Source organism: Pinus tabuliformis, chromosome 9 (genome assembly GCF_031772625.1).
Source record: "Pinus tabuliformis cultivar Carrire ecotype Pingquan chromosome 9, CPIR1, whole genome shotgun sequence".
In the NCBI taxonomy this organism is placed as follows: Eukaryota; Viridiplantae; Streptophyta; class Pinopsida; order Pinales; family Pinaceae; genus Pinus; species Pinus tabuliformis.
The window spans coordinates 1,069,070,545-1,069,358,902 of NC_142307.1; the positions used below are offsets into that span (position 1 = coordinate 1,069,070,545).

The window sequence follows — 288,358 nt, forward strand, 5'->3', positions numbered from 1 at the left end:
CGCAGGAGAGAGAGATGTGTGATGAGAAGTGAAGTATGCAAATGAGGAGAATGCTCCTTGTATTTATATGCAAAACGTTGATGATGAATAGATACGTCTGTTGGGCTTCTAAGCCGACATAAGTTGTTGGTCGACTTTGACAATTAGTCCATAATCTAAATAAATTCATATCTCCATAAATACTTATCAGAATCGGATGATCTTTAGACCAATCCTACACCTATCGACGAGATGTATCCAAGAAAAATATAATCAGCCATGAATAAGGTGACCCACATGAAGTTTGGCCCTAGTTTCCAATTTTAACAAGATGGAAATTAGGCCTTGATGAGATTCCCGTTGGTTGTATGCCCCTTTCTGCACCTCCAAATGCTAAAATGTTGTACCAGGAATCCAAGGCATTGGCTTGTTTAATGATGCACCCAAGACACCCTTAGGTTGGTATTAACCCTATTTGATGGGCATTGCCTTATTCCATAACCTAGATAATGATGGTGATCATTGAGATGACTTGGGAGGGATAGTAAATCATGCCCATGTGCCAATTCTCGTCTCAAAGCATGTCATGTCACCCCATGTGCCTTAGAAGGGTAATGTAAGCCTTATTGGAGATTATGTCATGATGGTGGAGTTATTCATGGATATACACATGCACTTTGATGATTTCTTGGATTGAGGAGCATTCATGAGCATCTTTATCACTTTCTTGATGAAGATTAACTATTTTGATGGAGATCCTTTATTCCCAAGTGTGGGAAATTTTAATATATTTGTCATGTTTTAAAGCTATCTTAAGGTTGACTTGTGAACTTTAGGCCTAGTTGAACACTCATGTAAACTTTTTAAGTATTTTACTTGTAAATTAATGAAAATTGACTTGGTCACCCTCATACAAATAAAGGGGGGTCACTTTTATTTGGATCATCACACTTCACAACACTTCCCTTAAGAAGTGTGCACTAGCTCTCTTCTTATTTTCTCATGGATGAAATGTCATCTTAGTGGAGAAAATTGTCTTGGGAGGGATATCTTTGCATGAGGAGACTTGTCTTGGATTGACGAAGTGATTACTGATTTACTAGTATAAGTTTATTGCTAATTTTCTTCCATTTTACATGCAAATTTCTGAAATTGGGATTTATTTCTACCATATTAAAAAGTGCAATCTCTTTTATGAAATATTATTTTTTTATGCATTGCAAAATTATTCTTTCGAATCCATGAAAATAACATTGCCTATGCCTCCTTTGATCTTAAATATCCAATCAAAGAAAGTATTTAGGGTTTCTAAGAAATGCTTCTTAATCCTCCACCCTCCTCATCTAAGGTCCTCTAACTTTGACCTTGCCATTATTGACTCCATTTCCAAATTGAGAGATGTTGATTTTTCATGATTATCTAGACTAATAATTACTTCCAATGATTTATCCATTACTTTAACTTGTGCCACATTCATCATTAAGCAATTATACATAGAAAATATTCAACACTAAAACAATAATGACAGTACAATCGAAGAGACAGCCAAACACAAGAGACACAAAATTTATCTTAGGAAAAACCTAACCAGGGAAACACCCAACAACCTTTTCTTAGATAAATTTTCCATTTCAACAAGACATACAATATAATTATTCAGTAAATAAATTCAAACTGACCAGTAACCAAACCCAGGTCAAACCTAGTCAAACTATCCACAAATAGCCTCAACCATTTATAGTAAAGTTGTGCAGGAATAGGTCGAAATTCATCATCCTGCTCCTTCACATAATTCGATCTACGACCCAAAAAATTTCCCAGAAATACTTCAGCCTATTTCCACACGTATGAGGTTAGACAGAGATAAGAGATAACTTGGTCAATTGTCAAACATCGAACTGCTCCTTTCCTTTCCTCCTTCGCTTAGATGAATAGAAGATATCTTGTTGTTGTGATCTGAACTGCTTGCTTGAGGAGAAGGATGAAAATCTTTATATAGTGATCTTAATGAGTATGAATGGGTGTCACTCCATGATTGATCCAGGGGAATATTGGTGGCCACCCTCCTATTCCACTTGGACCCCCACCATTGTACCATTATTCCTTTCGGATTCCGTAATTGTAGCACAGTTCACTTGGCAGTTTTTGGGTCCTAAACTTCCGACGTTGTTTTGAGGCCCTAAACGACATTTTTTAGAAAACAGACAAACATTATCTTTTTTTTAATGATTGCAATCGAAAGTTGTATTCCTCGGATATATATTTATAACAAGGTATCATGGATGTAAAACGGAGATCGTATTCCAAAGTTACAACCCTGGGAAGTTGATGTACAAATTTACCCCAACAATGCCCACAGTTTTGTAGCTTCATCTCCTAGGGTTAGGTATTTGGATGTTTAGGTTTTTCCATTGTTTCTCAATAATAAATAGGCCTTCGAGCCTCATTGTAACATATTTCAGAGGCATGTAGCCACCACACCTCTTCTCAAAGATAAGCTACCATCACCTAAGCTAGTCTATTCTATTATGTATGTAATCATCTTTTAGTTTTTTGATATTAATGAAATTAAGATTTATTTCAGTTGCATCTCTATGTTTATGTTTATATCTGTATTTGTTTTCATTTTTTCAGAAGTCTGAATCAATGTTAGGCTAACTTGATCATTTGGAGTCAAAAAAATAATTTTCAAAATTTAATTTTCCCTCTTTTGAAGCCAACTTGGAATCCACATTTATATTTATCATTTGTTATATATTTGGAGGGATAAAACTTGATTTATGAAGACCGACCATAGCTACAAACTTAAACACTCCTTCTTATCTAGGGAGGTATTCATAATGACTTCTTCAGTTGTTCTCTTGTTGAAAATTTTCTCTATTCCAAGAAAATGTTGAATGAGCTCAGCTATGTTGATGAATCCATCAACTACATGTGGAAAACATCTCACATCAACATCATGTAAAGGGAACCGGTAACCCACTAGAGACATCTCCTTTGCAAAGGATCTAGTTAAACATAAGCCAAATACACATTGGTAGGTCAGGCGCCTTCACACAAGACTAGTCCTTGGGTCACCAATCTACCAAGTCACCACTTGGAGTCTTATCAGGAACCCACCTAACCCATGGTGAAACCTGGGGCCCATTTATCATTCCCACATGTCGTCACATGTTATTTAATGGTAAAAATAATTTCTTGATGTTATAAAGAACAAGCTCAACCAACTAGCCAAACCCATGGAAATATAGTCAAAGAACCCCAGATCAGGGGAGTAATCTAGGCCTCGATGCTCACTGGGCCAATCTCCCCAACCATAAACCATGGCTCCCGGTCAAAACCCGTGACCTAGGGAGAATATGCACCCTTTGATGCTACAACATCAACACTCCCTTCAACCAATGGATGCATTCTCAATCACTCCAAGCTTGTCCCAGAAGAAAGCCAACTTCATCTAGGGATAGAGGCTTTGTGAGAATATCAGCAACTAGCTCAATCACATAAATACATAGGAGCCTAACTGCTCCACGTGTTTTGACCTGTCACCACAGTCATATCCACACTTGATCAAACAATCTTGAAAATATCTTATGAAGCCACATTGCTTCATAAATCACCAAACAAGTTGCAATATACTATGCTTCAATAGTGTTGTTAGCTTCCTACTCATCATAGTAGACCCCAAGAAGAATCATCATCCTAATGTAATTTTCTCTTATCGAGCCCAATCTGAATCTGTGAATTCCTATTGCTGCATGAGACACATCTCAAACCACATCCAATTGTACCATGTTTTTACCTCAATACATGTGTCGCATGCCTCAACTCAGCATAAACTGACCAGCTTTATTTTACCACAATTGCCTTTCGGTTACCCTGAAATCTTGTTTGAAGCAATCCAGGTTGCTCCCTTTGCCACTCATCTTCTTAATATTGGTTTACTATGGGAATGGCCATGGACGCATTATCCATCATCCCAAATCTCTAAAGTATCATAACAATATACTTCCTCTTGACCAAGGAAGATCTCATCCAACTTCTGTCGCACTTCTATTAATATATCCAACCAAGATTCTTTGTCTCAAATGTAGAGATCAACTCCCTTTTTCATGGTTTCTCCTTTTATTATGAAGGCAAATCTGTCTTTAATTGTTGCTCCCTCTAACGCATGAGTCCTTCTACTCTCATCGTAAACAAGTCAGGATAACAAGGTCAACCAATACTCTTCAGATATTTGTCAATCCGAGAATATCATGCCCAAGGTTCGTGCAAAGCCTTATTTTGTCAAAAAACATGATATTCCCTCTTATGTACCTCAAAGTCCAGAGATTTTTCCATGTACACTTCTTCTTCCTCAATTACTCCATTGAGAAAATTGGTCTCCACATCCATCTGATATAACCCATATTAGAAGAACATATATCATAATTCTAACAGAAGTGAATACCTGAAAATTGGATCAAATGTCTTCTCATAGTCCTCTCCCTCTTCCTGGGAGAATCCTCACTTTCTACTTATGTATGTCATTTACCAAATGCTTGATCTTGTAAATCCACCTTGAAATTATCACTGACTTTCCACAAATCTCGGCACAATGACATCCTTGAATTTGTTGGCATGCCTGCTTCCTCTAAACTAGGTTCCCTTTCGGTATGATTCTAGATATCAATACAATTTCTTGCTCCTAACCATGAATCACTCCAAGGAGAATCTTCTTGCCACAAACCTTGCTTTGTTCATCCAAAACATCCATCTATTCCCACAACCTTGGTAGTCTTCACGATGTACTTGTAATCCTCACTACAAGGCCATGGAAGAATGATTATAACCCAGCAAACGAACAAAGATGAGGTTAATTAATGGAAAAACAATAATAATCAAAGAATAGATACATTAAGTACTTATTTTTTATCTTAGGATTGTAGGGAATATCCCTTTCGATTGTTCCCTTCTTGCATTCATCTTGAAAACTCATCTTCCTCATCCTCATTATCAGCATGTTGCCTTACGTTCCTTCCTTGCATGAGCTAGGGTTCCTTTATTTAGTGGAATCATCGATCCAACTCTAGGGTTTTATCCACCAACCCTTGGCTTTCATATCCAATACTTCAAGTCTTCTAGAGTTTATAAACCCTAGATTTACAATTTTCATTTACAAATGTTCAAAACCATAGAGTCACGATGCCTCTGCATATGTGATCAAATTCATCATGTCATCAAATAATCAAGGATGTTCCAACTTGATATTAGTCCAAGCAAATGTATCAATATTAATGGTACATGATCACTTTTTGTAGTGTTTGTATTTAGCCTTCTTCTAGCATTGTAAAGAAACAATACTTTTCAACTATCATCAACAAGGACAAAATATAGCAAGTGCCATAGTTAAAAATCTTCAGGGAAAGGTATCCTCAAATGAGGGAATAAAGCATACCCTCAACATACTTGGTTACTGCTTCTTATATCAGTAGTACTGGGAATGAATTATGGAATTCTTGCAAGCATAGTATTGCAACAATGTATTATTAGTTGAATATTGTTTTAGGCCACTCCAAACCAAGTAGCCCAATCTTCTCAAAAACATCGTAGCAATAGAAAATGACTCATTCTTCACAAGGACTTTGGTCTCCAAACTTGATGAGGAACTCAACCTCTTCTTCATTGTAAACTTGTCATGTCAAACTACTTCATGAAAGCAATATGTCATCATGACATTCCAACGAACTCTCTCCATCAAAGTCTGATCTCTTCAGATATATTAATAACAGTGATCCCACTCCTCATTTCAATTTTGACTGCCATGATTTCAAATAATAGACGTCGTCATTGTGGTTTGGGAATCCATTAAACATGTCATATTCACAAAATATGTCCCATCTTTTAGCACCTAAATACCCTAGCATCAACAACCGACAATATTAGCAGCATATGCAAGGCATCTTCCAAAGCCTTAGTCATACAAGATTTCTCCAAAGCAATGCAAGGCTCATGACAACAAATGGCATCAATATTATAATATATTGTAGTTTCAAAAACAACACCCTGCTTTTGAACACATATAGTTCAAAATCTTCAATCCAACACATCACACTTCAGGTTACCAAATGATTTTCGCATAATTCATCCCATTCATTTGTGATATTCTTGAATAGCTTCCTGTGTAGTTTACCAAGATACTTTTTGAGAGAAATCATACTAAGATTACTTCCTTCAACCCTTTTTTGATCAAACTAGAAATTAGCAACAACTTTAAAGAAACACTTTGATACAAGCTTCAAATAATCAAAATAACCATCTACCATGTCACCCAACATGAGAAATATTCTTGAAACAAGTTTCAAATTTATCCTAGAGGCTATCTAATGAGTCTTTAGGGTCCTTTTCATATTATCAATCAAGGATGTTTCAATTCAATCAAATTCCAAAAATAATCAAATGTGTCAAAATTGATGATAGCCTTTGTAAGGCTCGTACTCTGCCTCTTTAAGGAAACAATGCTTTCCAATTACCATGAAAAATGCTTTATAAAATGACTTCAGCAAAGAGAGAATATTATATTTCAATATCCATAAAAATATTCCAGGGGAACTTGCTTCATAAATTGGTCCTTAATAGATGTGTAAAAAACAACCTTCACATGTAGATAAAACATACCTTGTTTGAATTTAAATGTGTTAAAACCTTACTTGTTTAATCCATGATAAGAGCAGATTAATAACCTCTTTAAACCATAATTTTCTCATTACAACTTTCCTCCACCATTGTTGGCCTTCTAAGGCATTTCAGTACTGAATTGACAAAAGGTTTGAGGTTTTTAGTTTGTTTCCCTAGTCTACCGAGTGTTTCGACCTTGATCAATCTATACTGACGTTTCTTGGACCCCTTGCTTCTACTTGTGGCCTTTCTCAGATAGGCTGAGGCCTTTTTTGATCTCTTATAGGCTTTTGGTATGGCCCTGAGGCATTTTGGTGTACCAGGAGATGAATTTTAGCCCTTAACCTAGGGCTTTGGCCCTCTTCATAACCTTGGCCTGAACATAGACAGACCTCGAACTTTTTTGGAATACACTTCATCCTTCATATTTTTGGACTAGGGATTCTCTTCAAGGTTGCTCTTTTCACAATAGATCTATAACCATGTTGACTTTTCATGATTTCCTAGACTGATAATTACTTCCAACGATTTCTTCTTTAGTTTAACTTGCGTCACATTCATCATTAAGCAATTATACATAGAAAATGTTCAACATTAAAACAAGAATGACAGTGGGACCATGAAGAGACAACCAACCACAAGAGACACAAAATTTATCCAAGGAAAACCCTAACCAAGGAAAAACCAAGCAACATTTTCTTAGATAAATTGCTCATTTCAACAAGAGAAACAAATTGAATTATTCAGTAAATCAAGTCAAATTTACCAGTAACCAAACTCAAGTTAAACCTAGTAAAACTATCCACAAATAGCCTCAATCAACTGTATTCAAGATGCCTAGGAATAGGCCAAAATTCGGCCTCCTACTCCTTCACAAAATTTGGTTTGCTGCCCAATGAATTGCCTAGAAAAACTTCGGCCTCTTTCCACACGTGTGAGGTAAGACAAAGATAAGAGATAACTTGGCCAATGGTCGAACTTTGAACTATTCCTCTCATTTTCTCCTTCGCTTAGATGAATAAAAGATATCTTGTTGTTGTGATCCGAATTGCTTGCATGAGGAGAAGGATAAATGCCTTTATATAGTGATCTTAATGAGTCTTAATGGGTGTCATTCCATGTAGAGACGACTTGATCATTTGGAGTCAAAAATTTGATTTCCAAAATTTATTTTTCCCTCTTTTGAAGCCGACTCGGAATCCATATTTATATTTATCATTTGTTAAATATTTGCAGGGATAAAATTTGATTTATGAAGACCAGCCATAGCTAGAAAATTCAACAAGAGAAAGCACTATACTAGCTTGTGGTGGTCATTTAAAATAGCAACAAGAAATGTTAAAAATAGCATCTAGAAATTCTAATTTAATTTGTCCTTGAATTAAATTGTGAATTAAATCGAAATTATATTCTCATAGCAACTTGTAATAGTTAATTAAGTTAAATTGACTTAATTGACTTAGGAAATTCAAATTTGAAGTTTATGTAGAGTAATGTAGAGTGATCCCTAAAATTTAGGGGTCAGTTAAACTAGTTCTAATTGTTGGAGGAACTAGTAGAGGTATAGTAGTGGAGTAATGCACTAGTGCATCCCTAGTACCACACCAGTTAACTAAAGATTCAGTCATAAATAACTCATGCATGCCAGTTCAGAGGAAGACCTAGTTGAGCTAAAAGTCAGGGACAGTGTACTATCAGTTGTATAATTTTCCGAGTTGTACATATTGTGCATGCAATCATTTGAGGACATATGTTTGGATTGCGCAGTTATGGAGTGAGGATTTCCCTTTAATTTCGGGTTAATTCTCTCATGAATTGGACAAGGAATTAGGAGCTTGGAAGGGTAGGAATTTGGCTAAGTGTTGGTCAAAGGAAGTCAGTCAGACAGAGGATAGAAAATACTTGTGCAGCTTGAGCTCAAGGTTGAGCAGAGCATACTGTATTCATCCAGATTCTTTGACTAATTGAGCAAAGAAGTAGGGGCTTGGCAGGCAACAGAATTAACTAAGTGTTTCCTTGAGCTAGCTTGTGAGGCAGAGAGTTAGATCATACTTGTGTAGGGATTGTTCTAGTGTGAAAAAGCATTGTATTTTCTTTTCATATCTTATGATTAATGCAATATAGATAGTCGAGGTTTTGGGCAGTGACTTTCCCTAGAGAAATATTGTGTTATGTGCGATTGATATTCTTCCTCTTTCTTCTTATTCTTTTCATCGATCATTTTTTGTTTCCACTAAGAAAAGTAGAGTAGATTCTCCTATTATGTTTTAGTATATCACATGAGTTGTTGAATCTATAATAAAAATCTACATGGTATTGAAGCTAAAGACAGTATAGAAGAGGAGATTTCGAGTTTAGTGTGTAGGTGAAAATCGAATTTGCAAGTTCATACTTCAGAGCAGCAATATGTCTTTCTACGGGTTGTGACTTGAGTATGCCTTGGAGGGAAGGTCGAATTACATAGATTGGAAGAACAAGATGGAGGCAGTGTTGGAATACAATGGCCTCAAGGAATTAATAGATCATGACATTCCTAAGCCTCCAGCATCGGATGCTAAAGATCTGGGTGAATGGAGAAAGTGTGTGGAAAAAGCGAAAAGAATTATCCTAGAGGGAGTTCGAGACCACATTGTCTCAAGTATCCATGGCAAGGATACTCCATACTCAATGTGGAAGGTATTGACAGGCCTGTTTCAAAATAGCAGTGTGTTGGGGTGTGTTATATTCTTTCCACGTAGTTAATAGGGGGTTTGAAGGGCACCCGTAACCCCACTTTATGGGGTCCCCTGAGATGCATTGACAAAGTCTGTGAGCTCTGAGAAGTTCTCTTGGTGTAGAGAAGCAATGGGAATCTCAGGGCTGAAAAAATGACTAAGCTCTCATGTGGCCCCCTGTGGAAAGAAAACAACAAGTGGGAGATTGTTGGGGTGTGTTATATTCTTTCCATGTAGTTAATAGGGGGTTTGAAGGTCACCCGTAACCTCACTTTATGGGGTCCGGGGCAGTGCCCCAGAAAATTTTGGTTTTGGACCATATGTTAGGTTGGGCGGACCCACCTATGGTTTTGTGCATGATTTTCGCACATGTTTTTTGGACGCGATGGTTTTCGGTCCATGGTATTGGACGCAATGGTTTTCGATCCATGGTATTGGATGATTCGGTATGTATAAATATGTATTGTAACATTGAAAGGAACATAATGAAAAATCAAGCTGGTAGTCCCGGTTTTGGGATCCAGGGAAAAATCTCTATGCATATGTGTTTTATGGGTTATGCTCTCGCATTGTTTATTTTCTTTGTTTAAGAATTCGTATGCAGGTAATTTCTGTACAGGGTTAAAACCTACATTTGGTATCGGAGCTGTTTTAGCTTCAAGGGGACGCTTTTGTTGCTGAGGGGTTTCGCTCGGGCCTGTGGTAGACCTTGTTCAGTGGGAGATCTGCGAGATCGATTCTGGTGGTGAAAGAAGATGGCGAGTAGTGGAAAGATAGAGATTGAGAAGTTCAATGGTCAGAATTTTGAGTTGTGGAAACTCAATATGGAGGATCTGTTGGTGGATAAAGATCAGTGGATCGCGGTAGATCCGGGTACTAAACCATCGGGAGTGACCGATGAAGAATGGAAGAAGTTGGATCGGAAGGCAAAGAGCACAATACGATTGTGTGTCTCGGATTCAGTATTGCTGAATGTATCAGGGGAAGCTACGGCAAAGGCTTTGTGGGTCAAGTTAGGGACTTTTTACCAATCTAAGTCTCTGGTGAATAAACTGTTCCTACGGAAAAAGCTGTATAACCTGAGGATGAAAGATGGAGACTCGGTGACAGAGCATCTGAATGCGTTTAATACTGTGGTAAGTCAGTTATTATCTGTTGATATTAAAATTTCAGATGAAGATAAGTGCATCCGTCTGTTGTGTTCTCTACCAGATTCGTGGGAGTCTGGTTATTGCAATAGGTAGCAATGCAACTGCTTTGCAGTTTGATGAAATAGTCTCAGCGTTGCTGACGGAGGAGATGAGACGGAAAAATATGGACAACTAGAATGGTGATGCCTTGTCTGTACGAGGACGGTCCCAGAATAGAAACAAAAATAAGTCATCGAGTGGGAGATCTAAAATAGAGGGAGATTTAAATTTCTAGGAAAAACTACAAAGGTGGTGTGCTGGAAATGCGGAAAGGAAGGGCACTTCAGAAGGGATTGTAAATCTAAAGCTCCTGATAAAGGAAAGGGATCTGATGATGCTCCTTCTACAGAGGCGAAAACCACCTCAGATGAAGGTGTGGATGTGTACTTGGCTTCTTCAAGTACACATGTAGATCATGAGGCATGGTTGATTGACTCAGGTGCATCCTTTCACTTCACTCCCCATAGAGAGTGGTTCTGCGAGTATGAGAAATACGATGGTGGTGATGTCTTCTTAGGAGAGATAGGAAGGCTAGAATCATTGGTCGGGGAAAAGTAAAGTTGAAGTTGCAAGGTGGAAGGGTTAGAACACTTCCGGGTGTTCTACATATTCCTGCATTGGCCAGAAATCTGATTTCTGTAAGCAAGTTGGATGATGCAGGTGTAAAGACAGTGTTCGAGAAAGATACCTGCAAGATGGTTCGAGGAGCACTGATATTAATGCGGGGAGTTCGGATTGGAACTCTGTACAAGCTGCAAGGTAGCATTGTTGTTGATGGGTGCAATAGTTCTATGGTTCCTGAAAATGGAGTAGAGAATCTAGTGGTTTCTGGAGAGAAGACCATGTTGTGGCATCAAAGGCTTGGACATATTGGAGAGAAGGGCCTTCGAATACTTCATGGTAAAGGTATGGTAGAAGGTATGAATAATAGCTATCTGGATTTTGATTTCTGTGAAAATTGTGTATATGGGAAGCAGAATTGGGTGAGTTTCCCCTCTGGTGGTAAGAGGATGAAACAGATATTAGAGCTTGTGCACAGTGATGTGTTTGGACCTGTGAAGGTTCCATCACTGGGTAAGTGTACTATGTATCATTCATAGATGACTTCTCAAGGAATACATGGATATATTTTCTTAAAAAGAAATCTGAAGTCTTTCACAGGTTTAAAGAATTTAAGGCTCTGGTGGAAAATCAGACAGAGAAGAAGATAAAGGTGTTGAGGACAGATAATGGTGGAGAATTTTGCAGCAAGGAATTTGAATAATTTTGTAAGAAGTGTGGTATAGCACGGCAGAAGACTACTCCATATACACCTTAGCAAAATGGAGTCGCAGAAAGAATGAACAAGACGTTGATGGAAAGGGCAAGAAGCATGCTCAGTGGTGTCGGGTTAGGACAGGAATTCTGGGCAGAGGCGGTGGATACTGCATGTTACCTGATCAACAGATCACCTTCATCAGCGTTGGAGGATAAGACTCCACAAGAAGTATGGACTGGTAAGAAACCCTCTCTTTCACATCTAAGGGTATTTGGATGTGATGCATATGTACATGTTCCAAAGGAGAAACGAACCAAGTTGGATAGTAAATCTGAAAAGTGCATCTTTATTGGGTATAAGGATGGTTTAAAGGGTTATAAGCTTTGGAACCCAGTCACACGGAAGGTTGTGTACAACCGAGATGTGTTGTTCAGAGAGGTAAAAGATGTTATTCAGCATGAAGTCCAACCAAAGGAACCTGAGAAGATAGAGTTTGAGCCAAAGGAGGAAGAATCAGACTCTGCAACAGAGGAGGAATTAGAAGATGAAGAGCCGCAAACTCCGGCTATGAGAAGATCAGTTCGAGAAAGAAAGCAACCAGAAAGGTATAGTCCATCTGCTTTCAGTTCAAATTTTGCTTTGTCTGTTACTGATAATGATCCCAGAACTGTGAAGGAAGCAGTGGATTCAGAGGATGGAAAACTCTGGAAAGAAGCCATGGTCGATGAAATGGCATCTTTGCACAAAAATGAGGCTTGGGATCTGGTGGAGTTGCCGGCTGGAAGGAAACCCATTGGCAGTAAATGGGTGTTCAAGAAGAAGACAAATGCAGAAGGAAAGGTGGAGAAATACAAAGCTCGGTTGGTAGCAAAGGGTTATTCCCAGGTGCCGGGAATTGATTTTGGTGATATTTTTTCTCCTGTTGCCAAGGTAACTTCTATTAGATTACTTTTATCTGTTGCTGTTGCTTTTGATTTTGAGGTAGAACAGATGGATGTGAAGACAGCATTTCTTCACGGGGATTTGGAAGAGGAAATCTACATGAAGCAACCTGAAGGCTTTGCGGTGAAGGGTAAGAAAGAACTGGTATGCAAGTTAAAGAAGTCTCTGTATGGGTTAAAACAGTCACCAAGGATGTGGTATCAGAAATTTGATACATTTATACGGGGACTTAGCTTCACCAGAAGCAAAGCAGATCATTGTGTGTATTTTAAATTAATTGGTGACCGTATTATTTATCTGGTCTTGTATGTGGATGATATGTTGCTGGTTGGAAATGACAAAGAAATTATCCAGGATTTGAAGACCCAATTGTCCTCCAAATTTGACATGAAATATCTTGGTGCTGCAAACTATATTTTGGGCATGGAAATTAAAAGAGATCGGCCAAAGAGGAAGCTCTGGTTAAACCAGAGGAAGTATGTCGAGACAATACTCCAGAGGTTTAATATGCAGGATAGTAAACCGGTGAAGGTTCCTATTCCTGTAGGTGTGAGGTTATCTGCTGAACAGTGTCCCAGGACACAAGAAGAGGAAGAGGACATGTCCCGTGTTCCATATGCAAGTGCAGTGGGTAGCCTGATGTATGCAATGGTCTGTACTAGACCAGACATCGCACATGCAGTGGGAGTATTGAGCAGGTTTATGTCAAAACGTGGGAAGGAGCACTGGACAGCAGTGAAGCAGGTTTTCAGGTATTTGCGTGGCACTAGTGATTATGGTTTCTGCTACCAAGGAAGACCAGGATTGGACAGAGTGTTGGATATTCATGGCTTTGTTGATGCAGACTGGGCTGGAGATCTGGATCAGAGAAGATCTACAAGTGGGTATGTGTTTAACCTATTTGGAGGTGCATTCAGTTGGATGAGTAAGAAACAATCTGTAGTGGCACTATCAACTACAGAGGCAGAATACATGGCAGCCACTCATGCAAGCAAGAAAGCAGTTTGGTTGCAGAGATTGTGTTCAAGTATGGGTTTAGTACAGGGAGCTATAAGAATGGACTGTGACAGCCAAAGTGCAATTTTCTTGGCAAAGAACCCTGCTTATCATTCAAAGACAAAGCACATTGATGTTCAGTATCACTTTGTGAGGGATATGATAGAAGACAAAAAGGTGTTGTTGGTAAAGGTGGACACTTTGAAGAATACTGCAAATGCATTGACAAAGTCTGTGAGCTCTGAGAAGTTCTCTTGGTGTAGAGAAGCAATGGGAATCTCAGGGCTGAAAAAATGACTAAGCTCTCCTGTGGCCCCCTGTGGAAAGAAAACAACAAGTGGGAGATTGTTGGGGTGTGTTATATTCTTTCCACGTAGTTAATAGGGGGTTTGAAGGGCACCCGTAACCCCACTTTATGTTAGGTTGGGCGGACCCACCTATGGTTTTGTGCATGATTTTCGCACATGTTTTTTGGACGCGATGGTTTTCGGTCCATGGTATTGGACGCGATGGTTTTCGGTCCATGGTATTGGATGCTTCGGCATGTATAAATATGTATTGTAACATTGAAAGGAACATAATGAAAAATCAAGCTGGTATTCTCGGTTTTGGGATCCAGGGAAAAATCTTTGTGCATATGTGTTTTATGGGTTATGCTCTCGCATTGTTTATTTTCTTTGTTTAAGAATTCGTATGCAGGTAATTTCTGTACAGAGTTAAAACCTACACAGTGACCATAGGAAATTGGCATTGAAGGACAAACTCAGAAAGATCAAGATGAATAAAGGCAACTCTATTCCGAATTACATGACCAAGTTCACCCATTGTAGGGATGAAATTAGAAGTGTCAAGATTACAGTTGCCTAAGACGATATGGTGAGCCTAGCTCTTCTAGGACTTCCCAAGAGTTAGCACAGTTATGAGGACTTTGTGAATGGGAGGGAGAAGCTACCTGATTGGGAGTGGTTGTGGTCGAATTTGGTGTAGGAATAGATTCAGAGGAACGTCGGAGATGGGACGTCTTCCAAAGAAGTGGAAGAGGACTTTGAATTAGTGAGCAAAGAAAATAAAGCCAAGGGAAAGAAGTCCGAAGGTGAGGGGGGCGGCAGGAAGCAGGACTTGTCGAAAGTCAAGTGTTTTCACTCTCACGAGTACGAGCATTATGCGACGAATTTCCGATAGAAGAAAGAAAGCAAGAAGGAACCAACAGCAGTTGCAGCAGGTGAATCTCTAGCTTCACAATTTGAACTTGATTTCAGTCTCATTGTATGCATGGCCAACACTTTAATGGGAAGAATGTGGTATCACGACAGTGGTGTCTCGTGCCATATGACGGGGAATAGAGATCTCTTCTGTGACTTTGAGGAGAAAGACCTCAAGCAGAACATAGAGTTTGAAGATGACGGAAGGTATAGCGCTACCAGGATTGATACAGTTACCTTTTAGAGGGAGTCTAGCTTCCCTCTCTAAATCACAAATGTGATGTATGTTCCATGACTAAAGAAGAATCTTGTTTCTGTCACTGAATTGAAAGACCGTGGCTATGATGTGATTTTTAGTAAGGGAAAGGTTTTCCTTAGACACATGGCCACGAGACAGGTGATACAAATTGGTGTACAAGTCAAGAACCTGTATGCTCTGGAGTTCGAAGATGCATCAAAGCCTTGAGCAGCAAGGCAAAGGTTAGAGACTTGGTGGTTGAGAGGGAGAATGAATTACCTCTCAACATGCAGCCCTAGAAGCATCTCGAAAAGTTGTGGAGAAGCCACACTTAGAGAAGCAAAGTGGAGACTAAGTGGAGAGATCCACTCAAGCAGAAAAGAACTAGCCTCAGAAAGTTGTGGAACAACCACAATTGGAGAAGCAGAGAGGACACCAACTGGAGACATCCACTCAAGCAGAGACCTCTAGTAGGGGGGAATTTTGAGCCAAGTGGGCAGAGGAAACACATGCAGCCATACCTCCAAGTGAGAGTTGGGGTAATGTGAAGCAATAGTCCCAAGAGTGTAGAAATTTGGGCAAGGTCCATTGAGAGGTTTTGTCTCATGGATCACTACCTTGCTACAGGAGCCCAGAGTACATAGTACAGGATGGATCAATGGCGGTTGATGCAATCAAATATCATAGTAATAGAGGCAGAGGATAGCAGCAGCTAGATACTGGAGAGCACAGAGCTGAGTTGACAGCAGTGCATATGACACAAAGGTAGAGTCAGTAGAAGTGCAGAGTTTTCAGTCAAAAGAGGTAGAGCTAGTAGCAGTCAAAGAATTTGGTGGCAGATGCATCATACTGATTCAGGTTGGATGTTTTTTTTTCAGTATCAAAAGTTGCAGTAGCAACAACACTTGATACAAGTGTTTCATGCAAAACATTCCAAAGGTACCGAATCAGAATAGAGTTGAATTCATTTCTTATTGAGAGGGAGTGTTGAAAATGGCAATAAGAAATGTTAAAAATAGCATCTAGAAATTCTAATTTAATTTTCCCTTGAATTAAATTGTGAATTAAATTGAAATTCTATTCTCATAACTTGTTATAGTTAATTAAGTTAAATTGACTTAACTGACTTATTCAAGTTGGAAGTCTATCTAGAGTCATGTAGAGTGATCCCTAAATTTTAGAGGTCCAAATTGTGTTCTTTGGAGTTGTAATTAAATAACTCAGTCTAACTAAGTTATAGTCAGTTAAACTAGTTCTAATTGTTGGAGGAACTAGTAGAGGTCTAGTAGTGGAGTAGCGCACCAATGCATCCCCAATACCACACCAGTTACCTAAAGATTCACTCATAAATAGCTCATTCATGTCAATTCAGAGGAAGACCTAGTTGAGATTAGAGTGCAGGGACAGTGTACTATCAGTTGTATAATTTTCCTAGTTTTACATATGGTGCATGCAATCAGTTGAGGACCTATGTTTGGATTGAGGATTTCCCTTTAAACACGGGCTAATTCTCTCAGGAATTGGGCAAGGAATTAGGAGCTTGGAAGGCTAGAAATTTGGCTAAGTGTTGGCCAAAGAAAGTCAGTCAGGCAGAGGATAGAAAAATACTTGTGAAAGTTGAGCTTAAGGTTGCGAAAAGCATATTGTATTTATCCATATTCATTGACTAATTGTGCAAGGAAGTAGGAGCTTGGCAGGCAGCAGAATTGGCTAAAGTGTTGGCTTGAGTTGGCTTGTGAGGCAGAGAGTTAGATCATACTTGTGCAGGGATTGTTATACTGTGAACAAGCATTGTAGTTTCTTCTCAGATCTTCTGGTTAATTGAATATAGATAGTCAATGTTTTGAGCAGTGGCGTTCCCTAGAGAAATATTGTGTTATGTGTGATTGATATCTTCCTCTTTCTTCTTATTGTTTTCATCGATCATTTTTTGTTTCCACTAAGAAAAGTAGAGTAGATTATTGTCTTGTGTTTTTGTATATCACATGAACTGTTGAATAAAAATCTACATGGTATCGGAGCTAGATTTGTAGAAATTTTTACATGGCATTGGAGCTTAAGACAGTATAGAAGAGGAGATTTTGAGTTTGGTGTGCAGGTGAAAATCGAATTTGCAAGTTCATACTTCAGAGAAACAATATGTCTTTCTACGGGTTGCGACTTGAGTATGCCTTGGAGGGCAGCTCGAATTACATAACCTGGAAGGACAGTATGGAGGCAGTGCTGGAAGACAATGGCCTCAAGGAATTCATAGATCATGACATTCTGTTAATCTAAGTTGTCATTGATGTCAATCGTTGATGTCAATAGTCGAGATGGAAAATACTCTTTAAGATGCCTTAGCCCTAAAATATTGATGCAAGTCTTGTTGATACCCATGATACCTTTAAAGAAGCCCTAATACTAGTCAACTTGATGGCATAATCCTACTAATTCCATGATAACGATGACCCTAGATTTATGGAAAAACTAAGCTTGTTATCCTGAGTCCGAAATGCATATGCCAAATATTTAACACTACCCTGGGAGCATAAAGATGATGAAATCCTAAATTATGAAACCCTAACCCTATAGAAAGCCTACCTTTTGTGTTGTCACCTTGATAAAACCCTAACCCACCCTAACCCCAATTTTGTTTAAACCCTGAACTCTAATATTATAACAAAAGCCTAATCCTAATAACACCCTTATCACTTAAGGTTATAACTCTAAACCTAATAAATGTTCATAAACCTATTACATATTAAGTGAATAGTTAAAAGTATTTACACAATGTTTCATATTTAAAATCCTTGACCCCACATACACAAACAAAATGAAAAGTTGAATGTATTTAGAACTTGTCATTGCATACTGGACAAAGTTTCTCACGTATTATAAAAATATTATATAATTGATGCTTGTTAGCTAATATGTCGACCCTTGTTGAAGTCAACGGATCTCATTCTTGAACATTGAATATGAGTCATCACCATCCAAGATTGTATTCGATTAAGGAAGCGGAATTCGCTAAAAATAAAGGTGAAGACAGTTCGAATTTCGAAGAATATATCTAAAGTTTTTTAACAGACTATTGCAAACTCATCATACACCTCGAAGCTGTGACCTGTAGCATTTCAATGAAGTTAAATTTCTGAGACAACGTATTTAATTCTGTGATAGCGAGTTAAATTTCAGAGACAGCGTGTTAAATTTCTGAAGAAGCTTATTCATCTTTATTGCAGCAAGTCTTCTATGCAGGGTATCCTGAGATGATCAACCATTCTGTGAAAGTTTCTTGTCAACTTCTTTTATAGAAACAAGTTTCTGGGTATGATTTTCTGACCAGCGAATCATTTTGTATTCCTACACCAATAAACCCTTCTCTGCAAGACTTTTGAGATAGCGAGGTCTCTATGCAGTAGAATTTTGAAGAGATCCATCTCGGTCAAGAAATCTCAAAAAGGGAGCAGCGAAATAGTGAAGTGATTTTTTTTGTTTGGAAATTTCGGGGTTCTTAGAAGAGTTTCAAATCTACGGAATTCCTCACTGATATATCCCGAGTGTAATTTCTGAGCACTCCAGAATTGTGGAATTATTCCTAGCGGACCTGTAGTAACAATTCTTTCATTATGAACCTGTGGAGAGACAAAATCACAGCTATTCTTGTTTCCTGCTAGCTCAGACCTGTTCTTAACATGTGAGCAAAATTTTAGGAGCTCAGATTTGTGGACCTGTGCATACATTATCGAACCTGTGATGACATTTAAGTGCATAATATAGTTTGGTCATGTAGCTAATCCATTATGACATTTGGACCCGTGGTACACAAATACTGAACTTGTGGTGGCTCAGACTTTTGTTAAGAAGTACAGAATGGTGGAAGTAGTGCTGGACCTCAAGAACAAGTCTGTGGTTCTGTTGACAGTGATTTGGGTTGGCAAGAAGGCTACAAAGGCTTAACACTTATACCCTCGGATAGACCTATACAGTGAATGTGGAACTGAGATTGCAGACCTATGCATGCAATAACTCGTGGAAGAACCTTATAGAATTGTGCAAACCTGTAGTGGGTATTTGGTGAGTTATCTTGAAGATAACATCTAAGACCATGATGCATCATTGATGTCATCATGAGTTAACTTTAAGATTTTTCTTGGGTACAATGAAGTGCAGTGGTGATACCTTGGGCTCAGTGAAGAAGACTTTGGGAGCCGTGAAACCAAACATATCTTGACAAAGCGAAGCTATAGGATTGGTGTACTTGTATTTGGTGCTCCTAAACTCAAGGTTAGGAGCACCAAATACAAGTACACCAATCCTATAGCTTCGCTATAAGATAGGGTTGATGCCCTAGAGATTGGAGCCTCAAAAAAACAAGGTTGGTGCCTTGGAAGATAAAGTTGAAGCCCTAGAGGATAGGAGTCCTCAGGAGACCAGGTTGGTGCCAGTACTAGTGATAGGGTTGGAGCCCTAGAGGTTGGTGCCTCAAAGTGACAAGGTTGGAGCCTTGGAAAGTCCAAGTTGATGCATTAGCTATAACATATTGATGCAAGTCTTCTTGATACCCATGATACCTTTAAAGAAGCCCTAATCCTAATAAACTTGATGGCCTAATCCTAATAATTCCATGACAACAATGACCTAGCTTTATTGAAAACCTAACCTTGATATCCTAAGTCCAAAATGCATATGCCAAGTATTTAACACTGCCCTAAAAGCATAAAGATGAAATCCTAGATAATGAAATCCTAAATTATGAAACCCTAACCCTATAAAAACCCTACCTTTTGTGTTGTCACCTTGATAAAACCCTTACCCCAATTTTGTTTAAAACCTGAACTCTAATATTATAACAAAACCTTAATCCTAATGCCAACCTTATCACTTAAGGTTATAACTCCAATCCTAGTAAATGTTCATAAGCATATTACATATTAAGTGAACAGTTAAAAGTATTTACACAACGTTTCATATTTCAGCGCCTTGACCCCACATACACAAAAAATGAAACGTTGAATGTATTTAAAACTTGGCATTGCATACTGGACGCAGTGTCTCACGTATTATAAAAATATTATATAATTGATGCTTCCCGGCCAATATGTCAGTCCTCGTTGAAGTCAATGGTTGTGATTCTTGCACATTATATATACATACGAGTCATCACCATCCAAGATTGTATTCGATTAAGGAAGAGGAATTCCGTAAAACGAAAGGTGAAGACAGTTTGAATTTCAAGGAATGTATCTGAAATGTTTTTACGGACTATAGCAAATTCATCATACACCTCGAAGCTGTGACCTGTAGCATTTCAGTAAAGTTAAATTTTTTTCAAAACGAAAAAGCTTCATTGTATTATATTGAGAATATATAAAGATTGTGATTCTTGAACATTATATATACATACGAGTCATCACCATCCAAGATTGTATTCGATTAAGGAAGCGGAATTCCGTAAAAGGAAAGGTGAAGACAGTTCGAATTTCAAGGAATGTATCTGAAGTTTTTTTACGGACTATTGCAAACTCATCATACACCTCGAAGCTGTGACCTGTAGCATTTCAGTAAAGTTAAATTTTTTTCAGAACGAAAAAGCTTCATTGTTTTATATTGAGAATATATAAAGGTTCCATATAGTACAAAAAATAGCTAGCAGGAACTGAAGGATCTTGATTTTGAAGACAAAACCTGATAGCAGAGACTGAGGAATGATTCCCCCATGAGGAAAAAAAAACCGTCAGATCTATTCCAAAAACTATTATACGTAAACAAATACCATTTATATATGCGTCACATACCATCAGATATGAAGACTAGATCAAAAGAGATTGTCGGGCATCCATATACCACAACATGTACAAAGATTAAAAAACAAAAGATGATAGAGAAAACTCTTGAAAATAACCATAGGAAAGTCAGCGTCCAGGGATAGAGAAATCCTGGATGATACAGGAATTCTCACCATATATAATCTTCAAGGACCAGGTACCTATACCAAGAAGCAAACCCTCCTTTGACAGGCAGTCAGCTTGTTGATTCTGAGCACGGCAGATGTGTTGAATGGAGCTGTCTTTCATGAGTCCCCAATAGAACAAGATTTTGTCCAACCAACCTGCTAGGTGGGGCCTCCTGATGTGGCTCGTTCCCAAGACATGATCAATCACAGATTTGGAGTCGCCAAAAATAGAAATAGCCTGAATATCAAAAAAATGCAAAAAGCAAGAAGACCCGCTAGAGCCCTCGCCTCAGCCAAACCATTAGTGCCCTTCCCTCCATTCCAAGAAATAAAGTATTGAAGATCCCTGTCCATTATGATGTGAACCCCGCATCCACAAATTTTTTGTTGCTCAGCACCATCAAAAAATGCCCTTGGGGCTCCTGAGCGGAAGCACACCTCTTTACTGTTGCCTTTTTTCATTTTGGGCAGCTTTATTGGCATGGAATCATAGAAAGAAATGATATGTTGCAATATTGACTTGAGGGGGATCTTTGATTCATTGAAAATTTTGCTATTTCTCCATTTCCAAGCGCACCATAGGACAATAATAATCATGGGCCTCCATGAGTCTCTTTGCCCACTCCACCACTCAAACGCTGCCTCAGTTGAAACAAAAACAATGAGAGGGAAACCATATAGATTTGCCAGATCCTGCCAAATTTGCATCATAAATTGGCATTGGAAGTACATGTGATAATTGGATTCCTCATGGGAATCGCACATGGCGCATCTGCTCGGCCCATGCCAATTCCTTTTCCTCAAATTCTCCCATGTCAAATTTTTATTGTGGAACACAAGCCACGAGAAAAATATTAATTTCGGAGGGCATCCTGTCTTCCATAAGAGCGGTGGTAAAATCGAGCTAGAGTGAGGGACCTTTGATCCAATCAAATTTGTGTAAATGTCTTTTACTTGAACCGGCATGTTTGCATTTGGAACTGACCAGATCAGGTAGTCGATAGTCCTTGAGGGATGAAAGCCACAGCTTTTCAGAGATTCCTTGACGGAGTTCCAAAGTCCAACCATAGAATCCAACATGCCAATATCAATGGCCTCTTTCCAAAGGGGAATTGGACCTTGCCATGCTGATATGAGCTTGTCCCAAGTAAAAAAACCAATTCTGTGGAAATAAATAAGAAGCTTCTCGGGAATGGATATGCTCTCCTGGCCACCCATGATGGGATCTATACTAATAAATATATTGTTGCCAGATTGTAATTTCCACTTCAAATTCTTTAAAAAGTATTGCTCGATTTTGTGAAAACTGAGCCAAATAGCTGATTCGTAAATGGCTCCAATCCTACCCTTCCTAAACCAGTATTCCATGTCCCTTCCTTTCATATATTTCTTTTTGATAGTGATGCTCCACGGCCCTTCCCCAAAGATCCCTCTCCATAGAGACTTGCAAAGGAGTGCTTTACCAAATACCCTCAAATCCAATAATCCCCATCCTCCTAAGCTCTTGGGCACAGCGATCTTTTCCATCTTAGAAAGGTGACATTTTTTTCTGATGTGATTTACCACCCCATATAAAATTTGCAGAAATCTTGTTCATTTTAAGGATGATATTTGCAGGGAGGAAGAAAATATGTGCCCAGTATACAGCGAGTTGCGACAATACAACTTGAGTTAAAATAATTCTTCCTGCCAAGGATAAACACTTATATTCCCAGGCCGAGATCTTTTTGTAGAATCTGTCTATCGGCCACTGCCAATCCGCCTTAGAGTAACTGTTGGCTTTTAACTGAAAACCCAGTTACTTTAAACCATCCTTGATCGGCCTCGACTCTATTCCAAACAACTCAGAGATCCAATTCACCATTTCCATATTGATGTCGTTGTGGAAGAGGACAGATTTAGACTTGTTTATATATAACCCGGTAGCACTTTGGAATCTATTAAGGATGTCATAGAGGCAAAACCACGATACCCTGCATAGCATTGCGAAAATGAGCACATCATCAACAAAAAGGTTGTGCGAGATGAAGTTGTCCCTACAGATCTTGACAGGCTTGCACCTATTCTCTGAGACCGCCTTGTTTATGTGAAGGCTTAGAGAGTTCATAGCCAAGATGAACAGAAGAGGAGAAAGGGGGCACCCCTGGCGAAGCCCCCTTTCAGCTGGAAAAAAGGGAGAAGGCATACCATTAATGATGATAGCATAATTCACATTCTCAACACAAGCCATGATCCAGCTAATGGAGTTTGATTTCAGGCCAATCTTTGCTAATAAGCATCTTATGAACCCCCAGTCCAAACAGTCATAAGCTTTTTGTAAATCAATTTTCAGAATGGCACAATCTGATTTTTTTGAGAGCATAGTAAACAGGCTTTCCTGAGTATTAGCGATGGCATCCAAAATATGCCTTCCCTTTAAAAAATCATGTTGGTCCTTTGAAAGGGAGGAAGCCAAAGTCGTTTTTATCCTTTCAGCAATAATTTTTGTAATGATTTTGAAGGATATATTACATAAGGAAATCAGCCAAAAATCTTGAAAGGATTCGGCCTCCATTTTTTTTGGGATAAGAGCTATTTGAGTGGAGGATGTGAGCTGATGAATACTACCTAAAATTCTAGATGCCTCAACCATCCTCAGCAAGTCCTGTTTGATGATATCAAAGAAATGTATAAAAAATTCTATTGTCCAGCCATCCGGCCCAAGACATTTGTCCTTTTTAAAGGCCTTCATAACACCCATAAGTTCATCCTCTGTTATAGGCTGGAAGAGACTCTCATTTTTTTCATCATCAAACATTTGAGGAACCAAGTCAATATCCCATAGAATGTCCTGGATCCCGCATCCTTCCCTTCTTCTATATTGGTTTTTAAAATGTCTTACAGCTTCCTTAGAGATATCTTGTTGTGAGACATAATAGCCTCCCCGACCGTCGCTTATCTTCCATATGGAATTTTTCTCACGCCTGGAGTTTGCATATTTATGAAAGAACTTTGTATTCCTGTCACCTTCCTTAAGCCAAGTTGCCCTGCTTTTAAGCCTCCAAAAGGCTTCCTCCTGCTTCAAAATGTTCTGTTTTTTCCTTTCTAGTTCTTTTATCCGGCATCTCATGCTGAAAGAAAAGGAATTAGCATCCATAGCCATGAAGATACTATCCAACTCCCTCTGCGTTTCTTGAAGAGTAGCTCTATCCCTCTGTCTTTTTTTAAATTGCCAATCTTTGACCACTTTTCTCATGGCAGACATCTTGTCTCTGAATGTCATAAACGGGGGAACCATATCTTTTGTAGATAATTCCTTCCAAGTTTTAGTTATGACTTCATTGAAGTCTGGGTCTTGCAACCATGTTCTGTTGAATTTAAAAGGGTACCCCTTTCTGAAACCACTTTCCTTCCAGCTGAGATAAATTGGTCTATGGTCGGATATAAAAGCATTCCCAATGGACGAATGTGGCATTCCCATTTTATCAATAATGCTGCCATGAACAATGAACCGATCGATCCTTTTAGCAATATACGCCTTCTCTGTTCTTCCATTATCCCACGTCGGCATCATTTTAGATGGAGCTATATCTACAAAATTTCTGTGCAGAAGTTCATACTTTATGTGATTAGCAAGCGGATCTCTATTCCTGCAGTTTCCCCATCGTTCTTCTGAGCTCAGAGTTACGTTCAGATCGCCTGCAATCATCAATGATTCAATATCAAAAATTTCTGAAGTAAATAATTTTTCCCAGAAAGGGATCCTGTTCTTATAAGGGGCATAGGTGTTCAAGATAAAAATTGGGCAGTCTTTTCCTCTGATAGATGCTGAAATGAGGATACCAGCAAAACACTTGAACGCCTTAGCCCTGATCCAGTCAAGGTCCCACAAGACTGCCAGCCCTCCCGATAGACCCTTTGCCTCTAAAGCTACCAGGAACCATGAGGGAAACATTTTCCTAAAATAGGCTATGGACACATGGCTGCTATGCATGGTTTCTTGTATTAAAATGATTTTTGGCTTAGCTGAACAGAAAAGATCCTTTAGCGCCAAAAATTTAAGGTCTGCTCCTAGACCCCTAATGTTCATGGATATCATAAAGGTCATTTGGAAGTATTACCAGTCGTGCTTGCTCTAAGAGGTTGTGTTTCTGACATGTCATAGATAGGAACACCAGTCAAGGATAGGTTCCTTATACCATTGTCTGTAACAATTGTCCTCCCCCTAAAATTTCTATTGCCTCCATTATGCTTCTTTCTCACTATTATGTTCTTTGCTGAGTTCGGGCTTATGAATGGCATGTCAGGATTAAATAGTTTGTGGATAGTCAACGGTTCCAACTCCAGAGATTTTCTGCTTGAGAGAAAGTCTAAATCATTGTCATACGGATTTGTGGGAGAGGAGGCCGGGGAATTTAGTGGGGTAACAGCCGCCATTGGCTCCTTGCCTTTCAAGGATGGGAGCAGGGACTTTTTGGGCGACGGCGAGGATGAAGAAATAAGAATGGGGTGGGATCCCACTATAAAGTCTTTAAACTGGATGGGTGGAGGGGACGGGACTGCTTTATCATCGCTCAGTTCCGGAATGGATGGAAACTGGATAGGTGGAGTCTTGTTTTTAGTAAAGCATACAAACTTTCTCAAACTTTCGGGTCTGGATTCAATGTCATAAGAGAATTCCTGAGACAAATACTGCGACGATTGGATGACTTTGTTATCCAGATTTTTAAAAACTTGTCGTCCACAAGTTTCGTCGGGGATAAGATAGCTGATGGAGATGGGTTCTCCATTTCAGTGAGCACGAGAGAATCATTCCAGATCTTTTGATGCATCAACCTACTTTTTGGAGTCAGATGTCGATGGCAATTTCTAATAAGGTGACGTGTTCTGTGACATGCAGAGCATTTGAAAGGGATGCCCCAAAAATCCAGTCTTTGTTTGATTTTCAAGTCTCTCCATGCAATCTCAATATGGTCAGGAAACCCCCCCATAGGCCTTCTCAATGAGTATCCACGCTATTCTCTTGTCCTTGGCTCAAAGACATCTTGGGTCAACGTAAACAAATCTCCCAATAGAATTACCTATCTCAACTAGCGTCTCTTTGGACCACATCTCCAGGGGAAGGTTTGGGAGCTTGACCCAAATTAGGTTATTCGAGGGAGTATTTTTTAAAGGGTTATATCCGATGTACCACCTGTAGAGAGCGAGGAAGCTCCTTTTATAAACCCAGGGACGCTTCAGAATGGAATCTACATCACTGGCCTTCAGAAAATGAAAGCAATACCACTCTTTCATGAGATTAGAAATGATGGGGGTATATCCAATCACTGGTTTCCACTGAACCTCAAGCCACTTTCTCATCGTGGCATCATCCATTTCTGGAAAATGCCATTTACCCACCAAGGCAAGGTCCTGCAAACTTTCGATTCTTTCGGTCAGGTGAATGTTGTCCAGCTTTATTGCAGTAGGCGGGGGAATGGTTTTGACAGGGTTCCGGGACTTATTATAACTACTAGTGTGTTCGCGCAACACCTTTTTCTGATGGTTAACACCTGTCCTATCAACCTCCCAGGATGGCTGCTCATTATGGATACCTTTCCTCTCCCTGTCAGCATCATACATTGCTGGTTTGACAACCACGTCATCGAGGGTGGATTGCCATCCACCAGACAATGTGGCATCCTCCCATGCCTTCTCGGCCTGGATTGCAGCCCTAACCATGGCCTCAGTGGTCGACGCATCTCAACCACCATCCATGCGCCTCCAAAAAGCCCTACCACAGGATTAGCAATAGTACCTTTGTCCTAATTAGATTTCCAGATTGGGTTGGTGCCAAATATTAATCACACTCTGACCACTCTCTAGACATAAAGCCTGGATTAAGTAAATGCCAGATGAGGGACTTTAAGTGAAATAAAACTATCTCTAACACTAAAGCTGATGCCAAGAAGACTCGAGAAGTGTGGTTCCAAGATCCGAGGCAGGCACAGAAATAGAAACCAACTTTTAGCCAGAGATAATAACTGTTGGGTGACGGCACAGCTGAGAGTAATTGACTAAGAAGGGATGATCCTAAATTGTTTATTCCCTCAAGTACAAGACATGTCGTCTAAAGGACACAATTCAAATCCCTATGAGATTTGAAATTCAATCCCAGATTAGGCTGAAGAATTCCGGGCCCGTGGAAAATTTTCCGGTCCAGAAAAATAGAGACTCCGGTTGGCAGAAGAGACTACTGGCTGCAATCCATGGAATTCCCAGGTTCTATAGAGGATGAGAGATTTAGCTTCGGGATGAAACTCAAGAAGTATACCATCTCCCTGTATTTTGTTAGCTGGTTGAAGAGTCTTGACAAACTAAGCAGCAACAATAAATTTCAACGACACACCACCACCCTCCTATTTTAAAACGAATGTCTGAACAAGGTTTATGAATTACTATAAACTTCTTCAAGTTGTGTATGATTGCCCAGACCATTGTGAAATCAGCCAAACCAAAGCATAGAAACTTAAAAGAACATGCTGGTAAAAACAGACCCAGTATTTATACATACTTTCCTCCCATCTCTAGATTTTAAAGCGACGCAGCAACCGGTTTTAGAAGCATCACCAATACACTAAAGACTATGCAATCTTTTTAATAAAAACTAAGAATTGATTCCAAAAGCAAAAAGATACAGAAACAGAATAACACAAACTATAAGGGACGAAAACAGACTAACCACTTTCCAAGCGCATGCCGAGGGGAGAGCAACCATTGACCTCCAGCATAACCGAAAAACCAGATAATTGGAAACAGAGCATTAAGCCACCGATAAGGGGAACAGAAATGTATTCAGAAAGAGATACTCCGCTGTAATTGGGTTCGAAAGGATCAGAGTCTAGCCAAAACCTACGCCCCTACCATAGGATTGTTTAAGTAGAGGGGCCAATGGACGATAGCCCAGTGAAGAGAGGGGGAAGAGCATGTCTGTCTGTTAGTTCACGTGGGAGGCTATGGGCTAAAATCGTCAGGTGTCAGCGCGGCGAGAGATGGGCATGCATGGGACTTCAGAGAAGACAGCAGCTTGAAACATGGAGATAACGAGCGCAAAGCATGTATTGGTTCTTCGAAATACCTGCAAATCAGAGATTGGAGTGGCTATAGCTAGCTAAGCTGAGCTGAGGCGACCTGGTTGGTTGCTTTTGGCTTGCTACTCCTCTCGGCGCACCCCCAGTTTTTGAAAGTTAAAGTTCTAAGACTAACGTATTTAATTTCGTGATAGCAAGTTAAATTTCAGAGACAGCATGTTAAATTTCTGAAGCAGTGTATTCATCTTTATTGTAGCAAGTCTTCTATGCAAGATACCCTGAGATGACCAACCATTCTGTGAAAGTTTCCTATCAGCTTCTTTTATAGAAACAAGTTTCTAGGTACAATTTTCTGAACAGCAAATCATTATGTATTCTTACATCAATGAATCCTTCTAGGCAAGACTTTTGACACAGTGAGGTCTCTATGCAGTAGCATTTTGAAGAGATCCATCTCGGTCGAAGCAATCTCAAAAAGGGAGCAGCGAAATAGTGAAGTGATTTTTTTTGTTTGGAAATTTTGGGGTTCTTAGAAGAGTTCCAAATCTGCGGAATTCCTCACTGATATATCCCGAGTGTAATTTCTGAGCACTCCAGAATTGTGGAAATATTCCTTGTGGGCCTGTAGTAACGATTCTTTCATTACGAACCTATGGAGAGACAAAATCACACATCTGCTTGTTTCCTAGTAACTCAGACCTGTTCTTAACATGTGCGTAGAATTTTAGGAGCTCAGATTTGTGGACTTGTGCATACATTATCAAATCTGTGATGACATTTAAGTGCAGAATATAGTTTGCTCATGTAGCTAATCATTATCACATTTGGACCTGTGGCACACAAATATTGAACTTATGGTGGCTCAGACTTTCATTAAGAGCTACAGAAACAGGTGGAAGTAGTGTTGGACCTCAAGAACAAGTCTATGGTTCAGTTGACAGTGATTTGGGTTGGCAAGTAGGCTACAAAGGCTTAACACTTATGCCTTCGGATAAACCTATACAGTGAATGTGGAACTAACACTGCAGACCTGTGCATGCAATAACCCATGGAAGAACCTTATAGAATTGTGCAAACCTGTAGTGGGTATTTAGTGAATTATCTTGAAGATAACATTAAAGACCATGATGCATAACTGATGTCATCATGAGCTAACTTAAAGATTTTTCTTGGGTATAATGAAGTGTAGTGGTGATACCTTCTAATTGACAAGGTTGTCATTGATGATGTGACGTGGAGATTAAGTGAAGGGATAATTGAAGATTGACATGGCTCGGTGAGGAAGATTTCGGGAGCCGTGAAACCAAACATATCTTGACAAAGCGAAGCTATAGGATTGGTGTCCTTGGAGTTGATGCTCCTAAACTCAAGGTTGGTGCCTTGGTTAAGATAGGGTCGACGTCATAGAGGTTGGAGCCTCAAAGAAACAAGGTTGGTGCCTTGAAAGATAGGGTTGGAGCCCTAGAGGAAAGGAGTCCTCAAAAGACCAGGTTGGGCCTGTACTAGTGATAGGGTTGGAGCCCTAGAGGTTGGTGCCTCAAAGTGACAAAGTTGGAGCCTTGGGAAGTCCAAGTTGGTGCTTGGAAAAATACATGTTGGAGCCTGGAAGATTGAAGATTGGTGTCTTCATTCTACTTGATTCATTGTAAAGATTATATTAATAAAAACAATTACGTCTATTGTTCATTTTGTGTTCTAATTATAAGTGATCTAACTAGTAAAAATAAAAATTGAAAAGAAATACTGATTCAACCCCCTCCCCCTCTCCCAATGTTTCCAACACATTCCTAAGCCTCCAACATCAAATGCTAAAGATCTGGTCGAATGGAGAAAGTGTGTGGAAAAAGCACGAAGGATTATCCTGGAGGGAATTCGAGACCACATTGTCTCAAGTCTCCATGGCAAGGATACTCCATACTCAATGTGGAAGGCATTGACGGATATGTTTCAAAATAGTAGTGACCATAGGAAATTGGCACTAAAGGACAAAGTCAAAAAGATCAAGATGGAGAAGGGTGACTCTATTCCGAAGTACTTGACCAAGTTCACCCATTGTCGGGATGAGCTTGGAAGTGTCGGGATTACTATTGTCGAGGACGATAAGGTGAGCTTATCTCTTCTAGGACTTCCCAAGAATTGGCACAGTTATCAGGACTCTATTAACGGGAGGGAGAAGCTACCATATTGGGAGCGATTGTGGTTGGATTTGGTACAGGAAGAGATTCGGAGGAACACCAGAGATGGGCCCACTTCTAAAGAAGTGGAAGAGGACTTTGCATTAGTGAGCAAAGAAAAGAAACCAAGGGAAAGAAGTCCCAAGGTAAGGCGGGTGGCAAGAAGTAGGACTTATTGAAAGTCAAGTGTTTTAATTGTCACAAGTACGGGCAATATGCGATGAATTGCCCACAGAAGAAAGCAAGCAAGGAGCCAACAGTGGTTGCAACATGTGAAGCTCTAGCTTCACAATTCGAACTTGATTTCACTCACAATGCATGCATGGCCAACACTGTAATGGGAAGCGTGTGGTATCTCGACAGCAGTGCCTCGTTCCATATGACAGAGATCTCTTCAGTGACTTTGAGCAGAAAGAGCTCAAGAAAAACATAGAGTTTGGAGATGACGGGAGGTATAGTGTTATCGGGATCGGTACAGTTACCTTTCACAGGGATTTTGGCTCCCCTCTTAGAATCATAGATGTGAGGTATGTTCTAGGACAAAAGAAGAATCTTGTTTCCGTCACGGTATTGGAAGACTGTAGCTATGATGTGATTTTTAGTAAGAGTTCCAAATCTGTGGAATTCCTCACTGATATATCCCGAGTGTAATTTTTGAGCACTCCAGAATTGTGGAGATATTCCTTGCGGGCCTGTAGTAACGATTCTTTCATTACGAACCTGTGGAGAGAAAAAATTACACATGTGCTTGTTTCCTGGTAACTCGGCCCTGTTCTTAACATGTGAGCAGAATTTTAGGAGCTCAAATTTGTGGACTTGTGCATACATTATCAAACCTGTGATGACATTTAAGTGCAGAATATAGTTTGGTCATGTAGTTGATCATTATGACATTTGGACCCATGGCACACAAATATTGAACTTATGGTGGCTCAGACTTTTATTAAGAGCTACAGAAACGGGTGGAAGTAGTGTTGGACCTAAAGAACAAGTCTGTGGTTCTATTGACAGTGATTTGGGTTGGTGTTATAGACATTTTTGTGCCTTACAACTCCAAGCATGAAATTTCCATAAACCAAGGGCTCCTAAGTCCCTAAAAGTGTTGTTCTAACCCCTAAAGGAACAAGGTCAACAAATTACAGCTTCTCCCAGAAGTTCTCCACCAGAAACTGCTCAGAATAAGTCAAAACAGGATCATTTCAGCTGCTCCACTGGCTAAGTGCGTTGCATAGCACCTAAATCCACTAGCTAGGTGCGTTGCAATGCACCTAAATGCACTAGGAGGGTGCGTTGGGCGAGAAATGACAAATGGCAGTGTCATTCCAGGAGGTGGAGAGACAATGGAAGCTTCCAGAATCTTCTCTTATGACACTTGCCTCACTGAATTCGACCAAGGATGAGTAAGAGGCCATCAGTCTCCAAGTGGAAGCAAGAACTGACAGAGAGAAGACACTAATCAAATCACAAGCTGACTCATCCTCCTTGCACACATCTATATATGGATCCCTCATCCCAGAGATCCAGAGGCTGGAATTTTGCACATTGTAAGGAATTGTTGTTGGTTTTGAGACAAACATCAGATAATTGGGTGATCTATGCTTTGTTGGAGGTGAAGAAGGGCTTCTTTGCTGGGAAGTTGATGCTGGGTCAGGAATCATCGGTTGTAACTACTCCTGGATCTTCTTGTTTATCAATAAAAACTATTTGAGTTTCTCCTCCATGCTTTTGTATCATTGATGCTTGTTACATTTGTATGGTCAACTTAAATCTGATCCTAAGCTGTTTATGAATATAAATCCATGTCTTTGTATAGTTTTCTTCTTCTGTGATCTTACAGGTACTTGGTGAAGCTGGGCAAGTAAGGGAGCAGGTAGCTGGAAGCTGTCAAAGAAGAGAGGGATTGAATCAAAGGATTAGCGCAAGACACAGGTCGGTTCTTTCTATTCCTCTCTATCTATAGTTCATAAAGGAAATACAAAAGTAGTTTTCTCTGTTTGTTTCTAAGGCAGCTATCACACCTTAGTGGGATAGAGCAGTGCTGAATAGACACTTTTCCCGGTAACAAAATGGTGATTCCACTGGGGAATGTCTAATTAGTTTGTTTGTGTATCTCTTGTTGTTTGTTTCATAAACTTATAAGTAGCATTCGAACTGCATTTGCCATAACAAATGCAAAGTAGACATCTGCTGCTTCAATCCATTCGCTGGATCTGTTTATGATTTGAACAGCTGATTCACAGACTATCTGATTGCCCTTGTGATAGCTCTTAGATCCTCCTTAGATCTACCCCTGATTGTGCATTACTGATTGCTTTTACTCGGCCAAAAACCAAAGACTAAACTGCAAACTGTGACCCAGAACCCGGACAGATTCTCGTTTCTGGCCCAGCGCAGGTACTGTGAAGAGATCCTGCATTTCAATGCACTTCCCGAAAGGGCAACCTGCGCTGCAATGCAGTTTCTCTGTGTTACAGGTGCGCTGATCAGACTAGCCCTGTGCAGCTGAGGTTCTTGTGCTTCATTCTTTCCAGTTTTGTCTCTGAATTTTGCAGCCTGTGATCAGTATATCTCTGTTTAAAACCCCTTTTCCTTACTGTTATTCTGCCTCATTTGTACAAAAGAACTGTAGATGTTTTTGTGTGTTTGTTGAGTCGTTTACAGTTTTCCATTGCAAAAGTAGAATAGTCGTACTGTCGTCCTTTGATTTAGATCTGTCGCAAGTGTCGATTTCGATCATAGGAGAAAGTTTGATTGCTGTTGATGGTCGATTATACTTTTACTATTGCCTTTGGTCTGAATTTGTGATTTTCTAGTGTCAAAACGAGTATTCATTTCAAAATCGTAAAGTGTCATAATCATCTCTACCTTTTGATTTCGAAAAGAAGCTTATTTGTGTTTGTCGCTTGAAAGCAAATTCAGATTTGTACATCAACTTTCTTTTTAGCATCAATACTAAGAAAGTGGAAAACAAATACATGCATGTGCATTTGCATATAGACAGTCTGTTTGGCTTGATTTAGGAAAGTGCATTTACAGTGTGCTCTTTGCTCTTTGTGAAAAGATTGTGTCTTTCTTTCCCCCTAGTAGCTAGGATTTTCATTGCAGAAAAGAGATAAAAGTTTGTTTATCATCTTTAGATTGCATTTTAGGAATTACATCTACATCTCGTGGTGAACCCAAAAGGAAAACTTCATAAGCAAGATCAACTTAAAATAAATTCAATGAATCTAACAACGCTTTGGAACTTAACGCACAACATTTCGAGGTCTAGGCTAGAGACGTATTCCAGCGTCGTAAAGCCTGGTAACTGTTGTCCTCACTGATGGTTGGGTGATTCCTCCACTTTGAGACGATAAGTGCCAGTACGGACTTGTGCTCCCATGTACCGTCGAGTATATTTTGGGAGACCCCTATAGGCTTAAATCCTTTATCCATAGGAAGCAGTGTCTGCCGCCCTACTGATCGCAATGCACTGAACACAGCATTCGGGAAGATTGACTGTCGTACCGTAAAAAGTATTCTGCAATTTTGCGATTGGTTTGGTACTCCCTCTACCTAGACCTCTAGAGCAGTCCCTTTCGTTCCTTTTCAGACTGCTTAACGGAAAAGGTCCATCTAAGCACTTGTCACTTCAGGCTCATTAAAAATCGAAGGAGACTAGAGTCATCTTTTGTTTTTTCTCGACTCTTAAAAACTGAAAAAACAAGTTGTTTCAAAGCGTCTAAAATTCATTTAATTCGGAAACATACCTTCCATTTATTTTAGTTGATCGAGTAATCTGCAATCGTGGAAGAAAGTCAATTGAAACCCCGTCGTTCGCGGAGACTTACGAGTCAACCGTCTTTGTCTCCGGAATCGAAACCAGTACGGACAAAGTGAACTTGTTTAACCGGTTCCAAATCTCCTATCAAAGTTAGAACCAGTGTTCCAACGGCATCAGAGACTCCGGTAACTCCAAACATTTCTGGAATCCCTGCCTCTACAGAAGAAGTTCAACGGCCACAGAAGGATAGTGATACTGATCCTAGTTTGAGGATAAACACTTGTGTTACCGAACCAATTCCATCTACAACCGGTTCGGAGAGTCTTACTCTTCAAACATCTGTCGCTTCCGATTTCAAACCTTCTTCGGCACCAGAAATATTTTACGGACCTGACGGTCTTCCCCTTCCACCTGGTCTGATTGCAACAGAAGAAATTGTAGAAGATCCTCAAACAAGTACTCCAACGCACTTTGGAGTCGGGATCATTCTATATCCTTCTTCATCAGAAGTTAGTCTACCACCAGCGGAAGCTCCTGTAGAATCGCTAGGTAATCTTTTGGATAGACTACAAATGTCTGAACAACCGTCAACATCTAGGACTGTGTCATCTGACATAGCGACAGCAGAACTCCCTGCTATCACTCTGACAATGTTCATCGGCATACCATCTGCCCCGACTAGCACTCAACCGCTAGAAGGAGCTCACTCAGGGGCTACTTCGACAGTATGGTCCGTTCCTGTTTGTTCATCTGGAATAATATCTGGAAACTCTTATGTTGAGTCTCAACAAATTGATCCATTTGGAGGTCAATTTGGGCAGTCGAGTCCCCAAGGGCAAACAATTCCCTTGAGTTCTGAATTACCACCGTATGGGGGGCAGTATACCTTTTCATTGTCCCCTCCGGGAGGATATCCATACGGGAGTTCACAACAACATTCAGGTTATATTGGAATTACCTCAAGTGGTTGGGTACTTATACTACCTCAACAACCAAGGGTTGTGTATTCGATGCAACAATGCGTACCTATGTCGAACATCCCGACTACGCCAGCTATTGTGACAGTGTCGCAAGTTCAAACGCTGCCTGTTGTATGCCAACCTCAGGTGTCTCAGGTTGTAATGCAACAGCCCCTTGACCCTGCGACTCAACCACAATCGCCGACTAGTGGAGCGACACAGGTCCAGACGGGTACAATTACCCCTCACCTTGGTCAAACGGTTAGTATCGCAATCCAGCACATGGCTTCACAACCATGGCTGGTGCAATACCAATAACCGCAATTCCAACAAGTATACCAAGATTCTGAGCAGCAAATCTTTGCGAACAATGGACAACCGTACATTCAAAACGGTCAAAATCAATCATTTTACAATGGTCATGTCCACCAACCTTACCAAACATACCAGCATCAAATGCATTATGCCGGTATGCAAAGACCAACTGCTCAGGTGATTCCATCTTATCCTGGGTATGCTTCACCTAACCTGAATCAACAGTTACCCTTCGTGGCAACCTTAGAGTTACCTGATTTAAATCGGTTAACAAACGATCTAATTGCTTACGCCCCTTGGTGGCCAGCGATTCCGCATAAACTTCCATCAGATATTCCTAAATTTAATGGAAATCTGGGTGAAGATCCATCGAATCACGTGATGACCTTTCATCTATGGTGTTCATCAAACACCCTAAATGATGATTCGATAAGACTTCGCCTCTTTCAGAGGACGTTAACAGGTCCGGCGGCAAAATGGTACATTGAATTGCCCAGAGCTTCGTTCGACAACTTCAGTACCTTAGCCACAACCTTTTTAACCCATTTTCAATTACCAATAAGGTACGAAACGGGAACAGAGCTTCTTACCAACTTCAAACAGACAACGGCCACTCACATATCTGATCATATACATGAGTGGCGACGTCGCCGTAGGATGGTAAAAACGTACGTCCCCGATCAGCTCTTAGCTGAATGGTTTATCAAGTCATTACTACCTTCCATCATGGAAGATGTGGCAAAGGGGGGGGGGGGGGGTCGTAACAGAAGAGCAAGTTATCGCTCGTGCACAATATCTGGACTTGATTTACACTCAGTCTGGCACGCTCTACGACAAAATACCCGACGCCCCTAGACCGGAATTCTCAATTCCTCCTCCTCCTAAATCAAACAATGACTCTCATGTCGGCGATGGCGTGATTAGCACGACAGACACGAAATCGATAAAGGCTACATCCAAAAAGGCCCGTAAGATTTCAGGTCAAAATGCAAAAGACGAGCTTCTTGCTTCGGAAGTAAATTCCGTATCGACAGACAAAGGCAAAGAAACCAAACAACCAGAAAGCAAGAATAAAGGCAAAGGGAAGAAGAAGAAACAGGAGGAATCATCACCTGAAAAATCTTCTTCGAACCCTCCTGGAAATAGGAAACCAAAAACTCCATGCTTTATATGTGATGAGGATCACTGGACCGTAGATTGTCCACACAGAGCTGAGCTTAAGAAATTCTTCAAGAATTCAAAAACCTCCGCAATGTTAACTGATCTGTTTCCAAATCCAGGAACAAATCTGGTTGAAAGTGGAAATGCTTCCCCGTCTCAAGTGCTAATGTTGTTGGTTTCAAAACAGCAAAATGATGCTTTGATATCGACAAGGAACAAGGATTATGGGAATCCGCAGCGGTCGAACAACAAGGATAAAGATCAACCAAGTAGTTCGACAACAACTTCGACAGAAGTTGTGCCACCCACCATCCCTGAATTGACGATAAAACCGCCAAAGGGAGTAGTACACAAGTCGGCATTTAATCCCCGCGCTAGAGCGGCACAGCATTATAACATAGTGGAAGATTTGGCCCAATCGCCATCCGCTATGTCGACTCTTGAAGTACTACAAAATTGCCCATCCCAAAGGCAGGCTTTATTATCGGCCATTGGTGGAATTGACCCAAAGGATTCCAATCTTGTATCCTTCGATCATAAAGGATACGATCCTCAGTTACCAGCTCAACTAGCTTTCCTTGTTCAAGTGAAAGCCCTCAACAAAACTGTTCATCGAACAATTATTGATGAGGGGGCATCTACATGCATTATGTCGATGAGTTGCTGGAAAACTTTAGGATCTCCAACCTTGTCGCGATCTTTGACGACATTAAAAGCATTCGACGGAAGGACATATACCCGATATGGTATCCTAAATAACTTGAAAGTTGAACTAGGAGGGAAAACGGTAGAAATAGATGTTGAAGTCATCGATGGGAATCTTGATTACAACATCCTACTAGGACGACCATGGATATATGCCATGGCAGCTGTTGTGTCGACCTATTTTAGGAAGATTGCATTTCCCTTTCAAGGAGGGATTACAATCGTCGATCAACAAAACTTCCTCCCCAATGGTTCTCAAGTTACGGGAAGCATTCCCATGATCCATGGAAGCCCCCATTCGCTTCAGAATATCGGAGTAGGCCTACTAAAAGATCCTATACTAATGGGAACTTTCGCTCTTCCACCTCCAATCTATCTGGCGGAAGTAGCGTCGATAGGAACCTGCAACATGATATCTTCTATAAAGATCTCAGAAAACGACATCGACATGGATCATGCGGTGGTTTTGCCCCCAAGCCCAACGGAAATATTATAGCAATCAATGTTCCTAGCATGGGAGGCGAACCCAAATCAACGCTCATCAAGCGTTTGGATAGATAGGTCTAGAGAATATGGTACTCCTTCAGATCCTTGGTCGCGAGTGCATGTCACCAACGAAGGAATTCTCAAATCTATGGTAATTGAAGGAGCACCATGGAATGATTCCCACCATCGTTCTCTTCTTCCGGATTGTGAAGAAGATACTCAAAATGGCCTTTATCATCCTTCAGTCTTTGATTTTCTGTCAAATACTGTAAATACGGTGGATTCCGAGCGAAACTTGTCCAACATTGAAGAAACTATAGCCATAAATATCTCGACCAAAACAGATGTTGTAGAGAATATTTATGTTGGCAAATGTTGTTCTCCATCAGAACTGGAAATATATAACGCTCTTATTCGCAAATTCAGAGATGTCTTTGCTTGGTCATACAGCGAAATGCCAGGCATCGACTCGAGTATCGTTGAACATGAAATTAAGATGTATCCAGATGTCAAACCAGTACGACAACGGCTAAGGCAGGTCCACCCCAAGAAAGCTGCTGCCATTAAGGCAAAAGTTGAAAAACTTCTCCATGCTAGTTTCATCTACCCGGTTCCTCTAACCGATTGGGTATCGAATATTGTCCCTGTTATGAAAAAACAGGGGACAATTAGTGTGCGTCAATTATAGGGATGTAAATCAAGCTTGTCCAAAAGACAACTACCCTACACCCTTCATTGACCAGATAATTGATGAATGCGCCGGATGCGAAATCTTTTCATTCATGGATGGATTCTCCGGGTATAATCAAATAAATATCTGCCCACAGGACCAGTCAAAGACTGCATTTATTTGTCTGTGGGGCACATTCGCATATCGAAAATTACCCTTTGGTTTAAAGAACGCAGGGGCGACGTTTCAGAGGGCAGTGAATTATGCCTTCCATGACATCAAAAACATCGTTCAACCATACCTCGATGACCTTCTGGCTCATTCGCGAAAGCGGACTGATCATCCGCATCATTTAAGAGCGATATTTCTACGTTGCCGACACTACAAGATACGACTCAATCCGCACAAATGTGTATTTTGCGTCAGTTCTGGTCGTTTACTTGGCTTTGTAGTCTCCAAGGATGGGATTCGTCTCGACCCGTGTAAGGTCCAGGCAATCATAAATTTGCCTCTACCTTCGAATTTGCTTCAGATTCAGAAACTCTAAGGGAAAGCAAACTTACTGAGGAGGTTCATTCCAAATTACGCTGAACTTGCTAAAGGTTATACACGTCTCTTGAAAAAGGAGGTACCCTTTGCCTGGGATCAGGTTGCGCAAGCTTCCTTTGATGCTTTTAAAGATTCCCTAATGAAAGCATCATTAATGTACGCCCCTGATTATCCAAGAGATTTTAACCTGTATCTGGCTGCAGCGGATACGACCATCGCAATGGTTTTAGTTCAAGAAGTCGATGGAATTGAGCATCCTATATATTATTTAAGTAAAAACTTAAATGATACAGAAAGCAAATATTCTTACGTTGAAAAACTAGCGCTTGCAGCTGTTCAAGCGATACAAAGATTTCGACACTATATCCTCTTTCGAAAAACTACCATTCTGTCAGATTGCAACCCCATGACTTATATATTGTCGCGACAGTTACTGGGGGGCAAATATTCAAAATGGATAGCAATCCTACAAGAGTTTGATCTGGAATTTGTAAAATCCAAGTCAAAGAAAGCTCTAGTTTTCGCAGAATTATTATGCGATCTCCCATCGTCGTCCAACGATGAAACATCCGAAGAATCAATCGTGGATGAAAGTTTGTTTCTGCTATCTACAAGCAATGAGTGGTATGGGGACATAATCGTTTATCTCCAAACCCAAAAATTTAGGCCAAACACCTCCCACTCTGAACAAAAACGTATTCGATACCAAGCAAAAGACTACATGATCGTCGGTGATACACTTTACCGTCGTGGTATCGATACAGTTCTGAGAAGGTGCCTCACCCATGAGGAGGCCGAAAATTCCTGAATGAGTGTCATTCAGGCGCGTGTGGGGGGCATCAATCTGGATATGCTACAGCACAAAAAATTTTACGAGCAGGATACTTCTGGCCAACAATGTTCAAAGATTGCATAACCGCAGTCAGAAGTTGCCATGCTTGTCAAATTTTTGATAGCAAAACCAGAAGACCACCCGCACCTCTACAGCCAATAGTTGTTGTTGGGCCATTCGCCAAATGGGGCATCGATTTCATGACATGTAACCCCACCTCGATCGGGGGGCATGGGTATATCATAGTCGCAGTTGACTATTTTACCAAATGGGCCGAGGCGATGCCTACATTAGATAATACCGGTGAAACAGCTGCCCTCTTCTTTTTCAATCATGTAGTCGCCAGATTCGACATACCACAGGCTATAGTCATAGATCATGGATCGCATTTTCGCAATCACATGATGGTCGAATTAGATGCCAAACTAGGGTTGTCTCACGACAGCTCTACTCCATATTATCCGCAAGCCAATGGACAAGTTGAAGCGATCAACAAGGTCCTGAAACGCATGTTGCAAAGGATGATCGGAGTTCACAAAAGAAGATGGCACCTAATCATGTACTCAGCTTTGTGGGCTTACCGAACATCGGTAAGGAATGCAATCGGGTTCACACCCTTCCAACTGGTATATGGCCTAGAAGCAGTCTTACCAGTCCAGTGTGAAATCTCGTCTCTCAAACTCGCAATTGATCTCCTCCCCGGAACTTCAGAAGAAGAGGCTCGTTTCTTGGAATTAATCCAATTGGATGAAACCCGTCGTGACGCTGCTTTGGCTAACGAAGCCCATGAGAAACGAGTCAAGGCGCAGTTCGACAAAAATGTCAAACCCCGTGTCTTCTTAGAAGGTGACTTGGTCTTGCTTTACGACCAAGAATCCGATAAATTGGGAGCAGGTAAATTTAAGTCTTTATGGATGGGCCCCTATATGGTTAAACGAGTGTTAGCAAAGGGAGCCTACGAGTTAATGGATTATGACGGAATTCCACTGGCGCAACCTCGTAATGGGTTGTACCTCAAGCGTTACTATGCGTAATGGTAACCAATATGCTTTTGTTATATTTTTGTTTTCGCTAAAGTGTTTGTTTTGGTCGAGCAATCCACTTTTTACATTTATTGCATATGTCAAACCTATTGGAGCCATGTGTTCGATATGCCGACGGAGCGAATCGTAGTTCGCGGAACCTGTCCTCCGCAGCCTGGGCCATTTTTGATCCAAGCAGTGAGTTAGTAAGTTTCAGAGGTGTATGTATTGGTCGATCAACGAATAACATCGCTGAGTATAGCGCGTTGATAGAGCTTCTCTCTGATGCCATCACTCATGGTATACGCCGACTAATTGTCAGGCTAGACTCACAACTCGTAATACTACAACACAATGGTATATATTCCGTCCGAAACCCAGCTATTTATCGCATGTTCCTAAGGGTTAAGATTTTGGAAAGACAATTTGATCTTATTCAATATCAGCATATTTCCAGAAACTTAAACACATTAACTGACTCATTAGCAAACTATGTGTTAGATAGACATTTGCAACATTTATAGAAAGAAACACATCATCAATGTTTTGCATGTGGATCATGTAGCTCAGCCAAAATAAAACTCCGAAAATCAAAAATATATATAACTGTTTATGGTTTACACATAATGTTCTGTAACCAAGACAAAATCGGTCAAACGACCCAAAAACTCAAAATGCTAGGGGGCACCCTAGTCTAATGATGCTCGTGATAGCAAGTCACAGCCTGTGCGATCATGCGTAGGAGACGAGTCCATCGTCTGGGCACACCAGTAGTATGCCGCTGTAACCGCAAAGGTAGCTCGTCAGTCCTCACATCTGGAATACCGAGAGTGAGGCCCTCAACCTGCTCCTGCAAAGCTGTGAGAGTCTCGGCCACATCAAGGTCACGAAGAATAGCCCTTCCGACGGCCTCTCCTGCTGGGGCAACAGCTGGTACTCTCAGGTGAACTACTAGACGAACGGGACCAACATCTGCATGTACACATGAGTTTGATTAAAGTCTTGAAAGAATAAAGCACAAGGACATTATAAACAAAAAACGATAAGCAGCAATATGGTCAAAGATTTTACCAATGGCGCCCCACTGCTCGCCATCTGGCAGTACTAGATCTGGATCACCCCGGAAGTCCACGCCAGCGTATGGATACTCAGAATAAACCATCTCCTGACGATCAAACCACCTGAAGAAGGTATCAGAAAATGAAATCTGAGACTGGCCAGCATGGCTAGACATATGGTCAACCCATCTCTGCATACATGGTTCAGTAGGAGAAGGTAAATCGAGTGCAATGTACTGCGGTTGCATCAGTGGTATCTTCTCCAAGGCAAAGGCGGTCAAAATAGAACCATACCCAAAGTTCTTCAACCTCCCGTTCTTTATTTTGGTCAACTATTCTTTCATCACAAGAAGTACTGCGTCGCACCAGTTGAACACCTTCGGTTGGAGGCATTCCAAGGCATGCTGCATATAAGATCGATTGGCTACATGAAGAGACGCAGTACCGGCCATCCTACCAAAAGTAAACAGAATAGTCCTAAGGGACCTGTCAGTGACATCACAGATGATGATCTTACCGTCTTTACTCGACTGAGATCCTTCTCTGCAGTACCGGCGGACATAATCTCTCACAGAATCGCCTCCTCGGGCCGAACCTGACAAAGAGATGGGGGCACCCCGCCTCGACAAGCCAGTCAAAAAATAGATGTCTACTGCAGTCAAGGGGATAGATTTGCCCCTGATCTGGAAAACCTGATTGGTAGGATCCCAAGCATCGAGCAAATACTGCAGTAATTTGATCTGCTGTCTCATGCTAGAAATGCGAAAGAACTTCAGCAAGCCACAATTCCACAGTGCGTTCACTGTAACTGGGTCATGTAGGACAAGCATGTCCTCTTCTTCATGCTCACGTTCTCGCCATGTAATGGTCATCTTACTCCAAAGATCTCTGAAAAACAAACAAGAGAGGAGTTAGATCCTGATTTTGGTAAGAAACAGGCAAAAATTCCATCAAAAATTGTGCATCAAATTCCCTTTTTGCGCCCAACGCACCTGCAGCAGTGTTCTAGGTGCGATAGCCTTTAGACAGGCCAGCATTCAACGCAGGTTTCGATACACTGAGGGTGCGTTGATGGCAAAACGAGTTCCTTAAACCCCAAGGGCTCAGAAAAGCTAGGAATCAAGCTCAAAATGCAAAATGGAAACCATGAAATGAAAAAGCTCAGGTTTAGCTCCTACCTAGTCCATACGGCGCCGAGAATCGTCCACAGAATCTCCCGAAATCAACTGATGAAAATCGAGGGGGAAAAGCACCTCCAAAGCTCCAACAAACCAAGTTCAAATGAAATGGTAAAATGAGAGGTAAAAAACACTTTTTAATTACTTTTACGTAGTTCAAAGTAAAATATTAGCGTTTTAAACTCGTTTTCAAGCAAATATTGTTCATTTCTGACTAGTTTGATGAAGCAGTTGAAAATACAGTACGATCTTTGGAAGGACAAAGCTATTTATGGTAAAATCAAAACAAGACCATCTAATCGAGCAGTGTTACCGCAAGGTTCAAGCTCGTTAAAAAATAAACCCGCACCGAGCAAATGTTTCCACCCGCGTTTAAGCTCGTTAAAAAATGAACTATTCCCTGGTAAATAACCACCGTGAATGTAGTACTTCAGCCATTAAAGCCTTGGTCGTGTTTGCACCGTCACCTCCACTTTTTCATTGGCCAATCATTCACCTCCATTTGATTGTTTACCCATTTTGAGGAACAGCTGCGAAGAGTGATTTCACTAGCCATCCTTGTAACACTGCCGTGATTGGAAAATTCCAAACCTTACCTGGAATCAGCTGCTACCCATTTTATCACTCGTTCCTCAAAAGACGAGTCTTCTTTAAGCTCTTTTCAACTGACTCGTAAAATATGAAAAGATTGCCGAGTTCTTGGCCTTCCAGCTCGTTAAAGGGACAGGAAGTGCTATCCCTCATCTAGATTTTAATCTTTTCGGACCTGAGGGATTATTGCACAAAAAGATCGAGCGCTTGTTTTGTTCGGCTCGTTAAAACTATCGAAAATTCATCCCTTCTGTATTATTTTATACTTTTTCGGACTTAAGGGATTAGATGACGAAAAAGGAATTTTGGAGTTACCTTTACGTACCTTTTCAGACTCTCTAAAAATGAAAAGGACTGAGTTATCTTTGTCGTTAAACTCGTTAAAAAGATTAATAGCGACAAACTTGTCTTTAGACGAGAACGAGTTTCACTATCGCTAGGCTCGTTAAAACATAGCGATGGGTTTGCCCGAAGGGCAAATTATAGAACAAGCATATGTTATCCTCCTCAAGCTTGACAAAAATAAAGAGGTACTGGTCAGCAATGACTGGGGAAAAATTGGGAAGAAAACTCAAAGAATCTTTATTGGTAGCAAGTCGCTCTTGAACATGACACTTCCACTCCGTGTCCGAGTCGGGTTGGGTTGTTTCATTCACCGGTCACATCGCCATGGTCACACCCTACCATCCACATTTGGGGTTAATGCTACCAATCCATCACATCAGTGTCGCCGACATGTTCAAGAGAAGTCATCCAAAAAGGCCACCTGTGTCCGACCCACTACCATACATTATACTCCATTCTTTCATGACCGCCACCCTGAACCGTATATCATCAGATCGTTTTCACCTCCATCAAAATCATTTGCTCCATTCCGTGTCATTGATGTGAGATTCATTAAGGCCTTCCTATGACGGGTCACTTCTTGTCGACATCAGCTCATTATCCAAGAAGTTGGTCTAGGAACACCCCATTCAGTACTTTGAAGCTTGCATGCCTCAATGGCAAGTTTCTCACTTCCGGCGACCAGTTTACATCAATGACCTTCGACCGAAAGATTTTGTGTGGTGTTCGACGCCAAGTCCTTTATTCACACCACATGAATTGTACTGCAGTACCTTGAAGATCATTATCATTATCGGTGATTCCTCTCGCGCTTGTTAACAGTTTACATCATTGACTGGTAATCAAACGATGTCTTTCCATGTTCGACTTCAAAACATTTCTCACATGGATCGACTTGTACTTCGAGTGAAGATCGAACGAGATTGAAGACCCCGGATCTAGTTTCATCCATCCGGGCTGCGATATATATTCAGGGAAATAAAGACATTAAAATGTACAGCATTGCAGCACAGATAATCATCCTACCAAAAGGATGATGGCTCTATCAGAATCATCAGTCTACAATCAGACGATTGTCTGTCCTATGTACATGAAAATGAATTTATAAAGTTGAGCATGGGAATGCCTGCCTCAGCTAGATCATGAAAACAGTATGAATATAATGTATTGTATTGTATCTTATTACAGGTCTCCTCCCAGCATTGAAAGAACTTCGGATCCTCATAATAAAGCATTTCACCCGATTAATGGCCTCATACTTTAGGGGGCAACTGTTATAGACATTTTTGTGCCTTACAACTCCAAGCATGAAATGTCCATAAACTAAGGGCTCCTAAGTCCCTAAAAGTGTTGTTCTAACCCCTAAAGGAACAAGGTCAACAAATTACAGCTTCTCCCAAAAGTTCTCCACCAGAAACTGCTCAGAATAAGTCAAAACAGGATCATTTCAGCTGCTCCACTAGCTAAGTGCGTTGCATAGCACCTAAATCCACTGGCTAGGTGCGTTGCAACGCACCTAAATGCACTAGGAGGGTGCGTTGGGCGAGAAATGACAAATGGCAGTGTCATTCCACGAGGTGGAGAGACAATGGAAGCTTCCAGAATCTTCTCCTATGACACTTGCCTCACTGAATTCAACCAAGGATGAGTAAGAGGCCTTCAGTCTCCAAGTGGAAGCAAGAACTGACAGAGAGAAGACACTAATCAAATCACAAGATGACTCATCCTCCTTGCACACATCTATATATGGATCCCTCATCCCAGAGATCCAGAGGCTGGAATTTTGCACATTGTAAGGAATTGTTGTTGGTTTTGAGACAAACATCAGAGAATTGGGTGATCTATGCTTTGTTGGAGGTGAAGAGGGGCTTCTTTGTTGGGAGGTTGATGCTGGGTCAGAAATCATCGGTTGTAACTCCTCCTGAATCTTCTTGTTTATCAATAAAAACTATTTGAGTTTCTCCTCCATGCTTTTGTATCATTGATGCTTGTTACATTTGTATGGTTAACTTAAATCTGATCCTAAGTTGTTTATGAATATAGATCCATGTCTTTATATAGTTTTCTTCTTCTGTAATCTTACAGGTACTTGGTGAAGCTGGGCAAGTAAGGGAGCAGGTAGCTGGAAGCTGTCAAAGAAGAGAGGGATTGAATCAAAGGATTAGCGCAAGACACAGGTTGGTTCTTTCTATTCCTCTCTATCTATAGTTCATAAAGAAAATACAAAAGTAGTTTTCTCTGTTTGTTTCTAAGGCAGCTGTCACACCTTAGTGAGATAGAGCAGTTCTAAATAGACACTTTTCCCGGTAACAGTTGGCAAGAAGGCTACAAAGGCTTAACACTTATGCCCTCGGATAGACCTATACAGTGAATGCGACACTGACATTGCAGACATGTGCATGCAATATCCCATGGAAGAACCTTATAGAATTGTGCAAACCTATAGCGGGTATTTAGTGAGTTATCTTGAAGATAACATTGAAGACCAAGATGCATAACTGATGTCATCATGAGTTAACTTGAAGATTTTTCTTGGGTACAATGAAGTGTAGTGGTGATACCTTCTAATTGACAAGGTTTTCATTGATGATGTGACGTGGAGATTAAGTGAAGGGATAACTGAAGATTGACAGAGCTCTGTGAGGAAGATTTTGGGAGCCATGAAACCAAACATATCTTGACAAAGCGAAGCTATAGGATTGGTGTCCTTGGAGTTGGTGCTCCTAAACTCAAGGTTGGTGCCTTGGATAAGACAGGGTCGACGTCATAGAGGTTGGAGCCTCAAAGAGATAAGGTTGGTGCCTTGCAAGATAGGTTTGGAGCCCTAGAGGATAGGAGTCCTCAAGAGACCAGGTTGGTGCCTTTACTAGTGATAAGGTTGGAGCCCTAGAGGTTGGTGCCTCGAAGTGACAAGGTTGGAGCCTTGGGAAGTCCCAGTTGGTGCTTGGCACCTGATAGGGTTGGAGCCTAGGAGATTGAAGATTGGTGTCTTCATTCTACTTGATTCATTGTAAAGATTATATTAAAAAAAACAATTATGTCTATTGTTCATTTTGTGTTGTACTAATAAGTGATCTAACTGGTAAAAATAACAATTGAAAAAAAATACTGATTCACCCCGCTCCCCCTCTCCCAGTATTTCCAACACATTCCCTAAGCCTCCAACATCAGATGCTAAAAATCTGGTCGAATGGAGAAAGTGTGGAAAAAGCGAGAAGGATTATCCTGGAGGGAGTTCGAGACCACATTGTCTCAAGTCTCCATGGCAAAGATACTCCATACTCAATGTGGAAGGCATTGACGGACTTGTTTCAAAATAGTAGTGACCATAGGAAATTGGCACTAAAGGACAAAGTCAAAAAGATCAAAATGGAGAAGGGTGACTCTATTCCGAAGTACTTCACCAAGTTCACCCATTGTCGGGATGAGCTTGGAAGTGTCGGGATTACTATTGTTGAGGACGATAAGGTGAGCTTAGCTCTTCTAGGACTTCCCAAGAATTGGCACAGTTATCATGACTCTATTAACGGAAGGGAGAAACTACCATATTGGGAGCGATTGTGGTTGGATTTGGTACAGGAAGAAATTCAGAGGAACACCAGAGATGGGCCCACTTCTAAAGAAGTGGAAGAGGACTTTGCATTAGTGAGCAAAGAAAAGAAACCAAGGGAAAGAAATCCCAAGGTAAGGCAGGTGGCAAGAAGTAGGACTTGTTGAAAGTCAAGTGTTTTAATTGTCACAAGTACGGTCAATATGCGAAGAATTGCCCACAGAAGAAAGCAAGCAAGGAGCCAACACTGGTTGCAACATATGAAGCTCTAGCTTCACAATTCGAACTTGATTTCACTCACATTGCATGCATGGCCAACACTGTAATGGGAAGCGTGTGGTATCTCGACAATAGTGCCTCGTTCCATATGACAGAGATCTCTTCAGTGACTTTGAGCAGAAAGAGCTCAAGAAAAACATAGAGTTTGGAGATGACGGGAGGTATAGTGCTACCAGGATTGGTACAGTTACCTTTCACAGGGATTTTGGCTCCCCTCTTAGAATCATAGATGTGATGTATGTTTTAGGACAAAAGAAGAATCTTGTTTTCGTCATGGTATTGGAAGATTGTGGCTATGATGTGATTTTTAGTAAGGGGAAGGTTTTCCTTGGACACATCGCCATGGCACAGGTGAAACAAATCAGTGTACGAGTCAAGAATATGTATGCTCTTGAGGTCGAAGATACATGCAAAGCCTTCAAGAGCAAGGCAAAAGGTTAGAGAGTTGGTGGTTGAGAGGGAGGATGAGTTACCTCTCAACATGCAGCCCCAAAAGCAGCCTCAAAAGCAGTCTTAGAAAGTTGTTGAGCAACCACAATTAGAGAAGCATAGAGGAGACTAAGTCAAGAGATCCACTCAAGCAACGTTAGGAGCAGCCTCAGAAAGTTGTGGAACAACCACAATTGAAGAAATAGAGAGGAGACCGTGTGGAGACATCCACTCAAGCAAAGACACCCAGTATGGGAAAATTTCGAGCCAAGTGGGTAGAGGGAACACATGCAACCATACCTCCAGGTGAGAGGTGGGGCGATGTGAAGCAATAGTCCTGTTAGTGTAGAAATTTGGGCAGGGTCCATTGAGAGGTTTTTTCATATGGATCATTACCTTGCTACAGGAGCCCACGGTACATAGTCGCAGTATGGATCAATGGTGGTTGATGCAATCAGATATCAGAGTGACATAGGCAGAGGCTAGAAGCAGTCAGATACTGGAAAGCACATAGCAGAGTTGAAAACAGTGCAGATGGCACAAAGGCAGAGTCAGTAGAAGTGCAGAGTTTTCAATCGACAGAGGTAGAGCTAGTAGCAGTCATAGACTTTGGTGACAAATGCACCATACTATTTCAGGTTGGATGCTTTTTTCAGTTTTAGAAGTTGTAGTAGCAACAACACTTGATACAAGTGTTCCATGCAGAACATTCCAAAGGTACCAAATCATGATAGAGTTGAATTCCTTTCTTGTTGAGAGGGAGTGTTGAAAATAGCAACAAGAAATGTTAAAAATAGCATCTAGAAATTCTAATTTAATTTTTCCTTGAATTAAATTATGAATTAAATCGAAATTCTATTCTCATAGCATCTTGTAATAGTTAATTAAGTTAAATTGACTTAATTGACTTAGGAAATTCTAGTTGGAAGTCTATTTAGAGTCATGTAGAGTGATCCCTAAATTTTAGGTGTCCAGATTGAGTTCTTTGGAGTTGTAATTAGATAACTCAGTCTAACTGAGTTATAGTCAGTTAAACTAGTTCTAACTATTGGAGGAACTAGTAGAAGTCTAGTAGTGGAGTAGTGCACCAGTGCATCCCTAGTACCACACCAGTTAACTGAAAATTCACTCATAAATAGCTCATGCATGTCAGTGCAAAGGAAGACCCAGTTGATATTATAGTGCAGGGACAATGCACTATCAGTTGTATAATTTTCTGAGTTATACAGATGGTGCATCCAGTCAGTTGAGGACCGATGTTGGATTGTGCAGTTATGGAGTGAAGATTTCCCTTTAAATACAAGCTAATTCTCTCAGGAATTGGGCAATGAATTAGGAGCTTGGAAGGCTAGGAATTTGGCTAAGTGTTGGCCAAAGGAAGCCAGTCAGAAAGAGGATAGAAAATAATTGTGCAGGTTGAGCTCAAAGTTGAGTAGAGCATATTGTATTCATCTAGATTCTTTCACTGATTGCGCAAGGAAGTAGGGGCTTAGCAGGCAACAAAATTAGCTAAGTGCTGGCTTGAGTTGGCTTGTGAGGTAGAGAGTTAGATCATACTTGTGCAGTGATTGTTCTAGTGTGAACAAGCATTGTATTTTTCTCTCAGATCTTATGGTTAATACAATATAGATACTCGAGGTTTTGAGCAGTGGCTTTCCCCGGAGAAATATTGTGTTGTGTGATTGATATTCTCCCTCTTTCTGCTTATTGTTTTCATCGATCATTTTTGGATTCCGCTGAGAAAAGTAGAGTAGATTTGTGTCTTGTGTTTTAATATATCACATGAGTTGAGGGCAAGTGTTAGCTCAAATTTGAGATTTATAGCAATTTATTGTCTATTTGTCATTGCCCTATCGGAAGGGGTTGCATTTAATAAAATATAAAAAGTCAATATAGCATTGATTGCATGTTTTCACCCTGAAGTTAGGACTGGCATCTTGATTTTAATTATTGTCATATGCATTTTCAGCCATTAAAAATAGTTGTTTACTTAACCTTTGTTTTCCTCCTTGTTGTGGAGGTAAATCCCCTCTGCGGACAGAGGCGATCCCTACTAGTCCAAACAAGGTCTAGCAACAATCAAACAACGCTAACACGTAGGTTCCTAATTACAAATAAAAGACCAATGATGAAGGGCTACCTGGATTCCAAAGCTAGTACTTGTAGAAGAGTTGATGCTCCCGTCCCTTTGCCTTGGCTAGTCACAATCCTCACGATCCTCGTGCACGGACACCTGCACATGCAAAGAACGATACAAACACAAGCATAAAATCCAGTAGATGTAACTATATATCAGTCAGAAAGGATATAACTCAAACATCATCATAAAGACAATAAGAGTGGAACCATAATGATAGTCGTCTATTATTAATAAACAAAGAAGAATACAACCATAGTTCTGACGTCAAATCCTTCTCAAGAGGGTCCAGCCAGCAAGTCTCTCAAGCATTCACCCTTAGAGGTAGATATCCCAAAACAAAAGCTCTCTCTCACACAAGTTTACACAAGAAAGAAACACTTCACAACCTTCCTTAAGCTCTCTAGCTATCCCACACTTGTCACACCAGCTACCTATCAAGCTCACACACTAGCAGCAACACTCCAAGCACTATGAATTCCAAACTAGATGCTCATCGCAATGGTAGAGGCTTAAATAGGAGAAGGAGTCTCCATGAATGGTGGGAGGATGAGCTTATCTCCAAGGAAGGTGGCTCAAATGACGAAACAGGCATGCCAGAGAAGGGAGGACGACATTTACAAGGCCAACAACCAGGTCTGGAGTCATCTGGAAGGCCGGCTGTTAGAACAAACTTGCCCAAACTGGATCAGCGCGGGTTCATAACTGCACTGGAGCGCTGACATCGCTGCTGAATAACAAAGAAATTCATATCAGCGCGATCAGATATAAATAACAGATGCATTGTCTCATGAAATTCGACCAGCGCGGGAATCACGTGTACTTCTGTGCTGGCATCGCATTAGGTCTATTTTGGAGTGCTCATCAGCGCGTTTATTTTAACAACAGTCGCGATGATGCAGAAACTTTGGCAAAGTGGGTCATTTGGCAAGATTAGAGAGCATGAGCATGGATGATTTGGACTCATGACACAATGGGAAGACTGGTAGGAAGACAGTGACAAATTACTTTGTAACAGATGCCCCCTAAAACATGAAGCCCGAGATAGTGGGAGGGTGAAATGCTTTATGAAACTAACTGAACTGGAACACCACCGGGAAGAACCTGCACGTGGGTACAACTGATATCTCTGATAATCAATTACATGTAGTCTAGGCATGGGCGCAGCCATCCAAAAGACATACGAAAGAGGTCTGTGGTATGGACGCAGCGACCCAGCTAAAGAGACCATGATGATAATAAAGGTATGGTCGCAGCCATCCGTGAAGGCTCAGGTATGGGCGCAGCCATCCATCAATGAGTCATGTAATGATCATAATAATCCACAAAATCGCAACCTGGATCTCAAGAGACAAAATCCAGGGTCTTGTGCTCCAACTCGACCCAAACAAAGTACAAGTTCAAGCATGTGAATATGGGAGTTGAAGTCGAACATGCAAGAACATCGTCTGATTACCAGTCAATGATGAAAACTGTTAACAGACGCGAGAGGTACCCCCAATAATGACAATGGTCCTCAAGGTATTATAGGTACAATCTACGGCGTGTGAATCAATGAGCTGGCGTCGAACACCCGCAGAATCATTTGATCGGAGGTTAATGATGAAAACCTCACGTCGAACACGAAGAACCTGCCATTAAGGCATGCAGGCTCTAAGGCACCCGAAGGGAGTCTCTAGGTCAACCTCCTGGATAATGAGCTGAATTCGACAGGAAGCGACCTTGATTGAAGGTGGGCCATACTGTTTCCCACATCATCGACAAGAGACAGAGAAGGATAGATATGTTGCGTGAGGTATCAGAGGGAGGTTGAGTATTCTCGCAGAGGTCAACTTCTCTTGAACATATCGGCGACACGACAATGGACTTGGCAGTATTTGACATCAGATGATCAAGGGTCATGGTGACAAGGCAATGAGCAGATGAGAGGTCAAACAGGATAACCCAAACCCACGGAGGCTAGTGTAAAACAAGATGAGAGGTTCCCACCCAGACACGAATGCAGACAAGTACCATGTTCAAGAGCGACATACTGTCGACACAACAATGATTATGGTTCCATTTTCCCCACCATTTCTGGCGAGTACCCCGATTATTTTTTGATGACAAGCTTGACAGGGATAGCATATGCTTGGAAGGCGTCATTTCGACAGAATCCGATGTCATTAAGTTTTAACGAGTCTGACAAAGGAAGAACTCAGCGTCTTTTCCTGTTTAGAGAGTCTGAAATGACAGCAGAAAAGTGAACTCCAGGGGAGTCCTTTATCGTAAAGTTGTGTCTCTCGAGCTCGAAAAAGTATAAAACAATGCTCGAAAGAACCGCCTGACCAGTATGATCGAGGAGTACTTTTCGTAAGTAGTGACTGCGACCCGAAAAAGTAGAAAAGCGGTCAGAAGCACGTAGTTTTGGAGCCAATAACGAGTTTGAAACAACAAAAACCCGGCAATCTTTTTAAGTTTAAAAGGTCGAAAAAAGAGCTTTAAAGGCGACCGCCTCTCACTTCTTTTAACGAGTCGAGAGGGAGACTCGGCTATCTTTTCTTATTTCACGTCGAAAAAAGAGCTTAGAGACGACGTTGTGGGACCAAGTGGGTATGGAATGGTTGTAATTCCACCAGTGTGAGAATTTGCACAAGAAACACCGTACACATAAACCTGTTCGAAATAATATGGACCACATGCATAAAGACATAGTAAAACTATATTGGAACCAAGCACATGGTAAAAATCATCATAAAAATCCCACACTTATGAAAAATAATATTTAATTATGAAATTTTACCATAAATAGGGGGTAAACAAAAAAATTTACCATTATTACCATTTGGAGCTTTGGAGAACGACTTGGAGCTGTGAGGTTGACGAGCCAAATTCCACCTTGTACACGCATCAACCATCCTGCAATCTGTTCCAGGTAGGTTAATCTCCCTTTACGCTCCATTTTGTAGTATTTTAGCTGAATTTTAACGGTGGGAAGTGATGGTTTGGATGGATTTTTTGAAACTCATTCCGCTCTCGGTCAGTGCGGATTTCCTTATCGGGTCCACGCTGATCGAAAAAAACTTACACTGACCACTCCCGGATCAGCGCGGAAGAGTGATGTACTTCCGCGCTGACCCGGAAAAAATATCAAAGGGCGCCATGATCAGCGCGACTGTTTTAAAAACAGTCGCACTGACGCCGCGCAACAAGTTTTTTAACAAATTGAACGTATGAAACTTTATGGACAGGGCCCTAATGAATTTTTTTGATCCTACAGGGTAAAATGGCATTCGTTTGGCAGGAGCGAGCTCATGATAACGAGGACATAGCGGCATTTGCCGATGCTGGGTGCCGAAATGCAATGCAGGCGTGCGGGTTGCTTAAATTCTTCTTAACTCCGCGCCTATGAGCACAGCCTGACCTTCTTGAATTCTTGATCAGGGCCTAGAATCCCACTAATGGGAAGTTTGTGATCCGAGGCCGAGACATTGAATTTGACTATACAGATATCTATTTTTTGACCGGGTTATCACATCGAGGTGAGATGCCCATTCTAGAGGGATAGCGATCCGGTGGTGATACATTAGACATTTTGATGGCCCAGGTGTGCCCACAGGCATGCAAGTCGCGGAGCAGGAAAGTAGTTATTCCTACGGTGGAGGACATCGTCCTTCGAACTATACTCTTCATGGTGACTCGGGCAGCGGGCTCCCTGGCCAATCACGAGGCCTCGAAGGCCCATCTCCGATTGGCTCTCAAATGCTTGAATCCTACCATATTCAACTGGGCAGCGACAGTAACAACCAGTATGAAGAGACAGTTGACCAACTTCCGTCGTGGTGAGTCGAAGCAGTTTGGCTACGGGTCGATTTTAGTCCCGCTCATGCTGGAGCGGGTACCGGCATTGCAGCTGCAGGATATGGTCGTGGATCCACCGAAAGGCCCTCGAGAGACGAGGGCCACACGATGGGGCCATGTCATGCCACGAGGAGGTGGCGGTCGACCAGTGGCATGGGGAGTATACTTTCGAGAGTGGCTGGATAGGCAGACTATTTTTGTGGAGGACTGGCCATATGCTGGCGTAGACTTCCGTGGAGACCCAGACATGCCGCTGCCTGCTGGAGAGCAGTGGGACGATGGTGGTAAGCCACTTGATCTCATTTTTTGATTTTTTATTTTTGTGATGTTTTTGAGTTTTTATGTACATGTCTTAACGATGAATGCTATGGTATGCAGATGTAGGACCGATGAGACCCCTTGGCTTGGCCCCAGAAGCGTCGAGGGATGCATAGGGCATTGGAGCTCTGGCCCTGGCTCCTCCAGGAGTCGATACGATGGAGACCGTGATACGGAACCTCGAGGGCTTGCTGTCAGGGATTCCAGATTACCAGGGGATAGAGGAGGTCCCCATAGCATCTCAGATCCATACAGTGGGAGTAGAACCTAGGATGCACCGCCTTTTGAGGCGGGTGGCACGAGCGGCTGCAGATTATAGAGAGCACAACCCACCACAGTAGATATCTAGGTCTTTATTTCCTACTGGTGGTTTTTTGAGAGACATGTGTCTCAGATGTACCGAGAACACAGGCCTTATCTAAACATATACACTTATTTTTTAACGCCATGGTGCGCCACACGATATATATATATATATATATATATATTCCTATGGTTTATTATTGTGCTTTTATGTGCTTGCTTGTATGATGTTTTGATTATAAATTACGCAAATGTCTATCTAATACATGATTAGCCAATGCATCAGATAATGTGTTTAATCGTCGTGGAATATGCTGATATGTGATAAAATCAAAATTCCTTTCTAATAATTTAACACGTAAATACAACCTTAAAATGTGACGGTCTCTGACGGAATACCGTCCATTGAGCTTATGGACGACAAGTTGAGAGTCTAGGTTAACAACCAATGTACGAATATTGAGATAAACCACCTCGACTAATAATTCGATAACAGCACTATATTCAACGACATTGTTTGTAGTACAGCCTAAACACATTGAAGATCTATCAACTCATCGTGAGAATCATAGATCACCCACGCCGCAGAGGACAAATTGCGAGTGTTGCGACAAGCACCATCAGTGAAACCAATATAAGGTGCACCCGACATCTGCACAAGAAGCAAAAACACAATAAGGAGCAATCACGCTTTCACACTAAGCCAAAAACATGAAAACACACACACACACACTTGCTAAAACACACATGTATAAATCGAAGTGGATTGAATCATGCATAGTACTTTTTCAAGTACAGCCCATTGCGGGGCTTATCAAGAGGATTACCTTCGTAGTCAACTAGCTCATATGCCCCCTTCTGCAACACTTTCTTTACAATATAAGGGCCTAGCCACATGGGCTCGAGTTTGCCTGCCCCCAGCTTGTCATTTGCTTGGTCGTATAGCAGGACTAGATCTCCCTCAACAAAGGAACGAGGATGGATGGTATGGTCGAAGTGAGTTTTGACTCTCTTCTTTTGTGCTTCGATAGCTAGAGAGGCTAGGCAACGGGTCTCGTCTAGCCGTTCTAGGTAAAGAAGTCGTTCCTCTACCGGAGTAGTGTTGGGAAGCAACTCGACGACTATTTTTAACGAATGGATTTCGCATTCTATAGGAAGGGTAGCCTCCAGTCCGTAAACTAGTTGAAATGGAGTGAAACCAGTGGCATCCTTCATAAAGGTTCGGTAAGCCCACAAGGTGGGAAACAACATCAGATGCCAATTAGACTTATGCATGTCAACAGTACGTTGAAGCATCGTAACCAAAATTTTGTTAACGGCTTCAACCTGGCCGTTGGACTGAGGATAGTACGGGGTCGAACTATCATGTCATAAGCCTAGTTGGGTTGTTAGTTTAGTCATCATGTGATTACGGAAATGCTTCCCGTGATCCGTGACGATGGCCTGCGGAACTCCGAACCGTGTAATAACATGGTTGAACAAAAACTGCGCCGTTGTGTGACCGTCTTCAGTTAATGTAGGCATCGCCTCGGCCCATTTTGTAAAGTAATCGACGGCAACGATAATAAACCCATGCCCCCCAGCCGAGCAAGGCTTACAAGTCGTATAATCAATGCCCCATTTTGCAAAAGGGCCAACAGTGACTACAGGGTGCAGCGGAGCTGGTGGCGCATGCATCTTCCGCTGATATATCTGGCACGCATGACACGAACGGACGGAAAGAATGCAATCCTTAAAAATGGAGGGCCAGAAATAACCGGCGCGAAGGATTTTTGAGCTGTGGCATATCCGGACATGTGACCACCACAGGCGCCAGAGTGGCAGTCATTCAGGAATCTCTTAGCTTCCTCGAGGGTTAGACATCGGCGGAGGACGGAGTCAACACCGAGACGGTACAGGGTGTCCCCGATAATACGGTAGGGTTGAGACTGATGACGGATCCGCCGCCAAGCATCTTTGGATACAGCGGGGCGGAAAGAGGACGTCTGCAAATATACAATAATATCCCCGTACCAGGGGTCGAGGGTGCTGATTAGAAAGAGTTTCGTCCGGGATATGATCCTCTAACTGAGGCGGTGCAGAAGGAGATGGCAAAGAGCAAAGTAACTCAGCAAAGACCAGGGACTTCTTAGACTTGGCAGCAGTGAATTCCAAGTCAAACTCTTGGAGGATGACGATCCACTTTGAGTATTTGCCCCCCAGCAACTGACGTGACAAAATGTACGTCATCGGGTTGCAATCCGAAATCATAGTCGTGGTGCGCAACAAGATATAATGCCGGAAAAGTTGGACGGCACAAACAGCGGCCAATGCCAACTTCTCGACGTAAGCATATCGAGTTTCCGTGTCCAAGAGGTTGCGGCTGAGGTAATATATGACGTGCTCATTGTCATCATCGTCGTCTTGCACGAGAACCATGCCGATAGTGGTGTCAGTGGCGGCCAAATACAGAGTATAATCGCGATGGTAATTCGGAGGTCGCAATAATAGAGCAGAAACAAAGAGACCCTTGAGATGCTCAAAAGACTATTGAGCGATAGCATCCCAATGAAAGGGTGTATGTTGGGTCCCTATAATACTAATGATTACCCCATTACTATTGTAGTTATACCCCTTATTTATATTGTTGTGCCCCTATTACCCCCATATTGTTATTTCTGTGCCCCATAAAATCCCTCTATTGTTATTTTTGTGGCTTTATATTATTATTGTTAGGTCGGCTGCATTATATTGTGACTCCTTAGACTCCTATATATAGAAAGGAGGTTTTGTCATTTGTATCATCCAAAAATTGTTCATTTATGTAATGTAAAGGAGGTTGCCCCCTCGAAAAGGCTGAATTCTAAGGCGTTGATCTATCTTTTCTATCTTTTCTTGAGCTGGTTTCATAACATTTGGTATCAGAGCTTTGGATTCTAGGGTTTCGCTGCTCCAAACAGGTCATCGTGGCATTTTCGCTATAACTTTTTTCTGTGACGTTTCAGAAGTCGCAAAAAAAACCCATTTGAGAAGAATTGGCGCTGAACCTTGGATCCGAATTTCAGAGCTTTTCGCGCGATATTTTCGAAGATATGATCTGAGGAATTTGGTCTTTTTGCAGACTCCTGAATTACATTCAAAACAGGTGACCTAGGGAAAATCGTCATAACTCTCTCTCTGAGGATCGGACTGAAATTTCGTAAAAAGGTACAGAAAGAGGACGAACTGTAGTTTCTTGTGTGTGTGTTTCAGATTCAAAGGTTGAAACAGTGACTCGTGGCACGTCGTACAAGTTCGCTCTATTGAACCAGTCTAAAAGCAAGTCACTGTGGGAGATTTCACATAAATCTTCCTTGGAGAATCCAATTTGGCTCAGACTTGTGGCATTGGAAAGAGGACGCAGAAGGCTACTACAGGTAGCAATTTCAGAACTGGATGATCCGAAATTACAGAGATACATCAGATTCAATATCAGGCTTCTATAAAGTGAAAAAAGGTGTGTAGTTTTTTTTTTAATTTTTGTGTAAGCTTGGTTTAACGGAATTCAAAGGGCATAGTAAAGCATTATTATCGGTAACTGATGCCCCGAGGAAAGAAAATGCAAACACCTAGTAAGAAACCTGAAAGCTCTAGCATGACTCATGAAGAAGAAGAAATGCTACATGATATATCAAAATTACAAGAACAGATGCAACAAATGTCACGCTCACAAAAGCTAACAGAAGCTAAGATAAGTGGCGTGGAATCTAAGATAAAGGGCATGGAAGCTAAGACGGATGATTCGAAGACAGATTTGAAGAGAGACATGGCAGATTTGAAGATAGATTTGAAGACAGATGTGGAAGAATTGAAGAAGTTGCTACAAGAAAGGGTCACTAACGGTGAAAAGGTAATAAAGGAAACTCAGGATGAGAACAAAAGAAATGTTCATCATGATACCAAAAACCGATATGAGGAACTTTGATGGCAAGGATCCCGCTACATGGATATTACAGATGGAGCAATTCTTCGATCTCAATAATGTGCAAAACGCACAAAAGGTATGTATGGCAACTGTATATTTGGAACCAAATCAGTTTGTATGGTATCAATGGCTTTGCTCTCGTAAACAATTTATCACTTGGGCAATTTTTACGGAAGAATTGATAGCACATTATGAAGATACAAAAAGCAACACTTTTTTTAGCCAATTGATAAGTCTCAAACAAAAGGGTTCAGTAATGGAGCACATTGAGGAGTTCCAAAAATTGAACATAAGGGTAAAAGATATTCCAGAGGAGCATAGGATTGATGTGTTCATAGGGTCTTTAAAGGATAATATCCAACATGATGTTCGCCTTTGGGAACCTGATTCATTAGAGAAGGCATTCAGGTTAGCAAGAAAAATGGAAAGCAAAATTATGGCAACCAGGAAGCATACCACTCACAACTATAAAGACGGAAGTGTTGTTGCCCCTAGTCTTCCACAACCTATAAGGTTGACACCACAACAATTGGAAAAAAAAAGAGCAAAAGGGCTTTGTTACAGTTGTGATAGCAAATACACTAAAGGTCATAAGTGTGCTGAGAAGAAATTATTCTACATAGATTGTGAAGAGGAAGAAGAAAAGGAGCAAGAAAGGTCAAAAGAAGAAGATATACTCCAGGAACAAAGCCTAGATGAAGAACAAATAAATCCGACCATATCTTGTAATGCATTGGCAGGAATTACCACTCCTCAAACCATCAAGATAGAAGGACAAATCAAGAAGAAAAAGGTAATAGTGTTGATTGATTCAGGAAGCACCCACAATTTTATTCATTGTAGGGTAGCAAAAGAATTGAATTGCTTCCTATATCCAGCACCAGAGTGTCAAGTGATGATTGCAAATGGAGGAACAATAAATTGCTCTGGAAAGTGCCATAATATCAAGCTATCCATGGGAGAATATGTATTGACTAGCCCAATGCTTTCCATTCCAATGGGAGGTGCTGATGTTGTACTAGGAGTCCAATGGCTACAATCCTTGGGTACAATAGCTTTTAATTTTCAAGAACTTTTCATCAAATTTTCTACGGAAGGAAAGGAAGTTGAATTAAGGGGTATTGCAGGGAAACCAGGAAAGATAATCAGCTCTAATGGTATGACAAAGCTTCTAAAAAAGGAGCAAAGAGGTGTAATTTCACAATTATGTTCGCTAGATGTTTCCACATAGGAATCATCTATTTCTCCAGATCTCCAAAAAGTCTTGGACAATCATTCCAAGGTATTTGAGACTCCCAAGGTCTCCCACCTATGCGTGATCATGATCATGCTATTCATCTGATTCCAGGAAGTGTTCCTCCAAACATCAGGCCGTACAGATATCCCTATGTCCAAAAGAGTGAAATTGAACGTATGGTTGCAGAAATGCTAGAGGCTGGTATAATTCAACCGAGTCAAAGTTCTTTCTCAGCTCCAGTAGTATTGGTGCACAAGAAGGATGGATCATGGCGCATGTGTCCAGATTATAGGGAGCTCAACAAGCTCACTATTAAAGATAAGTTCCCCATTCCTGTTATTGATGAATTACTGGATGAATTGCATGGATCAATTTACTTCACCAAGTTGGATCTTCGTTCGGGATATCATCAAATCAGAATGAAGATTGAAGACATTCCAAAAACGGCATTTAGAACTCATGAGGGTCATTATGAATTTTTGGTCATGCCTTTTGGCCTTACCAATGCACCTTCAACATTTCAAGGTTTGATGAATTCAATTTTCAAACCATTCCTTAGAAAATTTGTGTTAGTATTTTTTGATGATATACTAATCTACAGCAAGTCTTGGAAGGATCATGTTGAACATGTTGACAGGGTGCTACAACTATTGGAGGAGAAACAATTATATGCAAAAAGATCCAAATGTTTCTTTGGAGTCCAGGAGGTGGAATATTTGGGTCATATTGTATCTCATGAAGGAGTTAAGGTAGACCCTAGCAAAATTAAAGCCATTAAGGAATGGAAAATCCCCACATCCATAAAGCATCTGCGAGGATTTCTTGGGTTGACAGGGTATTATCGCAAGTTTGTTAAGAATTATGGGAGAATAGCAGCACCTCTAACAACATTATTGAAGAAAGATTCATTTTCATGGACTCCGGAAGCAACAAAGGCCTTTGAACATCTTAAAGAGGCAATGTGCCAAGCACCGGTCTTAGCTACACCGAACTTCACAAAAACCTTTATTGTGGAATGTGATGCTTCAGGAAATGGAATTGGTGCTGTTCTAATGCAAGATGAAAGACCCATTGCTTTTGAAAGTCGTCCAATCAAGGGAAAGTTTTTAAGCAAAGCTATTTATGAGAAGGAAATGTTGGCAATACTCCATGCACTTAAGAAATGGCGACCCTACCTAATGGGAAGACACTTCAAGGTAAAAACGGATCATGATAGCCTTAAATACTTTTTAGAACAAAGATTATCCTCTGAAGAGCAACAAAAGTGGGTCACAAAGATGTTGGGTTATGACTTTGAAATCATCTACAAAAAAGGGAAGCAAAATGTGGTGGCAGATGCACTCTCAAGAAAGATGAGGATGTGGAAGCATTGTTGTGTGCCATTTCTATTATCCAACCAGATTGGATAAACGAAGCAAGGGAGGAATGGAAGAATGACGAAGAAGTGTGGGCACTTATTCGAAAGCTACAACAAGATTCCAGTACTTCTGATACATTTAGCTGGCAAAATGATTCGTTATGGTACAAAGATCGCTTATACCTCTGTAAGAATTCCCAGCTAAAACAAAAGATTCTTATGGAATTGCACACTTCTCCCTTAGGAGGGCACTCAGGATTTTTAAAAACTTACCACAGGGTTAAGAAGGAATTTTTTTGGGATGGCCTTAAATCAGATATTCAAAAGTTTGTGGCAGAATGTTTGGTTTGCCAGCAAAATAAAGTTGAAACAATTAAGACACCGGGTCTATTACAACCTTTATCCATTCCAAGCCAACGTTGGGAGGAGGTTTCAATGGATTTTATCACAGGTTTACCCAAGTCTGAGGGAAAGAGTGTCATCATGGTGGTAGTTGACAGACTTACCAAGTATGCACACTTTTGTGCATTATCACATCCATTTAAAGCCAGTACAGTTTCTACTGCATTTATGGAAACAATTCAAAAGCTACATGGAAAACCCAAAGATTATTGTAAGTGACAGAGATCCCATTTTCACTGGAAATTTTTGGACAGAATTATTTTCTTGTCTTGGTACTCAGTTAGCTCATAGCTCATCTTATCATCCTCAATCTGATGGGCAAACTGAGATAGTAAACAAATGTTTGGAAGGATATCTTCGTTGCTTTGTATCTGATAAACAGACACAATGGGTCAAATGGTTGCCTCTGGCTGAATGGTGGTATAACACTTCCTTCCATACAGCAACAAAAATGACCCCATTTATGGCACTTTATGGGTATCAACCACCATCCATCACATCATATTTAAGAGAAAATTCTAAGGTTCAGGCAGTGGAACATCACATCGAACATCAACAACAAGTCCTCCAACTCTTAAAGGATAACCTCGTGTTGGCACAAAATAGAATGAAACAACAGGCAGATCAACATCGCAGTGAAAGAAGTTTTGATGTAGGTGATTGGGTATTCCTACGGCTACAACCATATAAGCAAATGTCCCTAAAGCAAGCTAAGAAGGATAATAAATTATCACCAAAGTATTATGGTCCATACAAGGTGTTGCAAAAGATTGGTACTATGGCATACAAATTGGAGCTTCCTGCAGCTTCTCGATTGCACCCAGTTTTCCATGTTTCATGTTTAAAGAAGGTTATAGGTGACAAGCTCCCAATTCAAACAATATTGCCAGAACTTGATGAGGAAGGAAAAATTATATTGGAACCGGAAGCAGTCACAGAAACAAGAACTCGACAGCTACGAAATCAATCAATTTCAGAGTATCTTATCAAGTGGAAGATCTTATCCGCCGAGGATTCCACATGGGAGGATGAGAATTTTATACAGAAGTATCTAGAACTACTCAAGCGTTGAGGATAACACTTTTTTAAAAGGAGAGGGGCATGTTGGGTCCCTATAATACTAGTGTACCCCATTACTATTGTAGTTATACCCCTTATTTATATTGTTGGGCCCCTATTACCCCCATATTGTTATTTCTGTGCCCCATAGAATCCCTCTATTGTTATTTTTGTGGCTTTATATTATTATTGTTAGGTCGGCTGGATTATATTGTGACTCCTTAGACTCCTATATATAGAAAGGAGGTTTTGTCATTTGTATCATCCAAGAATTGTTCATTTATGTAATGTAAAGGAGGTTGCCCCCTCGAAGAGGCTGAATTCTAAGGCGTTGATCTATCTTTTCTATCTTTTCTTGAGCTGGTTTCATAACAGTGTATCTCGCTTCAATAGCCGTGTAAAACCTTTAGCCACCTCATCATAGTTCGGAACGAATCGTCTTAGGAAATTTTCTTTGCCCTGCAAGCTCTGCAACTGCTGCAAAGAAACAGGGGGAGGAAGATTCAGAATAGCTTCGACTTTGAGGGGATCCAGACGGATGCCCTCTCGGGAGACGATAAACCCGAGTAGTCAGCCTGATTCAACGCAGAAGACACATTTATGAGGATTGAGCCTGATACGGTAGTGTCGACAGCGGAGAAAGATTTCACGAAGATGGGAAGGATGGTCCTGGCGTTTGACTGAATGAGCTGGAAGATCATCCAAATACGGTTGTACAATGTGACGGATGTCATGAAAAGCATAGGACATTGCACGTTGGAAGGTAGCACCGGCATTCTTCAAACCGAAAGGGAGCTTCTTGTAAGCAAAAGTGCCCCAAGGACAGATAAAAGCAGTCTTATGCTGATCAGCAGGCGCAATATTGATCTGGTTATACCCAGAAAAACCATCCATAAACGAATAGATTTCGCTTCCTGCACACTCATCAATGAGCTGATCGATGAAGGGTGTGGGGAAGTTATCCTTAGGACAGGCGCGGTTAATATCACGGTAATCAACACAAACTCGAATGGTACCCTGCTTTTTGTTCACAGGGACTATATTAGAAACCCAATCCGTAAGTGGAATGGGGTAAATGAAACCAGCCTTGAGAATCTTTTCAACTTCTGCTTTAATGGCTGCAGCCTTTCGGGGGTGCACGGGGCGTAGGCATTAACGAACGGGTTTAGCACCCGGATACGTAGGTATCTCATGCACCACTATGCTAGGGTCAATGCCGGGCATTTCTTCGTAGGACCAAGCGAAGACATCAGGAAATTCGCGAAAGAGATCGGTGTAGAGCTGAATTTCCTCCAGAGTGCAAGTGACTCCAATGTGAATATGTTCGACAATCCCTGGTTTCACAGAGATGTCGATGGGTTGGGTCTGCGTAATGTTTCCCATATTGCCTTCAGAAGACACTTGATAAACTTGAATAGGTGTTTGAAGGGGTTGAAATGGGATACAAGAAGCAAACCGTTCGAGACAGGCGATCATTTCCTGATGGGCAGGGAGGAACGAGGAACGGTGGTGATAATCAGACCAAGGAGGTTCCTCAAGAGACATGGTCTCTATAATGGCTTCATCGGAAGGAAATATTTCCTTTAATGGATCCGAAGTAGCGTCATCTCCAAGCCAAGGGGAATGAACGTACGAGTCGGAAACGCTGCTCGAAGGAGCAGGTTCGGGAGGGGGAGCCGATGCAGCACGATTTCAACGTAGTTGAGCTCGGCAGGACTCAACGGCATCATATCGTCCCAAGATTCTATCTGATTAGCGGGAGGAAGGACCCACGGATCAGAGCGCACGGAGATCATATTAATAGGAGCGAGATTAGGAGGTGGGAGGGAAAAGACACCCATCAGGGCGAGATCTTTAAAGAGTCCGGCTCCCACACTCTCACATGATTTGGAGGTATGCTCCACGAAAGGCACGTTGCCTTCGGAAGAGGAGGCGAAGAAGGAGAGCTGGTCCACAGTGACAATCTTCCCCTGATGAGGGAAACGAATGACACGGAAAAGAGAGGAAGCCACGGCTTGCATGGCGTATGTCCAGCTACGTCCGAGGAGGAGGTTGTAGGTAAGATTAGCATCGACAACTTCGACCTCCACTTCGACCGTCTTCCCTTCCAAAGAGATGGGCAACCGTTGGAGGATACCATAAGGACGGGACTCTCTTCCGTCAAAGGCTTCCAATGTTGTAGGAGACTGGCTCAGCGTCGGAGAACCAATAGCTTTCCAATAGGCGACAGACATGATGCAAGTTGAAGCACCTTCATCAATGACTGTACGATGAATTGTTTTAGTGTTGATAATGACCTGTATGAGGAAAGCGATTTGGTGAGGCAGTCTCGGCGTATGGCCCTCGAGGTCAAAAGAAATCAAATCCGAGTCAACCGGGTCTATGCCACCGATGGCCGATAGCAAGGACTTCCTCTGGGAGGGGTGGCACTGGAGCACTTCTAAGGCGGACATAACAGACGGAGCCTGAGCTAAGTCCTCAACGATGCTGTAGTGCTGGGCAACACGAGCATTAGGGTTGTAAGAAGACTTCCGGAGTACACCTTTTGGAGGGGGTCGGATAGTCGTCTCAGTGCTAGGTCTCTCGATGTGGAGTGGACCAGAACTGGACGGAGGAGCGCTGGAGTAGACCTCAGGCTCTTTCCCGGCATGCGACGGATATTCTTTCGCTCGAGTACTGATGTGGACGGGAATCGTCCCAGCCATAAATACTTGCGAGCCAAATGAAGAAGAGGGTTGCGATGGATCTGCCACCATTTGAGTTTGTTGTGAAGGGAAAGGTTCTTTAAGCACAGCAGGAGTCCCAGGAGCACCTTTCAACAATTGACTAACTTCGGACCGCCTGGGGCAGTCTTTAGTATAGTGATCCTCGTCAAAGATAAGATAAGGATACTTAGGTTTACGTTTGGCTCCTTCCTCGGGTGGAGGTTTAGGGGAGTCCTGTCTGTGTTGTTTGGATTTATTCTTGGCTTTCCCTTTCTTTTTCCCTTTCGAGGATTTATCCGCTGTGGTGGACTGGACGGCATTAACCTCGAAAGTGTTTCCAGAATTAGATTGACCCTGAGAATTATTTTCGCTAGGAGCATTCGATTTTTTCTTCCCAGGGTTCGCGGATGATTTCTTTGAAGATGCGTTTACAGAGCCAATAACACCGTCAACAGATGGCTTTGGCGGAGCTTTGGATGTTCCGGGTCTCGGGGCGTCTGGCAAATAATCATATAAAGTACCTGACTGAGAATAAACTAAGTTGAGGTACTGAGCAGGCGCAATAGCTTGCTCTTCAGTTACACAAGCTCCCATAGCAATGTCTTGCGCGATCGCAGGGACAAAGGAGGTTGTAAACCAATCGGTTAGGAGCTGATCAGGAATCCAGAACTTGATCAAATGACGACGTCATCTCCATTCATGTATATGATCGGATAACTTGATCAAACGACGACGTCGTCTCCATTCATGTATATGATCGGATATATGCGTGGCCGTGTTCTGTTTAAAAGACGTAAGGAGATGCGTCCCTATCTCATACCGAATGGGCAACTAAAAGTGAGTTAGAAATGACATTGCCAACAATTTGAAATCTTGAAATGTTCCGTGATTCAACTCAATATACCACTTAGCAGCCGAGCCGGTGAGAGTCCTTTGGAAGAGGCGGAGCCGGATGGAATCATCAAGCCACGAGTTGGATGAGCACCAAAGGTTAGGTCATGACATGGGCTTGAGGGTCCTCGCCAGCTTTGCCATCGAATTTCGGGCAATCACCGGGTATCTTGGTCGGAACTAGTGGCCAATATGGGTTATGAAGAATGGGATCATTTGTCAATTTGGACACATCTGGCAGTTCCAATGTCGCTAAGAAAGGTAACTGAGGATTGAAGGACATATGTGGCCATGGAAGAGAGGTAGTACCAGGGTTCCAACCAGGTGGCGATTGCCCCCATGGACTTTGTCCGGACGGGCCTGGCCCATAAGGGTTCTGCCCATAGGGATTCTGTCCATAGGGGTTTTGTCCATAAGCAAACAACTGACTCTGGATCTGCCCCCCAGCACTCCATGGATTAGCAACTTGACTTGCAGGCGTAACATACTGTTGTTGATAATTCTGATAAGGTGTGACCTGCATTTGTTGATAATTTTGATAGGGAGCTAACTGATTTTGCCCCTAGGGTTGCTGGTAACCATACGGTTGTTGAGCTCCATATTGAGCCTGGTAAACAGGCTGCGCTTGGTAAGAAGGTTGGGATTGCAACCCACCTTGCATCTGGAGACCAATTTGAGTTTGGGGCCCAGAAGGATGTCCTTGAACAGGTTGAGCTTGGACCATCTCGCTGGAAGGTTGTCCTGGTTGGGTTTGGGACGGACCCATTTGCCCAGAAGGACGAGCTTGCTGAGTATTAGGTTGTCCTTGTGCAACCGAGGGTTGTTCTTGCGGAACAGATGGTTGAGCGGGTTGGACGGCCGATTGACCCTGAGGTTGACCAACTTGTCTAGAAGGATGACTAGGTTGGGCAGTGGGTTGGCCCTGCTGTACGTAAGGCTGACCCCCCTGCTGGACCGTCGGTTGTACTTGTGGAATATAAGTTTGTCCTGCTTGTCCAAAGGGATAACCTTGTTGGACACCAGGTTGACCTTGTTTGATGTAAGGTTGTCCAGACGGATAACCTTGTTGATTACCAGGTTGTCCTGGATTACCAGAAGGTTGAGTCAGATAAGTGAAAGATGGACCACCAGCGGCCGAAGGTTGTCCTTGATAGGGTTGTCCTTGTGGGCCCCCAGGTTGCCCTGGGTTAGACTGGCCGTAATATTGCTGCCCTTGTGGGGTTTGCACGTAAGACGGTTGGCCTTGGTTAGGCGGTCCCTGAAGTTGTGCAAGCATTGCTTGGCCCCCATGGTAAGTGGTGGCGCCCCAAGCAACGGATAAATGTATCGAGACCTCAACAACAGGTTGAGTAGGCAAGGGTCCGGAAAGATAAAGGAGCTGACCAGTAGAATCGTAATAATAAAATGGACCTTGCGCATTCGGATCCTGAACAGCTTGCATATACTGATCATACGGCCCCCCTCCTGGGACGGGACCAGAAGAGGGTGGTGCACTTTGTGCAGGATGAACAACTTTGGGTGTATGTGTCGGCTGGCCACTACTCACTTGACCGTGAGGCGGACCAGCACCAGCAGTCACAGCGGAAGACGTCGTAACGGCACTAACAACCGGAGTTGAATGTGCTACACAAACAGTTGGATTCGTTGGAAAAGTGACGGGTGTATTGTGAACTTGTGAAAAAAAAGATCCCGTAGTGGGAGTGATGCGGAGGTCCCACATGGTACTTGAAGCGGGGATCCTGGCACTCATATTATCCCTCAACGACTTATAGCGTGAGGGTACCAGAGAAGTGGCCAGGATAGGAGTTTCGATACTCGACAAAACGGGTGTCTCACTCACTCTAGGAGATGTCTCATCCATGTGAGAGGTAGACATTGGAGACGAAACACCAGGATGGGTAAAAGGAATATCGTCCTCGTCAGGCTCCCAAATGGGGTTCCAATGAATTTCGTAATCCTCGTCGTCTGGAGCACGAGAGTTAATCGGTTGGATACTCGGGATAACAAGAAGAGTATCACTCACAACCAGTACCTTAGGAGCAACGGAAGACGAAGGCCCTTGATCACTTGGAACGGGAGACGGGATCGATGGTTCAGAAGGGACCCTACTCAAACTAACGCACACAAGATCTAACCAGGTAATGTTAATAGAATCCAAATAAATTTTAAGACGCAAGGACACAACTTGACCTTTTCATTTTTTAAGAGTCGAGAAAAGGACAAAAAGATGACTCTAGTCTCCTTCGAATGTTTAATGAGCCCGAAGTGACAAATGCTCAAATGAGTCTTTTCGTTTAATGAGTCTTAAAAGGATCAAAAGTGACTACTCTAGAGAGCTAGGCAAAAAGGTTTACCAAACAAATCCGTAAAATTGCGTATACACCTTGGCAGTCATATGAAAACCAAGGACTTCCCGTACGGCAGTCAATCTTCCCGAATGTTGTGTTCGATGCGTTACAGCTTGTAAGGCGGTAGACACGGCTTCCTGTGGATAAAGGATGATAACCTAGTGGGGTCTCCCCATATACTCGACGGTACGTGGGAACTCAAGTCCGTGCTAGACCACCTGTTGCGTCACGGAAGAAGGAATCACCCAACCTTAAGTGAAACAAAAGTGACTAGGTTTAACGACGCCGGAGCACGTCTCTAGCCTAGACCTCTAAACAGTGAGTGTTATGTTCCAATGCGTTTTTAAGTTCATTCAGTTCATTTTACGGTTGATCTTGAATTAGGTTTCGGTTTTCAGGCCCTACCGTATGAAATCTCTCAAAATTGCCTAAATGCAAACTATATGCCAAAATATGTCATTCCATTCGATGAATGCTAATTACGAGAGAGTTAGAAGGCTTTCACACAAACGAAATGATCACAAAACAACAAACAGCTTCTCTAATGCAGCTAATGGAAATTCACAAACTTTTCTTTAAGATCACTAATCATTAATCAAAACGAAAAGCTTCTAGTTCTCATTCACCAATACAAAGCAAAAGAGATATTTTTGTTGATGGCAAAGTGCATTAAAACAAACTTTTGAGAAATAATAACAAACAAATGTGAAAAAAACCGATTGACCCCAAACAACTGTGATCCGTGTCCGGGTAATGAGAAGTAATCGAAACAATGTGAAGACTGGTTCAATAACAATCACCTAAACAACCAAGCAAAAGCAAGCAAAGAGGAAGGTTTCACAAAACCGAAAGCAAGTAGTAAACGAACCTTTGTAAGCGAGTAACCAAGCAAAGCTGATCCAAACAAATTGGAATGACAAAACTAGGTCACAAGACACAAAAAGCAAGATTCGCTCAACAAGACTTCACAAGAAAGTGCTTCAATCTTCAGACAATGAAAATCAAGTCATAAACCAAGTGAAAACAGCAGGGGATAGCAAAACCAACAGGCTCAGGAGGCAGAATTGAAGAAATTCAATTCTACAGGTATCAGTGCGGGTGATACGCAGCAACAATGCGCTGATCGGAAACCACGCGTAGAAACAAAGCACTGTCAGCGCGAAAGTACACGGCTTAACCGCGATGGTCCGATTTTCAGAACCGTCGCGATTGTTTGGTGTATTAAGGCAATGATCAAGAGGTAACAGAAAGGGCTATGCGATGGCAGCACAACTGTTTTATTATAAACCGTGCTGAAGCTAAAAAACGGGCACAATCAAGCCAAAAACTCCCAAACCAAAGCAATCACTCTTTAAACAATCAAGGCACTTCCCAGACCGAACCAGGAAACCCAAAAACAGAAAACTAATCCCCAAACTTTGAGAAAAGAGCAAAAAATCAAACCCAAGGAAAAAAAATGAACACAAAAGGACAAAAGCCAGCTCCAAGCTGTTCAGTTCGTAAACCAAACCGGAGATGGACTGAAGTGGTTGTGATCTACTTCGCTAATGTAGAGCAATAGCGTTTCGAAGGCTATCTGGTCGTACTTCAGGCTCCGTCTAAAGTTTACAAATCAAACAACAAGGTAAAAACAGACTCCCCAGCGGAGTCGCCAAATTGTTGTGGAGGTAAATCCCCTCTGCAAACAAAGGCGATCCCTACTAGTCCAAACAAGGTCTAGCATCAATCAAACAACGCTAACACGCAAGTTCCTAATTACAAATAAAAGACCAATGATGAAGGGCTACCTGGATTCCAAAGCTAGTACTTGTAGAAGAGTTGATGCTCCCGTCCCTTTGCCTCGGCTAGTCACAATCCTCACGATCCTCGTGCACAGACACCTGCACATGCAAAGAACGATACAAACACAAGCATAAAATCCAGTAGCTGTAACTATATATCAGTCGGAAAGGATATAACTCAAACATCATCATAAAGACAATAAGAATGGAACCATAATGATAGTCGTCTATTATTAATAAACAAAGAAGAATACAACCATAGTTCTGACGTCAAATCCTTCTCAAGAGGGTCCAGCCAGCAAGTCTCTCAAGCATTCACCCTTGGAGGTAGATCTCCCAAAACAAAAGCTCTCTCTCACACAAGTTTACACAAGAAAGAAACACTTCACAACCTTCCTTAAGCTCTCTAGCTATCCCACACTTGTCACACCAGCTACCTATCAAGCTCACACACTAGCAGCAACACTCCAAGCACTATGAATTCCAAACTAGCTGCTCATGGCAATGGTAGAGGCTTAAATAGAAGGAGTCTCCATGAATGGTGGGAGGATGAGCTTATCTCTAAGGAAGGTGGCTCAAATGACGAAACAGGCATGCCAGAGAAGGGAGGGCGACATTTACAAGGCCAACAACCAGGTCTGAAGTCATCTGGAAGGCCGGCTGTTAGAACAAACTCGCCCAAACTGGATCAGCGCGGGTTCATAACTGCACTGGAGCGCTGACATCGCTGCTGAATAACAAAGAAAGTCATATCAGCGCGATCAGATATAAATAACAGATGCGTTGTCTCATGAAATTCGACCAGCGCGGGAATCACGTGTACTTCCGCGCTGGCAGCGCATTAGGTCTGTTTTGGAGCGCTCATCAGCGCGTTTATTTTAACAACAGTCGCGATGATGCAGAAACTTTGGCAAAGTGGGTCATTTGGCAACATTAGAGAGCATGAGCATGGATGATTTGGACTCATGACACAGTGGGAAGACTGGTAGGAAGACAGTGACAAATTACTGTGTAACATGGGGTTTTGCCCTGGTCTCTGACCTCAACATTGGTGTTTTTTAGTGTTGTTCACTACCATCTCTTCTTTCTCTTTACTACTATTGGTTGAATTTATGAATTATACTTATTTGATGAAGAATAAATTGTAATAAGCTCACAAATAATTATCAATAGATCAGAAATATTGCTCGTACATCTTGTACTTGGTTTCTCAACAAAAACTTCATTGGTGCAGAGGCTCTGAGAACAGCAGCTCGAGAGAGAGAGAGAGAGAGAGAGATTTAAAAGTCTATTGGTGCAGAAAATCTATGAAAATCAACTTCCACAGATGTGTGTGTAGAGAGAGAGAGAGAGAGTTAAAACTCTAATAGTGCAAATGATCTCTTCCAAAACATGGAGGGAAAAGACACTCTAGTTTTCCATCATGCACTTGAAATTTTATAGAATTCCATTTGCTTTTTGGCCATTTGGCCATAAAACTCAAATATACGTCATTCTTCCCTCATTCCTTTGTCACTGGCCCTACATGCGTAAACATTTGTTGAGCTATTAAACCTTAAAGATTTAACGTTTTGTTTAACACTTCCTTGTCACCTTGCACACACTACTTAAGACAATCTTCGAAGCCTGTACAAAGTTTTGCTTCCTTTACCTTTTGGCTTGAAATTGCTCAGTTGATTCAGAATCAAGAAATCCTATTATATGAAGGCTAGGCATCTTCATCCTACTAAAAATCCAAATGACCCTTAAAATATATATATCCTATTATATGAAGGCTAGGCATCTTCATCCTACTAAAAATCCAAATGACCCTTATAATATATATATATAATATATATATATATATATATATATATTGAATTATTGGGAAATAATTCCCCTAAAACTTGGATCGAATACCTTGCTCTTGCTCCAAGCTCATGTATTGGTTGCAACACTAAATAGTGCATTGTAGACTAGTGTAAATGTCTTTAATTCAGCCCATTACGGGCAAGTTGCACACAGGAGAAAATGCTACATAGAAGAAAGAATTAAAAAGGTTAGTTGTGTAGAATAAGCAACAAGGAGGCCCAACACATGCAAACTAATAGCAGATTATGTGCTTCCCTTTCATGCATTTATTTTGTTAATGTTTAGCTAGGTCACTCAATGGTACATGCCCAACATGTATGACCAAGAGAGGGAAACATGTGTGGTTTGCTAGGTGACACATGGAGCATAATTAGGGACTCATGAATTGCAGGGAATGCATGTGCGTGAAGATCATAACAAATACCATGTAGAAGCTACATATCTGCAAGGACATAAATGTGTGTGCTTATAACCAATGAGAGCGGACAGTAATAGTGTCTGTATTAGTCATCAACAAAAAGAAGATGTGTGGTGCAACTGATAGTATTGCAAAAGTGAAAATTGTCAAATGCATTTACTTATAGATTTAAATGCCGTGTTTTCACATGTAAATATGGCAATTTATAATCTGATTTATAGGCACATCTTAGGATGGTTCTCCATGATCATAATTATTATTTGAGCAGCACCACAGTATGAAGCCAATCTCGCTTGGTTTTCTTAGATTTTGGCTGTTCTTCCTTTGAAATTTTATATGTTTAGTTTTAGGTTGAATACCCTCGAGTACTGCATGGTATATGCCTCTCTCTTTTGGCACATATCTCTCCAAAAACAATCGTTATATATGCCACACAAACGAATGATTGATAGATCATTGCTCTATATGCTGGCGCATTTTGCATATCGAATATTATTCGAAAAATATGTGGCTCTCATGCTTCATAATATTTTATTTTAACACATTAAAACGACACTTTCTAATTAATACATTATCCTACTATCCTAGCAATGTAAGAATAGCACGAATAATATGAATAACATATGATGATAAATTTCCCTTAGATTATATTAGCAATACAATAACCATAACAATATTTGTCAAATTTTATCATATCATACTATTATGCAGGTTCATAACATTCGATCTTTGATTTAACACTGTTAGCTATTTTAAATTTGACTTATTCTATGTTTGTTCAAAATACTCAATCAAATATTATATATATAAAAGGTTCATAGCATTCATAAAATCACTTGTACCATGATATATATATATATATATATATATATATTCAAGGTTCATAGCATTCATAAAATCACTCGTACCAAGAAAATTCATAAATATTGAGAGGGTGTTTGATAATGCACATCAACGATCAGGAATAAGCAGAGTGGAAGTACATGGAAGGAAATTATTATAAGAATGAATCTGAACCACTAAATTAGTATAATAGGTGATTTTACATACATGGACACAACTAGCCCAACCGCATGCAAGAGTTGGGAATTTGCAACCTTATGGGAGATGATGTTATAGTGATCAGCCATCTTTATTTGAATTGTCGAGTCAGAAATATTGAATATTCCGGAATTAGACAGACAGTACTGAGGTAAATTTAATTCACCTCACCTTACTCATGTTCGTCCGATTATGTAATATTCCTAATATAGAAAAATAGAAAATCAAGTTAATCAGCAATAATGGTCATCATATGACTCATTTTCTTGCAGGTAATTGAAATTGTATGTTGTATGTCCAAACTCAGTGGGGCAATGTACGTGTTTTATAGTTTTCTTTGAAAGCAGGTAATAGAAATGTACGCTTTTTATGGTAATCGTGGAATTAGGGTATAGTAGTCTTGGAAGTCACGTAATACAAACGTTCTTCTTACAAAACCTAATTTATCGAGTGCACTTGCAACTTCTGAGGGTAATTTACAGTGTTATATTATTAGAAATATTAGCTACATGTCTATGAGAACAAAAGAAAATGTCTTCGTATCAAAGACTAATAAATATTCTTTTACGATTTATGAATAATTTTATACAATTTATGAATTACAAAATACTCACGCACAAATCATATATAGTATAATGAAAAATAAATTAAACTTGAAATGTGTCAAGGAAATAAAATTTACCAAGTTTATTCGACTGTCGGATGGCCTAGCAACTAAGATATAACAAATGGCAAAATGTGCACATCAAGCAACGTGCTAAATCAATAGTCAACTTTGATTTGTTTATCGAACTCTGCATAATCCTCAAAAAAAGCTTTGAAGTGCAGATGAGAATAAACAACATCATCTACACCACACATTTCTCGAATACTATGCATCGACAATTGAGGTGCTCCAACATCAACTGTACGAATGCCCACTCCACTTGCCAAAATCGGACCTACTGTAGATCCGCAAGGCATATCATTTCGAACAACAAATTCCTGCAAACCTAATTTTTGTTAGCAATACAGGTATACCAGCAAGATCAAATTGAATCTGCAGAATGTTGAAGTAATTTCATGAACCACGCATCAAAAGTTCTCTTGCGTCATGACGATGCTACAAAATAATGCCTAATAATACACTCACTTATTGTCAGAGATATTCTATAGAACAGGTTTAGACTCTCAGGATAGAAGAATTGACCTATTTTATATATGCAACTAATTACTCTATATATTCTACATTATGTTTTCCAGGAAAAGATCTGAGTTCACAGGCAAACACGAAAGAGAATGGAGATGAGCATGAGTTTGACGAAAAATAATCTTGGGGACTAAAACTTCATGATCACAGGAACTCGGGCTAACATCTAGGAATTAGTATCCTTAAAATTACATTATGTATATTCCCTCATACTACTTCAAAATGAAAAGACACAGTTATCAAAGAAATCCATCAAATACATTATCTTCCCATGTACTAACCTGTGTAGGAAGCTTATTCTTTTTTCCAATTTCGCGAAAGATAAATGACGTGACTGCATTTGTTGCATACCGTTGATTTGCATTAAATTTTATGACGAGCCCTTTATGCATCTGGGGTTGATGGTTTTGTTCATGCTTATCCTGGAATATGTTTTGATATATCTTTAGACATTATGAGCAACTAAAACGCCAACATAAGTCCAGCCCAAAAACTATAGATCAAACATAAGTAAAAATACAATATAGCATTTTCTGAAGTCATATTTGTTATAGCCACTAAATTATATTTAGGGTCCGGAATCATTAAAAAAATGACATGGTATTCCAAGGAAGCAGATTTGATAGTACACCATGTAATTTGGATGCAAGCAATGTGCCATGTCAGCAGACACAAGAAAACTCCGCTGAATTGCTTTCTCAAGTGGCACCTGAATGCATTTCAAAATCAACATGGTTAAACGGTTAATGCAATAGCCTAAGTTATAAAACAAGTCAGATATAACCACTAGAATGGTATTCAAGAGCAAGGTGAATAGTCACATAATTCAAATCCTAAGAAAACAGCCTCCAAAGTTAATTACGGCATAAACAAATTCACTTACAGACAAAATTATTTTCCTTTCAGATTTCAATTTTGGTCGCTCTTTATGCCATAGTAGTGATTCAAAGTTCAAACTTTTCCCTATAGGAATGACACTTCGAATCATAACTAGAGATCTTGTAATGAACTTTCTTTGTGCCAAGTGCAGATATAGCACAGTAAATACATTAAAAAAAATATATATATATATATATATATATATATTATGCCATATAATACTACAATCTAGGAAAACTCGAATAAAATAACATAAAATGAGGATAGTAAACACGGTGTTTTTGATGATTCACCATTTGGTGTAAAGTGGAGTTAGAGAATAAAAATTATATTTTCAAGAACCTATTAGAGAACATACAGTCTGAATTTATCATATCAAATATTCCATCATTGAGCAAACTGAATCTTGAATTGGCAAGGGAACTTTCAAAGTGATCGACGAAGTCATCTGAGCTTCTTTACTTCGAGTTCTCAATTTCCGGCATTGAATTGGCAGGGGAACTTTCTAAGTGATTGACAAAGTCATCTGAGCTTCTTTACCTTGAGTTCTCAATTTCCGGCATTAATTTTGTCCTTATTTTCTGGCTTTTTTTACTGGATGCATTAGTTGATCTCTTTTATTTCTTAAGTGGTGATCTTTTATGGTATCTACTTTTTGAAAGGGGAAGTTAACGCAAACCCATGTAAGTAGAAATAAACATTAAATAAGGAAAAGGTTTGCTAATCAAATCACATATGCAAGCAGGCACAATTAATTACACAGAGATGTCAAGAACAGAGATGATTGTATTATTCAATACGTAAAAATGAGATACAAAGTCTCGTGAAAGAGATGATGCAGGCAACCAACATTATTTGACTCACTAAAGACGCGTGATCTTATTATTTTCTCAAGTCACTATATCTAACGCTACCTCAAAAGCACTATGGTACATATACAATAAAATACATCATAATATAACCATTATCCTAGATACCTGTTGAAAAATGTAACTAGGTTTGGTCTTCATAAATGTATTTGAGTCATTATGTAATATAATTGTGAAAAGAATGAAAAAGAAATTTTATTATTATTATCACAATCACTTATTAAAGCATGGGTTTCATGCTTGGGTCATCTTTTATTAGTCAAATTTCGCGTTGAAGACTTCTAGGATTTATTCCAAGTCATTTGAGTCATTGTCCATTTAAAGAGACCATTTTTGGGCTTTTGAATCATGTAAAAATATTTATTATTGACTCAAATTAGGTATTCGACACCTCCACACCAAGTCGGCCTCAAGGAGATCAAGTAGTCCTCAAATAGGGCAATTCAACTTCACCTCAAGCCTATATATACAAGGAGATCAAATTCATTTGGAACACACTCTCACTCACTCATAAGTTCGATATCCAGAAAAAAGAGCTGGAAACATGTGAAGAAAAAGGAGGCTGAAAGAAGTGCGGAGTTGGAGAAAGAGGAAGGAAAAGAGAACATCGAAGTTTTAGGCTATCCATCTCTCTCGTTTGGATTCCTCTGGAAGATCGAAGTTTTCCTTGTCTAGTCAACCTTGTTGTCGTTGCTGCTGCCATCTACTGGGTCGAAGTGTTGTTGCTTCAACGTCGAAACTTTGGGTCGAAGTTGTTGGAAGAGGAGGCTAACTTGGTGGTTGGAGGAGATCCGTGTCTAGGTTGAAGAGTCTCAAGAAAACTATTGAAGGAAGAGATTATCACTGGGTTTTCCTAGATAGGTATTTTTCCCTGGCAGAGTGCCTACATCTTGTGTCATGTGTTTTTGTGATCTTCATACACACATAATTTGGTAATTTCTTGATGAAAGATAATATTACAAATAAGTAAAAAAAGCCAACATAATTCACTAAGTAATTATCAAGAAAGAGAAATCTAACCTTAATTCTACTAACATTGATTTCTCAACACGGTATCCGAGCTAAGGTCAAAGAATATTGAAGATCACTCTATTGGCTGTTGAAATTTGGTACCGGAGGACAGGTGGTTCCCTTAGACTTTGATCTTTGACCTAGGGAAAAGTGTCCAAAAGAATTTAATTTTTCTCCTAAAGTGACTTTATAATTTTATAAAGTTAAATCTAATTTAAAAGTGACTTTAAGTGATAAAGTTACCAAGTCTAATTTTAAAGTGACTTTTATAAAGTCAATGAAAATTAGAAAGGAAAAGTGACTTTGGAAATAAATGACTAAGTGGGTCTTTATTAAAGTGAGGTGAATTAAAAAAATAAAAAGTGAGATTTAAATGAGCATTTAATCTCAGCCTTAGATCTCAATCTATTTCAGCCATTGGACTTAAGGATCACCCAAAATTCACTTGGGGTTAGATTAAAGGAGGAAAAGGAGGAAAAAGTCATTCATTCTTTCATGAGCAAATTGAGAGAATGAGAGCAAGAGAGCAAAGGAGATTTCTGGACAGTGAGCTATGGAGTATCAGCAGCGGAGTTTCAGCAGCAGATATCAGCAGTGGAGTTTCAGCAGGGCGGAGTTTCAGCAAGTCTGTACAACGGAGTTTCAGCAGGGCGGAGTTTCAGCAAGTTTGTACAATGTTGTTTCAGCAAGGTGGAATTTCAGCAAGGCTGAGTTTCAGCGAATCTGTACAGCGGAGTTTCAGCAGGGCGGAGTTTCAGCAAGGCTGAGATAAGTTGTAAAAGTTTGCTTGCTGATTTTTGCTGAATATTTCTCTTACTGTAAAAAGGCATTTTCCAGAAATAAAGAAGAGCTCTCAAACTGGTTTTCCCCAAGAGTTGTAGGGGGTTTTTCCAGGGTCACATTGACCAAAAATCTCAGTGTTTAAATGTGTTTTAATGGTTGTTTATTACTGCTGATTTTTATTTCTGCAATTTCCAGCATTCTGTAAAATTTCCAGAATTTGTGTTTTCAGCAAATTTATTTTTTCCAGCTTGTTAAATGTATGGTTATGGGAAAGGGCATTTAACTATATGGGAGAAATAAGGAGAAACTGAAAACCAAGGTGGAAAATGAGAAATTTCTACATAGTATCAGAGCTTGAGTGCTGAAGGACAGTTTGGGACAGCAAAAGGAAAAATTACAGCTGTTGATTTTTCATTCAGAAAATTCCAGCAAGCTAATTTTTTCATAAACAGCAATTTTATCTTTACTACAGCAGTGCTATTTTTCAATTTTAGGACAGCAGGATGTCATTGGGATTGAGAGTGGAGGATAGGCTGGATGGGCATACAAATTACAGCGTTTGGAAGGAGAGAATGCAGAGTATCTTTGAGGAGGCAGAAGTCTGGGATATCATAGTGCATACCACACGGAACCCTGTTGTTGTGCCTACCGATGCTACTCAGTTGACAGCTTATAATAAAAAGAACAAAAAGAGTAAGAGGCTGATTCTAGACGGAATCAAAGACCATTGCATTCCTCATGTGAGAGGAAAGAGCAATGCCCATGAGATGTGGACAGCATTGTCCAATCTCTACCAGAGTACCAATGAGAACCGGAAAATGGTCCTGAAGGAGAAGCTGAAGAACATTAAGATGGGTAATGATAGTGCAGCTGGATATCTCACAAAGATTACTAATGTGAGAGATGAGTTGGCAGCGATTGGAGAGGCCATTCCACCCACTGAGTTGGTGCGGATTGCAGTGAATGGCCTCCCCGGTTCATGGTTGAACTTTGCTGATGGGGTTTGTGCACGTGAGACCCTTCCCACATGGGAGAAGTTTTGGGATGATTGCATTCAGACAAAGATTAGGAAAAGGTCAGCTTGGGGCAGCCAAGCCAGTTGAGCAAGATGAGGATGTAGCACTGGTGGCAGGAGGCAAGAAAGACAAAGGGAAGAAGTAGACTTCCACAAGCAGTGGTGGGGGCAAAGGCAAAGGTAAAGGTAAACAAGGGAACACACAAAAGGACTATTCCAAGGTGAAGTGTTGGAATTGTCAAAAGATGGGACACTATGCAGTTGTGTGTCCGGAGAAGAAGAAGAAGAAGAAAGGGAAGAACCAGGACGCGACAGCTTCAGAAGAGATTGAGGACTTTGCAGGTTGTTTTAAACGAGAGTTTGCATTCACTATGTGTGAGTCCTCTAGTGCAGGATCACCTGCCACACAGATTCAGAGGGAGCATGCCTTTCCCTCGATTAGCAGAGCATCTTCAGGTATCTGGTATGTGGACAGTGGGGCTTCACGTCACATGACAGGAGTCTGTGAGTACTTCTCAGAGCTTTCAGAGAGTGGCATTGATATAGAGGTAGTACTCGGTGATGACAGAGTTGTTAGAGCAATCGGGGTGGGGACACTGACATTTCAGAAGGAGTCCAAACCTCCCTTGAAAGTGTCAGATGTTCTTTATGTGCCAGGGATGAGGAAGAACCTCATATCCTTCTCAGCTTTGGAGGACAGAGGATATGAGGTACTGTTCAGGGGAGGACAGGTGTTGATGTATCCCAGGGGCACTCCAACTGATTCAGCTAGAGTGATAGGTGTACGCCATGCAAAGGTGTACAAGTTTGCATTCCAGCCCCTTTTGGCATTGAGCAGTAGTACCGACAGCAGAGCTAGCAGTTCTGAGCTGTGTGAGATTTGGCACCGCAGGATGGGACATATGTATCATGGAGCCTTGAGGACATTGCGGGAGATCACTACAGGTGTGCCAGATTTCAGTACTGATCACTTTGATACTTGCAGAGATTGTGCGATGGGCAAGTTTGCCAAATCCCCTTTTCCTAGCAGCGACAGCAGAGCGACTGGGATACTTGATTTGATTCATTCCGATGTGAGCGGTCGGATGTCTCATGTTCCCTTGAGTGGATATGAGTACTATGTTTTATTCATTGATGATCACTCCAGGAGGACCTGGATTTATCTTTTGAAGACAAAGAGTGAGGTCTTCAAGCGGTTTCAGGAGTTCAGAGCTCTTGTGGAGACACAGACAGGTCGAAAGATCAAATCCCTGAGGTCGGACAATGGAGGAGAGTACACCCTTGGAGAGTTTGTTGACTATTGTGCGGAGGCAGGCATTAGGAGGGAGTTCATTGTTCCTTACAAACCCCAGCAGAACGGGGTTGCAGAGAGGAAGAACAGATCCATCATAGGCGCTGCCAAAGCCATGTTACATGATCAGGGGTTGCCATTGTTCTTGTGGGCAGAGGCCTGCAACACAGCTGTTTACTTGCAGAACAAGAGTCCGCATCATGCCTTGGGGCACATGACTCCGGAGGAGGCTTTCTCTGGGAAGAAGCCTGATATTGGTCATCTTCATATCTTTGGATGCATTACATACTCCTATATACCCAAGGAGAAGAGGACCAAACTAGAGCCCACCGAAGAGAAGGGTATCTTTGTGGGCTACAGTGAGACCTCAAAGTCCTTTCGGATTTAATTCCTGCACAGAGGAGAGTTGTCAGACGGGATGTGAAGTTCGAGGAGGACATGGCCTTTAGGAGGTCACAGGAGTTAGAGTATCTGGATCAGCCAGACCCTCAACAGCAGTTGAGTCAGTCACGGGGATCCAGTGGGCAGGGATCAGGAGGGTCAGGAGGTACATCTATGAGGATGTCAGGTCCGTCAGTGAGCAGTGGCTCACCGAGCCAGAGGGGTGGTGCTCCGGGCAGCATGCAGAGCAGTTCACAGAGCAGTTCACTAGGGAGTCCATTGATGGACAGTTCACACGGTACCTCAGCTTCTACAGGTTCAGGTGCAGGCAGGAGGACAGCAGACAGACAGTCAAGAGTTCAGGCTCCTGATGATGATGAGGAGGAGGAGTTTCATTCTCCGGTGGGAGAAGTGCGCTCAGGGAAGAGGAAGCCCAAGTGGCTTCAGGACACCTTGAGAGATGCCTCATCTGTTGCTGAGCCGAAGAGGCCGGTCAGAGAGAGTAGACCACCAAAGAGGTTTTGTAGCTATATGGCGATGGTTACCAGCATCCTTGACTCTGAGCCTTCTAGCTATGAGGAGGTAACGAGCCAGCAGGTCTGGAGAGAGGCCATGCAGGAGGAGTATTCTTCTATCCTGAAGAATGATGTTTGGGAGGTGGTGCCGAGGCCTGAGGGCAAATCCATGGTTACTTCCAGATGGCTTTACAAGGTAAAGCATGCTGCAGATGGCAGCATTGAGAAATTCAAAGCAAGGTTTGTGGCTAGAGGGTTCTCCCAGGTAGAGGGAGTTGATTATGAGGAGACCTTCGCTCTCGTGGCTCGATATACTTCGATCCGCTCCATTATATCGATAGCAGCAGAGGTGGGTTGGAAGATCCACCAGATGGATGTGAAGACCGCATTTCTCAATGGCTTCATACAGGAGGAGGTGTACATTGAACAGCCACAGGGCTTTGAGGTGCATGGGAAGGAGTCCCATGTGTGCAGACTGAAGAAGGCCCTTTATGGCCTGAAGCAAGCTCCCAGAGCTTGGTACTCCATGATAGATACATATTTGCAGGGATGGGTTTCACAAAGAGTGAGGTAGATCCGAACCTTTACTTTATTGTGATTGGTGAGGAGCCTCTCATTCTGGTGCTGTATGTAGATGACTTGGTCATTACAGGTGCAGAAAGACTCATAGAGCACTGCAAGAGAGATCTTGCGACGGAGTTTGAGATGAAGGACATCGCTTGATGCATTACTTTTTGGGCTTGGAGGTGTGGCAGGAGGAGGGGCATTTCTTCTTGGGGAAGGGGAAGTATATTGTGGACATCCTTAGCAGATTCCACATGGAGGATTGTAGACCCATGTCAACACCGATGATCACCAACTGGAAGAAGCTCCATGCTTCGGATTCCGAGTTGGTGGATCCCACATTGTACAGGCAGTTGATTGGTTCCTTGATGTATTTGGTCAACACTAGACCAGGTATCTGTTTTGCAGTCAACACGATGAGTTAGTTTATGTGTGAGCCTAGGAAGGTTCACTGGGTGGCTGCAAAACACATTTGCGGTACTTGCAGGGGACAGTGGATTATGGTCTGGACTACAGGCAGGGAGATGGAGTGAGATTGGCAGGATACACTGATTCTGATTTGGCAGGTTGTGCTTATGATAGGAAGAGCACTTTAGGGTGCTGTTTTGGGTTGGGTTCAGCAATAGTGTCATGGTTCAGTCGGAAGCAGCAGTCAGTAGCACTGAGTTCAGCGGAAGCAGAGTATATGGCAGCCAGTCTAGCTAGTTGTGAGGCTATTTGGCTTCGCAAGATGTTGTTTGGCTTATTTGGTCAGTCGTTGAGACCTTCAGTGATTTACTATGATAATCAGAGTTGCATTAAACTCACGGAGAATCCAATATTTCATGACAGGTCAAAGCATATCGGGATCAGATATCATTTCATCAGAGACTATGTTCAAAAGGGAGCTGTGAAGCTTGAGTATATTTCCATTGATGAGCAGGTTGCAGATATTCTTACCAAAGCCTTACCACGGGGCAAGCATGTCTACTTCAGAGACAAGATGGGTGTGGTGAGGAATACCTTCCTCGGTAAGAGGGAGTGTTGAAATTTGGTACCGGAGGACAGGTGGTTCCCTTAGGCTTTGATCTTTGGCCTAGGGAAAAGTGTCCAAAAGAATTTAATTTTTCTCCTAAAGTGACTTTATAATTTTATAAAGTTAAATCTAATTTAAAAGTGACTTTAAGTGATAAAGTTACTAAGTCTAATTTTAAAGTGACTTTTATAAAGTCAATGAAAAATTAGAAAGGAAAAGTGACTTTGGAAATAAATGACTAAGTGGGTCTTTATTAAAGTGGGGTGAATTAAAAAAATAAAAAGTGAGATTTAAATGAGCATTTAATCCCAGCCTTAGATCTCAATCTATTTCAGCCATTGGATTTAGGGATCACCCAAAAGTCACTTGGATCCCCCAAAAGTCACTTGGGGTTAGATTAAAGGAGGAAAAGGAGGAAAAGGTCATTCATTCTTTCATGAGCAAATTGAGAGAAGGAGAGCAAGAGAGCAAGAGAGATTTCTGGACAGTGAGCTACAGAGTATCAGCAGCCGAGTTTCAGCAACGGAGTATCAGCAGCGGAGTTTCAGCAGGGCAGAGTTTCAGCAAGTCTGTACAGCGGAATTTCAGTAGGGCGGAGTTTCAGAAAGGCTGAGTTTCAGCAAGTCTGTACAGCGGAGTTTCAGCAACGCTGAGATAAGTTGTAAAAGTTTGCTTGCTGATTTTTGTTGAATATTTCTCTTACTGTAAAAAGGCATTTTCCAAAAATAAAGAAGAGCTCTCAAACTGGTTTTCCCCAAGAGTTGTAGGAGGTTTTTCTGGGTCACATTGACCAAAAATCTCAGTGTTTAAATGTATTTTAATGGCTGTTTATTACTACTGATTTTTATTTCTGCAATTTCCAGCATTCTGTAAAATTTCCAGAATTTGTGTTTTCAGCAAATTTATTTTTTCCAGCTTGTTAAATGTATGGTTATGGGAAAAGGCATTTAACTATATGGGAGAAATAAGGAAAAACTGAAAACCGAGGTGGGGTGGGGAAATGAGAAATTTCTACATTGGCTTGAAGGAAATGGGTATTCCCTCTATGATAAGTTATATGAGAATGGGATTCAATAATATAGGAAGCTAGATCAAGAAGATCTTCTACTACTTATTCAACAAGGTCAAAAGTCAAAGGTTCTTGGTTGCACTTAATAGTTCACTTAATGATGATAGAGGAACCATCTTCTCATGCAGTGGAATTGGGAGACAACAAAAGCTATGTTGTTAGAGGCATGGGATCAACATCATTGAAGCTGGAGAATGGAACTATGGTGAAGGAAAAAAAACAGGCAGTTTAAGGATCTATTGAAAGGAATCTAAGGAACCTCAAGAATTTGATCAAAGGATCATATAAGGAGACCTTATATGGAAAGAAGCTTACTATCTTCAAAGACAATGTCTAACACAATAAAGGGACAGAACAAATTAGAAGGAGCATCCAATTACAATGCTTGGAAGAAGACGATAAATCTCATCGTCGAAAAGAATAAAGTCTTGGATCTAGTAAAAGGTGTAGAAGTTCTCATGTAGATTAAACTGATAATGCAATGTAACTAAAGCAATATACTTAATATACTTCTACAATCAAACTTGAGGAAGCTTAATCGATTTTGAGCAAAATCAAATAGAACACATATAACAGATGAAGAAGAAATCAATCACACATGAACACAAAAGAATACTTTGGGGAAAGCCTCAGCTAAAAACCCCGCTATCTGTATTATCATACAAGTGGAAATATCTCAGGATTACACAACGCTTTAGCTCACAAGCTATCCAGCTCTCAATACAATCCCTCACTGCTGCTCATAGACAGAATAGACAACACATATGCCTTCCTTCATTCCTCCAAGCCTCCTATTTCCTTGTGCAGTTTCTCCTGGGTCCTCAAGCTGCCACCTGTGTGTAATAATTCCTCACACACTGCTCTAACCTCTGAAATAACTACGCAATCCTCAAGGAATGAATTCCTTTTGCATGCAAGAGATATTCTCATGGGAATATTCCTGCAACTAATAGTACACTGTCCCATCCTTTGATCTCAACTAGGTCTCTGTCTGAACTGACATGCAAAAGTTATTTATGAGAGAATATTCAGTTATCTGAAGTACACTAGTTGCATGCATGCATGCATTGACTAACTGAACTCACAAACAGTTCCACAAACTGTTAGAACTAATCTAACTAGACTTAACTCAGTTAACTAATTACAACTCATCCTGATCTCCTTAATCAAGGGATAACTTCCTCAATCAAAGGGATAATTGTTGCATGTCTTCACATAGACTTCATGTTTGATTTTCTCCAACTAATTAACTCAAGATGAATTAATTAATTATTTTACAAATAGTTGCTGAGATCACATTCGAATTTTAATTCTCAACTTTAATTTAGGGACTAATTAAAATTGGAATGTATCTCGAAATGCTATCTATTATTTTTAGCATTTCTATTTTTAGGATTTCTTGTTGCTATTTTCAATACTCCCTCTCAACAAGAAAGAGATTATCTGCCACCCCGATCCTGTATCTGTGGAACTCGAATTTGCATTTTGACAATGCCTTAGTGAAAATGTCTGCATCCTGCTCCTCGGTCGAAACATACTCCAACATGATCCTCTTCACCACACAGTCTCGAAGATGATGATACCGAATATTGATGTGCGTGGACATATCATGAAATACTAGATTCTCAAAGAGTTTGATATAAATCTGATTATTACAATAGATCACAGTTGGATCCATCCTCTGATCAAACAACCCAACTAGAATTTTCCGCATCCAAATGGCCTCACATGCTGCCTCGGTTGCAGCCATGTATTCAACCTCTGTTGAGCTAAGTGCAACTGACCTCTATTTCCTGTTGTACCAAGACACTGCAGCTAAACCAAGGTTTGAAATTCCTTCTCAAGTGCTCTTCCGATCTGATGGACTCCCTGCCCAATCTACATCTGTGAAGCCCTAAAGCTTCATGCCCTCTGTCCGTCTGTACCATAATCCATAATGAGATGTGCCTCTGAGGTATCTCAGCACATGCTTAGCTGCCTTCCAAAACAGCTTGGTAGGCTGAACCATAGTTTGACTTGGTTCACCGCAAAGCACAAATTTGGTCGTGTGTTCACTAAATACATCAATGAACCCACAAGTTGTCGATACACAGTAGCAGCTACTACCTCACCTGAAGTAGCATCCTCCTTCCTCCAGTTACCTGCTAGAGGAGTCTGCATGGGCTTGCACTTCTCCATGTGGAATCTCCTAAGTATCTCATTGGCATACTTGCCTTGAGACACAAACACTTCCCCATCCTTCTGCCACACTTCCATGCCTAGGAAGTAGTGCATGAGACCCATGTCTTTCATCTCAAACTCTCTTGCAAGATCCTCCTTGCAAGACTTGATCAACTGATCATCACCTATTAATATTAGATCATCAACATAAAGAATAATGATCAATGGCTTACCTTCTACTATGATGTGGTACAGGTTCGCATCTGCTTCACTCTTTGTGAAGCCCAACCCAGTGAAGTCGTTGTCGATCCTGTGTGCCAAGCACGAGGTGCTTTCTTCAACCCGTACAAAACTCTCTTGAGTCGGCACACAAGAGACTCACGATCAAAGGTCTGAAATCCTTCTGGCTGCTCTATGCATACCTCTTCCTCAATCTTGCCATTGAGGAATGCAGTCTTCACATCCATCTGATGGATCTTCCAACCCATCTGTGCTGATAGTGCCAACATCGATCTGATAGATGAGTATCTTGCTACTGGAGCAAAAGTCTCATCATAGTCAATCCCCTTGACCTGTGAGAAACCACAGGCAACAAACCTTGCCTTATGTTTCTCCACACTACCATCAGCAGCTTGCTTTACCTTGTAAAGCCAACGAGAACTCACGACTGACTTGTTCTCTGGCCTTGGAACCGCATCCCAAACACTGTTCCGAACTATGGAGTCATATTCCACCATAGCATCAACCCAAAGTGGTTGCTGCACTGCTTCCTCAAAGGAAGATGGTTCGGTCTCTACACATTCCCCAACAAGGGCCATGTAACTAGTGTACCACTAAAGTGACCTCTGTCTGCGCTGAGAAGATGGCTCTCCCACATTCTCTCTCGCATCCATCAACAATCTGTCAGCTTCCCTTGTGTGTTTCCGCCCCTCTGGAAGACTCTGCATGAGTGGATGTCTCCACTCCTGGAACCTCTGCATGCGACTGCTCCGCATAAGTCTCAGGCTCCTCCTCCTTAGAAACCAAAAGTTCCTCCTCTACATGCAACTTGAGCTCCCTCTCAAGGGAAACTCGCACGGCCTTCTGCTCGTCAAACTTTAGATCTCTGCGAACCACTATCCTCTCATTGGTAGGCAAGAACACCTGATAGTTGTGGGCTGTATTAGTGTACCCCACAAGTATCCCCAACTCAACTGTTGGCTCAAGTTTCTTCCGGGCATCTTTGGTCACATGGAAAAATACTGATGAGCCAAAGATCCTGAAGTGACTCACATATGGTCTCTTCCTGGAGAAAGCTTCCACTGGTGTCTTCATCCCATGTATGCGATGTGGGCTTCTATTCTGCAAGTAAACCGATGTGTTGCATGCCTCAGTCCACAAATGAAGTGGTAGGCCTTGGTCATGCAGCATCGCCTGCGCTGCTCCCACAATCATTCTGTTCTTCCGCTCGGCCACCCCATTTTGTTGTGGGTTATGGGATGTCGTCAACTCCCGTTTAATTCCTTCCACTGCACAGAAGTCCTTAAACTCTTGAGAGACATACTCTCCAACGTTATCACTTCTCAAGGCCATTATTTTCTTCCCTGATTCCTTCTCAACCAAAGTTTTGAACTCACAAAACTTGGAGAAGGTCTGATCCTTCTACATGAAATAAAATCCAGGACTTGCAAGAAAAATCATCAATGAAAATAACATAGTACCTTTCTTTCACGGTGGATGCAGTTGAGAATGGTCCACGCACATCTGTATGAACTCGCTACAAGATCGCCTCAGCGCGACTGTCTCGATCATGAAAGGAATATTTTGCATACTTACCCAAGGTACAACCTTTGCATGTATCTACTTGCTCAAGTTTACCTTTGGGAAGTCTGGTAGAGATCTGTTGCATGATCTTCAAGGCCCCATGATGCAAGTGGCCCAACCTTCTATGCCATAACTCGCTAATATCTTGGCTTTGCACCAACTCTGCTTTGGAACTCAATGTAGCACAGTCATCTACCTCCAGCTTGTAGAGATTCTTCACTCGAATCCCAATCCTCTTGGTCTGACCCGTGGCGATGTGTCTCAAGAATGCCTTTCCTTTACTGAAGACTACATCATAGCCTTTGTCTTCCAACATTGCGACGGATACCAGGTTCTTCTTCAGTCCAGGCACATACTTTACATCAGTCAGGGTGAGAGGAGCTCCATGCTCCCTCTGAAACACAATTGTGCCTTCACCTGAAACACGGTACTTTCCATCATCGCCCATCTCTATGCGCATCTGGAGGTCCTTCTCCTCCAAGGTACTGAATAAACTCTTGTCGCCGGTCATGTGGAATGAGGCTCCACTATCCAGGTACCAAACACAACCCACCATCGATGAAACCATGCATGCGATGAGGGTAAAATCCAATTCGAACTATGAGGCCAGTGCCTCACCATCTGATCCTTTCGAGGATCCCTTCTTGGATTTCTTATATGGACAATTTGTTGCATAATGGCCCACCTCATGACAATTAAAGTATCGCACTTTAGATTTGTCAATCTTCTTTCCACCATGGGAAGAACTCACCTGGAATAGAAAGCCTTCCCTTTCCCCGCCTTACTTGCTAAGGCTAGATTTTCTCCATCATCATGCTTTGATGAAGAACCATCTCTGATGCTTCTCCTGATCTCCTCCTACATCAGATCCGACCACAGTCGTTCCCAATCTGGCAGTTTCTCTCTTCCATTCACTGAGTCTTGGTAGCTATGCCAACTCTTAGGAAGACCGAGGAGAGCAAGACTCACCATGTCATCATCGGCTGTCGTGATTCCTACACTTCCAAGCTCATCTCTGCAGGTGGTGAGCTTGTTCAGATATGTAGAGATCGTGTCGTCCTTTTCACACTTGATTTTCCGAAGCTTGTCTTTTAGTGCCATCTTCCTCTAGTCGCTGCAGTTCTGATATAGATCCTTCAATGTCTTCCACATTGAAAACGGTGTCTCCTTCCCATGGAGACTCAAGACAATATGGTCTCGAACTCCCTCCAGAAGAATCCTCTTCACTCTCGCCACACATTTCTTCCATTCCGCCAATTCTTGGGCATTAGTTGCTACTAGCTTGGGGACTTCTTGATCAATGAAGTCCTTCAAACCATTGTCCTCTAATACTACTTCCATGTGATCCTTCCATGCTATGTAATTCGAGCTGCCATCCAAGACCTACTTGAGTCTCAAGCCATTGAACGCCATTGGTGAACTTTGAGATGTGATAAGAAATCGATTTTGTACCTACAATCAAGAACTTCAAACTTCGAACTTCTCCCTTCTTTGTATATTGTTCTCCGCTTTGATCACCTTTGCTCCGATACCATATAGAAATTCCCCTGTAGATTAAACTGATAATGCAATGTAACTAAAGCAATATACTTAATATACTTCTACAATCAAACTTGCGGAAGCTTAATTGATTTTGAGCAAGATCAAATAGAACACATATGACAAATGAAGAAGAAATGAATCACACATGAACACAGAAGAATACTCTGGGGAAAGCCTCAGCTAAAAACCCCGCTATCTGTATTATCATACAAGTGGAAATATCTCAGAATTACACAAAGCTTTAGCTCACAAGCTATCCAGCTCTCAGTACAATCCCTCACTGCTGCTCATAGACAGAATAGACAACACATATGCCTTCCTTTAGTCCTCAAAGCCTCCTATTTCCTTGCACAGTTTCTCCTGGGTCCTCAAGCTGCCACCTATGTGTAATAATTCCTCACACACTGCTCTAACCTCTAAAATAACTGTGCAATCCTCAAAGAATGAATTCCTTCTGCATGTAAGAGATATCCTCATGGGAATATTCCTGCAACTAATAGTACATTGTCTCATCCTTTGATCTCAACTGAGTCTTTGTCTGCACTGACATGCATGAGTTATTTATGAGAGAATATTCAGTTATCTGAAGTACACTAGTTGCATGCATGCATGCATTGACTAACTGAACTCACAATCAGTTCCACAAACTGTTGGAACTAATCTAACTGGACTTAACTCAGTTAAATGAGCTAACTAATTACAACTCAAAGTACAACTCATCCTAATCTCCTTAATTAAGGGATAACTTCCTCAATCAAAGGGATAACTATTGCATGTCTTCACATAGGCTTCATGTTTGATTTTCTCCAACTAATTAACTCAAGATGAATTAATTAATTATTTTACAAACAGCTGTTGAGATCAAATTCGAATTTTAATTTAGGGACTAATTAATATTGGAATCTATCCTGAAATGTTATCTATAGCAATGCTACTTTTAGCATTTCTATTTTTAGCATTTCTTGTTGCTATTTTCAACAAAAGGAAAAATGAAGAAGTCTACAAAGAAATCAAGAAGTCTAAAGGGCCAAGAAGGAACGTAGACCTATTCAAGATAGAATGCTACAATTGTCACACAATGGATCACTATAGAAGTGTTTGTCCTAATAATCCTAGGAATAAAAGAGGGACAGGGATCAAGCAAACCTTGCCAAGGAAGTTTCACCAAAGAAGAACAAGATGGAAGGATCCAAAGTCAAAGACCTATTTGCTAGGAACTCTTAGGGACTCTATCCCTTGCATATCCTTCTACTCTGAATTGCTTTCCTTTATGTTTTGATTTCTAGGTTTAACATGCTTTGGAAAAATATTTTTGAATTGTTTTGATAGAGCTATAAGCATCCCTTGAGATTGGATTAAAAGGGAGCCCTCACCATTTTTCCATAGATAAGTATCTTACTCCTTGTAATACCTTTTCATTTTTGGTTTCCGTTACTTATCAAAGTTCTGTTTCTATTAAATACTAATCACATTTCTATTCATATTTTCCTTGTTTAGGAAAAGCTTACTAAATACTTGAGGTTTATGGAAGAAGGCCTCACAAAGACAAAGCATTGGAGTTACAAGGTTTGTTAAGAAACAAAAGGAAAAGCTTGTTGAATACTCAAGGATTATGGAAGAAGACCTCACAAAGACAAAGCACTAGAGTTACAAGGTTTGTTAAGAAACAAAAGGTATGCCTTAAACTATAAGTTTTGCTCTCTTCATAAAGGTATGTTCATTCTTGATAAACTATTCTACACTACTAACATTATTGTGTCTAGCTCTCTTGAATCATAAGGATTCTTGATTGGGTGTTTCATCATTAGAACCCTAATGGAACCCTCCTCATATCTTTGATTACCCTTGTGGAACCCTAAAAAGGTTCTTTGTAAAAACCCTAACTTAAGGGCATGTCAATGATAATGTGTGAAACCCTAGCCAACTTAAGGTTATTGATGAAGTCTAAAGAAAATGTTTGATGCTTTGATGATGTCATGTCATGTTTGGGTTTTGGTTAGTTTGAAACTCTAGATCTTTAAGGTTTGGTAGGATTTATGAGCAAGACCCTTATTTTAGATAATGTCCTTGGAATGAAATCTTAGATATATGTGTGTTTGTCCGATCAAAACCCTAGTCTAATCAAGTTTGTTATATGTCTAACTTTAATACATTGATATTTGTGTCATTGCGTCATGTTTGGGTTTTGGTTTGTTTGAAACTCTAGATCTTTAAGGTTTGGTAGGATTTATGAGCAAGACCGTTATTTTAGATAATGTCCTTGGAATGAAATCTTAGATATATGTGTGTTTGTCCGATCAAAACCCTAGTCTGATCAAGTTTGTTATATGTCTAACTTTAATACATTGATATTTGTGTCATTGCATTTGACTAACACATGTTATGATATGCTCGTACATGATGATGGAATCCTATATATATATGTGTTGACCTAATTGTTGATGGTCATAATTCCTAGCGTTTGGAACTAAGCCCTAGTCGAAGTTTGATTCTTTAGGATGATAGTGCTTGTAAATTCTAGGGTTGTGTAACTAAACCTTAGTAGAAGTTCAATTCTCTAATATGTGATGACAAGTATGAAAGATTGTTGAAATCTGAATTTGAGTTGTGACTGGTTTTGATTGTTGAAGCTTAATGGCTCGTGTATAAAATCTAGGATCTTGCACTAAATCCTAGTGGAAGTCTAATATATGAGTTCTAAAGTTGTTAGATGCATTATAGAACTATATTTGATTGAATTGCTTCAAGGGTTTGCCATATTTTGTAGAAGGGTATGTCATAATGAAGGTCGTTATCTTGATTGAGGTACTCGAAGTCTTGATGATAAAGTCTAGGGTTTATGACAAAAACCCTAGCAAGAAGTTGAAAAGTATGTGTCTCTTGTTTGTGAACCTAAGTTTGGGTATTTGATGTCTAATATCGAATGTTGATTTCTGGTAGCATCGGATGTGCCCTTAGCCTCAAAATTTGCAAGGAGGCTAGGACACATATATTCCACAATACCCAGAAATTGTTTTGGGAAATTCCACCCGGAGACAGTTTTATTAAAATAATTAATTATTTTCATGTGTGCCTAAGTCTAAACTTAGGAAATAATCAAACTGAGGGTGAAACTTCTAGAAGAAGACGAAGATAAAGTCCAAATGATCTGAGTCATTGATTAGAATCTAATCTGGGTCGTTGATTACTCAACTGGAGGATTATAAGGACTTCGATGGCCATTTGGAAAACACATCAGAGAGAGATCAAGAGATCGAATTTCTCAGAGAGGGTAGTGCAACAATTGCTAGAGAATCGATCGAGGAGATTTCTTGCAGTGAAGGGCAGGAATAGTTTCCGGAGGGAAGTTTTCCTGGTCCGGAGAATACAAGGCAGAGAGGGTAAAAAGATGTCCAGAGAGGCTGACACGGAGCCACGCAAAGCTACATTGTGGCAGCGCAGAGCTTCAAAGGGAGATCGAAATTTTGTTGAGGAACAGTCAGGATTTAGTGTCGGAGTCGAGGTGTGAGACCGAGAGGCCAAAGAGATGAAGTTTCCAGCCAACAGAGGATCAGAAGAAGGTGCAGCACAATCCCAGCTGCAGTGACGCAGTGACTACATAGGAGTGATGCAGAACTGCGTAGAGGCTCATCTCCAGCACAGATCAGTGTCAGTTCTTCCAATGACAGGGTGAGATCATCTCACTATTTTTTTTGCCCAGTTTCTCTCTGTATCAAATAGCCAATAAGGCATCCAAAGATTGTATTCATAAGATTACTACTTAATAATACAAACCCTCAGTTCCGACACTAGTTTCCCGCATTGGGTTTTTCCGGGAACATTTGTCCAAAAATAACATTGTCATGTATTGTGTATTTCTTTCTTGCTACTGCATTTAATTTAATTGGTGAAGGTTGTAGTGTATTAGTTTTGGTCCTTGTTGTAGGATGCAGTAAATAATTTGTTCAGTAATTCAACAAATAGAAGATACTTGATCACTTATTGCAGTAGAAATTTGGGTCTCCAAATTTTCACATGGTATCAAAGCGACAGGAGAAGCAAGAGAGCAGAGCCGGAAGAGCCCAACGCTGAAGAGGAGGAGGGAAGTCAAAGTGATGCATAGGCATCAAATCGAATCCCCAGAGGAATTGCACAGTCCAGGCCAAGAGGACAAAATTTTCAAGGAAAGTCTCTTTGAGTGAGTCAACAGAGAGAAAGATTTCCAGATCGAAGTTTTCCAGTGTCAGAGGGAGCAGCGCAGAAGCATCAGTGAAGAGCAGTTTTCTGGTGAGACGCAATTTTCTGTAGCATTTGTTGGGGCAGAAAAGTGTCAAAAGGAAGGAGACATTGTTGAGGAAATTTCTTCCTAACAAAATTTGTAGCTAGGGAATTTGGTTTCTCTACTATTGAGCAGCAGCAAAGAGGAGCAGATCTACTAACTCCAGTAGGGAGTGCGTAAGCTAGCCTAGTGTTGCACAAAAGAGAGAGGAGGCAATTCGACATTTCATTGGTAGAGATGGCAGCTAGTGGGTTAAAAGATTAGGATCGGTTGGATGGTGCATCCAACTATGTGATCTGGAAAGCAAGGATCTCATGCCCTTCTAGATGAGCACGATCTCAAAATATGTCGACAGTGTGGTAGATGTACCCGCGGATCCAGATCCGCTCAATAAGTACAAGGGTGAGATGGCAAAGGCCAAACGATTGATCCTCGACCGAGTGAGAGATCACATAGTGCGTCACATTGTCAGCAAGGACACTGCTCGGCAAATGTGGGAAGCATTGGCCACGCTATACGAAGGATCTTCTAAGCAACAAAAGATGTACTTGGAGCAGAAGATGAGATCCACGCAAATGCAGAAGGGGGAACGCATTGATCTGTTCCTAACGAAGCTTTAGGAAATCCGAGACTCGTTGGCAGCTATGGGGTCAACACCTCAGCCTACCGAGATGGTGAGGCTGGCCCTGAATTCAGTCTCAACGAGAAGAGATGAGGAAAGACTTAGTCAAGTGCAAACTTGATAGCAGCAGCAGTAGTGGGATGAAGCCCAAGGAGGAGGAAGAAAATGCAGCCCTTGCATCAAAGGGGTAGCAAGAGCAGCGGAGAAAGAAGAAATATGTCTCAAAGATCAAGTGCTTCCGATGTGGTGAATTTGGTCACTACGCTACACAATGTCCTCTCAAGAAGAAGGGCAAGGACGAGAAGCATGATCCAAAGGCTGCATCCTCAAAGATCAAGGAGGAGTTTTCCATGATTGCCCAGATACCTCTAGGGGAGAGGTGGGAACTGTAAGTTCGAAAGAACTACGGATGGGCAAGATCTTTGAGGAGTCCACCTCTTGGATCAATGCCTTGCTACGGGAGCCCATATCTGAAGTAGCAGGATGGACTAGTGTCAGTTGGTGCAGAGGAGTGTCGGAGTGAGTTGCAGTGGCTAGGAGCGCAAGAGATTGAGCAGCGCAGAGCAGAGTTGGCAGCAGTGCAGTTGGCACAAAGCAGAGGTCAGCAGTAGCACAGAGGCTTCATAGGGTCAACGCAAAGACTAGAAACAGACAGAACTCCAACAACAGATGCACCATTGTTGATGCAATAGCAGCAGTAAATGGGGAAGGTTGCACTGCAGATGTAGTGTTGGCAGTGGCAGGGCCAACTGCAGCACAGATGCAAAATTTACGAGGGTTGTAGTATAGATGTAATGTTGGCAGTGGCAGGGTCAATGGTAGTACAGATGCAGCATTTACGCAGTAGTTGACGGGCGTTGACGTCATACATCAACAGTGCAGAGGGAGATGTTACAAAGTCTGGGTGATGCTTCAGTAAGTTGCATTACTAGAGCACATTCCTCGCTAATAAGGAGTGTTGATTTTTGGTAGCATCAGATGTGCTCTTAGCCTCAAAATTTGCAGGGAGGCTAGGACACATGTATTCCACAATACCCAGAAATTGTTTTGGAAAATTCCACCCGGAGATAGTTTTATTAAAATAATTAATTATTTTTAATGGGTGCCTAAGTCTAAACTTAGGAAATTAAAATAATCAAACTGGGGGTGAAACTTCTAGACGAAGACGGAAATGGAGTCCAAATAATCTGAGCCATTGATTAGAATCTAATATGGGTCGTTGATTACTCAACTAGAGGATTATAAGAAGGACTTCAATAGGCATTTGGAAAACACATCAGAGAGGGCAGCGCAACAGTTGCTAGAGAATCGATCAAGGAGATTTCTTGCAGTGAGGGGCAGGGATAGTTTATGGAGGCAAGTTTTCTTGGTCTAGAGAGTACAAGGCAGAGAGGGCAGAAAGACGTCCAGGAAGGCTGACGTAGGACCACACAGAGCTACATTGTGGCAACGCAGAGCTTTAGAGAGAGATCGAAATTCTGTCGAGGAACAATCAGGGTTTAGTGTCGAAGTCAGCATGTGAGACCGGAGGCAAGAGAGCTAAAGTTTCCAGCCAGCAGACGATCAGGAGGTGCAACGCAGCCCCAGTTGCAGTGACGCATGACTACGTAGGAGTGATGCAGAGGCAGCATAGAGGCTCATCTCCAACATAAATCAATGTCGGTTCTTCCAGTGACAAGGTGATATCATCTCACTATTCTTTTTGCCCAGTTTCTCTCTATATCGGATAGCCAATAAGGCATCCAAATATTGTAATAAAAAAACTACTACTTAATAATACAAACCCTCAGATGCTGCACCAGTTTTCCTGCATTGGATTTTTCTGGGGACATTTGTCCAAAAATAACAGTGTCATGTGTTGTGTATTTCTTTCTTGCTTAGTTTCTTACCTCTGCATTTAATTTAATTGGTGAAGGTTGTAGTGTATTAGTTTCAGTATTTGCCGTAGGATGCAATAAATAATTTGTCCAGTAACTCAACAAATAGAAGATACTTAATCGGTTGCTGCAATAGAAATTTGGGTCTCCAAATTTTCACATCGAATGCTTCCATTATTATATGATTCTGATATGGTTAACTTCATGCTTCTGTAGATTTGGTTGTACTTGCTATCTAAGTTGTGCAAGTACATAATCTTCAAGATGGAGAAGATGTTCATTTGATAAGAATGATGAAGGAAGTTATAATGGTCATGATAACTTTGATAAGAAAGATGGAAGCCATGAAGGATTCTCCAATGTCATAAGAAGAAGTTGATCTCCCTAAGTTAAGAGGGAGCTTGGAAATCTCCCTAATTAAGAGGCAGGGCATACCATAGTCATGATGGACACCTTGAAAGAAGAAATTGGAGAATACATTTTGAGAAGTTGTTGAGATTAGGAAATCAGATCTGATTGAAGAATATGTTGCTACATGTGAAGTAGGAAAGGAAGATGTATGATTGAGGAATCATCTATCAATATTCGTTTGAAATTCCTACTATGAAAAATTGAGAAGCAACATCTTGTTGTCTAAAAGACCCTAAAGGTTTGTGTTTACTTATGTACATTTTAAATTTTGTTACTGATTGGGGTTGTGTTTGTACAGGAAAATCTCTCGAAAGTTTGATAGCTTGTTGGTTACACGAGAGAGATTTGTTACCGATCTGTTTGATCGGGGAGGATTTGCTACCGATTGAAATAATCGGGAGTGTTGAGGCATGGTGTGTGAGACACATTGCCTTTGAGGACATATGGTTGACACTATGTGTTGATGTCTAAGATCCTGAAGTAGGGAGGGTGGCGTTGGTCATACAACCCTGACCACGGATACGCACCTAGATCCTGGGTTGATGGTTAGCAAGTAAGCGTGATGGTACCTAGACTGGCTGCAAGCTTTAGTCCATCTTAGTCCCACCTGGATAGATTGCTCTGGTCAAGAATCTAGTCCATGACATTGTGAGTGCCTAACTGTTGGAGGACCTTGGATAGATTGCGCTGGTCAGGAATCTAGTCCATGCCATTGCGGTGCCTAAACTCTTCATAGTTCATATGTTTCGAGATCTTCTTTGTACTTGTATATGTTGTTATGAATACCTCCCTAGTTAAGAGGAAGTGTTGAAAAATGTAACTAGGTCCAGTCTTCATAAACGTATTTGAGTCATTATGTAATGTACTTGTCAAAAGAATGAAAAAGATTTTTTTTTAATATTATCACAATGAATTATTAAAGCATGGGTTTCATGCTTGGGTCATTTTTTATTAGTCAAAGTCCCCATTAAGGACTTCTAGGGTTTATTCTAAGTCATTAGAGTCATTGTCCATTTAAAGAGACCCTTTTGGGCTTTTGAATCATGTAAAAAGATTTATTATTGAGTCAAATTAGGTATTTGACACCTCCACACCAAGTCGGCCTCAAACAAGGCAAGTCGACCTCACCTCAAGCCTATACAAGGAGATCGAATTCATTTGGAACACGCTCTCACTCACTCTTAAGTTCGATATCCAGAAGAAAGTGTTGGAAAAGTGCAAAGAAGGAAAGAAGATTGAAAGAAGTGTGAAGTTGGAGAAAGAGGAAGGAAAAGAGAAAATTGAAGTTTTGGGCTATCCCTCTCTCTCTCTTGTTTGGATTCCTCTGGGAGATCAGATTTTTCCTTGTCTAGTCGAAGATGTTGTTGTTGTTGCTGCTACTGCCATCTACTGGGTCAAAGTGTTGTTGCTTCAAGGTCGAAATTATGGATCGAAGTTGCTGGAAGAGGAGGTTGGCTTGGCAGTTGGAGGAGGCCTATGTCTAGGTTGAAGAGTCTCAAGAAAACTATTGAAGGAAGTGATTTTGACGGGGTTTTCCCCTAGATAGGGGTTTTGCCCTGGTAGAGTGCCTACATCTTGTGTCTTGTGTTGCTGTGATCTTCGTACACACATAATTTGGTAATTGCTTGATGAAAGATAATATAAAAAATAAGTACAAGAAGCCAACATAATTCACAAGTAATTATCAAGAAAGAGAAATCTAACCCTAATTCTACTAGCATTGATTTCTCAACAATACCCTCTATCACCCTTTCTTAATGGTCATGCGTGAACGACACCAAGCATGTCTCTGAACTTTACAAGCTTATGTGTTGAAATTACAGGTTGACAATCACAAGAATGAACAAGAAAGGAGTTACTCTCACAAGCACTCTGCTACCATGTTGAAATCAATAGATGGGAAACCACAAGGATGAAGATCACATAGAAATAACTCAAGTGAATTAACAATCAAGACATTTCCTTGCAGAGGGATTCAACACTTGGTTGGGAGGTCAATGCCTCAAAATCAACCCCTTCTTGTGGCTAATTTCTCCATTTTAGGGCTGACATCCTTTGCCTTAGGTGATTTTGCCTTAGTTAAACCTTAGTCTTGCCCTAGCTAAACCTTAGACTTTCCCTAGGCTTCAACATGGGGCTTGTTGAAGGATTGTTGTGCCATAAATTGATCATACTTATCTATTCCAAGCCTTTTCTTGGCCTTGTGATCCTAGGTAACCCTGTTGACCTTCCCTATTCTTAAACCCTAGGTCACTTTGTGTACCCTAATTAGGCCTTTTGGAGGGAACACAATGCCTAAGTAGGGTGTCTCTCCTTGGCCTATCCTTGTCACCTCTACCCCTTGGAATTGATTTATCATTTAAGTGACCTAACATAGGGAAGCCTCCCTTGTGGTGCAAATCCACTAAAGAGCCGGAGGTAGTCGCTGTGACAGTGGACCACACCTCATAGTCTTGTCACTTGGTTTAGCCTTTCCCTTGTGAGATCCCCTCACAAGGCCTACTAGATTTTGAGGCAACAAATCCCTCATATTAAATGACAAAAAAAATACACCTCAAGAAATTTGATCCCTTTAGTGTAACAAATTGCCAACTATAAAAAATAAACATTTTTCTAATTTCAATAATAAGTCATGAAGATAAATATGAATTTGTTACTTTTCGTATTGGTAAAATTAACAATCTTTCCTATTTTTAGTTCTAACTCAAAAACATAAATTTAAATTTTCTTTAAGGCCAACTTGTATTTTTTTTTTACTTTAAAGCCTACTTGTCTTTTTTTTATTTTTTAATGTAAGTATTTTTTAAATTAATTTTAAATCTATATTATCAAATGCTACATGACATCTCATACTGGGCTGTGAGCGCCTCTCGATGCAATTAAAGTTGAACACTTCATATGAAACAATGACTAAAGTACCTCATGTGTTGAAGCACCATTATTGGATGAGCATGTTGATTGTAATGTTCCCTATAAATTGATGGGCTAATGGATTATGAAGTAGCCTATAAATCCCCGTAGGCTACAGTCTTGGATAAAGGGTAAAACCCCAAAATTTCCAATGTTTGGGCAACAGGGGGCAAGTTTTGGGACAACTGGGGCAAAAGTCCAAAGTTTGGGGTTTCTATGAATCCATCTTAATTAATTAAGGAGAAAATTTACCTCAAGAAAATCTATAAATACAATAGGGTTAGAATCATTTGATCATCATTGGATTGGATCAATTTATCTCTATTTTTCTTTGAGCCTGAGGCTCTAAGGGTTTTAAGACCCCATTTCTCCTTTGACTAGTTTTGATGGAGGTGATCCCACCCTACCTAGTCACCTTTCTTTGTTATGGCAAACAGGGAAATTTATCTTTTTTTGAAGGACATCAAATTGTGTTGGGAAGGCTGAGGCAAGATATCTGGTTCTCCTGACGCTAGTCAAATCTGTACTGAGGCAGGCAGAAGGTCAAATTATCCTGAGGAAAAGGTCGCAAGTTTCTGAGGTAGATGGCATCCTGAGACCAAGATAAATCTGGGACAGACCAGTGAGAGTTTCCTGAGCTTATACAGGGGTTAAATTCAGTCAACAACGTCCTGAGGTCAGTTAAGGACAGATCAAAACCTGTGATAGATCAACATTTTCTGAAGGATTACAGTATCAGAAGCCAATTTAAGGTACATCCAGAAGCAGAGTTTGATCTAACCAGCTCACTGTCATCATGAGTCAACTAAGATCCCAGCTCTGAAGATCTGTGACTCTTGGTCAATCCCCTGTAACAGAATTAGGGCTTCATCCTGAAGCTATTTGGAATCCGGATAACTCTTCTGATCAGAACCTAAAAGGAATTACAAGTTGAGGATCAGTATAATATATTTCAGGTCATTTGAATAATTGTTTGTTGGCCAAATTCTGTTGGACTTTGGAACTTAAACTGGAGCTATTGCTAAATCTGTGGATTGGTTGAATTATGATATTGTATTGAATGGAATATTATAACATGTTGGAAGAGTCGTACTGCTAATTGAAAATCATTTTGTTTATTCATGCATTGAATTACTGAAGGTGTTAGTTTTCCTAAACAAGCAAGGAAACTATGCGACAAAACATTAGTTATTTAAGAAACCCTAGGGCGAAAAATCTCCATAGGATACTCCACAGGCATTTGAGGGGCTGCTGTATGTGGAGGATCCTGGTCACCATACCTACAATCATCTTTGCTGTGGAAAAGCGAAGAATATGTGTAGCTGCTAGCTGGGAATCTGAATCATAGGAGAAAGACTTTCTCCTAGGGTTACCCATGTATATGGATGGGTAACAGTCCTAAATCCTTCACTTTCTCAATTTAGGAAGTTGTGAAAAATCCACTAGCCTAAATCCACTTTCTTGATGGTCAGAGAGCAAGTTAGATTAATTCCCTCTTCTGCAAGAAAATGGTTGGTGAAAAGGAAGATTTCATACATGGGGTGATGTGTGGGACAAGGGTGAAAGAAAGCAGCTATCCTGATTCCTAAAGAGCTATAGCTCTCAAGTCTCAACGACTTCAGGTTGTTGATCTATCCACTTTTACTGCAATATGTCAGGTGATGCTAGATGATTGTTGGTTTAAGCTAAATTTGGGTGCTCAAGAAAATATTTGTAAGGATAAAACATGGCAAAATGAGAAGCCACTTATAGACCATCAATCCAAGGAACTCTATGATAAGGTTCAGCCAACTAGCTCAACAGCAGAATGTCTAAATTTCTAATAGAAGTGTTGTGTCCACAATCACAAAATGAGGTGGATGAAGAGGTGTCAATGCATTGGAAAGTTCACAATTCTTTAAAGATTTTGAGACTCAAAGTGGTTTGATCTTTGTAACATTTTCTGGTAAACAACAGATTACATGATACTGGCCTTAAAGATGGCTGTTGTATGAATTGCCACAAACCTAAAAGGATTAAGCACATCACGTAGAATTGCAGTCACTAAATTATTTTGGGCTCATATTATTACTGAGTATAATATTCCCCGTCTCTACTATTCATTAAGAGGGAAGAGTTTTTGGGGACAAAAGGGAGATCTGATAGGCTAACAAAATTAGTGAGATGTGATTAAACTGACATTCATCTCTCTCTTGTTAGAAAACCTGTCATGCAACCTTTCAAACAGAAAATACTTTGCTCAGCCTGGGAGAAGTTTCTACAGTAGATCAGATTTAGCTCTCCAGATATCATCAAGGAATATTACTCTTAGGAGATGCAGAATCTCTTCAACTTGGGGCCAGAGTTGACATGCTTGCTGTCCTTTGCTTATATAACGGAGCTCTAATGTACCTGCTCGTTGGCATCTGGATATGTCAATCTTGATGTCCATGTAATCTGATTTCTAATCTAATATATGTTAAATTCTCAAAGAAAAAGAGAAGCAAAAAAAAAACATCAGTCACAAAAGGGAGCTGCAGCTCACTGAAAAACAACAGAAATATAAAGTTTCACTGTAAAATATAACCTCCTTTTATTAGATGTCAAGACTCAAAAAGTGTGGAAAGTTTGTCATGATTAGACAGCAGAACCACAACAAGATAGAGAAAGGAGTAAACTTACTGATATTAACCAAATAAGAACATTGCAAATACCTTGGAATCTGAACCACTCAAAGAAGAGGTTACTCTTGCAAGAGCATCAAACATTACAGGAGAACCAGCTCCTTGCGCAGAGTCAGAACCGACTTCTTCGTGATCAAATAATGCAATCATCCTTACTCCAGTCTCATCTTGAAGAGAATCTTCAGATACTGTTGCATCAACTAATGCCTGGCATAATGGGATCAATGGCTGCTTGTCAGTGCCCCAACATTTCAATCAAGATTGAGATAACATGGTAAAAAGTTGAATACACAAAATCCGCAGAAAACATAAATTTAAGAACTCATTGAGCAGATCTGATGACTCTGATATCAACAATTCAATCATTACGGATTACCTTTATAGATGGAGTTGAGGTAAAATTTGCCAATCAATATCTACACATTAATAACTAGGAAACTGCCATGAAATTGTAAAATATATGTTGCTTGAGTGTAAGTGACATTGCTGGTAATAATTAAGGTTAAAGTGCATTCACAAATAACCTGTGTTGGTGCCTATCATGTATAAGCACATTTCTTTCATAGAACTGTCTGTTAAATAAGGATAAACTGCCTTGCAAAACATTTACCCCCCACAGTTTGTGCATCTGTGACTTTTGGAAGTAGCAGTGAGGGTGGACCTCTCAAATCCAACTATCTTTCTCCAAGATACATTATGCACCTTTCATTTTCATTATAGAAACATCACAGGCATCATGTTAAAGGCTCAGGAACAGTTTGAATTAGTATGTCCAGAGGTATATATCAAGGATGAAGAGTGTACATATTTCAGAATTCAGGATCTTTTGCTTCTTACTACAATGACTAGAACAGTGAACCACTAGTGCCCATACTCTCATCTTGGGGACTGGCAATCTGCTGTCACCCAAAAAGGAACCAATATTTATCTGTTATATAAGCACAAAGATGTATTCAGTTGTTCACATCAAGAATCATGGCAAAAAGAGTTTGTCAACATCTTGGTTCAGACCAAGGAAGAAAAAATTTCATGTATAAAAACTGCATAATGATTACTGACAGTCCTCAATGATGCAACAAACTATCACACTAGGTTCTGCATAAAGACAAGACACTACAAAAGTAATAGGACTCGGGCAGCTGTCATGTTGACCTTCCCTTTGGCATAAATAATCTGTAAAATATGCAAACCAAATGGTAAATCGTTTCCCGTTTTCAAAAGACTATATATGCATGATACCTATCTGTCATGAAGAGATCATCTCTTGTAGATAAATTATCATAGCACTCTGGCATAAGGAAGATTTCAAACTTCATTTCTAATTACTACGAGGCATATAGGAGCTTATGTAATGCCCCTCTCAAGTCTCTCCACCCATAGTTTTAAAAACTGTAACTGGGTTTTGAACCAGCGACCTATTTAACCAGGATTTGAACCAGAACCAGATCAAACCAGATCGAACCGAATTCAATGAACCAGATTTGAAAAAATACATATAATACTTAAATTTTAATGAAAATAATTATTTTTGAGATTTCAAACAATGATTCCAAACCATTAGAGACAAAATATGCAAAGTTTGCTCATCTATATACATACCATGTAAGGGTGAATATGTCAAAATGCCACGGGCCTACTATAAATCACTGATCAACATGATGAAGAATTGGAGACAATGGAAGATGAAGAATGACTGGCCTGAAGTCCCAGAAACTGATCAATGGGCTACCTATCACAAAGAACTGGCAACCAAGAAAATAGCTATCAAAGAAGGACCAGATATACTAAGATGGGGCAAACACATTAAAGGCATGTTCACAATATCAGAAGGCTACCACTTGAAAATAGGAGGAGCTGGAAATGTAGACACAAAAAAATGGAAAAGAATCTGGCAGCTAAAAACCTGGCCAAAAGTGGCGTTTTTTACCTGGACAATGCTACATGGGAGAGCTCTGACTTGGGATCAACTAAGACGGAAAGGGACGCATGGGCCCTCACGCTGCGCACTTTGCCAAAGGCAAGAGGAAACCATGGAGCATGTCACTAACTCCTGTAATATAAGCAACATCCTGTGGCAAAATCACCAACAAATTTTTGGGATTACAGAAAGAAAGTTAGAAAGCATTAAAACAACAATAGAACTATGGAGCAGCAAACCATACCGCAACGCAATCCTCAACCATGCTTGGAACCTATCAATCGGATTCTTCCTGTGGAACCTCTGGAAAGCCTGAAACAGGGTAATATTCAGAATAGACAAAAATGACACAGGGGAAATCTGGAACCAAATTATGAGGAATATAAGGGAAACAATAATTCTGGGAAACTGGACAGAGGAAAACTGGAAGACGGAAGGTATGGAAACCAGCATTATGAACCGACTGGAAATTAAAGTAAAAAACATAAGCAGCACAAGGAAGATACAAGATGCAAAAAAGGTAAGAGCGGAAGAAAGTTACAGGAAACCCCCCCCCCCCAAGGATTCATAAAACTAAACTTTGACGGGGCAGCTAAAGGCAACCCAAGGGAGGCGGGTATAGGAAGGATATTCAGAGACGAAGAAGGAAAGATCATAAGGGCATATGCAATGAACTGCGGCATTGCCACAAACAACGAAGCAGAATATCACGCACTAAACAGGGGACTAGAGATAGCGATAAGAGAAAGGTACCAAAGATTGCAGATGGAAGGGGATTCTAAGCTGGTCATAGACACCATAAAACAATTACAGCAAGGAGTAACCGCGGAAAAACTAAGCAAAAGTTGGCGGACGACGTGGGTAATCACAGAAGTTGAAAAGCAACTTCAACGACTGGCATATACTATCTCATCCCATGTGAAAAGGAAAGGAAATGCCCTGGCGGATCTCCTCGCGAACTGGGTATGCCGAAACAGAGAGCACTAGTTAGACGCAGGAGAAGTAGAGCTCAGCCAGAATGAGGAAATGAATCAGATGAAACAGGCAGTCGAGGCAAATCAGCGACAGCAAGAGAATTCGGATGACATAGATAGGAGGGCAGAAAGACGAAGGCAAGCACAGGCAGATCAGCACAGATCATCCACGGAACAGCACAGGATGGAAGAAAGGACCGAGAGGACATGGATGACGGAAGAGGAAAGAGAAAGGACTGACCCGAGAAGCGTGGGGGCAGAAATGGAAAGAGGTGGGCACAGGGAGAACATGACAACAAGACCGAGAAGGGACAGCAGAGGAGAGTCAGATGGCAATGCGGAGTCAGCAAATGGACGGCAAAAGCATCCGAGAGAAGATAAACATTAATGAAGCACGAAGGACAAGATTTGGGCAGAATCCCAAGGAAAGTGGGCCGGAAAGTGCGCCACGGATCAAGGGAAATGGAGACAGTTGGAGGCAAAGTTAAGACAGAGGAATGTTAAAAGCGCAAAGTATGAGGGACACCATGCATATTGCATGTGGATGCAGAAGAAGGAAGGTGGCGAGCGAGAATGCGTCGACTGTCAAAGACAGCTGCAGAAGAAAGAACAGCGGATCCAGTCCAACGAGTTTGTTAAAACTTCTCCCCCTCACTTGGAAAAAAGCTTTTGCATGAAGTATAATGTAGGCATGCAGTTAGATAGGGATAATCTGCATCACCCCAAATTCAGTTACAGAGTCAAGATAGTCTGGGACAGGGGAGAACCCCGAGAATCCACGGTCGGGAAGGGTGATTATAACAGTAAGGAGAAGGGCTCACAGGAAAATAAGGACCCATCATCCCTTGACCCCTGCAACAGATGGGAAGTCCCCGAAATTCCAAACCCTGAAACTATACCATTGGTAAGGCAAACCTAGGACACCCGAGAGAGGAAGCAAATGCCTCCCATAGGCGCCAGAGAATCGGGGAAAAATCGGGAGGGGGACCCCGAACCAGAGGAACTCAAACTGGGAAGGGGGATAGGAAAACCTAGGAGAGCTGGGAGGGGCCTGCAAAGCGGTCCGCGCGACCTAGAAAAAATACACTAACTATCCTAGCGTAACCCTCAAAAAAGAAAACTCGGCACTAGAAAATTTTAGAGAGACTTTGGATCTGCATTCAAGTGACGGCCATAACTCGAGAGGACCTATGAAGAGGGGTGGTAGGCTATACCCTCAAATCCTACTGACCCAATGGTTAAAACTGACCATTGTGTTCATGCTGTGATAGGTGTAACAAATAGTGAGGGGACAACTACAACCTAGCAAGTCCACTTGAAGGATCAGAGAATCAGTAAGCTACCCAGCAAAAACATGTATCCCAGGCGAAGCAAAAGAAATGTCAAGCAGGAAGTCGGAAAAAGCAGCACGGGCCAGAAAAAAAAGGAAGGAAATCAACAGGTTAAGAAACTAGTGGATGCCTACATGAAAACAAATTCGCAGAAAATCCGAGACCAGATCTGGAGCTGGGAACGTGACTTGAGACAAAATCTTCGAGGTAGAGACCTTCCCCTACATGAGTGGGAAGAAATGGTACCAGACCCAGGCACAACAAATAGTAGGCAATCCCTCTATACAAGGACTTTGCAAAAATACTGGATCATGAAACACATAGTCGCTCGCGCTATGACCCTCCATCAGGAACACATGGAAGGAGAAGTGGTGAATCGGCAGGAGCGAAACAAAGAACCAGAACATGTCAGAGGGGAAATGATGATGGAATTGGCAACCATCCAGATACAAACATACAGGAAGAATCTTGCTTTGGGCCGCATTGAGCAGACTCTGTCTGAGCTAAAGTGGAAACTGTTTCAGCAGGGACAAGAGCTCCCAGGCCCAAGGGTAAAGCCGCAGAACAACGGAAAGAAGATGATGACTCCGGAAGAGAAGGAAACTTTTCAGATAGCCTCCTCAGATGAGGAGTAGCTGTTTTATCTTTAGTTTTTCTGTCTATAGTTTTTTGAATGTTTATGTCTGAAAGACCAGAGAGAGGAACTTGGGAGATACTAATGATGATGATGAACTTATTTAAATTTTGGAGTGGATACAATGTTGATCGATGGCCACCTGGTTTCCCTCGGGCAAGTGGCTGGTTAATCGATGTGTTGTGAATGTAAATTTTAAAAAAGTAAATATAGAAAGTACTACCTTGTTTATAAAAAAAATCTACTTCTTGTCGCACAGAATGTCTAGGCACCGCGACAACGACTCAGATCGAGGGTTGTCACCCTGATCCTCAATCTCTCCGTTTAAGTTGTCTCCCTACAGCAGGCTAAGGGGGTAGACCCTATGGAAAAGTGGAATGAAGAAGAACTAGTTGGGAACCAGCCAATTCGGGAGACATAGTGAAGTGATCAAGTACTTGATTAAGATTTAGCAAGATTTATAGGATTTGATTAGATTTTAAACGATTGATACCAATGACTTATGGAGTCGACGATCTTGCTAGGGAAATTAAGGCCAAGTAATCGATTATCAATTGCTGCTTAGATGAATGACTATTTTATATGAAATGCAAATCCTAAAACTAATGTGAGATGCAAGAATCTTAGTTAATTTTAGTTAAATGCCTATTTAAATATGAACCCTTCAATCCTTTATGTGTTGAGCCTGATTTCGTAGTAATTGGCAGAGAGAAGATCAGGAGAAGCACACTAAGGTGTTATTAACGATACCTGTCATAAATTCTAACATGCCCGGTGCCTCCGGCGCTGCAGAGAACTATGGCTCTGACGACTGCAAGGTCACCGTTTTAAGTACTATTAAAACAGGTTTCTTAAGAAAAGACGGATGGAAATCTATCTGTTTATCGATCAAGCTTATGCTTGGAAGTAAATTTTATCTATGCAAAGTTAACTTATATGCAAATGCACCGGAAGATGAGATGAAGAGATGAAGTTAGATTCAAATATGAAAGATGCTTATGTCGCAAAAACTTCCAATACCCAAATGAAATGTTATCTTTATTAAATGAAGACTCAAAATTAAACCTTTGAAGATATTACAATTAGAACACAAGCTTATTTCAAATCTTTCTGATACAGTTATAGCCCAAAAGAACAAAAACTTCTTTGCAATTAATATCAACAGATGCTCAAAAAGTACTTAGTTTATGAAACAAAGGATATGCATTTTATCACAATTCCATGACAAAGTATTTAATTTTCAGCAATTAATTTTTAGGACAGCAGTAAAAAAACTTTATGACAACAACAATATGACAATGAAAACAGTAAGCTATCAATGATATCTTTAAGCCAAAAAATTACCGAAAATTTTCCAAACTTGCCCACATGAATTATCAAAAAATTTCAACCTATTGTGATGTGATTTCTAGAATTATATCAGATCTTATATACTTATTACAGCTAACAATTAAAACATGAAATAAGCTTAATGATGAATGTCCAACTCAATAAATTAATTCCTTAATGTATTAGACAACTTAGGAACTGACTTTAGACTAACCCACATGAAATTTTTCCATTGTTATATTTCAGACTTCAGAAACAGAATTATTCAGAGATAACAGTGACCCAAAATGTAGATCTAGGCCAAATTCTTTATACACATCAAACATAAATGACTTATTAATGTATTTAGCAATTTTTTAATTAATTTCAAACCACTTAGATGTGGTTTTCACCACTATTAGAAAGGTATATGACTGTTGTAACAAACAGTGAGGAAAAAGATGGTTTAGAGATCAAACCCTTAGGCCCTAGGCCTTGAAAATCACTTGCCCAAGTTGCCAAAAAACTTTCGATATCTGAAACACAATTTTTTACCAAATTTTCTGCAAAACCCACCAATGATTAGCTTCAGAAAATCAAATATTCACATCAGAAATGGAGCAAGGGAATCTAGGGCCAATGAGTGCTAGCACTAAGCCCAATAGAACTAGCATTAGGCTAGGAGAAGGCAGATTTGGGCTTAGGAGCCCCAAAACTTTTAACCCTTGTTCTGAAAAAAATATTTTGCTTCAGATCTTCAGATTTATTGCAAAATCTTTAATGATTAGCCTTGTAAAAAGATTAGGGATAAGATATTGCCCTTCAGGGCCTAGATCTGTCTCAAAACCCCCAGATCTTCTTGAAAAATATCAGGTCTGAAGATTTAATTGGCTGATTTCTCAGATCTATTCCTGCAAACAATCTTTGAGCCCAGATCTTGCCCTCTAAGTTCTAGATCTAGCTCAGATTTGAAGATTTACTTGGCTGATTTCTCACATCTATTCCTGCAAACAACCTTTGAGCCCAGATCTTGCCCTGCAGGGCCTAGATCTAGCTTGGACCTGAAGATTTTCTTGGTTTATTTCTCATATATATTCCTGCACACAATCTTTCAGCCCAGATCTTGCCCTCCAGAGTCTAGATCTAGGTCAGATCTGAAGATTTCCTTGGCTGATTTCTCAGATCTATTCATGCACAAGTGAAAAGAGAAAAACTCAATACCCAATATGTACAAAAATAGAGAAAATCCAAAAAACCCAAGTGTTAAAATTCAAAATTATGTTACAAAATTTTAGATCTACACAAGTAAATAACAAATCTACACAAATAATTTACAGATCTATACAAATAATTTACAGATCTATCAAATCTGAGGAGTATGAGTCCAACTCTGCTCCCAGATCTGATAATCTAAGGCTCTTAATAGCCAGATCTATCAAAATTTCCACAAAATATTTAAAAGATTTTGAAATTTCAGAGAGGTACTAGCCCAAAAACACCCTGCAAAAAACGATTATCGTTAGATAAATCCTGAGGCTTATATGAAGTAGGCTCTTCAAAAAATATGTGTTGACAGTTGGCTAGTCAAACCGAGAACTATCTCAAAACGCTCAATGAGAACCTGAGAGATCTTCTGCAAACACTAGATAAACTATCAAATCAAGTAGAGAAAAAGAACAACAATAAAATTCTAAAGAAATAGTGATACCTACTACTTCAATCAAAATTAAAAATGTTACCCTAGATCCAACAAACTGAATAAGATACTTGTATTCAAATTATTCTAAGAGAGCTATTGATTGATAGTTTTCACATAATATTAAGCAGAAATTAAAACAATGTTACCATAAATTCATGAAGAGGAACACTACAACACATTGAAACCCCAAAGACTTTTGCATTAATTCAAAAAAGTATACAAGAGAACTTGAGAGCTTAGTACATGATCCAAAGATCGGATGAACTGACGGACAAATGACCTCCTATTTAAAGATAAATCCTCCAACGGCTAGTTCGGGTGATCCTCGTCAAAGCAATCTCAACCGTTGATGAAGATTAAACTTTCTTTTAATCTCATCCGTCGAAATTTTAAATTCTCAAAGAAATTCAAATTTTTCAATTAAATGCATTGTAATTAACTCAAAAAATAAAATTAAAAAATTGAGTTAATTTCCTCAAAAATTTGACTTTGACTTAAACCCCATGGACCAAAAGCTTAAAATTTAGCAAAATAATTAATTTACCAAAGTCTTGGGACCTTTTAAAATTTGAATTTTAAGGACCCACGAATTTTGCCTTTGGAAAATTTAAATTTATCTAGGACCTGTAATTAATCAAATTTCTGACTTAGGATTTTAATTAATGTTTTTCCAGAAAATTTAATTAATTAACCTATGAGGGAGATAAATTATTTTTCCAACCCTCAAGACACTTTACATCATCATTTTCATATCTTTTACATCATAAGGGGGAAAACCCATCTGAGATAGACTCTCACAGACTACACATTTCTGCGACACAAATATAATCCAGCAAACTAAGCAATTTGTAATAAAATAACCTAACCAAATAGTTAGGATTATTCCCAAATCACTTTTACATAGACTCGATCTATAAAACTAGGACTCGCCTAAGATCCCGGTGACAAAATTCATTCCGGCTTTGGGGTAAGGCTGAAGGAAAACTCTACCGACCATCCAAGAATGGATCGGTGAGACAAAAAACCTCCCGGAATGTAGATCGTCACCAGAAAAATAGGTTTACCTAGGCAATTACATACATGACACAGATCTGCTGAGATTATTTACATCATATACATGCAGAATGGGTTTACATTATAACATGACAATCAAGTTGATGATGAAAGTTGGACGACACAAACACATCGATCAGGCACTATCTCTCTTGTGAAAAAAGGGGGTGTACTGCTATGGGTCGTTGATACGTAGTGGTCAACACGACCCGCCCCATTCATATTCTTAACTGATTTTGTAGAGTCCTAGACAATTTCTGGAAAACCCTAATCGAAGGGTATGCTAATTTGAATGTCTGAAACCCTAAGCTGCTTAGGGGCATTGTGAAAGGCTATTTGAAGTTTTTATTGATGATGTCATGTTTGGTATTTTGGTATGATCAGGAAAACCTAACTTGTTAGGGTTGAATGATAAGGTCTAAAATCCTGAACCTTTGAAGTTTTGGTAATGTTGAGTTTGCTATGTTTCTGCATTGAAACCCTAGCTCATTAGGGTTTGTTGGAATGTGTGAACAAGACCCTTGTATTGTCTTAAAAATGATTTCCTTGGTATATGTGTGTTTGTCTGATCAACCCCTAGTCTAATCAAGTGTGTTATGTGTCTAACTTCTATTGATATTTGTGAAAATGGGTTTGACTAAAACATGATGGGAAATGCTTTTGCATGATGATGAAACCCTAGGTATATATAGACATGTCCTTTTGGTCGAAACGCTAGCTTGGTCTAGGTCAGATGTATTAATGTTGTCGGACATATGATATGATTATGAATGAATATGAATTTCGAGATGTGTATGTTGACCTCGTTATTGATGGTCATAAATCTTAGGATTTAATGGAAGTCCTTGTCTGAGATTCTAGGATGATGATATTTGGAAATCTAGGGTTTTGCAACTAAATCCTGGTAGTAGTTACATTGTCTAGTGTGTGTGATATAACAACCTGAGATCTATTTAATGATTGTTGAGATTGTGAAAATGGAATTCTAGGGTTTTGGAGTTGAACCTTAGTAGAAGTAAAAATCTTTGATGCCAATATGATAATTTGAGATTTGTGAAATATGGGTTTTAATTGGGATTAATGGTTGATCGAAAATCTAAGGTTTGCAACTAACCCTAGTGGAAGTTGGTCATGTTAAGTGACTAAGTTGTGATTGACTCTTTTGTATGAGACCTAGGATTTGTATGAAACCCTAGTGAGAAGTCTAAAATATGAATTTTGAAAGTTGTTGGATGCTTTATATTTGTCTGAATTGTTTCGAGGGTTTGCTATATGTTGTAGTAAGGTATTGCATTCCTTTGGAAGAAACATTGAAACCTTAAATGGAATGTAAATTTTCATGAAGTAGTCTAGGGTTTATGACAAAGTCCCCAGCAAGATGTTATATGTCTCTTGGTTGTAATTGAGTCTGGGTATCTGATATGTATAAAGTTGAAATGCTTCCGTGATTCTGATACAGCTAACTCCATGCTTCTATAGACTTGGTTGTACTTGTTATCTAAGTTGTGCAGGTACACAATCTTCAATATGGTGAAAATGATCGTTGATGTGATAAGCATGATGCGGATAACTCTGATGAAATGGTTGGAAGCCACGAAAGATTCTCTGATGATGAAAAGAAGAAGTTGATCTCCCGGTGGAAGCCTCCATAGAATAGATCTCCCTAAGATTAAGAGGGAGTCTGGATGAAGAGGTGCTTTTTGGTTGAGAGGGAGGGCATAGCTTGGTTTTAGCTTGGTTTTAATTGAAGAATGAATTTCGAAGGATATGTTGTTGCATGGGAAGTAGGAATCTTCTGTCAAAGATTTCATTGATAGTCCTACTATGAAAAGTTGAGAAGCAACATCAAGTTGTCTGGAAGACCACGGAAGTGAATCTCTCGAAGGTGTTGATAGCATGTTGGTTACCAATCAGTTTGACCAGGAGAGATTGGTTATCCTTGATCTACTTGATCTAGGAGAGTTGAGGCTTTGTGAGTGAAGCATTGCCCGGGAAGACATCTGGTCGGCACTTTCTGTTGATGTTTGTTAAAATCTGAAAGTTCTATACAGAAATTTAAAAATTCTTTGCAGAAACTTGAAAGTTTTATGCTGAAAACTAAATGTACTTGCTGAAAATTGAATGTATTTTGCAGAAAACTGAATGTAATTGAATGTACTTTGCATAAAGTTGAATGTACTTTTTAGAAAACTTAAAATGTACTTTGCAGAAAGTTGAATGTACTTTGCAGAAAACTGAATGTACTATGTTGTTACAATTACTTAGAATGCAGATTTGTTCTGCACAATTTTTTTGAACAACAATTGTAGATAGAACATAAACTTAAGGGTCATATGAAGATAGCCAAGCAAAAATATTAGACACTAAGAGTTAGGTCCAATGACCAGGGCAAAACCCACAAGGGGAAAACCCAAATGATTCTTCTTCTATTAGATCTTTTCAATTGTTCAGCATAGTACAAAGAGAGAGAGAGAGAAAAAGAGAATGAATAAAGTCACTAATGTTTGATCAACTTTCAGCTGAAGTGTCTTTGCTCTTTGCTAAAAAATCTCCTCCTCCTCTTGATTAAATATTGTTTCACACACTTTCTCTAGATCTTCCCTTGCTCTTACTCTTCACTTTCTCTCACACTTCTCTTGCACACACTCAACTCTACTTCTCCTTCACAATGAACATGTTACTCTCAACTCTCACTTGCTCTCACACTTCTCTTGCACACACACTTGCTCTTGCTTAAATAGATGATAAATGAGAATTACAAAACGAATTCATTCCTTGAGCCAATAATAGGAGAATTGAATTCCATGAGGGAGGAGTTACTTGAGGAGAAGTGTAACTCATCCCAAGAATAGAGAGAGAGGTACACTTGTCTTGAGGAGTTACAATTCAAATTAGGGAGAGAGAGTATTTGGTGAGAGTTACAAATCAAATTGAATGAGGAAGTTACAAGTGCATTTAATGAGTTATACTTGTGTTATACATTGAATTAGTGCGGGAGAGTTACATTCTCTTAAATGTGGAGTTACTATTTTTATTCCAAGAGAGATTCAATTTGCCAAGTAAGAGATTCTCAATTTAATTATATTTCATGAGAGAATTTGTTTTTATTAATCCATTAAAGGAGAATGACTTTAGACTACTTTATAAATAATAGTATCATAATAATAATAATACTAGTAAGGATAAAAATATTAATTCTTGACTTGTATAATCATGATTGATTTGATTTTAAAGTAGATTCCATATGTCAAGATCATCCTTGATCTTCGGCGAAAATCACATAGAAAAATTTATGTCGACGCGTTTCGAACCTTCCAGTGCGGTTCATCATCAGGACAAGATGAATGAGCAGATCTCATTTAGCACATTAAATAGACAGGGCAGAGAATCCATGAAAGGGGTTTATATTATTCCTTGCTCTTGTGGGACCCCCTATATTGGTGAGACTGGTCGCTCCATTAATCAAAGGATTAGTGAGCACGCGGCTAACCTAAAGCATATGAGAACTAAATATTCCGCGTTAGCAAAACATGTAAAGAAAACCAATCATCATGTCTGCATCGAAAAAGCTAGTGTGATTGCTAGAGTGTCTCAATTCCATCACCGGAAATTTAGGGAAGCCCTTGAGATTGAAAAAATGGCCGATCAATCTGAATAGAGAGGATGGCTGGAAGATTAGTAGTTGTTGGGTCCCAACCCTCTCCTCCTAATTGTTTTCCTTCTTTCTCTCCCTTAGTATTTGTTTTTATTGTTTGCAATTTCTATCAATTTATTTGTTTATTTTTATTATTACTATTTATTATATATATATATATTTAACTTTTTTTTTCAATTTTGATTTAATTATAATTTGTTCACTGAAATTAATTTCATATTAGTTAATTTATTTAGACTATTAATGGTTCTTAATATATTTAGTTTTATTTATAATTATGTATTTTCTTTACGTATTAATTTTATTTTAATTCATAAAAAATAATTTTAAAATTTATCTAATTTTAATGTAAAACTAATATACTTTTGGTTATATATATATTTAACTTTTTTTTTCAATTTTGATTTAATTATAATTTGTTCACTGAAATTAATTTCATATTAGTTAATTTATTTAGACTATTAATGGTTCTTAATATATTTAGTTTTATTTATAATTATGTATTTTCTTTACGTATTAATTTTATTTTAATTCATAAAAATTAATTTTAAAATTAATCTAATTTTAATGTAAAACTAATATACTTTTCGTTCTTTAAATTAATTGTTATTACTGTAATAATTTTATTTTATTTTATTGTATTGTCTTTTTTGTAATAACTTAAAAGGGTTCCTTAAATTGATTTGAAATAATATTTTTTTCATTTATTACACCATGTTTGACGTTTATAACTAACTAGAAATTTATTTTTTTATTTTTTTATAAAAAGTAATTTTAAGTTAATTCAATTTATTTTTTCAACATATTTAAATTTATTGATTTTCTTATTAGTAATTTTAATTTTAAAAGAAAATATTAATAATAATAATAGGTTTTGATATGTATAACTAACTATTAAAATTTTAAAAAGTGATTCATTTTATATAATTTAATTCATTTTAATTTTTTCAACATATTTAAAATTATTAATTTTGATTTACTTATTATCAATTTTTATTTTAAAAGAAAATATTTTTAATAATAATAATAATATTATTATTATTTTCCCTTTATCTCGGTCAAACCAACCGTTATCATTTTCTAGCTGTTATTTTTTAGCCGTTGAGTCATGGATTCTCTGCCCTGTCTATTTAATGTCCTAAACGAGATCTGCTCATTCAACTTGTCCTGATGATGAACCGCACTGGAAGGTTTGAAACGCGTCGACATAAGTTTTTCTATGTGATTTTCGCCGAAGATTCTTCATAAAAATTGATATGGATCACAGAAGTCTCAGTTCAATAATCATCCTTGATCATTTAAACATAACTTTCTATTTTTGGAAAGTCACTTCCAAATTGAGATGTGACTTACTATTTTTTGAAAGTCATATTAGAATTGTTAGAAATGATATTTTATTTTAGGTGGTTCAAACGGAACTGAAAGATATGATTTCTTTTAGGAGAAATTCACCCATGAGCTGTCAAATTTTAACACTCCCTCTCAGCGAGGGAGGAATTTCTTTCTACACCAAAGATCTTTGCTTCCTCTAATCTCTTTCATTCATCTCAGTTCAACTCTGCTCGGTAACATCTGTAACAATGAAGTCGCAATTTAAAGAAGAGTCATCCACTTGACACAAATTTCTAAAAGAAAGAACCATCACATGTCACATAAACAAGGACTATACTCAACCAATTTTCATCTCAAAGAAAATAAGTGATAAAACATAGACATCACATAGACAAGACTCAAACAAGTCACACAGACAATAATCAAACACAACCAAGTGTCAAGTGGTGGAACACCTACATCCTAAACAAGTCTCACTACACCTATTACTAGATAGGTGGCTCTTCCCACATCCCGGACTGTGGGTCAGATGCATACTGAGGCCTACTCTTGTGGCACACACTACACAAGAGGTCCCTCATCCTCGGAGCTTTCCGGCATCATTCCCTAATCTTGTGAGCTCTGACAGGGGGGAAATGCAACTCAATGTTCTCGATCAGCTATGACCACCTCCCGGAAGGGTCACGTCCATAAGTCCAAGTTGCTCTCTAGAAACCAAGAACTTCCCTTTCGGTAAAGGCTTGGTAGGAATGTCAGCTATATGATCATCAGTGGAGATGTGATGGAGCCTCACTGCTCCTCTCTACACCATATCATGGTTATAGTGATACTTGATATCAATATGCTTGGACTTGTCATGAAATACAGGATTTCCTGCAAGACGAATCTCGCTCTTATTTTCACAATATATAACTGTTGTGTCTGGAACTTGCTCAAATAGTTCCCCAAAAAGCTTTCTCAGCCAAACTTCCACATGACTAGCCATGCTAGCAGCGATGTACTCAACTTCAACTGTACTTAGTGCAACAAACTTCTGCTTTCTAGTCATCCAAGAGATCATGGCAGATCCCAAGCTAAAGCAGCACCTAGAAGTGCTCTTTCTATCAGCAAAGTTACCTTCCCAATAAGCATCAGTGTATCCATGAAGTCTTACATTTTTAGCAGTATATTTCAATCCTAGATTTATAGTTCCATGCAAGTATCTCAGTACATGTTTTGCAACAATCCAGTGGGCATGAAGAAAATCAAGATATTGAGGATTGATAATGGGACTGAGTACGAATCAAATGAATTCCATGATTATTGCAAAGAAGTTGGCATTAAGAGGAGACCACAACACCATACACTCCTGAGAAGAATGGTGTGGCTGAAAGGAAGAATCGTACTATTGTAGAAGTTGTTCCTGCCATGCTTCATGATCAAGGGCTTTCGAAGTTCCTATGGGCTGAAGCTACAAATACCGTCATGTATGTTCAAAACCAATGCCCTCATCAAGCATTGGACTCCAAGACTCCCGAAGAAATTTTCAGTGGTAAGAAACTTGATGTCTCTCATTTTAGAATTTTTGGAAGTCTCATATATTTTCATGTGCCGAAAGAGAAAAGAAGCAAATTGGGTGCATCCAAAAAGAAAGGAATCTTTGTGGGCTACAGTGAAAATTCTAAAGGTTATAGAATTTATGTGGCTAGTCAACGGGAAGTTGAGATAAGTCATGATATCACCTTTGACGAAGATATGGCCCTCGGCAAGATCAACAACCTTCCTATCCCAGGGAAAGACAAAGGAGCTGACACCGGAAAACAGGGTGCAAAAGAAGATGAAACGATGACAGATGTTGATGAACCTATGGATCTTATTGATCCTCCTCCTCCTCCGAGAGGAGACCTTCATGGCTTGGGGAGACTCTCGAAGATGCCGAGAGACATATTGCACCAAGGGGGACTTTCCGTGAAAGCAAGAAGCCGAACAGGGATCAAGGATACTTGACCGTCATGAGCATTATCATTCAAAATGAGCCTTCATCATTTGAAGAAGTCGTGAAGCAACAAGTATGGAAGGATGCTATGAATGAAGAATACGAGTCAATTATGAATAATGATGTCTAGGATGTGGTCCCTAGACCCCAGGACAAATCAGTTGTCACCTCTAAGTGGCTCTACAAAATCAAGCATGGAGTTGATGGAAGTGCAGAAAATTTCAAGGCTCGCTTTGTTGCTCGAGGCTTCTCTCAAAAGGAAGGTGTAGATTACGATGAGATATTTGCATCCATTGCCCGATACACCACCATCTGCTCGATCATAGCCCTTGCTGCCTCGCAAGGATGGAACCTACATCAGATGGATGTCAAGACCACTTTCTTGCATGGTTCAATGAAAGAGAAAGTCTATATGGAACAACACAAGGGGCTTGAGGTTCATGACAGGGAATCTCATGTATGCAGGTTGAAGAAAGCTCTCTATGGCTTGAAGCAAGCACCCCGGGCTTGGTATGAGAGGATTGATAGTTATCTGATGAAGCTGAGATTCACTAGAAGTGAAGTCGATCCAAACCTTTACTTTAAGGTTGAAAATGATAAACATCTCATATTGGTACTTTTTGAGAACAACCTCTTTTCTGACGCGTGCAAACCCCCTCATTCACAAATGTAAGAGGGAGTTGGCTTCTGAATTTGAGATGAAGGACCTAAGACTAATGCACTACTTCCTAGGGTTGGAAGTCTAGCAAAAGCCAGGAGAAATTTTCCTATCTTAAGGAAAATATGTTGTGAAGATACTAGAAAGATTTGGGATGGTGGACTGCAACCCTGTGACTACCCCGATGGAACTTAACTTTAAGAAGTTATGTGGTAGTGTTGCCTGACCTAAATTGGGAAATGCTTCTGAGTATCGTCAACTCATAGAAGCACTGATGTTCTTGGTGAACTCCTGTCCAGACATATGTTTTGCAGTTAACACGTTGAGCTAATATATGGTTGAGCCTTATGATATACATTGGATTGCTGCCAAGAATCTTCTGAGATATCTTCGGGGCACAAACACTCATGGACTGAGGTACACTGTCGGAGATGTGAGGTTGCATAGATATTCTAATGTTTATTGGGCTCGCAGTGTTGTGGATCGCAAGAGCACTTCTTGATGTTGTTTTTCTTTGGGTTCTGCTTCGATATCCTAGATGAGCAAGAAGCAGAAATCGGTTGCCTTGAGACCGCCAAGGTCGAATACATAGCTGCTAGTATGGCCTCCTGTGAAGTTGTCTCGTTGAGGAAGCTCTTCAGTGAGTTGTTTGGATACCATCGTGATCCTTTGCAACAACCAGAGTGGGATCTGATTATCAAAGAATCCCGCGTTTCATGATTGCTCCAAGCATATAGATATCAGATACCACTTTATCCAGGATATGGTACAACAAGGAGCAATAAGGCTCCATCACATTGGGACTGATGAGCAGGTCGCCAATATTCTGACAAAGCCCCTGCGGAAGTTCAAGTTCTTGATCTTCCGAGAACGACTTGGAGTCATGGAGAGACCCTCTTGTGAGGGTCCTGTATGATATGGACATTGAGCTCTGGGAGCTCCGGGGGGTTGGGGTACTTCTTGGAGCGATGAGCAACCATAGGGTGAGTGGTTCAGCCATCCCCTAGTGGTTTGTTGTGTACAGGGTGAGTGGTTCATCCTTCCCCTGTGATACCGCTTGGCGACATGTAGGTAGGATGAGTGGTTCATCCTTCTCCTGCTAAGACATCCTACCCATGCAGTCTGGGACTCATGGGAAGTACCTCTCATCTGGCCAATGAGTAGGGAAATGGGGATAGGAACCATAGTACTACCGATAGACGCATCGTGTACTACCGTACTCCCTATGCTAGGATGACCGATATTGATCTGGGATCAACTGGAACTAACTTCAGGTCAATAAGAGTGGTTTGAGACACTCTCTTTTGATTAGCACTGACTTCGGGTCAGTAATAGTGGTATGAGACACTCTCTTTTATCTGGGACTGACTTCGGGTCAGTAGAGAATGGTATGATACATTCTCGATCACTTCTTCTTCTTCATAGTTCAGCAGAGCACTGCATTGATGGCAGAGATAGTACCGACTGGCAAATGGATTAGCAGATGGAGTTCTCCCAAGTTGAGAGGGAGTGTTAAAATTGGCAACTAGGGCCAAACTCCACATGGGTCATCTTATTTATGACAGCTGATATTTTTCTCGGATTCCTCTCTCCGAGAGGTGTAGGATTGATCTAAAGATCATTTGATTCCGACATGTACAAATGAAGATATAAATTTATTTATATTATGGACAAATTGTCAAGGTCAGCCAGCAAGCAAAACAAGCATTCAAACCCCCAACTCATCCTCAACATTGCATATAAAAGGAGACCTCAAGTAATTTTATCATCATCTCATCTCATCATCTTTCTCTCTCCTCTTGTGATTGGGTACACAAATCTGGGCAACTGTCTCTCACACATGCGAAGGAAGAAGGACGATTTTTTGTTTGATTGTGTTGACCAGCATCGACCGAATCGCAAGATTGTTGTTTGACCACGTTGACCTCTTGCGTTGACGTGTTTTGATTGCAGTTTGGGTGAGGCAACTCTGTCCTAGTAGGCCGCATATCTGGGCACTAAAACCGAGGCAATCTGACCTCTCACTTTACCAATGTTGACTGCCCTAGGGCTGGCTGTAGTTTGACTTTCGTTGAGCAATTTTTGACTGGACTTTTCACACTGTTTTGGGCTGATTGGGGTTGTTGTTGGAGGCCAAAGTTGAATGGGTTTGACCGAGCTGTTTAGAGGAAGAATTCTGCCATGTTTTACCAACGTTGACTTTTCCGGTTAGGGCTTCTTGTCGCTGTCATAAATTATCAGATTTGTAATTTGTGTTATCTCTCTCTGCTGAACTATTGAAGAATATAAGAAGAATTAATCAAGGGTTTCCCCACATTGGGGTTTGTCCCTGGCTAGTGCCACATCTTGTGTCCTCTTGTCTTCTACTGTTTTTGTTTGTGTTCTATTTGCACTTTAATATCATGTTGATGTGATTGCTAAACTGGATATTGATATTGGGCTACTAAAGAAATTGAAGTAAATTGCTCTTAAGCATAGAACATCCCTAAAATTAACACATTTCCATAAGAGTATGCATGAACTTACATTCTACCATAGAAAATCTTTCAAGAAGTTTAACAACATATTTTCCTTGAGAAAGATAAATTTCACCAAGTCTTTGCATCAAACCAAGGTCTTTCATTTCAAATTCAAAAGCTAACTCCCTCTTACACTAGAGGATAAGAGGTTCTCCTCCTGTCAAAAATTAATCAACACACAATACCAAAATCAAAGGTATACCTCATGACTTAGTTCTCAGAGTCATTGTCCATTTATTCTAAGTATATCGAACCTAGTTACACTTTTCAAAAAGTGGTCGGGTTTCTTTGTGCTTGTGGTATATCATTCAATGTGCTTCACTTTTCCTACTAGTATTATTTGATTAAGGCCATCAATGAAGCCCCAAAAGGATACAAGGGCCCCAAATATGAGAACGCTAGAACTGTGTTATTAGACAAAGAAAAAGCAAAGGTTCAAAGAGATTTGACACATTTTACAAATGAGGAGGCAGATTGTGTCATGTCCCTTCTCAAGCACATTTGTAACAAGGTGTTGCTACACAATTTTGCACAATTTTGGCTAAGGAAGAGAACCCATAATTTTCGACTCGGGGACTTAAGAGGCAATTCAACTTTATTTGGTTGCTAGTGGAATGTGGGGGCCACCCACATGGGAGTTCGAATTGGCCCATTCAAATAGCTTGGAGGGAAAATCGAATAGGTGGATGGAGGGGCCCACATGAGGCTAGGGAGGCCCAAGGAGTTATAAGGAGGGAGCGACTCTCATTTTGGATTCATTCTTACGCCTTGCAATCAAAATTACTTGATTGTTCGCTCTATTGTTTAGCTGAGTCAACCAGCTGTTTAGCCACGAACCTCTCAAGTGGGAGATTCAACCTCTAATTCGGGGGACCATCCGTGCTCGCCCTAGAGAGGCAATTCCATAAGTATTTCAGGAGTTCCGGGAGTGTGTACAACACTACCATTTAGCCACAACAGGAAGTGCGTATTTCTAGCTAGCTGGAGAATACGTAGGGGGAGTTTGGAGCTATTAGTGATCAAGCATTTGCCGGGAGAGTTAGAGGATTGGGAGAGCAACAAAGTGTCAGTATTTCTTGTGAGTTTTGGAGACAACAGAGCCAGGATCCCAGCAGTTCGATTTACAGTTACCCGGGCCTTGTGCAGAGAGCCGCCACTAGGCTCACGTGGGAGTTGGAGGACAGAATTGTAGAGTTGGAGCTAGCCGAGAGAAGTAGGAGATCACTTGGAGGGCCATTTGAGGAGGATTGTTGGAGTTGGGAGAGCAAAGATTGACATGATCAACCACAGCGACAGAATTCGAAATTGGAGGAGGGCCAAGTTGTGAAAAGTCTATTTTTGAAGGTTGGAACCAAGGTAAACCCTTTCTGGGTTTTTCTCGGTTTTGGGCAAGAATCACACTCCTGATTTTATATAATTTTCTGGGCAGAGCAAACAAGGATCCCAACACAACCAGCAGCTAGAGAAGCTAAGAGGAATTTAGGCCAAAATTCCGAGGTCAAAATTTGGCCAATTCATTCGTGGGTTTTTTTGGGTTTATGCCAAGGAGCAAAGAGCTGAAATCCCATAATTTTCTAAGCACAGGAAGCAGTGATTCCAACCCTTCGAAGTTAACAGACAGAGCAGTTTTCTGGGGCAACGTAGTTCATTTTGGTGCAGCAGTTGTAGCAGACTTCAATTCAGCATTTTCTCACCTGGGTTTTGTCATGCTTGTCCATTGAGACAAGCCTAGGTGCCCCATTCTATTTTACTATTGTATTTTTCTCCTGAAGAAGTAATAAAACGGCTCAACAGTTCTCTATTTCTAGTGTTTCCATGGGTGCTTAATGTATATTTCGTTTTTCTAATTGCTAGATAGTTTGCATGCTTTGTATATCACTTACATTCCTGTTTAGGATCATTACAGATTGTGGGGTATCAAATGTTAGAAACCAACATTTGATAAATGTTCTTGTTGTTCTGCTAGCAATGTTTCTTGCAATCCATGACTCCTCCATCACTGCATCTTCTCAAAACATTGCAGATCTCCTATTGAAAACACTCAATGATGTTGGTCCTAATAATGTGGTTCAAGTGATCACCAATATTGCAGCATATTGTAAGGGAGTAGGAAAAATCATTGAGCATACTCATCCACACATCTCTTGGTCTAGGTGCTTGGTGCACACATTGAACCTATTGATGCATGATATTTTGAAGCATAAAGAATGTGGATGGATTAATCAGCGTTACAAGAAAGGGAAGCAACTCATTAAATATGTCACATGGCATAACAGGGTCAACTACTTTTATGGCACTTACTCCAAGTTGCAGTTTCTTAAACTTTCAAAAACTAGATTTTCAAGCTATTACCTCACCTTTAGGCGACTATTGAAGGTGAGACAAGCTTTAACTGCTATGGTGGCATGTGATTCATGGGATGAGATGAGCACTAATAGAGATGGTGCTAATATAGGCAATGACATTGTTCTTGACGTGTTTCTTGCAAGTCATGACGACTCCTCCATCACTGCATTTTCTCCAAACATTGCAAATCTCCTATTGAAAACAATCAATGATGTTGGTCCTAATAATGTGGTTCAAGTGATCATGAATAATGCAGCATACTGTAAGGGAGCAAGAAAAATCATTGAGCGTACTCATCCACACATCTCTTAGTCTAGGTGCTTAGTGCACACATTGAACCTATTGATGCATGACATTGTGAAGCATAAAGAATGTGGATTGATTAATCAGCTTTACAAGGAAGCGAAGAAACTCATTAAATATGTCACAAGGCATACAAGGGTCAACTATTTTTATAGCACTTACTCCAAGTTGTAGTTGCTTAAACTTTCAAAAACTAGATTTGCGGGCTATTACCTCACCTTTAGGTGGCTAGTGAAGGTGAGACAAGCTTTAACTACTATAGTGACATGTGATTCATGGGATGAGATGAGCACTAATAGAGATGGTGCTAATATAGTCAAGGACATTGTTCTTGATAGTTATTTGTGGTCACAGGTCAAATATGTTTTGCAATTCATCAAACCAATTTATTACATGATCAAGTTTGCAAATTTAGATCGGCCAGTAATTGGGGAGGTATATGAGCAGATTGATAGCATGTTGGGGAAGATTAAAGACATTGTTGAGCCTAGAGATATCACCTTGTACAATTATATTCGTGCAGAGGTGGAAAAACATCATGGATTTCAACACCAACACTTGGTGGGGGGACCAAGAGAAAGCCACACCAAGATCCAGAGGTTATTGTTGGTTATATGAAAGCATTAAATAAATTAGTCCCTGATGAGGAGCGTGACATGATATGGAATCTATTGAGCAACTATATCCTTGGCACTAGTGCATTTGGGACCAATCATGCAATTAGAGATCAAGGGAATTTGTCTTCTCTTGAGCGGTGGAACATGCATGGAAGTGCTACTCCATTTCTATAATCTTTCTCAATACAAGTGCTATCACAAGTGGTAAACACTTCTTCTGTAGAGAGGCATTGGAGCACCTATAGTTTCATCCACAGTGTTAAAAGTAACAAGTTAAATGTAAATCGGGCAAAGGGCTTGGTTTATGCTCATTACAACTTGTGATTGTTGTCCCATTACTATGAGGAGGAAAAGGTAATAAGGACTTTATGCTTTGGGACAAAAATCCTGAGGAGGCCAATTTGGAGGATGGAATGTCACAATTAGAGCAATTGGAGGATGACCTTATCTAGGATGATGATGATCGATATGAGACGGCACCCCATCCGGTCCCATGGTCCCTAGGTTCCATTCTTCAACGGCAGCAACATGGGCTTCATATTTAGTTCCACAACTTCCACGACCACCATCTTCTTCAATGCCACCACATGGAGGCTCATGTAGTGGTCATGGTGTAAGGAGGAGAGATTAGTAGATATATTCACAGTTCACTACTTTTGTCATAGCCTAGACTCTATAGATGATAGATTAGAGTGTTAGACTTTAGTGTTGTGAATTTGAACTTTTAAGTCTTCCTAGTTCAATGTGTAGTTGGTGGTGACCAAGTGGCCCATTTTGTAAACATTACTATTTGAATTTGATCATGACTCATGTTGACAGTTGCTCACTTGCTAGATAAGTTATTTGAATGTTTTATGAATTTATCTTCTACATGTCTACTTTCTATTAAATGCTTAAAATGTTGGTACTTCCTACCTTCTATAATCTATGATATTCTTAAAAAATTGATGTATGTTTATAATTGCTAGAGTCTAGCTAGTTGATGCTTGAATAATTAATCATTGATGTACAATGGATGCCATATATATCGTGATTTATGTACAAATATGCATGTTTTCATATCTTCTAAAACTAATTTGATATTTTGAATGTTTTTTTAATATAAATGCAAAATATATATATATATATATAATAGACGCTTCCAACGCTTCGCTTCCAAAAACGTCCCTGCTTCGTGCAACATTGAGCAGAACTACAAAGTTCTCCAGATTTCTAGAGTTGTATTAGCAAACAAAGGAATATGTAGTCTGGCACTATGATGAACTTGAGGAAAGGAACACTGAGGTTCTCAGAGATATCTATGTTGAGCTAAGGAAGCTCAATGAGAATTACCAATTCCTTCTCCAAAGGAATGAAGCCTCTGAGAGGCATGCAACAGGGGAAACCTCTGCAAAGAGCAAGGAACAAAGGATTGGAACCGAGCCCCACGAGCCAATCATCGGGGTGAAGAAGTATGAGACAGTTGGATTTCAAGTTCACACTCTATCTGGTTACTTTTTGATAATGGTTTTATATAGCTTTCATAGAATAAAGATCATTATTGACCCTCGGTTGTAACAGTTTAACCCACATTTCCAGCTAGTTCTTCCAACTGTCTATGGGGAGAGGCATGTATAATTGAACTGGTTATGGTAAATACAATAGAACTTCTGCTTGTATGTTAAAAATAAATAGAAAATAAAAAAGTAAATGCAGGCTGCCTTCTACTATCAATCATTGTTTTAAAAAATCGTTGAGTTGACTCCGACTCAGCCGAGCTAAACCGAAATGAAACGGTTGGCAAAGCTGTTACCGAGCCAGAACAGAACGATTGGCCAGCTCGGTGGCCGGAACGGAACGGTTGGCCAACCCGGTGGCCGAAACGGAACGGTTGGCCAACCCAGTGGCCGGAACGGAACGGTTGGCCAGCACGGTGGCCGGAATGGAACGGTTGGCCAGCCCGATGGCCGGAACGGAACAGTTGGCCAGCCCGATGACCGGAACGGAACTGTTGGCCAGTGTGGTGGCCGAAACGGAACAGTTGGCCGAGTTGTTACCGGGCCGGCCTAGCTAGTCATTGACCCAGCCGACTCGATAATAACTCGGTCGGCTCGGTAACAACTTGGTCGGCTCGGTAACAACTCAGTCGGCTCGGTAACAACCGGCCGGCTCGGTAACAACCAGCCGGCTCGGTAACAACCCGGCCGGCTCGGCTCTTTGAAAAAGATCCTGAAGCACATTTGTCAAAAGTTGTTCTACCTCCTGCATATCAACAGTTGGGTTGTTGTTTATTGCATATTTATAGACCTAAAGTAATCTATCAATGTGAGAAAGTTTTGAAAATTACAAGGCCGAAGTATGGTTATCCTAGTGGCATGAATTAGAAAATTGAAACAATGCATTGAGCCATACAATGTTTTTAAAAAGGCAAACATTCTAGCAATGGAATAATAGATACATATTTACCTCTGATTGTTATGGACTAATAGATAAATATTTACCTCTGATTGAAATCATCTCCAGCAGTCTAGGTAGAAGCATGAGACAGGTCGTCCTGTAGCAAAGGCACAAATTTGAAGACATCTGTTGATCAGTTCATTGGCTTATCATTTGGGAAGCTACGATTGGCTGCAGAGAATTGGTATTATTGTTGTTGTAGTCTAGTGATTGTCCTTGGGCTGAGGCAGAAAAGAATCCTAGCATTGGTAGCTAAGTATGAACTTTGTATTGGACAGTGCACTGGGTGCCATTTTGATATAATGGATATATTCATGAGACTACTTTGATCATATGTTGTATTCTCTCTATATTCTAAAGCTTTGTGTTTGGAAACGTGAATCAAAATCTTTAAAATTATGTTTTTAATAACAATAATAATAAATTATATTTAATGTATTTTTTACAACGACCGAGTGATTGAAATCAAACCAGCCGAGTCGATACTGAGTCAGACTCGTAATTGAAGCCGACCTCGGCCGTTTCCGAACCGGAGTCGGAGTTTTAAAACATTGCTATCAATTATTTCCTGTGTAAGATCATGATTCATGAATTTCTTTAAAATAATGTTTGTTTCTAAGTGCATTGCTATGGTGGTAAAGTGTTGCATAAGTGCACCTCAGTGTAGATATGAAAAGGTGAAACTTTTTAAACTATAGTTGCAGAACTGCAACAATTTTCCCTTATAAAGAATTAAATCTGCCAAGACGTGCGTGTGGCTGAAACTAGGATAGATGAGTCCATGCAACTGTATCAAACACTTTTGTCCTTGTGTCTCTAGACTCTAGGAGCTGGAAAATGCAGCTACTAATAATACATTATCTATGCTACCATGCCTGTCCTAACTAAACAATTTTTCCATCAAAGCAATGGACACCGGCAGGAAAGAAACAATTATAGAACATCAAAGAATAGACAGATACGAATAACTTTATATAAAATTCCTTGAGAGCAATCAAAAAAAAATTGCTCACCTTTAGTGCACAGAATGACATGCAAAGGTTATCAAGACGGCCTGAAAATATGAATTCCTTTGCAATGCCAGCAATTACACTTGGTTGTGTATCACATAGTTGTAATTCAAAATCGCATATTTCTTCTGGTTTGCAGCCAATCCTACTCGCAATCAACTGCAAGAATCAAAGCAGAAGAAGCAGAATGGTGACATACAGTATTTAGTGCAATATATTAAATTTGTGTCACCTTTAATGAAAAATATGTAGTTAAGTGATATTCTAAAGATCTGAATTCAAGTTTAAACAACATTGAAATTACAAATATTAAAGACGCAGCATTGAGTGCATTATTTATTAAAGCACCATATGCATGCTATGAGTTGAGACTTGAAAGTAGAGACATGAAAGCGAAGAATAAACTATAATTTCTCCTAATATTCATTGTAGATCACCAGAACAACATTCATTAAGGGCCACCAGAAAGGAATCACCTAAATGGTAAAACCATTCATGACTCTGGTCAAAATTTTGACTGAAAAAAATTCCACCCTGGCCATGCCATGTACAAAAAGTTTCAAGGAATTCCTCTAATTCTAAAGACTAGGAATCATTTTTTTCCAAACTCTAACGTTTACATACCTGTAGTAAAAGCAAATGATGCTGCATGCTCTCAGAATCTTCACCTTCTACTATATTCGTTTCTTGCCCTGCCTTTTGGTTAGCATCTACATGAACATCTTCATTGCTTTCTGTGCATTTATCATTTGATACAGCTAGCCTATTAACTTCAGCCTGTGAAAGATCAATTACCATTTCATTAACAGTGTTGCTCAGAAATATAAATTATGCATTGCTTCCCAAAAATACGAAAAAGATCACCATTTCCATACATACATTGATTCTACAAATATAACTCTGAAGAACAAAGCAAATTCCAAGATCCAAAACAAGCTCTCCACTGATAAATTTTCCTATTGGCCTACACCGAAAATATCCAGTGTGGCAAAGCAACAAAAAGAAAAATTTAAACAGCCATGTCTCACTATGAATGCCAATCTGATCAAATTCCTGATCATTTGGTTCAAAACAAGACCATTCAAAATGCCAGATTTATCAACGAGTTAAGTACTCTTTGCAAACCACTGACATCATAGCACCTCTCAATCTGATACAAAAATTCCATTCTTCTGTGATATGAATTTACTGCCATAAGGATCTACCTTCCTGTCAGCTATGTATATGGCCTACACTAAATAAGCAATAAAAGGAGTTGCTTTCAAATAGATATTAAAATTCTATATAAATGACAATAAAAATATATATATATATATATATATATATATATATATTTGTCAGAACATTGTCATAACCATCAAATTATAGCAATTCCTCCATCCTCCAATAACTTAGTAAACAAATTCGTATGTTTTTCTAAAGGTGGCTAATGATAAATAGACCATTATTAAGACTTGAAAGTCAGCCTCAATTTTCACTCTATCTTGGACAACACTGGACACTCTCGTCAGACATGTCAACGAACTTGTGACTAAGGTGAAGATAAACAAATTATTAATGGCCAACAAATGACCTCAATAGGTCAATGGGACTCAGTGCAAACACATGGTGAGAATACAAAAGCAATTCATATTGCTAAACTACAAAGAGTATAAAAAGAGCTACAGAGCCAGCCAATAGTAATTAAAAAAGTAATGCAAACGCAAAACCCACAGTGAGCAAAGAGTACAGATGTCAAGGCACATCGTAGCAAGAAGCAGAAGTAAAATAAGGGGAGGAGGAAGAATTAGACTCCCTAACAAAGTTATCAAAGACCAGGAAGGAAATGATATACACTATCTATTAATCTCTTCTGGAGAGAAACCTGGGTGGAAGCTTAGATGTGCAATCCTAGCAGAAGCCAAACATCTAAGAGAACTTTCCCAACACTTGAGGTCATCGGGAAGAGTCCGGTTATGGATTTCTAAGTACTCAAGCAGATGGAGGGTTGAGTGGCAAAACTATGCCCTAAACAACGCCTCTCATAAGCCCTCATGGGTATCACTTTATTGGTTGTAACTTGTGCCACCACATAGGTCTAGGCACTGATGTCACATGGGACTTGGTGAATCACTTATAGTGATATGCCACTAAGATCAAGAGAAAAGAAGGGAGCAAACAATCCAATAGGGACTCTCTTAGATAGACCCTGTGACTATCAGATCTACACAATGTCACATGGTTAGGGTTCGAGTTCGAATTCGACCAGAATTAAATTCGATTCGATGTGATGTTCCCATTTTGTCCATGCAAAAATCACTTAGGGATTTTGCAAAATTTTGGATATATTAAATAAAAAGAAGAAAATATTATTTTTGTGAAGGAAAAGTGGAAATTATTATTTTAATGGAGAATGGCGGCAAAATAATATTTTATTAGAGAAGGGAGGTAAATTATTATTTTGGAGAATGACGGTGTAGTAATATTTTATTGGGGAATGGAAGGAAATTATTATTTTACTGGAATGGCGAAAAATTATTATTTTATTTAAATGGTGGCAAAAAGTGGAAAATGGCCCCCACCAATATAATAATAAGGAAAAAGGGAGTATCTAGAAGCTAAAGCAAGGCTCCATGAAGAATTACAAAGGGAGGATTGTTGGGTTGTGTTATATTCTTTCCACGTAGTTAATAGGGGGTTTGAAGGGCACCCGTAACCCCACTTTATGGGGTCCGGGGCAGCGCCCTGGAAAATTTTGGTTTTGGACCATATGTTAGGTTGGGCGGACCCACCTATGGTTTTGTGCATGATTTTCACACATGTTTTTTGGACGCGATGGTTTTCGGTCCATGGTATTGGACGCGATGGTTTTCGGTCCATGGTATTGGACGCGATGGTTTTCGGTCCATGGTATTGGATGCTTCGGCATGTATAAATATGTATTGTAACATTGAAAGGAACATAATGAAAAATCAAGCTGGTAGTCCCGGTTTTGGGATCCAGGGAAAAATCTCTGTGCATATGTGTTTTATGGGTTATGCTCTCGCATTGTTTATTTTCTTTGTTTAAGAATTCATATGCAGGTAATTTTTGTACAGGGTTAAAACCTACAGGAGGAACTCAATGGAAAAGTATTATATTCCTATCATTTTTATTTGACATTGGGAAGAAACTCAAGGGAGTTTCAAGCGAAACTCTAAACTAATTTCGTTGGACTTCGAGTGCCACCCTAGTTAGCTATTGGGGGAAATCATTTCAGATTTTCCATTTATGTGTAATGCAGGTGTAAGCAAGTTTGACTTAGTGTTTGCAGGATTACTATCTCCAAGGGATAGATTTCCTGAAGTTCTTACTGTCTCATCAATGGCCACATTGTTCAGAGGAGTGCGCAAGTTATATAGAGGCGAGTTGGGTTTTGCAATGCCATTCGCTCAGGATAATATTTAAGATCTATTTCACATTTGGTGCATTGGATAGCAGGCCGATTCCTTACATTTGTTGCTAAGCCTTTGATCAGAACAGGGGGTCGAGTTACTACAAAGTAAGTGGGCTGCATTCCTGTACACCTTACAGCATACATACCCAAGTTCAAAGCTTATCATTTCTGGAGTTTTAATTCTAGCAGAGGCCGTGTTCTATAGGCAGCAAGAAGTCTGAATTTATTAATCCCAAGAGGTTGAATTGCACAAGAAGAATAATACAAATTTCTAGGGGCTGAGTTGGGATTTCTCTGGTGCCAAATACTCAGTTGAGAGGTCTGATCACTATTTGTTATTGCGGAAATCCCTTGTGCAAGAGAAAGGAGGCCAATTCCTTCAGGCTTATGTTGATTCTTGAGGCTGCGTTTCTCCTTCTAAACTAGCAGCGTATTATCAACCTGGGCATCAACATTTATATCAGCATATGAGCAGAATTTAAATGAATATTGATGGGGCAGATTGTTGCATTCTGGTAGGCTGAGTCACTGTGGGATTAGAGAGACGTGTTGCTCCTGTAGATGAACATTTAAGTCATTGATATCACAAAGGAACTCCAGCTGAAGCAGACCACTGTTTGTCAATGCTATTCATGCTCTAATATTTCATATTTTTTTCCTGAAATTCATGCTATAATTGTTTGATGTTTTAATATATATATATGCTGGTATCTTCCCTTTTGTACTTAACCTACAGCACTCTTGTTCTCATGAGTATGACTGGTATTTAATATATCTTCAATTTTGTAATTAACCTACAGCACTCTTGTTCTCATGAGTATGACTGGTATTTACGATCTAATGGTTCCCTTATTGCTGTAGCAAGTGTTTATCAGTGGTATGTGCCAATTTCATATCCTAATGCAACCCATTTCTTATGTCACTAACCTTGTAGCAGCTATATATATATGTTGATATAAATCAGTCCTGGGTTTTGGGGAACATTCTTATGACATTTAATGATTACTGTAGACATTTAACAGATTTAGATGAATGAAAGGATATGTCTCTAGTGCCTTGCCCACAAACTGTTTGTAGAAATTCCACAGTGAACCAGAGTGAAAATTTTACATGTTTGTGAGTTTTCAAGACGTTTTGGAAAGGGAACATTACATTCGAGTTCGAATTTTTTAACAAGGTTCACCATTAAATTCAATTTTAATATATATATATATATATATATAAAAAAAAATCTTTAGAATAAAATATATCATAAAATAATAAACTACATACTTAAATATTTATATAATTTAAATAATAATTATTTTTTAAATATTAATTTAATTCTACACACTTTATCCATTAAAAAAATAGGGAATTTTAAAATATATATCATGAAACTTTATTATATTTTGAAAAATCAAAATATACATGTTCACGACTAAACCCATTCGCTTTGCCAGCTTACGATAAGGGCATTCCCAATCTGAATCATTTCTCAAGTCTTATGGCTTTTTACGGGAAGAGGGCCAATCACCGAATTCTTACCAATAGAACAACCGCAGTGAGATGGACGAGCCCATCGACAATTCCAACATGTCAAGCTGCTCTTGTGGCAAGTGCTTCGTCAGGTGAGAGCAGAAAATGACCACACACTTTACTTGAATCAAAACAAGTGGTCGTTCTCCTCATAGTAGTAGAGAAAGACTCTCAAACCGGACACACAACATAGATGAAATTTTTCATCGGAACCAATAGAGAAAGAGCCTCAAACCATACACTGCGCAACTGGAATTTTCATAGATGACGACAATGCCCGGACACAATACTAGGGTGCAGCCAGGAGCTAACAAAATTGGCAACCCTTCCCAAACTAAACAAAGCACCGTGAGTTTAAGTCGAACTTGGTCAAACCTAAGACAAACCTGAACATTTTGTTGAGGTTCAAGGTTCAAGTTCGACAAACCATGTGACATAGGCTCTACCTAGATCATATAAGTTGTCACCACTTGCATTGCATGTTGGACAAGTTAAGTATTGTTACCCATTTTAGGAGAAAAAAAAAAATTCTCCTCCTTGGATAGCCAGCCAGCCATGCAGCCTTATATGTTCAACACATAACATGATGCCAGGATCCTCCACTTATTGCTTCGATCAGATCTCTCCCATCTAAGATTTCTTCCTGAAGGAAGGTGGGTCATATATCAGCAAGTACTTTCACCATTTTGCAATCATGTTCCTTCATTTAACGTTATGGGCATACTAATATAGATCACAATGCAAGGATGATTGATCAATCTTGATTGTCTTCTTGTGCCTTCACTTCACCTGGGAGGTTAACCTTTGACTCTAGTCCAATGGGACCTCCTCTGAGTCCTTAGGGTTTAGGAAGGGCACTACTAGGAAAGCATTGATTGAATTAGCATGCCCATGATGATTCATACTTACCACTTTCCATCTCCCCATGTTATCCATCTCCATTCTTTGAGTTGGTAATCATTGATCATTAGGATTGGCACCCTTCATCCACATCCTTGAGTTAGGGCCCAAAAACTTGGCCCTGGAGGTTGATGCAACTAAAAAAAGATAAAAGCATATAAAGCCACAATCACGAAAATGAAAAACGCAAAAGTTGGCTGGCACTATATTTAGCATGTGGGCAAAATCCTAGCATGAGATCTACCGCTCGCATTAGCCATCACCCAGTTCCTCAAGCATTTAATGCTTCATCTAAAGAAAGGAATTCCTAAAAGTGCCAACCCTGATGAGCAATAAATTGCCTCATTCTAAAAGGGTATTGGAGAACACAAAGAAAACTTGGGCTCATAAGCTATGCACCCAAATAAAGATAAATCATAAAAAGTAAAAGGTGCACTAAAGGGGTGGAAAATGTTAAAATATCCTAAAACTAGCTATCTAAGCAAACAGATCAGATCTAGTTACTTGTTGGTAATATTAATTTTTGCATGTAGCAGAAAACAAGAAAAGCAATCACACACAGTACACAAATATTTATGCCCTTCTAGACCAGTTCATCATTCAAATTTTCTTTGGAACTTACAAGAGCTCCCTTCCAGGGAAAAATGGCTCTGAGAATTATCCAAACGAACAGCAAACCTGAAAATTTCAATTTGCACAGAAATCAAGGTAGCCTACCCTCAAATCCATATGGCAGTACAGCCTGCTCTGCTGGCTGTAAGACTGCTCTTTTCCATGCTGCTAATTGGATGCTTATCCTTGTTGAAGACTGGCTGCCTTCTCCTTACTGAGTTCTTGCCAATGGCTGATAAGAAAATCTATGATTTTCTCCTTCACTAACATGACTTGTGAAAATGAATGTCCAGTGTGTCTTTGTTTTTTGCCCTCCCTTTCTTTTATAACTTTGACATGAAGCAAAAACCTAATCTTCAACAGTTGAGATCTAATCGCGAGATCAATGGCTCTCTTTTAATTAAACTATTAACTGACCCACTTTAGTCACTTTATTAATTAAAAATTACTTTAATAAAAGAGTGTTCACTTTAATAATTAATTAATAAAGTGAACTTCAGAAAAAGCATAGGATCCTTTAATGACGATTTCCATAAGTAGACACCCTCATGGAAATACTTATATGAGCTACAAACTCTAACACTCTCTCTTAGCGAGGAAAGTATTCTCCACCGCTCCAAGAATGTCTCAAAACCAGACGAACTTTCCCTTCACCAAGCGCTTAGTGAAAATGTATGCCAACTACTCTTCTATAGAAATACATTGGATCTCCACTACTCCCCTCAGTGCCATGTCTTTGACGAAGCGGTATTTAATCTTGATGTGCTTTGACCTGTTGTGAAACATTAAATTTTCAGAGAGTTTGATACAACTCTGGTTATCACAGTGGATCACTATCAGCTCAAGCTTCTAACCAAACATCATGTGATTATCTTGGGAAGCCAAATGGCTTCACAACTAGCTAGACTGGTCGCCATGTACTCTGCCTCAACTGAACTTAGTACTACTGAGGTCTGCTTCCTACTGAACTAGGAAATAACTGTTGACCCCAAACTAAAGCAGCACCCACAGGTGCTCTTATGATCTGTATCATTGTCTTCCCAATCTGAATCTGAGTACCCCTGCAACCTCACACCATCTCCACCAAGGTACTAAAATCCATATCCTATTGTGCCCTACAAATATTTGAGCATGTGCTTCACTGCAAACTAGTGAACCTCCCTTAGTTCCACCATGCACTGGCTTTGGGTGTTAATAGCAAAGCTGATGTTTGGTCAAATGTTAACCAAATACATCAATGAGCCAATCAATTGCCTATACTGTCTAGAGTATGCCAACTTTGATATTGAAGAATCAATCTTCTTTAGGTTGGTTACCATCAGAGTGGCCATCGATTTGCTATCTATTACGAACAAAGTTTGTATACAAAGTACAATATTTGGAATATAAAAGTATCCATCGTAGGATAATAAATATATATGTGAATGTTTGAATACAATTGATAAGAGATTGTTACAACTGAGGGTCCCATATATACCAAGGTGGGTACCCCTTCATGAACACTTATGTCTTTTGAGACATACCTCTTTAGTATACTAATCATTGTTAACTATTTAATTATTAATTAATGAATTCAAATAATTAATAATTAAATAGTTAATAGTGATTAGCATACAGAAGAGGTATGTCTCAAAAGACATGATCGTTCATGAAGGGGTATCCACCTAGGTATATATATGGGACCCTTAGTTGTAACAATCTCATATCACTTGTATTCAAACATATATATATCATCCTACGATGGATACTTTTATATTCCAGATATTCTAAATATTTTTGCTGCGTATACGAACTTTGTTCGTAACATTGGCTCTACTAGAAATTGTTATGAACAAAGTTTATATGCAACAGAGTATTCAAAATCTGGAATATAAAAGTATCCATCATAGGAAAATAAATATAAATATGAAAGTTTGAATACAAGTGATATGAGATTTTTACAACTAAGGATCCCACATATATACCTAGGTGAACATTGGCTCTAATAGAAATTGTTATGAACAAAGTTTATATGCAACAGAGTATTCAAAATCTGGAATATAAAAGTATCCATCATAGGAAAATAAATATAAATATGAAAGTTTGAATACAAGTGATATGAGATTTTTACAACTAAGGATCCCACATATATGCCTAGGTGGGTACCCCTTCATGAATGGTCATGTCTTTTGAGACATACCTCTTCAGTATACTAATGACTATTAACTATATAATTATTAATTATTTGCGTAAATAACATTATCCTCCATCTTGAATCTCTTCAAGATCTCTAGAGTGTACTTCCCCTATCCGAGAAAACTGCCAAACCTCAAGTCCCGGAAGTAATGCATTGGCCCAATATCTTTCATCTCAAATTCTAACACTAGATCTGACTTGCAACCTACAATCACTCTCTCTGCACCTGTCAAAATGAGATCATCCACATATAACACCAAAATGAGGGGCTCAGATCCAACCAACTATTGAAAAGTGTAACTAGGTTCGGTCTTCATAATGACATGTAATTGTGACATTTGTAAATGATGTAAAGATAAAAATAAAATTATTGTTGTAAGCCTTGCTTCATAGGTTTCATGAGCAAGGGATTTTATTTTAGATGGCTCCCACTGAGAGCCTTTAGGATTCGTCATAAAAGTCATATAGAGTCAATGTCATGTATGTAAAATATATATGTGAGTCAATAAAATGGTCTAGTAGCCCTCCAAGAGAAGCACAAGGTATTTCTTCCTCATGTCGGCTTCAAGATGAAGTGAAAAACTCATGTCGGCTTCACATTATGGAGACACACCTATTCATATACTCATGTCGGCTTATTTATAGAGGGCAACCCCTATATATATGGGTGAAGGCTCTTTGCATTTACACAGTCAGAAAGATACATATCACTCCAAAATTTGGGTGACAATTACAGAGCTAAGTTCGGATAAGAGTGCAAAAGAATGTTCGATGAAGGAGCTCAGACTAGAATACAAAAGTATAGAGATAAGCTCGGTGCAGTGAAGGTAAAACTTTGTCTCGATACAGTGAAGAGAAATCTTGGAGAGATACAGTGATCAAGTTTTTGTAAGAAGGTCGAAGCAGAAGAAAAGTCAAGAAGAAGGTTGACTGTCAAGAGAACTTGTGTCTTGGTCTTGGAGTGGAAAATAGGTCAAGGGTCTTAGTCTTGGTATTCGTCAATCGGAATCTCTATAAGAAGAATTTTGTGTGGGTTTTCCTCTCAAAGAGTGAGAGGTTTTCGCCCTGGATCGTAGCCTACATTTTGTGTCTCTTGTCTATTTTATGTTCATGCATTGGTAGTTGTTTGATGAAGAAGAACATTAATATCTAAGTGAAGAAGATCCTAATCTAAAGTTGTAAAAAGCATTCACAAGCAGTTACTAATTAAAGAGAAATCACCTAACTATTGATGCCCTAGATTTCTCAACATGGTATCGGAGCTAAGGTGACTAAGTCAAAGGAAGGGCATCTAATCAAAGAAACATTCAAGGAACGAGTTTCGAGTTTCAAGGAAGCATCATAACCTTAGATCGATAAAGAAATTTACAAAGCTGGTGGAACCCTCAAGCCATATCAAGAGACCACTATGACCCTACATCTAATCAAGTTGAAGAGATCTACAAGTCAAGGTAGCTTGAAGTTTATTTATCCAAGAATAGTACTTTAAGATCAAGATTACATCATCATCTTAAAGAAAGGAAAAGCCCTAGCTCAATCAAGGAAGCATTACTGAGATCTAATCTCAATCAATTTGAAGTTGAAGGTTGCTCATCCATAAAAGGGCTAGATTGAAAGGCGTTGTCATAAAAAGGGAAATCTTCTTGTTATTGAAACAAGGATTTCATTTGGAAGAATATCATCCAAAAGAAGGCAGTCTCCCCCTTGTTGAAGTAAGGACCTCCTTATCTTTAAAAAGGATCATCTGAGAAGCATCAAGTCATCTTCATCAATCATCATCAACAAAGAAATCAAGTTGAAGATTTCATCTTCACTTTACAAGTAAGTATATTTATTCTATAATCTAAATCTGGTAAAATGACTTCATTTTGCAAGGAGATCTATAAGTTGGTTGGGTCATCGAACTTCCTTGCATGGAAAAGGAGGATAGACAGTCCTCGAAGAAAGTGAGTCATTGATCATGTCAATGGAAAAGTCTCCTCTGAATACATGGAAAGGGATCAAACGGTTCAAGAGATTCTTATGAAATCAGTCAAAGGTCCCCTCATTCACTATATAGCAATATTGGAGACACCAAAAGAGATGTATGATAAGTTGGTCGAACTATTCTCTAACCACGCAATAAAGAAGGTCATATCACTTCGATCTGATCTACACAAATTGAAGGTATCAAAGGATGATGGTTATCTTCATAAGATCTCAACTACAAGATCTAGGAGAGATGATATCGGATAAGGAAATAATCTTCATTGTTCTAAATGCACTAACTAATGAACAAGGTAACAAATGTCTATGAGGAAAAGAAGGCTATCCCATTCAACAACTTGTGGTTTCTATGCAAGATAGAAGAAGACAGGTTGAGGAAAAAAGTATTCAAACATTTGTCGAAAGGAAAGAAGAACATAGCTAAGATTCAATGCTATGAGTATTACATGAAAGATTGTCCTAAGCTTAAGAAGGGCAATAACAAGGAAGATAGAGAAGTCCATTTCACCAAAGAAGTGGAGGAAGTTGAAAGAAGGAAGTCCAAGGAAGAAGAAAAGCATTAGAAGTAAGAGCTTGCGACATCATCATAGGAAACATGAAGGATGTCTAGAACAAAATCTATGATAGTCAAATATGAAGGATATAGCTCTTAAGAACCTCATTGGAAACTTAAGGAAAGGAAGAAGTCATCCAGGACAAGGCTCATCATACATAAAAAGGGTAACATCTATTGGATAGGGATTTGCAAGATCCTCAAGATTCTTTGATGGAATCTTCATCAGAATATTAACTGATCTAAAGAAGAAGCAAGTGTTTCAACAGGAATTCCAACTTGTGCAATTCATGGGATGATGGTATGATGACATAAGAGATGAAGCAGATCAAGGGGTTGAAGCTCTTTTCAATCAAGAAATCTGTTGAAAGAAGCCTAGATGACCTAAAGGTAAATGAGGTATGTATACTTATACTCAATATTATAAAGTCATGTTGTATGGTTATAGGTAACTTGGATCACTGCTCTATCTTGAGAAGCATGATCAAAGAAAAGGAATCTCCTCCCATGAAAGGATGTCGGAAGGCATAGGTCACACTAGATGAAATCAACATAATATGTCCTCATATGAAGTATGAGGTGGTTGACTACAATTGAGGAACTCTGATTGGAAGCTCCTGGGAATGGAATGTGTGAAGGAAGGAAGATATCGTGAGATATGCAACCATGGTAAAGGCAATCAACATCCAGAAGACCGAGAATATTTGACTATGAAATGCTCTGATACCAAGTGTAAGGTGTGGTGAATTGACGTTTGATGCCATGAATATCACAGAAGTTGGCAAAAGCTGAGGAACAAAATTCCCCCCCATTGTCGGTCCTAAGGGTCATGATATTACAACCAGATTCTTTTTCTACTAAGGTTTTAAACTTCTGAAAGGTACTAAGAGCATCAGATTTATTTTTTAAAAAATACACCCACATCTTTCTACTGAAGTCATCTACAATAAGTAAAAAATATTTGCAAGCAGTGATAGAAGCTATATTCATAGGACCACAAATATCAGCATGAAGTAACTGAAGTACCTTAGATGCGCGCCAAGATTCTCCATTTTTGAATGAAGACCGATGTTGCTTTCCCGCTTGACAGGCGCTGCATACCCCCAACTGCTGAGTCTGAATATCAGGTAATCCTGACACAAGTCCCTCCCGAGAGAGCTGAGCGAGATACTGCATATTGAGATGCCCATATCGCTGATGCCATAGAGTGCTGATGGGAGAGACACGTGCTGCTAGAGCCACTTCTGGAAAGTCACCGGTGTCAAGTAGCCTGTATAGACCATGGTCCTCTAGACCAACAGCAACTGTTAGACTGGTCTCCCTGTCAATGATGGAGCACTTGTGTGCACTGAACACAACATCAAGCTGAGGAGAATTCCTCATAATCTGGCTGACAGATAGCAGATTAATCTCCATACCAGGAACATAGTATACATTGAGAAATATGAGCGTGCGTCTACCAGACTGAATTTGAACTGTACCCCTGCCAGCTACATTGTACTTTTCACCTCCACCAAATACCACTGAATCACTGAAAGGTGAGAAGTCAATAAAACAGTCACGCCTGTGAGAGAAGTGGCGCGATGCACCAGAATCAATGTACCATGCAAAGGAAGGAACATGTTCTGAAGACCTTTTAGCCATAAAGGCGTAAAAGGTAGAATCTGTCTGCTCGGATTGTTCTGCAACATTCGCTGTCTGATTTGGTCCTCCCTGTTTCTTCTGTTCAGAAGCAATCCGCTGTCGGCAATCTTTCTTCATGTGACCGAACCTGTGACAGTAGTTACACTGCACACTTTTCTTCCTAGCAGGATCAAAAGACTGAGGAGAACCTTTCTGCTGAAAAGACTGAGAGGACTGGTATTTTGCAGCAAATGCATTTTCCGAGGTCACTGATGAAGTACCACTACCAAACTACTGTTTCCACCGATCCTGCTGCAGAAGTTTGGTACATAGATCTGGAAACTTCAGATCAACATTTGTGGTTGTAATGTTGAGTGTTTCTATTTAGTGTTCATAAGATTTTGGTAGACTCTTCAGAGTAATGACTACCATATCTTCTTCCTCCATGGTCCGACCAATGGCTTCGAGCTGATCTCGAATGTCTTTAATTTTGTTGAGATGTTCCTGTAAAGACATATGTTCATCCATCATGATGGAGAACAACTGATTTTTGAGAAAAAATGCTCTGCTTTTGTCAGATGTCTCGTGCAGTTCTTTCAACTGTTGCCAGATTTCGGCAGCGGTCTTGCCAGAGGGAATCTGTGGTAACTGATCATCAGCGACAGAGAGCTTGAGAAGCATAACAACCTCTCGATTTCGATCATCAAATTTATCTTGATCGGTACCAGCTGTACCGGGACGAGGCTCTTTGCCCAAAATGAGCTGATCAAGACGCCTGTATTCAAAAATGGTCAGCATTCTTTGTTTCCAAATGTTATAGTTGCTGCCATTAAAGCGTTGATTTCCTTCTAACATCAGATTGGTGAGCGTGGCCATTTTCCCAAAGTTAAATACAGAAGTCTGACACACAACAAAGTGTAGCTGCCTGCTTAAAAATCTTCTTTCAAGATGACTGTACCAAATTGTTAATAAATTCTGTTGTGAAAGAAATAGACTTGCACACAAAAATTATTACTCAGATCTGATCACGCCACTTTTAAAAATGACTATGATGCTGCTTCAAAAAATAACTTTGATGCTTACTTAAAAATGACTGTGATGTTGATTCTGGTCCCACCGCTTCAAATAAGATCACAATAAACTTTAATCCAATTTCTAAGCAAAAACCGTGAAGCTGGAAAATACCTTTACGTGACACTGCCGTCACGTTATCTGAAGGATCTCGGATCTGTTAAAAAAACTTGATTTCTCAGCAAATAAATGGTGACTTACGTGACACTGCCGGCACGTTATCTGAAGAATCTCGATCTGTAAAAAAACTTGATTTCTCAGCAAATAAATGGTGACTCGGATCCCGTTCTGCACGTCCTTCACGTTTTAGCTAATATATATATGAATTGCGGGCACAATCGGGTCTCGGACGGACTCGATTCTGGAAAAAAACGTGAGCAGGTTTGCTGTAAGTTTGCCGGGACGTGACGTAAGGTCTCCACGGGACGTGATTCGGAGGTTTGCCGTAACTATGATTTGATTCAGACGTGCGATTACTCTGCTGAGCGAAGACTGAGTGATTATTGATATATTGATATATTCCCGTGAGCGTCGAACTGTGTGAGCGAAGAGTGTGATGCCACTTTCCCGTGTGACAAAGTAAATCGGAGGTTCGATACAGCGTTCGCCGGTTTTCTCCTCGCAACTCGGGTCGAGTTTTGGTGCCGCTGGAAAGTGCCGGAATTTTGATACGATTCTGGCGTGCCTCGATTCGAATGGATCCGGAACCCTCCTCAGAACAGACCCCACAGCTCTGTTTCGAATCTTGATTCTTCAAAGGCGTCGGCGGTCCTGCACGGCTTCCAAATTTGTTGATCGGGTGGCCACAAAATAAACACGACTTCAAAACAAATAAACTGTTCGCGATTCTGAGCACCGCCACAAATTTAAATCCTCATAAAATGATAATGCAGGAGATGAATCCCTTTCTGTATCGAGATTGACGACTGTAAGCTTTTATCACAATGAGCAAAGCCGAGGCTAAGACTCAGTGAAGGCTACCTGGCTTACAGAGGGCTCGACCTTAGAAAGGAATGAAGATCAAGAAATCTACAGACCCTGAGAGCAGTTTCGAAATGAACTACTGAATTTTTCAATCTATGAAAAATTATTTCGAAAAAAATTCCTGTGCTCTGATACCATAAAACAGTGCGAAACACGCATGTAAAAGAATATTGAATGAATCCATTAACCAGGAGCAAACAGCTCAATGATAATACAAGGATATTTACAATAATAGAAACATCAAGTTTCTATGTAGAATATAGAAACAAACAGTTTCATCTAAGAAACTGCTAAAAGAATAAAAATAGCAACAGCTAAAAGACTGAGCATTAAATACTAAATAGAGATATTCTAATAGAAAAGATATAAAGGCTCTGATGGAAGTCTAAAAAAGATGGAGACCCTTGACAATGGATATCTTTGGGAGATATGTCAACATGTATGCAGGATGCTAATGCAAACTGGAAGAAGCCATGATGAAAGACCATCACAAAGCTAATTTTGATTTAAGTGTTCATTTCTTATTTTTGAACAAATATCTGGATGGGCTTATGCAGGACTACAAAAGGAAGAACTATGGATGTCTTCCCAGAGGACCATGTAGAAGGATGTAAGATCCTTCCGAAGAAAATGGTATGAAGAAGGCAACATGACATGAAGCAAGGCCAGATGTAGATTGATGGATCGCTTTCTAATGAAAGGAATGATGACATGACTGACTCATGAATGAAAGTGATGGATGGTCTGTGCCCTATGAAGAAGTCCCAAAAGATGAAGACTCTGCAACAAAGAAAAAATTCATGACATCGAAGGAAAGAGTTCTTCAAGCAGCTGATTGTCCCATCATCTCCACCCAAGGAGTTGTTGTAAGTCCCTAATTAAGAGGGAGCCTGGAAACAAGTTTCTTACTTGGAAGAAACATGGAAATTCCTAAGCCAAGAGGGAGCTTAGTTACATTCCTTCCGTAGGAATTAGAAAATTCCTTAATGGAATTGATATGTCCTCCCTAACTGATATATCACTCTGGTCTTCACCTGGGAAGACAGAATGGAGGATTGGGTAAAACTTTGGCATTCGATGCTCTTTGAGGATGAGATAGGGCATCCAAGATAAGAGTAGTCATAGAGGACCAATATTCTTTGAGGACTAGCTATCCAAGATAAGAATAGTCCAAAGTAGGTCATACTCTGTGAGCCAGTGTTTTACGACTCCGACTCGGACTCCGACTCGGCTGAGGATCGACTCCGACTCGGTAATGACTCGGCCTAGTCGATTTCAATGACTCGGTCGTTGTAAAAAATACATTAAATATTTATTTTTTGTATAAAAAAACATAATTTTAAATATTTTAAACATAATTTTAAAGATTTTCATTCATGTTTCCAAAGTCCAAACACACAGCATTATAATATAGATGGAAGACAACATATGATCAAAGTAGGCTCATGAACCAATCCATTATATCAAAATGGTACCCAATGGCAATACATAGTCAACTGTCATACATGATCAAAGACTCAAAACAAAATACAAATAACCAAGGAGGCTAGAAATGGCCTCTACAACAAAAGTAAACTGTGATGGTGACCAGACTCCAATACTAGTACTACTGCAGCACTGCTAGCAGCTACACTACTACTGGCTAGTAGCTACTGCCAGAGGAGCCAAGATCATCTCGACCAATCTCTGGAGTCTGGATCATCATCATCAGAACAGTGAAAAAAATATACAGTAGCTCTAGGTGTCAAGGTAAGGGTTTCAATTTGTATTCCTTTGTGTGTTCCAAATTTCCAATGGAATTTGTTTGGGTAATTCTTTGAGTATAATTTCAGAACTTTATTGTATTTTTGATCCGTTGGTGTTGTTTTACCTTGAGTCTAGGGTTATTTTAAATTTTTATCCTTAAGATCTGTTCTCTTCCTTTTTCCCTTGTGATTCGGTTGGGATTCCTTTTCAATTGCACACCCAGAATTTTATTAGACCTGCTCCAAAGAACTCGACATCCACTAACAATGAACTACAGGACTTATGCTTGACTGTGGATAATCATTTGCACTGAAGACTCAAGTAAAGTGTTTAGGGCTCGGACATGTGTAGTAGGGCTTGAGGAAAAGTTATATTAACTGCAGATTTTAGGCCTTATAACCAGCAGCATAGTACTGTTTAGGTCCTTTTTGCATTAATTTGTTTTGTAACTTTGAGTCTCTTAGGTATTCTGTTGAGTGCAAGAGTAGGCCCTCATCCAGGGCATCGTTTGACATTTCAATTGTAATTTGGACGATACCTTATATATAGACTGATATATAGAATCTAGATATCAGATTTACTAGCTGTAATAAGATCTGTACATTAAACAGATATGAAGAACCTGGGATCATTGTCCCCAACCATTTTGAATATAAAAGATAAAAGAATAAATGTGGGCTCTGGTACCAGGGACAATGATCCACTTACAAAGATATTCAATAAAGCCCTTTCTGGGGATGTATATTAAATACGCAATGATGTAATATCAATCATCATCAAATTGCTTCTAATATTTTACACAAATCTTGCCTCAACACAAAATTGAACAGTCTACAAGACTTGTCTCATACCTTGATCCATTTGCAGATGAAAGATGTGCCCTTGGATTGCTTCAGAATCTAACAAATGTTCTGCCCTAAGAATCACTTCTGAAGACCACTGAAGATACTGCTGATGTGTGCTTCAGATCTATAGTGCCAGACTCAAAGCGTTGATGTGAAAAGTGAGCCTCTAATTAGTTCAGACTCTCAAATGTTCTGCCCTTAAAATGATCTTCTTGCCAGTGAATTAGGGAAGTCTCATCTATGTATTTTCTTCTGTCACTGATGTATCTCTGATTGCAATCTCAGAAGAGGTCACAAATGCCTTCAACAGCCTACACTTCTGCTTTAGCTTTTTACTTCATGAAATTGCTCCTTCACAATGACCTCAGTGATAACTCCAGAACTGTCCTGAAGGAATTCTGTCCAACAGACCTCCTCAACTCTTTTTCTTTTCTTTTCTTTCAGATCTCTGGATTATGCCTTAATACAGCCTTCAATCAGATTCAAATAAATCTTAGAAATCTGATCTCAGATTACACTTCTCAGAAAATAATAGGTTTCTCAAATTAGTCTGCAACAGGATTACTTCAGCAAAGGTTAGTCTGTTCAAAGTTTTATATATGGCAGATTTCGATTCCATATTAAAACATATGTGACTTAAACTGCATTAAACAGTTTGGAATCCTTAAACTCCATTAAACATTTGAAAAATACCAAAAAAATGAATTTTTTTATGTCTTTTATGCCTGCCCAGCCGGTTTTCATTGACCCGGCCTGGTCAATACGGACTCGGCCTGGTTGACCGAGTCAACTATGACTCGGCCTGGTTGACCGAGTCAACTATGACTCGGCCTGGTCATTGGATGACTAGGCCGAGTCATAGTTGACTCGGCCAACCTAGCCGGTTACTTGGCCTGGTCGTAAATTTTTTTATCGGCTCGGTTTGACCAGGCCGTTTCCGAGTCAACTCGGCCTGGTTGTAAAACAATGCTGTGAGCACCCGGGCGGAGTATGTACCTTGAGAGACAATGATGATGATGTCTACAAATCATTGGTCTCACCAGCATTGTGCTCTGATCTTGTGGAGAGATAGAGTTGTTAGCAAGGCCTTGTTATGTGACAACGTTGGTTGATATGATGCTATACAGATGGGTTACCAATCTGATTCTTTTTATGAGAAATTCTTTAGATTGAGAATAACCAAGTACCATTATGAATACCTACCTAATTAAGAGGGAGTGTTGAAAAGTGTAACTAGGTTCAATCTTCATAATGACATGTAATTGTGACTTTTGTAAATGATGTAAAGAAGAAAATAAAATTATTATTGCAAGGCTTGCTTCATGGGTTTCATGAGCAAGGGATTTTATTTTAGATGGCTCCCATTGAGAGCCTTTAAGATTTGTCATAAAAGTCATATCAAGTCAATGTCACGAATGAAGAATATATATGAGTCAATAGCATGGTCTAGTAGCCCTCCAAGACAAGCACAAGGTATTTCTTCCTCATGTCGGCTTCAAGATGAAGTGAAGAACTCATGTCGGCTTCACATTATGGAGACATGCTTATTCATATACTCATGACGGCTTATTTACAGAGGGAAACCACTATATATATGGGTGAAGGCTCTTCACATTTACACATTCAGAAAGATTCGGATCCCTCTGAAATTTGAGTGACAATTACAGAGCTAAGTTCGGATAAGAGTGCAAAAGAAAGTTCGATGAAGGAGCTCGGACTAGGGTACAGAAGTATAGAGATAGGCTCAGTGCAATTGAGGTAAAACTTTGTCTCAGTACAGTGAGGGAAAATGTAATAGATCTGATCTGAAAATATATGATAAATATAAATATACCCAAGAAATAACAAGATAAAAATAGATAGAAATGCTTCTTTATTAATCAGACCCTTAAGGTAGGGCAACACCATACATTCACTCCTTAAGGAAGGAGAACACTCCACAAGCCATATGCTTGTCCATACAATATTCCTTGACATCTCTCCATGGGAGTCTCTAGCCTCTATATAGACCTCATACATACAATACCATGGGTCATTACCATGGTTCCCTCAATACCATCTATCTAATACAATGGGCTTATTATATTATTGCTAACTACTTGTGGTCCCTTACATGATACGGGTTAACCACTCTATTTATTATTATGGCCCATCCCATTATTACATTATTCCCTTGGGTACTTCCCTCTGTACCTCATACTATCCCCCCTAGGGATACTACATTCCAACCCCCCTTAAACATGTTTCAACCCCGAAACATAAGAAGAACACAAATAATAAGATTTACTCAAAAGAGTAGTCCACTGGTACCATGCACGTGCATCTAGCCATCAAAGAGAAAGGTGAACCCTCGAGAGCGCACTCCCACAAAAAAAATTGCTCCCTAAATTGAATTATTATTAAACAAACGTTGTTTTTTTGCTTCCTTTTATATGATAATTTTTTTTGGGAGATTCTCCAAAGGTCTGAAAAATGGAGAATCTCCCAATGTGTAGTGAAACGCTTCAATTATGACAGCAACAATGTTGATGACGATTGATAACCAAGGGTCGGTGACCGAAGAACAAGCTCTGTGCAAGAGTGAAGAAGCCAGAGGATCAACTACTCTGATACTAAATGAAGTGAACAAAGTTCCTTCTACAGATTAATTACTCCAAAAGACTTGGAATATGAAATTATCCATCGGGGATACAAATATCATATATTAAAATGAATGAATAAGAATAAGAATGAAAGATTTATAATGAGAACGAAAGGCTCGCTTATATATCAAGCAAGTGTCTCTTCATGAAGAGTCATGTTTCATTTAGACATGCCTCTTCAACCTAACTATTAATTAACTACTCATTATTTACGATTACTATTGTTTACATTATTTTACATTATTTATATATATTTTATTTGTAACACCTTCTGAGAATTTGACAAAGTGGTAGACATTTAAAGAGGACCACTTTCAATGTATAAAGATGATAAAGCCAAAGTTTTTTCCAAGCAAGATGGTCAAGTGAAGGGCAGGTCATAATGAACATTCAAGTTGCACAAATAAAGTTAAATTAGTTAGTGATCCTTCAGCAATAGCTAACTAGACCTATGAAATGACCTATAAAAATCACATTATATGTATATGTTATACAATAAGGAATGCAATATAAACAAAATGAGATCACTGATACTAGTGCAGAAGATAAATTCAAACCTTGACAGCTGTTGCCAGAACAGGTATAAGATGGGCCTGTTTATCAATCTTAAATCCATCATTCACTGCCCTGCAGAAATCACAAAGCAAAACTCATCAGAAATCATAACCTTGACCCTAAGCATTTAAAAGTAAACTTCTTCATAAACATATTGCTTAAACTATATCTTTCTTTCATGAGAGGGCATAGGAAGTATCAGAAATAAATTGTAGTTTCAAGTTTGCCTCTCATGATCTGAAATTTTCCCTGTTGAAAAATCAAACCTGAGAAACAATGCAACAGTGATTTTGAAATCTCATGAAATGAATTAGTAATAGAGAGATCCCCAAAATCTGAACCATTGCAACTAGGTTCAACCACCCTCCTCTTCTGGTCCAAAGATTAGAAGAACAGAGTAACAGTCGAGATAGACTCTAGACTCTAGAGATCTCTCACATGATATAGCAATCATCCAAAGCTAATAGATGGAAGATTTAGCATGATATAATAATGCAACATACAACAGATCAAAGGAGCAACACGATAAAATGTACTGAGGCAACCTGCAGGAGATGATGTACAGCAGCATGTTTGTTGCATGACATTTACATTATCAAGCTTTGTGAAGAAACATAACAACTATAATGTCAAATTACCTGTCCAAATGAATAGCAAGAGTTGGTATTCTAAGAATAGGTTCTTGGATTCTAACAAGTTCATGTGTGTATGAAACAGCACCATCAACATTTCGCTTTACCATCACACGGCCCGCAACAGTCAAATCTCGATCAAACCAGGTGTGCCATAATCCACCCCCATACAGTTGAACACCTATTTCCAGAAATCCTCCTTTAATGACCTATATGCAAAGTTGCAAGTTGATGGTTAGCAAGGTTAATAGAGAATGCACTGGATACTATCATTTTATTTTAATTAATGTAACGAGTCAAAATGGGCGCACTAAATGCTAGACAGTAATTGGCACACTTAATGGGAAAATATGGCATTATAAAGAGAATGTGCTATTTTATAATTGTATTGATCTTATTAATTGTACCATTGCATTTCTTACATAAATTCAGAACTGAGACTCTGATTCTCAGGCTGCTTTATGGTCTCAAGCAAATTTCATGAAAAACATCTTGGGATTTTAAGACTGGTTTCTGGATACTATAAAAGGGCTGAGCTTTTAAACCAGCTGATTTATTTCTGGGATCAACTCTATTTAGCTTAACCAGTTAGAATGCAACCACATTGGACAGATCTTTGACTTGTTATCTCTATGTTGAACCCCTTTCTTGCATTCACCCTACAGCTCATGGTCTGCACCATCCTCGAGTCATTTAGCCATAGAATCATTTGATAAAATTGAAGAGAACTGTAAAGGACAATGTTCATATACTCACAAATATTCAGAATATCTGGACTATGTAATTACCCGTTATAGGACAAATAAGATTTATATATAAGAATGTTGAATGTACAAGAGATTAGATTGGTTACAAATGAGGGCCCCATTTATATACCTAGGCAGGTGCCCCTTCATGAACGGTCATGTCCTTTTAAGGCATGCCCTTTCATGACTAACTACACTTATTAATTATTATTTATACATACTTATGTTCATAACATTGTCTTCCCGTTTAGAAGAGCTTTGTCCTCGAAGCTTATTCATGAAAAGTTTCTCATCTTTCTCAATTCTTGGAACTATCATCCTCGATGATAAAAGATGATATGAATTTGAGTGTGCTACAGAATTGTCACACTGTACAATGATCTTAGATCTAACATTGATCAAGTTCTAACCATCCCAAAGAATGAATACAAGTTGTCTTTACAATTTGTACAATTTCTTTATGTATGGCTATATGTTCTAGACACTAAATAGGAAGTTTGTTTCCAGGTACATAGATGACAGAAAATCCAAGGCCATATAAAGGTATGGTTGGCTTAATGGAAATGGCTAGGGTAGTTGATTTCCTCCCTCTTATCTACCTTTCGTGTTTCTTACCTTCAAGATGAATTATTAGACATATGACATCACTTAATTCAGTGCCTGTGTAAATGGTATTTTGTAGGGGACATCCTTAATATTTGCCTTGAGTAGTGGATCTATAAAAGACCCTCTGCACCAGTATACTAGTAGATCAAGCAACCAAACTAGGGTTCTAACTTATAGTTATGCACATCAATTTAACTACTTGCTGCCCCCAAACCATTTTAAGATTGCCCTATGAAATTGTTATATGACTCCATTTCCCAAGCAAGGAAGGCACTAGTCTCCCTTTCATCCACCATTTCCCAAATCTTCAAATCAGTTTCATTTTTCCTTTTTTGTATTATTGTTGCTAAGATTTCTTTACTTCTACTCCATATACACAAAGTGAGCTTAATAATCCATAAGGCAGCCTCCCTTGGTTAGGCTTCCATTTTCCCTAGCCTAAAGTGCAGAAGAGACTTGGTGAGGTGACAATGGCCAACCTCTTGGATCCCCATAAGCTAGTACCATCTTTGGAACTTTAATCTAAAGGAGCTAGTTTGTGAGGTAACAATTCATTCATTCTACATGCTACATATGGCCAAATTTCATACATATATGGCTTTCAACACTTAGAGATGCAATTGCCCAACATTCTCATCTGTATTAATCATTTTTACACATAAAAAACAAAATAATAACAAACAAACAAAAAGAAAAGTTAACTTGAAAGAAACAAGATCAAGTAACTAATTACAAGAAACAAGATCAAGGAACTACCTTTGAAGAAGGCTTAAGTTTCAGGCATGGACTATCTGTATGAGCACATACTATGCCAAACCCATTCCCTGCAGTGTACCTGCCAAAAATTACATAATTTAAAATCACAAGCAACAATACTAAATCTGAAGCATCGCTTCCCCTACAAAGCCTAAAATAAACATATTATTTACTGTTAGCATTAATATATGATATGGCAAGAAAAAGGTATGAGATTAGGCAAGAAGAGGCAATTGGAATGGAGGATGAGCCGGTTGGTTTCTCAAGGAACCCCATTGTGGGAGTCCAGATTTGGAGCTCTCTGATAGGTGATAGAGGTTTGTATTCAGCTAGGTTGGAGGACCCTCTAATCAGCAATAAGGGAAAAGTGCTTGAATCACTTGTAACCTTAAGTTGTGCATTCAGAGAGGACCTTCCACTTAGTGTTGGAACAAATCTCGATGCTGTCAAGGATGCTATTGGGTAGGTTCAGGCCCCGTATGTACCTGTGTCCATGGGCTTGGTTTGCAACGTCAAAAGTGTTGATTTTTCAGGATTTCCTAGACTGATAATTACTTCCAATGATATTTTCATTATTTATCTTGTGTCACTTCATCATTAAGCAATTATACATAGGAAATCTTCAACATTAAACAATAATTATTAATAACAGTAGAAACATTAAGATACAGCCAAAGACGAGACACAAAATTTATCCTGGGAAAACCCCAAACCAGGGGAAAAACCCAGCTAGCATTTTCTTAGGAGAAATTGTCCAATTCAATCAAAATGTACATCTGATTTTCCAGTCAAAACATTATCCCATTGACGGTACCAAATTCCATGTGAAACCAAGTCAATAGAAAGCGAAAGTCAAACTTCTGCTCACAAGTCAAATCTGGTTAAAGACGCCGAAATTCAGCATTCTGCTGCTTCTGGACAACTGAGGTCAAGAAGCTGAATTTCGCCGCAGCTGCTCCACAGGAAAATTTCATTCAAACTGCCCAGTTTGACCTGCAGTCAAAGCCAGTCAACAAGTGCAGTCAACGTCCAGTTTTTTGCTTCAAAGATTCGGTCAACATCAAGTCAAAGATGCTCAGAATATTCGTCCATGAATCAGGCCAAGATTCCAAGTTCCAAGTCAAAGTAGCCAGAATATGCCAAGGTCAAAGCAGGTCAAACATAGATAAGACAGTCAAACTTTGCTGGTTAAAGAGTCTTCTTAGTTTGCACGTGTGAACAGAAATATTCCTATTGTTGTGATCTGAGTTGTTAAAGTGATGATTAAATGAGGAGGACAAGCTTTCTATATATATGAGCTCAATCAAGTGGACTTATAGCCCAAAGGGTCAAGCCCCTTTAAGTGGTGGGGCCGACCTGTCCAACATGGAGCCTACATGCACCTTAAAATTAAATTTGTTTTTCTTTTCACTTGTTGACTTAAATACCAACTGCAGCTACAAAATTTCAACACTCCCTCTTAGCTAGGGAGGTATTTCTCCTAGACTTCCATAAATGTACATATGATGAATAAAATTTCTCCATTCCAAGAAAAGATTTGAAAGTCTTAGGATAATATACAGGAACTAGTCATCCACTAGTCCAAGGTCACCAGTCTACCAAGTCATTGCTTGGAGTCTTGCAAGAATCCCACCTAACCCATAGTGAGAGTATACCAGCATCGGCATCGAATAGAGGAACTAGTCACCCACTAGTCCTAGGGCCGCCAGCGCAACACATCACTTGGAGACATGTCAATAACCCCGCATAACCAAAGATGAACCTGGGGCCCATTTACCATTCCCACATGTCATGAATGGTAAATAGCTGCCCGATGCAATGAGGCACAAGCTCAACCCACTAGCCAAAGCCCATGGCAATATGGTCAAAAATCCATGACTGGGGGAGCAATCCAAGCCTTGATTCTTATTGAGCCAATCCTTCTGCAAACAATACCCCCTTATCTCATGTATAGTAGGGCCTTTGAAGCCCTTTCCAACAGCATGTATGGCACCAAACATAGGCTCATAATATGGTGAATGGGAAGAATTGAAGGGGATATCAGCATCATACCACCATCTACATATGTAATCACAAGCAGTCTCCCTCAATTCTTTCTTCCAATGGTCATCTAAAGTGGGCTGCAAAGTTCTACTAGCTTGAGGACCATGTGCATCTGATGGAGAGGAGGGTGTGTGTTAAAATAGGCAACTAGGGCCAAACTCCATGTGGGTCATCTTATTAATGGAAGCTGATATTTTTCTTGGATCCCTCTCATCGAGAGGTGTAGGATTGATCTAAAGATCATCTGATTCCGATAAGTATTCATTGAGATATGAATTTATTTGTGTTATGGGACAATTCGTCAAGGTCGGCTAGCAACCAAATAAACCCCACTTATGCTCAACGTTTTCGTATAAATAGAGGTGGCCTTCAAGTCATTTCAACACACTTGGGATCTCTTCCTCTCTACTTGTCTTTGGGTTTTAGTAGGAGGAGAGATCCTAAGGGATAACGCTACCCTAATCTAGAGGGCAAAAGCCGGAACTACCGAGAACTAGCGAAGCTGTCGGGAACTAAAGGAACCGCCAGGAACAGCCGGAACACCCGAACTGCCAAAACAGTCGGAAACTGCCGGGAACAGTCAGAACAGCCGGAACTGTCGAAACTGCCGAAACTGTCGGGAACAGCGGGAACTGCTGGAACTGCCAAGAACTGCTAGGAACTGTCAGGAACTGCCAGAAGAGTCGGAACTGCCGGGAACTGCCAAAACTGTTGGAACAGCCGGAATTGCCAAAACTGTCGGGAACTGTCGAAGCATTTGTCTCCGAAGGAGAGAAGCATGCAAGAGACAACTAACTAACATTGGGACAGTTGTATGGTACTTAGAAGCAAATACACCAAGCATGCAATGTTATAGCTAACATGCAAGGGACAACTAGCATGCAACAGCAAGCATGTTAAGGACAACAAGCATGCTAGGGACAACAAGCAAGCAAGGTGCAGCCAGAGCATAGGTCAGTACGGCAACATGGTGTAGCAATGGCACATAATGCAATACAGTGATGGGTACAGTCATGATTAATGAAGCGTGATGAGATGCAACATAGTGATTATGGGTGCAGCATGCTGCAGCGCGGTGAGGTGCAGCATGATGATGAAATGCAGCACAACGATAGGTGAAAGATTCACCTTGGAGAATTGGTTGAAGCAGCATGTTTTCAACTAATCTCATGTATCATCTTCTTAGAGATGATCTTTGCTCTTATCTAGATAGGTCAAAGTGTTGACTTTTGTTGTAAACGTACTATCTCTCTCTCTCTCTCTCTCTCTCTGCTGAACTATTGAAGAACATATAAGAAGAATTGATCAAGAGTTTCCCCACATTGGGGTTTGTCCCTGGCTAGCGCCACATCTTGTGTCCTCTTGTCTTGGCTTGTCTTCTGCGATTTATGTTTATGTTCTATCTGCAATTTACTTTAATGCTAATGTGATTGATCATCTAGAAAAGATATTGAGCTAACTGTGAAAATTGAAATAAATTGCTCTAAGCATAGAACATACCTAATAGTAACATGGTATCAAAGCAGAAGTGAAAACAATGCCCAAGCAAGAGTGAAAGAGCAATCACCGAAGATAGTTGGGAAAGGACAAAAGGATTAGTGGATTCCTTCAGATTCTTTGGGAATCTGGCTTATCGATTGTAGTGCTTCAAGGCACTTCATCAGATAGAAGGGTGCACTCTCTAATTTGGTAGAGATGGAAACAATCGTGGGATTATAATTGGAGTCGATGCCACTTATCCCGGAAAGGGTGTAGGGAATGTTACCCCTCAATTGAATGAGGGTAACTCGATTCATTTACAGAACCTCTTTTATATACTTGATCGCAAGAAGAACTTGGTGTCCATTTCAGCAATGGAAGTCAAAGGTTACAAGGTGGCACTCATCAATGGAAAGGTACGTCTTTGAAAATAGAATTTTCAAAGATGTTTTTGACTTCAGGGTTGTATCAAGTTGCAGGAAGTCCACTGGGGACCATGTCCATTGACACATAGCACCAGAGGTCTATGAGTCAAATGGTGACAGGGATGCCTAAATTCAAAAAGAGCATGAAAGTACATGTCTGAGATGTACCGAAGAAAAATCTCACGTATGCAGGTGGAAGAAAGCCCTCTATGGCTTGAAGCGAAACTCCTCGGGCATAGTATGAGAGGATTGATAGCTGTCAGATGAAGCTGAGATTCACTAAGAGTGAAGCCGATCCAAACCACTGTTTGAAGCTTGTGGATGATAAACCTCTCATACCAGCACCTTATGAGGACAACCTATTTCTGACAAGTGCAGAGCCTCTCATTTGCAGAAGTAAGAGAGAGTTGGATTCCGGATGTGGAATGATAAACTACAAGCCTATGACTACCTCGAGGATGTTAACCTTTAGAAGTTATATGGTAGCGATGTCGGACCAGATTTGGGAAATGCCTCTGAGTTTCATAAACTCATTCACGTTGATGTTCTTGGTGAACTTCCGTCCGGACATATGTTTTGCAATTAGCATGGTGAGCTCATATTTGGTTGAGCCTCACTGGATTGGTGCCAGGAATCTTCTGATATATCTTCGGGGCACAATCTCTCATGGATTGAGATACACTGCCGAAAATATGAAACTGCATGATTATTCGAATGTTGACTGGGCAGACAATGTGGAGGATCACTAGAGCACTTCTCAGTGCTAGTTCTCTTTGGATTCTGCTTCGATATCATGAATGAGCAAGAAGCAGAAGTCAGTTGCTATAAGCACCGCCGAGACCGAATACATAGCTACGAGTATGATCTCATGTGAAGCTGCATGGTTGCATAAGCTCTTAAGTGAGTTGTTTGTACACATGATGAATACCACTGTGATTCTCTGTGACAACCAGAGGGGGGATTTGATTATTGAGGAATCCCGTATTCGATGATTGCTCTAGTAGATAGACATCAGATACTCCCTTATCTGGGATATGGTAAGTCGATGAGCGAGAAGGCTCCATCACATTGAGACTGATGTGCAGGTCGCAGACATTTTGTCAAAGCCCCGAGGAAAGGTCAAATTTGTGACTTTCCCTAACGACTTGGAGTCGTTGAGAGACCTTATAAGGGTCCTGCATGTTGCATGCATTGAGCTTTGGGAGCTCTAGGGGGCTTGGGGTACTTACTGGAGCAACATACCACCACAGGGCGACTCACCCTCCCCTGGTGGTGCGTTATGTACAAGATGATAGGTTCAACCTTCCCCTGTGATACCCCGTGGCAACTATGGAACAGGATGATTAGTTCTCCTATGGGCCAAGATGATTAGTGTTCTCATGTGTTAAGTTATGGTATGTTCTATGCTTATAACAGTTTACTTTTTTTTCTTATTATATTCCACCGATTAGCAATCACATGTACATAAAGTAAAGTGCACATAGAACGTTAAACGATCGACAGAAAACAAGCCAAGACAAGAGACACAAGATGTGGCGGCTAGCCAGGGACAAACCCCACAATGTGTGGGGAAACCCTTCGATCAAATCTTCTTTTATCTTCAATAATTCAGCAGAGAGAAATAGTACAATAAATCTTATTCATATCAGCAGTAGCAAACCCTAGATCAGTAGCATCAGCATTAGCGGCTTCATTATCAAACTAGGGCAGACCATATCTCACAAACCAACAGTCGGATTGACTTCATTCCACCATCAAAAGATTCGGCTTCCAGAGGAGGTTCAGATGAAGCTACAACGCAGTTCAGATGAGGAGATCTTCTAGGCTACGCATGTCAATCTTTACTTCTGCAGTTGCAACTTCAATTTCAACAGTTTCCGGCTTCAAACTAGGGCAGTCGATATCTTGCAAACCGTTCATCGGATTGACTTCATTCCACCACCAAAAGTTGCGGCTTTCAAAGGAGGTTCAGATGAACCTACAGCGCAGTTCCAAATAGGAGATCTTCTAGGCCACGCAAGTCAATCTTTACTTCTGCAGTTGCAGCTTCAAATTCAACAGCTTCCGGCTTCACATGTGTGAGAGAGAGAGACCCATTTCAGCGCAGTAGAGAAGAGACTCATATCTGCACAGTAGAGAGAGAGAGATGTGATGAGATGAGTGAGTTCAAATGAGGAAAATTCCTCTTATATTTATACACAACGTTGGTGGGTGAATAGATGCCACTGTTGGGCTTCTAAGCCTACATGAGTTGTAGGTCGGCTTGATAATAATTCCATAATCAAAATAAATTCATATCTCCATGAATACTTATTGGAATTGGATGATCTTTATATCAATCCTACACCTCTTGACAAGAGGAATCTAATAAAAATATTATTAGCCATGAATAAGATGACCCACATGAAGCTTTGCCCTGGTTGCCAATTTTAACACTCCCTCTCAACCATGGAGAACTTCATCTGCAATCTGTCTATCGGTCGTTACTATTCATCCATCAAATGCACTGCCTTGTACAGCCTGACCCTTGCCCTGCTCTGCTCTATTTTGCCTGTTCTGCTTTGTCTTGTTCTGCCCTGCACTGATCTGTACTTTTTTGTTCTGTTCTGCTCTGCTCTTGCATTGTCTCTTCTACTCTGCTTTTGTCCGAATTATGAAGAAGAAGAAATGATCGAGGATGTATCATACTGACTCAAAGTCAGTCTCAGAGTATGTACCACTGGTCCCAGACCAGTCTCAACCAACCCAAAGTCAGCGTCATAGTGAGTACAACTCCAATGGTCCCAGACCAATATCATCCTCCACTGACTCAAAGTCAGTCTCAGAGTATGTACCACTGATCCCAGACCAGTCTCAACCGACCTGAAGTCAGCGTCATAGTATGGTACAACTCCTACCACTGGTCCCAGACCAGTATCATTGATCCCAGATCAATGGAGGTCATCCTAGCGTAGGGAGTACAGTAGTTACAACGATGCGTCCATCGGTACTACTATGGTCCCTAACTTCATTTCCCTGCTCATTGATCAGATGAGAGGTACTTCCCATGAGTCCCAGACTGCATGGGTAGGATGCCTCGACAGGAGAACTAATCAATCCTGTCCTCACAGGAGAACACATCAATCCTGCTACAATTGCCATGGAGAACACATCAATCCAGGCCTCATAGGAGAACACATCAATCCTGCTACAATTGCCATGGAGAACACATCAATCCAGGCTGCCATGGAGAACACATCAATCCAGGCCTCACAGGAGAACTAATCATCCTGCTACACAGGAGAGCGAATCATCCTGTTCCACAAGAGAGCGAATCATCTTGTCCCACAAGAGAGCGAATCATCTTGTTCCAGTGTGCACCACCAAGGGAGGGTGAGTCACCTTGTGGTCATATGTTGCTCCAGTAGGAACAGCAAGCCCTCAGAGCTCCCAGAGCTCAATGTATGCAACATGCAGGACCCTTCTATAAAGGTTTCTTGCCAACTCCAAGTCGTTTGGGAAAATCACAGATTAGATCTTTCCTCGGGGCTTTGACAAGGTGTATCAACCTGTACATCATCTTAATGTGATGGAGCTTCCTTACTCATCGACTTACCATATCCCAAATGATGTCTATCTGCTGGAGCAATTGACGAATATGGGATTCCTCAATAATCGAATCCCACCTCTGGTTGTTACAGAGAATCACAGTGGTATCCAATGTAAATCCAAATAGCTTACTGAAGAGCTTTCGCAACCAAACTGCCTCACACGAGGTTATGCTAGCAACAATATATACTGCTTCGGCAGTGCTCAAAGCCACCAACTTCTGCTTCCTGCTCATCCAGGATATCGAAGCAGATCCCAAGGTGAAACAGTACCCGGAAGTGCTCTTACGGTCCACCACACTGCCTGCCCAATCAACATCAGTATATCCAAGTAGTCTCACATCTCCGGCAGTGTATCTTAATCCATGAGAGATTGTGTCCTGAAGACATCTCAGAAGATTCCTGGCATCAATCCAGTGAGGCTCAACCAAATATGAGCTCACAAAGCTAACTGCAAAACATATGTTCGGACGGAGGTTCACCAAGAGCATCAATGCGAATGAGTTTTTGAAACTCAGAGGCATTTCCCAAGTCTGGTCCGACATCACTACCATATAACTTCTAAAAGTTAAGATCCTCGAGGTAGTCACAGGCTTGCAATCCATCATACCGAATCTTTCCAATATATTTACCACATATTTTCCTTGAGATAGGAAAATTTCTCCTGGCTTTTGCCACACTTCAAGTCCTAGGAAGTAGTGCATCAATCCTAGGTCTTTCATTTCAAATTTAGAGGCCAGCTCCCTCTTACATTTGTGAATGAGAGGGTCTGCACCTGTTAGAAAGAGGTCATCCACATACAACACCAGTATGAGAGGCTTGTCATCTTCAACCTTAAAGTAAAGGTTAGGATCGGCTTCACTCCTAGTGAATCCCAGCTTCATCAAGTAGCTATCGGTCCTCTCATACCATGCTCGGGGTGCTTGCTTCAGCCCATAGAGAGGTTTCTTCAACCTGCATACATGAGATTTTCGATCATAAATCTCAAATCCTTCGGGTTGCTCCACGTAGACCTCTTATTTGATCGAGCCATGCAAGAACGCAGTCTTGACATCCATCTGATGTAGGTTCCATCCTTGTGAAGCAGCAAGGGCTATGATCGAGCGGATGGTCGTATATCTGACAACAGGTGCAAATATCTCATCATAGTCTATACCTTCTTTTTGGGAGAAACCTCGAGCAACAAAACGAGCCTTATACTTTTCTGTGCTTCCATCTGCTGCATGCTTTATCTTGTAAAGCCATTTGGAAGTAACAATAGTCTTGTCCTGGGGTCTGGGAACTACTTCCCAAACATCATTCTTTATGATAGACTCGTATTCTTCGGTCATAGCATCCTTCCATACTTGATGCTTGACGGCATCTGAGAATGACGAAGGCTCATTTTGTATGATTGTGCTCATGATTGTCAGGTATCCCTGATACCTGACAAGTTTCTTACTTTGATGGAAGGTTCCTCAGGGTGCAGCATGTCCTTCAACATCATCAAGTATCCCCCTAAGCCATGAAGGCCTCTTCCTAGAAGAGGAAGGCCCATGTGGATGAGGATCAATCGGATCCATGGGTTCTTCTACATCAGGCATTGATTCATCATCCTTTTCTTTCGGTTCCTTGGTGTCGACTTCTTGAGAGCTCCTCAAAGTCAGAAGATTGATCACCTTGCTAAGAGCCATATCTTCGTCAAAGGTGACATCATGACTAATTATGACTTCCCTTTGACCGGCTACATAGATTCTATATCCTTTAGTATTTTCACCATAGCCCACGAAAATTCCCTTCTTTCCAGATGCTCCCAATTTATTTCTTTTCTCTTTCGGCACATGAATATACGGCAGCGTTTGCAGCTTCAGCCCATAGAAACTTAGGAAGACTTTGATCATGTAGCATGGCCCGGACAGCTTCCATAATTGTGCGGTTCTTCCTTTCTACCACACCATTCTGCTCAGGAGTATGTGGTGTAGTAGTCTCCCTCTTAATGCCAACCTCAGGTATGCCTGAGTAAACCAATTGTAATATATCGGAGGTCTTGCTTTGGCTTGAGGGGAATGGTCCCCTTTTGAGCTTTCCTTTGGCACATCCCGGACATACACCTTCTTTCTCTACTTGGAATTCGGACATCCCTGTTACCATCTGTCTTACATCGGGTACAGCTTTGTAGTGAAGGTGGGTAAACCTCCAATGCCAAAGTTCGGACTGAAGAGATGTGTCATAAGACATGACACCTAGTAGACTTCCATCGACCTGATATAATGAATCAAAACTAAACCCAAGTGTAAAGGCATATTTAACATTATTTTTCCATATACGTACCTTGCCATCGCTGAAGGTTACCTTGTAGCCTTTGTCTTCCGTTGCCGAGATGGAGACTAGGTTCTTTTTGAGGTTAGGTGCATTTCATACATCCTGGAATTTCTAGCCTTCTTGAATGCTTGTCCTCTTCCTTGATTCCTAGCTCTCCTCTTACCTTTGCTGTTGAATTTGTCATTCCTTTGATTGCCATTAGAGGGATTTCGAGTTGCACCACTGCATATTGTACCATGCTTCTCTAATCATGATTATCATCATGTTGCCCATGTCCATGATTTTATCCATCATAATGCTGCTCAAACTAGTGTGCATCATCATCATGCTATCCTATATGTCCATGATCTCATGTTGCCTTTTATGTCCATGATCTCATTTACCATGATGCTCATGACCTCATACATAGTGACTTGCTTTATCGCAAATGTAACATCGTCATTTTCTTCTAGCCTTAGGTCCAGCCTTTCCTTTTGATTTAGTCCCGGAATTATTTCTTTTCTTTGCATGATAAGAAAAAACAGCAGGAGGACCTTTAGGCAAGGGCATTTCCTGCTCTTCTACCCTTGTTGCATCTAGCCATTAATTCCTCGAAACTAGGAATTACATTATTGTTCAGAAGAGTAGCCCTGAACACATACCATTCAGATGGTAATCCTCCGAGAGTTGTGAGTGGCCATTTCTCTGTCAGTAATGGTTTCCCCAATAGATAGGAGATCGTTCTTGATCTCGGTGATTCTTAAGAAGTATGCTTGCATACTTTCATCTTTACCCTTCTTGATTTCCCTCAACTTATTTCTAAGAAACAAAACTTGATTTGCATCATTAACTTTAAATAAACTCACTAGTCTGTCGTAGATTTCATTGGAGGTGTCTAGATCAGAGATGTAGACCACCAAGCGCTTGTCGATAGAGTCCCGGATGATCTTCTTTGTTTTGACTTCTCCATTTTTCCATTTGTTCTAAGCAGCAACACATGCATTTGATGAAGGCTCAACAATATTGCCTCTTACATGGTCCAGCACTCCTTGATCTTCAAGGGTTAGATCGATAGACATCTTCCATCCGTGATAGTCAGCTTTCTCACGGAGCTTGTCTTCGGCAGGAAAGAGTGTTGAGGACCCCATAGTTCTTTTAGGATAGCCTTGCCAATCTTCTCTTCAATGATTGCTCTTGCTCTTGCTCGGGCTTTGTCTTCACCTCGGCTCTAATACCATGTTAAGTTATGGTATGTTCTATGCTTATAACAGTTTACTTCTTTTTCTTATTATATTCCACCGATTAGCAATCACATGTACATAAAGTAAAGTGCAGATAGAACATTAAACGATCGACAGAAAACAAGCCAAGACAAGAGACACAAGATGTGGCGGCTAACCAGGGACAAACCCCACAATGTGTGGGGAAACCCTTTGATCAAATCTTATTTTATCTTCAATAATTCAGCAGAGAGAAATAGTACAATAAATCTGATTCATATCAACAGTAGCAAACCCTAGATCAATAGCATCAGCATTAGCGGCTTCATTATCAAACTATGGCAGACCATATCTCACAAACCGACAGTTGGATTGACTTCATTCCACCACCAAAAGTTTCGGCTTCCAGAGGAGGTTCAGATGAACCTACAGCACAGTTCAGATGAGGAGATCTTCTAGGCCACGCAAGTCAATCTTTACTTCTGCAGTTGCAGCTTCAGTTTCAGCAGTTTCCGGCTTCAAACTAGGGCAGTCGATATCTTGCAAACCGTTCGTCGGATTGACTTCATTCCACCACCAAAAGTTGCGGCTTTCAAAGGAGGTTCAGATGAACCTACAGCGCAGTTCCAAAGAGGAGATCTTCTAGGCCACGCAAATCAATCTTTACTTCTGCAGTTGCAGCTTCAAATTCAACAGCTTCCGGCTTCACATTTGTGAGAGAGAGAGACCCATTTCAGCGTAGTAGAGAAGAGACTCATATCTGCGCAGTAGAGAGAGAGAGAGATGTGATGAGATGAGTGAGTCCAAATGAGGAAAAGTCCTCTTATATTTATACACAACGTTGGTGGGTGAATAGATGCGACTGTTGGGCTTCTGAGCCTACATGAGTTGTAGGTCGGCTTGATAATAATTCCATAATCAAAATAAATTCATATCTCCATGAATACTTATCGGAATTGGATGATCTTTATATCAATCCTACACCTCTCGACGAGAGGAATCTAATAAAAATATTATTAGCCATGAATAAGATGACCCACATGAAGTTTTGCCCTAGTTTCCAATTTTAACATCATGGCAACTGTGGAACAAGATGATTAGTTCACCTATCGGCAAGTATGATTAGTTCTCCCGTGGCAACTATGGAACAAGATGATTAGTTCTCCCGTGGAAACTGTGGAATAGGATGATTAGTTCTCCTGTGGGCCGAGATGATTAGTTCTCTCGTGGCAACTATGGAACAGGATGATTAGTTATCCTGTGGGCCAGGACGATTAGTTCTCCTGTGGCAACTGTGGAACAGGATAATTAGTTCTCTTGTGGGTCGGGATGATTAGTTCTCCTGTGGCAACTGTGGAACAAGATGATTAGTTCTCCTGTGGGTCGAGATGATTAGTTCTCCCGTGGCAACTGTGAAACAGGATAATTAGTTCTCTTATGGAACGGGATGATTAGTTCTCCCGTGGCAACTGTGGGGCAGGATGATTCGTTCTCTTGTGGACAGGATGATTAGTTCTCCTGTCGAGGCATCCTACCCATGCAGTCTGGGACTCATGGGAAGTACCTCTCATCTGATCAATGAGCAGGGAAATGGGGTTAGGGACCATAGTAGTATTATCTATGGACGCATCGATGTATCTATTGTACTCCCATGCTAGGATGACCTCCATTGATCTGGGATCAATATGAGTGGTTTGAGACACTCTCTTGTGATATTGATCTTGGATAAATAAAGCTGACTTCAGGCCAGTAAGAGTGATGTGACACACTCTCTTCAGATGAAACTGACTTCGGGTCAGTAGAGAATGGTATGAGACATTCTCGATCAATTCTTCTTCTTCATGGTTTAGCAGAGCAGAGCAATGCAAGGCACTGATGGCAGAGATAGTACAGTCGGACATATGGATCAGCAGATGGAGTTCTCCCTAGTTGAGAGGGAGTGTTAAAATTGGCAACTAGGGCCAAACTCCATGTGGGTCATCTTATTAATGGAAGCTGATATTTTTCTTGGATCCCTCTCATCGAGAGGTGTAGGATTGATCTAAAGATCATCCAATTCCGATAAGTATTCATGGAGATATGAATTTATTTTTGTTATGGGACAATTCGTCAAGGTCGGCCAGCAACCAAATAAATCCCACTTGTGTTCAACGTTTTAGTATAAATAGAGGTGGCCTTCAAGCCATTTTAACGCACTTGGGATCTCTTCCTCTCTACTTGTCTTTGGGTTTTAGTAGGAGGAGAGATCCTAAGGGGTAGCGTTGCCCTAATCTAGAGGGCAGAAGTCGAAACTACCGAGAACTGATGAAATTGTCGGGAACTAACAGAACTGCAGGGAACAGCCAAAACAGCTGGAACAATCGAAACTGCCGGAACTGCCGGAAACTGCCAAGAACAGCCGAAACTGTCATGAACTGCCGGAATTGCCGGAACTACCAGGAACAGCCAGTACATCCAAAACTGTCGAGCGCTACCAGAATGAACAGCTGGAACTGTTGGGAACAGCCGAAACTATTGGAACTAGCGGAACTGGCGAAACTGGCGGGAACAGTCAAAACTGTCGAAACTGCCGGAATAGCCGAAACTGCCGAAACTGCCGGGAACTGTAGAAGCATCTGTCTCCAAAGGAGAACAACATGCAAGGGACAGCTAACTAACATTGGGACAATTGTATGGTACTTAGCAGCAAATACATCAAGCATGCAATGTTATAGCTAGCATGCAACGGACAACTAGCATGCAACAGCAAGCATGCTAAGGACAACAAGAAAGCAAGGTGCAGCCAGAGCATAGTTCAGTACGGCAACATGGTGTAGCAATGGCACATAATGCAGTACAGTGATGGGTACAATCATGATTAATGAAGCATGATAAGATGCAGCATAGTGATGATGGATGCAGCATGGTGCAGCACGGTGAGGTGCAGCATGATGACGAAATGCAGCACAATGATAGGTGAAGTAGTCACCTCGGAGAATTAGTTGAAGCAGCATGTCTTCCACTGATCTCATGTATCATCTTCTTAGAGATGATCTTTGCTCTTATCTAGATAAGTCAAAGTGTTAACTTTTGTTGTAAACATACTATTTCTCTCTCTCTCTGCTAAACTATTGAAGTATAAGAAGAATTGATCAAGGGTTTCCCCACATTAAGGTTTGTCACTAGCTAGTGCCACATCTTGTGTCCTCTTGTCTTGGCTTGTCTTCTGCAGTTTATGTTTATGTTCTATCTGCAGTTTACTTTAATGTTGATGTGATTGCTAATCTGGAAAAGATATTGAGCCAACTGTGAAAATTGAAATAAATTGCTCTAAGCATAGAACATACCTAAAATTAACAATGTGACAGTGAAATAACTTTTGATATTCATATCACCCTTCTTTATCATTTTACCCTTACCCTTTTCTTGAATAGACTCCAAAGAGGGAGGAACATATCGGAAGGGGTTGTGTAAGGTCCTCGAGTTCTAACCAAGCGTAGGCGCGCGGACACGATGGGCGCGCGGTGAACGAGCGCGGGCACGATGGGCGAACGGTGAACGAGAGCGGGCGCGCGGTGCACGACCCGGGCGAGCGATGCGACGGAGTGTTGTGCGATGCGACGGAGGGCGCGCACGACCGAACGCGGATGGAACGCCGGGCAGAGGTGCGACGAAGTGCGACGATGGAAAAATGACTAAGGCAAAAGATGCGACGGTGACTTATACCCAACGAGCGTGGAAGGTATGGGCGTGGGCCGACTTGCAAACATGGGCGGGCCGACGCATACATGGGCGCTACAAAGGGTGTGATAACCTTGTTTTGGGGGTCGGCTGGAGTGCCACCACCCACGATGGAACCACAATGAAACGCATATATATTATGTGCGTTGAAACCTCATTTGCAACGAACAGAAGTCGCAAGACAACTTCGCATAAGCTCAGGGGTAAAAAGGAAGTGCGCAGATTTGAAGGGAAATGCGCATAGCTCATGCGCATTGTTCAAGGGCGCAGTCTTGGTGATACTTAGAGCCGGTCGAGGGTTGGGCGAGGTGTGCCCAAGGTTGTCTTGAGTACATATTTGTGTTGGGATTGACAAGGGTGTCTTGGTGGCTCGGGTGAGCACCCACCCATTGTGCAAGGCATGCACAAGGTTATTGTAAAAGGATGATTTGCCTATGTTGTAAAAGAAGCTAAGTATTGGCTTGGATTTTGCCAAGCATTACTTGTGATGATTGTATTATCAAAGAAAGATTGATTAATATATATTGTTGGGCAGACTCATTGTTCAGAGAGTTGCCCCTCCCTTTATACTGTGCAATTGTTGTTCTTGTTATAATTGTTGTTGATAATGAATGAGTATGGGTGTTCATTGGTATAAAGGATAAACATAATTTTACTTGGTTGCGAAACACAAACTAAGTAAGTACAAGTAAATTAGGCGTAGTCCATGAATGTTAGTATTGGTGAAAAGAAAGCGTTCGGTGGTGCCGCACCTCGCTATAAGCGGTTGGAAGACTATCGCAGGTGTAGGGGCGTGACAGGTTAGATGCAACAATACAAGGGATAGAGGAAAAACCCTCAAAATCAATATGGGGGTTGGTAGCCAACATTTTTTATATACTCCTCTTCCTCCCAATTTCAACCTCTAACTCTTTTTGCCTAGCCTTTTCTTCTTTAAACTTCTCAAAGTTGGCTAACAATTCCTTCCTAATCTCCCCAATTTCATCTGATTCACATGGAGTAATTTGGCCTCTAATCCCCGCCAAGTGTTGTTTCAACCTATTAATTCCCCCAGGACCTTCCTTAATTTTTCTATGGCAAAATTTGCAATGCATTTGACTATCAACCATCTCAACATATGCCCAAGCAGCATCTTTCACTCTAGGTGCCATTTTTTGACTTGGAAATGAAAGCAAAAAATTTTAAAATGAAAACGAAAACAAAAAAAATAGCATTACTTCAATGTTCATTTCTTTCACAAAAAACACTCTTTTCAATTTCCAGATTTGCACATAAAAATTAATAAGCAAAAACAGATTTTTACAAGTGAAAAAAAATACCTCTAGGCACAAACTGCCTCCTCAAGGTTGCTCCAGCAAACCAACTCCTCAATGTTGCTCCAAATGGCTGCCCAAGAAGCTCCTCACTCCTGCTACAATGCCTACCCAAGACTCCTCACTGCTACTCCAAAAACAAACTCCACAACTCCTCACAAACTCTCACTCAAATGCAATGAGATGGCTATGAGGAAATGAGACGGTTTGGGTGGGTTTTATAGGGTTTAGGATAGAGGAATGGAACCCCAAATAACCTATAGGCAATTTAGAAATGGGTTTGGGGTCCCCAAAAAGCAAGTTCAAAAGAAAATCATTGTTTTTTCTTTTTCAGGCTGCTGTCACTGAGTCGGCCGATTAGAGCCGAACTCGGCTGCGCCAGCCGGGTTATTACCGAGTAGAGTCGGTCGAGTTGTTAGACAACTCGGCCGACTCGGTAATAACCCGGTCAACCGAACCAGTTCGAAGGCCGAGTCGACCCAGTGAGGGCATGACTCAGACCAACTCGACCAAGTCAATTTCAAGCCAACCGATTCTTAAAACAGTGGTCCCACTTGGTACATTTTCCTGTTGAATGCGGCCAATTATGCTTTTACTTTCTTTTTTTCAGCTGCATCACCCTCTGGGGCATCATTCCAAGCCCGACCCAAGCTGTGGGAAAGGGGAGGGCAAAGGCTAACCAAATGTGGACCCAATGGAGTGATGTGGACCCAGGTGGGAGAAATGATGAATGGGGTTATGAGTAGAAGGGGAGTGATATATGTGGATGAGGGAATGGAACCACGTAACCAAAATCACGATTTCCCATGTAGTACCATCCCTAAAGCCCAAGGTTAGTAAAATAGATCCCACGAGACTAGGGTCCAAGGTTAACATCCAAAAGAGGTCTACGGGACAAGAGCACAAACCAAGCCCACTCTTTCCGCCGAATCCCCCCATTAATCCATGCCCAAAATTATCCATGATAAGCAAACTACAATACTCAATTACCAAATGACAAGGCATACCTTTAGGTTCAGGAGGCCCAACTTCAAACATACGATCATGACAGATGGGTGAGAGAACACATGGTTGGTTCAAATGGTGAAGAAATAGCACAATGAGCTAGCTGGTGGTTGCAAGGGGTTGTTGGTTGCCAACTGAGGACCATCTCGGAAAAAAATTTCTCCTAGGGATATCACCCACAAAATGGTGGGTAACAAGCAAGAAGAAGAAGCAGTGAAGAAGGATCTTGTGACTTGGTCTTGGAGAGGTTGTTGTGCCAAGGGTCTTGGTCTTGGTATTCATCAATTGAAGTCTCTATAAGAAGAAGAATTCGTTTTGGGTTTTCCTCTTTTGGCCCTGGCCGATCGCCTACATTCTTTGTCTCTTGCCTCTTTATTGGTTATGCTTTGGTAGTTGTTTGATGAAGAAGGATACTATAATAATCTAACTAAAAAAAGATTCTAATCTAAAGAAGTAAAAAGCATTCACAAGCAATTATCATCAAAGAGAAATATCCTAATCCTAATGCCCTAGATTTCTCAACATGGTATCAAAGGTAAAGTAACAAATCAAGGTAGGGCCTCTCAAAAAGGGACACTCAAGCATTTAAGGACCAAAACTTTAGAAGGGCATCATAACAGATCTAGAAGATCATCTCATCCTAAAAGCCAAGTCAATATCTACAAGGAAGTGTCAAAACCCTAGATCAAAGAAGAAGTCTTCACCAGAATAAGTCTTGGGATCCTCGCTCAAGTCATCATCAAAGAAAAGGACCTCAAAGACCCTATCTCTAATAAAGAAAGGAAGGACTTGGATTTGAAGCATCTTGAACACCACTCATCCAAGGGTAGCTAGTTCAAAGGCGTTGTCATCATCAAAGATATCAAGGCAATCTCCCTCTCTTTGAAGCAAAGGATTTCATCTCAAAATAAAATCCTTATCCTTGAAGATCATCCAAGAAGTATCAAGACATCATCAAGAAGTCATCAATCATCATCAACAAAGGGATCAAGTTGAAGAGTTAATCTTCACTTGACAAGTAATTATATTTATTTCTATAATTAAATCTAGTAAAATGACTTCATTTTTCAAGGAGAACAACAAGTTGGTTGGGTCATCGAACTTCCTTGCATGGAAAAGGAGTTTAGATCTAGTCCTCAAGGAAAATGAAGTTATTGATCATGTCAATGGCAAAGTCTCCAAACCATCTGAAGGGCGAGCACTATCTAAATATATGAAAAAGGATCTAAGGGCTCAATTTTGATTATTTATGTTTATTTAACTATTATCATTACTAACTATTATCATATAAGTTTTATTAATAAAAAAGTTTTCACATAATTATTTTATTTTTTCTAAGGGATTGGTCCCTCTATGAGAAATATTTTTTCCCTTAGATATAATTTTTTAATTATTTATCTCTAACTAACTATTTTTATAAATTATTTTTACTAATTGAAAGTAATTGTTTATTTATTTTTTAATTATTTATTATTATTATTTGAGGGGCATGTCAGCCTTGTCACAAGGAAAAGTCGGCTTATTCTTGATGGACAGACCACTATATATAAAGCAGCTCCACCTCACCAAGGACACTCTCAGTCAAGCATCCAAGACAAGAAAAGGAGCACAAAAGCACAAGAAGAGCAGCCTCATAGCCAGCGAGGAGTAGGAGAAGAGCGAAGATCTTTGGCATTGTTTTTGGGTTAATTTCCTCACACGTGTGGCAAAAACTAGGTTTTTTGCAGAAGTAACATATCAGTCCTTAAGAAAGTCACAAAAAGGGTCTCCATTTCAGCTCCCTTACCAGTCGAGATCACCAAGAGAAGTCTTCAAGTAAAGCAAAGGAGGAAAGCATCCCTAAACTCTCTCCCTCACCTCCCACGTGCAAAATTGTAGAGGTACAAATTGCAAGTCTGTGGAAAGGAACCAAAATTTCAGGGTAGCCGAGAATTGCAATGCATGAAGGCAATTTGACTTGTGTTGACTTGGGAAAGAAGAAGAAGCAGTGAAGAAGGATCTTGTGACTTGGTCTTGGAGAGGTTGTTGTGTCAAGGGTCTTGGTCTTGGTATTCATCAATTGAAGTCTCTATAAGAAGAAGAATTCGTTTTGGGTTTTCCTCTCAAGTTGGAGAGGTTTTGGCCCTGGTTGATCGCCTACATTCTGTGTCTCTTGTCTTTTTATTGTTAATGCTTTAGTAGTTGTTTGGTGAAGAAAAATAATATAATAATATAACTAAAGTAAAAAGCATTCACAAGCAGTTATCATCAAAAAGAAATCTCCTAATCCTAGTGCCCTAGATTTCTCAACAACATTTGCTCCAGTTGCTAGGTACACTTCTATCAAGGCCATGATATCTATTACTTCAAAGATGGAGCAGACAATACATTAGATGGATGTCAAGACAGCCTTCCTTAATGATGTTATTGAGAAGGAGGTGTACATCGAGTAGTCACAAGGATTTGAGGTGCACAGGAGAGTCACATGTGTGCAGGTTGAAGAAGGCATTATATGGTCTCAAACAGACATCTAGAGCATAGTACTTGAGAATTGATGAGTATCTCGCTTGGGGGTTCACCAAGAACGAGGCAGATCCCACCTTGTACTACACACTAATTGATGACAATCCACTCATTCTGTTACTTTATGTGGACGACCTCTTTCTTACAGGGTTGAAGAAGCTCATAGAGATGTGCAAGAAAGATCTTGCAACAAAGTTTTAGATGGAAGACATTAGCGTGATGCACTACTTTTAGGGATTGGACGCGTGGCAACAAATAAGAGAGATCTTCCTTGGATAGGGGAAGTATGCAATTGAGATCTTAAAGAGATTCAGAATGGAGGATTACACACCTATGTCAACATCCATGACTACCAACATGAGGAAGTTGAATGCCTCTGAGTCAGAGTTGGTGGATCCCAGATTGTATAGCCAATTGATAGCTTCTTTGATGAATACACTGAGCTAGTTTATGGTGGGGACGAGGGTTCATTGGGTGGCAGTGAAGCATGTGCTCAAGTATCTTCAATGCACTGTGGAGTATGGACTCAGGTATGTCAAAGGTGATGAAGTGAAATTAGTGGGCTATAAAGACTCCAATTGTGTTGGGAGTGCATCTAACAAAAAAAGCAACTCAAGGTGTTGCTTCAATTTGGGATCAACGGTTATCTCATGGTTTAGGAGGAAGTATAGTTCACTGGCGCTCAGTTCAACAAAGGCTAAGTACATGGCTATGAGTCTGGAGAGTTATGAGGCCAACTGGCTTCGCAAGATGCTCATAGGGTTGTTTGGTAAGTAGTTGGATCCAACAATGATTCACTATGATAATTAGAGTTGCATCAAGCTCTTGAAGAATCCAATGTTTCATGACAGGTCCAAGCATATAGAAATTGAGTATCACTTCATCCGAGATAGGGTCTAGAGGGGAGCTATGAAGTTGTAGTACATATGCACAGATGAGCAAGTTGTAGATATTCTCAAGAGAAGGAGAAGTTTGTTTTCTACAAAAACAAGCTAAGGGTGGTGCATAACACCTTCCTCACTAGGAGGGAGTGTTGATGTTATTAGCTCAGTCAAGTGCTTCTACACAATCTTGATGTCTTAGCATGCAAAAGATGTCAAATTGCCTCTTTAGGTGGTTGTTTGAGAGGAGTAAGTGGATATGTTCACAGATTCATTACCTCAAAAGGTGATTCATTACCTCCTACTGATGATGAGTACCAGCCATATTCCGTGAGGTACAACACGTACTTTTTTGAGCGCTTGAAAGTATCTTATGAATTTGAAAGTTTTCAGCCATCTATTTGCTCAGATTTAAATGAATATTCATGTGTCAAATCAGCATTGAAGCCGTATTGTGAGGCTGATATTTGTGAAGGACAGCAAATATTTCAAAGTGAAATTTTTCAACTACCTCTTTCTGCATATAAGCCTCAATACATAATTGAAAGTGCAACTGGGAATTACAATTTTAGTGCTGAAATACCTATGGGTCAAAGTGCTATCAATTTATGGATTGTTGCAGAGATTTCCAGCTACACAAAGGGTTATGACAAGCCCTAAAATTGGGAAAAAAATATTTTTCAGGGTCTGAATTCATCCTCCCCTTTGCATTCTTGTCTTTGTTGGCAAATCATAAGATGTTTTGCAGATTTCTTATGATCTCATCTCAAGACTTGGGAAATGATGTTGATGAAAGCCAGAGAGGTCATTTCTTGAAGTGTGTGGATGATGGATCACCCTTCTAAGATATCGAAGTTGTATTATGAAGACTTTACCTGGATCATGGATGAGTCATCATTGTCTAATTACAACCCCATTCAAAAGTGGATAGAGCAAGCTTGGTGTGATTTTGATATTCTTATGTATCCTCATGAGTTAGATCCTATCCTTGGCCATATGTGATATATGTGCCTGCTTGTGATCACCTTGTCCTTAACATATCCTTGCTTTACGAAAAGTCTTTCGATAGAAATCACATAAGAGAAATTTTCAGCCGACGCATTTCGAGCCAACCAGTGTGGTTCATCATGAACCACACTGGTTGGTTCGAAACGCCTCGGCCAAAAACGCCTCGGCCAAAAATTTCTCTTATGTGATTTCTATGAAAAGACTTTTCTTAATTCATTATGGATCACAGAAGCCTGAATACAGAAAATATCCTTGTTTTGTCTCATAACCAAGCGCAGGGGTAGGGTTTATGGTTTACTGAGACACTAGGGTGGCTTCATTGGTTGTATGACTATACTTAGGCCTTGATTGTTTGGATTGTTGGAGTAGGTTAGTGTATGTAGGTTATCCTTGCTTTCTTATCATGTTGGTTTCCACGTATTTGTGATCAAATTTATAAAAATTAAAATTGAGAAAAGGAAATGGTAGTTTAGATCTTTTTTCAAATTGGTTGATACTTTTCATATCCCACGGTGGATCATATCCCCCGGCCTTTAATTACTAATAGTCTTATGTTAGAATGACACAAGAAACTTTTAGAGCAATAAAGTTATGGGACTTCAAGTACCAAAGATGTTGAGGTTCTTATGCACTTTATGATGAGCAAATGGATCATGCACTCTACAATGAGCACATATATCATGCTCTCTATATTGAGCACATGTCCCCAAGTTGGAGCCAAATGTTACCCGTCTATAAAGAGGGGCAACCCATGAGAAATTTTGTCCCCTATGATGTAGATTTCCAACCATTGAGCAGCGATCATTCTTCCATGACCCACAATGAAGAGATGATGACCAACATTTTCCAAATATAACAGCCCCTTTGTTGCCTCTTGCTCTTCATATGCTCAGCTCATTTTGGTAGATAGGTGTATTCATTCGATGGCGGTGGTTCAACACACAAGAGGTATACTAGTCATGGTTTCATAGGAAGTGTTTTCATTTATTGCATTAAGCATTTAAGTAGGGATCGCAAGTCAAAGTTGGAAAATTAATCATGATGCTTGGAAGTTATACTTGCTGCCTTATTTCACCTTGGTGGTTATCTTCTCTTCTAGTCAAGTGAGACCACCCAAGGGCTTTTCTTTTATTGTCCATGAGGGACAAAAAGTGGAGGTCTAGATTGAGATGGTTTGGCCATGTCCTTCCATACTTATCACCTTCCACGGACCCCCTCCCTCCATTCTCCTACCTTTTAAGTTGGTTGTTGTTAAGTCACTCATATCAGTTCCCTGCTTGTCTAATCCTATGAGGAAAGGGGCATGGAAATGCCCAAAGGCTAATGCAACTGCAAAAAGAAAGAAATAACGAGAATGTGTCAAATGTCAAAAGCCAAGTTAACTTGAGCTCTACGCCCTCATGAATTATGATTAAAATCCAAGTTAACTTGAGCTATACCCCTTCATGTGAGGCCATCAACCTAGTCCCATGCATGTCACATCTAGCAAAGTAAAAGGGACTTAAAGAAACATCCCAACCCCTATGAGCAATTAACTACCCATCTTAAGGGGATCTTAAATGAAATTAATAAAGCTTGAAAAACAAGCTAATCAAATCAAAGTCTAAGGCTAATGCATATCATGCCTAGCAAAGTAAGAAGGACTTAAAGAAACATCCCAAACCCTATGAGCAATTAACTGCCCATCTTAAGGAGATCTTAAATGAAATTAATAAAGCTTGAAAAACAAGTTAATCAAATCAAAGTAAAAGGTCAAAAAAGCAGTGTTGAGGAAAGGGTAACTCAAATAAATGCAAACACTCCCTCCATAAAGGCGCTCATGGATGAAGGTCTTGTATAACCTAGTATAAGACTATGACACCCTTAACGTTAGCCCTAATTTAGGGCTGGAAATTGCACATAAAATGACAATTTTGCTTTTTGAAAGTATTCCAAGCAAATCCTAACCCTGGGACTGTTGAGAAATCTAGGGCAGTGTTTTCTCTAGCTTATGATAACTGCTTAAAAAGGCATGTTTAAAGAGGTAGCTTGAAAAATTAGAAATTGTATCAATATAGCAGTTTATCAAAGCAGCAATTTAGCCCTGTAAACTACAATAATAAAGTGTAAAATGAGGTCTAAAATTATGAATAAACAAGAGCATAAAATACAACAATGTCCTATGGTTAAAAAGGCATATTTAAAGAGGTAGCTGAGGATCCAAGAAATTGTGCCTTTCGAAAAAATCAGTCATTTGTAGCATGAAGCCACAAATTAGAGCTCAAGAAGATGCAAGAGATAGGGAAGCAGCTTTCACTATGGAATCTATGAATTACCAGAATCATGAAATCCAGAAATTAAGACAGGAAAACGTTCACCTCAAGCTGGCTGTCTACAACTTATTGAGTTATCAGAACATGGCTCAAGCTCAGGTTCATTTATCCATTAGGTCAACTGCAGAGAGAGGCAGAAACTGCGCAGCAGCATCTTCCTGACGTGGGTGTGGACAAAGTCAATCAGACCACCATGAACAACGTGCTTAAGCTTTCTTAATTCTGTGCTTTCTAAATGTAGTGTAAACTCTAATTTCTATTTAGAAAATATTAGTCAAAAAAAATTGACTTGTGTGTGTGTATATATATATATACGCGTCCGCGCACACCAGATATACTTACCCCCGAATTATTAAAACTCCAAACATACCCAATTCTGGTTGTTTCGTTTTTCGTGTGCATACCTAAAACAGATATATCTACCACAGAATTATAAAAAAATCCATACAGCCCATACCGGTTTTAATCGTCCTTTTTTCACACCATACATAGATATGTGTAAAAGTGCACGCACACCTAAAACAGATATATTTACCCCCGAACTATTAGAAATCCAAATATAACCGGTTCCAAAATAAATCACCGATTCACTGCAATATTCATGTCCATTTTTCTTGGTTCGAAGGTCGCGTATTATTAATAAACAGGAATTTCACCTCTAGACCACCTAAATTGCGTAAATTTACGTTAAATGTTTAAAAAAACAAAAAAGCAACATTATTAGTACTGGCAGTGACAGCAGTATTCTTACTTGTGACCAATGGCAAAGGCAACGATGGTAGAGTGATTGCGAGTAAAGAAGTATTTGCCCCCGGGCCGTAGAGTCCAGTCTTCTCTTTCAGATATATGCTCGTAACCGGCCTGCTTCAGCTGCCGCTTGGCCTCGCCTACATTCACCACCTATCAGACACCTTCAACAAACCCTCGGGATAATATTTACAGATTTCGGGAAGAACAAACTGAAACTTACCGACGGCATGAAATGGGGTGGGAGAAGCATTTAAGAAATCAATGAATTCCGCGGCCACGGGATGAACCTCTGCTTTGCCCTGCATTGCCATTGATCGCCGCAGGAATGAACGATTGCGAGATTCAACGAATGGGTTTGGAATTGCTCTTCGTTGCGTTTGCAATGGAATTACAATAAACGCGACAACTTCGGACTTCTAATGGCTTAGCTGTGGCAGGTCCCCTTAATATACAATTCGAGCAATTACAATAAACGCAACAACTTTGGACTTCTAATGGCTTAGCTGTGGCAGGTCTTGGTTTTTTTTAATTCTTTTGGAATTTTTTTAGTGGGTATTTTTTTTTTGGATTTTTTTTATTGGTGGGTATTAGACCCTTCGAAACTCATTGGCGATTTCTTTGGAACTTTTTTAGTGGGTATTTTTTTTTTTGGATTTTTTTTATTGGTGGGTATTAGACCCTTCAAAACTCATTGGCGATTTCCTTGTATTCCCCTACTTTCTTTGTTTTATTTAAATGAGATATTTGATTTTCGATTCTTGTGTGCATAATATTTGTTTTTATTTAAACAAAATATTTAATATTAAGATTGGTTCGCGCATTCTTTGTAAATGAGATTCTCCTCTTTGGTTCGCGTATTCTTCAAGTAAATGAGATTCTCCTCTTTGCTTTTCGTATTTAGTAAGGAACGGGATTATGCTTCTTTTTACTTTGTGTGAAGAATTCCTTAATCTTATGGATTTGATTTTAATAAGGCATCATCTTATTATTATTATTAAAGAAGAATTCATTAATTTCATGAATTTGATTTTAATACGGCATCATTTTCTTATTATTATTAAAGTTAATTGTTGCGACATGGATGTATTTTTCTTTATTGAAATCACATTCCGTTTTTCAAGTGATGGTTCGGAGGTTACTAAGGGCGTAGGTGGGCTAGTAGCGAAAGAGATCAGGGAAGGGGTGGAGAATAGGAATAGATTCATGGAAAGGCTTATTAGTACGGTGATTTTATTTATATATAGATATTTTAAAATTTGATTTTTATATTTTTTTTAAATAAATATAGATATTTTAAAATTTGATTTTTATATTTTTTTTAAATTTTGTATGGTGGATATTTATGAGGGTTATTGAATGGTATTAATTGTAAAAAGATATATAGATGGTTTTTTTTATAGGGTAGTGTTTACTTAGTGATCGTTTGATATAATGGGTGGGTGAGGTGTCGCAAAACATTAAGAATTTACTAAAAGGCGAGGCAATCGGGCTCCGAATCTCATTCTGAGGATGTCAGTCTATCGGGAACCCATTTCTCTTTTAAATCATCAGAGCTTCTAAGCACGCAGGAGAATACTCAGAACAGGCCTGAGTCCCCAAATTTTGCGGACTTCAAGAGCCCCCCCTTTTCGTCAGGGTTTAAAGATGTTGCAGAATTCTCCAGCACGCCAGTCCCCGATCAGCACGAGGAGCCTGTCGTCCCCTCCCCTCCGACGATGAACAGAGCGGACTTTGTTGTGGGTTCGCACCCCATCCTCATCTCATCTTCCTCGCCCTCTCCAATCCAATCGCCCTCTGTAATGCAAAAAGAAAAAGAAAAAGAGCCACAGCTGACTCCGACCCCCTGCAACTCTCCTACGGACTCTCCGATCAACAATTATGATAGTGACATCGAACGCCTTCTTCAATGCCACCCACCGATTCTTGAGCCGCTGACCATCCACAGGCCGTCTTTCCCAATCATCAGCCCCAACTCAGCCAAAAACATCACTGTAAGGAAAAAACATAAAGGCGGGAGTCGCCATTTCCGAGGCAGGACGATTGCCTCCGATCTGGGTGTCTAAAATCTTCCCCTGGTCGACGTCCCTATTTTGGAATCATCTGATCCACAGCCCCTTAGAGCAAGCACGGCTGGTCAGACCTCAAAATGACCTTCCTGGCCTCATACAACATCAGGGGCCTGGGTGCCGCCCCTAAATTCCTAGCACTCAAGGAAACTCTCGTTTCAGCTCGCCCCCTCATTATATTCATCCAGGAGACAATGCACTCTAGCTCGGTCTCTTTGCTCTATTTCAGAAGAATGTTTCCAACATGGCACATTGCCGCTACTAATGCAGATGGCCTGTCTGGGGGTCTGGTGGCTATGTGGGATCCGCAAAAGGTTAAAGCAAGGGCATTCAAGTGTTGTGCCGGCATTCTTATCTCTGCATCTATAAGAGGCCGATCTCAGATTCTAAATCTCTTGAATATCTATGCTCCCTACAGGAACAGACTCCCTTTCTGGAATTCTTTGTTTAACTCAGACATTCTAGACATAAATTCTTTGTTAATTGCAGGTGATCTAAATATGACTCTTTATCCAGAAGAATGTTGGGGTCAAGGTAGAGCTGTGGACGGCCTGGCCCACAAAATGAGAAGGGAACTTCTAAGGAGGGATATGGTCGACATCATTCCGGACAAAATGGCCCCAACGTGGAACAATGGCAGAGTGGGCTCTGCCTATATAGCAAAGAGAATCGACTGATTTCTCTTAAACTCCAGTGTCATCGAAAAGTGGGGCATGCCGATTGCAAAAACCGGAGTCGCCTTCTCCTCGGACCACATGCCCATCTTTCTGTCATGGAAACACACGGACTGTAGGATGGGCTACTCTTTCAAGTTCAATAGAATCCACCTACAAGATCAATCTTTCGACGACTTCATAAGATCGTGCTGGACAGACATTCTCCAATCCGAGGGGGCCTTCCTATATACTTTTAGAGACAAAATTCATCTGCTGAAGAAACATGCAAAGTCATGGCAGATTAATCAAAAGAGGAAGGATGAGCAGGATCTTTTCGATATTAATCAAGAAATTTGTCGGCTCTCCTCCTCAATCCCTTACAGTGGCTTGTCGCTGGACAAAAAATCTCTTCTCAGATCTCTGGAAAGGAAAAAAATGATCTACTGCAAAAAGAGGAAGCAACATGGCGGCTAAAAAGCCGCGCCACTTGGCTTCGGGAGGGGGACCGTAACACAAGATTTTTTCACAATTATGCAAATGCTCGCAGAACAAAGAACTCAATCTGGCAAATCGAAAATGGTGATGGTGTCCTCCTTTCCTCCCAGCAGGAAATTTCTGCAGAAGCCACAAGATTTTTCAAGGACCAATATAAAAGGCAAAATTGTGATCTAAATGACATGTTATGGGCGGTGGACCGATTGCCAGTGATGTTTGATGATGCTGCAAACGAAGATTTCTTCAGGCCCATATCGGAGGAGGAGCTTTCAGATACAATTAAGAGTTTCAAGAAAGACAAAAGCCCAGGGCCAGACGGATGACCGGTTGAATTTTTCTCTCATTTTTATGATCTCTTCAAAAACGACTTGCTGGTCATGGCGGATTCCTCCCGTGTCTCGGGGAACATAAACAGTGCCTTATCGGCCACCTTCATTGCGCTTATCCCCAAAAAAGATAAATCTTTATCCTTGGGGGATTACAGGCCGATCGCATTATGCAATTCACTCTACAAGATCATTTCTAAAATAATTGCTGAAAGATTGAAGAAAGTCCTAAGCCCCTTTATTACAAAAGATCAACATGCTTTCCTAAAGGACAAGCTCATCCTGGATGCAGTAGCCATGGCCCAAGAATGCCTCTTCTCTATCTCCTCTAAAAACATTGATGCTGTTGCTCTCAAGATTGATCTAAAAAAGGCTTTCGACTGCGTAGATTGGAGCTTCCTCAGAATCCTTCTGGAAAAAATTGGATTAAGGCCCCGGGCTATAAGCTGGATTATGGCGTGTGTTGAAAGTGTATCCTTCTCTGTTATCATCAATGGCATTTCGTCTTATTTCTTTCGCGCCGAGAGGGGGCTCCGCCAGGGATGCCCTCTTTCCCCTATCCTCTTTATTCTGGTAATGAATTCACTTAGCACCCACATTAATCTTGTTGTTGGAGAAGGAAGGTGCAGACCAGTCAAGATGTGCAGGGACATCTCTCTTTCACACAATCTTTTCGTGGACGATATTCTAATTTTTGCAATGTTATGCAAATCTTCATGGGTCTCTCTCTTTGTGATTCTCCAAAAGTTTCATTCTGCCACGGGCCTCAATATCAACAAGGCAAAATCAGTGCTTTATCACAACACTACAAATCCTGCATTGGCTCAGTGGATTGTTGACCGCTTTGGTATTAACCTCGCACTGATTAAGGATGGATTTACATATTTGGGGTTTCGTTTGAAAGCAAGGGGTTACCGCAGCCATGATTGGCACTGGCTGTTAGATCGTTTCTACAACAAAATTGCAGGCTGGGAAATGCGTCTTCTTTCCCTTGCTGGCAGATTCATATTGGTTCAGGCAGTACTCTCCCAGCTCGCGGTGTATTGGGGTCATCTCTTTCTTCTTCCGGCCTCCGTCACTAAGAAAATGAATTCTATTGCTGCAAACTTTTTGTGGGGCGGCCGATCATTCCAATCGAAATTCCACCTTGTGAACATGGACTCTATCTCAAGGCCAAAAAAGGCAGGCGGTTGGGGCCTTCTCAACATGAAATGTTTTGGATATGCGCTCATTTGCAAATCTCTGCACAGAGCCATCTTTGGTACCAGTCCATGGAGTGCTCTCATTAATCAGAAGTATCTCAAAGGCAAAAACATCGCTTACTGGTTCAGAAGGTCCTCTCTCGGCATCCGATCGGGCTCCCCCATCTGGCTTTGCCTCAGAAAATTACAACCTTTCTTTATGATGCACCTAAAATGGACCATCTATTCTGGTACAAATGTCTTCATTGGTATTGACCCCACCCTTCACAACCTAGAATCCATGATCCCTCCGTCATTACTTTCCTTTTTCCATGCAAGGGGTCTTCTTACCTGGGACAAGCTTATTCTTGCATGGTCCTCTCAGGAGCCTATCTGGAAAACCGACCTCCAATTGGCCTTCCCCCCCCCCCTTCGCTCCCTATGGCTCTCTTTCACCAATCGTTTCTCTCACAGTGCTTTCACTCAAATCGGGACGAAGGATGCCTTGACTTGGTCAATTGGGAATTCAATCCGCCCCATCTCGGTCAGATGCCTCTACTCTGCCCTATCTCCTCTCTCTCCGCCCCCCTCCCCTACCTTCCCTGCCAAGCTCTGGAAAGCCCAATGCCCTCTCAAGTCCATCCTTTTCTCATGGCTTCTCTTTTCTAATAAGAACCTCACCTGGGAGGTCCTCCAAAAAAAAGGTTGGCAGGGACCTAGCGTTTGTCAGTTTTGCTCAGCTGCGGCAGAATCAAATTATCATATGTTCTTCGACTGTTCCGCCTCTACAGCAATCTGGTATGAACTCTCTCTTACTTATGGTTTTCCTCACCGATCCTTTGCTTCTGTACAGGATGCTTTCGTATGGTGGAGCGCCCAATGTCCCTTCTGGCATGCTCTTCTTATTCTCACATGCTGGCATCTATGGAAATGGCGGAATGGCTGTATTTTCCAAGGCTGCTCTCTGCCTCTCAATTCTATCTTGACTTCAATATCGGCGTCCATGCCTTCTCTGGACTAGGCGGGCTCTCTTTAAGCTCAAACATCTCTTTTTTTTCTCTTTCGCTCTAGCTATTCGCTCCTATATGTATAATCTCTGCGCTCTATCTGAATGAGCTTCCATACAACTTTTAAATTACGCATCTTTTTGGTCTGTCTTTCTTCAGATCCTATCTTGGGGGAATCGGTCATTTCCCTTTACACAATGTTGCGGCTTATTATAGCTGTGATTCTGAACGCATATGTATATCTTGATAATTATATTTCCTTAATATAATACATACAGCTTTTTCTCTCTGAAAAAAAAAAACTAGAAATGTAAGGCAAGTTGTGTTGATATTGTGTTTCTTTCATGATACTTTGTGGGAATAATGTGGGTGGTGGATGTGCTCGACGTTGGAGATACGTATGTATCCTGCTTGGTTTTTGGATAGTTGGTTTTGGGAGAGCTTATTTTGGTGAATGGGTTGGGTCAAGTTACATAATCTTCTTCATTTAGTTCCATACTGCAATTTCCCTCTACATGCTTAAGCTTCCTCTAAAGAAAGAATTTGAGATTGGGCACTTTGGGCGCAATTCTACTCGTTGATTTATATCTTTGTGGGTTCAAAACTCTACAAAGTTCATATATTGTAAGGCCATCTCGAGGAAATACAAAGGAGTGGCTCTATTTCAATGCATTGGCAAGTAGGTTTAATTTTCATATTTTTCTCCTTTTCATGTGTTTTTCCTCTTTGTCTTTTCATTTAATCTCAAAGGTCTTAACCTAATTTATTAGGTCATAGAGCTTATTCCTTATTATTATTCTATTTTCTTGGTCTATACTTTGTATTGCTCGAACTTTTATTTGTTTATCCTTTCATGTTTCCCTGGTCTTTCTAGACAAGCTCTATTTGATTTGGTTCAACTAAGAATTTAGGTATATTTGTGATGGATCTCTCCTCTCTCAAGTTGGCCAGCTCCTTTGTTCTAGATCCTCCTTGGTATAGTTGTTACAGTTCCCCTCATCCTTAGTTTTGGTCCCCTGGTCTCTCCCTTCAATGAGACAACCCCTTCCTTTTGTTTGTTGTGAATTTCTTTTCCCTTGGTATTCTTGCTATCTCTTTGTTACCCCATACCATGTCTAGGTCAAGGAATCTTGCTACCATAAGGGAGGGAGACGAAACTCCCTTCCCTTTAGCTCCAGGTCTCAACATGTAGTGAATAAGTCAACGACTGTTTATGTTCATTGTATTTCTTTGACAATCAAAGCCAAATTTTAAGAGATTAAATGAGAGGTTAGGCTAGAGTGTAGATTTATTACTTAATCTGATGTAAAGTGATCCAATATTCCTCGTATACCAGCATGATCCAAGTTCTTTTCTTCAATTGATGTTAACATAATTACATGAAAGAGCATGTAAAAACCATGTATGCAAACACTCAAAGAAGAAGCAACATAAAGGAGGTCATAAAGACAATGCACACAAAAGTTTGATAACAGAGTTCGTTCAATGTGGACTATCTCTCTGAGCCCTGCTTCAATAGTGGGGAAGCCCCTTCATTCTTCTCAACAAAAATGAAAGTGAGTACATGGTAAAATACATCATTATACATCCAATCCTGAGAGTGACTTGAAAAGGGGCTGCTCAAATCCAGAAACAGATTGCACCAGTGAAATCCTCTCAAAATTATGAGTAATTTGAGTATAAACTTGACTATATTCTATCGCCTGCAACTCTAGCCCCTCAAAGAATCTTAACATTCCACATCAGATTCTCTACAGGAATATTCGCCTAGAATATACCTTGTCTTGAAAAAGGTGCCACTAGGTTTCGCCTTGCCTTGCTTCCGCCACGCACAAGGTCCCAAACAATATTATGTATGTGGCCTCCTGCCATTGCTCCTCCTAGCCGAATGATTAAGGAGTGTTTAAAAATTATCTGGCTGGTAAAGATTACAAAGTTGCCCACTGGGCAGCCCAGCTAGTGAGTGTAATGTAGTGCATATGGGGAGTGAGGGTTCTAGGTTCGAACCTTATAGACCCCAACTGCGTTGTGTTTTGTTTGAATATAAAACAAATGGTTTACAATCGTTATGTTGACCACTAGGGCTTTGTATATATATTAACATTGTTAATAGACCACCACTTGCCATCATTTAATGTTGGGGTTCGGCAGGCCTGCCAACATGTTTGCCAATTATCTTGCTAATTGCCAAATTGACTTATCGTTATACCTCATTTGGTGCCCTACTAAAGTTGGCCTGATCCAGACCCAACTGGACAACCATTAGGTGCCACGTGGTGCCCTTGGATTGGGCCACTTCAACCATAACCCTACCACATGGTGCAATTTGAGCCTGACACATGGCATCACTGGATTGGTCCATACCTTCTATTGGGTTGTTGACCAAGGTGTTGATTGGGCTGCCATGTGACAGCCTAAGGTCTACCTCCAGAAAAAAATTGTTTGATAAAAACTTTAGACGGGCATAACTTTCACATACGATGTTAGATTGAGGCGTCATTCACATCGTTGGAAAGCTCTCATTGAGCTCTACGATTTGATGTTTGTTTCATTGAGATATGATGACTTTGAATTTTTGGCCTTTTGGGATCCTCCTAGATCATGGAGGCTAAGGTGGGTGGCTAGATACCATATACCAAAAACACCATAACTTGGAACATTGGATACATGAAATCTATCAAGATTTATTGGAAATTAAAAATGATAATGGGAAAAGCCTTTGTGGAGCACTCAGAGACTCATCAGAAATTTGTAGAGGAGTTGTAAAAACATATTAACAAGCTTAATGGCAAGCTCTCCTCCCTAGCAAAGAAGATTGTTGACCTGGAATCACCACTTCCTAAGAAGAGGAGGACCATCTAGATGCAATTCAGGATGACTCTCCATCCAAATAGATGAGTGTTCCTTATATTTTTATGATGTTGTTTATCAACAAGTCTACCAACCAAGATATGCATGTTATTATTAATGTCATTAGGAAAGTAGATAGATATATGTTATATTATCAAGATAGTGTTATTTTTAAGTTTAGACAATATAATGTGCCAAAAACTCTCTTGTTATACTATTGGTCTAGTTTCCCTTGTGGCAAACTAGTAGCAACAATTATTTTGCATGCAAAGCAATTTCTTAGCAATACAAATCCTACTCAATTACCAAAAAAAAATATTGTTTAAACATTGATGAGGGACATAATCATAGATCTTTTACTTAAAAAAAAAAAAACAACAACAACAATAAACAAACAAATTATTTTTAAATCAAGTGTTTTTCAAAATGTTTTTTTTCACGTGTTTTTTCCCCAATATTATTGTTTTTTTTTCTCTCTTTTTTTCTTTTTTCACAATAGTGCTAGACATTTTGCCCACAACATCAAAGAAGTTGTAATTTTAAGTTCGTTTTTCTTTAAAAATGTGTTGTTGCTAACACCTTTTTTTCAATTTAGGGCTTGATTTCAACGTTTTGGGTGAAACAATTGTTAGGGCCACACTATCAAATAAGTTTTAATTTTAACTCCAACAAAGGGGTGATCTAGGAGCACTAGTTTTTTATCTGGGAGTTGATTTTAAGGTTTTGGTGCAACAAAATACATTGTTAATGCCATGATTTCAAACAAGTTGTAATTTTAACCCCCAAATAGAACATGGTGATTCTTGAAGCACCACTTTTGATTAAGGGATTGGTTTTAAAGTTTTACTTGCAACAATATACTATTAAATGTTGTTCTATCCCCACTAAATCCATATCTACATTCCCCAACTTTAATGGTCCTTTCTCCGAAGGATTCTTTAAAGTAAATATAGCTCTTCCTTAATAATTGACCCTTCATATCAATCCTCTTTTAGGCATGCCTAGCCAAACATGTTGTATCTGCCATAATAGTGGGTTTCTACATGGTGATCCGGGCGGATATTGGTGGCCACCCGCCTAATCCACCTAGACCTTCAGTCAGTTTCATCTATTTCCTTGATTATAGCAATATTTACTATTCCTAATAGTTTTTCGGGTCCTGAAATTATGGAGCTATTTTGACCCCCTAAACTGTGTCTTTTTGAGGTCTGCAGCAAGCCCAAAGCCTCAGATAGGGGCACGTGTAAATTCCTGTAGTACTCATGGAGATATTTCCAATGAGTTATCGTATGTGCCAAACGGAGATCATATGACCAAGTTATAACCATTGGAATTTGGTTGCCCAACTAACCCCAACGGGGCTCACAAACTCTTGGCATTCCATCTCCTGGGGTTAGGGTTGTTGCCATTGTAGTGATCGGAATTTATGTCAATAGGTTCATGGTGTTGCTTATCATGTGCATATGTGTTTGGCTTCGTGGTCCTAATGGTTGGCATTGATGTCAACAGTATGATGTCACATGTGTTGGTATGTGTTCGCATTTATGTTGGTCCGATGATGATGCCACACTCATGATGGTTCGATGATGACATTGGTTATGGTTGATTATGCTGCTATAGATGGATGATGCAAACTACATGTGATGGTGATGGTTGATGGCACACTAGTTGAGTTGTCAACTAGGTCTTCACTAGGTATTCATGTCTATGCTTATGAGGATGACTTGTCGTAGTGATGTGATGGCTTTATCATGGTGCTACAAAGGTATTTCTTGTCTAACAGAGATGTTACATCTTGTTCAGAGGTTTGATGGAGAGTGTAGGACTTGTTGGCACACTTTCCAACCTTGTTTGTTGGCCCTTGTAGGTCAACCTGGAATTGACACTAGGGAGGCATGTTTGATCTACTTGTAGATGTGTCAGAGGCCATGTTAGAGGTCTAGAGGCTAGTACATATTTTGGGGAAGATGATCTAACAAGTGGCAGAGGTTCACGGCTAAGAGGTTATGGTTTTCACCTATACTTTTCCCCAGTCACTCCCTTACAATCTCATGAGAGCGATTGAAAAGTCTCAGTCGCACTGAGGCATGCTTGTGAGAGTGATTGTACTTTCTAGTCGAGTTCAAACTATGTTAAGCATGCGACCAAGACATTTCACGGGATTTTATTTGTAGTCCTCGCGTTGTTCGGAAGGAAATTAACTTGGAAATTCCTAGAGACTTCTAGAAAAAGTGAAAAAAGTCTGAAATGGTTTGAAATGGTCCTCCAATGATGTGAATGCATTTAGTGCACAGGTTGTGATGTCAGTGGATTTATTTGATCCAATTTGTGCACCTTTGATCCTAGCCCCAAGCTCAATCTCTCCCTACATGTTTTATATACTTGATCTTGGAGCTATGTGATGTTTGATTGAGTAAATGTTGAGAGTAAGTGTGCAAGAGAAGGTTGCATATAGTGTTTATGTTTTAGACCTTTAGTAGAGCCTAGACGCTTCAGTCTATGAGTGTTATTAACTGAATAGTTAGTAGATCTGAAGCATGCTACAAAATGGATCAGAATTGAAGTTGTTGGAGTAGATATCATCTGGAGAAGTTTTATATGTTGTTGGGTAGTGTTTATGTTGATGATTTTCACACTTGTTTTCTGCAGGATTTGTTGATGCATTTGGCACATAGCCATAGTGTCTCATGATGTTATTTGTATTATGCAACATTATTCTATTGTGAGGATCTGATTGTATTCATATTTTATGTGGCCACAATTTTACTTGTTTATCTTTTATTTGATGATGAGATCTTGCTGTTGAGAGCATGTATGCAGAGTTGATTTCTTGTTGAGCATAGTGTCTTGGATCCAATTTGAAAATAGATGAAAGGAGTTATGCATGGTGATGAGGAGAAATGACTTCATGGAGGTGGAGCAGTGATATCAAAACTTCAGTGAAAGGAACAAGTTTCCCAATCCAATGGTAGTTGGATAGTCCAATTGGAGTTGGGCGAGGATCGATAGATCATGGTGGCTTTCAGCGGATGGTAGTATGTAGATCCATAGAGAATAGTCTTCCGAGTCGATCAGTAGTATCGAGTCTCCTAGTCGATGGGCATTGACTTTTTGTATATGAGGTTGAGTCTCTATATTGATGGGAGTCAACAAGCTATGTAAAAGATCAATTGCTTGACTAATAGAAATCCAGAGCAAAGCAACAACAACAAAGGTGGTTTTTCTCACGGAAGGGTTTCCACCAGAAATCTTGCGTCTTATGTGTGACAATGTGATTGTGTGCATTGCTTACGGTTTACATTGTTGCTTATGGTTTTCAATTATGCTTATATGATGCACATGTTTAATGAATTGCTGCCAACGTATGTGTGATTCAGTAATTGAAGTTTAAATTGGTAAAAATATAATATAGATCACACTACTGATTCACCCACCCCCCCCTCTTAGGAGTGCTCAAGGGTTACCAGCAATGGTTTTGGTTGTTTAGGGTTTTCCCTTGTTGTTCAATAATAAAAAGGCCCTTGAGCCTCATTATAACATTATTCAGAGGCATGTAGCCACCACATCTCTTCTTAGATATAAGTTACCATCACCCGATCTAGTTTATTTCCATTCTGTATGTAAGCATATTTCGGTGCTTTGATATTAATGAAATGAAGTTTTATTTATGTTGCATCTCGGTGTTGATGTTTGTATCTGTATTCTATTGTGTTCTTGTATAAGTTTGGATCAGTGGTATCATAGCGGTATGCTCTTTCTCTGTTTTTCTTTGCATGTCCCCAACGAGGTAGGGTATAAGGAGTTAGGGCTCGAACTGGTTAAACCTTTGCAAGACTAGCCTCAGAAACCCCTCCCATGGCAGAAGAAAAGAAAGACGAGGGAGCAAGAAATCCTTTCAAAATATTGCTCGAGGAAGCCCTCAAGCGACAAAGGAACGTGATGATGTATAAATTTGCCCAGATCCTTTAGTGAGTATCCACAGGTGACACATCTTCATCTAGCATCCACTCTAGAGGCGCCACACCCTTTAAGGTACAAATCAACTTTGACATTCCCATATTTGAAGATCAGATAGATGCAGATGCCATAGATAGATGGTTAAATTTGTTGGAAGGATACTTTTTCGATTCATGACTTTTCCAATCGAGAAAATATTACTTGTTTCACTCCTCAAAGTCACCCCCCATGTCAAGGATTGGTGGGAGACCTATTGTGAACAAAAGGACGAGAGTGAAACCTCATTGTTTTCAGTCACACCCACTTGGAATTATTTTCGAGATGCCATCAAGGAATAATATTACCCTATCGGGAGCTATGAAGATAAATACATAAAGTGGACCACGCTGCAGTAAGGAAGGGACAAGACATGTCAGAGTTCAAAAATATTTTTCATACCCCTCGCACAAAGTTTGGTATCAAGGATTTTGAGCGGAATTTGGTACTCAAGTACCACGACTGTCTACACAAGTACATCTAGGACGAGATCAAGTTCTTGGAAATCTCCTCGCTTTGTGTTTCTTATCGACACGTTGTCAAGATCAAGCAAAAATTTAAATAGAAGAAGCGAGACTTTGGATTTGTGAACCCAAAGCAAGGGAAAGGCGCCCCCAAACCGCATAACAAAGGATAAAGCCAAGGCGGGGCGACCTAGGACAAACCCTCGAAGCCGCAAGTAAATAACAACACCATGAAGGCAAAGAAGGACATAGGGAAATGGTGTGAGTTTCATAAGAGACCCACTCACAACACAAGTGAATGTCGAGCCAAGAAGTCACTGGTGGCCGATTTGAAAGCTTCCGAATCAAATGCATGTTCTGACTCAGAGTCAGAACCCGATAAGGGAAATGACAAAGGGAAGAATACCATTGGTGAGGAGCCCAGTGCTACCATTTCTACCACCAAGATCTAGAATATTGAGTCCAAAGATTCATAGGAGGAGGAGGAGTTCTTCCACTCAGAAATGTGGGTGAAGGGTTCTCCGTTGCAGTTCATTATCGACAACGGAAGCAAAAAGAACCTCATTTTAGTAGAGGTTGTGAAGTGGTTGGGCCTACCGACAACACCACACCCGTAGCCATACACCATTGGGTGGCTTCACCAAGGACGATATCTTCGCATTAACCAGTAGTGTCACCTTCCCTACAACATCAAGCCCTTTGCATATGAGGTATTATGTGATGTTACTCCTCTTGAAGCGTGTGATGTATTATTAGGCCAACCATACTTGTGGAAGTGTCATGTTTCGTATGAGTCTAAGCCTTGCAGTGTTATTATTTCTTTGGGCAATAAGTTATACAGGATACTGGAGGTAGAGCCGCCTATCACCATCTCTTTGATCTTTATGAAGCAGTGTAGTAAGATCATTTCCCAAACCGGGAAATTTATCTTCCTTATGCTTCACCCTCAAGGAAAGAAGGAGATTGTGGCCACATCCACGACCTCCAGATAGGGCTCCTCCACACAGTAGCAACAGATGGACAAGGTCATGGAGGAATACAGGGACATCTTCACCTCACCCACAGGGGTACCCCTACACTATCAGGTCAAGAACTCCATCGATCTAACCCCGTTGCACCGCTACCCAACAGGTCGATCTATCGATGCTCTTTTTGGGAGAACGATGAAATCAAGACGCAAATTCAGGAGTTGCTGCAGAAAGGGCACATCATACCAAGTTCATCACCCTATGGGAGCCCGATCGTGTTTGTACAAAAGAAGGACAGGACCTAGAGACTTTGTATTAACTATTGGGCATTGAATAAGATCACTGTCCAGAATAGGCATCCAATCCTACAGATTGATGACCTTTTGGACCAGCTCAAGAGGGGCAAATATTTCAGCAAGATTGAATTGAAGTTCGATTATCACCATGTACCAATCAAACCCTATGATGTGTGGAAGATTGCCTTCAAATCCAAGGAGGGCTTTTCGAATGGTTGTTCATGCATTTCAGGTTGACGAATTCCCATGCAACCTTCATGAGGCTGATGGATGGCATCTTGTGACCCTTCACCAACTCATTTGTGGTAGTGTATTTGGACGACATCCTGTTCTTTAGCCAAAGTTGGGAAGAGCACCTCCACCATAGTCGACAGGTCCTCCAAACCCTACGACAACACAAATTGTGTACCAATTTGGAGAAATGCACTTTTGGTATGACCCAGGTTCAATATATGGGGTACATCATTAATGAGCGGGGTGTGCATGTGTACCTAATCAAGACACAATTTATTTGGGATTGGCCAACCCCAACCTCTCTAATAGAGCTCCATAGCTTTCTAGGTCTCGCCAATTTCTACTGCAGGTTTGTATTGGGGTTCTCTCATATCAGTTGGCATTTGAGCCAAGTCACCAAGGGTGGAGCGAAAGCAAAGTTATTTTGTTCTGAATCCCAACAGAAGGCATTTGCCGAGTTGATGCATCGCCTCTGCTATGCCCCAGTGCTCAAATTACCAGGCCTTCAACAACCATTTGAGATTGAGACAGATGCCTCTGGCTATACTATTGGTGTAGTTCTCATTCAGTTAGGGCATCCAATGGCATATCATAGTGAGACACTTTTAGACATAGTATGAAGGTATCCCACCTATGACAAAGAGATGCATTCCATTGTGCAGGTCTGCCTATAATGAAATCATTACATTCTGGGGAAGGAAATGATCATCCACATAGACCATTGGCCCCTGCAATTCATACCAATAAAAGGAAAGTTGCAGAACGATAACCATCAGAAATGGTCCACATACCTGCCATAGTTCCATTTGAACATTAAGTACAAGAAGGGCAGCAACAATAATGTTGCAGACTGCCTTAGTCGATTGGCGGTCATGGTGCTGACCACTATGCTCGAACCTTGTGGACACAAGACTTCGGGGTGGCTGCATCTTTATAAGAGTGATCCAGAATTCGAAAACAAGTTCCTGATTTTCACCTCGAGGGTGCATTGCTATGCCACTTGGGACACCTCTATGTTCCTCCAAGCGTGATGCCAAGATTATTTGCAAGGCACACTACAGTACGTCTGCTGGACATTTTGAAGTAGAGAAAATAGTGGCAGTGTTGCAGAATTATTTTTATTGTTCGAACCTTCGACAAGATGTTGGGAAGTACATCAGATCCTGCACTACCTGCGCTATTGTGAAACCAACCATCAAGAAGCAAGGCCTATATACTCCTCTGCCTACTCCTAGTCAGTCTTGGAAATCCATCTCCATGGATTACATCTCGGGCCTTCCTTCTACTAAGCATGGCAACGACTGTGTTTTCGGGGTCGTTGACAAATTCTCTAAGATGACCATTCTGGCAGCTTGCAAGAAGAGTATCATAACACAAGCCATTATTAATCTCTTCTTTAAATGGGTTTTGGTACACTTTGGGATCCCACAATCCATTATCTCAAATCGTGGTAGCAGATTCCTAAGTACCTTTTGGTCAAGCCTCTGGTCGATCTTGGATACCAATCTCACTAAGTCCATGGCCTTCCACCCCCAAAATAACGGCCAAATAGAGGTCGTCAACAGGATGATCATGCACATTCTGCACATGTACAACTCGAAGCATCCATGCACATGGGATGAAATCCTCCCCTATATCCAACACAGTTACAATAGGGCTCTCCATAGCTCAACTGGCCACAACCCCTTTCAGGTGGGATTTGAGATTCCATCCACTATGTCCCATTAATGTGGTCATACCATTTGCAACTACTCGGGCATATTTGGCTCATGTCCAGGCCGAAGCTAACATGGCTAATATCTTTATCGAGTGCATTCAACACACCCGCTGACAAATCCATGACATATTGGACAAAGCCAATGCTAAGTACAAGTAGTGTCATGATCAACATCGGGTGCCACACAAGTTCTAGTGGGTGACAAAGTTTGGTTACATCTGTATAAGTGGCACCTCGCTGAGCCCCACCGCAAACTTCACCTGCTCTGATATTGGTCATACACCATCACCAAGATTGTAGGGGACAATGCCTTCAAGCTTAATATTTCATTGTTCCTTGGCTTGTACCCAGTATTCAATATGGACCAGTTACGACCATACTTTCCCCCATTGTTGGACACACCTGATGTTGCTAAGCAGTTGACACCAACAGATTTCAACCCCAACTGCATCAAACAGGCCGCAACAGACAGGATCATGGACACACAAATCAATAACACTCTCCAGCAGAGGATCCAACTCTATTGAGTTGTTAAAGCAAGCCAACTCCTTCACCAGGGAAAGTGGTTCACCAGGGACCAGGTTCAACAAAAATTTCCTCACCTCATGGAGGACTGATCCAGGTGGATATTGGTGGCCACACATCTATTCCACCTAGACCTCGAGTCGGTTTCATATATTTCCTTAATTATAGCAACATTTACTATTCTTAGCAGTTTTTTAGGTCTTAAACTTTCGGAGTTGTTTTGACCCCCTAAACAACATTTTTTAGGTCCGTAGTAGGCCCATAGCCATAAGAAAGGTCATGCAAAAAATCTTGTAGTACTCGAGAGATATTTCCAATGAGGTATCGTACATGCCAAACAGAGATCATATTACCAACTTATGACCCCGAGAAGTTGACTGCCCAGCTAACCCCAACGGGGCCCACAAACTCTTGGTGTTCTATCTCCTGGGGTTAGGGTTTTGGCTGCTACGAATTTTCCCTTGTTTTTCAATAATAAAAAAGCCCTTGAGCCTCATTGTAACACAGTTCATAAGCATGTAGCCACCACATCTCTTTTCAGAGATAAGCTACCATCTTCCAAGCTATTTATTTCCATTCTATATGTAAGCATATTTCAGTTCTTTGATATTAATTAAATGAAGTTTTATTTTTGTTGCATCTCGATGTTTATGTTTGTATCGACATTCTATTGTGTTCCTATATAAGTTCGGATCACATGGACAACTCAACTCAAACTAATGAATCAATTCCGTGAAGGAATATTTTCAGCATGTTGATGAGCCCCAAAAATGGGTAACTTATTGGGCTCATTTTTCCTATTGTTCTCCATTAATCCACCATTCTTCATAGTTTATGCATGCCTTTGAGTATATTTATGTTAATTGAATGAATGAGAATAGTCACTTGACCAAGAAGTCTAATACATGCTTATTGCAGATTTTTGGACATCTTTTGGACCAAGGTCAAGCATTTATGAGCCAGTTGACAGCCAAATATGAGGGAACAAGGCTGAGGATTTGTAGGAAGGGTGTCTCCTGCACTAAATGGCCCCTTCCTCGAGTTCTCCACCATCAACTCGGAGTTTAGCAGCCCACCGAAGATGATCCCCAAGGGCAGCCGAGCAGCTTTTGTGAAGTGGTTGATTACTTGCAATTTTGAGCAGCCAAGCCCCTTGAGTTAAGGAGGGCTATTGGAGATCCTCATAGCGATAAGTAGGAAGGCTTCCACCCTTTGTATTTTAGCTTTTGAACAATTGTATTTTTTCACTTTAGTGTTGCTCTGCCTTTCAGCTCATTTTCGAGCTTTTGCTGTAAACCTTTTTGTGACATGGTTATTTTTTGAGTAATGGAGATCAGTTTCACTTTGCATCAGCTTTGAGCTTCTTTTAGGAGGCTGTAGCTCTTGGGGTTGGGCCCAACCCAAGTGCCAATACCTCCTTTTGTGTACTTTTATATGTTTTTGCTGCATTCCTAGAATAATTTCTGCTACTTAGATTAACATATTGCTTTGTTATTTAGGTTGCTTTTGATGATTGAAATAGCTTTTCATGCTTCAGGTTGTTTTGATAGTTTGGTAAAGGAAAAGACCTGCAAAAAGGCCACCAAGCAATCCTTGATCTCATCTCTCCCTCCTTGGGACCATGAGCTGAGACCAAGGCATACTTGCTGCCACAAAAACATTGTTTTGCCTTTCCATGCAATCGCAAGTGTTAGATTTTTAGTTAGGGAAGTTGATACCAGTTGTGATGACATGCTTAGATCTATTCTTGCTCAGTTTTCATAGTTGTCTTACATGATTTTTTGCCAATAAACTTCTGTCCACCATGATTTCTGGTTTTTAGGTCAGAATAGGTCAAAGTAGATAGATCTCTGATGTTTTTAGTCTTTCTTTGATTAGTTTGGAGAAATAGTGTGCAGATCACCTATAATCTATCCCTGCCTATCCTTCCTTCCTCACGCCGCCTGCTCCAACCCCAGATTCCTGATTCCTTCCCTTCATTCACCACACTCTGCCAGTTTGACCTAATTTCTTCGTTTTTGTGCAACATTAGTCCCTCCATCCTTGAACAATCCAACCATATTCATCGCTCCCTAGCCTCATTTACTAGGGCCTAGACCTCTTCACAGCCTCATCCAACCTCCATTTCCACTTTCCCACTGTTTTTCCTCCATCAACCCTCCAAAATCCTCTTTCGGATCTTCCTGTAGAACATCCTGTAGAACCCCTGCAGACTTCATGTAGAAGATCACGTGAACAGTTTCTTGAGATCTGATCACTGTGAAACTCTTTGGAAGGGTGCTAGGGACCCCTTAGGCCCTCTTCTCACCTTCCCAACCTCCTGCAAGTGCCCATTCCATTTCCTTTCGCCTGTCAACCTCTGCACAGTAAAACAAACAGTTAAAGCACATGCATAATAATTCTGCAAAATTACTCAAAAATACAAAAAGATGTTTTTCCATATTTTACTTCAGAAGTAGCTTAGACACATGCATTTTACCTTTGCAAGAGTCAATTGCATCCATTTCAGTAGCTTTTATCTCTTTTCTTGCACCAGTAGGGTTAGTCAGTAAAACTAGGGTTTGCATTTTCTTTCAGCTTTTAGTTTCTTTCTACAAATAGATTAGCCTCCTTAGAGTTAGCTTTCGTCCATCACATTTAAAAGCTTCTTCTGAGAGCTCATAGAAGTTGGCTTAAGCTCCTAGCGGACTTGTGCCAGCTAATCAAGTGACAGCCTGCGGCAAGATCTAGTACTTGTGCATATAGCACCGTCGCTTCCAAGTTTGTTACGAACTACCGAGTTGATAAAAGTAAAGAAGGGAGTCCCAGGAGTTGCAGCATTCTTGCTGCAATACTGGAGCCCACCACATGTCTCTTTATGGATTGCCATATCATCCACACGATGAAATATATAAAGGATTGTGCCTTGTAAAGCTCTACTAGTTTGTTATTTTGCCTAAGTACATGGGATTCACCTACCAACTAATGCTTGTGTTCCTCTAATAAGTATTAGGTTTTAGAGGTTTCCTCAAGCAACTCCCAGGTCACCCACATGGAAGTGATATACAACTTAGTTTCCTTAGTAACCCACCATAGCAAGGCATCCTCTTTAAGGAGTCCCATTGTTATTTATGCCTTATCAATGGTATTGTATGCCTTAAAACTTAGTGACCTTTTACACTAATCACCTAAGCTTTCACCTAAGTTACTAGGTTTGGCGAACACAATTGATTAAATTCAAAGTTCATTGAATTTCATTGTTAGGTGAATTTATTCAACGAGGTCCGCAAATCTCAAGCCAAACACGAACATGAATAATTTCACGAAATTCATCTAAAATTCTATTGAAATTCATTTCAAGTTCGTTAAAATATAAAAGGAAATTCAAAGAGGTTCTTAATAAAAATAAAAAATAAAATTAAAAAACAAAACCCTAAAGGCTAAAACTTAGGCACTAAAAAAAGAAAAAGTTGCTCGCACTAACGAAATGTTGTGTCTGAATGTCAAACTTGACAATGAGGGAGAGAACAATACAAGTTAAGCTAGCTTTGGGAGGATACTAGAAGTCATGTCGCTAATTTACATAAAGCACTATTTTTTTAAATAATAATTTTCATTTCTATCATTTATCTTTATCTTCACAATTTTGACATGTTAATTTTTTATTTCTACCATACACACTTAAATTATATAAATGTATATATTTATAAATAGTTTTAACAAAAGTGTAATATTTCAATAAAATATATAAAAGAAAACGTGTAATCTAATTTATACAAGAAATGAATTTTTTCACAACATTTTTTTGGTTAATTTTAACGAAAATCCTACAAAGATTTTAAAAAAATTGAGTCTAAGTTGTTTAATCTGTAGAATTTGAGTGCCCTCAACGGTTTTTTAGGGTGCGGAATCCATTTTAGCATTCAAAAATGCATTTTAAACAACAAAAAATCACATTCTTTCTTGAAATTGTTTTGCTAGATACTCATGAAAAAGTCTATTTAGTCTATAAGTTAGACTAAGCCAAAAGAAAATATGTAAATTAAAAAAATATTTAAATTATCTATATATATATATATATAGATATATATGCACTTAAATTACATAAATATAGATAAATAATTATAATAGAGGTGTAGCATTTCAATAAAATATAAAAGTTAGATTAAATAAATAAATATATATATATATATATATATATATATATATATATAGTAATTAGTTATGTGTGTGTGTTAATTTTTTATTTATACCATACATATTTATAACAGTGATAATAGAAGTATAATTTTCAATCAAATATAAAGGTTAAATATGAAAAGAAACATATATATGTTAAAAAATATTTTAATCTTTAAATTTTGTTGTCATTTATTATTTTTGAATGTATGTGTGTGGAGGTATAGTCTAACTAATAGACGAAATGACTTTCTTAGAAAGAATTTAGCAATACAATTTCAAGCAAGATTGATGGTAGCCTTATATGTGGGTTGACAAAAGCAATATTGATGTTTGCCAACTTGGTTAAGGATGAATGTGAGGGTGATGGAGATTGTGAAAGAGTTTGCCCAAATCGCCAACCTGTACATGCTTCTTCAAATATGATTTTCTATAACAAATAATCTTGAATGCAAATGGGGAACCCCTATGGTGTTGTTGGCGGTCAGATGCACCAGGGGAACCATGCACAAATTCCTTGACAAACTTCTTCTTTTGTTGGTTCTACATATGATTCTAACACACCGCTTCCATGGTAAAAGAAACTCATTTGGCAGAATTTATAAGGGTGAAGGTGTTGAGGGATTAAATGTAGTGTATATGCGATGTCATCAAGCTGCATTTTTCCAGAGAATAATGGACACGAGTATACTTCTGGTAAAACTTGTAGGCTGATAGAAATGACACGTGTTTTATAAGTTTACATGTGGTAAGGCCAACGCTCTGAATTAGTAAAACAATTACGTGGCTATACATTGATTTTGAAGTATTTAATTAAATCCTAAATTTTTTTGAAAAAATTGCTAAATATTTAGCCATATTAACAATCAAATTGTTGTTTTTCTTTTATTGATATTCTTCTAACCATGCTCTACAATTGATGGGGTTTTTCCTTCGTAAAAGGAATATTCCTGTTATAATGATAGTTAATACGATGCCCTTTCTATATAATAATTCGGTTGAAATCGTAATATGCCTTTCTCTATTCAAGGGATCCAGACAACCAACTTTGATAACATAATGGTCTAGTGTGTGGAATCGTGTGATATTTATATCGACTCTATTCTCTCGATGATAGATACATGAAATGACCTCCTCCAAATGAATATGAAATGTGTTGTTTTGGCATTATTATATATTTTACTAATAAACGTTTGTTTCAATGCCATAAATCAGTGACTTCATATTAACTTATAGATGGGAATAATACATAAGCTACAAGGTAAGCTACTTCCATTGTTGTTTCTATTTAGTAAACAATAGAAAAACTAAAACTACCCATGGTGTATCTGGAAATGGAAGGGATGTCAGGGGAAGGTGCAAGACGAACTTTTGCCTTTGCATTTCAAAGCAATTTTTCATACAAATAAAAATAGTGTATTATAAATTTAGAAAAATTATTAGTCCTTTTCTCATCTTACAATTCCATCCAACTTTGTTTTTGTTTTGATTTATTGGACTATATTGATGTTTCCGTTTCTTTATTCCATTAATTAGATTTTATTTTAAAAAATAAAAATAAAATTTTAATATTCAAATTTTGATATATAATTTTTGATTGACTTAAAAAGATTGATGTGATACAATAAATATAGATGTATAGTATTATTTTATTTCTTTATTGAATTATAATTAAATAAATATATGATATGTCAAACGTTTGAAAATATAAAATATAGTTTCAATTTAAATATACTATGAACAACAATGTATAATTTTCTTATTTCATTATATACAATTTCACATTTATTTTTAATTAATATAATAAATATATTATTATTATATATGTTGTTAAATTTTAATAAACATTTGAATGTGATATACTCATTAAAAATGTAGCAACTTTTTATAAGAGTGGCATCTCATTAGTAGTGATATGCTACATCCATCCTCCACCTATACTACATGCATCACCTTTTCTAACCATTGTCAATCACTAGCTCTTTTATTCTTGGTTGCTCATGGCCCTTCCTAATCACCTTCTTACTAGTCCCTACATGCACCCTCTACTATTATTAGAACTATTCTATTTTGTACTCTTAGTTTGAAGAAACAATTTTTATGGTGTAGCTCCTTATGTCATTTATGTTGTCTAAAAGAATTTTTGAGATACAACAAGCAATTATTGATACAAATATTCCTGTACTTCAATATAATGAAAAGCTTTGCAATATTTTGAGTATGTGTGATGTTCCTTGTTCATGGAAACATAATATTCACAACAAAATGCATAGAAATATTGCGTGAAAAGAAAATTAATAAATTTGGTATTTGTAAATAATAGTAGAAACCATACCTATATTAATATTCATAAACCATATGTATATTAATATTTTGAAACATGCAATTATATTTGACATCTAACTCCAACAACTCGAAAAGTTTTTGTTTTTGTTTTTTTGTTTTGTTTTGTTTTTTTTTTTTTTTACAACCATTGTGAATCAAAATGTAGTTTCAATTTTTATGAAACTCTTCCACAACAATGACGATTTACCATGGAAAGAGTTTCCCAGTAGCCATCAGGACCTTTGATTTTAAAAAGAACGTGTTCATTTATGGATTTTGCAGGTTTAAAGATCCTCTTCCACAATAATGATGATTTATCTTATGAAGAGGTTCCCAATGATTAAGAACTTCAATTTCATAAAGAATGTGTTCATTTATGTATTTTGCAGGTTTAAAGATTTGAGTTATACAATCTCTCTGTTAAAACAAATTTTTGTTTGTTTGATTCGAAAGGACATTTTGAGGTACTCTTGGATTTGATAACCACGATTTCTTCCCTCACACATTGCTCCTATGACCAATTTCATCTATTATGGTTTTAGCTCCTTCAACATACCAAAATTATGTGTGGATGATGTTATCCAAAGACTCCTTGAAGTATCAAACATCAGAAACAATAAAAAGTTATTAAAAAAGGCTTGCAAAAAGAGAGTTGTCATGATTGTGGGACAAATCAAGTAGCAGACAATGAAATAGTTATGTGCTTACAATTAATCTTGCACCGAATTTTCTCAATGCTAGAAGATTCATGTGGATGTTAGAAAGAGGCATGGGTGTCATAATCTAAAAAAAATAGAAGACTTGTTAGTCTAGAAAACTATGTCATGATATTTTCACAACCTTTTCATAAGGCACATAAGTGAACCAAGGAATTACCATCTATCAGTTGGTCTGACATTACTGATGATTGGTTTGGCACATGTTGCTTCTTATTCGGAGAAAATGAACTTCTTCAAATAAATACATCAATTCATGATTTTCCAACTAAATGCAACCCGAAGGACAATATTTTGGTTGAGAGCAAATAATTTTTGAATAGGGAAAAGTGGAATGTCTCTCAAGTCTTGATGTTATGAAAAACATTAGCAATTTTCATGATGGTAGACAGAATGGTGTAGCAAAATAAAGAAGAAAGAAAAATAAAATAATAACCATGTCTATGTTGAGGCTCTTTGCTTGGGCTAAATAAGATGGAAAAGGTAATCCCATCTGTGATTAGGACTTGGAAAGTATGGTATGTGCTAAGGAAAATGGAATGGGTATGCCAACATATGATTTTTCAGGTCTCTCTCCTATTGAAATAAGTTTGTCGGGAATTGTTGTTGACCTAATTTTTCAATCTTTATAGGAATGATTTATTAGAATTCTAACAATGGGAGATCATGTGGGCACCATGATACCTAGAGATCAATTTAATTGACTAAGTGCCTCATTTCTTACTTGTTAAATATGATGAACCATTTGTGGATTTCATGAGATCCATCTCAACTAATATTTCAATCCTTTTGCAAAGGGCTATTGTATATAAATGACACATTCATCCAACAACCTTTTCACAAAGATGCTAATGTAAGCATCCTTAAAATCCATGTTCGACTCAATTTTCCCGATCACGATGCTTTTCATAAGTACTTACACAACTTTCATTGATACAACAATTCTATTTGTAATCCGATTTTTGCTCATTTTCCCAACAACTAATTGATTACCAGTGATATATTTAGTTGATAGATACCTCATACTTTACGTGTTCAAAATTTGTTTCATGTCATTTAAAAAAAAACCAAAGAAATTAAACTCCTCTGCTATGTACCTTGTGCTTGCAAAGGTTCCCATTGTTTAGGGATATTTATGTTAGTCTAACTTTGTTATTTCTATTATAAAGTGCACTACCTGACTATATGATTTTTTGTGTCTAAAATTTTGAATGAAATGCATAGAAAGATGGAAACCTGCATAACACCACTTATTAAGGTCGATGATATCAATGCAATTGCAGGAGCCTTAGAAAAGTGGTTGAAGAGTGTAACAATTGTTCCTTGAATAAGTATTGTTGGAATTACTACTAAAAAATTCAATGAATATTCTCAACTATGGAATGATAGGGTGCATGTCAACATTTCCATATATGTCTTCTTCCACTTTCGTCTCACTATTTCAACAAATTTAATTTCTAATTCTTTACTTACTTGTTTGATTCACTATCTTCCCTATTAGTTTGTGGCTACATCTATCTCCTCGGTGCTTCTATGAGGACATTTGATCGCTTCGACAACTTTCTAGATTTCAATAACACAACCATGTCCCACACACAACTCTCTACTTTACCAATTCCTTCCCATCCCCCCCCCGCTTACTGATTCCTCATGGCTTTCACTTCCATATCATTATTTCTTGCAACACTACCTCTGCGTCACTCTACATTCACCTACACTTCTATCGACATGTCTTTGCACTTTTTTGGTGCAAATGCTAGTATTATTTGTTGTTAGATTAAATTTAGTTAACACCTTTTCCAATTAATTTGATTTGTGGTTAGGTTAAGTTTCTTAAACACTTTTTGCATTGTATTAATAATTTAAAACATATTGAGTTTGTTTATACTCATATTATTTTTTTTTCTCAATCTGTCTACTTCTATTATATTACAAAAAGATCCAAAAAGTTACAACAAGGCCTTGGCCTTGAAAATCTTGCCATGAGGTTGGCAATTAGCCCAGATGAACACATTCCAATAATTAGTAGACTTCCTTCTGTTGTGTCTTCTCCTAAGACCCGAAACATTGCTAAACAGGGACAAGCTGAGACATACAACCATTGCACAGCTATGCAATGCTAAACATGGACTTCCTGACATACAGACACATACAATCGACACAGAGACATATAGACACATACTATGACCTGACACAGGCAAAATTGCGAGTTTCAAAAACAGAGTAATGTGCCTACTTCTTAGGCTGCCGAGAGCAGAATGCCATACAAGATCAGTCATCATCCGTAGTATAGGGTTCCTCCACTACCCTGCACCCGTATTGCAAAGAGTCTTCCGAGTCTGAGTGAAGGACCACCGAGCCGGTTGGGTTTCCCTGAGCTGGTTCGCTTGGACCTGCAGGGGCAGCTTGATTCGCCAAGGAGGAGCTTCCCATGATAGGGCGTTGAGTATCTATTGGAGGCACCATCCCTTGTTTTGGCGGAATTGCCGGATGTGCTGTTGCATGGCTGCTGTGATTTTCACAATTTTCTATAGTAACAGAAACTAAGAAAGTGGAATTGGCAAGAGTACAGGGGATACAATAACGAACTGTTGGATGCGCCGCATGCTCACACTCAGCCATCCTACCACGCCCGTGTCCTCTGCCTCTTCCGGCTCTGGTAACATGAGGACGGCTTTGCTCAGGTGCCAACTCGACCGAGGAAGAGGGGGAGATGGGGGCAGACCTCTGAGAGGTGGCACGTCCACGGGAGCCTCCACGTCTGCTTCCCATCCTAGGTCGCTCTCTCGGCATTGCGATGTACAGAGGATTAACAAGTGAGCAGATACACGGAGGGGAGTGACCAACAAATACGTGAGCCCTTTGAGCCTGAGCCCAATGCCTGTGAAACACTCTTGTGCCTGAAACAGAGACGGAATTGGGCACTGTAATTGATTGACCCTGAGTTACCCACAGCACCGCAGAGGAGTGCGAAGAGGCCGCAGAGGAATGCGAAGAGGCCGCAGAGGAATGCCAAGAGACCGCAGAGGAGTGCGAGGAGGCCGCAGGAGCGCATAGTTTATGAAGCGCCATTGCACAATTAACCAAGAGGCGGATGGAGGAGTTAAAGACCAGCATTAAAAACCTTGCGTGAGACTAGCTCACCAGTTCTGCAAGGTACCTCGTGGCGTGCATGGGCTGACACCTGCCCATGTGAAGCGCCACCTTCGTACCATCATAGCATTCAAACACCCGCATTCGGGAGTTTATACTCATATTATTAATGGTAGTTTGCATTACACATTAATAATAAGTGTTGTGTAGTGGTTAATGTGTCTTGTTATATCTAAAAAATAATATCGTGTAAAAATAAGGATGTAAGAAAGTTGGTTCATGGTTTAGTAAACATGCATAGATTTATGTTCAACATGTAAACTAATATGTAGTCAACCTTGAAGTCAATGAAATATACTATATGGTCTGACCAAACATCGCTTCAACCTTGAATTCATTGAAATATACTATATGGCCTGAGCAAACATCACTTCAAACATTCAACGATAAGTATTGGTTGATACTTATTTCACCATTATGCCAAACTATCCACATTCTTGACAATTCTACTAAACTAGACCATATGCTCATTCTCTACCACAATAAAGTTTAGATTTGAAATCAGTTAATGTTTCAAATGCACGAGCATTCAAACATTACCTCAATCATGAGAAGGCCTCCATGCCCTGTGATAAGACCCCAATCTATTATCCAACAAAATTTGCGTTAAATAATTGTAAATATTTATAAAAAATCAATAACTAATATAATAATTCGAAGACAAAAAACCATAATTTTATCATCTAACTTGGAATTAATCAACAACTAATAAGTGAACAAAAAATATATACCTACACACTACATCAACAAGTACAATAACTAGCCTCGAGGGTTAGCTCAATTGGTTGAGTCCTTATTGTTAAAGCATCTCTGCTAATGAGAGGTCACGGGTTCAATTCTTGTTGAGAAATCCTAGGGCAACAATAAGGGTAGATTTCTCTTTTACTTGATAATTGCTTGTGATTATGTGTTGGCTGCTTATTACTTTTATTATGTTTTGATCATCAAACGATTACCAAAACCATAAACTATGAATATCACAGAAAGACAATGAACAGAAGAGATAGGCTCCAAGCCAGGGCAAAACCCCTCCAAGGGGAAAACCCAAAAAATATTCTCTTCTTGTAGAATAGATCAAGCGAGAATTCCAAGACCCAAACACCTAGACAAAGTCCTTCCACAAGCCCCAAGTGAGCCCTCTTTTCAACCTTCCCTAACTAAGTCAAATTCAACAAAGTCAATGTTGGTCAACGATAAACAAATCTAGTCAAACAGTGATTTTCAGACATGCAACTCTTCCTAAAATTCTTAGCCCCTACAACACACATGTACCTTCACACTTGTGGTAAAAATTAGGGAAGAATTCGCACACATGACAAATTTATTTCTCTACTTTGACTCTAGTTTTCTCCCCTTAGTCTTCTTCTCTTTCTCTTGACATTTTCGCTCCTTTTCTTTCTCTCCTTGGCACAAAAATCATAGTTCGTGTTATTGCTTCAAATGAGGTTGAATTACACTGTATTTATACCCTTCTATGAGGTCGAATAGGTGTCTCTCTGGGCCGACTTGTCTAGGATGGCCGACTTGGTCTTGTGGAGGACAATTTCACTATTTTGACTCAAATAAAAATTCTTTTACATCTTTTTTAAGGAGTCCAAATAGGAATTTGACTCAAGTACATTGATTTAACTCATGACACTATCTTTTTATTTTATTTTATTTTATTTATTTATTTTTATTTTTTCTACAGGTGGTTCACGGGTACCCTTGGTCATTGGGTAGCCGCTACGTCCATAGTAATTCTGGGCAGATCGACCCCAAAGGGGGATCACATCCCCTCGGCCTATGTACTGACCTGACCCCAAGGGCTTTCAGGTAGAATCGACCCTGTGACCTCCCGTATGGCGAGGCACTGATTCGACCGATTGAGCTAACCCTTGAGGCTTCAACACTCCCTCTTAACTAGGGAGGCATTCATAATTACATAAAAAGGTACAAGGAAAATATCAAATTGAAATATTCTCATAAGAAGAGTCAAATTGATGAGCCATCTTCAACATCATGACCAACATTGTCAACCTAATAAGGCCTTGACTAACAAACTTTGTCTCTCCACTATATTAAAGCATAATGTTGGGGAGGTAATGACTATAAACACCATCATCATTGTCTCATAAGGCACATACCCGATTCAGATGTTCACCAGGTATGTCCTTAGGACTATTCTTATCTTGGATTTTCATTCGTCAAAGAATATTGGTCCTCTTCGACCACTCTTATCTTGGATACCCTATCTGATCCTCAAGTAGTGTCGGTCACAGATGCTTATCCAATCCTCCATTCTCCTTACTAGTGCCTTCACTTAGACTTACGACTATTAGTCTTGGTCTAGTGCACGACACATGGAGAATGTGGTGGCCCTCATCACAACCTCTCAATTTGGGACATAATCCTTGCTCCCTCTTAACAAGGGAGACTTCAACCATAAGCTTTATTTGTTTCATTCATCAGTTGCATGTTCTGTTGTGGAGATCTTTGAATAGTGGTTGCAGGGCTCCTTCTTCTTTCATCTTCAAATCGTTCCTAAACTCTGAACTTATTGTATGTTGTAGAGCTAAACTTCTTCATAACATATCTTCGTGACAGGGTCCTCAGCATCAACCTTACTTATCACTTTCCATCAACGATAAATTGTAGTATCTTCATTATCAAAAGTATCTTGTCGAACCAATCAATGTAGAATTTTATTGTAGCTCTTTCTATCTAGCTAGGAAAGTGAAATTCTTCTTGATCATTATCAAAACTATGATGGTCAACCACCTAATTCGTGTCTGCTACTTGTTTTGCTATTGAAGTATACATATTTTACTATCAATGTGGTTCATTCAATTTACATGTTCTTTGAAGTTGTATAACTTCTATCTCTCTGGCCCATACTACCGCAATATGTTCTTCTAGGTAGCCTAATCATATCTTCAAACAAAATAATCAATATTAGAGATACCAAATCATGATGGCCTTCTTGTTAAGATGTCATATTCTACTTCTTGCTCCCTCTGAAGACAACATCCTTCTATATCGTACTATATTCTTCATTTTTCTTATCTATCAAACATTGTGTTCTTGAATCAAGCTTCAATATCATATTATGGTTTTCTCATCTTCCTTTGAAACTATCATTCATATCTCATGTTCTTCAAGGGACCATGTTGATCCATATCATGATTCTATGTGTCGTATAACCATGTGCAAAGTTCTTTTCTAACTAATCTTAACCGTGTTATGTTCATACTTCCAAGTATTTTATGCATCCAACTCTTCCTACAAAACCTTTAGGAAGATATGAATTTACTATATGCACACCTCTTTCTTCATATACTCATCTAGATGGCTTCTTTGAATGAACCTCTTCTTTCCTTTAATATGATGAGACTCCTTCTTTAAGATAAGAGATGCTTCAATCATGTTTTCATGTTGTAAATCAACTATCTACAAAGTTTTATGATGCTTGATTCCTTTTAGGTGGAATATGCTTTTGATATGTCACAATAGTTCTTTCATGCGATGAAGAACCTTCTACTAACAATGGATCCTGGTGATATTCCTAATAAATGACTTCTTTTATTATGTCAAGTAGTATTTGATATATTTTTAAAGTGTATGTACTATGGAGTAGCTAAATGGTCCAAATCCTTCTATCCTTACTTTGCTTAGATGACTACTTCCAATGACATGCAACCGACTATGTAGACTTTATATCTTCCAATGCTATATATATGCTTCTTGTTGATGCCATAAATTTTCTATACAAGATACTCTAATTGTCATCTTCTAATGAAAAGAAAACAAACAGCTAATAAACGTGGTAAATAGTAAATATATTTAGGATCTTGATTTTTTGGCTTCTTTTCTAGTTCTTAATTTTCTTCAGTGATATGGGCTTCACTCCTTTCTTTCCTTTTATTATTATTCTTATTTTGAGGATCCTCAGGAAAATCTCTTTTACAATGACCATATTCATGGCATCCAAAGCATTGTATTTTGAACATATCTTGTCTTTCATGTGTTTGATTGTTGTTGTTCTTATTGTGCCTTTGATGAGGTTCAAACCTTCCAAACCTTTCGTTCTTCTTCTTCAATCTAGCAATGAAGGCTTAAGTCTTTTCATTGGGTTCGGTGTCATCTTTCACCTTCAATATTGTTTCTTCTAACGGACATAAAGACCATAGTTCATAAAAAAAATTAGTGTCCTTCCTAGAGTATATGCTTGACACAAAACTTCTCCATTCAGGGGGTAAAGCATTGATATACAAGTAGTCAATTATGAATCTAAAACAACTTCTCCAAGTCTCTGTAGTTGATTCCTTGATTATGAAACCTTCACAAGATATGGACCAAGTCTTCATCTTTTTATACTCTTGTCTTGTATAGTCGGTTCCTTAGAGATATTTTCTAACTTGAATTGTTGACCGAGTATAATTTTACTAACTTGTCATATATTTATTTAGATGTTCCCAAATCTACAATGAACAAAATAAGATGATCCTTGATGGATTCAATGAGAATCCTTTGAGCCCTAACTTCTCCTTTAACATATTTGGCCCATTCTTGAGTCTTTTCTTTCTCTGGTTCTTTAACTTTTCCAATAACATAGTCCAAGTCTTCATTCTGTATAAGTATTAAGTTTATTCTTCTCTTACATGCTTGAAAATTTGATGACCCATCTAGTTTGTTTCCTTCTTTACATAATGAAGTCATTTGATTTGACGATTGAGACATAGAGAATGTTATAGTACTTACTTGTCAAATGAGTGTCCTTCTTGAGGACGATATCTTCGAATATTTTTATGCGCCCAATATTTTCCAAGAGTCTTCATGGATGTCTAAAATGATGACTTCAGGATGACTTGTACAATGGTGGCTTCAAGCTGCTACAAAGACGAAAAATGTTGCTTCCAAAAGTGTAGACGATGTTGCTTGGATTAATGCTCCTTAAGTGATGTATTGTTGTTGACATGTCTTCAAAATATATGATAATCAAAGAGATTCCAAGAAATATGGGATATATTTCTTCAAAATACGATGAGTAACTAAAAACCTTCAATGATAGAGAGAGAGAGATGATGACGACTTGATGTAGTAACCTTCTTTTAAGTTGAATGATTATCCTTCAATCTTCCTCCTTATGCCCTTTCTTATATACTTCCTTGTGTCCTTTTTGCAAATGATATCCTTCAAAGTATTCTTGATGAATGTATTCTACTTCTGCCAACAAGAGTGATCTTCAAGTTTCCTTCTCCTCACCTTAGCTCCAATGCCATGTTGAGAAATCCTCGGGCAACAATAAGGGTAGAATTTTATATTTCTTGATAATTTCTTGTGATTATGTGTTGGATTCTTATTACTTTTATTATGTTCTAATCATCAAACAATTACCAAAACCATAAACTATGAAGATCATAGAAAGACAATGAACATAAGAGATAGGCTCCAAGCCAGGTCAAAACCCTTCCAAGGGAAAACCCAGAAAATCTTCTCTTGTTATAGAATAAATCAAAGTGAGAATTACAAGACCCAAACAGCTAGGCAAAGTCCTTCCACAATCCCCAAGTTAGCCCTATTTTCAACCTTCCCTAACCAAGTCAAATTCAACAAATTAAATGTTGGTCAATGGTCAACAAATCTAGTCAAACTATGATTTTTGAATGTGCAACTCTTCCTAAAATTCTCGGCCCCTATAGCAGACCTGTAACTTTACACGTTTGGGAGAAACTAGGGTAGAATTCGCATGTGTCACAAATTTTTTTCTCTCCTTTGACTCTATCTGTCTCTCCTTAGACTTCTTCTCTTTCTCTTGACTTTTTCGCTCTGTTTCTTTCTCTCCTTGGTGCAGAAATCGAAGTGTCTGTTGTTGCTTCAAATGTGGTTGAATTACACTGTATTTATACCCTTTTAAGAGGTTGAATAGGTGTCTCTTTGGGACGACTTGTCCAAGAGGGCTGACTTGGTCTTGTGGAGGATAATTTGACTAATTTGACTCATATAAAAAATATTTTACATCTTTTTTAAGGAGTCCAAATGGGAATTTGACTCAAGTACATTGATTTGACTCATGACACTGTTTCTTTTGACTTCACAAACCCTAGAAGCATGAAGAACATGCTTGCCTAAATAATAATTTGACTTTGAGCATGAAACCCATGCTTACAAAAAAAAAAATATATATATATATATTTTTTTTCATAAAATATATAATTACATAAGTACAATGACAATTATGAAGACCAAACCTAGTTACATTTTTCAACAATTCTCTCAACAGTTTCGAGGTTAGGCTATGTGGTTGAGCCGATATGAAGCGATCCTTCGAGTGGATCTATCTAGTACAAATATTATGTGGACATATTGATCATCAATCTACGAGGTCCGTGAACTACATGAAAAAAGAAGAAGAAGATGAAGAAGAAAAACTCTCAAAGGAAGAAAATTTTATCTCATCATCTAACTAATAAACATAAATAATGTGATCCTTTGTTAGTAAGTCTTAGTAGCAAGAATGGACTCCAACGTACCACATGAAAAACATTTGTAGTCATAATTACTTGTTGACATTATTATTTTATTTTGCGAAAATATCATCAAAAAAATCTTATTATAACAAAAGGATTAACACCAAAACGCTGGAAAAACTTTAGTTTGTAATTTAAATAGGGTATTTATTTTTAAATTTCAACTTTACACAATGACACATATGTTTAGGTGAGATCGAGCACTATGGGAAACATTTTATGGTTATAGAATTTATATGTAAATTAATTTTCACTCAAAGCTAAAATTAAACAAGGTCGCGTAACTAGCATTCCCTACCACTTAGTTTAATTTAGCTACTAATTTACTTTGCATTGCTACGATATAATTAGTTTCGTTAAATGTAATTTGTCCAAATATTGCTCAAAAGAACTGTCATATTGTTTCTTTTCCATGGTGCAATATAACAAGTTCACTTTTTCATTTAATGTGCCATCTATCGAACCGATTGGTTCACAACTTTTTGTATGGTTGTGTTCATGTATTTTTGCAAAAGATAGTTCATAATTGCATTATCTCTTGCTAGGCAAAGATAACAAGAATTCTATTTGTGGATGGTTCTTTTGATGGGATAAAAATAAGTAATATAATGTCAATAAGCCATAGCTCCATGTATGTAGATGAATTTTGGCCTTTAACACAAAGAACCTTTATCTAACTAAGGTATTATCCCTCTGCGTTTTACCAAACAAATAACTATATTATCATTACGATCTGTCACTTAGTTGAGGCACCTTTACATAAAATTTGTAGAACATCAAGAACATTATCTCTACTTGTTAAGACTTGATTTATGGGTTCTAAGTGATGATCTTCAATAGCCAAAGTACACAAAGAAGTAATATTTTTGCCGATTTAAGAAATAATGTCTATATTTTGTCCAATTGAGGATGTCCATATTTTTATTTTTTGAGGTGTACTTCCACATACTATGTCGCAAGGAGAGCTTGTAAGCGGAACTTGGATCCACAATCACCATACCTTTATAGCCTACAAACTCATTTTCGATTGCTAACAATTTATGTCATGAAGATTGTATTAAAATTCTTCATTCTGAATGTCAAATGTTTTTGTAGAATATCTAAAGGATTGCCCCATTCTTAATGCACACTTGGATAAGTTTTGTATTGCCCAAAAATTGCCCCATCCATTTTCGTATATGTTCTACAATAAGTATGTCTTTTGATGCAATGTTTTGATATCAATCTCTTGCAATGTTTTAAAAGGATACAAAGTATCCTTCGACCAACTAAGAAGAATTCTCCTAACATTGTCCTCTTTGTAGCAACACATTCCAAAAAATAACTTCTTTCTTGTAGTAAGAACATCCTACACAGTGTTATGCTGGGTGAATTTTGGGGCGAATTTTTTTTTTTGTCGCTTGGAATGCAAACAATTGTGCCGCATAACTAGTAATTATAAGATAAACTGTGCACCTTCAATACTCATTTTACACACAAGGTTCCTACTTTGTTTCATGTCAATCAAATCTTTAAATAGCCATATACTTAGAAAAATTCCTTTCCTATGCAATCATCATATTCACCACAACGAAAGGCTTTCACTCGCTTGGATTTCTCAATATTCTCTTACTCCTAGATTTCTTGAAGTCTTTACTTTGCTTCTCCAGAGGAATATCATTCCCCATTGCATCGACCTTTTAGTTAAATTGCATTAGTCTTTGTCACCCACTTCACTGTGAGGAAGAACAAGCCTTTAACATGCTTTCTCCTAGCATTCGCAGGGGTTCCAAAAGGCCAATTTCAAAAATGGAAATAGTATACAATTTTATTGGTCGCACAGAAGTAAGAGAGTTGTAAATCCTCCTCATATCCATTTAACAACAATTCCTTTAAAATAATGCTAGATTTATGATTTTTAATAAGAAATATTTATAGTTACCTTTCACTTTATTTGTTTGTAATTTATTTTGATTAAAATTGAATAACATTATTATTTATATTCACAAAAAATATTTATTTATTAAAATTTACATCTTTAAACTTAACCATTATCAATATTGATCCGAATTGGATCCTAAACACTCTCTAAGTTTTCATGACTGTTTCAAATTATGCCAAAAAGATTCAAGTCTTAGGAAAATCAAGCTATTAGAAGGAATCCTCGTGACAGTTGCAGTTGTGGCCAGAGCGGAGCAACGAGGACCCTCGGTCAAGCATGCAGACCGTTGGCCCATGGTAAAAACAATGTAAACTTTGAAACAGGAACTATAAGGTCAAAACGGGAACTCTCGCAAAAAACCCCCGAAAAAACATCAGAAACAGTGCTAAAAACGAAAAGTGTGTATACTGGAACGATGGTTTTTTTTTAGGGTCAATTTTGAACATGTTTTAAAAATGGCAGTGAAAACGAAATTTTCGTGAAAAAAAACCTTGAAAACGAAAAAGTGTTGATACTAGAACGACGATTTTTTTTTAGGGTCAATTTTCAACATTTTTAAAAAATGCTAGTAAAACCGAATTTTTATGTGCAAAAAAACAGTTGTTTATGAGGAAAAAAACACACTAATGTTTTTGGTAGAATAACATTTTTCTTTCCTAAGTATAAATTCAACATGTTTTCAACCATAACATGCTAGATACAAAAGAAATTGGAATTTTTTCAACGATAAAATTAAAAAACCATGACATTATGAACAAATTACATGACTAAATGAATCAAAATGTCATTATTTGTATATTGAATGAAACATACATTATATCTCTAATTTAATGTTGCATTGTAGATATTCTAAACAATAAAAATGATCATAATTAAGACATATAATCAAATAACATAAAAATGACTCATAACTTTTGATTTAACACCATATGGAAATAAATTTTTTTATTTCAAGATACGATGCAAACATCACTTATATAAATTGTCTTAGACAACTATTCAAAATCACTCATATTTTCTTGCACACCATCAAAATTCACATCTTCAGATGAATGACTGGATGCAGACGAAGGTGTTCCATATTCTTCTCTTTCATCAACTAGTGCCCCATCTGAGTCCACATGCATGCCCACCATTTCAGGTTTCAAAATTCTTCTAGATCTACAACTGGTTTCAGCAGACTCCCATCTCAACATTGTTCCTTCTGGTAACAACCTTTTCAGAATCTCTATCGTCATAGCCAAGCTAGACACCAAATTGGTGTATGAGACCCCCTTGTTTGTGGGACAAGAGACCCACCTCCACGCAACGATTTGATTATTATGTCTACGAAGGCATACCTACTCTAACCCCTTGTGGTTTTTGAACATGTAACCTCTTAGGAGGAAACACATGCTCTTAACCATTAGGCCTATTCATGCTCTAAGAAAGTGGATTTGATTAGCTAGAGATAGTAATATAGAAACTCACAATTATAACTCGCGATCACAATATATAACACACATGTAAGATTACAAATTATGATAATATGTTTGAGAATAGAAGCATAACTATTTCTTTTTATGCATCTCCAATGGGAATGTAATTATGAACTAGAACATTCATGCATGTTACTCTTTTTTTCTTTTTTTTTTTCTTCCGTTAAGACGTTCATGCAAGTTAGTAAATTGACAGCAACAAAAAAGTTGGATAAAGGACTTTGGTTAACTATTATGTAGTCAAAGAAATTATTTTTGGTTAAATAATGATCATTCATTATTTAGAATATAATCTTTAACTATATAAAGATTCAACACTTAAAAAAATCCTTAAAACTTTTTAACTAAAAATTTAAAACCTTTTTACTAAAAATTCGCAATTGAAATTTGTGATTTTAACAAATTCCTACCAATTTATAAATAAATTCAACCAACAAAATATACTTAAAAACTCTAAACCATATAACACTAACACAACACATGAGATAACATGGATACAAGTTGCCGCAGTGATGTGACCATGGGTGTGTACTATGTAACTGTCACTTGGAAGTTACAAACTTATAAACCATAAAGCCAAATAGTTTGGCTATATAACTAGGTTTTTTGTTTGTAAGTTTTGTTTTTGTGTGTTCTTTTTTAATTAACCCCAAGAAAATAAAGATAAAGATAAAAATGGTAAAGAAGATCAGGGAAAAAAAGTGTAGCTTTTAAAAGGGTAAGATTTTTTTAACTTTAGGTACGTTAGATCACTTCGAGAAGCTAATTTTGTCCAAAAAAATGAATACAATTACATTTTCCAAACAAAAAAATGAATATGGTAGATCACTTCGAGAAGCTAATTTTGTCCAAAAAAATGAATACAATTACATTTTCCAAACAGAAAAAATGAATATGGTAGATCAGAATAGTTACAATTACATCTTTGAAACATAAAGAAAGAATAGAAATTGATTACCTCAATTTGACTTGGATTACGATGAAGGAGTTGGCTACATATTTATAATATTTTTTTGGGAAAGGCTAGTTGGGCATTAAGATGTGTTTTCATGTAAATGTAAAACCAAAAATAAATTGTTTTTAGTCATTTAATTATTTATAAGTGGAGTTGATTAAACATAAATGTTGTTATCCATAAATGGATAAATGGAGTCAGTTATTAGTAAGTGAGAAATTTTATGGGATGTAAAAAGTTTGTAAGAAGTGGGCACATGGGGCGATTCTAAGAATCGCCCTAGCCCCACCACTCCGCAAAAGCATGCAAGTTATGTGATTTGATGCTGCGAGATTAATCATTGTAATCATATAACTTGCATGAATCGCCCTAGCCCCACCACTCCGCAAAAGCATGCAAGTTATGTGATTTGATGCTGCGAGATTAATCATTGTAATCATATAACTTGCATGCTGTTACGGGGTGGCGTGGCGAGGCCCCGTGTGCCCACTTCTTACACTCTCCTGAATATTTTAATGCAAACTTCTTACATGCTGAAAATTTCTCACTTACTAATAACTGAATCCATTTATGGATATCAACATTTATGTTTAACCAACTCCACTTATAAATAATTAAATGACTAAAAAACAATTTATTTTTTGGTTCTACATTTACATGAAAACACATACTAATGCCCAACAGTTTTATTTATTAAAACATAATATATATATATATATATATATATATATATATATATATATATTAGATGTACTTTTGCACTTTACAGTCTTTGGAAAAACATACGAAGAGATGCGTAAATATATAAAAGGACTTAAAAACAACATGGGACATTTGTTTCATATTATTATTATGCAAATTCCCCTAAAAAAATGAAAACCAATTAAATTAGTGAAATTAAAATAAATAACAATTTATTTGATTTCAAATTTTCCATGATTTACTTTTCATATGAAAGATATATATATTATTTTAAAAAAGTAAGAAAGATATATATTATTTTAAAAGGGTAAGATTTATATTATATTTTAAAATATGATATAAATTATATTTTAAAATAATATATATCTTTCTTACTTTTTAAAAATAATATATATATCTTTCATATAAAAAGTAAATCTTGGAAAATTTGAAATCAAGTAAATTGCTATTTATTTTAATTTCACTAATTTAAATGGTTTTCATTTTTTTGGGAATTTGCATAATAATAATATGAAACAAATGTCCCATGTTGTTTTTGTCCTTTTATATATTTACGCATTGCATATCTTCATATGTTTTTCCAAAGACTGTAAAGTGCAAAAGTACATCTCTATATATATATATATATATATATATAATGTTAGTGCAAAAGTACATCTAATATATATATATATATATATATATATATATAATGTTAGTGCAAAAGTACATCTAATATATATATATATATATATATATATATATATATTATGTTTTAATAAATAACACTGTTGGGCATTAGGATGTGTTTTCATGTAAATGTAGAACCAAAAAATAAATTGTTTTTTAGTCATTTAATTATTTATTATTGGAGTTGGTTAAACATAAATGTTGTTATTCATAAATGTAGTCAGATATTAGTAAGTGAAAAATTTCCTGCGTGTAAGAAGTTGACATCAAAACTAGAGAGTGTAAGAAGTGGGCACATGGGGCGATTATGAGAATCGGCCTTGCCCCGCCACCCCGCAAAAGCATGCAAGTTATGTGATTACAGTGATGCAAGTTATGTGATTACAGTGATTAATCTCGCAGCATCAAATCACATAACTTGCATGCTTTTGCGGGGTGGCGTGGCTAAGAATCGCCCCATGTGCCCACTTCTTACATTCTCTGCAGAAAATTTCTCACTTACTAATCACTGACTCCATTTACGGATAACAACATTTTGTTTAACTAACTCCATTTATAAATAATTAAATGAGTAAAAAACAATTTATTTTTTGGTTTTACATTTACATGAAAACGCATCCTAATGCCCAACAATTTTATTTATTAAAACATTATATATATATATATATATATATACTTATGGAAAAACATAGGAAGAATGCAATGCGTAAAGGTATAAAAGGACAAAGCAAACAACATGGGGCATTTGTTTCATATTATTATTATGCAAATTCCCCCCAAAAAAAATTGAAAACCAATTAAATTAGTGAAATTAAAATAAATAACAATTTACTTGATTTAAAATTTTCCAACATTTACTTTTAAAAAGGGTAAGATTTTTTTACTTTTTTAAAATAATATATATATCTTTCCTATTAAAAGTAAATGTTGGAAAATTTGAAATCAAATAAATTAATTGGTTTTCATTTTTTTTTGGAAATTTGCATAATAATAATAATATGAAACAAATGTCCGATGTTGTTTGCTTTGTCCTTTGACATATTTACGCATTGCATCTCTTCATATGTTTTTCCAAAGACTGTAAAGTGCAAAAGTACATCTAATATATATATATATATATATATATATATATATAATGTTTTAATAAATAAAACTGTTGGGGATTAGGATGTGTTTTCATGTAAATGTAAAACCAAAAAATATTTTTTTAGTCATTTAATTATTTATAAGTGGAGTTGATTAAACATAAATGTTGTTATCCATAAATGGAGTCGGTTATTAGTAAGTGAGAAATTTTCTCTGTAAGAAGTTTGCATTAAAATATTATGGAGAGTGTAAGAATCGCCCCTGTAAATTTTCTGTGTAAGAAGTTTGCATTAAAATATTATGGAGAGTGTAAGAATGGCCCCTGTTGGGCATTAGGATGTGTTTTCATGTAAATGTAAAACCAAAAATTATTTTTTTTAGTCATTTAATTATTTATAAGTGGAGTTGATTAAACATAAATGTTGTTATCCATAAATGGAGTCGGTTATTAGTAAGTGAGAAATTTTGTGTAAGAAGTTTGCATTAAAATATTATGGAGAGTGTAAGAATCGCCCCTCCCCATGCCACCCCGCAAAAGCATGTAAGTTATGTGATTAATCTCGCAGCATCAAATCACATAACTTGCATGCTTTTGGGGGGTGGCGGGGCTAGGGCGATTCTCAAAATGGCTCCATGTGCCCACTTCTTACAAACTTCTTACATTCTCCGCATAAAATTTCTCACTTACTAATAATTGACTCCATTTATGGATAACAACATTTATGTTTAACCAGCTCCACTTATAAATAATTAAATGAGTAAAAAACAATTTATTTTTTGGTTTTACATTTACATGAAAACACATCCTAATACCCAACAGTTTTATTTATTAAAACATAATATATATATATCAGATGTACTTTTGTACTTTACAGTCTTTGGAAAAACATATGAAGAGATGCAATGCCTAAATATATAAAAGGACAAAGCAAACAACATTGGACATTTGTTTCATATTATTATTATGCAACTTCCCAAAAAAAATGAAAACCAATTAAATTAGTGAAATTAAAATAAATAACAATTTACCTGATTTCAAACTTTTCAACATTTACTTTTAATAAGAAAGATATATGTGTTTTTTTTAAAAAGTAAAAAAAATCTTACCCTAACTAAAAAATTCTTACCCTATTTTTAAATAGGGTAAGATTTTTTTTTAACTTTTTTAAAATAATATATATATATCTTTCCTATTAAAAGTAAATCTTGGAAAATTTGAAATCAAGTAAATTGTTATTTATTTTAATTTCACTAATTTAATTGGTTTTCATTTTTTTGGGGAATTTGCATAATAATAATATGAAACAAATGTCCCATGTTGTTTGCTTCGTCGTTTTATATATTTACGCATTGCATCTTTTCATATGTTTTTCCAAAGATTGTAAAGTGCAAAAGTACATCTGATGATGATGGTGGTGGTGGTGGTTAACATCCACTGAGACCAAATTGGTCTATTGGACCTATAATTTTCTTAGTTTTTAATTGTCTGGCTCCTTGTCTTTCTTGGCGAGATTGATGCTGTAGCTTTCTTTTTTTCTCTACAGTCTTCCAAGTTCCTGTTTCTCATCTCTTCTGGTTCTTGGGACATTGGTGTCTTAGCTTCGCGATCTATTGTGTTCGTCCTCTTGAAGATAGACGGAGAAGAAGTTTGGTCTAGGAGATCTGCTTTGCTGTTAAATGACGATTTATTTTGTGCGGTATCCGAATCCTCATAACTGTTGATGTTTGAGGGGTTGTTGAGTTCACTTTTTTGTTGCTGGGCGAGGCTTTCTCCCTGCTTGTCTTGAGAGTTGTTTCTTTCTTGTGATTCAGAGTTTTCTCTAGAGTATTCTTCTTTGATGACAATGTAGTGTTCCTTTTGTGCTCCTTCCCACCATGTAGATCTGTGGTGGTTTTTTCTAGCAGAATTTTTCTGGGAGGCTTTTGGGCAATTTTTGGCTAGATGGCCCGTCTCAAAGCAGGATCGACATCTGAAGAGGACATTTTCATAATCGAGTTTCTGGTTCCACACATAGTCTTTACTTGTTAGGTTTATTTCAGCTGGGAATCCGGCGCCGAAGTCCATTTCCACACAGATGCGTGCATAGGTGGTTTTGGCATATTCCTCTGTTTCTGGGCACCTGTAGTGAAATTTCCCAATTGCATTTCCAATGGCTTTTAGCGAGGAGAGATTCCAGAGATGCAAGGCTAGGCTTGGCAATCTCACCCAAACTGGTGCTGAAGTTATGACTGCGGTTGAGGGATCAAATGATGGGTTCCATGGCTTCATGAATAGGCCTGAGTTTTCCCAAAACCAAGGGCCAGAATCTAGAATACATTGTCTGCTTTCAGGATTTTCAAAATCTACTATAAAGAAACCCCTAGCACAGGGGTAGATATTAATTTCATCAGAAATGACAGGCTTCCATACCTCCGAGATCCAATTGTGGAGAGTTGTCAACCGCGGCCAAAAACCATTGAACCAGCAGATTAGGGCACTTTCAGAAAACTTCAAAGCCTCATCGAGTGAGGCCTGGACCACCTGGACAGTGGGAGCTGGGGCTTCACTGACGATATGCACAGGAGCTTGCCCTCCAGAAGCGGATGGAACTGAGCCAACAACTATTTTCGCAAAGCTGGGAGCCATATTTGTCCGTAGAAAGCCAAGACCCAGTCACAGAGAAATAAGGCAGAAGATTAGATCTAGATCTAGCCGCAGAGGATTAGATCTAGAACCCAACTGTAGAGGATTAGATCTAGAACCCAGCCGCAAAGAAGATTAGATCTAGATCTAGATCTAGCGGTAGAAGATTGGATCTAGAACGCAACAGGAAAAATAAATCATCGACTTTCGCTTCATGAACCATTCGATTCGGGATGCCCACGTCAAAAAAAAGACTTGCTCACAGATCTATTTTCGCAAATCTGAGATCGGTGATCATTATGGAGAATGCTGAACGTAGTCTTCAAAAAAAAATAAAAATAATGCAGATCTGAGAATTGCAGCTGCAGAAGGAAAAACGCAGCTTATAAAAATATAAGAACCGCAGCCGCAACTTAACGGCATGCCTTCATAAACTTGTTTACCCGCAGCCTTAATAAATAAAATTGTGGCATTAGAATGTGTTTTCATGTAAATGTAAAACTAAAAATAAATAGTTTTTTAGTCATTTAATTATTTATAAGTGGAGTTGGTTAAACATAAATGTTGTTATCCATAAATGGGGTCAGTTATTAGTAAGTGAGAAATTTTCTGTGTGTAAGAAGTTTGCATTAAAATATTCTGGAGAGTGTAAGAAGTGGGCACATGGGGCGATTTTGAGAATGCCTTTGCCTCGCTACCCCGCAAAAGCATGCAAGTTATGCAATTACAGTGATTAATCTTGCAACATCAAATCACATAACTTGCATGCTTTTGCTGGGTGGCGAGGCAAGGGCAATTCTCAGAATTGCCCCATGTGCCCACTTCTTACAAGCTTCTTACATTCTCCGCAAAAAATTTCTCACTTACTAATAACTGATTCCATTTATGGATAACAACATTTATGTTTAACCAACTCCACTTATAAATAATTAAATGACTAAAAAACAATTTAGTTTTTGGTTTTACATTTACATGAAAACACATCCTAATGCCCAACTAGCCTTTCCCAAAAAAATATTATAAATATGTAGCCAACTCCTTCATCTTAATCCAAGTCAAATTGAGGTAAATAATTTCTATTCTTTCTTTACGTTTCAAAGATGTAATTGTAATTGTTCTGATCTACCATATTCTTTTTTTCTGTTTCCAAAATGTAATTGTATTCATTTTTTTGGACAAAATTCGCTTCTCGAAGTGATCTAACGTACTTAAAGTAAAAAAAATCTTACCCTTTTAAAAGCTACACTTTTTTTTTCCCTGGTCTTTTTTACCTTTTTAATCTTTATCTTTATTTTCTTGGGGTTAATTAAAAAATAACACACAAAAACAAAACTTACAAACAAAAAACCTAGTTATATAGCCAAACTATTTGGCTTTATGGTTTATAAGTTTGTAACTTCCAAGTGACAGTTACATAGTACACACCGCTGGTCACATCATTGCGGCAACTTGTATCCATGTTATCTCATGTGTTGTGTTAGTGTTATATGGTTTAGAGTTTTTTAAGTATATTTTGTTGGTTGAATTTATTTATAAGTTGGTAGGAATTTGTTAAAATCACAGATTTCAATTGTGAATTTTTAGTTAAAAGGTTTTAAATTTTTAGTTAAAAAGTTTTAAGGATTTTTTTTAAGTGTTATAATGAATGATCATGATTTAACCAAAAATGATTTCTTTGACTACATAATCGTTAACCAAAGTCCTTTATCCAACTTTTTTGTTGCCAACAATTTACTAACTTGCATGAACGTCTTAATGGAAAAAAAACATGCATGAATGTTCTAGTTCGTAATTACATTCCGATTGGAGATGCATAAAAGGAAATAGTTATGCTTGTATTCTCAAACATATTATCATAATTTGTAATCTTACATGTGTGTTACATGTGTGTTATATATTGTGATCGTGAGTTATACTTGTGAGTTTCTAGATTACTATTTTTAACTAATCAAATCCACTTTCTTAGAGCATGAATAGGCCTAATGGTTAAGAGCATGTATTTCCCCTAAGAGGTCACAGGTTCAAAAACCAGAAGGGTTAGAGTAGGTATGCCTTCATAGACATAATAATCAAATCGTTGCGTGGAGGCGGGTTTCTTGTCCCACAAACAAGGGGGGTCTCATACACCAATTTGGTGTTTGGCTTGGCTGTGACATTAAAATTAGATAATAATAATAATTAGGATATAGATTGTTAGAAATTCATAATCTATAAGGGTGAAAGCATGGAGCTGGGTTACACTTTTTGGCAAAAGGTGTTTGGCTTGGCTATGACCTTAAAATTAGATAATAATAATAATAATTAGGATATAGATTGTTAGAAATCCATAATCTATAAGGGTGAAAGCATGGAGCTGGGTTATAATTTTTGGCAAGAGATGACATGTTTTGGTGGAAAAAATGATTGCTCGATTGAGCTCTTGCTAAGCGCTCGATCAAAACGTTTGAGCACTTAAACAATGTAACCCAATGTTATTTAGGAGCTTGATTTAGCCATGTCTTTGTGGCAATCAAATGAAGGAGATTGGGTTTTGGATTTATTTTCTGGCTCAGGTAAGATTTATTATATGGAATTGAATTTCAATAGGTTATTTATTAATTTATATGTCATTGTACTAATTTATTTCATTATTTATTTTGTGCTTGATAATTAGGTACAACACTAGCATGTTGCCTTCAAAAATGAAGAAATTGCATTGCCATTGAAAAAGATCCAATACAGTGCAATTTTATTTAGAAAAGAATTAATGCTCTTCAATTTCTTCCAGATGCAATGAAAGAAATTTGGTTGAAGAAAGGGGACTTTAGTGAATCACGTGTGGCGAAAAAGGCAAAGGAACCCCAACCACCATTACACGAAATGATTGGAAAGGCATACATTGGGAGATTCACAGACATCAAAAATCCATTGGAGGAGGAAAATGAGCAAAATGAAGTAGAAAATATTGTGGAAGAAGACAATGATGAAACTCCAGAGGACGAAGAGTTTGGATTACGTGACATTGTTGATTAAATTTAAGTTATTCTTGGAAATCAAGCTCATTTTTGGAAACTATTAATTAGTTATACTTGTAATGTTTTGACTTTGACATTTTATGAGAAGAATAAGCACTCAATTAACGTTGTTATGTGTTAAATATTTGTATTATGTGATTTTCGCATTCATTTTTATGTTAATAATTATTTTTTGAAAAAAAGAGTGATTATTATGATTTTTTTGACATGAAATTCATAAAAAGAACCTATTATTTAACCATTTTTAGTTAAAATTGTCATGTAAAAATTGTGATTTTGACATGTCATTTCTAACAAAAAATTACAAAAACTTATCAAAACGTGTAGTTTTTTAGTTATATTTATGTTAAAAATGGTTTTTTGTTTTGTCAATTGTTAAAACTTATTGTTTTTTAGAGACAATTATTTCATTTGGATTGAAATATTAATTAACGATGTATAAATATGTAGAATATCGAAAATTCAAAATATCAACCTTCTTCTTTAAATATGCAAAACAATAAAAACCTCACTATAAAAAAAAAATTAAAATAAAAACAAGAAAATATGAAGAAGAAAACCACTTCAAAAATTATTAAATTTAGAAAATAATTATTTGCATTTCATACATTAGAAAATTTAAAGTCAAAATATAGGTCTTTTAAAAAAATGGCCTGATACAGAATTAGCGTTTTTTTAAATCAGCATGAAAATCAGTACCATTCTAAAACGTAATGTGCACAAAAAAATTAAAGTGTCAAAAACTATGCTCTAAAAAAGACGTGTGTTCTGCATCACCCCTTTTCAAAATCGGGTCATTTTTTTTGCTATCTCTACAAAACGTGTAACAGTATCAGTTCCCGTTTCAAAGTTTACATTGTTTAAAGCGCGATGGCACAAATTGGAAAAATCGGAGGCTAAATCAAGAAACGGAGGTAGATTTTGATACACGATTAGCGCTAAAAAGCGATAATCGCATATCGTAGGGCGTCCCCTTCAGTGAAGGAAAGCCTCGAAGTGCCTGGGCCCGAAAACGCTGTGAAATGCGGAAAAGTAATCGTTTCAGTTCCGTAGCACGGGATTCCCCAAACCGGCAGGATATCGGAAGGCTTCGAGGCGGTAAGCAGTTTTGACTGAGTCCCAACCGATGCCAAACACCGAGCGACACGCGTCCAGCGGATGAGAGAGAAAATCACCCGCATCGGACGGGTAAACGTCATGCAACTTACCCGTCCGATATGAGCAACGACCATAGGATCTGGGGGGCCCAGATCAACAGCGGAGGCGCATACCGATAAATGACCGGATTTGACAGGTGATAAAGAAAGATTACAGGGGATTTGGAATCTGACGTGGATGATGAGTTGGCAAAAGAGTCGTGATTTGCGGGCAATCTTGAAGAAAACAGGATTAACGGCCATTCAAAAATGATTCAGGGAATCTAACACTCAGTTCGTTAGGAAACAGGTGGCCACCTCCCTGCGAGGCGTTATCCAGTGATGATGACACAGAGCAGAGGAAATCGAATAGACAGAGGTAGGGAAACCAGAAGGCCGGGAAGCAGAAACGAATAGTCAGAAGAGCAGACTGGCTTAAAAAGCCATGAACTGACAGAGACAGAGTAAGCAGGGGACAAGAGCAGTAAGAAAGCTAAGAGCAGAGAACAAAGAGTAGAAGCCGAGATGACCTGAAGGCAACATCGAGCTAGACAGAGCCAGAGAGATTCAGAGAGTTTGTGTACTCCAGAAGGCTTGAGAGGTTCAAGCCAAACTCCTCGACATAGGCCTGTCATACTACTATGACCCTTAGAGGTCATGTTTCAGTAAGGAGAGTCTGTGTACTCCAGTCCTACTGATTTTTACCTGTTTAGTGAGACTCGAATTGAGTTTACTGTTGTAAAACTCTGCTTGAAAACATAATAGAGAGGCCACCACTAAATGTTGGACCAGGAGACGTAGCCGAGGAGCATTGTGAACTCTTTATTAAACTTGTTGTGTTTACATGTTTTCCTATTACTTTTTTCTCTAACTGCCTCAGTGTCTATGTATTCTAGCAATCTTATCGGTCCATTGCATAAAGTAACATAGGGAATTCCATGCACATGAGTTTGTAATACCTTTAATTTTTTTTCCTGGATAAATTCTAGATCAAGTGGTATCAGAGCTCTAGGTTATTAAGGTTAGACAAGCTTGTGCTGGATTTTGTTGTTGAATGCTAACTAGATCAAAGCTTAAATTAGGAGAATGAGAGTTGGTTGAAGCTAACCTCAAAATTGGAAGAGTCTATTCTAAGAGGAAAATGTTAGAAGAAAGCCCCTTAGAATCAGACCCCCAGTTCATGGATAGTTTTATAACCATGAGATCCATGGTGGAGGAAATGTATAGGGAATTTAAGAAAAATAGAGATGAAGACTCATCAAACTCCAAACAAGACAAGGGAGTAGAAGAATCTCTCCTCCATGACCACTCTAAAGGCAAAGGGAAAGAAGAAAGATTTCTCACCCCTCCTAATAGCCTTGAAAATAAAAAGAAAGCATATTTGATTAAATTAGATCTTAAATTTGATTTGCCAATATATGATGGAGAGTTGAATGCAAAGAAGCTGGATAATTGGATCAGACAGATTGATTTTTATTGCAGAGTGCAGAGCATTGATTCAGACAAGAGTAAGGTTCAGCGGGCCAACCTATGCCTTGGGCGCACTGCCTTGGTATGGTGGGAAGGCAGGACACAAGCTGACATGAAGAAACATGGTAAGATTCTTTCTATCTAGAGTGAATTTGTTTATGCAATTAAAAAGCAATTTTATCCACTAGCCTATATGCAGTAAGCCATGATGAGTTGGCAAACTCTTCGCCAATTGAAAGGGCAAAGTGTACAAGGTTACACCCAAGAATTTAGGAAAAGGGTTTTGATTCTATGAATTTCTTTAGACTCACCTAAAACTCTATTGAAGTATATAGGTGGTCTACGCAGCTACATGAGGCACACTATCCTCATGTTTAATCCCACTAGCATAGATGAGGTATCCGTTCAGGCTACACATCTAGAAGCTAGAGGTAAGAATGGGAACCCAAAAGTTGGGGGATCATCCAAACCCACTGCAAGCAAGAATAAGGAGAAAAGAAAACAGAAATGGAAAGAGAGGAAGACAAATATTGTACAAAAGAGTAAGTCTTCATGCACTCACTGTAAGAAGGATGGGCATGATGATCAACACTGCTAGATTCTGCATCCGGAGCTGAGATCCAAGAAAAATGAGGGAAAAAGAAAGAAGATTGCTGCAGCTATTCAAAAGGATTTGGGGTCAGACTTAGGGGATGAAACAACAATCGCAGCCACATGTATAAAAGGTAAAAATTCTGAAGCATCTACTAATAATTTTGCACAATCTACTGATAATGAAGAAAATGAGAGGAAGAGACATGAGCTTTTTCATATTCGAGTTATTTCCAATCATCAAAAGATTGATACTTTGTTTGATAGTGGCTCACAGGTAAATTTAATTTCTGAAGCAATTGTAAAGAAGTTGGGATTACTAACCACACCTCACAAGAAACCATATCCATTAGGTTGGTTATGTGTTAAAGCAAAGCTACAAGTGACTAGACAATGTAAACTCAAATTTTCTTTTGGGTCGGCATTTGTAGATGAGGTTGAGTTAGATATAGTTCCTTTGGATATATGTGGAATTGTTTTAGGAAGTCCTTACTTGTATGATAGAAAAACTATTTTCTATAGAGCTGAAAACAAGTATCTACTCGTTAAAGATGGAATCGAATATATTGTAAGAGCTCATAAGCTAAAGAATAATTATACTCTCATAAACTCATGGCAGATGAAAAGAATTATAAATTCATGCAAACAATTTTTACTGATGGTTGTAAAGGAAAAGAAACCCAATAAAACCAATGTATTTGAGGGCTGTGATGCTAAACAACAAGTTGATTTAGAAAAGGTTGTTTTAGAATATGATATATTATTTCAAGAACCTAAAGGTCTGCCACTCAAAAAGGAAATAGTACATGATATTAATTTGCAGCAAGATGCTCCATTGCCTAACATCGGAATGTACAGGTTGTCCGCTTTAGAGAATGCAGAAATCGAGAAGTAGGTACAGGAGCTACTTGAGAAAGGGTTCATAAGGCCTAGCACATCGCCATGTGGATTTCCAATTGTCTTGGTGAGAAAGAAAGATGGCTCATGGAGAATGTGCATTGATTATCGAGCACTAAATAAAATAACGATAAAAAATCGTTATCCCCTTCCTCGCATAGATGATCTATTAGATCAGTTGAAAGAAGCTGTTTATTTTTCCAAGTTAGACTTGCATAGTGGATATCATCAGGTCAGAGTTGCAGAGCAAGATGCATGGAAGACTGCTTTCAAAACAAAGCAGGGATTGTATGAGTGGCTGGTTATGCCTTTTGGCTTAACTAATGCTCCTGCTACTTTCATGAGAGTAATGAATGATGTACTTAGACCTTTTTTTGATGATTTTGTTATTGTATATTTGGATGACATTCTTATATTCAACAAAACGTGGGAAGAACATTTAAAGCATGTTAAATAGACCCTAGATGTTTTGAAAAGAGAAAATCTTTATGTTAAACTCTCAAAATGTGAATTTGGCAAAACATCTTTGAAATATTTGGGTCATATAGTAGGGGTTGGTGAATTGAAGATAGATCCCTCTAAGGTTGCAATCATTGTGAACTGGCCTAAGCCCAAATCTGCTACAGAAGTGAGAAGCTTCCTAGGAGTAGCACGGTATTGGAGAAAGTTTATTTCTAACTTTTCCTTAATTGCAGCTCCCTTACACGCTTTAACAGGATTGAACAAGGTGATTCAGTGGGGAGGCAAACAGCAGAAAGCCTTCGACACCTTGAAAGAAAAGATTAGTATAGCACTAGTACTAGCACTACCCAATCTTCAAAGACTATTTGAGATTGAAACCGATGCCAGTGACTATGCCATGGGAGTAGTGTTGATGCAACATGGTAAACCCATATGCTATCATTCTGAAACATTTAATTCTGTAGCAGTTAACTATCCCACATATGATAAATAATTGTATGCATTAGTACAGAGTGTGAAAAAGTGAAAACATTATTTATTGGGTAAAGAGACAGTTATACACACTGATCATCAACCACTTCAATATTTACACTCTCAAACTAAGTTGCAGCAATCAAGACAAAATAGGTGGATGGGTTTTCTACAATAGTTTCATCTTGTCATCAGATATAAAAAGGGCATACACAATAAAGTTGCAGACATGTTGTCCAGACCAATTATAAATGCATCTACTATACTTAAGCATAATTCAGTATTGCATGAAAGCTACATTGAACAATATGCTTAAGATATAGATTTTAAAGATGTATATGCAACTTTAATTCAAGGCAAACAAGTAGGAGAATTGGACTATCATGTTAAGGACCAGCTCTTGTATCATTTTGGGAAGCTATGCATTCCACAAACTGAAAGAGTAAAGATAATTCGAGAAGCACACACTTCTCTAATATCAGGTCACTTTGGTGTAAGCAAAACAGTTGCACAGCTGCAAAGATTTTGTTATTGGCAAAAAATGAATGAGACAGTTTCTAGATATGTAAGAGGGCGTACCATGTATGCTAAAAGCAAGCCCAACAATAGAAAACTAGGCTTGTACACTCCAATACCAGTTCCTTTTCATCTTTGGGAAAGTGCTTCCATGGACTTTGTTGAAGGACTGCCTAAATCTAGGAAAGGTCATGATTATTTATATGTTGTTGTGGATAGGTTCAACAAAATGTGTATTTTAATACCTTGTAACAAACAGATTACAGCTGAACAAACTACAAAGTTGTTCTTTCAGCATGTATGGGTTCATTTTGGATTACCCGCTTCCATTATATCTGATCGAGATAATCGATTTGTTGGGAAATTTTGGTCGAGTCTGTGGGAATTGATGGACACCAGACTGAAAAAGAGTATAGCTTTTCATCCGCAAATAGATGGCCAAATAGAAGTGGTCAATAGGACAATGATCTAGTTGCTCAGAGGCTATTGCAGCAAGCATCCCAAGCTTTGGAATGAAAACTTATGTTATGTGCAACATGCTTACAACCGAGCTAAACATTCTTCTACACAGAGATCTCCTTTTGAGATCTGTTTTGGTTTCACACCAAGGTCGCCCTCGGATTTTGTCTTTGGCAAAGACATAACAGTTGATGGACACAGTGATGTGGACAAGGCAACCAAGTTCATTGAACAAATCTAAGAGATTCACCAGGCAGTACAGGAACAACTGGAAAAGAGCCAAGCCAAGTACAAGGCAAGGCATGACATGCATCGGATGGAGCATAGTTTCCAAGTTGATGATCAAGTCTGGCTGTATATCAGCAAAGACAAAATGCAAGGTGAAGGTAAGAAGTTGAAGCCAATAAGGTATGGACCTTTCAAAATACTTGAGAAAATTGGTGAGAATGCTTTTCGCTTTGATTTACCAGCTTTCATGCACATCTACTCAGTTGTTAATGCAGACAACTTGAGACTATTTGAACCTTCATTAATTGAAGATCCCGAAGATCAGAGTCAATTGCCTTCTATTGATGATCTGTTACCTGAATATCTTAATGAGTTGTAGGAAGATACAGTTCTAGACAGGAAGGTGAGGACCACGTGCAAAGGGGATGTTGAGTACCTCAGGATTGGACTCAAAGGTTCAAAGCCAAGTAGTGCGAAATGGATAGAAATTGAGCAAGCGAGGAATCTATACCCTCACTTGATTGATGCTTAAAGAAAACCAACTTTTGGTGGTCCAAAAGCTTTTTCAGTGGGAAGGTCGTGATCCGAATTGGATCCTAAACACTCTCTAAGTTTTCATGACTGTTTCAAATTATGCCAAAAAGATTCAAGTCTTAGAAAAATCAAGCTATCAGAAGGAATCCTCGTGACAGTTGCAGTTGTGGCCAGAGCAGAGCAACGAGGACCCTCGGTCGAGTGCGCAGACTGTTGGCCCATGGTAAAGCGTGATGGCACAAATTGGCAAAACCGGAGGCTAAATCGAGAAACAAAGGTAGATTTTGATGCTAATCGTGTATCGCAGGGCGTCCCCCTCAGTGAAGGAAAGCCTTGAAGCGCCCAGACCTGAAAACGCTGTGAAATGCGGAAAAGTAACCGTTTCAGTTCTGTAGTGCAGGAATCCCCAAACTGACAGGATATCGGAAGGCTTCAAGGCGATAAGCAGTTTTGACTGAGTCCCGCCTGATGCCACACACCAAGCGACATGCGTCCAACAGATGAGAGAGAAAACCGCCCACATCGGATGGGTAAACGTCATGCAACTTACTGCCCGATATGAGCGACAACCATAGGATCTGGGGGGCCCAGATCAACGGTGGAGGCACATCCCGATAAATGACCAGATTTGACAGGTGATAAAGCAAGATTACAGGAGATTTGGAATCTGACGTGGATGATGAGTTAGAAAAATAGTCGTGATTCGCGAAAATCTTGAAGAAAACAGAATTAATGGCCATCCAAAAATGATTCAGGGAATCTGACACTCAGTTCGTTAGGAAACAGGTGGCCACCTCCCTGTGAGGCGTTACCCAGTGATGATGACACAGAGCAGAGGAAATCGAACGGATAGAGGTAGGGAAATCAGAAGGCTGGGAAGCGGAAACGAACAGTCAGAAGAACAGATTGGCTTTAAAAGCCACGAACTGACAGAGACAGAGTAGGCAGGGGATAAGAGTAGTAAGAAAGCTAAGAGTAGAGAACAGAGAGTAGAAGCCGAGCTGACCTGAAGGCAGCATCGAGCCAGACAGAGCCAGAGAGAGTCAAAGAGTCTGTGATCCAGGTGGATGTTGGTAGCCACCCACCTATCCCATTTGGACCCCCACAACTGTCTCTTTCAACTTTTTCAGTTTCCTAAATTGTAGCATAGTTTACTATTTTTAGCAGTTTTTCGGGTCCTGAACTTCCGGAGCCGTTTTGAGGCCCTAAACGACGTTTTTTTGGGAATCTGGGGCAACATCGGTCCATGGACCGATGTTGCCTCCCAAAGTGGTAGTACTCGGATAGATCTTTCTAACGAGCTATCGTACGCGTCAAACGGAGATCGTATGCCAAAGTTACGACCCCAGGAAATTGATGTACCAATTTACCCAAACGGGGCCCACAATTTGGCGTTTCATCTTCTAGGATTAGGTTTCGGGATGTGAAGGGTTTTCCATTGTTTCTCAACAATAAATAGGCCTTCGAGCCTCATTGTAATACAGTTCGGAACAGTTCAGAGGCATGTAGCCGCCACATCTCTTCTCAGAGAGAAGCTACCATCGCCCTAGCTGGTTTCTTTCCATTTCTGTTTGTAAGCAGATTTCAGTGTTTTCCATTAATGAAATGAAGTATTATTTCTGCTGCATCTCGGTATTTATGGTTATCTCATCTCTGTATTTATGGTTATCTCATCTCTGTATTTATGGTTATCTCTGTAATTTGTTGCGTTCCTGTTTAAATCCGGATCAGTGGTATCATAGCGGTCTGCTTTTTCTCTGTTTTTCTTTACATGTCCCCAACGAGGTCGAGATATAAGGAGTTAGGGCTTGAACTGGTCGAACCTTTACAAGACCAGCCTCGCAAAGCCCGACGGCCTCCCATGGCGGATGAGAAGAAAGACGAGGGGGCAGGAGATCCTATCAATATCTTGCTCGAAGAAGCACTCGAGCGGCAAAGGAACGCGATGATGGATAGCTTTGCGCAGATCCTTCAGCGGCTACCCAGAGGCGACGCATCGGCTTCCAACAGCGACTCTGGAAATGCCACACCCTTCAAGGTACAAGTTAATTTTGAAATCCCCATCTTCGACGGTCGAATAGATGTAGATGCCGTAGATAAATGGTTAAATTTGCTAGATGGGTATTTTTCTATTCATGAATTTTCAAATCGGGAAAAGATTGTTTTCACTCTTCTCAAAGCAGCCCCCCACGTCAAGGACTGGTGGGAAACCTACTGCGAGCAGAAGGATGAAAGTACAGGCTCACTATTTTCAGCCACACCCACTTGGAATGACTTCCGGGATGCCATCAAGGAGCAGTACTACCCTGTCGGAAGCTATGAGGACAAATACATCAAATGGACCACACTGCGGCAGGGATGAGACAAAGATGTGCCGGAGTTCACAAGTTGGGTATCAAAGATTCTGAGTTGCATCTGGTACTCAAATACCGTGGTTGCCTGCACAGATACATCCAGGAAGAGATGGTGTTCTTGAACATCTCCTCGCTCGACACGACGTACCGATATGCTGTCAAAATCGAGCAAAAGTTCAAACAGAAGAAGCGAGACTTAGGATCTGCAAATCCCAAGCCCAAAGGACAAAGCCAAGGCGGGGTGACCCAAGACAACCCATCAAAGCCGCAAGAAAAGAATAACACCACGAAGCCAAAGAAGGACACCGAAAAGTGGTGTGAGTTCCACAAGAGTCCCACTCATAACACAAGTGAGTGTCGGACCAAGCAGTCGCTGGTGGCTGAGTTGAAGGCTTCCGAATCAGATGCATGTTCTGACCTGGAGCCAGAACCTGACAAGGGGAATGGAAAAGGGAAGCAGATCATTGATGCGGATCCCAGCGCCACTTTTGCCACCGCCAAGATCCAGAAAGATGAGCCCAAAAATCCAGAGGAAGGGGAGCGTCTTTTCCACTCACAGATGTGGGTGAAGGGTTCGCCGCTGTAATTCATTGTCGATAGTGGCAGCCAAAAGAACCTCATTTCAGCAGAGGTTGTGAAGCGGTTGGGCCTACCGACTACACCACACCCACAGCCGTACAATATCGGGTGGCTTCATGAAGGACGAGATCTGAAAGTTCGCCAGTAATGTCGCCTTCCCTACAGCATCAAGCCCTTCACAGATGAGGTATTTTGTGATGTTACACCTCTGGATGTTTGTGATGTATTATTAGGCCAACCATACTTGTGGAGGCGACATGCTGTGTATGAGTCAAGGCCTCGTGCTGTCATTATTTCTTTGAGTGATTCATTATAGAGGATACCGGAGGTAGCCCCACCTACCACCACATCTTTGATCACCGCTAAGAAAGGTAGCAAGCTCATATCACAGACCAAGAAATTCATCTGTCTAGTTCACTCCCAAAATAAGGGGAAGATCGTTGCTACATCCATGACCCCTGCAAAGGGTTCCTCCATGCAGCAGCAACAGCAAAGGGATACGATCATGACAAAACACATGAACAACTTCTCCTCACCCACATGGGTACCACACATGTTTCAGGTGGGCAACAAAGTCTGGTTGCATCGACAGAAAGAACGCCTTACCAGAACCCATCAGAAGCTCAGACCACTCCGACATGGTCCTTACAGCAGTACCAAGGCTATGGGGAACAATGCTTTGGAGCACATCATTCCTCCATTCCTTCGCTTGCACCAAATGTTCAATGTGGACCATCGTCGACCATGCTTCCCACCATCACTGGACACATCAGAGATTGCAGGACAAGTTCAGCAGATGGAGGAACTCAACGCAATGGGGACCATTGCTTCCTAAGGGGGGAGGAATGATCCAGGTGGATGTTGGTGGCCACCCACCTATCCCATTTGGACCCCCACAACTGTCTCTTTCAGCTTTTTCAGTTTCATAAATTGTAGCACAGTTTACTATTTTTAGTAGTTTTTCGGGTCCTGAACTTCCGGAGCCGTTTTGAGGCCCTAAACGACGTTTTTTTGGGAATCTGGGGCAACATGGGTCCATAGACTGATGTTTCCTCCCAAAGTGGTATTACTCGGATAGATCTTTCTAACGAGCTATCGTACGCGTCAAACGAAGATCGTATACCAAAGTTACGACCCCGGGAAATTGATGTACCAATTTACCCAAATGGGGCCCACAATTTGGCGTTTCATCTTCTAGGGTTAGGTTTCGGGATGTGAAGGGTTTTCCATTGTTTCTCAACAATAAATAGGCCTTCGAGCCTCATTGTAATACAGTTCAGAACAGTTCAGAGGCATGTAGCCGCCACATCTCTTCTCAGAGATAAGCTACCATCGCCCTAGCTGGTTTCTTTCCATTTCTGTTTGTAAGCAGATTTCAGTGTTTTCCATTAATGAAATGAAGTATTATTTCCGCTGCATCTCGAAATTTATGGTTATCTCATCTCTGTATTTATGGTTATCTCTGTAATTTGTTGCGTTCCTGTTTAAATCCGGATCAGTCTGTGTACTCTAGAAGGCTTGAGAGGTTTAAGTCAAATTCCTCGACATAGGCCTGTCATACTACTGTGACCCTTAGAGATCATGTTTCAGTAAGGAGAGTCTGTGTACTCTAGTCCTACTGATTTTTACCTGTTTAGTGAGACTCGAATTGAGTTCACTGTTGTAAAACTCTGCTTGAAAACATAATAGAGAGGCCACCACTGAATGCTGGACCAAGAGACATAGCCGAGGAGCATTGGGTGAACTCCTTATTAAATTTGTTGTGTTTACATGTTTGCCTATTATGTTTTTCTCTAACTGCCTCAGTGTCTATGTATTCTAGCAATCTTATTGGTCCATTGCATAAAGTAACATGGACACATCCATGCACATGAGTCTGTAATACCTTTAATTCTTTGTCCTGGATAAATTCCAAATCAAATATATATATAAAAAAATCAATATATAAAATATTAAAAATTAAAATAACTTTATGTAGATCGTAGAATACGTAATCATCTAGTTTGGTAACACATACCTCATTATATAAAAGCTAATATAATCAAATAAAAATCCCATTACAAATGTTTGCCAATTCATTTGTAAAAGAATCTGGCTTCCCCTAGTCTAAAATGATATTAAAACATGTAAACAACTTCCACACAAAAACACCTTAACATTTTTCAACTAAAACATGGAAATGTAGGGTACACACGTGTATTTTTCAACTAAGATATAGAAACATGGGGTACAATAAATAAATTATAGTCCATCCAAACAAATATGTAGACATAATCAAGGTAAGATAGATTTCACCATATTGCTCAAATGGTGAAAATATAAAGTAACTTTTAGAGCAATAAAAATATTTTGAAAATAATGAATGTATTTAGCACTTTGAATTATAGCTTGAGGATGTTTTAAAATCACTGCGCAGATGCCCTTGCGTATCATTTTAAATCGTCCTATCAATCCACATTATGTAAACCAAATCGATAATTATATCCATTTGACCACTGAAGGATGTTCACAAGTGACCAGGCCACATACCCAGGCATGTCCTCTGCCTCCCTGCCTCCCTCCCTGAACAAATTTTTTACAACATACAAACCCAGATTGCTTAACGAAGCTCCACATTTAGTACATAATTCAAAAGCATATCTTATGACTTGAAGCAAGGAATATAAATGTTCGTAATGGTACTTCATTTGGTTGGAATCATTCAATGCTCGTTCAAGAGGGGTTGTGCCATTGTCAAAATCACCATATCCTGAAAAAAAATAATGGTGTTCTTAATCAACAGATTATAGTTTTTCACATGATAAAATTATAATTCAATAAGTGAAGATTAACTAAAACTTGCGTACCAGTCTATGTGATGTATATGGGAGGGTTGTTATAGCGATGCTTCGTGTAGCTTATTACGTCCCTTATCCTAGTTGAATAAGACCTGAACTCCCTCAATGGATAATGATGTATATAAATCTAAATTCCATTCAAATTGTTTTGGAGTATAAGTTCACTAATCAAATAAGGAAAAAAAATGAAAGAAAAAATTATCCAGTTGCTTACTTACTTCTAATCTAATGTAAACTCCATTTACTTCATATGAAACACCAACACCCATCTAGAGAAGATTTTTTTTAATAAAAGCTAACATAGACGAATCCTACACTATTGATTATTTATTATGCTTACATGTAACAAGAGCACAGACGTCCAAAATGTAGTATGTATGTAATGGATTTGGTGTATTGGGATTGTCAATTGTAAAGTCCATTGAATAGTAGTTAAATCCATGAAATTCGGAGGAGACTTTGTTATTTTTCCTCTTCAATGGTGAACTATGGTCCAACTAAAATTGTCATGGAATCAAGGTACTTCTCTAATGTTAATGGATCCAAAAACTTGCAATCAATCATATGGCATTTTAATATTGTCTCCTTGTTATTGGCTGGAACACAATAAATTTTAGTGGGAGATTTAAAATATAGATGCCCAAATGGCCATATGAGAATTATCATAAAACCAACCTCTTTAATCAAAATGCATGCTTCACATACCATCCTATTCTGAAATCAATTGTTCTCTGGGTAGCCTATTGATTAAGCAATGATTTTATGAATGGCACCATCCAGTTCACAATATGTGACATGCCTATGGAACCTTTCTACTTTCCTTGAATTTCATTTTCCAACATTTAGTTAAGAGTTGTATGAACCTATTCAATTTTAGTGCTTTGATTTAAAATAGGATATATTCTTACATGGTACTTCATCCTATATATTTTGACGACGGTGTTATGTGTAAGAAGCATATTGTGGGCTACAGTATAAGGCTATGTTGCAGATTTTCTGGCTGTGCAATTTCCAAATCTAGGGGAATAACGACCTGGCGCATGAAGCCCCACATCGTAGCCTAAATAGCAGGTGGTGAATGGTTCATTTATAGTTATGTGGTACTTGGCGCGGTCTCTGAAAGATCGAAAGCATTCTTTTTCAAATATGTTTTAGAGGCGTGCAACATAAATATGGTGATGAATCTTATACGACTCTTTTGCTACGAAATCCCCCATACTTGTCCTCAAGAATTTTTGGCATGACAAATTCAAAAAGGTTCTATACCTGCAAAAAAAATCAGATTCATGTGTGTTGGAGATAATGGAGAAAGCTAAACCTAGAAAGTTGTTATAGTGATGATAGGATTGAGACTCTAACTTTAGATCTCAGATCCTAATATTCAGGGAGTGGTTCAAACCACCTCATTGTGTGAAACCCTATATGTACTAGGCTGTTCTCCACATAGAAACATAGTGTGTATTGCATGAGTGTGTGTATGCTCTCTAGGTATCTCACCTGGAGAACCATTTAATTAATAGAACATCCTATTTTATCATGGTATCAGAGCTGCAAGAAGGAGAGGCATGTATGTTGAATTAAGGAATGCAACATCGTCGCTGTGGAGCTGAAGAGTAATCGCGTCGTCGTTGCAGGAAGCCTAAAAGAGTAGACGCGACGAGTCGCTTCCATTCATTTTTTCCATCGTCGTAGGAATCTCGTGTACACCTGCGACTAGTCATGGATCTGAGAAACAAAGCTGCGATGATCGTGCTGCGTTTTTTTTAAAGGATGCGTGTCCTTGGATCCTGCGTGGAAGCCGACGGCCTACGTCTAAAAGGAGGCATTGGGGTAAGTGGGAAACAGAGATTCGCGATCCAGTAAAGGGCTCCTGGGTATGGCCCATGGGTGACAGAAATTCTGAACAGCCTCTAAGGCTCGGAAATTCTCAACATAGTGCTGCAAGATTAAAGCAATAGTAAACAAGCAGTCCGTGACAGGATTCGGATGCCCGACTGCAGTAAAATGTTAAGATTGCCTCATTTTAGTGGGGTGACGAGGGTGTTGTCCAGAATTCGAGAGATCACTGCGGTGAATAATGGGCAAGGTCTGTTGACCTAAGAGTAGAGGATTTGGTGCGGTGAGCTTTGAAACGTGATCTGCGACATAGGAAGCATAGATTTAGAACGAAGGGGCCGAGGGTGCGTGCTCACGGTGGCCGTTGAGATCAGTGTAGACGCCGCCAAGATATGGTGTGGAGGTCGAGCCAGAGGTCCATTTTTGTTAGTTCCTATCCACGAGATCACAGCACCAGAGATCAGAGCAATAGTGGCATCTTGAGTCCGTGGTGGTGGCCTGCATATCAGAATCCCCCCACCGCTTGGCTATATATGTTGGTGGATCTCTGGATCAGGCGGTGGTGAATCTGCCCATCGTAGAGGAGCAGCAGATTTGTGAGTCTGCATGGAGACCTCTCACTATTGACATTTGAGTGCAGTGGAAGCTTATTAGTGGTGCCTTCGCGTGGGAGGCCGAGTCTTGGTGAACTCGCTTGCCTGTGAGGTCAAATCGTGGGTACAATGTGAGGCTTGTTGGTGACAGGTCGAGTACGTTGCAGAGGCATGACAGTGCAAGTCCATTCAGAGGGTGTGTATGCGTGGATCGAGTAGGATTCGAAGCAATAGCGTTCGATCTATTGCTATCACCTACTTGTGGATCTAGAAGAACATCATTATTCTCTTGATATGTGGAGCCTTGGTTGTATGTTTGCAGGAATGTTTTTTTATCTATTATGATTATTATTAATATATATATATATATATATATATTTATTTTTTTTCAAAAGAATTAGATAATGATAGCGTTTCTAGCTTGTGAGAGGTTGTTTAGTTGCTCGTCGCCAGAGCCGAGGGCACTAAGACCTGCGTGGCACTGAAGCCACAGTCTACAAGGTTCTACAGTTGAAGAGATGCCAAAGGGAGAAGTTTCCCGCCTGCGAGGTAACGGGGTTGTTGGAGCTCGAGTGTCACGCCCCCAAACCGGCGGTAGTCTTTCAACCGCTCTTAGTGAGGTGCGGCACCACCGAACACTTTCTTTTCACCAATACTTATGTTCGTGGACTATGCCTAACCACTTAATCCTACTTAGTTTGTGTTTCGCAACCAAGTATTATTATGTTATCCTTTATACCAATGAACACCCATACACATTCATTATCATCAGCAATTATACATGAAGAACACAATTGCACAGTATAAAGGGAGGGGAAACTCCCTGAACAATGATTCTACCTGAATAATATATTATACAATCTTTTACAATAGTTACAAAGCTTTACAAGTATACTTGGAAACCCCAAGTTTCATACTTAGCCAAATTTACAACCTTCGGAAAACTCGGTTGCCCAGCTCGTCGGCGTCTCCGCACGGTCGCCGGACGACTCACCAACCCTTCGTTCACCTTGTCGTACGATTGTGTTGTTTGCCCATCTTGGGCGCGCCTCCAAGTCGCCACACACGGGCGCCTCTACCCGAGACACACCCCCGTTCACAATCTCAACACTTCACCAAGTCACTGTGCACACTTTCACGACGGACGGGCGCTCACCCGAGTCACCCAAGAACACGTGCCAAGTCGTTACACAACCTGGGCGCTCACCCTTCGTCTCACCATCGAGCCCACCTTCGCATGATCTGGGCGCCACTCACTCGTGCACGCCTTTCTCCAACCGGTGGAGAACCCTGCCCGCGCCCTTCACCCAAATCTAAGATGTGCGTTCACTCCTCGTGTAGCCTCGCCCAAGAACGGGTGCATCACCAAGTCATGCGCCTTAACTCCTTGTTGCGTCTACCTCCAAATCTGCGCACTTCTTCTTATGAGCGAAGATGTTGAGCGAATGATCGATGCCGAAATAAGCTCCACGCTCCTCCAATATATACGCAAGGTAGGGTGAAGTCTTGGCTGACCAGCCGACTTGCCCAACGCCCTCACTTCATCGTAAAAGCCCTTAACTTCATGTCGGCCTTTGTTTCCTTGTGGGTCGACCGTGGGTTGAGCGTTCATGCTCCCCACACCTCTATAAACAGCTCGCCCTCCTTTTGTTATGCGCACAACGCTTCGCATACCCAAGTCTGAGCTCGCACTCTTCTAAACCGCACGCTCGTTCAAGACTCCATTCGGTTGCACTTTGGCGGAACGTGTAAGGACCGCAGATCCTTACATCGAGGACCGTGTGGAGTCGAAAAGAAATCTTGAAGTGAGATAAGCTAGACCTTTCCAATATCATTGCACTTTTAGACATATTTGACCCTGAGGATATTTTTTTCATAAGGTATAGTGGTTTTATAAATGACCACGATTATCAAGAGATACTATATGTTCTGCAACAACGTGAGACTAAAGACTCACGAGGTGTTTTTCAGGAAGGATGTAAAGAAGAACACATTGTTGAAGATCAATGGGACGAGCGAGATGAAGCTGATTGCAAAGATGTGGCAGAAGAAAACAAAGCTGAAGAGAATTTAAATTGTCATGATCTCATTAATATTTCTGTGTGCAGATGATAACAACAACAAGAAGGAAAAAGCAACGAATTTTTGAAGAAGAATTGAAGTTTCTTGAAGCATGGCTGGAAACACCATATCTTTATGAAGTTAACAAAGAAGTTGCATTAATGAATGGTGAAGACATCATCGTTGATGTTCAGATAGTTGACACCAGAAATAGTGAGAAGGAAAATTCTCCTATCCAACCTACCATAATTCTGAGAAGGACGAGAATAAGAATTCAAGTGTTCCTTCACAGGGGAAGAAATGAGGCGAAGATACATCATTATCTCATGGCGAGGAAAGTGAAGATGAAGCCTCGACTCAAGATGAACAAGCATGGACTCTCAAGCAAGAAGACAAAAATAAAAACTCTGTTACTAAGTTTTTTCATGTGTTTAATTGTAAGCCTAGTTGAAACTAGACCAACAGGCATGTGTTATTGTTCAGTACCCTTTCTCCATTAAGGGGGAGTGTTGGAGATAATGGAGAAAGCTAAATCTAGAACGCTGTTATAGTGATGATAGGATTGAGACTTTAACTTTAGATCTTAGATCCTAATATTCAGAGAGTGGTTTAAACCACCTCATTATGTGAAACCCTATATGTACTAGGCTATTATACACATAGAAACATAGCATGTATTGCATGAGTGTGTGTACACTCTCCAGGTATCTCACCTGGGGAGCCATTTAATTAATAGAACATCTTATTTTATCAATGTGTAGGAAATCTACATACATGTAAATATCTGTGCAAGGCAAGTGAATAATTTGTATTTTAAATACCATTATTGAGCAACTCATTATTAATATTATTGTAATGAGAAATTCCCTCTTCATTAACTCCACCATGTCTTGGAGAGCCCTCTGTATATTTACAAAAAATGGAAATGAGAGAATCATGGAATCCAATGGTTACTTAAAATCCATTGGAGAGTTTTTTATAAAGATATGTCTGCTCGTTAATTCAACTTACTTGGGAATATGTGTGGCCAACAAACAGAAAATGATAGACATCCATGCCCATGTATTTGAGAAGTTGAACATCTTCCTATATGCAGATTACAAACAAATTAATTCCATCAACGCTCAAGAGAACTTCACTATTCATCAAATCATTCTAATTTGTACCTTATAGTGGTGCTATTGAGCTATTGCAATATCCCCGTTCTTTCCTTCAACGATTTTACCTGCATTAACATTCAAGAACACAATAAATTCACATAAGAGATACCACTTAATTAAATCGCTCTTCACCTTAATGACGAGTCTGCATGTATGCGCCAGTGAAACCTGAAATGTGGGGGAATGTATCCTAAATGTTGGGTCCTTTCCCACCTTCACAGGCGTCTCCTTCCACCTGTAACATAATTAAAATCTGTCAAGTCAAGAAAACAAACAAGCAGAGGGTTCCAAGATATAATCGATGCATCTAGTACTTTCATGGACTAGTGATGAAGGTTGAACCTGATAAGAAGATTAGCCAGCTTCAAATTTGAAACCCTTTGGAAATTTGCTTGTACCTATATTTGCAGAAGCTCCTGCAACAATCAGAAGATAAATTGAAAGCAAACAGAATTTATAATAGCCTTAGTCCTTCCATTCCTGCCATCATACAAATTCTAGTATTTGAGATATAAAAGCTAAATGCTCAGTAAGTTATTTTCGTATGAAAAACTTCGTAGAAGATGTATGCGATGTGCTTGGAGTGAAAGTGACATAAGGGTCTGTAAATGCGTCTGGGACAACCCATTATCACACTGGAGAAATCTAAATCTATGGCTTCCTCCATTGACTGATAAACCTAATCCGATCAGTTGACATTTAAGTCTCTGATAACGTTTTGTTTGGTCACATATAAGGTTATTGATGATGTTGGATTTGATCACTCCAACATACCTTCACTCGTTTGAACTTGAAATCCACCTTCCACTCTTTGATGGTTTGCTACAACGACTCTTTCCACTTACAGATAGTGTGGGTTGTATGGACTTCTTGAGCCTTTACCCGAAATGAGTATTTTGTAAAATTCAATGTCTATTGGGATGATGTAAGTATATACGTTGTTGGTTAAAATAGATCCTAATGCAAATTGTCACTTATATGTCTACATGTGTTGGAAGATAGAGTTGTTGAGATAGTAACATGAGTATATAATGTTACATTTATGGTATCAGAAAATAGAGATTAGATCGAGTGTGGATGGTCAATTATACGTTTAAATGCGTTGGAAGATGGAGTTGTTGAGATAGTAACGTGTGAGTATATAATGTGACATTTATGGTGTAATATAGTAGAGATTACATGTTTCTCATAAGGATAGTAAAGTCGTACATAATTTTCTTTTTTTGAGAGTGAAGTCCGAAGGGATAACTCAATTGGTCAAGTTTCTGTTGCTAAGTACATTTCCAATTGGGAGGTCACGGGGTCAAATCCCCTCAACGCCCGTGGGGATAGGGCCAACCAGATAAGTTGGTGGGTAGAGGATTATTACTCGTGGATGTAGCGACCACTCAGTGAACCACAATGGAAAACAAATGTTCAAAACATTGAGTCCTATCAATCCAATCGATGACGAAAACCATCATTTTTTTATTGTACAAATGCTCAGAGCATTGAGTACTTCAACCCAATAGGTGACAGAAACCATCTTGGAAAAATAAGACTCAACCCTTGTGAACGAATCACAATTTAAATAGATAAAATTAAAACATATGAAAATAAATAAATTAATTCCATTTATAATGTTAGCTTTATAAATTATCGTTTAATTTTTGGTCAATTAGTGGATTAATTCATGGTTTGACCATGAATTGGTTGCGTTTATCGTCTGCCTGCGGCAAGGATAAATAAAATTAGTGAACCATAAAGTTTCCTTCACTATACAATTATATATGGGATTCAACACTATATTTTATTTTCCTCTTTCAAGTTGTTTTGCATGCTCTCGATGGCCATAATTGGCGGGGTTTACTGTAAAAATCACAGGGGAATCAAATTTTCGTGCAAATATTGTGACACAAATGTAGAGGGGTCTAGTTTCTATGCATAATGGCTTGTCATAATGGTGAATCAATTTTGATTGTAACAATATGACTCAAGTTTTAGTGAAGTTGGTAACTATTATAATGATGAAATGAAAAGGCTTGATTTTTTGTTTCCTTGTATCAAGAAGAATCATATTAGGCTTTTAGAGGTAGCAATGGTGCATATATGGACAAAAACCAAAGCAAAAAACTATGGTCTTCCTTGAAAACAAAGGAGTTGTAGCCATGGTAACAAAGGAGGGCGAAGGAAAATACCTTTCTCTTCAAACCCTCTGCTTACCAAGCACTTCTGATTCTACAACCAACAAAGGAAGGGGAGAAACAAGTTCTATAAAGCACTTCAAACACCAACACACAAACAACAACAACATACCTTACACATATAATACCCCCAAATCCATATGATCACATTATTGTACATGATAATATATAAATATGATATTTGTATTCAACAACTACTGTTTATATCCATCTTTAATTTATTACACTAATCAATAATAATGTATTAGTTCATAGAAGTTGTCCTTTTTAAACCAATGGGAATAGAAAGAATAAGGTGGTTAACATACTTGTGATTCTAAAAAATTGTATAATCATGATGAAGATAAAAACAAACAAATGTTAGCAACAAACTGGAAATCAAATTTGAGGACAACTCTCTTCCCAACCAAGTCTATAATCCAAGATTGAGAACCACTAATCCCACAATCAACAACCTTATGCTAGCTAAGTGTTTCACTCACCCCTCAATCCCCAACCTAGATCAAAATCTTCCTTTGTAACCAACAAAAATATTCCACACTCTCCATTGCGACCAATATGCCCCAAAGGTAAAAGTCTTCACACCCTCATCAACATCCATTTTAATTATATTTCTTCAAATGCATGTATGCAAAAACTCCATGAGTAAACTCTACTTGTCATCCATGTAGTTATGCTTTTTTAAAAATTTTAATTCCACTTTACTTAATCATGTAGTTTTCGTTAGCTTTTATTTTATTTCCACTTTTTTAATAATGTAGTTTTTATTAGTTTTTACTTTCTATTTTATAATTAGCTTATTTATCGATGAATATTTTGATTATTTGTAACTAGTTGGGAGATTAGTTGGAAAACACCAACTTAGAATCACAATTGAAAATGGTTATCGCACCAACAGTTCCTTCACTTGTAGTCGAAACTAAACATATCTCTAAGCTTCAAGTAGAGGTCATGAAAGTTAATAGTATTTTCGAGAGGATTTGGAATACGATGACCAACCCTAATGCTCCTGCTAATAACCTTGGGCTGACCTATGTCGTTTTTGTTGCCGTTGTCATTGCGGTCAACCCTAGTTCCAATGTTGTCACCTTCGAGCCGACCTCTGCCATTGTTGTTGCCATCACCGTCAAGGCCATCCCTTACTCTCTTGTTGTGACATTTGAGATGGCCTCTACCACTAGTGTTACCACTACCAATGTGGCCGACAATGTTCTCCTTGATGGTCTGGCGTAGGCCCCCTCTCCCTACAATTCTCACAAGCAAAAGATAGTTTTAGATAAATTTTTGTAGTTGGGTTCCTCTTTCTCCCAAGCTAAGGCCAACACTTCAGATGTGCTGAACTTCTCAGTATTTGTGAGGCCCCTCTTAGGGGGAGCTTTTTGTTTGCAGGTGAAAGTCACTAATATGGTCTCTTTCCTTGTAGCTAGGATTTAGGAACAAACTGAAATCCCCTCTATCTTTATGCACCTCCTTTATGACGGCCAACAACTTCAAGATAGGAATTTTCTCAGTGATTATGGCATGGTCAAGGACGCATCAATCTGTCTAGTTTCAAGATTGAAATATGGAGCTAAAGGGGGGGCACATCCTCTTCCTCTTAGGCCGGATATTTTAAAGAATCTCTAAAGCTTGGGATCTCACAACAACCTCCCAAAGAATTCTCAAGGCCAACCTTCATTATGGATCAGGCATAAAATATTCCATTTATTAAAGTGGCAAATGATAAACCCGACTTTCTCAATGTTGAGTATATGCAACATGCTATTATTTGTCGATTCAATGGGTTTTGACCTTCAACATTTGCGCTTCGGGAATGGGTGTATCAGACCTAGTCCCTAAATATATAACTATTTTTCGACTCAAAAGGTTTCTTTATGGTATATCTTAAAAATATGGAGGATCAACAAAGGGTATTTGATCTTGGAACATGGTTTTGGGGCCACTTTAGGCTTTCCTTTCAATCATGGTTTCTATATTTTAACCCCCTATCTATGTCAACTTTGGCCACTCATGTTTGGGTTCGGATCCCAAATTTTCCTCTTCATCTGCTACATCTAGATATCCTAGCCAATGTTGGTAATTCCTTGGGTTGATTCATTAAGATTGATACAGAAAAGCTTGTGAATGGTATTGCAACCTTCACACGTATATGCATAACAATCGATCTCATAAGGGACTACCTAATAAAATCCTCCTGAATTGGAGGGGAGTTGTTTATTTACAATCACTAGACTATGAGAACACAACTTTTCATTGTAAGATCTGCCAACATCCTAGGCACCTCCAGAATGCTTTCCCTTCTTCTAAAGGGCTCTCTCCCCCCGCAACTGACATGAAAAATGCTTGAGGGTGGAAAGATCCAAAAGCTACAAATGGTTCCAAGAAACCTTCATTTCTCAAGAAAGAAATCAAGCAACAAAAAAAACATCCACATAAAAAGTAAGTACTCCATCCTCAGTGCATCCACAGGTAGATCTGTCTCATTCCTAAGATCCTGGGGTTCACCCCACGAATGAAATATAGCAATCATCCTCACCACATTAATGAGTGGGCACAAGCACTTCCATGAATTATATCACTCGAATAGTGATAAGGTAGCAACCAACATTGAAAACCCTCTAGAATTGGAATTTTTTCAAGGAAATGTAACTAGTATCTCGTCTACATATGTTTCAAAGAAATCCTTAGAATGGATTGATGTACGAAAGAAAAAAGGAGCTTCAAAAAATCCTGTGATCAATATTGGGTTTCAAGACCAGAGTCATCGTAAATGTATCAATTTTTTCAATTTAGGTAAGTTTTAGACATTGGATTAGTCCATCCAAGCTCCTCAAGTTATCATGTAATTGGTTGATCAGAAGGTAATACAAAATTTTAATTCCCCCAAATTATTATTCTTCTTGTTATTATTTTATTATTTTGTTTCTCACCATACAAAGTGAAAATCTAATGCAAATACATATAATGTTAGGCTTTACAACATAGATCATAAAAACAATGGAGTAAACACATAAACCACATTACAAGTAAAACACCAATTACTAGAGGTTTAGTGAAAGCACTTCTTGTTTTGTTTTAGTAGAGATGAGTTGATAAATTTTTTCATTGATATTTTATTTTGTTGTGTCGAAACCTTTCACCGCACTGATGTGCTATCATAACACATGCACTAATTCATTTTTATATTTAAACAAGTTGCAAAAAACTATTTGTTAATTGGCTTTAACATGAGTGGTTGAGGGAAATGTTGTTATTGTCTCCACTCAAGTTCAATTACAACATGTAACATTTTGAGCTCATAGTGAATATTTTTTGTAATGGATTTAAGCGTTGTTGTTTAAGCAATCCCTTGAAAACCGGAATATCTATATTCCTTATGTGAAATATAAAGATATTTCTCATAGAAAATAAAATGGCACGAATTTTCTTTTAAAAAATATCCTCCCACATTCTAATTTTGTTAATACAAACATTGAAAAAAATTGCTACATGACTTGTGCAAAACATTTAAATGGAGTTGTCTATAATGCGACTTTTTGGAGATTCCGGTGACGGAATCCGGCGGAAGAAATTGAGGTTAAATCTTGATTTCTTGCAGTTAAAATGGTTTTTTAACTGCATATTTGGATTCAGCACCCTCGAAAACTCCTGGGACGCTTTCATTGTGCAGAAACTAGCTATCAAACTTCGATTCCAATAAATTCCTGCCGGATTTCGACCGGAAAAACCTGCTGGAAAGACTTTCAAAAAGTCGCATTATAGACTACACCCATTTAAATGCCCCCATTGCTTATTGTTAACTGCAATGCACTAGTACATCATGTTACAAGTCACATTATTTATAGAATTAAACCAAAAAAATCCAAATTATGTGAAATGACAATTTTTAAAACTTTAGATGGTGTTGCTTACATAACCTTTAGATGCACAAAGGCATAAAATGCCATATGCATCATGTTAGGGCTTAAACATTTTAAGAAAAAAATGTTTCTCTATGCACCATATTGGTTTGGATGCATTATGCAATGCTAGAAGGTGCACCATGGTAGCTTTAAAAATTACTATATGATGTGCACTAAATAGACAACTACCTTGGTGTGCCATAAACAAATGACCAAACCAATGCATCTTAATAAATAATGCTGGAGAGTTAAATAAAAACCCATTTTAAAATATTTATTTAAAAAAATAGTTAGCAACACACTAAACATAGAAATTCATCATTGTGTAACCCTATAAAAAAAAACTATTTATGCATCGAGTTATGTTAAAATACTAAAAAATAACAACAACAATAAAGTTGTGAGAATACCTATAAACACAATGGTGCATTTGGAGACAAGATGCACCGCCATAAGGTAGAAAAAGAAAATCATCAAATCTAAAATTCAATTGTGCTATCTTAAAATGCTACATGCACATCCAATGCTTTTAACTCCCTCTATTAGCATCTCAATATCTAGTGCTAATATCGAGTGCTAGCAAATCGTTGGATTCCACTAATCCACTTCTTCCACGATGGGTTTCCTTTGTTTTTGAATTGTTCAAAACCTCTTAGGTTATTTATTTATTTATTTACATGGCAATGGATCTATAGGAGACATGAGTAAGTGAATTAATTGATATACCATAATTTATAGTTCCACTAGTTAAATTTTTGAAATTTAACATTTCAATTTTGTTTTTAAATGTCGTTAGTGCGAATTTATTTATTTATTTATTTTGCACACCAAACGTTTGTGCATTTATTGGACACATTGTTCAACACTGTTTTTTTGCATTCTAAGAATTTTGTGAATTTGAATGGAATCATGTGTGATATTATTGCATTAGTTGGTGCAATAAGGTATGTAATGGTCCATCGAGAGTGGTGTTTTATATCTACTGACATGCACTATATAACTAAGGTAGTTACACTAATTGATGGTGATATGCATAGGGATGATTTAATGCATCTTCATGATGTTATTCCATTAAGTTTTCACACCATGATGGTGCTATCAAGTTTTCACACCATGATGGTGCTATCATATTAGAATGGTGCACTGTTATTCTGATTTTTTATTTTTGTAAGAAATGTGATGCATTGTCATGTAATAGTAGCATCTTTGTTGGTGTTGCTTTGGATAACTAAGTGCACCATGGAAGAAGCTTCTCTTTCCTATTCGCACAATGAACATCATAACCTGTGTAAAGCTCCTCAATGTCCCCATTAGGAATAATGGTATTGTTTACCAATTATTTTAATGGTGGGCCTTTTAATTACCTTTCTAATTGTTCATAAAGACAACCATCGGTCTATAGATTTAATTATCAACTAAGGTTTGTATGGAAATTTCAAACTGTCATGCATCGTCTGTGCTAGTAAAATCTGTAATTGTAGTATTTCATTTGTATGTTATAAGGAAGGATATTGAGATGCTTTCACAAGTCAACAAGGGAAATCCACACCACACTTGCAATCCAAAATCACTCTTACAAGAAAGTAAATAGCACAATTTGCAAGAAATTAAACACACTTACAAGAAAGTAAACACACTTGCATAAAAGTAAACACAATGGCAGTAAAGTCTAACTTGTTTAAGTGCTTTAAATGATCTTGAATTCTAGAACAGAAATGTAGTGGCTAATAAATCTGTATAATCCACACGTTGTAGGATACTCAAAACAAGTTGTGATATAAGGAATTACACCACAAAGGCAATTGTCAATCTTACAAAATAAGGTAAAATGAAGAATAAATCTAAAAACAAAGTTATATGTTAAACCTGCAAAACAGAGTAATGTTACTCGCAGAGTCACAACAGACATGAGTTGTAGCATTAACCTAATCCCTAAGTTACAACTATAATCAAACAAGAGTGGCAACAATAACCAAACCACACGTTAGATATATGAGTTGCAATATTGTGTAAATATCCATTCTAGATGGAAAAGTTGCAACATTATGTCAATAACAGGATCATAGTTGCAACAATGAGTAAGTAATACTATTGGAGTTACAACAATACAATAAATAGAGAAATTACTGGAAATAAAGAAATGTAAGTAAATTTGCAACTATGATATGATGTACAAACAATAGTTAGCTAACGTGGGGGCCTTGCCTCCTTAGTTGAGGTACTCATTAAAGAAATAACAACGCACTAGGAAATCAACACACCATCGATGGAAAGAAGCATGAACTTGTATTGTAGAAATGAGATTACAAGTACAAATTGTATCTCAAGTTCAGAGCAATCGATCCACTAACTAATTAATTAATTATTCAGGCTGTCTTACTTATATAATTCTTTGAAATGATTTAAGAGTTCGATGGAATGCCATCAAAGTTTGATCGTTCCATCTAGTTGCAATAAATTTCCATTAAAAGTTAAAATTCGAGCACATGTTGAATTGATCAACGATGTGATAAATGGCAGCTGAGTCATGCTTTCCTTGTGGAGCAACCAATTTCCCTTGTCACTTGCCAACATTAAGATATTATTTAGTTAATCGATCTAGGTGTTTTATTGGTGACAATTGTGCGACTGAGATGAGAAGTTATAACAACTATGAAAAATTGTAGCAAGGACCACTTGACTGAGTGTTACAACATTGAACTAGAGTGAGTTGTAGAAACAATGCGAAGGAGAGTTGTGACAACAAGGATTCATAGTGGGAGTATTAGCATCTTGGAATTACAACAAGGATTTGCAGTGTGAGTGTTGACATATTGGAATTGCAGCATAAGTGTATTCAACTCAAAGTTACAACAACTTAAAATCACATCACTTTAGACATGAAACATTCTGCTAAGTTGTAGCAACCCACAACATGGAGTCGCAACACTTGCCAATCAAGAGTTGCAACATCTAGCAACTGGGAGTTGTGGTACCTAATGACCGAGAGTCACATCACCTATTTTTGGGAGTTGGGTCACAATTTCCTTGTGGAGCCACCAAATTCCCTTATCACTTTACTATGTTAGGAGATTGGTTAGTTGACCGATATGGGTGTTTTGTTGGCGACAACTGTGCGATTGAGGCGACATGTTGTTACAACTATCCCGAGTTGCAGTAATGACCACTTCACTGAGAGTTGTAGCATTGCACTTGAGTGAGTTGCAGTAATAACTCAAAAGAGAGTTGCAACAATAAGGAGTTGTAACGTGAGTGTCATCATCTTGGAATTGTAACATAGTTGTCTTCAACTCGAGTTGCACCAACTCAAAATAAAAACACCTTAGAGTTGTAGCATTGTGGATAGTTACAACAACCTACAACATGGATTCACATCACCCACCAATTAGGAGTTGTAGCATCTAGCAATCGGAAGTTGCAGTGCCTAGCGACCGATAGTTGTAGCACTTATATCCCACTTTTTCTTGTTGCTTTGCCTCCTTAATATCAATTTTTAGCGTAGAAAGCCAATTATCTCCTAAAACACATAAGAATAAGCATTAATATGACATATTAAGGGAATAAACACACCCTGAACAAAAATGCATTCAAACAGTAAAAAAAAATTGCTGGAGTGAGTTGCAAATGGGAAAAATATATGCAAAAAAGTCTTATATGGGTGCTAGAAATATGCCAAATTGGGCATCCATATGAAAATTGTTGCATGTCCCTATGCAACCAATAGTCAGTTTGAGTCTAAGTCATAGTACATCCATGGAGGTTATTGATGCTATGATCCACCTCTACTAACTCATGAGCATGGTAGTAGCCATTCCTTTCCTCAGTTTCCCTCTAGTAAACAAGCTCTTATTTTCTAGTCATATTACAGTCTTTTTGATACTTTTCATATGGAAGCCAAATATTTCGAATATCGAAGTTGAGACCAACCCAATGGTTACCACAACTTCCTATACACCTAATACATCAGTGTACCTCTCTTGAGGGCCACTACACAATTATCAAGATAAAGGGATCTCTTCTATGCATGTCCTATGTGGCTTGTCCCCAACATTAAACAAATAGTTTCACAATTATTTTTCTCAATATTTCAATCTATTTGTTACATTGTTCAATGACATCTTGCCTAAATCGGGCCATAAATTCTGGAAGTATATGGGATTTTATCCATTTATAGTGTATGATGAGGACATATTGGGGTCTAAAGTACTCCCCTCTAACCCACAAATTACACTTAAAATTGTTTTAAACCACTCGATGGACAATTGTCCAATGAATGTGGTTATTCAAGAAAGATGAAAAAGCTCGTAATTGAACATCCCTTACAAAATGGTTAGGGTTTCAGACAGGGTCATGATGCAAAAAAATGTTGTACTGATAGAACTCACACAATAGGATTATTATCCTCATTGGTGCATTCATAATAGGCCTCTATGAATGTATTCATACAAGTGATTTCATAGGGCTTGAAATTCATGAGAGCCTTTCTTTGGAACATGAAATACTTCTCCTACAACTACACACTGTACATTGGAGAAGGGGCCCTATAACTAAGTGGAGTCTCCACTAATAATCCAAGATGGATATTATCAACTTCCATTTTATCCACTTGTTGTAATCTAGTGAAAAGTAAGTATGGTTACCAACAATAAGGACAATAAGTATTACATAGTAATGCACATATGAAAATAAAGAAGAGATGCAAAGTAGTGGAGAACCAACAAAAACACACTTTTATTTTATCTCTTGATCCTAACAGAACATCGATACATTCATTGATATATATAATTTGTTGGGACAATTACAACAATTTAACTGTCTGAACTGACTCAAAAAAACTAACTTGGGTCGTCCGCTTGACTAAGCTGTTGACTGGCTTACAATATAACTTTCTGACTCAACCAGGCTAGTAGGCCAGGTCAACTAGCCCCTCCAACATCCTGCCCACCCTCAAATCCTTCTTCGTCATGAAGAAGGGGGGATTTGGAGTGTTACAAAAAATTGTACAAAAATTATTACAATATAGAGGTAAAAGAAAACATGTAAAATAATATAGGAGGATTCTTGTACAATTGTTATCTCTTTGATAGGTTCCGTAGGTTGATTAGTCGACATTTCTTAGGCTAGTTTTGTTGAATGTTGAGTTGATTGGTCGACTTCAACTTCATGAGATTGTAGTTCTAAATTCACACCACATGTCGAGATACTTGGTTCAAAGAAAGTATGTGTAGGTCGAGGCAAATCTCGTGGTCATGAATGCACTGGTGGTGATGGTGGCATATTAGGGAAAGTAGTCTAGTGTATAATTGGAGTAAGCAATAAAAAATGTCTGTCGAAAATTAACCATTCACTAACTGATAACTTTGCTTATGCTTCCAATGCCTTTACCTTTGCAAGACACTACACTTTGTCATCTAATTAATTATGCTCTGATACCCTCTAGTCAACATGCCCTTGTTGTTTTAGCTATTTTTCCTGATTGAGGATCCCCTGCAAGAATTTTATAACATTGGCTACTTCAATTTGATATTTATTCCCTTCTCTTAGCCATTTTCATTCCTCCTACATAAGCTGGGCTTGGAGTTTATTTTCTTGTACAATTTGTTTTGTCAATTGCGAGTTTTTCCTTTAGCTCTGTGACTTTCCGTGAGCATAAGTCACGAATGAGCATTCCCGAGTTATCATACGACTGTAGTTTGAGGATAGGTATGTAGGTTAATTATTCAGGATTATGCTCAATGTGTCTCCCTAATCGAGCATACATTCTAATTCTTTCTTAGCTTGCGCACATTTTTTATGTGCTTTCTAGATTACTACCGATAATTGCTGACTACCTGGAGCTATTGTTCTTAATTGCAGCTTACTTATCTGGGTACTGAGCTGCTCTTTTTGGTCAATCAATTGGTGAACTAATTTGTGAATAACAACAAGATGATCATCAACCTAGGTTGGAATTTCAATGTTTAGTTTTTCTTTTGCCTGGTGCTGGAAATCCAACCAGATCTCCATTTCTTGCTCCTCTTTCTGCAAAATATTATTAGTGTCTTTATTTCATTTTTTCATCCTTATCTTTGTCGTCTTTACAAAATTTTCTAAATTACTAAAAATATGTTTATCACTACCAAGTCTTAAATAAGAAAACATACTTGGAATATCTATGAATTCTTTCTTAACCTTAGTCATAGGCGCGTTGGTCGAGGTTGGTTGGTTTGGAAACACTTGTTGTTGAGTCATTAGCGTGGTTGATGTGTCTTTAATTTGTGCATTATCCCCTCTTATTGTCTCATCTGACCTTGTACGTCTCGGAAACATTTCTTGTGTGTTAGAATAATATGTTGGAGTCTTTCCAGTCTCTTCATGTTCTTATTCAACATGTATAAAAGATATAGGAGGTGAATATGAGGTTAAGTCGATCTCAAGGATCTAAACATTCTGATTTTTGCTTGGTCCTGATTGCAACTGATTCTGTGCTTGAGAGGAATTACCATTTTCTGTAGAAGGTTATAGTGGGGTGGTTTTATGAGCTTCTCTCGTATTTTGCCAAACATTTTCAATAAAAACATATTTTCCATACCCAAATTCTTGTAATATATGCCCTCCAATAGATGATGATAAAAATTTAGATTTTTTCTGGGATTTTTTACTACTTTTCTCTTTTCTTGAGTTGTTTCTAGCAACTGTTGGAGAATTGTATCAAGATATTGTTGTTGTTGTGCATCATCAAGTCTGATATCAGATAACACTTCTTTCCAATTGATTCTTGTTGAGGAATTCAAAGTAGACTTCAGACTCTGAGATTCTCTATAGGCAAGCTTCTTAGCATAATCTATCAAGGGGGCCAACAAATAAACCTTAAAATGTTGTAAGTATAATGCAACTTCTCTTTCCTCCTCCTGTTCTGCATTAGTGAGGGGTGTGATGACACCTCCAAGTGGTTAATGGGCCTCTGGAGGAATTATGAGTACTGTGTTGGACTGTCAACTCAATTCGTGAAAGATTTGGTTAACTATTGATTGATAAGGTAGTTCTTCGGGGTGTAAGTCGTCGAAGTTGATGTACCAGACATTGGTTACATCAAGGCTTAACTGTATATGTGAGGTGGGTGAAAAAATCTAACAAATATTATATGGAACCCTCCATATATTTGAAATTTCTTTGATGTTTAGAAGCCAATTTCTGAATAACTCTCGGGGTCCCATAGACTAGGGTTTTCCTGATCACCCATGTGAAAAAATCTTGAAATTTTCCATCAGAGGAGTATTTTTCTTGGTAAATTCGGTTTCCCTGATTGGTGAATTATGTTTCATGGCTAGCCAAATGAGAAATGAGGGAATCAAATGTACTTACCAAATTTTAGACATTCTTGGTAGTTGTACTTGATCATGTCGGTGACATATTCTGCCCAGTGATATACATTCCCTGAGTTTTTCATCTGACCAATCGCTTCAATAATTGTTAGGTTGATATTTGATGCTTTTCCTGTCAGTGTTAGACACATGTCTACAATAATGCAAGCCTTCCTCACCAATGGATCTTGGACTTGTCCAATTATTAGCCAAATAGAATTATTTACAGACATTCCTCCTATGAATTGGCGAATCCAAGTGTTAATGCAAACTGTTTTGGGCACTTTCTCGCCCGTGCAGGGAAGTCCATTAATGTTGTGGATGGTTGTTGCTGAAATTTATATAGCTTTTTCAATCCATAAGTATCTGGTGTGATAACAACTAACCAAGTATTTTGTAGCTTTGTTATGAAACCAGCTCACAAAAAGATAGAAAAGAGAGATCCACGCCTTAGAATTCAGCCTCTTCGAGGGGGCAACCTCCTTTACATTACATAAATGAACAATTCTTGGATGATACAAATGAAAAGACCTCCTTTCTATATATAGGAGTCTAAGGGGTTATAACATAATGAGAGCCGACATAACAATAATAATGTAAGGGCATAATAATAACAATAGTGGGCTTCTATGGGGCACAATAGTAACAATATGGGCACTACATGGGTACATCAATATAATAAGTGGGTTATACTAATAACAATAAGGGGTTACACTAGTAGTATAGGGGCCTAACATGCCCCTCTCCTTCAAAAAGCGTTGTCCTCAACGCTTGAGTAGTTCTTGATGCTTCTATATAAAATTCTTGTCCTCCCATGTGGAATATTCAACGGGTAAGTTCTTCCACTTGATGAGATACTCTGAAATTGATCGATTTCGTAGCTGTTGGGTTCTTGTTTCTGTGACTGCTCCAGGTTCCAATATGATTTTTCCTTCCTCTTCAATTTCTGGCAATATTGCTTGAATTGGGATCTTTTGCAACTTTTGAATAAGTGGCAATACTTCTTCGTTCTTCTTCCATTCATCCGTTGCTTCATTTATCCAATTTGGTTGGATAATATAAATAGCACAAAACAATGCTTCCACATCCTCATCCTTGAAGCGTCTTCCCATTCGGTAAGGTCGCCATTTTTTAAGTGCATGTAGTATTGCCAACATTTCCTTCTCATAAATAGCTTGCTTGAGATGTAGCAGTAAAAATACCCAATCACTTACATCAAAACATTTTTCACTACGATGTTGATCTACCTGTTGTTTCATTTGATTTTGCACCGAAGTGGCGTTATCCTTTAAAAGTTGGAGAACTTGCTGTTGATGCTCGATATGATCTTTCTTTGCTTGAACCTTTTTCTTCTTGATATGTCCTTCTATCTTTTGAGCAGTGGTAATTTCTTCCAGTCCTTTACAAGATATGGTCGGATTCATTTCTTGATGCTCGATGTGATCTTTCACTTCTTGAACATTTTTCTTCTTGATGTGTCCTTCTATCTTGATAGTTTGAGGAGTGGTAATTTCATCCATTGAATTACAAGATATGGTTGGATTCATTTCTTCTTTCTCGATGTGATCTTTCACTTCTTGCACCTTTTTCTTCTTGATATGTCCTTCTATCTTGAGAGTTTGAGGAGTGGTAATTCTTGCCAATGCTTTACAAGATATGGTCTGATTCATTTCTTCTTTCTCTGGGGTGGTGTCCTGACATATATCCTCTTCTTTTGATGTTTCTTGATCCTTTTCTTCCTCCTCTTCATATTCTATGTAAAATAATTTCTTCTCAGCACACCTATGACCTTTAGTGCATTTTCTATCACAATTGTAACAAAGCCCTTTTTCTTTTTTTTCTTCCAATTGTTGTGGTGTAACCCTTGTAGGTTGTGGAAGGTTGGGAGAAACACCACTTCCATCTTTATAGTTGTGAGGGGTATGCTTCCTGGTTTCCACAATTTTGCTTTCCATTATGTCACAAAACCCTTTTACTCTTTCCAATTGTTGTGGTGTTGCTCTAAAGAAGGTGTTGCTCTTTGTATCCACATAATGTGCTATCATTTCCTCCGTGAAAATTGACCACGTAACAAGTTTTTTACGAGAACAAAGCCCTTTGTACCATAAAAATTGATCTGGTTCTAAATATGAAGATGCAATACATACCTTTTGTAACAGTTGTACACCATGTATATCAAAATATTGCTCCATCTGAAGTATCCAATTTACCGGATCCTTGCCATCAAACTTCCTCATCTTGCTTTTTCTTGATTTTAGGAGCTCTACCTTGAAACGACTGTAACTCTGTACTTTCAGATCTTTAAGTTCTGAAATTGTGACCTGTAGTAGCCCTCTGTGTCCTCTTTCCAATGCCACAAGTCTGATCCAAATTGGATTCTCCAAGAAAGAGTTATGCACAATCTCCCGCAGTGACCTGATTATAGACTAGTTCAGTAGAGCGAACTTGTATGAAGTGCCACGTGTCACTGTTTCAACCTTTGACTCTGAAAAATATATAAACAGAAACTACAGTCCGTCCTCTTTCTGTACCTTCTTACGAAATTTCAATCCGATGCTCAGAAAGAAAGTTATGACGATTTTCCCCAGGTCACCTGTTTTGAGTGTAATTCAGGAGTCTGCAAAAAGACCAACTTCCTCAGATCATATCTCCGAAAATATCGCGTAAAAATCTCTGAAATTCGGACCCAAGGTTCAGCGTCAATTCTTCTCAAATGGGTTTTTTTTGCGACTTCTGAAACGTCACAAAAAAAGTTATAGCGAAAATGCCACGATGACTTGTTTGGAGCAGCGAAACCCTAGAATCCAAAGCTCTGATACCAAATGTTATGAAACCAGCTCACAAAAAGATAGAAAAGAGAGATCCACGCCTTAGAATTCAGCCTCTTCGAGGGGGCAACCTCCTTTACATTACATAAATGAACAATTCTTGGATGATACAAATGAAAAGACCTCCTTTCTATATATAGGAGTCTAAGGGGTTATAACATAATGAGAGCCGACATAACAATAATAATGTAAGGGCATAATAATAACAATAGTGGGCTTCTATGGGGCACAATAGTAACAATATGGGAACTACATGGGTACATAAATATAATAAGTGGGTTATACTAATAACAATAAGGGGTTACACTAGTAGTATAGGGGCCTAACAAGCTTCTTCCTTCATTCCTTTCATATCTGTGACTAGTGGAGCACTAAGAATGTCACGAATTCCAACTTTTTGTAGCAACTCTGACTATGGATTCCACTAGTTATCTGGTTTCACCCATTTGAGGAAGGACTTAATATGTTTCTCCCAAAATGGATCGTCCATCCTTGCTCGCCTAATATTATGAATTCTTATTTCAATTTTTGTCTTTCTAGACTAGTTGAATCTAGCTTTGTCCTGCGTTCAACTATAACATCTTCTTCCTTGAAGTGAACTCTTGTCTTTGGAATTTTGAAATATCTCTCAGTTTCTTTAGTTCTTAGACAATCCAACAAATCATAGTAAGAAATTAATGGGTTAGGGATATCTGGTATTTTGTCAAGGTCATAATCTGCACTTAACGAAATTTCTGGAAGAGTGTTGAGAAAGTGCAACAACCTGCTCATTTTTATAGAATTTGAATTTGATGATCCATAATTTTCATTTGCAGGAAACTCCATGAATTGTCTCATCGCATCATGAGTGGATATTTCAATGTTACTTTGCTCGTGCAACCCACATGTTCACTACCTTCTTCGTGCGATGTTAATTGATTGCATTATGATTGAGGGTGACATATGACGTGTTTTTGATTACGATGTGACTTTTTGGTTATGCAACATGTGGTGACTAAACTACTCCATTTGATTATTTTGATTTTTGATTTTTGTCTTCTCTGATCATGTTAAATCAACCTTGTGCCAATTATATTCACTTCCAACTTCATTTCTGATGTTTATTTCCGATATCAACTTGGTGCTCTTCTCCTTATCACTTTTCTAGTCGAAGTGCTTATTATGACCATGTAATGTCGAGTCGGTCTAAATTATTATTTTTTCATTGGTTCTGTTATCACTGCAAAATTTCTCTAGAGTTGTTATGAAAGAAATGATAGAGGTAACCACAAACCTACTTTGGAGATTAGGCCTTCCTAATGCTTAGAGAGGGCTCTCTCTTTATGTTTTAACTTTGTTTAGTTAATTGATTTTAGGCTAGTTATGATTGTACTTGGGTTTTGATTTAGATTTGGTGGTGGAATTACTAACTTAGATGGATAGAGGGATGTCTTTTACCATTGGGCTATGGGGTCAAGTGTCAAGACAACATGACTGGATCAAGGTATAAAGATAGTGTTTATAGGGCAAGGTAGCTGAGTAAATTCAAATCTTAAGGCTGGATGGTGAAGTGGTTTTCAATCGGATCCAAGGAGCAACTAAGGGTTCCTTAAACCGGATAATGAAGGAAGTGAAAGAGGTCAACTGGGATGGGAGAGCAATTAAGGATTCTTAGGTCTGGATATCAGAAGAAAACATTAAAATTATTAACTACTCAAGACAAAGTGTACTTAAACAAATTATGTAATATAATTCCAGTTAATTCATTCAATTTAGATAGCATGCAAGTTTGTGAAATACATAAGAAAATAACAATTTGACAAAAGAAAATACTTCACTGAAGTAGCTCAACACATGAATCTTGTAATGCAATCTCTTTATTACTCAGTCCAGTATGTTGACTTGGAAAAAATGGTACAGTGAACCCTTAGGTTTCAGATTAATACAACTATAGAAATGTCTAGCAATCCACACCTATACTTCGAATTATGAAGTATTTATACAAAAATAGTTTACAAAATATCCCAAATTGTCTTGGGAATTATTCTAGGAGAAAGAAATATCTTCATGCAAGAAGATAGAGACAGATATTCAACTGATGTAAGTTGTCCCTGTTTATTTGGTTGTGCTGTCTTTATGCTTTGATATTTTGTTGTTTATTCTCCTTTGCTATTGGTCTTCCATGCTGACTGTTTTTTTTACTTTGGCTTTTCAACTGATACTCTTTTATCTGGCTAACCTGTTGCTTTTCTTTTACTGCTCTGTTTTTACTTTTACTTTGCATTTTTACAGTAAGTCATTTAAATTTTCCCATGTCTTTGCATCTGGTAATTTGATATTTACCATTTTCCTGTAGATTTCATCTGCTTCTGTGTACTTAGCAAAGGTTGGCCTGTTCACAAAAAGGTGTTTTACCTCATGCTGGAGGTAAAATAGGTTCTCAAATGTTTGGTACAGAACCTTTCCTGTAGGCATCCCCTTCATAGATGAATTATTTTCCTGATCTCTTGCCACTTCTCTGATTCTCCTGTTGTAGTCTTCTTGTGGCATTAATTTATCATTTATCACCAAGGGATTTGGTAGACCTTTTTGCCTTAAAGCATCAAACTTGACCATGAACATGTCTATAGCCAGCTGCATGGTTTGGCATTTGTCCTCAAGGTTCATCATTAAGTTCCTTTTGGTGAGTACTTTCTTCACCTCTAATATAGTTCCAGTCCTGTCAGCTATGTCTAGCTCCTGCAATTCATATTTATTTTAGAGTTAAGGAACTAGATTATTCTTGTGGCTTCTTCTGGCATGTCTCCAAGTTCAGCCTTAACTCATTGAATTGCTTCTGTAGCCTCTTTGACTAAATCATTTTGTTCAAAGATGACTTGTATAGATGGCCAAATATCATTGACAGAGTCAATGATATTGGCCCATAGTTGTTCTTTAGCTTGGGAAAGTGGCTCCTTTAGTGTTAATTCTTCATTCATCCTGGTTGACTTCTGAATTTCATCTTTGGGCATAATCTGAGCTATTTTCTTCTCATCCTCTAGACTCCTTAAATGTTCTTTGAGTCTATTTATCTCAGAGGTCTAAATGGACATGTCCTCCATTTCTTTGACCAGTTTTCTTGCCTCATCACTTGGCTGAGTTACTGCTGTTGTTGAACCTGTTGCTGATGTAGATGTTGTTGCAGCTGGAAGTGTTGTAGCCAATGGAGTTGTGGGGGCCAATGAAGCTGCCAAGGTTGATGGAACTATTGTAGTCACTGTGGGAATGGTAGTGGCAGTGGCTGTCTCAAGGCTAGACTATTTCAGCTGTATTAATCTGTCCAACTCCTTCTCCATTTCTTTCAATTGGTCATTAAGTTGTAGAATAAGGTCCATCATTTCCTCCTACTGAGTTTGGCTCTCAAGGACCTCCTTGGTCTATGGATGTTCTAAATGAGGTAGCTCCAATTGTTTTTTCAGAGTAGCAATATCCTCATTCATCTTTTTTATTAATTTCTCTGTAGCCTTGACATCATTGGGACTATATCCAAGCTCAACCACCAAGTCTTCTAGTGACTTGATTATGTTATCCTTGGCCTGTGAGGATGCCTTTTCCAGCTTCTACTGTGCTGTAATATTATCCAGTGAGATTTGGAGTTTGTGAACAACCATTTCTTTATTTGTCATGGTGGAATAAATCATCTCACCTATCTGTTTGTGGAACTCAATTTGGTCAATAGGGTGAACATCCCTAGCCAAAACCTCAAAATATGTTTTCCTGTAATTTGCTGAAGATTTGGGCTGGACTGTAGAATACATGAATGTCATTTGCATTTTACCTGTTTTAATTTCAAAGGTTGACATTAATTTGTTTTGATTTGAAGGTGTCTGCTTGAAGTACTGGGCATAAGTCTCAGCCTTCAATGCCTCATTCCTCAACTTAATTTCCTTGTACTTCTCTTTAATATCTTTCTCTTTATCCATAGGCTTGCTGGATGAAGAGACTTCAATGCTAAGCTGTTTCTCAATAAGTTGAGTGTTTGAAGTGGAGGGATGATGTGTTTCTTCTGAAGCTGCTGGGCCTTTACTCCTTCCCACCATTGTTTTAGTGTCAGTGATTTCCACTGTGTCAATGGTGTCTTCTTGTTCAGTTACAAGATTAAGCTTGGGCCTCTTCCTGTAACTAATTTCAAATCTTTCATCTGTAGTGTCCATTGCTGAGCTAGAACCTTCTTCCCTGGTTCTTTTCACATTTCTGTCTTCATTTGCTAGAGTTTGCAAAATAGGAGGAATATTCATCTGTTCTTCTAGGGCTGGAACCTGTAGAAAGGAACTAGTATCAATATGCTTTTCCACATCTATTAATGTATTCTCCACATCTACTACAGTATTGTCCATATCTATCAAAGTGTTTTACAACCATTCTGACTGGTTGGAAAATCTCTCAATGTCCGGCCTGGGATGATGTATGAATGGACCCAATTTGACTTTGAGCCTTAGTTTATTTATGACTCCATAAGGGTCATATTGCCACATAAAATTGTTCTTGAAATTCATTTGCTGCAAAATTTTATCTGCCTCTGGTCCAGCTTCCCTATTACAAATAAAGGGTCCCAATTGATTTTTCATTTTAAATTGGGTCTCTTTCCTAGCTGACAGGAAATTAACTTCATCAGAGTTTATGATTTTCCTAAAGTACTCTAATGCAAATATCCTCATGGGGAGGTATTTGGGAAGTTTGTAGGGAGTAAGTTGGCATCCATATATCCTGATCTCTGTGTGGTCCTGGTATAGACACTAGTCTCCCACTCTACTATTCTTTGCCAATTGTAAAACTCTCCTAATCTCATGACTGATCCTGGGCTGATAGCTACTAGTTAGCATGTTCATTACTGGATGGACAAATGAATCAATGAAGTCTTTATAGGAAAAAATAGTGGAGTATTTTTGGATCAATGGTGTCTAATAGATGACATATCTTGGATTGCCTTTGGTGTCTAACTTTTGAATGTTGACTGGAAATTTGTCTGACTGAAAGTATAGGAACATATGAAATAACACTGATGAGTATTTGAAGACTCTCTCATTTGGTAGTCTGATGAACTGTTCATGGATTCTGTTTGCTATGAATTAAGCATAGTTGTAAATTATAGCAAGAGGCTTTCCTGGGCAAAAGATAGAAAGGAAAGCAAGGACAACCTCATCCACATGTTCATCTGTGGTGTACCCTAGAATGCAAGAGAGCATGGTTATAATTTGTCTGCCTCTCTCAGAAAAAATGGTGGCAGCATATGGAGGACTATCTGTTGGAGTAGGAGACTCCTATATGATGAAGGTTTGAAAATCTAAGCCTTCTTGGGAAGGTCTAGCTTGATGTAGAGTTCAAGTAAGGCTTCAATGGAGAGTGGGGTCTCATTGGGGCCTGACTGGATTTTCAACATTTGATTAATTTATTTTGCAGTAATGGTGAATAAAACTTGTTGGTCAAGGGTGGCTATGGCTATTTGACTGGGAATATAGCAAACTTGGCAGAAGTGGATGCTTTTTTGGAATGGGTGTACTTTTGGGAACAAGTACTTGGGAAAATTGGACTCCCATAGGTGAATGTCATCAGTCTGGTTCTAAAATTTGTCTTTACTCCAGCAGTGGAGTTTCAGTAGGTGGCAGGGGAAGTAGTGTCCTTGATTTGAAATTCTCTTTCGACTAATGGAAGGTAGTCAATGTCCAGGTGAGGGGTTTACAGAGGTCTTACATCCAGAGAGGTTTGGGAAGCCATAATTGGTTTAATTCAACTGAATTAGTCTTTTTGTGGCTTTAGGAGTGAGGTCAGGAGCTCTTGAATAGTGGGGAGGGTAATAACAGTTTGTAGAAAAGGAGTTTGGGTGCACAGTAGGTTTCTCTTCAGTTTAGGAAGGTTTTTAAATTAATTTAATCAATTAACCTTTGAGAATTATTGTTTATAATTCAAATTTATAGGGTCGTTTTGGTTCTTTCAAGAATACCTAGAATTTAAGGGTTTGGTATGTAGACGGGTTTCTGTGGTAGTTGCAGAAGGTACTAAGGCTTCAACTGGCTATTTTATGCTTCAATGTGGTGTCCACAACATCTTCAAGTGGAAAAAGGTGGCTAAATTGGTAGCTTAGAGGCTCAGGGTGTCAGAATTGGTTTAACAGAGGTTTACAGTGAAAACGAGTGAAAAGAACAAATTGGGGCTTTTTGGCCTTTCAACCCATAAACTTAGATTTTGGCGCGAGTATTATTGAATGAAAAGTAGGCAGTTTTGGTTTTAGGCGGGGAGGTGGTTTTGTGTGATATCGCACTGCTTTTGGATGGCGGGCGGTATTTTTCGCAAGCACACGATATAACCTGGTGCTGCCATGTCGCAGAACAGTGCCTGGCCAAAATCGCGAATCTCGCATGCTCTCGAGCTGTTAAGTATCGGACGATGAATCTGTGTGTTATGGCTATGCACCGTTGGATCTAGGGGTGGGAGATCAGAGGGATATCGCGCTGTGAAGTTGCACAGACGGAGTCGGGAAAGTGGTTGGCGGGACCCGAGGTTTAATTACAATGATTTGTAATTAATTAACGATATAATGTCGGGATTTTTAATATAACCAAATGGTTAATAAAGGTGGGGACCATGGGTTATGTGGCAGGGTTTTTTAACTGCACCAACGGTTGGTGGGTTAAAAACAGTGTCGCGAAACTATAACGTGGGGATTTATAAAGCGGGACTCTAGGAAAAACTTAGGATAAAGGGTTTTTGTGGGGTTTTAAGGGGAAAAGGGAAATTAATAAGGAGGGAATGTAATATTTGTAATGGGAATGGGTTTCACACTAGGGAAAGGGGTTTTGGGAAGGGGGAATGATTTTTTGAAGGGTAATATCTAGGGAAATGTGTGAAACCAATGGGTAAAAGGTTAAAATGAGGGGAAAGGGTATTTATAAGTAATGAAGGGATAATGAGGGGAAATTATAAAATAAGTATGTGGGAGTCTAGTGAAGTGGGTGTTAGCGCTTGAAATTTCACCTCAGGCTGAGAAAGGTAAACCTCAAGGCAACATCAAACCATTTAGCCTCGTAGCTAGCCCTACGGGGTAGGAGAAGGCTCTCTCCGGTCTATCTCGTGAAATCTTCAATAGATGAGATGACCAATAAGGTAACACTGATATCAGGCTAGTAAACTGATCAAAAGGGTTGATTTGGGGTTTTTTGGGTTTTTGGTGGCAAATTGAGGGGACAACAATTTTGGGTGCGGGGATTGGACACAATTTCTGCAGGGGGTTCTTTGGGGCGAGGTAGGAGACAGTACTGATGCCTTTAATTGAGGTGGATGGTCAGGAATGAAAGGTGAGGAGCTAAAGAGAGCAAACAATCACTTTGAATTCTCTTTAGACAGTAGAAAACATTGAAATTAAACAAACTTAAAAGCAGAGCATGGCAAGCATGAATTCTTACTTTAACACTTCATTTGTTTAATGTGCAGAAGTAAAAGAAAGGAAATGAATCACATAAAAAGCTTACAAGTACATTGAGAAACACACCATCAACACATGAGTCCACAAGAATCCCAAAGAGGACTGCAAAACCCTGGTCTTCCTTAGCCAAAAATTGCAGAGATACAGTGAATAATACAATGATAGCTTCTCCCTCAAGAGTCCAACCATGAAAATGAGCAAGAAAGTACATAATATAGATGATCTAACCTCTTTCCCTGCCTCCATGGGTCGATCTCACTATCCTAGGAGCTGTTTCAACCACTTCTAAACTAAGCACTACAAACTAGGCAGTCAAAACAACTTGCCTCTATAAGCTAGGAAACCAATTCATTCATTTAATTTTCACCTTTTTCATGAATGAATCTTCTATAAGAGGCACATAAGTGTAAAAGTGTCAATAAAGTACAATAATTACATCAAATAAGATAATAATCCACCCCAAAAAGTCAAACTGGGTCAAACTGCGTTTTTCTGAGCTGTACAGTGCATTTTGGAAAAATCTGCCTGACGGGTCGCGCGCCTTTAGGACCACATTTGGGGCACTTTCAGGTGTCCAAATTGGGAAAGAGTAGGCTTGTTGGAAAGGTATGTGAGTATACTTTCCAACCAAACTTGAATTTTTGAATTTGGTGGTCATTTTCCCCTCCAAAATTGCAATCTCCCAAGACTGCTTTCTGCAACTCAAAAATGTGGCTGAAAGTCATTTTTTGCTTGTTTTTTGACTTTATGGAGGCCTAAAACTTCATAAAATCTCAAGTCCATTGATGAGCATATGTAACTTCTCATGAAAAATCTGGAAATGCTGAGTTTTTGCAAAATGGAGTTGCCGAGATGAAGGGTCGCGCGGGGGGTTGACCCGTTAATGGAGAAAACCTGTGTTTGGCATAAAAAATTCACAAATGACAAAATTTTCTCCAAATTTTTTGAAATTTGGGCTGGGAGTCCCCAATCAAGTACCATGCTCAGTCAAAGAGGCTTTGGCCAAAATTTGGAGTGGATCGGGCGTTTTCCTTCGTTTTTGTGCTTTGGCCAACCGTCCTTGGAGCACCTTCGTTCTCGCCGGTATTTTTGACATTTCTTTAAAACCATGACACCTGTGAAAAAAGTGAAGGAGGTTTTTCTTACTTGGCATGTTTTAAACAAAAACCTGTCTCAGTTTTCCAAAATTCATCTTTTATTGCTCTGAAACAGCTTTTGAGTTAAACTTATCCCGATGTGTGAAACAAGGAATTTTGTCGAAATGAAGCGAAATGAAGGGGATAAGGGCCTTCTAAATTCTTGGGGAAATTTTTGGAAGTAGGGAGGGATGTTAGGAAGCAGGGAAAGTGGAATCTCAGAGATTGAGTGAGGGGAAGGGGTCCAAAAGGGCAAAACACAGGCCAAACCTAGAAAATTGCCAGGTTGTAGCTAGAAACTAGGGTTTGTGCAAAAATGAGGAATTTGGCGGATCTAAGGGATGGGAAGTGTTTTATAAGGTACTTTAAGGATAGGGGCAGGTGTATGAACATCAGGAAACAAGTTTTGCCGATGATTTGACCGTCCAAGAGAAATTGGCTTCAAAACCCTAGGAGAGGAAAATGACCTTACCTAGGCGCAACTGAAGCATGAACAAGATGTAAAATGACTCATTAGACACTGACATGATAATGAAAACCCAATGAATGATGATAGACTCAGCTGAATAGTGACATAGATTGGCATTTGGACAAATTTAGAAGGAGTGAAAGCAAACCCTAGACCTAATGCCTAGTGACCAAATTTTGCAGACTCACTAAAATGACAAAATTTGACCTTGACACTTCAAAATCACTTTGTAAGAGCACATTTGATCACTGGAGGAAGGCTGGAAAGATTGACACTAACAGTGGGGAAATTAGTAAATAAACTTTTAGTGAATGTCCTTTCTCTTTCACAATTCCTCCTGCACATGAAACATAGGATTAAGCATAATGAATGTGTTTTTTGACTTAGAAACCTTGTGCACTTGCAAAACTTCTTCTACCTACCCTTTATTTACCTTAACATTTTCTCTTCATTCAATGGGTGCATTTGAGCTTGCTGACCCTTCCTTTTTCTTTTGATAAGAAAACTATCTAATTCTAACCTTATAACTTCCAATGGCTCAGAGAAACTGATGAGCTCATTATTTCTCTACCTAAATACTAATTTGCTAAGTTTAAACAGTTTGGCTAGATCTTTATTCTCTGTTTATCAACATGAAATTTAAAGCATGATTGAGTCAAGATTAAATTATTTGGCCATCATGGATTATGGCATTTTTGACAAGCTGCACACAATGTTGTTTTGCAAAGTAAAGTAAAAAGCAGTGGCATTTGAATTTGTACACTTTCACGATCTATTTTATCTCTTTTTGGGGTTCATAGTTTTCACTTTTTTTATTATCTTTTTTTCTTTCTTTTTGTCCTTTGATTATTCTTTTAGGACATACCCTCTTTACATTTTTTATTTTTTAATATTGAAAACATTTTGCAGTAAGCAAAAGTATGTACAATATTACAAGACTAACCATAGCCAATTCAAAATTATGAATCCTATTATTATAGGACCCTAACAGTGGCTCCACATGGGGATGGCATTTCATGGTGAAATGTCCAGAACTTTAAGATCAGTAGCCTTTGAATTTTTGACTATAGTTGCCTTGTAACTTCTCCTTTGTGATTTTCTTTGTTCATACATATGATGGTATTCCTTTCAAAGCTCAGGGCCTTCTCTTCGGGCTTCAACCTCAAAAGGTTACCATCCAATCCAATCTATACTTTGCAATGTTATATACAATGAGCAAAGTAAACAAATGAACTACTTGTTAATCTGTGGATAAGTAGTGCTTCAACATTCTACCATTGACTGGTCCTCTTGGTAGATCTTTTCCATCTAATTGTCTCAATAAAAATGCATTGTTACCTCTGTAACCATAAATGACATAAGGGCCTTGCCACATGAAATCAAATTTACCATGTTTTCCCTTTTCTTCTCTTCTAGAATCCCATTTGAGTACTTTATCACCTATGTAAAAATCATCAGCTTTGGTTTTCTTGTCAAAAATATTTTTGATTTTGTCCTGGATCACTTGTGATTTGACATAGACTTCTTCTCTGGTTTGCTGCAAGTGCATTGCCTGATTTATCCTCCTTTGGATATCATTTGGTTCTACTTGCAACTCTTGAATCATTTTCATCACTGATACTCCTAAAGAGGATGGAAAAACAACATCCATTCTTGACATCTACAAAAAGGGTTGGTCAGTAAAAACCTTCCCTCAAAATTTTATCAGCAGCAGTTTTCCAGTATAGGTGTCCTCCACAATCTCCTACATGAAATTCTTGCATAACTTTGTCAGCTTCATCTTTTAATAATCAATTTAATAAAATGCCACCATTATCTTTCCAAAATAAAGCATTGTCTATGACACAATATTTCATTGATTTTATTTTCAAAAATCTACTTTTAGTTATAGATAAACCAGGAGGAGCTTGTAAGTTTAGTAAAACAAATATGATATCTGCATACCAAGGTGAATCTATGAAAGCTTCACTGATCTGTGGAGTCGCCATCTCTTCCTGATCATCTAGGGCACCAATGAAATTTATATATAAGGCTTGACAGTTCGATTCAACCATGAGTTTAGCTAAACCTTGGCCTTTGATAAGTTTTGTAGGCTTTATTTCTATGTCATATTCCAAAATAGTGGCAATCCATTTGCCTCTCTTTCCTTCAGGCCCATTTTGTGTCAAAATGCTCTTTACTACTGAATTTGGAACATAAGCAATGATGTGTGAATACAACATGTACACTCTAAAATCTTTAATAGCTTTCATTAAATCAAGTGCTTGTTTTTCCATTATGTTGTACTTTAGTGTAGCATCTCTCAAAGATTTGCTGAAAAATGCAATAGGATACTCATAACCTTGATCATTATTTTGGAACAAGACTGCTGCAATAGTATGTTTTGAAGCAAAAGAAAAAATTATAAAATCTTTTTTGAAATCAAGACTTATGAGGACTGTTGTTTTAGTAAGGGCTTCTTTGATTGCCTCAAAAGACTGTTTAGCCTCTACTGTCCACTTAAGAGCTAAGTCTTTCTTTAACATGTTATTTAGTTCTCTGATTAGTTTTGCTAAGTTTGAAATGAATCTCCTAAGAAAATTTATTTTGCCTAAAAATGATTGTAACTCGATGTTTCTAGGATGAGTGATGTTCAGGATTGCCTCTATTCTAGCTGGATCTATTCTAATTCCATCTTTTGATATTATGTGTCCCAAGAGTTTACCTTCCTCTAGACCAAAGAGTGTCTTTTTGGGATTTATGGAAATATCAAATTTTCTACATTTAATGAAAACTCTTCTTAGGTGATCTAAATGTTCATTATTTGATTTGGAAAACACTGTGATGTCATCTTGGTAAACCACTAGAAAGTCATGGATTTCTTTTGCAAAGGTTATGTCCATTGGTCTTTGGAATGTAGCTCCAACATTCATTAATCCAAAGGGAATTTTCAAATACATGAAAGTACCCCAGGGAGTGGTAAATGCAGTCTTTACTTGATCCTCTGGTTGAACTAAGATCTGGTTGTATCTAGAGAATCCATCAAGCAATGAAATTCTGGATGACCCTACTATCCTCAGGAGAACTGGTCCATTTTAGGGAGAGGGTAGTTATCTTTTAATGACACTTTTTTCAAGTTCATGAAATCAACACAGAGTCTGATTTCTCCTATTTTCTTTCTAGTAGTGACCAAATTAGAGACCCAATCTGAATATCTAATTGGTGATATGATTTTTGCATCATACGTCCTTTTTACTTCTTTTTCAATTAATGGCATAAGGACTTGATTAATTCTCCTAAGTTTCTGTTTAAAGGGTTTCTGATCTTCCTTGATGGTTATCTTATGTTGAATAATGCTGGTATCATAAGACTTAAGGTCTTCATAACTCCAGGCAAAGATATCTTCAAACTCTTTGAACAGACTTATGTATTTCAGCTTTTCATTTGGAGGTAATACTTTGGATATTTTGATAAGCATGGGTTTTTCTTCTGTTCCTATGTTACATTCTTCTATGTCTGCTCTTAAAGGCTCCATTTTTGGTTTCATAGCTACATCAATTGAATCAAATAAATATTCTAATGGGACTAATTCCTTAGGCAAAAAGTTATTTTTGAGATTTTTAAAATCTCAGAGTCATCATTGATTATTTCTTCTATTTCTACTTTTTCTAAGTTATATATCTCTTCTTTAGTGAATCTAGTGGGTTTATCTAAATCTAAAGCATTTATATCTAATTTACTGTTTATAATGTTATATATTGTACAGTCAGTATCTATGCTACAATTTTGAAACTCTCCTTCAGCATTCATGAAATCATAGATTTGAGATTCTTGTGAAAAATTTTGCCAATATTTCAAATTGTCAGGTATAACAGGTCTGTGTCTTACTTCTACTATGTACTTGTGATTGGGCTGAAATGGTAGTTTGCAAGTGCTAGAAAAAGTGCCCAAACTGTGAGCTTGCATGTTCTGTTTCCTAGGAATGGCAGCAAAATCAGTTTCAAGAAGGTCCTTGATCAGATCTAGGAGAGTCTCTTTGTATTGGCTAAGTCTAGGATTATTCAAAGAGTATTCTCCTTTAATTTTCTTTATAATCAATTCTGAGTCTCCCATGATAGAAACTCTCTTGGCTCCCAATTTTCTAACAATTTGCAGTCCTAAGATTAGAGCTTCATATTCTTCCATGTTGTTTGTGCATTTAAAGTTTAATCTAAAGGCATGAACTTCAGAATGATTATTTTCCATGTTGTGAATCCAAGCTCCTGAACCTGCTCCTAATCTATTTACAGAACCATCAAAATCTAAATGCTATAGAGACTCATGAAATATGTTTTCACTATCAGGTGCTTATACTTTTCTTCTACAACTGTGATTTCATTTTTGTCATTGTCTGAATTTTACAAGATAAATGAGTCCATATCAGAATGCATGGAGCATATGGGGTAATTCTGTGATTTTTCTGAACTACTTACCATGTATTTCATCGACGTTTCTCTGTGAAGTTTTCTTTGCTGACCAAACACAGATATGGTGGCATATGACATGTCCAATTGTAGAGATCCCTGCAATTTTGCTCCCCATGAGCGAGATAATAACATTCCATACTTGGGTGGGATATCAGCAACTACTATGTCCATAACAATACTCTTTGCTGGGCACTGGACTAGAGTCACATACAAATCCTTAATCAGGCCAAGGCATTTGACTTGGTTGGAATCAAAGGAAAACAAGTCCTTGTATGGTCTGGTGATATCTAAGTTTAATCTCTCCATGATTGCTTTAGGCATTAAGTTATGGGATGCCCTTGAGTCTAGCATACCATTATGTAAGATTTTATCATGAACATTTAAGATAATGTAGAATGGAGGGATACCCCCTTGTTGATGCTTGCCATTCACCTCTAGACCAAATAATAACTTAGGTTGATCATCATTCAGGTTTACAACATCTTCTCCTTCACCTATGTTTAGTGTTTCAATGATTTGTGTTCTGTATGATTCATTTTTCACTAGCTCAGTCAAAGGAACAAATATTTTCAACTTGGCTATCTCAGTATTTAAGTTGAATGGAAATTGAGTTTTGCTTGATTGTATGAGATCTTCCTTAGCAAATGTGGTCTATGTACCTTTATCTTCTTTTTCAGCATTTGGCAATTCAGTTTGTGTTTCAACAATTTTCTTTTGAATTCTCTTAATTGGAATGGCTTGAGTAACAATTTCAATTTGAGTTTCAGTTGAAGTTATATCTACAATTTTTGGGCTAGAAGTCTCTTTAGTTCCTCTAGGGAGAATTTGTAGAACTTTGGTCACATGAGCTTCTGTTATTTTTTTAGTTTGGGTTTGGATTGATTTCTTAGTGGGAATTTCAATATTCTTTTTGCTTCTAAGGCTATATTGTTTGTGAACTTCATAGATAGCAGATTCATAGCCTTGTTTGTAGTCAAAGGACTCCCCAGATTTTAATTTCAATTGTTGTAACATGTACATTTCCTGTTCTTCCTGAGTAAGAAAAACAACACCTTCATTTTTAATTCCTAATAGATTTATTTGGGTATCCTCCTCTTCTTCCTAGTTTTTTGGACCCTCAACATAGTTTTCCTGGAAAGGAGGTCTAATCTGCTGATCTGGTATAACATTTTTTCCAGTGTTAGGATTTTTCCTAAAGTTGGGGTTTCTTATTGGGGGTGCTTGTTGATTCTCCCACTGAGTTTTTCTTTTCATGTTTTCTAATCTATTCATTATCCTTTCCACACTTTTGGGTAGACTATCTATTTTACCATATGAAGTGGGGGTTTCCTCTTTAATGACAACTCTTTTCTCATTTCTCATCTAGCTTTCTTAGCTAATGAATTTGCTTCTACACTAACAACATTACTTTGCATTTGTTCCAATGTTTTAGGGTTTCTTTCCTTCAACTAGTAAGACATGTCAGTGTCAAAATCATTAGGAAATTTGATTAATGCTAGGTCTGGTGGAGGTTTAATATTTGCAGGGATTCCATTATAGATGTTATTGAACCTAGTACAATAATCTTGAATAGACTCATTAGGAGCTCTTCTAATCCTATCATATTCAGATAGTATTTGTAAGGGGTTTTTCTTTCTTTCCCATCTATCAACAAACAATCTATGGAAAACAACTAACTCTGCAATATGATTAGCAGGTAAACCTTTGAACCATCTTTTAACATCCCCTATCAGTGTTTGGGTAAATGGCCTCATTTGGACATCAAACTCATCAATCTCATGCAAGTCAAAGTAATCAGTCATTTTATTCACATGCTGTTGGGCAGTATTGTTCAGTCAATTTAATGTCTACATAAATTATCGACCGGGGTTAGTAAATTGGTGAAGTGTGGTGCACAATATGTGCTTAGTTAACCTTGTTTCTTACTTTGTTGAGTATGTTTTTACGTTGTTTTGGGGTTTTGTTACTTATGCCTAAGGAAATTAATCTAAGAAATGAAAGTTATGCTTATAGATGAAATCTTTAAATGTTAATGGACAAAATCTAATGAATTTAAATGAAAGAAAACATGATCTAGGAAAGCATAAAGAAAACATGTAAAAACTTGTAATGATTGTGTAATCTAATGTTTCTAAGCAATCAATTTCGGAAGGGTTACCTTCTTGAAATGCTGAACATGAGATGACATAATAGATAAGAAATTTAATCTAAAAAGCATGATAAAAGCATGAGAGAGGAAACTAAATCACTGTCTGTTCTAAATGCCTCAAGCAATCAATTTTGGAAGAACTACCTTCTTGAAATGCTCTACATAAGATTAAACAGTGAATGTAAAACTTAATCCTAAGAAAGCATTGTAAAAACATGTAAAGGAAAACTAAGATCACTGTATGCTCCAATGCTTCAAACACAATCCAATTTTGGAAAAGAGAAAATTCTTTTCTTGAGATGCTTTGATTAGCATAAGATTACACAGTAATTAAGAAAGTAATAAATCTTAATCTATGAAAGCGAATAAATATTAATGTATGAAAACAAATAAATTTCACACGTTGTAGATTGGCAATCCAAAAGTACAGGGATGGAAAGTTGAGAAGCTCCAAATTCAAGCCTTCTTCTTTATTCAAAACATGAGCAATTCCCCAACTTACACATAAAATAATAGGAGAAAACTTCCCCTATTTATACCAAAAGATGAGAAGCTATCTCATTAATGAGAGTCCATGAATCTCTCCCTATATCTCTAGAGTTACAATCAAAATAGGAAATGATAAGACACATGTCTTTTTAGAGTTTCAATACAAATAGGAAATGAGACACATATCCTTATGATCCCATCATTTTATCCACTCAAATTCGAATTTGGTTTTGGGAGGCCACATAAAGGTCTTTTAGAAGCTTCCTTTTGACCTACACATGTCAACAATCTCATCCCACTTGTTAGGTATAAGCATATGCACATTATTTTCTATTTTTTAACCATAAATTCATTTAAAAATGCTAAGAATCTAAAGTTTGGAAAAACATAAATGTGACCCAATAATGATAATGGTAAGGTAAATGTAATGAAATAGAGGTGGAGTGAAGGTGACAATATGGAAATATAAGTGAAAATGTAATGGAAGTGAATGACAATTTCAAGGCCCAACAAGTATATTGGCCAGTAGCATCAAACAAAAAGATTTTACTTTGATAGTCTTGGGGCATGGCATGTAGTTGGGTTGGTAAAATTAAAGGTGCATATCTGTCTGCCAAAGTTGAGCTTTTGGTTTGACTGTGGGGCAAAGTAGTGTTGCTTGAAGGACTTGAGATGGCTGTAGATGAACTAGATGAACTTGATATGTTTGGTTGGAGAGGAAGCTGAGGTATGAATGGTTTAAGGGAATGAATTGTGGTGGATATTATAGGTGAGGTGATAGTAAATGAAGCTGTATTTACAGTTTTTGAAGACTCTGTAGATAGTTCAAAGGCAGCAGCAGTGAGGGAAGCTAATTCAACTGATTTTTGAAGATAGGCATCATCTATATGGCTTATCAAGGTTGAGGCTAAAGCTTCTAGTTTATCAAAAGTATCCAAAACATGTTGATCTAAATAAGGATGTATAGGCACCTTTTTTGACTCAATAAATTGAATAAAATTGGGGTCTATTAGGGTTTCATGAATTGAATTTTCTGATTTGGTTATAAACAAAAAAAGCTCAAATGATAAATCAAACTGAATATCCTCTGAACTTGATAATTCTTTAGGGAGGAAATTTTCTTTAATTAACTAACTACTACCTTGAGTTTCTACCTTTTTTTTTTTTTTTTTTAATATATTTTCTTAAAATTTTGTTAGGGTCATCAACTATTATAGCAGGATTTGGATCTGGATTTGCCCTCGTATAGTGTGTTCTTTTGGGAGCCAGAATTTTAATTTTTTAATTGTATTATGAAACCTTTTAACAACTCTAAAATAACCTTAAGGTGTAAAAGATGAGATTTAAGATTTCCTCAAAGTTTTATTACATTGAGGATCAAGTCCCTAGTATGGTGACCAATATGTTATCACTCCAAAATTTCTCTAGAGTTGTTATGAAAGAAATGATAGAGGTAACCACAAACCTACTTTGGAGATTAGGATCTAGCCTTCCTAATGCTCAGAGAGGGCTCTCTCTTTATGTTTTAACTTTGTTTAGTTAATTGATTTTAGGCTAGTTATGATTGTACTTGGGTTTTGATTTAGATTTAGTGATGGAATTACTGACTTAGATGGATAGAGGGATGTATTTTACCATTGGGCTATGGGGTCAAGTGTCAAGAAAACATGATTGGATCAAGGTCTAAAGATAGTCTTTACAGGGCAAGGTAGCTAAGTAAATTTAAATCTTAAGGCTGGATGGTGAAGTGGTTTTCAATTGGCTCCAAGGAGCAACTAAGGGTTCCTTAAACTAGATAATGAAGGAAGTGAAAGAGGTCAACCGGGATGGGAGAGCAATTAAGGATTCTCAGGTTCAGATATCAGAAGAAAACATTAAAATGATTAACTATTCAAGGCATAGTGTACTTAAACAAATTCTGTAATAGAATTCTAGTTAATTCATTCAATTTAGATAACATGCAAGTTTGTGAAATACATAAGAAAATAACAATTTGACAAAAGAAAATACTTCACTGAAGTAGCTCAACACATGAATCATGTAATGCAATCTCTTTATTACTCAGTCCAGTCTGTTGACTTGAAAAAAATGGTACAGTGAACCCTTAGGTTTCATATTAATACAACTATAGAAATGTCTATCAATCCACACCTATACTTCGAATTATGAAGTATTTATACAAAAATAGTTTACAAAATATCCCAAACTCTCTTGGGAAATATTCTAGGAGAAAGAAATATCTTCATGCAAGAAGATAGAGACAAATATTCAATTGATGTAAGTTGTCCCTGTTTATTTGGCTGTGCTGTCTTTATGCTTTGATCTTTTGTTGTTTATTCTCCTTTGCTGTTGGTCTTCCATGCTGACTGTTCTTTTTACTTTGGCTTTTCAACTGATACTCTTTCATCTGATACTCTTTTATCTTGCTGACCTGTTGCTTTTCTTTTACTGCTCTGTTTTTACTTTTACTTTGCATTTTTAAAGTAAGTCATTTAACTTTTCCCATGTCACTGCATCTGGTAATTTGATAATCTGCTTCTATGTACTTAGCAAAGGTTGGCTTGTTCACAAAAAGGTGTTTTACCTCATGCTAGAGGTAAAATAGGTTCTCAAATGTTTGGTACAGAACCTTTCCTATAGGCATCCCCTTCATAGATGAATTATTTGCCTAATCTCTTTCCACTTCTCCAATTCTCCTGTTGTATTCTTCTTGTGGCATTAATTTATCATTTATCACCAAGGGATTTGGCAGACCCTTTTTGCCTTAAAGCATCAAACTTGACCATGAACCTCTCTATAGCCAGCTGCATGGTTTGGCATTTGTCCTTAAGGTTCATCATTAAGTTCTTTTTGGTGAGCACTTTCTTCACCTCTAATATAGTTCCAGTCATGTCAGCTATGTCTAGCTCCTGCAATTCATATTTATTTTTAGAGTTAAGGAACTAGATTATTCGTGTGGCTTCTTCTGGCATGTCTCCAAGTTCAGCCTTAACTCCTTGAATTGCTTCTGTAGCCTCTTTGACTAAATCATTTTGTTCAAAGATGGCTTGTATAGATGGCCAAATATCATTGATAGAGTCAATGATATTGGCCCATAGCTGTTCTTTAGCTTGGGCAAGTAGCTCCTTTAATGTTAATTCTTTCTCTAAGCTCTTTATCCTCTCATTCATTCTGGTTGACTTCTGCATTTCATCTTTGTGCATAATCTGAGCTATTTTCTTCTCAACCTCTAGACTCCTTAACTATTCTTTGAGTCTATTTATCTCAGAGGTCTGAATGGACATGTCCTCCATTGCTTTGAGCAGTTTGCTTGCCTCATCACTTGGTTGAGCTGCTGTTGTTGTTGATGCTGTTGCCGATGTAGATGTTGTTGCAGCTGGAAGTGCTGTAGCCAGTGGAGCTGTGGGGGCCAATGAAGCTGCCAAGGTTGATGGAACTGTTGTATTCACTATGGGAATGACAGTGGCAATGGCTGTCTCAAGGCTGGCCTGTTTCAGCTGTATTAAGTTGTCCAACTCCTTTTCCATTTCTTTCAATTGGTCATTAAGTTGTAGAACAAAGTCCATCATTTCCTCCTACTGAGTATGGCTCTCAAGGACCTCCTTGGTCTGTGGATGTTTTGAATGAGGCAACTTCAATTGTTTTTTCAGAGCAGTAATATCCTCATTTTTTTTTTTTTTTTTATTAATTTATCTGCAGCCTTGACATCATTGCGACTATATCCAAGCTCAACCACCAAGTCTTCCAGTGACTTGATTCTGTTATCCTTGGCCTGTGAGGTCCAGTTTGTACTGTGCTGTAATATTATCCAGTGATATTTGGAGTTTGTGCACAACTATTGCTTTATTTGTCATGGTGGAATAAATCATCTCACCTGCCTATTTGTGGAACTCAATTTGGTCAATAGGGTGAACATCCCTAGCCAAAACCTCAAGAACTGTTTTCTTGTAATCCGCTGAAGATCTGGGCTACTGGACTGTAGGTTGCATGAATTTCATTTGCATTTTACTTGTTTTAATGTCAAAGGCTGACATTAATTTGTTTTGATTTGAAGGTGTCTGCTTGAAGTACCGGGCATAAGTCTCAGCCTTTAATGCCTCATTCCTCAACTTAATCTCCTTGTACTTCTCTTTAATATCTTTCTCTTTATCCACAGGCTTGCTGGATGAAGAGACTTCAATGCTAAGCTGTTTCTCAATAAGTTGAGTGTTTGAAGTGGAGGGCTGATGTGTTTCTTTTGAAGTTGCCGGGCCTTTACTCCTTCCCACCATTGTTTCAGTGTCAGTGATTTCCACTGTGTCAATGGTGTCTTCTTGTTCAGTTACAGGATTAATCTTGGGCCTCTTCCTATAACTGATTCAAATATCTCATCTGTAGTGTCCATTGCTGAGCTAGAACCTTTTTCCCTGGTTCCTTTCACATTTCTATGTTCATTTGCTAGAGTCTGCAAAATAGGAGGAATATTCATCTGTTCTTCTAGGGCTGGAACCTGTAGAAAGGAACTAGTATCAATCTTGTTTTCCACATCTATTAATGTATTCTCCACATCTACTACAGTATTTTCCATATCTATCAAAGTGTTTTCCAACCATTCTGACTGGTTTGAAAATCTCTCAATGTATGGCCTGGGATGATGTATGAATGGACCCAATTTGACTTTGAGCCTTAGTTTATTTATGACCCCATAAGGGTCATATTGACACATAAAACTATTCTTGAAATTCATCTACTGCAAAATTTTACGTGCCTTGGGTCTTCTTCCTAGCTGACAGGGAATTAACTTCATCAGAGTTTATGATTTTCCTCAAGTACTCTAATGCAAATATCCTCATGGTTAGGTCTTTGGGCAGTTTGTAGGGAGCAATTTGGCATCCATATATCCTAATATCTGTGTGGTCTTGGTATAGATACTAGTCTCCCACTCTACTATTCTTTGCCAATTGTAAAAATCTCTTAATCACCTGACAGATCCTAGGCTGATAGCTAATGGTTAGCATGTTCATTACTAGATGGACAAATGAATTAATGAAGTCTTTATAGGAAATAATAGTGGAGTATTTTTGGATCAATGGTGTCCAATATATGATAGATCTTGGATTTCCTTTGGTGTCTAATTTCTGAATGTTGACTGGAAATTTGTCTGACTAGAAGTACAAGAACATATGAAATAACATTGATGAATATTTGAAGACTCTCCCATTTGATAGTCTAATGAACTGTTCATGGATTCTGTCTGCTATGAAATGAGCATAGTTGTAAATTATAGTAAGAGGTTTGTCTGGGCAAAAGATAGAAAGGAAAGCAAAGGCAACCTCATCCACATGTTCATCTGTGGTGTACCCTAGAATGCAAGAGATCATGGTTATAATTTGTCTGCCTCTATCAGAAAAATGGTGGCAGTATATGGAGGACTATCTATTGGAATATGAGACTCCTCTATGACGAAGGTTTGAAAAATCTAAGCCTTCTTGGGAAGGTATAACTTGATGTAGAGTTCAAGTAAGGCTTCAATGGAGAGTGGGGTCTCATTGGGACCTGGCTGGATTTGCAGCATTTGATTAATTGATTTTGCTGTAATGGTGAATAAAATTTGCTGGTCATGGGTGACTATGGCTCTTTGACTGGGAATATAGCAAGCTTGGCAGAAGTGGATGATTTCTGGGAATGGGTGTACTTTTGGGAACAAGTACTTGGGAAAATTGGAATCCCATAAGTGAATGTCATCATTCTGGTTCAAAAACTTGTCTTTACTCCACCAGTGGAGTTTCAGTAGGTAGGCAGGGGAAGTAGTGTCCTTGATTTGAAATTTTCTATCAGCTAATGGAAGGTGGTCAATATCTAGGTGAGGGGTTTGCAGAGGTCTTACATCCAAAGAGGTTTGGGAAGCCATAATTGAGTTAATTCAACTGAATTAGTCTTTCTGTGGCTTTAGGAGTGAGGTTAGGAGCTCTTGAATAGTGGGGAGGGTAATAATAGTCTGTAAAAAATGGGTTTGGGTGCACAATAGGTTTATCTTCAGTTTAGGAAGGTTTTTTAATTAATTTAATCAATTAACCTTTGAGAATTACTGTTTATAATTCAAATTTACAGGGTCGTTCTGGTTCTTTCAAGAATACCTGGAATTTAATGGTTTGGTGTGCAGACAGGTTTATGTGGTACCTACAGAAGGTACTGAGGCTTCAACTGGGTATTTACTACTTCAATGTGGTGTCTGCAACGTCATCAGGTGGAAAAAGGTGGCTAAATTGGTCGCTTAGAGGCTTAGAATTGGTTTAATAGAGGTTTACAGTGAAAACGAGCGAAAAGAACAAATTGGGGATTTTTTGGCCCTTTAACCCATAACTGTTAGATTTTGGTGCGAGTGTTATTAAATGAACAGTGGGCAGTTTTGGTTTAAGGCGGGGAGGTGGTTTTGTGCGATATCACACTGCTTTTGGATGGTGGGCGGTATTTTTCACGAGCACGCGATATAACTTGGTGCCGCCACGTAGCAGAACAGTGCCTGGCCAAAACCGCGAATCTCGCGTGCTCTCGGGCTGTTAAGTATCAGATGATGAATCCCTGCGATATGGATGTGCGTCGTTGGATCTGGGGGTGGGAGATTGGAGGGATATCACGCACTGAAGTTGCACAGATGGAGGCAAGAAAGTGTTTGGCGGGGCTTGGGGTTTAATTACAATGATTTGTAATTAATTAACGAAATAATGTCAGATTTTTTATATAAGCAAATAGTTAATAAAGGTGGGGACCATGGGTTATGTGGCGGGGTTTTTTTAACTACACCAAGGGTTAGTGGGTTAAAAAGGGTGTCGGAAAATTATAATGTGGGGATTTATAAAGCTGGGCTTTAGGAAAAACTTAAGATAAAGGGTTTTTGTGAGTTTTTAAGGGGAAAATGGAAATTAATAAGGGGGGAATGTAATATTTGTAATGGGAATGAGTTTCACACTAGGGAAAGGGGTTTTGGGAAGGGGGAATGATTTTTTGAAGGGTAATATCTAGGGAAATGTGTGAAACCAAGGGGTAAAAGGTTAAAATGAGGGGAAAGGGTTTTTTTAAGTAATGAAGGGATAATGAGGGGAAATTAGAAAATAAGTATGTGGGGGTCTAGTGAAATGAGGGGAAATTAGTAAATAAGCTTTTAGTGAATGTCCTTTCTCTTTCACAATTCCTCTTGCACATGAAACATAGGATTAAGCATAATGAATGTGACTTTTTACTTAGCAACCTTGTGCACTTGCAAAACTTCTTCTACCTACCCTTTATTTACCCTAACATTTTCTCTTCATTCAATGGGTGCATTTGAGCTTGTTGACCCTTCCTTTTTCTTTTGATAAGCAAACTATCTAATTCTAACCTTATAACTTCCAAAGGCCCAGATTAAACTAATGAGCTCATTATTATTCTCTACCTAACTACTAATCTGCCAAGTTTAAATAGTTTGGCTAGATCTTTATTCTCTATCTATCAACATGAAATTTAAAACATGATTGAGTCAAAATTAAATTAATTGACCATCATGGATTGTGGCATTTTTGACAAGCTGCACACAATGTTATTTTTCAAAGTAAAGTAAAAAGCAATGGCGTTTGAATTTGCACACTTTCATGATCTATTTTTATCTCTTTTTGGGGTTCATATTTTTCACTTTTTTCTTTCTTTTTGTCCTTTGATTATTCTTTTAGGACATACCCGCTTTACATTTTATTTATTTTTAATATGGAAAACATTTTGCAGAAAGCAAAAGTATGTACAATATTACAAGACTAACCATAGCCAATTCAAAATCATGAATCCTATTATTATAGGACCATAACAGGTTCTATTTGTTGAGTCGGAAATTTTGCTATAATATGCTCTAAATTTTCCTCATGGGTCTTGTCTTCTTTCAGTTTGTTGCTAATATCGGTAGGTATTCTTTTGAACATTGTTTTTTAGAAGATTTTGTAGATATATTTCTTGGTCCATGTTTCTGACACATTTTCCTCATTGATCGGTGCTTCCCTTTTTAATAATTCTTTAACTACTAATTCTGTTACTTATCACTAATTTATAACGACTTTTATGATGAAATTATTAATTTTAATTAAGAAAGAGAAAAACTTATTTACAATCAATTTGGTTAGTTAACCTACCACAATGTGATTTTCAGGGTTACCCATGTCCCTGACACCTTAGAGAGGTTTTCACCAGGTACATGTTAACACTGTCAAGAGATATACTTTTTAAGTCTGGCACCATTAACAAGTAACTTGAACAAATTTCCTCATAGTGTCTTCAGTTGTATTGCTCTCGAAGAGAGTTTATCCTCAATATCAAAGGGTCCAAGCCATGCAAACTCTAGTTTTTCCCATTTTCCCTTCACTCGACTTTCATATAGTGTAGAAATTCCTTGTAGATTCAAACTGCTTATTGTATTTTAGACTAGAATCTACTCTACTCATCAACGAAAACAATTAAACGATCACGAAATCACGAAGCATACAAGAGAAATAATTCAATAAACAGATTACACAATGATTTATTGGGGAAAGACACAACTAAAAACCCCTGCTATATGTATATTGCATTAGTCAGAAAATATGAGAAGATTATAATTCTTTGCTCAAGCCCGAGCAACGTCTACACTATCTCTATCTGTCTCACTGTTTCCTAGACAAGCCTAGGCCAATACTTAAACCAAATTTTGGCTTGCCCAAGTCCCTATTTCCTTGGGAATTAACCCCTATTAATTAGGGATTTTCCTCAATTGAAATTGCGCAATCCTCATAGGCCTTCCTCTGACTGCATGAACCACCTGTGCAATTCATAGGATTATACAAGTGATAGTACATTGTCCCTGAACTCCAATCTCAACTGCCTAACTCTTAGATATGACATGCATGAGTTATTTATGAGTGAATCATCAGTTAACTAGTTTAACACATGAAGCAACACCCCATTGTCTAACCTCCGACTAGTTCCTCCATCAGTTGCAACTATTTTAATTGACTTTAACTCAGTTAAAATGAATTAATTAATTACAACTCAAAATAAACTCAACGAGGGATCCTATAATGTAGGAGACACTCTACATGACTCAAGTTAGACCCTCAACTCGAATTAACTGAGCCAACTAAGTTAATTTAACTTAGTTTACTCGTACACATTGTCTTATGATGTGGAATTACAATTTTATTTCTAATTTAATTCAAGGAAAAAATTAAATTAGGATTTTCTTGTTGCATTTTAAACACTCTCTCTCAACAAGAAAGGGATTATCTACTACCCCAATCTCACCTCTATGAAACTCAATTTTTCCTCTTGACAATGGCATAGTCAGGATGTCTACATGCCGTTCCTTTGTAGGAATGTACTCCAGCAACATGATTCTCCTTTGCACACAATCTCGTAGATGGTGATACAAGATGTCAATATGCTTGGATTGGTCATGAAAAACTGGATTCTCAGAATGTTTGATACAACTCTGATTGTCGCAATAAATCATTGTAGGATCCATCTGCTAACCAAATAACGCAACAAGGATCTTACTCATCTAGATAGCCTCACAAGCTGCTTGACTAGCAACCATGTAGTCCGTTTCTGCTAAACTGAGTGTAATTGATCTATGCTTCCTACTGTACCAAGAAACTACTGCTAACCCAATCCTGAAGGTTCCCCCTGATGTTCTCTTCCTTTTGGATGGAATTCCTTCCCAATCTACATATGTGAAGCCTTGCAGCTTCACTCCCTCTGTCTGTCTGCACCAAAGAACAAACTGAGTGGTGCCTATGAGGTATCTCAACATATGTTTAGTTGCCTTCCAATAAAGTTTGGTTGGGTTAAACATTGCTTGAATAAGCTGGTGTTGATAGTGCTGGACCCATCAACATGTCCAAGGATCTTCCCGATAAGAAGTCCTAATTAGACCTCATACCGTTTGGAGTAGGAGTCCCAGCAGTGGGTAGTAAAGCAATGGCCTGACTGCGATAGTGTGCAGAGGTAAGTGTGATATCTTTGTCGTAAGCAAGTGTGTGACCTTGCAGCGAGTCAAGTGAGATGCATGGGAGTTCTAACACACGGAGGGGAAAAGGAAGTGTGTCCGTTAGAAGCCTGTAATAGTATGTAGCCTGAAAGGAACACACGAGCTGAATGATATAACAAGCTAGAAATCAGAATAGTCCACAACCCAAAGGGACAGGTTAAACCAACAACGTGATTTCAACGAGATTCATACAATCATATACAAAATAGTTCATACACAAATGCGAAAGTTAAATAACATAAATTGCTAAAGCAACCAGAATAGTCCAACTATAATAAAAACATATTTATGAAAATTTGTTGGCTCTCTATTACTATATATATATATATATATATATATATATAGTGAAAGTTCCATCCATACATACACCATTAACAACCACTAGCCCCAATAGTGGAACGTTACAATCAACATCGCCTGCTCCTCCAAAGAGATGTACTCGCTCTGCACTGTGGAGAAGCCAAGGCTTGTCACAGTACTCTCCAAGCCTTCTCTAAGCAATGCATAGCCAAAATTTTGGCTCCTCAAAGCCTGTACTATGAGTTATGAGGTTCTCTATATAACAAAGGGTGGGGTGACCCTTGAAATTCCTCTTTGACTCTTGGACTACCCTCATGGCTCTTCACATTACAATAGTGATTGTTCACATTCCACTGATGCCACTTGGAATTTCATTTACAACATGTTTACAATAATATAATTTCCATATAAACCCATGTGGGACAAAAATAGGCTTGATTCATCCTGACAAGACAAACAACATCACTCGGGGTCTTGGGGAAAGACCAACTCGGTAACCTCCTCGTGGTGATCTTTGGTGACGAACTGATACCAAGCTTGGTACTACAGTATTGTTTCCCCGTACTGTTTGATGATATATTTGTCAAAGAAAACTCTTGCCTCCATGGATTCTGGGTATATGGTCTTGAAACCTCTGTCCAACTCACCCCAAAGCATGCACAACATTGTCCTAAGTATGGCTAGATCACTGATGTACCTTTGTATGTTCTCTACACTGAGTTGCAAGTCATTGTTGGTGGCTATGTGCATCAACTACTCTATGTACTTATTGACATCCAACATGACTTGGTTCTTCCTCATGGCCTAGGTGAGGGTTCCGATGGAGGGGACCTTGTTCATTCACACTATGACATCCAGACAATCGTGCATAGGAAGCCTTAATGCTGGTGATAAGCGGAGAGAGCTTCTCATAGTTCCGGATCAAAATCTGAATACGTGCTTTGTCTAGCTCAGTCTTTGGCTTCATCCTCTTGTGCAAGTAAAGTGGGGCTCCCTTGTATCTCATTGTCCATTCTTACATGTGCACAATAACAATGTGAATGTGTTTGAGAGTTTGGGGTGTCTGCACACACTGCTGTTGAAAACCATATAGATGGAAAATCGCTTTGTGCACGGTAACAAATCTTCTATACATTGTCTGCATAGTGGCCTCCAAAGTTGATATCTCCGCCACTATTTCTTTCTTCATCTCTATCATGGCGGATCCTACAAACTTCTCTGTTCTCTGCCTGGCCTCTTGCAATTCCTTCGCCATTCGATCATTCTTTGCTATCAAGAAATTGACCGTTGAACTTGTGGCTTCTGCATAAGCCTTAGAAGCCTTGACCATGGAAACTAGATGTCTTCTAACATTTGGTACAATCACTGTTTCTTATGTGTGCGCAGGTGATGTATGATAATCCAAGAGCTTCTTTCTTAATGCTTGTGCAATCCTTTATTATATCTTGTCAAATGCCAAATTGTACACATCCGTCTCCAGATCATCACTAAGGAGAACAACTTCTCTTTGCTCGCTCGAGACTGATTGTGGTGCTAGAGGTGGCAGAGACTGTGGTACGACCTTGGATGCCCTCAACATGAGATCGATGTCTTGGTTCTCTAGCTCTTATTCTGTTTCCATGTCTCTTTCCTCAACCAACTGCTCAACCTATTAAGCAAGTTCCCGAACTTGAACCTGCTCATCATCTACTGGCTACTATGTTGTCTCAACCTGTATCTCCGCATTTTTTTCTGTTAGTGCACCTTGTCCTTCTTCATATTCATGTTTCTGCCTTTCTTCCCTTTCTCTCCTCCTAAGCTCTTGTTATGATTTCATCTTCGTCTCTGTATCCTGTAACTTCCTCTCTATTTCTTCCAATATTTGCTTCTCCCTCTTTCTCTGTGCTACTCTCCTATCGCGTTGTCGCCTCTTTGCATCTATCTCCAAAGCTACTCTTTCAACAAGTGGATCTTCTTTGAACTTGTAGCTTTGCTCAGCCTCTGCGCTCTCGGAAATATTCCTCTTGCCTTTATCTTGCACCAGTTTGCTACTCACTACTGCTGTTGTTGTTTCTTCTTGAGGTGCTTCTGCTTGCAGTACCACTTTCCATTTTACAACCATGCTGACTGGTTCATTGAGCCTAGAGGAGTTATAGCAATACCTCCAAGGATCTTCCTCTGGCTAATGACATGCCCCGTGGACCCATGGGAAGTACACCTTCACACAATGGTTCTTACATATGCAATGAGGATCATATGGATTAAAACTCTTGGTGCTAAACCTGAACTTCTTCAAGTCTTCGGTCTCGACATCTGCATCTTTCAAGGTGTGGATCTCGTACAACCCAATTGACAAAGGAAGAGTAGGCCATGGTGTCTTCTTCCTCCTATTCAGTCCTATTGATAACCTTGTGGAGATGTGGTATGCAACCTCTTGCATGACCAGCTTGTCCATGGCAAAGATCAGTAGTCCATGCGGAGGCTTCTCCGCACCAAACATTTTGATGAAGGTGCCACCGGGTGAGGCATACCAATCTGCAATGTTAAGAAATGCCTGCATCACTTCCTAGGACATGAAAGGTGGGTCCTGTTCAAATATCATCTTGTACAATGGGGCGATGAAGTGGTCAGACAACCTCGTCATGACTCCTTGGTAGCTGCACTCAGAGAGCAACTTAAAATATACATTCACAACTTCCTCTGATGGTCTCCATGTCCAACCCATGCCAGGGAGCTGCTATTGGGCACATATTGAATCAAGTAGGTACGGGGACATATAGAATCTTGCTTGTCCATCCTTAGGCGGATTTCGAGCATTTGACACATGGAATTTTACTTGAAGAGCCAACATTTACGACTAGTTGAAAGGCATTTCTTCATTTCCAACCGATCCAACATAACAACCCAACTTGCAGGAAGGTCTTCATGCTCTCCTGGCCATACAAGCGACATGAAAAGATGACCAGGAGTTAGCAAGGCTTCATGAGTGACTTCGTCTAGTAGACCTAGTTCGGTGCTGTCCTGAAGTTTGATTGCTCTTTTACCCAACGCTTCATGATATCTCTAGAGTTTACATTGTTGTTGGGAGTGAAGAACAATGCATCCATGTAGTTCACTAGCTGCGGAAAGTGATACATATGATGGTAGTTTTCCATCTTGAAGTTGGAAATATTTGTCCCACTAGTCCTGCTCAATGTCATCATCTCGGGATCGGTATGTGAGACAACCCAGTGAGTGATATCCGCGCACGAGAATGCAGGTACCTGCATGCAGCCTTGTACAAGCCTGAGTTGTGAATGCTGACATACACTTGTCAATTTTCCAGATCTTCCTTGAAAGTTCCTGCAAATATGTAATTTATTTCTTTCCATGTGATCTTCATGTCCTTCTGTACGAACAACTATGTGTCTGCATAGATGGGAAATTTTATTGGCACTTGTTCAACCATGCCTCCAATGTTTCTCTCTACAACGTCCTTTGATCCAGATCTCTTGGAAGCCATGATGTCTGTACTACTCAGAGACTGCTCAATAACTGATGTACCTGGAGATAGAGTGGATACTCATGGCAAGAAAATGTTAGTTTAAAAACACAATGCACTTCAAGGATCGACCATGCAAGAAATCGGGTGACTGTTGGGAAAGATTGTGCAGTAGTGATTCTCAAAGGCTCGAAGACTATCAGATGGAATTGCGCATTGTGCAGTCTCAGCTACCAGTGAGACTTGCTGCTGACTGGAATTTTGCAGAGTGCAGTCCAACTGGGTTGACTGTGGACTAGAACTGCACAATGTAAAGTTCAGTTTGGCTTGACTGTTGGCTGGGACTACGCATTACGCAATCCGAGTGGGAAAGACTGGGAACTGTCTCCCAGAACTGCGTAGAGCACAGCTAGAGGCAATGATAGGAAACCTCTGCGAAATTCATGGAGCCAAGGCAAAGGCTTGAGTTTAGGAATGCGCAGGGCATGCCGGGGAAAGCAAGATTTGAGCTAAGGCAGCCCAGATCTACCCAAGGGCAACTTGAAAATGAGTAGATCCGAAAGTGTAAGCGAAGGATGGTGCAAACAAGAGTGAATGATCATGAATGTAATCAAAACCAATGTAGGAATTGGTCAAACAAATGAACAACAAAGCTGGTGGAGAGGGTCACTATAACAATGATCGTTAGTGAAAAAACAATGTTATGCACGCAACGCTTAAGAAAGACAATGCAAAAGTTGAAACAACACTTCTACAAGTTAAAAAAAAATAAAAAGATAGTGGTCATTTAGTAAAACATCCAAAACAACACTCACACAAGCCATGGAAATAAAAGTGACAAAAAAAGCAGCAAAAGACTTGAAAAGCAAAACTTACCCGGAAAAGCTGTGCCGACTATGTCGAAGGTTCCTAGATGCCTTGGGAATGCCATAGCTACAAGATCGAATGTGTAGAATGATCTCTAGGGCATCCATTAAATAGATTTGGTAGATTTATGGTTTATGACGCGTATGCCACAAATCTAGGAAAAAGTGACATTGGGTGGAAGTTTATAAAATCAGCTTGTATGTAACTCCCGGTTGTAAAAAAAGATCCCTATTTTTTAGGGATGCCTTTTGATTTTTGCTTTTTTATTTTTCAACAAAGACTTCCATGCATGCATGTGAAGATTGCGTAGTTCTGGAGGGAACTGGGCAAATTTCCGGCACATGCATTAGACAACAACATGAGGAATGCTTCTGTGCAATTCCTGTGCGGAGTGGCTCTTGTTGTCTCTCATGCTCTGCGCAATTCTTGAGCTGAAGCCTAGTGTCTAGATGTTCTGCACAATTTCTCTGAGCAAGGCTGTCTGCTAGACCACTCTGTGCATTTTTGGAGAGCAGGGCTGACTGTCAGGTTGCACTGCGCATATCCTGATAGCAAGGCATGTTGCCCTCTAGGATTGCACCATTTTCCAAGGCAACGCAAGAACTAGATGTGAACCAAGTCACAGGGTCAACTTGTGGCTGGTCAACAAAACAAGTTAGCAAACACAAGTTGAAAAGTGAAAGATAACTTCAAATAAAAACACAAGTACTTG

At 39.1% G+C, this 288,358-nt stretch overlaps 1 protein-coding gene across 2 annotated transcripts; it reads right to left on the reverse strand.

The window, feature by feature from the left end:
- Positions 1 to 20,688: 20,688 nt before the first annotated feature.
- On the reverse strand, positions 20,689 to 176,830 carry LOC149152441 (putative aspartyl aminopeptidase). 2 transcript variants are annotated; one of them, XR_016262539.1, is made up of 12 exons: positions 176,563 to 176,830; positions 176,344 to 176,479; positions 151,818 to 151,896; positions 149,716 to 149,918; positions 149,080 to 149,149; positions 129,077 to 129,229; positions 128,456 to 128,611; positions 102,715 to 102,891; positions 75,678 to 75,755; positions 75,328 to 75,468; positions 74,540 to 74,841; positions 20,689 to 20,706 (listed from the first exon to the last, which is right to left on the reverse strand). XR_016262539.1 is itself a non-coding variant. In XM_089439464.1 (11 exons), the coding sequence occupies exons 1-11, from the start codon at positions 176,651 to 176,653 to the stop codon at positions 74,620 to 74,622; spliced, it is 1,506 nt and encodes a 501-aa protein (XP_089295590.1). In that variant the 5' UTR covers positions 176,654 to 176,830; the 3' UTR covers positions 74,484 to 74,619. The 2 variants fall into 2 exon arrangements, 1 of the variants encoding a protein (XP_089295590.1); XM_089439464.1 differs by lacking the exon at positions 20,689 to 20,706 and having other exon boundaries at positions 74,484 to 74,841.
- Positions 176,831 to 288,358: the final 111,528 nt, after the last annotated feature.

Excerpts from the sequence above, each read along its gene's own strand:
- LOC149152441 (XM_089439464.1), bottom strand. The coding sequence starts at position 176,653 with ATGGCAATGCAGGGCAAAGCAGAGGTTCATCCCGTGGCCGCGGAATTC. Across the intron at positions 102,892-128,455 it reads TGTCATTCTGTGCACTAAAG|GCATTAGTTGATGCAACAGT; the intron begins GTGAGCAATTTT and ends CCATTATGCCAG. Across the intron at positions 75,756-102,714 it reads TGAGTGGTTCAGATTCCAAG|GTGCCACTTGAGAAAGCAAT; the intron begins GTATTTGCAATG and ends AAATGCATTCAG.